At 38.8% G+C, this 288,358-nt stretch overlaps 14 protein-coding genes across 25 annotated transcripts; 6 read left to right on the top strand and 8 right to left on the bottom strand.

The window, feature by feature from the left end:
* The first annotated feature begins 18,001 nt into the window (after positions 1 to 18,001).
* Positions 18,002 to 43,016, top strand: vwc2l (von Willebrand factor C domain containing 2 like). Of its 2 annotated transcripts, none has more exons than XM_085384477.1 (4): positions 18,002 to 18,349; positions 19,443 to 19,952; positions 32,405 to 32,534; positions 39,538 to 43,016. In XM_085384477.1, the coding sequence occupies exons 2-4, from the start codon at positions 19,545 to 19,547 to the stop codon at positions 39,687 to 39,689; spliced, it is 690 nt and encodes a 229-aa protein (XP_085240603.1). In that variant the 5' UTR covers positions 18,002 to 18,349; positions 19,443 to 19,544; the 3' UTR covers positions 39,690 to 43,016. The 2 variants fall into 2 exon arrangements, with proteins under 2 accessions (XP_085240603.1, XP_085240602.1); XM_085384476.1 differs by having other exon boundaries at positions 18,002 to 18,638.
* A 3,695-nt stretch (positions 43,017 to 46,711) lies between these two features.
* On the bottom strand, positions 46,712 to 72,019 carry bard1 (BRCA1 associated RING domain 1). The gene is made up of 11 exons (XM_085384543.1): positions 71,822 to 72,019; positions 70,771 to 70,827; positions 69,898 to 70,046; positions 67,928 to 69,000; positions 67,272 to 67,352; positions 63,415 to 63,587; positions 56,681 to 56,813; positions 56,082 to 56,214; positions 53,145 to 53,237; positions 48,941 to 49,038; positions 46,712 to 47,622 (listed from the first exon to the last, which is right to left on the bottom strand). Exons 1-11 carry the CDS (start codon positions 71,911 to 71,913, stop codon positions 47,275 to 47,277), a joined length of 2,430 nt encoding a protein of 809 aa, XP_085240669.1. The 5' UTR covers positions 71,914 to 72,019; the 3' UTR covers positions 46,712 to 47,274.
* Positions 72,020 to 74,460: 2,441 nt separating this feature from the next.
* On the bottom strand, positions 74,461 to 134,191 carry abca12 (ATP-binding cassette, sub-family A (ABC1), member 12). Of its 3 annotated transcripts, none has more exons than XM_085383486.1 (71): positions 133,878 to 134,191; positions 131,274 to 131,354; positions 131,058 to 131,151; positions 129,351 to 129,486; positions 128,483 to 128,601; positions 128,317 to 128,384; positions 127,710 to 127,880; positions 127,323 to 127,516; positions 126,915 to 127,033; positions 126,723 to 126,826; positions 125,657 to 125,803; positions 125,183 to 125,349; positions 124,855 to 124,988; positions 124,152 to 124,282; positions 123,803 to 123,967; positions 123,355 to 123,563; positions 122,971 to 123,104; positions 122,325 to 122,433; positions 119,294 to 121,888; positions 118,183 to 118,295; positions 117,880 to 117,938; positions 117,539 to 117,687; positions 116,062 to 116,192; positions 115,709 to 115,851; positions 114,231 to 114,398; positions 113,842 to 114,056; positions 111,861 to 112,790; positions 111,566 to 111,672; positions 110,331 to 110,437; positions 109,114 to 109,313; positions 108,774 to 108,850; positions 107,798 to 107,928; positions 106,764 to 106,928; positions 105,954 to 106,118; positions 105,577 to 105,778; positions 105,116 to 105,255; positions 104,406 to 104,525; positions 104,162 to 104,252; positions 103,420 to 103,599; positions 102,617 to 102,932; positions 101,905 to 102,019; positions 101,289 to 101,618; positions 100,823 to 100,892; positions 100,583 to 100,717; positions 99,516 to 99,674; positions 99,238 to 99,421; positions 98,426 to 98,644; positions 97,567 to 97,763; positions 96,214 to 96,371; positions 95,269 to 95,502; positions 94,986 to 95,133; positions 93,929 to 94,175; positions 92,625 to 92,714; positions 91,508 to 91,595; positions 91,224 to 91,351; positions 90,424 to 90,511; positions 89,992 to 90,100; positions 88,137 to 88,191; positions 86,467 to 86,644; positions 86,215 to 86,330; positions 83,507 to 83,669; positions 83,104 to 83,357; positions 82,484 to 82,691; positions 81,726 to 81,835; positions 80,999 to 81,149; positions 78,341 to 78,475; positions 77,679 to 77,782; positions 77,315 to 77,407; positions 76,928 to 77,033; positions 75,819 to 75,956; positions 74,461 to 75,351 (listed from the first exon to the last, which is right to left on the bottom strand). In XM_085383486.1, exons 2-71 carry the CDS (start codon positions 131,337 to 131,339, stop codon positions 75,268 to 75,270), a joined length of 13,365 nt encoding a protein of 4,454 aa, XP_085239612.1. In that variant the 5' UTR covers positions 131,340 to 131,354; positions 133,878 to 134,191; the 3' UTR covers positions 74,461 to 75,267. The 3 variants fall into 3 exon arrangements, with proteins under 3 accessions (XP_085239612.1, XP_085239611.1, XP_085239613.1); XM_085383485.1 differs by lacking the exon at positions 133,878 to 134,191 and adding an exon at positions 133,011 to 133,266; XM_085383487.1 differs by lacking the exon at positions 133,878 to 134,191 and adding an exon at positions 133,011 to 133,266 and having other exon boundaries at positions 113,842 to 114,053.
* A 2,189-nt stretch (positions 134,192 to 136,380) lies between these two features.
* pofut2 (protein O-fucosyltransferase 2) lies at positions 136,381 to 143,185 on the bottom strand. 2 transcript variants are annotated; one of them, XM_085383492.1, is made up of 10 exons: positions 142,977 to 143,104; positions 142,478 to 142,568; positions 142,123 to 142,376; positions 141,600 to 141,744; positions 140,512 to 140,622; positions 139,931 to 139,997; positions 139,558 to 139,683; positions 139,260 to 139,440; positions 138,753 to 138,876; positions 136,381 to 137,427 (listed from the first exon to the last, which is right to left on the bottom strand). In XM_085383492.1, exons 3-10 carry the CDS (start codon positions 142,310 to 142,312, stop codon positions 137,274 to 137,276), a joined length of 1,098 nt encoding a protein of 365 aa, XP_085239618.1. In that variant the 5' UTR covers positions 142,313 to 142,376; positions 142,478 to 142,568; positions 142,977 to 143,104; the 3' UTR covers positions 136,381 to 137,273. The 2 variants fall into 2 exon arrangements, with proteins under 2 accessions (XP_085239618.1, XP_085239617.1); XM_085383491.1 differs by lacking the exon at positions 142,478 to 142,568 and having other exon boundaries at positions 142,977 to 143,185.
* A 1,109-nt stretch (positions 143,186 to 144,294) lies between these two features.
* LOC146651280 (tubulin alpha chain-like) lies at positions 144,295 to 154,343 on the bottom strand. Of its 2 annotated transcripts, XM_085383489.1 has the most exons (4): positions 154,018 to 154,343; positions 145,965 to 146,187; positions 145,728 to 145,876; positions 144,297 to 145,635 (listed from the first exon to the last, which is right to left on the bottom strand). In XM_085383489.1, the coding sequence occupies exons 1-4, from the start codon at positions 154,018 to 154,020 to the stop codon at positions 144,667 to 144,669; spliced, it is 1,344 nt and encodes a 447-aa protein (XP_085239615.1). In that variant the 5' UTR covers positions 154,021 to 154,343; the 3' UTR covers positions 144,297 to 144,666. The 2 variants fall into 2 exon arrangements, with proteins under 2 accessions (XP_085239614.1, XP_085239615.1); XM_085383488.1 differs by having other exon boundaries at positions 144,295 to 145,635; positions 145,965 to 154,343.
* Positions 154,344 to 154,532: 189 nt separating this feature from the next.
* Positions 154,533 to 159,784, bottom strand: LOC146651279 (tubulin alpha chain-like). The gene is made up of 4 exons (XM_085383490.1): positions 159,648 to 159,784; positions 156,029 to 156,251; positions 155,780 to 155,928; positions 154,533 to 155,661 (listed from the first exon to the last, which is right to left on the bottom strand). Exons 1-4 carry the CDS (start codon positions 159,648 to 159,650, stop codon positions 154,687 to 154,689), a joined length of 1,350 nt encoding a protein of 449 aa, XP_085239616.1. The 5' UTR covers positions 159,651 to 159,784; the 3' UTR covers positions 154,533 to 154,686.
* A 3,906-nt stretch (positions 159,785 to 163,690) lies between these two features.
* On the top strand, positions 163,691 to 165,331 carry LOC146651278 (tubulin alpha chain-like). Its single transcript, XM_085384264.1, has 3 exons — positions 163,691 to 163,838; positions 164,083 to 164,231; positions 164,337 to 165,331. Exons 1-3 carry the CDS (start codon positions 163,718 to 163,720, stop codon positions 165,312 to 165,314), a joined length of 1,248 nt encoding a protein of 415 aa, XP_085240390.1. The 5' UTR covers positions 163,691 to 163,717; the 3' UTR covers positions 165,315 to 165,331.
* Positions 165,332 to 167,112: 1,781 nt separating this feature from the next.
* Positions 167,113 to 170,325, top strand: LOC146651277 (tubulin alpha chain). Its single transcript, XM_085384263.1, has 4 exons — positions 167,113 to 167,237; positions 168,455 to 168,677; positions 168,985 to 169,133; positions 169,239 to 170,325. Exons 1-4 carry the CDS (start codon positions 167,235 to 167,237, stop codon positions 170,214 to 170,216), a joined length of 1,353 nt encoding a protein of 450 aa, XP_085240389.1. The 5' UTR covers positions 167,113 to 167,234; the 3' UTR covers positions 170,217 to 170,325.
* A 149-nt stretch (positions 170,326 to 170,474) lies between these two features.
* Positions 170,475 to 180,662, top strand: dnajb2 (DnaJ heat shock protein family (Hsp40) member B2). 2 transcript variants are annotated; one of them, XM_085384266.1, is made up of 9 exons: positions 170,475 to 170,820; positions 173,172 to 173,267; positions 173,656 to 173,765; positions 173,871 to 173,924; positions 174,129 to 174,242; positions 174,778 to 174,852; positions 175,218 to 175,350; positions 176,315 to 176,385; positions 177,237 to 180,662. In XM_085384266.1, exons 2-9 carry the CDS (start codon positions 173,203 to 173,205, stop codon positions 177,845 to 177,847), a joined length of 1,233 nt encoding a protein of 410 aa, XP_085240392.1. In that variant the 5' UTR covers positions 170,475 to 170,820; positions 173,172 to 173,202; the 3' UTR covers positions 177,848 to 180,662. The 2 variants fall into 2 exon arrangements, with proteins under 2 accessions (XP_085240392.1, XP_085240391.1); XM_085384265.1 differs by having other exon boundaries at positions 170,475 to 171,963; positions 177,237 to 180,661.
* Positions 180,663 to 181,920: 1,258 nt separating this feature from the next.
* Positions 181,921 to 203,460, bottom strand: ptprna (protein tyrosine phosphatase receptor type Na). 2 transcript variants are annotated; one of them, XM_085384261.1, is made up of 24 exons: positions 203,064 to 203,460; positions 199,670 to 199,720; positions 194,940 to 195,050; positions 194,605 to 194,710; positions 194,368 to 194,515; positions 194,007 to 194,202; positions 193,613 to 193,765; positions 193,331 to 193,468; positions 193,174 to 193,208; positions 192,843 to 193,084; positions 192,508 to 192,594; positions 192,307 to 192,386; positions 190,933 to 190,997; positions 189,134 to 189,343; positions 188,637 to 188,903; positions 188,385 to 188,532; positions 188,174 to 188,247; positions 187,766 to 187,843; positions 187,460 to 187,579; positions 184,790 to 184,956; positions 183,975 to 184,028; positions 183,755 to 183,819; positions 183,014 to 183,087; positions 181,921 to 182,904 (listed from the first exon to the last, which is right to left on the bottom strand). In XM_085384261.1, exons 1-24 carry the CDS (start codon positions 203,137 to 203,139, stop codon positions 182,833 to 182,835), a joined length of 2,817 nt encoding a protein of 938 aa, XP_085240387.1. In that variant the 5' UTR covers positions 203,140 to 203,460; the 3' UTR covers positions 181,921 to 182,832. The 2 variants fall into 2 exon arrangements, with proteins under 2 accessions (XP_085240387.1, XP_085240388.1); XM_085384262.1 differs by having other exon boundaries at positions 188,637 to 188,855.
* A 6,536-nt stretch (positions 203,461 to 209,996) lies between these two features.
* On the top strand, positions 209,997 to 216,812 carry desma (desmin a). Its single transcript, XM_085384323.1, has 10 exons — positions 209,997 to 210,673; positions 212,454 to 212,514; positions 212,706 to 212,801; positions 213,706 to 213,867; positions 213,951 to 214,076; positions 214,287 to 214,397; positions 214,517 to 214,626; positions 214,718 to 214,770; positions 215,300 to 215,391; positions 216,091 to 216,812. Exons 1-10 carry the CDS (start codon positions 210,099 to 210,101, stop codon positions 216,130 to 216,132), a joined length of 1,428 nt encoding a protein of 475 aa, XP_085240449.1. The 5' UTR covers positions 209,997 to 210,098; the 3' UTR covers positions 216,133 to 216,812.
* Positions 216,813 to 219,114: 2,302 nt separating this feature from the next.
* Positions 219,115 to 261,302, bottom strand: tmem198aa (transmembrane protein 198aa). Of its 2 annotated transcripts, none has more exons than XM_085385204.1 (7): positions 260,836 to 261,302; positions 244,407 to 244,657; positions 236,588 to 236,826; positions 235,826 to 236,038; positions 235,218 to 235,341; positions 222,974 to 223,278; positions 219,115 to 222,113 (listed from the first exon to the last, which is right to left on the bottom strand). In XM_085385204.1, exons 2-7 carry the CDS (start codon positions 244,543 to 244,545, stop codon positions 221,961 to 221,963), a joined length of 1,173 nt encoding a protein of 390 aa, XP_085241330.1. In that variant the 5' UTR covers positions 244,546 to 244,657; positions 260,836 to 261,302; the 3' UTR covers positions 219,115 to 221,960. The 2 variants fall into 2 exon arrangements, with proteins under 2 accessions (XP_085241330.1, XP_085241331.1); XM_085385205.1 differs by having other exon boundaries at positions 244,407 to 244,571.
* A 1,737-nt stretch (positions 261,303 to 263,039) lies between these two features.
* Positions 263,040 to 278,085, top strand: bin1a (bridging integrator 1a). 4 transcript variants are annotated; one of them, XM_085384103.1, is made up of 20 exons: positions 263,040 to 263,346; positions 264,138 to 264,218; positions 264,391 to 264,445; positions 264,564 to 264,658; positions 265,335 to 265,430; positions 265,607 to 265,717; positions 265,850 to 265,942; positions 266,313 to 266,398; positions 266,533 to 266,608; positions 267,041 to 267,096; positions 267,894 to 267,938; positions 269,056 to 269,125; positions 269,600 to 269,722; positions 269,933 to 270,016; positions 271,839 to 271,859; positions 274,913 to 275,302; positions 275,828 to 275,920; positions 276,721 to 276,795; positions 276,887 to 276,988; positions 277,081 to 278,085. In XM_085384103.1, exons 1-20 carry the CDS (start codon positions 263,260 to 263,262, stop codon positions 277,180 to 277,182), a joined length of 1,941 nt encoding a protein of 646 aa, XP_085240229.1. In that variant the 5' UTR covers positions 263,040 to 263,259; the 3' UTR covers positions 277,183 to 278,085. The 4 variants fall into 4 exon arrangements, with proteins under 4 accessions (XP_085240229.1, XP_085240226.1, XP_085240228.1 ...); XM_085384100.1 differs by lacking the exon at positions 274,913 to 275,302; XM_085384102.1 differs by lacking the exons at positions 269,933 to 270,016; positions 274,913 to 275,302.
* Positions 278,086 to 280,610: 2,525 nt separating this feature from the next.
* LOC146651271 (indian hedgehog B protein-like) lies at positions 280,611 to 288,039 on the bottom strand. Its single transcript, XM_085384104.1, has 4 exons — positions 286,881 to 288,039; positions 285,563 to 285,720; positions 285,132 to 285,235; positions 280,611 to 283,002 (listed from the first exon to the last, which is right to left on the bottom strand). The coding sequence occupies exons 1-4, from the start codon at positions 287,187 to 287,189 to the stop codon at positions 282,281 to 282,283; spliced, it is 1,293 nt and encodes a 430-aa protein (XP_085240230.1). The 5' UTR covers positions 287,190 to 288,039; the 3' UTR covers positions 280,611 to 282,280.
* Between the last annotated feature and the right edge of the window lie 319 nt (positions 288,040 to 288,358).

Raw genomic sequence — 288,358 nt, 5'->3', positions numbered from 1 at the left:
TTGTACTTGGAAATCCCCATACAGTGTAAGTGCTCATCTTAACTCAGAGGAACAGCTTAAGCTGCATGCTTCATGAATAAAACTGCAGTCTTTAAAATGTCCTCTCTTCATTGCCCTCTGTGCTTCTATTCTACATTTTATGAAGTATTTTTTTAAAACTGCCATTATACTGAAGTAGAAGAAATATGCCTTGACTTCTAAAGCACCAAATCTACTCGATATACCGTATCTCAGATTTATCTCTGGCAGTACCAAAAATGAAAATGTGTCTCCATTTGTGTGAGCTGCCACTCATTTTTATCTGAAGCACTCAGCTGCCCTGACAAAACTCCATCGTCCACATTGTTTGATAATAAATTGTGCTTTTTTTTCAGTTCTAATTCAAGAGCTCAGACTGAGATTAAATAGATTCAAAGTGTCCAAGCTTCACATTCCAATTTAGAAAACACAACAGATAAGATAAGGCAATGTAGAGAGAATAACTTTAAACAATTTGGACAAAGCTGAAAGGCCTTATTTCCTATTATGAGCATGTAATACTGTGGCATACCTATATAGTATAAAATGATCTATGAATTTATACAGTTCTTTGGTATAAGTGTGACATTTTCTGACAAATGCTTTTTGAGGCTCGTGGACTTGACATTACTTATATCTCCACTATGCACTTCACATCTGCTATAAGAATAAGGAACTATAACAAGAACAGGGCAGGACTGTTGCAGAGTCTACATGACTAAAGCCTTTGGACAAAGATTCTCAAAAGGCCTGTGCATTTTTCTGTAAATGGATAAACAAGCATGCAAATCAATCATGTGTCATGCTGATAACATCATAGATTGGATTTCTCTCCAGCCGTTGTCATTTCATTTTGCTGAAGCATTCTCTGATTTGACTCACGATGTCCTCAACAATTTCAGAAGGCTGTACTGCAAATAGCCTTTTTATTCCTCATAGTCATCTATTGTGTTGGGATCTTTGTTTTTCGGCTTTCCTCCACACTAAAATATCTCAATAAGTTTTGGAAAAGAGCATTTTCAATGCATAGTTCAAAGTTGTGTTTGATAAATTCAAACGGAGTCTTACAAAACTGTTTTAAGAAACAAAAACAACTTCAGCTGTTGATTTTGTTACTCTATTAAAACCTGTTATAAATAGCCTCTTTCTTTATCATAGTCATATATTGTGTTCATATATTGATAGTTGGGGTGTTGTCTGTCTTTTTCATATTATTGCAGGGTCTTTGACTTACATTATAAAGCGCCTTGAGGCAACTGTTGTTCTGATTTGGCGCTATATAAATAAAATTTAATTAAATTGAATAGAATTGAACCACTAATGTTACCTGGTTCTTTCTAGTAGTACCACATTAATTTTTGCTGTGAAGTATTTTGCAATCTCAAGTGATGTTGCAGAGGAGCATTTTGTGTGAATATGCTGCTCCCGATTGTTCTGGGCTCCATCTCTAGCGTAAGGTTTGGTACAAAAACAAACAAACAAACAAACAACAGGTATTTGGCATCTTACTAAAACAAAATGGTAAAGATTAAAAAAAGGCTCCGCATTGCAGCACCATTGTGAGGATGGCGACATGCTGTGCTTAAGTAGAGCTTCACAGAGCGGTTAGCATAGTTACAGACTCTTAGTCTTGTTGTGTTTAATGGCAGGTTCGTAACACTTAGCAGTAATCACAATAATTCAATATGCCATACACCTATTTACTGCCATTTTAGTACCTATCTAGTACTTGTGATAACTATTGTGTAACTGTGTTGATTTGCATGCTGACACATACAGTTAAAGAGCAGTTTCTGATATACATCATGAAGGGACCTAAGTTTATCCAGACAGCTCAGTGAGTCACACACTATCCTAAAAGACAATATGTCACAGCTGTATCTTTAATTAGGTACAATTGGCATTGACTTTTAGAAAGAAGCTTTCAGATGGGTTGCGTGTGCTCCTTTTATCCTTTCTTGCGGAGAAAATTATGTTTAGAAGGAAACTCGGTTATTGAAAGGCTTTCTGTGTGCATCAGTAATCACTCTGTCCTTTTTTCCCTGGGTCAGCCACAATGCTGGGGGTAAAGCAGCTAAATGCTGATGGGACCAAGCAACAGCCGCATTTAGCAGCCATTGGTACTTTGCCTTAAATGCTTTTCAATCTGCTGAAGATCACATTAGCCGGCTGCTTCTTATCGACTCATCTAAAGAGTTTGTCTTCATCTAATTAAGGACAGTGCTTCCTTAATAGCCCCATGCTTAGGATGAGTTATTTCATAAGTGCATATATAGGCTAGTAGTCCAGCATCTTCTACTTCACTGTCAGCTTAAACTCATATTTTTACTTTATCCAGGTCTGTCTTGTCTCATGGTAATAAACTGTGGTTATAGTCAAAACAGTGAACATGTCACAGATGGTGACAAACAAATTCTAGTCAATATAAGCTTTAAGCATTTCATTAATTCTAGCCTGGTTGCTCTCCGTATGGACTGTGGGTTTACAGCAGTGCGTGTCAGTTTCTTGATATATTGTATCCCATACCTGTGAGGCTTAGTGAAGTTGACAAGATCACAGTTCAAGCATATATTAGATAGATCCAAGGTGTCCACTGCCAAGGCCTGCCAGCTCAGCCCGTTTCCATGCTGCTCTGCGTGCCGTGAGGGCAAGCCTCCTATTTAGACAAGGGAATGAAAGATGGAGCTGAGATGTATAATGCATGTGAAAGCAAGGGAGGCAGGCATCTGCTCTAACAAGCCACTTCACTTTCACTCGCGAGTCTTCGCCTTTCACCAAAATAGATTAAACCGTTGTAGATATTGAAGATTATTCTTTCAATGTTTTCTAATGTTAGAGAAATAATTTGCAACATTTTCAACGTTATATAAGCTGCATATTTGCCACAAGGAAATATGACAAGGAATTTGAATTGCATTTTACAACATATTCCGCATTGTTGTCCAAGAGAGGTTTTAGGTCTTCGGAAAAACCAAATGATGAACAAAACATATCCAACATACCATACAAGTCACATTTAAATTCATTTATACTGCATAGATTTTAATTATTTCCTTTCTATACATTTTCTTTTGGCAGTATTTTCCACCTATGAACTGAATCTGAAGTTAATGCAAACCCAAAGACAATGACAAAAGCAACGTGAACTTAATTTGCCAGTGTAATTACGCCTGCCGGCATTAAAGAAAGAAAGAAAAAAAACCTTTCTGCTGTATATGCACATTCTCGAACCAGTAGGTGTAGAGATCAAGTATAAACCTGAGGCCAGTGTGCATATTTATAAACAATATGAAGCATTATATAAAGTAGGTGTTTTACCGGTGGCTTCAATTTAATTGTTAAGTACTGAATTTTGTGCTCACACTGACTATGTTATTTATAGTTAAGTCAGTAAAAATGAAATTCAAGAGTGAGCCAAAGAGCTTTTACAGTTCATATACAACATCTGTATTTTTTTTAATCACTTATCTGAACTTGCTTTTGGATGGCTTCCATCAATAAACAATGATGAAATTCTCCCAGATAGGTACCTTTGCAAAGTGTAGAGTCAAACGCGTCCACTCAGCAGCTTTCTTTCAAATGAATTACAGGAGCTTCTGCTGTCAGCCAGTCTCGTCCACTATTGAGATTTTGCCTCGGAGAGTTCGTTTGGTCAAAACATTTATATAATTAATAGCCCTTCAAGCTGAACTAAATTTGTCTGAAAAATGGGCCATGTCCCAGTGAAGGCTGTTGAGAATAAAAGCTGCAATAAACCATCATGTCTGTCATTGAGAGATTGTTCAGGAAAAGAGCCAATCTTCTCTTTCTCTTTGTTGTTTTGATGAGCTTATTGCTTGTGTTGTGCGCCCAGTCAGTTGTTTGAAGACGAGCTTCTGTCAAAACACTCTCTTATTTTGTTCCTTATCTTTGATCTTCATGGTTTACATGTACAAAAAAAGAAAGCTATGCCCCTGGAACGTTAGATGGCACACAAAGAAATCCAAGTCAAATAACACATTAATGTTGGAATGAAAAATTGTATTATCTTTCTATAAATGTTATTGAACATAAAGTAAAGGACTTTACAATGATTTGCTTTCATTCCAGTTGTGCAAATATCATTGGGTGTTGTGAAAATGAGTGTAAGGAATGTGCAGGCTGTTAAATCTGGGGCAGCTATGTAACTGTGCTATCTTTAAAATAACATATTCCTTATTTTAGGCCTATTTTCCAAGCATTTTACTGTGAAGCAATATTTTTTACGCACCTGACTTATACAACCTTTCTCTTTTGCAGTACTTATTGTGTATTTATCACTCATGCATGCTGATGTTTTAGCGATCCTCTTCCTAAAATAATTCTAAAGGGAACAATTGGTTCATTTCTTTTCATTGCTACCATATACACAGAGTACTGCGTGCTTTATTTCATTATGGTGATAAAGTTGTGAATAATTAAGCAGCCAGGCTGGCTTTTATTACATGCATACTCATTTCAAGTGACTTCAAAACATTAGACTGGCCCTATTCACAGACAGACCTCATAGTGAAGCCCTGTTAATGACTCTGCATTAATTTATTCACAAGACCTGTGGAATGCTAAAATAGGAATTAAGAATTAATTTGTGGGATAATTGAGATGCAAATTAAAGCAGATGTCTACCCCAAAATAAAATTCACGTTTGGTATTCTTGTGATCTTGGGGCAGCGTCCCAGTTGCTGAGAGTATTAGAGTTTATGACTAATAGAAGCAGCATTCTTCCTAGCAGCGTCAGTGGTGATTTTTAGCAAACATTTTAGTGAACATTTTTTTAAAGCCCATTAGTGTCAGTGAAGGTTTGAAATAACCCAAAACTCAGCTTTATCTAGAAATTCTTTACATTCCAAAAACAAAAACATCAATTATATTTTCAGATGGACTTCTGATGAATATTCTCGATTTTAGAAAAAAGTCTTTCTCATATCACATTAGTATTCAAGTCATGCGTGACAGATACACCACAGGAGACAGCATTAGGAATGCATTGCACAGCCAAGTGAAAAATTAAACTCCATGTCCACTCTATTAGCTGTTCTAATAACATGTGCAGACAAATTTATTGTACAAACAACATCAATTAATGGTATCCGTGTTGCACGGTAAGATGATTGGAACAAGTAAACTACTAAGAATGATTAGAAATGGTTTCCCGTAAATGAACAAAATCAGAAATGTGTTGTATCTTTTTTTCAAACTCCTAAAATCAACCAGCAGAGATGAAACCTTTGGAAGCTACATTTGCAGTCAATGGTAAAGGGACTGGAGTTTACATAAACTATATAGACTTACTCACCATTTAAAATTGATTTAAAAGTTCATATATTCATTCTTATGCAGCTTTAACATATGCTATACACTGCATTTGCATTCAGCATTTAATTTCTCTCTATCTCAGACACAGCTGAAAGCTTTGGGAGCAATGTCTTTTCCAGGAGCACCTCAACATATGGACTGCCCCCTCACCTATAAGAAAAAGATAGAGAAACTGAATTTATAACAAAGGTTTGAGAAATTTAAGCAGTGCAATGCCCAACAGTTGAACTGCATGATAAAGTAATGTGTGCAAAAATGTTAGATCAACTTTCCTTTGATTTTAACTTTTTTCCCATGAACTGTTTTTCACATTTATATCTTTAAAATTAAAAAGATATAGCAATCAAACTTAGAATTAAATGTGATTAATAGCTAGTTTACCCTCGTCAAAGCACGTGCATTTTTTTAATAAATTGCTCCGCTATGCACAGCGTCCTTCATGTTGTTTATATTCACCCATATTTTAACTTCATTCGTTCAAAAGACAAAATGTCCTGTTACAATAAAGATGTGCTCATGCTGTAGCAGTAACAGAATACAGTCAGACGATGCAATCTAAGAAATCATTTCTTAGATAATGATCAAGTTTTATTTTTTCACTTGGCACAAAATAGATGAAACTCTTGATAAGCCTAGAGTTTTCAGCTAAGGGATATTTGCCACAGAATGCAGTTTGATCTCACATATGTGATATCACGTATCATTTTTCAGCTTGGGGGTCACAGATGGATAAAAATATGTTGTCAAAGGGTATTCTACACTGAAATTATTTTTAACCCTGTATTTGATTGTGAGGTAAGTCACGGGTACGTCAAAATTGTAATCATCTGCATATTGTGAATTTGATAAGATGTAAATATTTATTTCGTTGTCAAATCCTGGAGTAAAAACTCTGTTACTGTGTTTTCGATTGCATTGTCTGATAGCACAAAGCTGCACTACTGAAATGCTATAAAATTGTTTTAAGATAACAATACGACAGCAGGAGCAGTATTTCCTCACTTTGTCATAAGAATACACATGCAGTTACCTTTGCTGTCATTCTATACTTTCTGAATATCTGTGCTGCGTACTTTAGCCATTTGAAGGTGCCCAACGGATTTACTTTGCCAAATTGACCATCCCAGCCTTGCCATAATGGTCCATTTGATTCACCTTTTATTGTTTATTTTATTTTCACTTGCTGAATACGGGACAGACTTGACTGGAGGAAAGAAGGGGAGAAAGAAAGAGGGAAAGAGAAACAGCTGAGAAGAGGGACGGGGGAGAAGGGCAAAAGACAAAAACCAACAGAATGGGCAGAAAAAAAAATGCTGTCTCCAAAATCCAAACTGGGAGGTGGTTACATAGAAGAGGAGCCTGAAAACTGAAGCCTCCCATTCTACTTTTAAATATCATAGGAACGACAAGTAACCCAGCAATCTGAGAGTGAAGTGGACTGTTGGGGTGATATAGTCTTTGAGATAAGATGGGACCTAATTATTCAAGACTTTGTATGTGAGGAGGAGGATTTGAGATTTGGTTCTGGATTTAACAGGGAACCAATAAACAGAAGCCACTATGGGATAAACGTGCCCTCTCTAATGAATTACGATAGTCCAGGCTAGAATTAATAAAGGCATGAGTTTAAAAAAATTATGAATCATCTTGGTGCAGTGTTGTGTACCAATGAACCATTTCAATTGATTCTTTGCAAAAAAAGAAATCCAGATAATTAAATACAAATAAATAGGATAGAAATGTGGAAACAAGAAGGCAGTTAAAGTTAAACAGTAAATTATTACCACAAAATTACCAAAGTAATATCCAAGTAATGATTATTTAATTCTCTTGTTGAAAATGTTTTACATGAGTAATATTGCACTGTGATATATGTAAGTGGGTAATAATTGGTCAGAAACTGTAGGAATAATGTGGAAAGCATTTCTCTATGAGGGAAAAACCCACTGGCATAATTTCATAACTTTTTAGCAATGACATGATCAAATCTCTGCATTTGACTTTTTTATATTATGACTTTAAATTGGTAGTAACGCATGATTATAAGTTAATATTGATTGTGCTATCTCAATATGTTAAAGCGTCAACCAATATTGCCTAATTAGCATGAAGTTACCGCAACTTTAAAGTCAGTTTATACAAATTCTACTACACAACTGGAAACGGTGTATTTCTAGTAAGCTATCAGTATATTACTATAGCCTTACTAATTGGTTTTTCCTCATATGTTTATGTTCTACATTATCACAACCAGGTGCTGCCTTTATTACCAAATGACATCAGTTCCAGTGGAACAATACTCTATTGCTCTATAGCAAACTATTGCTTTGACACAGATATTTTGGTAATTAAGTGCAATAACGGTATTTCCATATTATTGCCTTGTTACTTTTCCACAGGTTCCAGATCCTTACTGAGCTGTAACGTCCTGTCATCATGTCTTTAAAACTGGATTGACCTAATTGTTGGTTTTTAATCATGGTATTTGCATAAATTTGCTGCTGCAAACACCAAAACAAATTTTGAACCATCCCATTTGAGGTGTCTCTATAATTTTTGTTCTAAGAGAGCACGCTATAATAAAAGTTGTATCTCAATTTTGAAATCTCATTTTACATATAGCGATAACACCAGTGAAATATGTCAGTAGAAGAAACGTCCAACTTTTAATAGGGACAGATGTTATGAAACTGAAATCACTGAAGCAAAGTGCCAGCCCTGATCTCCGTGAAGTTAACCCTTCATGCTAAAAAGCTAAAGCATTAAAACTATTTTTTATTTTCGCCACCTGGAGCAGTGATAGTAATTGGTGAACAAAACACTGACATCGTCACCTTTCGATTTAATAAAGCAGAGCTGCTGGAAAAGGGCATAATTGCACATTCCTCTTTTACCGAGTAACATACTCATTATCATTCAGTATTATCATTCATTTGGAAAACTTTTGATCTCTTTCAAGGGAAATATTTCTCCCTTTATGTAAAGGTATGTAAAGCCAAAGGAAACTGTAGATGTGGGCTATAATCCTCTGTGGGTTTACTACTACAAGTGGTTTTATCTTTGAATACATTATCATTGCTAAAATATAGCCACTTTGATTAATAGTGTATACATGACAGTAATTACAGCTTAATAACACTGTACTTATTGACTCATGTAAGGAGTCTGTTAAAAGTATTGCATGATAACAGCACTGAAAACCTGTTCAACAGTTATTAAACTTGTTTCATAAGACATAAATCAGGAGGCCTGCTGACCTTGTTCATCATGTAGAAAGAGTACAGCGTGCCTAGAGAAGTTTTATTCGTCATAGTTTTCTCACTAGTTCTTGTCATCGCTCCACTTGCTAAACAATTAGTCAACAAGTCAGGAATCAGTGGGCGTGTGTGTTTAGAAAGTGCTTTTATAAATGGAGAAGGGCATGAATATTAAATGCATCCCAGATGCTAGGCTTTCTGCACCTTGCACACACTTAACAGTTAAATGGCTTTGCATTTCATTTGCTGTCCCATTTAAAATGCACTGTCTCTCATGGTGAAACACCTGGTCTTATTAGTATAGTGCAAAAATCCACATTCTGCCATCTGCAGCCGTGATGTCAGCACCTCAGTGGGTAACAATTCCCACTTCTACATCTCCCTGAATTAGTGGTGTTAGATGGAAGAAAGAGAGCTGATGAAGAAGGGAGCAAGCAGAACGAAAGATAGAGAAGATAAAAATCCCTGCGGTGAAAGGGTTTTGAAATTGCTGGAAGCCAGCGCTCCCTTGAGAAGCAGTCTGTGAGTAGCAGAAATGAGGATGGAGAGGGGCCATGTGCAGTAATTCTTTTGTATACTACTGACTAATTATCAGTCCAGCAAGGAACAACCAGCTGTTCACGTCCACCACACACCATTAGACTAATATCACGCATTAGCATCAAAACTGTTCAACTACAAACTTGGAAAATAGGGTAAATGAAGATCGCATCTTGAAATGGGTTTTAGAGGTAAGATATTCCTCTGTAAAAGCAAATAAGTAAGTGCCATTACAAATATTTGTGATCTAGAAATGGTGAGTAGCAGCCACAAGCATCTGCTATTACAGTTTTCAGCTTTAATGTCAATTTCCAGTCTGATAAGCTGATAGAACATTTGAATGTCAGAATCCTATAGATTTGCAGGTATTTATATAATAGTTGCAATTTTCTTATTTTTATGCACATTAATTGATTAAATTCAACCTTGTTTGTTTGCCTGCTTGCTTGTATTTTTCAAATCAATATTGATGACCTTTTAACTACAAACAGATCATATCACAATAGACTGATTTTGTATTTAAATTGCTACGGACTATTTGTGGCCCCTGTGGCCAATAGTTGCAGGGTTGTGCATTATTTCCCAGCTAACAGAAACCACAGGTCTAATGTTGTCATCTTATTAGAGGACCCATATGGACATGCAAATTGATCAGCTGTCAGTTGACTGTGAGGTTACGAACAGTCCCATATGGCAAGGGTAGCAGTAAAGAAAACATGTAGAGTACAAGATAAAATGTCACACAGATTTTTTATTAGTCTTTATTGTTCCCTATAATTAATATAAATGAATACACACAGACATATGTGTATATATATTTATAGAAAGAGAGACATTAAAAACTGCTTAGGCTCTAATTTTTTCTCTCTCTGGCAGACGTCGCACATTTCTTCTTTCAAAAACAGTGACAATCCTGTTACAGACACCAAGGCCTCAACTCAGTAGTTCATATCCTCAGGGGTTAGAGTAATTGTCAAGGATTACTGTTGAATACATTACTCTCATGACTGACACCCTTTGTATGTAGTGACAATCAGTTTAATTGGTTGTAAAATGCTGGGTAGCACTATACCTCCCTAGTGCTTTATGAGTATTGAACTGGAGGAAGTTCATGTTGTATCACATCATGTGACCGTGTAAAGTTGACGCAAAGCAGAATAATTTAATACCTGACGTAAAGCAGTTAATACCAGGAATCATGATTTGTCCCAGTGCAGTAGCAGAAGCTGTCAGAGTCTACGCTGAGTGGATGTAGGGTGTCTCCCATGCAAATGCATTTAAATTATTGTCAAAAATGATTAGAGTGAAGTACGCACGCAGCATATATACACTCTAAGTATAAAGGAGGCAATTGTAAACAGTGAAAAATAGCTCGCTGTGACATTTTGTGATAATACTTTCAGTATTAGTCATCTACCATACGCAATTTTCAATTTAATATTTGCACTGGCAAACAATTTAGTAACAACGAGTGTACGCATTTAGACTACTGCTTACATTAGAAACTGCCAAATGGGTTTTATATATGTAAACAAAATCTGACTCAGATTGGCTCAGAATGGACGGAATACATATTCACAAACACCGAAATGTAGGGGTTAAAAAGGAAAAAAGTAAGACTTTTTTCTTTTCAAAGCCATTTACAGAGCAAAAAAGTAAAAGCCACCACAATGAATTTTAAAATGCTTGTGTGACTAAACTCTAAGCCAGGAGAGAGCAATTAATATTCCCATGGGGCCACATGAGGAACTGGGACCATTATGGAGGGAAGCACCAGCAAGCCTATAAAGAGATTTAAAAATAATAATAATAACAATAATATTGAGCAGAACTGAGTTCATCTAACTCCTGCTGCCCTCTGCGACAGTCCCAGTTTTTCATATGGCCTCTTCGGAAAATTAATTACCCACCCCTGCCCTAACCTAAGGTTGGCTATATTAGTTGGCATTCCCATCAATTTGTTTCAGAAGAAATACATCACAACAATTGCTACACAGACTTCCATTTCTTTTTTGATATTGCCCCAGAGATGAATTCCTAAATAATGAAAACCTCAGTCAGTCAGTCTACTTGTGAAATTATGGCTGATATGTTGCAGCAGCAGAATACAGTTGGGGCTCGGCATGTGAGCTCCAAGCGTATCACTCCCTGTAAAAGTGGTACTTAAAAGGTTGGAGAGTAATAAGTAATTATCCCTCCAGCACCTAAGGTTGATGTTGGGTTCCACACAGGGTGGGTTTTAGAATATGATGTGAGGATAGATAGATATATATATGTATAGAGAGAGAGAGAGATAAGATTTGTAAGATTTTGCACATATTTCGACTTCTTTTGTGTTCTATTCACCTTCTAATGTGTTTTTGTGTGTTTTTGAAGCATTTTTCTAGTTGCTGGTATTTTCCTAAGTTGCACTGCATTTGACCTCTCAGGACCAACAGTCTTCTAAGCCATCATATATGGACACATGTAAATGATCCTGTTGTGTCACACTTGAATAAACTGGGTAGTAGCAAGGGTTAATACCAAAAAGTATTATTTTCTTGACCAAAACCTGTTTCAACAACAAACCACATTGTTTTGGTGAGTAAACCAAATCCCAGAGGACACCTCCTCCTGTGTTTTCTGTCACGCCAGCAGCATCTAACAGAAGGGTCATACTTATTGGTCAGGGATGGCATCCTAAAGAATTTCCCAATGACAGCCTTTCTAAAGTCCAATTCAGACTATTGTGACCAAAATTATTATTACAGAAATAAAAACTTCATCCTAACAAAACAAATGAGCAAAGTCACTTTCAATTTTGCTTTTTCTTCCCTTTTTACTAACCTGAAAAAACTATCTCTTGCTCCCCAGGGATTCCTAAGAAGCAAGATGTACCTTTTCTCAAAAGGCCTTTCTTCAGCCTTTGGAGAAAAGGTACATCAGACTGATAATATTCTCATTTTAGCTACAAAGAAAATATTAGGTGCAGTCAAACTTTTCATTGTCTCCCCAAAAATGTTCTTAAAAATGTTCATAAGCCTAAGGTGGGAAATACTTCTTGCATGAAAGCTTCTTATAATCACATTACCCATGATGAACACTGGTGTTTTTGGTATTCAATTAATGCATTCATTCATACAGCCTAGTCCCATGTTACACCCTTAAAATCCAGCATATTCCATTTGATCCATATGCCAAAGTGTCCCTCCAGGCTTCCTCTCCACTTCAGCTCTATTTGCATGTCTAAAGCAGCAGAGTCATTAAAAGGCAACCAACCACAGCAGCACAGTCTCAGTGCTGAGTACCTCCCTGGAGCTGCTGAAGCATCGTCAGCCTTTGGAGAAAGCGAATCAGAGAGTCACTACAGGTCCCCTATGGGAGGAGAAAAGAGCTCTTATTCTAACTTGGTGGAAAATGCTAGCACCCATAGGGGCACTGTTACACACAGCTGAGATAATAAGTATCACAGGGAGGCCCACGATCTACCAGCGAAATTAGACCAGCACATGGATTTCTTCCCCTATTCACCGAAGCCACCAAGCTGACTCATCCCAAAATACCAATGAATATATCCCCCCTTGCTGTAGCAGGGGCTATTTGAATGTCTGAATCAGTGTGGTGTGTAATACAGGATGTGGATTATAGGACCACAGAGTAAAGTGGATGAGGTGAAGCAGTCTGGGCCTGTGAGATGCACTCTCTGGACAGCAGGCTGGAATTGAAACACTTAAGCATACAATTCACACTGCACCCATTTTACAAAAGACTTACTAGTTCCAGGTTTTTTACACTGTTTTATACCTTCCTAAACCACTTACCACACAATTACATTTTCAGCTCCTTTTTACAGCTACATAGCTTCACACATCTTTCTCCACAGTGTTTGACATTGTTATTTCCCCAAAACATGACATGCATTTTTTTATTTTAATTTCAGGATCAAAAATGTTATAGTTTTTTTTTTATGGCATCAAGAAATCAAATCAACCTTAGAAAACCTTTTTGTTTCCCCAGTACTGCTACTGCTATGAATCCTTCGTATACTGAGAGATACCCTACCCCAGGGGTGGCAAACTCCAGGCCTCGAGAGCCGATGTCCTGCAGGTTTTAGATAACACCCTGGGTAAACACACCTGAGTCAAATGATTAGTTCATAACCGGGCTCCTGGAGAACTACAAGAAATGTTGGGGAGGTAATTTAGCCATTTAAATCAGCTGTGATGAATCAAGGACACATCTAAAACCTGCAGGACACCGGCTCTTGAGGCCTGGAGTTTGCCACCCCTGCCCTACCCTATATACAAAAACTGTTCTTATATAGGGGTTCTTGAAAATCAAGAAATGTGAGCTAATACATTCATTACTATCAGATGACTAAATTACTTCACCAACTCAGAGCAGATTCTGCAAGAATTCTTTTAAGTAATGCATGGATCAGCCAGAGAGTCATGGATTCACATTGTTATGCAGTCAAATCAGTAGCGGATTGCAGCGGATTGGAGCTCAAGCCAAGGATTACATTTGTCACAGTAAAATTGTACTACCAATGTTAATTTCAAGCCATGAGCATAAGACTCAGCAAGTGAGAGGCATATTGCATTGTTATGTTCAAAAAACCCTGCTAGAGATATTAATGCAATGTCTTTATCAAGAATAAGCATTATTTCTGTGTAAGAGGACAAATATATGCTTCACTTACACAAAAGTCTTGAAAGCCCCCTTCCTTACTCCTAGTGGTTTCTTGTCTTTTTCCCCTATCTCACAAGCTCAGTCTCCTTTCTCCATCTCTGCCATTCAGTTTAATAGGTTAGCATGAATAGCTGTGACCGAATATAATGCCTAAGACCTGCTTGCAGGCTATAAATGCAGCCCTAATGGCAAAACCATTATACCATTTGGTAGACTCTGCTGTAGTGAATGTGTTGCTGCAGGAAAACTGAGGTGGTGGAGGGCACGAGGCGCGGTGGGGGATGAAGAGCTCGTTTTTTCCATTAGCTGATTGAACTGGAACCACGTCATGTGGGCTGCCAGTTGTTTGCCTCGCATCGAATACTGCTAAGATGTAAACACCTCAGTTAGGGTGTTCTGGAAAGTGTCATATAAAAGCACTTCTCCATCCAGCAGTAAGACACAGGTAGTCTGTTAAGTGGTTGCTCTAGTACATCTTTCAGAATGATGTTTTGTATCATCCACCCCATGTTTTCATGAGCCAGAGTGAAGGCCTAATGGACCATAGCGTGCTGGAGTAGCTGGCTGGCTGTCTTAAACAACACATCTCATATTAGGCGCCAACATTTACTGAAGTGCAATGTCAGATTTAATAAATGATATATATAGTTGTGCTGACTCTATTGCTGGAAGTGGTGTGAGAAGAGGAAGGAAGATGAGAGGCTTTATAAAACATAAGTGTTCCTTTTCTTTTTAACCAGGTCAACAGCCAAGATGGTACTGTACAAAGAGTGGGGGAAGGGTTGTGGGGAAGAGGTGGTTTGTGCTGCATAGTAAAGAACATAAAGTAGTTCATGCTGGGTAAAACAGCATATTCCTACCCGGGATAAAGATGTTTGTCTTGGACAGTCTGTGGAAAAGACATGCACTCTGAAACCACGAGAAAATGTTTGGTAACATGAGCGTAAAACAGTTTGTGAAGGAAGCAGAGTTTAAAGAGGAAACGGCCAAAAGAAAAAAGTAGTGGAGAAATGTTTTCCGCCAGAAGTAGCTTTCATTTATTAATCTACAGCCAATGTCAAATGCAGATTGATGACAATGAGATGCTAAAGATGTTAGATGTTAAAGGAAATTGTATGCAAGTTAACAGTGTAACCTTAGTTTGCCCTCACGTGTTTTCCTAAATGTTCCAGCTGATACAGTAATTATCCACTTTGCCAGGGTTTCCAAGAGTAACCACTTGCCACAGGTTTTGTTGTGATTTGCAGCTTCGCTTGTATCTGCATTTCAAAGACCTGCCACCTTTAAGAGATAACTAACCGTCGCACGAGCCCTGTCAGTGGCTGTGGCAGTACCGTCTTACAACCTGAGTGACAAAGCTTTGCTCTCAGATACTCTGTTATTTAGTCTAATCACAGAGATCTTGTGCAGAATCTGAGTCAAACATTTGAGCCATTAGATTCTCTAGTATTAGAAAATAATTACTTCAGTTTCACTGACAGGAGCGGGCAAACAGAATGCTCTCTAAATGGATTTTCACTTGTGCAGGGCAAAATATTATAAAGCTTGATGATTGATGCTGAATTTTCTTGAGTTATGTTACCAGAGATACATTTAGAAGAGAAGAGGCCCAGCACAAGCCAGTGCATTAATGAGCATAAACACTTGATTTATTTAGACTACTTCTTCATGTTGAGCTGTACCATTTCTTGCACAGTTCTTATCTTTTCAGTACTCCAAACATTCACCAATTTCACAGTTTTCCTCTCAGTCCTCCTCCCCTGTGATTAGTGAATACTTAATGAAGAGAGCCAGCGTGGGATGGTGAGCTAAACTAGGTTCACCTCATCCGAGGAAGAAGTGTCCTTGCATCTTCATACCTCATATAGTCACATACATAAACATAGACACCGTTTTTTTTTTTCTAAACATATGTGAACAAGCAAACACTTAAACCTCTTTTGAAAAGAACCTTAAATTTAAAAGATGACTTTGTTGTACAAATATGAAACATAATATTGATATATTTTTGAGATCAGTTTTGCAACTACCGCACCTGAAAATTCATAAATTCATAAAAATGAACACCTTCAATGGGTGAAAGGTAGAATCTTCCATGCATAAAGCTTTCTTGCTTCAACCCATGACATCTAGGGTCTGGTGTTCTCTTTGCTATTAAAATATTTGTTTTGCTTGTGTCACAATCCCAAGATTGTGATCCCAATGCACTTTATATTGTTAGGTAAAGACCCTAGAATAACACAGGAAAAGTAGAAATCCACAAAAAACAAGGCCAATTTCTCCAGGACTGTCTGAACAAGAACCCCCAAAAAATGCATCACGTGATCTGCAGGTAAGTCATGCAACCGCTCATGAAAGAGCATGTGTCTACAATCAGAAAAACACAGCAGACATTTGACCTTCATGCCAGCAAGAAGCCTTTGCTGACCAAAAAGAGCACAAGAGGAAAACAAACGTTTTTAGTCTATGAGCGAGCCATATGTGGTCTGAACAGACAAACCAAAGCCAGAGTTGTTCGACCACAGGACCCCTGGATATGTTTGGCACAGTTTTTCAGAGAAATACCATATACTAACTCTGAATCATGGTTGTGGATATGTTAGAGTTTTGGATGGCTTTGCTGCCTTGGGGACAGGGCAGCTTATAGTCACTGATTCAGCGATTAATTCTGCATCATATCAAAAAGTGCTTCAAGATAATGTGAAGCCATCTGTCCAAGAGTAGAAGTTGGACAGGAAATGGAGCTTTTAGTGTGATAATAATCCTTAGCACTGCAGCAGATCCATTAAGGAATGAATCAAAATGAAAAAAATAAAGGGTTATGGAATGGCCCAGGCAAGAAAAAAACTGATTTGAATCCATGTGAAATGTTGCTGGGGAATATCTGAAATTGGCAAGAAAATCATCAAATATAGTGCAACTGAAAGGATTTTGCATGGTGGAGTCGCCAGAAATTTCAGCAGGCCGATGTCAGAGACTGGTGGACAATTATGCAAAATACCTACAAGAAGTTATTTCAGCTTAAAGAGGGGCAGTACTAGCTACTGTGGCCAAGGATATACCTACTTTTTCCTCAAAAGAATATTCTATCTAGCAATATTTTTTCTTGAATAAATATTTGAAATGTCAAAAAGACAGTGTGAAATGCTTACTTGTACAAATATGTCATGGCGTATATTTGCACATGACTTTGTGCCAAGTAAACAGCTAAACATACATGCAGATGTCATGTAGGTTATGAAACCTGCAGTTAAAGTTAATGCGTGAAAATATATCTGCAGCAGTATCAGTCAAAAGTTTCTGTTATGTATAGTTAAATGCATTCTGTGAATTAGCCTGATCCCATTAGATTTGACCTTCCATGATGTCTGCGGCAGATGTAAATCTATAGTTAAATTTGAAGAACACAAGTTTTTGACAGTCTCACTCACCCTGAGGACTAACAAGTATTAATTACTCTAAAAAAAAATGCATGTCCATTACTCAGAAATGACCATAAATGCATAGTACTTTGCAGCTGACAAGGTGTTTATGGGTCTTTGTGGGAATGTCTAATTAAGTGCTGGTCTTCTAGCTCTTAGTCCTCTACCCTTAGACTGACTGTAGTCGGGCAGTGGCCCCTATAGGCTACCATTTGTAAAACAAAGCTGGTGTTGCTCTGCAAAGCCGTACTGTACTTTTCAGTTAATGTGGTGTTTGGGGGTGGGGGGTGCTGAGAAGTCAGACTCCCTTTTGCAGTGCACCATTGAATACAAATAGGTCTCCGTAAACTGCGCTAGAAATGAGTGACTCAGAGAAACATGCTGCGGGTCATGTGTGAAGACACTGTCACGCGCTGGCACACTCGCGCACGCATGGAGACACATATTCACAGGCGTATAATGAGGCAGGCGTGCACATAGGCGCACTCGTTTACAGACAGGGGGAAGGCTCGCACACATATTTAACTGATCTAGCATACCTCCTCAATTTACCAGCTGCTCCTGTCAGAACCAGTCTTGACTAATGACCACCTATTTGATCGTTTTACTTCGTCCCAGCCTTTAACCCTTGCAGTAATGCAGTCATACTTGTCCTCGGATCGTGGGAGGTGAGTGTTGTTGTGACTGTGGTTGGCAGAGGGGATTGGGGGGGGGGGGGCGCTCTGCTCTGCTCGGCGCAGGACGCAGAAGATAGTCGCTCTCCAAGGTGCTGAAAGTCGGAACGCCTGCTGATGATGAACGTGACCTCGGCCACAAATTCAAAAAATGACTGGCTTCAGCCGCGAATGGGTCGATTTTTTTATACTCTTTAACTTCTACCCATGTGGATTTTTTATTTTCCGCACAACTGCTGGATGTATACACACATGTGCAACAAGACTGGCTGCTGCTTTCTAATATTCACCTCCATCGTGGGGAAATACTGAATTGACTCCGGATTCTCAGGGAACGCTATAGAGGATTTCTCGAGCAGTTTCTTTTTTAGTCTCTCTTTCTCTGTCTGTAACGCATGCAGTTGGACTTGAACTGCGAAATTGTCTCGAAAAGGTGAGTCCAATGAGGATAATCATGAAGAAGACCTACTTTTACGCGGATGTCTTTTTCTCTGCAAGGGGGGGAAAGGGGAGCAAACCTCCAAAAGGCTGTTGTTTAGTTGCTTTTAAGCACATCATCACGACAAGAGGGCGGATTACAGTATCTCGTGGAGACTGGTGATTTCACCCTGTGGATAGAGTGAAGTTTCCAATAGGCAAGGCGACTATTTGTAATCTGTCTCCGCTCTCTGTATTGGGGATCCTACCTTCACACTTAGTGGATATCACTCTTATTCAAAGCGGTGAGTGAGTTAGAGCTGTCGCTTAATACGCATCATAGAGATATTTATCTTCAGCTATATATTCCCCAACTGTCTGGATTGTCGATGTGTGTGTTTCCCCTTCCAAACGGTTGACGCATTCTGGGTTAAATCATTGCGCATTTCTCAATATTTGCATGTGTCTGCATGGAACATGGTTAATATAATAAGAGGTGGTTGCAAGAAACCCAGAGACGGAGAAGCCATTACTATCATTACTGACCTGGGGGAGAATTGAAAGCGTTAATGCTACCTGTTGTCTCTGAAGCCTCTCATAAAGTTTCAAATTGTAATATCTGATTCGGTTTTATTTAATGGGGAGAAGACGACCGTGGGGAGCTCACTCCACCCACTTTAGACAATCAGTGTTATAACCCTTCCCTCTGTTGATGGTCGTAGCTGTTGCTGTGATTTTGAAAGAGGAGAATAATTTGCATCTAATGCACCACCACCACCACCACACTAACGCATATAGACTGCATGCTTCTTATGTTAGCAAATGTATTTCTATTTGTTTTCACCATCCGTGGCTTTAGCTTTATGTGTAAGATATTTTCTTTTGTGACAGAGCAATGATAAAGAATTCCGAATGATCTCTATTGAAACATTGGTGCTGCATATGTGCACCGTAAATAAAAGATACCCATACACAGGCCTAAGCCAAACAAAAAAGAGAAAAAAAGGGGAGGAAAGTATTTAAAAGGTGATTTTGGTTTGTAAGGATGTGCAAACCAGCAGCTGGGGAGTCATCATCCATCATGTCATCTTCTATTTTTTCCACTGCAGCTCATTTCCTTACGTGATGGTGGTGATAATGAAGCCCTGGACAGATCCGGTGAGGATACAGAGAGGCTAAGGATGACATCCACACAGCCGTTTTGAACGTGGATGTCAATGCCGCGGCAAAGGATGGGCCTTCTCCTCTTGACTGCCTTCGTCCCCCTGTTGGCCCTGAGCGCTGTGTCACCGGCCACGGTGGGTAACCCCGAGGATTACGCCGCAGACGAGGCGGAGCGGACCGTCGGTGAGAACATTGTGTTTGATGACTACCGGGGCAAGGGATGCGTGGATGACAGCGGCTTCGTCTACAAACTCGGGGAACGTTTCTATCCGGGACACTCGAACTGCCCGTGCGTGTGCACAGAGGACGGGCCTGTGTGCGACCAACCCGAGTGCCCGAAACTGCATCCAAAGTGCACCAAAGTGGAACACAATGGATGCTGCCCTGAGTGCAAAGAGGTGAAAAACTTTTGCGAGTACCGAGGGAAAACCTATAAAATTCTGGAAGAATTCAAGGTAAGCAATGAGTTAGAAGATTATAATTCAGCCTTTAAAAAAAAACATCTGTTTACCAGAATCCACTAGAAAAACTCTAGCACTGAACATGAATATTCCACCAACAATCACCACTCTGCATCTTATTTATCTTTATTAAAAACTAACTGATGCTCAAGACTCTAATCCATCTTTCCAGTTCATTTGGTGAAACACAATCAAGTCACACGCAAGTGTAGATGTTATTAAAACAAAACAGGTGTGTGACAATCATATGCATTCACAGCAACACCTCTATGGTCGTGGTAAACTGACAAGTCACTTCAAACATAATGTAAAAACCACCATGTCTCATATTTTCTTTCCTTTTTAGTCTGTTAACTTGTTGACAGCAATCATCTTTGATCACATTTACTGATGAAAATAAAATGGTAAATGGTAAATGGCCTGTATTTATATAGCGCCTTACTAGTCCCTAAGGACCCCAAAGCGCTTTACATATCCAGTCATCCACCCATTCACACACACATTCACACACTGGTGATGGCAAGCTACATTGTAGCCACAGCCACCCTGGGGCGCACTGACAGAGGCGAGGCTGCTGGACACTGGCGCCACCGGGCCCTCTGACCACCACCAGTAGGCAACGGGTGAAGTGTCTTGCCCAAGGACACAACGACCGAGACTGTCCAAGCCAGGGCTCGAACCGGCAACCTTCCGATTACAAGACGAACTCCCAACTCTTGAGCCACGATCGAAAATAACAAAACGTAACACAGCAGTGGTGCAGATGTGATCAGGTGGGGCTGTTAGGGTTCGAATTAGTGAGGCTTTGTATTTGGGTTTAGATCAGTCCTTGGCATAATGTGAAAGTAAGCTCAAAATGTGTTTATTGGCCAAGGGCACCAAGATGGCTGCCACCCAGAGTGATATCATCCTTCTGCTTGCTTCATCAACTGAACATTCATCCAGCATTACCAAACTGACAGATGCTATAACAATATTTTAATACTGTGATTTGTGGACACTGAGTCATCACTGGCAGCTCCAGCTTCCCTGTGTCTGTTGAAAAAAAAGGTTTCTACCTATCAGACCAGTGTCTCAGTGGTTGTTACAGAGCATGACAGTACTGCCTGATTATAAATGACACTGGGAGCATGACAACTACAGTCTGTGTTTAAATTGTTGCTGCCCATGAGGAAACCTCCTCATTCACATTTCTCACAACTGGATTGAGGCAGTAAGTGACTGAAATATAATATGACATGTCATAGCCAAAACAAGGGTATAGCTCTGTGGTTAATCATAGCATTTGTTCATGTCTGTGCAAATGTATCAGCTACCAGTTAAGATAAGTGCATCCATTGCGGTTGTCAGACAAATGCCTCCAATGGTAAACTGAATTTTTGCGGGCTCCACTTTAGTGACATAAATTAGCTTTTGAATGATGCAATCGATCAAAAATTCCATTTTTTTGTCGCTTTACATAATAGCTGTAAATTTATCCCATTATGGAGTTACCAGTTACACAGTAGAAACTAATGTTAGAGGTATGTTCTCATCATCATCAGTAACATGAAAAAGTTTCTCTCAATTTTGTGAACATCTGCCGAAGATGTAAAATAAGACCAAACTAGATAGGCTATTTATTATAACAGATGTACTTGGAAGATAATTCCTGCAGTAAGATTCTTTTTTTCAAAACCAACTACCACCATTTGCAGATCAAAAAATCAGAAGACATTAGAAGAAAAAGCCTGCAATAGCTCCTTAGACAAGGATTCGTGTATTCAGATAGGATTTATGACCCCAGCAAATATCTGTTTGACCGGGCCACAGCTGGGGAAACACAAGTTGTTGGTTACCCTCTTAAAGACACATAAAAGGTACTCAAGAGCTAAATGAATAATTGAAAATAGCCTTTCAAAAGCTCAAAAGCATCTTCAAAGCTAACTTTGTCAGTTGTAGTTTGCAGGAGTGGGTGGACTACATGTGTGTGCGTGTGTGTGCTTATACAGTCCAATAAGTCTGACTATTTCTCATAAGGTTTCCTTTGCAGGGTTAAAAAAAATATTGATCTTATGCTGTCAAATATGCAGTGAAATGCACAATATCTATGTATCATTAAAACTGTTTTCTAAGATGAAGACTGCATTTGAAAAATGTAAAATATCACACAAAATTAATTTTGTGCATAGCTTTAATTATGCTTTTTGGTAACTTAAAGAAAGTGAATCCAGGTGTGCACACAACATAGAATATCACATTATGAAGTGTTTATATCTATAATAGCTCTGTAGGTCTGTTTTAGGTATTTGACCCGGTTAAGTACCAGATGATCATCTTTTTGTATTTATAGCAACTTCTAGTGAATATAGTCACTACGGCATATTTCCTTTTGTCTTCCTTTTTTGCTTGCTGTCCAAAACTCCAAGACAACAGGAGGTGTTTTAGTGTAGTTTTATAACAGCTTCAAGGTAAAACAAACAAAGCTTCCTGTAATGTCAGAACATTTTGCATAAGAAAATAATTAGCATGCCACTTGAACGGAAAGAAAAAAAAACTGAAGCATACACGGGGCTAAAGAGTGAGTTAAGCAAAGCAGGTGTGTAGACAGGCCATCATAATTAACTTTTCTGCTACAGTTTCTCTGGAAATGCATTTTTTTGGGGGGGCAATCACAAGAAATCAAACAGCACAAGGAGGGAAAAATAGTGTGCTAATGTTTATTCATCAGTTTTTAATGTAAAACCTTTTAGCGGCTGTGGGATTCATCTGCATTATCAGCTAGAGGTGCAAAGAGGCATTGCATTGGAGTTTATGCCTTTGTTCAGAACTGTTACAATGCATCTCTATTAGGTGCCATTCTGTCAACAAATCTGTCAACAATATTGATATACAAATATCCATTCAAAGATTTTAAATATTCAGGTGTTCTCTCGCCATTGTAAACAGAATGACATTAAGATTTCAAATGTTAAAAAAAAAAAAAAATGATACTGAAAAAATTGAAAAATGTTTTGCATTAGTAGGCAACAACAACTCTTGGTGGCATGAAAGTGACATAGTGTTCCCATTAGCAAGGGGTGTGAGAGATTAGCCTATTTGAAACCCATGTACTTAATCTGTAATGATTGGTGTGTTTGCACGTCAGACACAATCAAGCTCCTGCAGCCCCACAGATTTCTGTGATTTTGTAAGGGCTACTTTAAGGGCAAAAGCTTCGCAGTCTGATGTAACATTGATCTATCAATAGTGCATTGAGGAGCAAGAGAAGGGAAGGACATTTCAACATTACTTCAAGGTGAAGAACAAAATCATTTGTTTTTATAGATTGTCTCAGTAGAAATTGCACTATGGTTCATAATGATCATCTTTTTTAAAAAACAATCCATGCCCACACAAGTAGCAGTGTCTTAGTCCAAATTGTGAAAGTTGAGTTTCTTCAGTAAAGACATGAAAGCCTCAGAACCCCGCAGTGTTAAAGGAAATCAAAGGCCGTCAGTGTCTGATATGCAGACCCATGTTTAAAGATGCCGACAGGTTAACCTTTGGTTTGGGCTTTGTTGGCATTTCATTTGAGGTGATTGTGTTGCATTGTGTAGAGGTGTGCATTTATATTCAGTAGCAGATGATGGAGAAGAGAAGAGAGAAGAGTCAGTATTTTGGGAAAATAACAAGAGAGATGTGGGCTGTTTAGAGCTTCTGGGAAACTGGGATGTCTGGCTATGAAGAACTGTTTTTGGCATCCACCAACACTTCATATTTCCACTTTCCTTATGCTGAAAACCTCATTATACTGTAGGCTGATCATTAAGTATATTGCACCTAATGTATGCAATCATGATCATGCAAGTAGTATTGGGCATTCCTTCAACACAAAGCAGCTGACTCCAGCGAAATGTCAGCCTGTCATTTGTGAATCTAATGCTGGCATAACTCGTGCATCAGCAAATTGACAAATAGGTCCAAACTACATTTCCCACTACAGCTCATCCACTTAAAAGTTTTTGCTTGTAGCAACAAAGAATTTAATACTAATACTGTTGATTCAGCTTTAAATTCTTTGTAAAAGTAGATGCAGTAATTTCCAATATCTTGTTTTATTGCCATGTGAGTGAGTCATGCCACTCAACCATAGTAGGTGTTTCACCTACAGGGTTTTCCATCTGATGAGGAAGGGACCAGTCCACCCAGCATGGCTGCCGGTGTGCCTCTGGCCTCAGCGCAGCTGCAATCAAGAACCAGGAGGTATAGGGTGAGTTCAGATCCCAGATCTTCAGGCTAGTGCTGGGATGTGAACTCAGATGTGAAGAATCCCATCCATGCTTCTTATGACCACCCTCCCCCCTAGGGAAGGGATGCAGATTTGACAAAGGTGGGAGGGCTCTAATATGTTCAGTAACAAAGGTACACACAGTGCAAATCAGCCGTCAGATCTTGAATAAGTTCTCATTTAAAGGCAAACAATCTAAATTTGTGACTAATAGCCTTAATGCTTGAGTTCTGCTCACCTTTCACTTTATCCGCATGAGACAAGTACTATTCAGTGGAGTGCAATTAAGCCCTGTACTAGATTTAAATGTTGAGGAAATCTCATAAATGAATTACTCCAATCAATGTAAATCAAACACTGTGGTTGGATTTTTTTCATGTCTCTGTTTTTGGTAACTTTGATTTATTATATCTGTACTTTTCTATCACTGCAGTGATGTGGCGAAGTCACAGAAGTATTCTGTGAAAACATGTCTGCAGACAATTATAATAATTTGTTTACAATTGTACACACACACACACAGACTGAGCTGCCCACACAACCACAGTAAGTTGTTGTGTTTTTAACATACCTATGTGAGAAAACATCCATAAAAGCTGTTAAAATTATTGCTCAAATTGATTTTCTTATCCAATTTGCTGGAGGCAACAATAGTCGCAATTAGGGGAAAAAATTGTTAAATGCAAACAATTTGCCCGGAGAGAATGTCAAACACATTTTTATGGTTTTGACATATTTGCACTTGCAGAATTGATGTGCAAGTGTTAGTACTGCATGTTTTCCATCCTCATCCTCAAGTCCTTTCTGTCTATTCTCTGTGTTATTTGACCACTGGTAAAACATTGTTTTGACTTGAACAACAGAGCATGCAGTTTGACTGTCAACTCATTCCTGTCACTGCTTTTAACAGCATGAGTATATTTCCTGTGACCCTGTCGTCCAGTCTCAGAGTATTTTGCATTGCCATTTTGCCCTGCTGAAGGTTACCTGACTATTCATTGCTTCCCTGCCCTGTCTCTGTTTGTCTCAGTGTGCGAATGAAAAGCATGGCAATCGATTGACTCAAATAGCCAGCCAGAAAGATGGGGACAACAGGCGTCTTTTCTTCACCAAAACATCTGGCAGCAAGTCTAAATTCGGTACTAGTGCTCCATTTTCTTTTGTAAGTCTGGGCTTAGGCATGACTGATCCTCTTCACGGTAGACCTCACACAAAAGGACGCATTGAAAGCACCAGGCATGGCTGAATACATGGAAGGATTCTCAGCAATGTGTCAAAGGTGCATGAAGAAGTTTTCTTTTCCAATTGCATTTTTAATATACTTTTTCCCGTAAAGCATCTGAACTAGCAGGCTGCATTACAGGCCAATCTGGCAGATTAACCCACAGAGAAATACCACTTTCAAATTAATTTATTTTAAAGGTCAGTTGTGATAGTGAATAAAAACTGCTGTCTCTCATAGCCACAATCTCCAGTCTGTACTTTAATACAACTTGTTACATCTAGAAACACCTAGGGATTACATACATGCACATATATTATAGTAAGAACCCAATTTCCTCTTCTGTGTCAGTTTTTGGATGATTTCTTGTTCAAAAATATTTATTTGCATTCGTGTCGCATTTGTACCTACCCACTCATGTTATCCATTGTTTTTATTATACATGATTTCATGCAAGTTTCTGTCTGAATGGATTTGAAGTAGCTCCTCTACAGCATCTACTCTGGTATCTGTACCAACTGAGCTTTTTCAGCAATTAAGAATGAGTCCACTTTTATTTCTGCCTGCTCAAGCTCTGCTGCATTCTGGTTGCAGTTCCTCCCATCTTATCAGTGACGTTAAAGGAGGAGAAAACAATGGCATTTATCAGGACTCCTGCTTGTAACTTCCACTTTCATTTTAGCATATCATGCAACAACCACCCACATTGACCTGAGAGACAAATTATGTGAAAGACATTGTTGGAAAAAGTAGATAAAGTTTTTATGTGCCACAGTGGAAACGCTGTTGAATCCACTTTTCAGGCTCACAGCTTCACTTCAGGATTAGCTAGTGCTACAATCAAGTCTATAACTGTGAAAAATAAGGTTCTCCCCAGGGTTTATCCCTAAAGCTTTATTGTTTCGTTGTGAAAATGTATCATATTACGTTATATCTAAATTGATTATCTAAATGGATCTGTTCTCATTGTAAAATGCACAATTAGATTCATATGTTTTGTTTTGGTTAAGATTGGATTTGGGGGGTTTTTTTGGTCAATGATAATGAAAAAAAATCTATCAGTTAAGATTTGGTTTTTCATACTTGGATAAAAAATCATTTACAGTCTGTGACTGCAAAAATGTTGCATTTCCTCCCTTGAGATGTTCTGCCTGGCCTTTGCTGCTTGTTCTTGGTTCTTTCTCCCTCCAGGTTTGTCTTCAGTAACTGAAAGGCATGCTCTATTAGGTTGGGATCAGGTGACAGGCTTTGTCGTTGAAGAATACCCCATTTCTTTGAGAAAGCTCCTAGGCTGCCTGTGGAGGATGTTTTAGGTCAAAAGCCAAATGCTGCTAAAAATGTTCTATTTGTTTTGTAGCATTTGGCTGAATCTGAGCAGAAAGTAAAGCCCTGTTAACTTCAAGATTCATCCTACTATCAGTACTTCTATCAGCAGTCACATCATCAATAAACAGTAGTGGCCCAGTTCTGGTGGCAGCCATAGATGTGCATACGATGCTATAACTTTACTTCTACCAGATAAAGTGGTATGGTACTGCTGTTTCTCATCCTTGTGCATACTTTTCTATTCCTATCATTCCGGTAAAAGTTAATCTTGACTTCATCCAGAGACCTTTTTTTTGTCAGAAATGTGAAGGCTCTGTCAGAAGTGTCCAAGACACAGACAAATCTGGCCTTCATGTTCTTTACACCACATTGTAAACCTAGAATATGTATGTGTCTCTTGAAGTTTTAGACAACGATGCACCTACCTGCCTGATAGTGTTCTTGCTTGGCCAAATGTTGTAAAGGATTTTTCCATAACAAAAAAAAGTGGACTTTGGTGCTGTTGAGCTGGTCAGTGCATTCCTTCATTTTAAGAATTTCAGAGCATGGCCACATCTAAAGATTTTGATCTGTCTAATAAGTAGAGGTCGGTGGATTGATGCAATATCAATAGTATTGGTATTGAATTGATGTTTGTTTCTAAACTCTAAGCTCAGCAGATTTTTTTTTTTTTTGGAAATGAAAAATATGCCTCAAACATGCACTATGAAAAATGCCTGAACATTTTTGTGTTGACTGTCACATCTATTTCATTTATAGCCTGTGGCACATTTAAACAACAGAAGATGACCTAAAGTGCTTTAGAGAATATCACATTTAAATTCCAGCTCTCTGAAAAAACCCAGTTTAAAAACACTTGAAATACTGAAAAGTTGGGATTTTTTTTTGTTGTTGTTGTATTAACTAATTATTGTGGCAAGTAATCCCAATCATAGTAATCACAAATTTGTACAGAATATGCAAATTATTGATGATTCATTTTATAAATCATGATACACTGCTCTCCTCTACATAAGGCGCCTTTGCAGGTCAAAAGCATCAGTATTAGTATTCTTAGCTGCAATACTAGCCCAATTTACTTGGTATCAGATCAATACCAAAATTTGCAGTATCGCACAACACTACTAATGGCTTATTTTGGTTTTTCAGTCTAATGATGACCTTTACTTCTATTGGCATCTCTTTGCATGTCATATTGAGAATTCCAGTGGATAGATGCAAGTTTAACACTCAGAACAAACTCTTTAATCGGTTTAACTTGTCATGGAATAACGAGGGAACAGGCTTCACCTGGACTTGAAACTGCTTGTCCATCAACTGATTCAATCCTTTTGCACCTGGGGGACTACAGTGGGGGAAATATGTTTTGATGCTGTGCTGAATTTGTAAATTCCCTCACTTACAAAGAAAGGAACAGCCTATTTTACACAGTAGTTTCATTTTAATGGAGAGACAGAATATTGTCTAGAAAAAAACATAAATTATGTTATGAACTGATTTGCATGTCATTACTTGAAAGTACTTGAAGTAATTGATCCCCTAAACCCAGCCAGAATTTTGGCTCACAGATTGCCTGTGATCCCATAGATTACAGTCAATCAGGCAGTTTATCAGTTACAGATACTACCGATCTCAATACTTTATGTGTATAAAGCACATTGCAAGTTGTCCACAGAATCACTTAATTTTCTATCCACACAACAAATTTCTTTCAATCTAACATCTCCACCACTGTGAGCAAGACCAAAGAGCTGCCAAAGGATCTCAGGGACAAAACTGCAGACCAGAACAAGGCTAGCATGAAATACAAAACCATCTGCGAGAAGCTTGATGAGAAGGTGACAACTGCTGGTGCAGTTATTTGGAAATGGAAGAAATGTAAAATGGCCAACATCTGGAGCTTGTGCAAGATCTCGGCTCCTGGGGTGAAGATAATCATGAGAAAGATGATGGATCAGGCCAACACAGTAGGAGCTTCTTCATGATTTGAAGGCAGTTAGGACCACAGTAGCCAAGAACTCCATTGGTAACACACTGGTCCCATTGCTCAAGAAGGCACTTTTTTGTGTTTGCCAGTGAACATTTAAATGATTAAGAGAAGGCTTGGGAGAAAGTGCTGTGGTCAGATAAAACCAAAATCTAGCTATCTGGCATCAACTCGATCCACCGTGTTTGGAGGAAGAGAAATGCTGAGTATAAAGAAAAGAAGACCATCCCCATACAGACATTATGGGCCTTTGGGCCTGTTTTTCTGCTAAGGATACAGGATGACTTAAACATATTGAGGGACTAATGGACAGAATCGTGGACCATGACTCAAAACATACAAGGCACACAAGGCTACAAAAGAGTGTCTAAGGAAGAAGTGCATCAGATTCATGGAGTCTCCAGACCTCAATCCTATTTAAAATCTGTGGTGAGTGAACCTGGTGACCAAGTACAAGAGATGTCTTACCCCTGTGCTTGCAGGGAAGGTTTATCCATCAAGTACTAAGTCATGTATTGTTTGGAGATTAAGCACTAATTTCACTCAATGACCTGGAAATCATTTTATAACCTCTTTTGTTTTTTTTCTGCATTATTGGTTAATATTCTGTCACTCCATTAAAATGAAATCACCATAAACTCATTGAATTAAAGTAAGAAAATCTGCGCTTCAGTTGCATCCAGATATAAAATCCGCACTAGTGCTTTACAGAGGCAAAGTTAGAATAATGGTGTCGGTGTCCAAATAAATATGAACACAACTGCATACTGTACGCAAAGCAAGTAATTTACATAATTAATGACTTCAATGAGTGCGGTCAGATTAAGAGCATTCTTTTGTATGGCACTTAAATTGAGTTACAAAATCACTAAAACATGATAATGTCATAGTTTTCATTTTAGTAACCAAAATATTTATTTGAGCAAGAGAGAATTTTACTTCCTCTTATAATGTATATCATCATATTTTACTTTTTGTTTGTTTGTTTCTTTTCACTGGAATTCTACTCAAACAATTTTTATCCTGCGTTTTGTCTCTGGGTACTTGGAGACACAGTTCTGCATGTTAATTAGTGATTCTAAATATACTGTAGCTGTGGATGTGAACATAAATGGTTGTCTGCATCTCTTTGTTAGCTTTGTAATGGACTGTTTATTGTGCTCCTCACCCAGTGTCAGCTGGCAAAGGCTCGAGTCATCAGCAGCCCTAGTTAGATAAACAGTTTAAAACAAAGGATGGATAGATATCATGTCAGCTGGATTCTGTAGGCCTCATTAAATTTCAGTATGCGATGGTGCAAAGCTATATATTCACACAGGACAGCACAATGCCATGATGTATAAATAGATGCAAAACACTATAATATGGTGATCTTTTTTTCAAGATCTAAACACTTTTGGCAGTACACTATAGCTGAGTACATCTGCAGAAGCGCTGCCATGTTCCTGTTTTTATATTTACTCTGTATTTTGAATGTGGTTATCTGTGCCCACAAACTTGAGCATCAGTTTGGTTTTATATGCCAGATATGTCAGAAGTTTAGATCTTTGCTTGATGTCTTGGGACTTTCTTTCAAAAGCATCCCATCATTTATTTTTAGTCTGATCATTTGAGCTAGTTTGATAAGTTTATTCAAAGGGTTTTAACATTTTCTGGGCCATGTTTATGCGCCACATCCACGCATAAAATTCATTTGGAATATTCTCTTCTAAACATTGTAATAAACCCATGGAATGTAGTTCATTATTGCAAACGAATCTCGCTTTAATATCCCCAATGAAACATATTACCCAATATAATCTTGATTTAACCTAAGCTTCTTCTGTTGCCAGTGTTTTTGCATTTTTATTCAAGTCGTAAATGTGATGGACTACAGAGCTACATCGGCGTTAAATATTTAATCAGTCTTCTCATAGTAATATGTTAGAGATAAAGACTTTGTTATTTGTCATGATTTACAGCTTTATTCTTATATTGCAAATGCATATAAGAAATTAGTGATGATTTTCATCTACATTCATCAGAATTACAGCATATGTAATGCAAAGTTATCAGATGTTCTATCGTGAGGAGAGAAAGTTTAATAAGAGGAAGTAACATTTTAGATTTATTTATTTTGCATTGATTCAGAGAACTTTTTCTACATGGTCTTGGGAATACCTACAATCAGTAACTGGATTGTATTTATTTTGCACAGTTTCCCCTATATCTCTTAATGTGCATGCTGACTCCCATAAACTTCAATAAAAACAAAAGGAGTTTTGACACTTTGATTATGTGTCACTTAATGCGATCTGCCCAGAAGAGATGGTAAAAGTAACACATATACATCTTGAAATACCTTAGCCCTTTCACCTGTCTCTGCACAAAAACAAACTGTGGAGCCGCTGTTGTCGTGGCTATAAATCCATATATTTTGGGAACAAATGCAGCTCAGTTATTTGATGACACAGTTCCAAAGTACTACATTAATCATTTAAAGAAATCAGAAAAAAATGAATGACTTAAGCGCAGGCATGAACTGGTTAGCTTAGCATACTATAAAAAATGGAAAAAGTCCTTCCAAAGAAAATAAAACGTACCTATTATATTAACCTACACTGTAAATTTTCCATTGTATAGAGACATCCCATTAAGCAAACCTACACCAGTGGGAAAAACGATGTATAAATAGACAGCTGTGGATCTCCTTTTTTTAATGAATGAAAGTTAATTATATTTGCTGGAAAAAAGAAAAAAAATATTGCAAGTTGGAATGCAACACTTGACCAACAGGGTAAAGACCCACGAACTAATCGTTTAAAAGCTGCCACCACAGAGTTCACAGGAAATTCTGTGGTAGCATTTGTTATGAATTAAAATTATTGACTGCTGCAATAAGTGAAATTTTATCCTTCAAATGAATAAATCATGAAGATTAGAATCATAATGTGAAGCTTACTGTTTATGTTGCACTGGCTGCTGTCCACATAGATCAGCTTTCCCACCAAAAAAGTTAAGACCGCAAAAGGGGTTATCAAATATGAAATATTATTACTGTCTAAGCCCGACACCAAACTGCTGATACAGCAGTGCAGAGACACACTCAAAGGCTGTTTACTATGATGAGCAAAAAGAAAATCTAATATGATGAACAGCTGACCTTTTGTGATTTGGAAACAGTTTGTATTTTTCCACTCCATGAAATTGCATTACAGTTCATTTTCCGGTCAAGAGACTTTGTAAAGATAGAGTCAAGTATGAGGCAGCTGCACAGGGAGCTGCATAGTAGCTACTGATTTACATGTTGCAGAGGTGGTGAGATAAGTCTCTGAACTGTTTCCTGAGGCAGGCCACAGCAGAATGCAGCAAACATTAAATATCATGAACATTACCTTATAGACTCCCTTAGTTATTTCTAGAGATTTTGTTGTAAGCCAGCAGTAGTATAGGCTGTTTTTGTTAAGGCAAAAGTACCCTAATAAAACTGGGGATGTGAATAATTTATTAACCTGTGTCTTTGTTTATCACAACACTTTTTTTTCACGCATCTGAAACTATTAAGAATGTGCATATGAGAAAAACACAAGCATGCATGGACATGCACACACACATACACACAAGGTGAAAGCTACTGAGTCATCTAACCCAGATTCCCTGTCTCTTTCCTCCTCTGCCCACAGCCGTCACCCTGTGAGTGGTGCCGCTGCGAACCAAATAATGAAGTGCATTGTGTGGTGTCCGATTGCGCCGTCCCAGAGTGTGTCAACCCTGTGTACGAGCCAGAGCAATGCTGCCCCATCTGTAAAAACGGTAAACACTCATCTCCTCTGGAAGTCAATTCAGATTCCTTAGAAGTCATTAAATTTTCATTAAACCAATGACAGCAAGTTTATCGGTGGTATCACCATTTGATGGCCGTGCCTTTAGATCAGGATGAGGATGTAATTGATGTTTTATGAATTAAAATTATTACCTTGGGCCCGTTGGACACTAATGAGCAGTACTAGTTTTAATTATAAATGACACACTAAGCAGAGTAAACATTAGCCCATTGATTAAAGGGATGGTAGGAGGGACTAATGGGTCCTCAGAGAGCCTTTTATTTCCCAGTGCCCTGGAGCCCTTGTCACACACAACCAATCCCTAAATTAGAATTATAGGATTCCAATGGTTCATTGACTATTTACAAGGCGAGGTGAGAGATTTCCCTTTGCCAGCACCAGTCCCGAGGGACAGATGGAGCTTTATGAGTAAAGTACAGTAAGTGCACTTTTGCAGTGTGAACCTGGCGTAATATCAAATTCAAAGTCTAAACTTGACGTTGCATTCACTAAACAAAATGTTTTTGCATTCTTGTTGAACTTAAATGACTAACTAATGAAAAAAGAAAGTGTATATGTAGATATGTATATATTTAACTGCTGCTTACCTACAGGTTAAAAGTAAAGGGAATAACTTAGTTGGAGGCAGTTGCTAAATGCCCGCAGTGGCACAACTACAAACATTTTCTTCCTTGTATTTTTTATTTCTCACCATTGCTTGTTTTCTTCTGTTTCAACACATAAACACACATAGAGTGACACACACACACACACACACACACACACACACACACACACACACACACACACACACACACACACACACACACAATAACAAGGCTACAGAAGCTGCTAGGAGAGAACTAATCCAGGCTGACAGGGCACAGTGACACCCTTGGCATTTCAGTGGTAGGCCTGCTGTTTCTAGGTTACCCAAGGGTTCCTCGTCAGGCTCTGGTACCAGATAAATCTTTACGGGAGTGGATAGCTGAGGGCTGTGAAGAGAGGACAATGAACGAACGCTATTTAGCTCTCATTTTTGGCCAAGGGACAATGAAAAGCAGACACCCAAATGTCCTCAGTTCAGTTACATATAGTCAGAGAGACAGATATTTGTGTTTTTCTTTACCCATTACAGGTTTTAGTTTTAAATAAAAATACAGTTATAGAAATCATTGCACTTCAAACAGGGGCAAAAATTGTGCAACTAGAATGTGCAGTTAGGTTCATCACAGTGGAATTTATTGAAGTGAAGTGCAAACTTTCAGCCTTAATTCAAGGGATTTTACATAAGTATTGCAATAACTGGTTAGGAATTACAGCCATTTTAATACATAATCAACCCCCCATTTTTAATTGGACAATTCACTAACCAGCAGTTTCATGGCCAGGTGAGTCCTGCCCCCTTGTTGCTTCATGGCAGTTAAAGAATACTTATTATCTGAAGCTGATTTAAAGCATTTGATTTTAATTTTATAGCTTTTCCCCACTATATTTAAATACCAGCCCCAAATAAATATCAGTACAATTAAAGGAGGCTAACATTAGACTGAAAAACCAAAATAAACCTATCAGAGAAAGACAGAGATAGAAAGAGCAAAACCGTTAGGAGGGTCCAAATCACCAATCTGATAAATTATTACACATAAATGAACTCACTGGCCAGCTCAGCAACACCAGAAGGCCTGAAAGACCACACAGAAGACATTTGTAGTGTGTGATCACACAATTATTTATGTAGTTAAGAAAGAACAACACAACACAAGATCACAAGATCATTGTCAAGGTGTACAAGTTTAACTTATACTAAAATTATCGCAAGAGAAAAGCATGGAGAGAAACAGCTAATGATCTGAAGCCGACCACATCATCTGTCAAACATGGTGGGGGGCAATGTTATGGCATGAACCCATATGGCTGCCATTAGAACCAGGAGACAAGCATTTATTGATAATGTCACTGCTGATTGAAGCACAATTAATTCTGAAGTGTACAGGACTATACACTGCTCAGATAATAAATAATAATTGGACAAATAATAATTGGACAACACTTTATAGTACAAATGGATAATTATCCAAAGCAAACTGCAAAAGCAATCCAATCGTTTTCTCAAAGCAAAGGAGTCTGGTATTTTATCAGTCACGTGATCACATCCAATCAGTCACAATCCAATAGCCCATGTTATTCAGTTGTTAAATGCATAACTGAAAGAGACCTATAAACAAGTAGCATCTAAAAGCATTTGAGGTAAAAGTCCACAGCACAAAAAAACCCCACAGCACAAAACATCAAACGCACAGACTCTATATCTTTATGTGGTTGGCATTTAAATCTAGCATTAAGCAGGGAGGTCTACAGGTCATCATAGTTCAACTGTAATCTGGTTTACCAAAGGTCGTATGTGATCATCATCTCTTTTACTTTGTAGCGCTGCTTGCTGACTTAGAATGCAAATTATATTTAAAGGATGCGTGAAGTAAATATCAGTGAGACTAAACTGTGATGATATGAGCCCATTCACAGCAACAGTTTGAACTCTCAGTTAGACATACTTTGAAGCAGCAGTAAGCAGAAAGCAGCATATTTAATAAGATGTTGACATCATCAGAATATATAATGTGCTGGGTCATAGAAGCAGGTCCTGACCTCATCTGATAGACATGTTATCCCAGCTGAAGCCACTTAGCTGTAACACTTTTAAGTTTAGATCAACAAGCCAGCTTTGTTTTAATTGAGTAGTTATTATAATTAGATAGTTGCTATGCTTATGGCTGTATGAAGTTCTAGGTATAATGTTTATCTATACAAGTTAGACTGGATGACAACCGGTCGTTGTGTAAACAAATACTAATTACCACTAAAGACAAAGTACATCTGAGAACAATAGGTCATATGAACAGCACTAAAGCATGACTGCTGTGCCTGGAAGGCATTATTGTCTTCCAGCAAGCCATATAATTGTAAGCTGACTAATGGCTCTAGGATTTTGGACAGACAGGTCATGTTGACTGTAGGCAGGGCTGAATCTGATTACCTTGAAAGTTCCTTGGTTACTAAATACAGATCCCGTGGAATTGTAATAATATTAAATTGATCCACTGGAATATCACAAAAACATGATGTGACTCCAAAATGAAAAACTGGAAACACTGCACCTTTTTCTCTTTAAACATAAAGAATCAGTGTTAATAAAATGCATTTTGCAAGTTCAGCATTTGCTGTCAAATTACATTCCCTTTAGAAACATGTCTACAATATCCAGCTTTTTGTTGTGTTATTTATTTATTTATCTTTATTGCTGCTCTCTTTTTTCTTTAATCCAAACATTATGTAGAGGGCTTTGGTCTTATAATACAAAAAGGATTTTATCTTTTTTATATAGGTTTACTTTATTGTGGCATAAATGATTAGGAGAGGCATAATTATAATATTTTATGAATGCAATCAATACTAAATAATACTCTTCTTAATAATCTGACAGTGTGAGATTTATATGGGAACCGCTTTAATCTCTATAAAAACAATCTTCTTACTGAACAAGCAAAACTCTCCAGGTAAATGCTTGTGTAAGTATACTACAGTAGCTTGTCATGGTAAAGCTTTGGGTTAACTTTGTGTATATAACCTGCACATCCTGCTAAAATACTTTAAAGGGAAGAAAGTCACAGAAAGCGCAGTGAGAACATTTTCTTTAAACTGTACTCAAATGCTTGAAAGTACTTGAAAACAATTCTCTCTGTTATCTATCAACATGTTTACATTCACCACTTTTTACCTCCCTCAGAGATTTAGAAGGTAAATGGAAATTAATACTGAACAGATATACATTTGAAAGGTTTATTTAAATTAATAATGTAATTACAATGTAACACTAAGGTTACATAAAAAACAAACCATCTCAACAGTCTCTGAAAATGAGTAATGCTTATTTCACAGATTACAAGACAACTGAATTTAATTAAAGGGCTTTATACAATTCCTAATACAATTTTGTGCCTAAAATGAGCTGCCTAAATTACTAGTTTGAGTTCTGACTGTATCTCCATACACCACATTTACAATTCCAGCTCAGGTAAAAGGTCCAGATTAACTTATTCTAGTGAAAGAAAGCTTTTAGGGTTGCTTTGTAAACAGAATTGTGCAGCGATGACCTAATTGCCAGTGGCTAAAATGTTACTGAGGAATATTTGACTCATTTAGTCCAATTAGTCACTGACTTAGTGAGTTTAAATGGAGCTATATGTGCGTACACAGTGAAAAACAAGATTAATCACCCATGTTCCAGTGTCTTAACTATATTTCAGACTTTAAAAAAAGCAACTTTGAACTAAACTGATATGACCTTGATAACTGGATGTCTTTCAGCTCACAAATCAGCAAATCAGTGCTTATGGTTGCCAAACTTTTGTCAGAGCTTTCTATTATTAGGCTGTAGCTTTTCAGCTTGGCATCTTTTTGGTGTTCCTTCCTGAAAACACCAGCAGAGAGGAAGAGGCAGCACAATAGAATAGTAGGCCAGTGGCAGTGCTCATTTCTGAGCTCCGCATTCATTGAGCCCATCTGATTCAGCTCTAATCTTTATCATGAATTATATAGGCTACTGTAAATTAATCAGGGAATATGTAATTATGTAATTCTCAAAAAGAAATGAGTAGTATCCTGAAAATGGCTAATGGTTCCTCAGTATAACAAGATTAAACCAACTACAGATCTGCCACTCCTTATCTGTCAGAATGCCGTCATTGTGGTCTTTTAACAGACATATCATAGAGGAGCAGTGCCATGGAGCTGGATACGGTTCAGGAACATATTCGCTTTGACATATTCTCTCAACAAGCTGTAGTTTACATTGTAATCCTTAGGCAGTAGTCAGAGAAAGTATGATGTGCTGAGACAGTTTTGACACAGGACAAACATTTTCTGACTTCACCAGATTTTATTGGCCACGAATTGATCACATGCTCGGACGAGTGACCGCACGCCCTTCACATGGTGACAGGAAGCTCAGACTGTGTCCTTGCGTCTCCCTATCTATCGGGCTATAAACAATCACACTTGGCAGCAGCACGGGTCACCCTCCTCCCTCATCAACCTCTGCCGAGTTTGTCCCGTGACCTGTGCCAGCTGTCCAGAGGCAGATCGTTGCGAGTTAAGACTTGGCAAGTGCTCTCTACGTCTAAGATCAGATCCCATGCTCTTTTCCTTTTTTTTTCTCTTTCTTTCTTTCTTTTTTAAAATAGAGCATAGGACCCATCTATGCTAAGGCAAAGGATGGGGGTAGCAGGTAGCCAGCAGCTCCCTTTGTCAATGTCACGTGGAAATTTATGGCTTCCTGCATCTTTTATTTCTCGTACAAGCACTAGCTGGAATTAAACCTAATTCCTTCGATGCATAAAGCAAGAATTTGTAAAATATTGGGAGTTGTCCCTCTGTAGACCATTCCAGCATTTTTACCCTTGATTTAAGGTTAAACTCATGCTCTTGAAGATTTAAAAAGTCAGTGTTCTCTGTGCCATGCTGCGAGTCAGCGTGACGTTTTAAATATTTAACCACAATCCTGATCTTTAGCTAACCTTAATCTAATGCCCTGAGTTACTTTTCCATAAAGCATTAACAAGCCTTTTTTTAAAAAAATGGAAAACAGAGGTGTTACTAATAATATTACCGATGGCCACATTGTTCCTGAAAGCCGTGACAGTGAGACGATGAGCCAGCATGCACAAATGCAGGACCTTGAAATTGAAGCTGATAAATGAAATTCACTCTTTATTTATTTTATTACTGATACCTGTGCTTGTGTGTTTAAATGTAGGTGTGAAAAAGGCTCAAATTGTGTGACAGGTGAGAAATTCTACAGTGTACCAGAAATGTACCTCTGATCTTTAGGTTGACTATCTTGACACATTTACATTGCTATCATTAAGCTACCAGACCCTAAATCATATTCACAGGACACCAAGATGTTTCGTGAATATCAAGCGTGAAAGCTACTGTGTCTTCAAGAGTTATGGGACATATGAGTTTTTATGACTGCTCGTAGAGGAGTCTTGAATCTGGCAGGTTTTACCGAGCCGAACACTGAGAGCGATCCAAAGTCACCGTCACACCAATTGAGCTGCTGATTGCTTCATTTTAAATGATTAAAACTAGGATGAACTCATGGCACCTTCTGGCTCTCCTGTCTCTAGAGGTAGAGAAAGAGATGCACTACCTCCAATATCTCTGAGGCAAAGAGAAAAACAAATTAGATGTAATAATTTCAGGTGGTAATACAGATAAATCTTACAAATGTAATACCGTTCTTTGGCGTCCTGGAAAACAGATCCTAAAATTTACCCAGGATAATCTGTCTATCTGGTGAGATTATTAGAAACGCCGATGTAAGGTGTTCTAGTCGTACACAGCACGTTTTAGAATTAAAGGAATCCTATCAACATCCACACAAGTAAATCCTACAGTGTTTAACGGATAAATCAGATGTCAAAATTAATCTGAGTTCTTTATTGGTTTGACAGTCAGCGTGTGTGAATGCGTGGAATGAAACTGTGTAAGGAATTGCTAAGGAGTTCTGTGGCCTTTTCATACAGACCGAAGTGATTAACACCATCCTCCCTACTGCCTCTAAAAGCAGCTTTCTCTCTCTTCCTCTGTCTCTCTGTACTCCAGCCTCTCTGTACTGCCAAGCCAGTGCCTGGCAGGCTTCTCTGCTTGCGGCGCATTAGGATGCAAAGCGCTCCATGTCGAGGGAGAAGGAGAGACTAACAAAAGCGCTTTAGTGTTGCAAAAACAAGCCCATCGGTGCATGCCCGTGAAAAGATCTGTACGTCTGCTCTGACTCCCCTAACTCCCTGCAGCTCTCTGCATCACTCCACCACCCCACTGCAAAGAGAAGCTCTCAGGAGAGACACATCCATTTCTTGTCGTTCTCATTCCCTTTTCTTCTGTCTCTCTCTCCCCTTCCTTTCCTTCCCTCCCTTCCCATGCGGCAGGTCCAAATTGCTTTGCTGGAACGACGATCATCCCGGCTGGAATTGAAGTAAAGGTGGACGACTGCACCATCTGCCGCTGCCACAACGGAGACTGGTGGAAGCCGGCGCAGTGCTTGCGGCGAGAATGCCTCAACGACCAGTCATTGTCATAGACGGACTCCTACGGGGATGGTAGAAAAGCTCAGGCAAGGCTCTGCCTACTGTGCCATTTTGTATGATTGACAGGGCAGGAGCACAATTCCTATAAATCCTGAGACAGCATACAGTAGGATCGAAGAGGTGATCTCGCAGGCTTCACACAAATGTAGCCAGCGAGAAGAAGATGGAACTTGTCTCAGTTGTTTCCACACTCTTGCTTGACTTGCTGCTCTCACACACACACACAAAAAAGTTTCTTAGCTCCCTGAACTCTTTCCTAACCATCGGCAATGTTGAATTGCTCAAATTGATTTCTGTACGTATGTCATCAGCTTGTTGTGCGTGCCAGTCAAAATCACACAGGTGTTCCAGCAGAACAAACCGTAAGCACACTTAGCAGCGCTTCTTTTCGCATACAAGGATTAGCACTGATGAAAACACGGCAAAGATGTGCTTGAGTTACACGACTTCACTCTAAGAGCTTGTTTACAAGATGTGCATCACACATAAATGTCTGCCTCTTCATGAAACTTTATCGCTGCGGCAGGAGCTCGCTCCTAACATACATGATGCAACGTGCAACTGTCATATACCATTAACAGCTATGGAACCTCAAAGGCTGACTTTATTGATCAACACACCATGGTTTTGAGTCATGTCTCACAGGCAGGATAGGTTAGTACCACCTGGAGCAGTGGGGGAATGAAATGTAGCTTTTCAAAGAAGAAAAAAAAACCTGCATCCCCAAGAAGAGCCATGCTGCATCAATCCCCCCCCCAAAGAAAAAGAAACAACAACTTTGGGCAACCCTTTCCAGTTCAATTGGCTTTATTGTTTTCTCTCAGAGGTCCATATCCTCCAAAATATTCCCACTAAGTAACTGCTTGAACTTGTTATCAAAGCAATTTGCGAGCCAGTAGCAGCCTGCTTTAATTTTCCTTAATCAAGGACTATTCTGTGATAAATCATCCAGCTGGGTGCTTGGCGCTGCTGCAGCCTGCATGCTGGGCACATCCAGTGAGAACCAACAGACAAAAGGCGGGAACGTACATATGTCTAAGTGTTTTTAAGCAGCATTCACGAGCATATTGTTCATTTGAGTATGCACAAGCGCGGCAATCATAAACAAACTCGGGCATAGCATGATGCACACAGTTAAATTATATCGCTCGTTTAGCTCATGTAATCCATTTTCAGTTCCTACTCTTCTCGATATGTTGAAATGGCTCAGGCGGTGCGGTGGAGCCACAGCCATGGCGATAACATAAAGACAAGCTAATGTATTGCTTTGACATTTTTTTTTCATATCAGAGTGGTCCTCAAGCAGTCCAGTCTGAAAGAAGAAAAACAAAAAGCACCCAAGCAGTGCCCAACACACGATGTTTTTGAAATGATAAATACAAGTCATTAATTCAAAGGTGAATTTCCGTAAGCTAATGCCATTCATCACTAGAATTTTTTCCATTTCCAGAAAATCCGTTCCCGTTAACCTTTTAGACCCTATTCCTGGGCGGTGATGGATGAGCTGCTTAATAGCAGCTCCCAGCACTCTGTAATGAGACAGAAATGAACATAGGATAAAGACCAATGACTAAAGAGGTGCATTGCCTTAAAAGGAACTAAAACTAATTTTAGAGGAATCTCATAGTCTGCAGAGTTGCTGGTTGCAGCATATGGGTGATGAAGAAATCTCAGAGTCGGAAGATCTGCAAGGCTCAGTCTTAGGTGGAACAAAGGAGCTTGGTTCATTTTTATCAGCAAGTTACAGTGATGTAGTATGTTTCAGACGACCTAATCTATCTGGTCTGAGGTCTGAAGGCTCATAAAACAAAAATGACATGAATGGTTTATCAGTCACAGCCTCAGTGCTCCACACATTTTAGAATTATTAAACGAGCTTCATTCATCTTAATTAAGTTAAATGCCACATCATTTTTCAGCCTATACATGCATCCCCCCAAAAATGAGAGTTGCTCGGATATTTTGGGTCGCAACAAAGAAAGACTAAAGTGAACGTGCCAGCTGACAAGGCTCAAAGGCATTGCTGCCACCACAGATGCCTTATTGCTACTGTTCCAGATAAGATTCACAAAGCATGGCCTTTGGCATCATACAGTATGAACAGCCGACTGCTTCAAGTGCTACTTTGTTTCACTTCTGTGTGCAGTGGTTACTGCTCTGTTTTACCCCAAACTATTTATTGTCTTATCCTACGACATTCCAGAAACAGTCAGCAAGGTGAATAAAAGAACAAGGACGAGTGCAGTTCAATCACAGCTAAAAGTGCAGAACTGAACCCAGAGATGGCTCTAAAAATATACCGTCACTTGATAGTGGTAAAAAGAGAAGCTCAAGGAAGAAACTAAAGAAGGAACTAGATCTCTGTAGAAAAGTGACATTGTAAGTCATTGTACTGGTTGTTCTAATACGGATTCCTCCAATGCTTCTTATCAAACTAAACTGGGTGAGCAGCGGCTGCTCATTTTTATGATGTTTCAAGCTGCTTTCATCACCTGAGTTTGAAAGTTGGAACAAAGAGAGTGAAAGGGTTGTCAACAAAAAGCTGAAAAGTTAAAAGGTGTGATCCAGAGTGCTAGTGAAAAGAGGGCATGGGAGATATGACATCAAATAGAAAATCATGCATTCGAAGTTGGTCGTAAAGTTAAAGAAAAACCGTGAAAGAATTTAGTTTCACTGCACCAGAGCTCGCAAGCAGAAATGTGCTAGCGCATACTTTGCATTTTAAATAACAAGCACGATGGATTTGAAACCACACAGATCATCCCAAAATCTTGCCTATGTTGTCATTTGAAAGAATAGGCTGTCTGCTAAAAACACAAAGTGGTACTGTGGCACACATCCACTCTACACTGCACGTGAGAGTGGCATCCCAGGCAAACCAGACGAAATTACATTTCCCCTTCCAAACACATGAAGCTGCAAGGTTTCCAGGACAGATTAGCTGCACACTGTCTTTCTTCATCTCCTGCCAAGAAACTTGAGTCTCTATGTATGTCTGTGAAGATTTATTCAAATGACCCCAATGTCTCCTCCCTCTTGTCATTAAAACCCACAGGCTTGTACATGGGCATTTTTGTAAAGGTGCATCATTTGCTTTTTTCCATGAGACACCGACTTACTGTAGCTGGAAACAATGAAAGATTGTTTTATCTATAATTTTTTTCCCCATTTGTAATTTTTTTTCAGCAACAAAACTGTTACATGAAGTGTGCCTGAAAAACAACACAAAGTATCGGTAGAGAAAGAGAGAAACACTGTTATTATACAATCAACTGTATTATTTTTTTTGGTGCACCGAGGGTCTGTTCACGTGGGGCTCAAATATGGGATAGTACAATTTCTATAACAAATTGTAATTTTATGTTTAAATAAAGTTGATTGTATGTGAATTCATGCTCACTCGGGTTCACCCTAAACGGCAAAGCAAAGAGTCCAGTTTTCAAAAAGTCAAACAACCCTTGGTGCTCCACATGTTGTACATATGTAAATATCTTCAAACATAATTAATGTGTTTCCTGAAATCTGAGGTGGAGTTTAAAAAAAAAAAAAAAAGGAAAATGACTCAAGAAATAAGAAATGTGTATTATTCATCAAGACGAAAATATTTTGTTAAATAGAATTCAAAAGAAGTGTTATTCGGCAAAAAGTGAGTGTGGATTTCTTCTTTCCTTAATCCTTTTTACATTCTTTGGAGACGTTTCTTGACACAAAATCACTTCGGATGGCATGAAAACACAACATGAACTTCTAAAAAAAAACAAAAAACAAATGTGCATTTATCCTCTGCAAAAAGCACAGCATTTTTTGGTTCTTAAATCAATGACAGGTGCAAATTCAATATAAGCCAAGAGGATGCTGCAGGACAAGTCTGTTTAAATTCAGGTACATGCGCTTAAAAAGAGGGACACAGATAAACTCTTAGTAATGGTGTATATAAACAGAGCATTTCAGAATAAATGCTAGCACAATATTTTCCTGGCTCGTGGTCATGTGAGGGGTAGAATAAGAAGATACTGGTGCTTAATGGTTTTGTAATGCTCCCCAAGTTCAAGGGCATTACTGACAGGTTTATTCCTCCATTCCATTTCATTACAAGTCAGTCTGGGCTTCTATCTCGTCCGCACTGCTAATTGCCTTCTCCCACCTCCCACCGTGGACAAGAAAAGGGAAGCAATTTTATGCAGCACATAGCAATCAATAGCAATTAGGTGCATCCCTGACTAATCCTGTTGAAAATGGCATCTTGGGAGATGGCCAGCAGAAGAACTCTTAAAGCACACATACCTGCAAAAGTTTTCCTTTTTCTTCACAGCAAGTGCCAGCACTGTGACGGAACAATTAATTGCTTTGTTTTCCCGTTCTACACTTAGTATTGAATTTCCATCAATCTTTCTCTAGGAGCACAGTCTGCTATTGTATCAAACAGATATCTTCAATTAGATAATTGTCTCTTCCTGGTAAAGCCCTACATATTACGGAATGCATTTCCACTCTAAAAAAGAAGGCAGAAGATAACCAAATGATTTCAGTTTGACACAATAGGGAAAAAAGAACGCCACAATCTGAACTCGAATGGTGTGAAAAAGATTAAAAAGGCTTACAATGAGGTTGTTGCATCTGCAGTGATGTCTATGTTGCACTGGAGTGTTGTTGTGAAGAGGGAGCAAATTACAATCTAATTCAATCTAATTTCAGTCAATCTATATTCCAACATCACTTATTTGGATTCTGGGCTCATTCTTTTAGATTGGGTGAGAAGTCTGGAGAAGAACTGCTGCTCCTTCACATTAAAAGGTCAGTCAGTAAAGGAGTTTTGTCTCATTAGGATTATTCCTGGACGCCTCCCTGTGGAGGTTTTCAAGGCAAGGCAGACTTGATGAGAATGCTTGTGCAGGGCCAGTACACTTTGGAGGGATTATATATTACAATGTAGTCCAGAGATGCCTTTGAGTTTCCCCGGGAAGAGCTTATGGACATCAAAGAGGTGTGAGGCATCGGAGCTACCTTACTGAACCTGCAATGAAGGTGAAAAACCTCCACTGCAATTCAGTAGGCTGACGCAATCAGACGTGTCAAGTAGCCTAGTTATCATTTCTGAACAGTTACTGTATTTTATGCAAACTACATGGACTGAAGCTGTAAAGGGCCATGCCATATCTTACCAGCTACAATACTAATATAAATTTTGACACAATAAACAAGTGATGCATTGTGTTTACTTCCCATAGTACACACAATGACACAAGAACAGATACACCATATTGCCAAAAAAAGATTTGTTCATCTGCCTTCACACACATTTGAACTTGAGTGACATTCCATTCTTAATCCATACTTTTAATATGATGTCGGCCCACCCGTTGCAGCTACAACAGCTTCAACTCCTCTAGGAAGGCAGGTTTAGGAGTGTGTTTATGAGAATTTTTGACTATTCCTTTAGACACTGATGTTGGACGAGAAGGCCTGGCTACAGTCTCCATTCTAATTCATCCCAAAGGTGTTTTGTTGGGTTGAGGTTAGGACTCTGTGTAGGCCACTCACTCATGTTGGAAAAGGAAAGAACCATCACCAAACTGTTCTCATAAAGTTTTGAGCACAAAATTGTCCAACATGTCTTGGTATGCTGAAGCGTTCCTTCCACTGGGACTAAGCCCAACCAATGAAAAGCAACCCCACCAAACTTTATACTTGGCACAATGCAGTCAGTACCCAGACTTGTACAGTAGCAATGTGCTTTACACCACTTCATCCGATGCTTTACATTGCACTTAGAGATGTAAGGCTTGGATTCAGCTGCTTGGCCATGGAAACCCATTCGATGAAGCTCTCTGTAAACTGTTCTTGAGTTAATCTGAAGGGCACATGACGTTTGGAGGTTTGTAGCGATCGACTCTGCAGAAAGTTGGTGACCTCTGCACACACTATGCAGCTCAGCATCTGCTGACCTCACTCCATGACTTTACGTAGCCCATCACTTCAAGATTCCGCCATTCTCAGTGACTTCTGCTTTGCTAGAATACCACTAACAGTTGACTGTGGAATATTTAGAAGTGAGGAAATTTCACCACTGGACTTGTTGCACAGGTGGCATCCTATCACGGTACCACACTGGAATTAACTGAGCTCATGGGAGTGACCCATTCTTTCACAAATGTTCTTAGAAGCAGTATGCATGCTGGGGTGCTTGATTTTATACACCTGTGGCCATGGAAGTCATTGGAACACCTGAATGCAATGATTTGGATGGGTGAGGGAATACTTTTAGCAATATAGTGTCTGAGAGTGGGGTTAGATGGTGTTTGATGACTGAACAAAGAACAGTACTTTGCAAAATATGTAAGTAAAATGTTCCTGCTAAAGGTGAAAACAACAAACTTGTTTTATAACCTGAGGCAAAAACACAGTGAAGACACATGAGGAGGAGATACAAGCAGCCGGTGATGTGTGACCCGAATGTAAACAAATGAGTTGACCAAGCATCACTGGAGCACTCACTCCATATGACAAGAAAAGCCAAATGTAGATGGAAATTACTGATGTGTTTATCAGTTACATGCTTCAAGCAACTAGTTAAGCTTGACCTGAAGATAAGTCCCAGATAGAAACTTATACTTTTAATTTCAATTTTAGGGGCCTTCAGGTGTTACAGATTTGTTTCATTTTCTGTTAAACTAAAGTATAAATCAGTTATTTTACACTTTTACTTTAAATCTCCAGGGATAATACCTGTACCTAGTCTACTTTTGTGCTTACATTTGACTTATGCTGTGTATACAATTGGACTACAGTGCTGTCTACTCATTTCAGGAATAGATTCATACTCCAGATCAGGTAGTCTGTCATCAGTGACAGTAGGTCAATGGAACATTTCCTTGAAATATTGACTTTGAGGCTGTATCACTGACCCCAATCTGTAAATCCAGACTCTGTTTGATTCATATATACAGCTCCCAAGCTTTTTATCTTTTAAATGCTGGTAAATAATGCTTGCCACTTGGATAAAGGAAAGAAATAATTTCATCAACAACTTTTAATAACAAAATTTCAAGAGTTTTTGTTTTTTGTTTTTTTAAATACAGCATTATAACCAGCAATAACTGTTAATTACATCAAAAAGCAAACAAAGAAAAACAGTTATGTTAAAATGGCTATGTCCATGTTTTCTAATATAACCTCTTTCCCTCCCTTTTTATTTTTTTATTTTTTTTATTTGTGTGCAACACAACTTTGTTTCCTCACTTTTTTGGCATCAATTAGTGTCAAATCTTCTATTGTAAAGTTCAATCATACTGTATATAAGTCAGATTCTCAGACTTGTGAAAAAACAATCTATATCTATCCATCTATCTCTAGACAGATTTGTACTTTATTTTTACATTGTAAGTATGGACCATTAAAATTAGCAACATTATTGTTTTATTATTCTGTATATGACTCACTATGTCCACTAAATCTGCATAGATTAAACAACAACAACAACAACAACAACAACAACAACAACAACAACAAGACATACATACACATTATGGACATACTTATGGGTAAGTTGTTTAGTGCAAACATAATTATTTAACAAATTTAGACCAATAGTTCAGGGTCTGGTACAGGGAGGAGGCTGAAGGCAGTGATGCAATTGATGACCCAGGTGGTGGGAGCTGACCACACCTTGCCTCGTCTCACTACTGACGGCTTGTGAGGGGCTTGAGGGTCATAGATGATGTAATGTGTGCAAAGGGCCTGGTCGGACCCTGGCAGGGCATGATAGGCTGTGGCATTCACAGTTTGAGTCACATCACTGTCTGGCTTGGGTTGCCGGTTCAGTAGCTGAGCTCCTCCCTCCCGGAGTAGTTTTGTGAGCTCATCTTTGGTAGGCGTCTTAAAAGAGCCAAGAAGGAAGAAGAAACATCCATCGAACAGTGGTGGAAGCTGTGAAATACGACGGGAACAGACATTAGTGAAAACTTTGAAGACCGCCTCATCCCTTGAAGAGTCCAAGGCTCGTCCAAACTAAAACTGTGTTGCTGAGAAAACGTCTCTATTATCATCCTTCATTAAAAATTGAAAACAAACGAGCTTAGTGGCAGAATGAGTAAAGTCTTCTCTTTTGTTTATGGTGAAGATAAATGGTAAATAATTGTCTTTGCTACTAAATCTAGGCAAGCGCCTGTGTGGATGCTTTGTGTTCTTTGCTGCAGCGGCAGAAGACATTTTTATAAGCACTGTTCTCCAGACAAGCTCTGAACCACTTGGCATTACGGTTTAAAGCAGCAGTGAATTAGGCCACTGGAGACTGTTCTATTCACAGCATCAAGGAACTCAGCTGTTTTGCGTTGTAAATTAGCACTCTCAGGTCTTTAGAGTAGAAAGATTACTTTATTATACGTTGGCAGGGTTTTACTTTTGCTTCTGCATGTCCTTTATTTAGGATTTTGATTGATGGTTTTTACCGTTTTTCAAGAATGAACATTTATTTTGCATCAGAGGGGGGAAAAGAAAAAAGAAAAGAGTTATAAAAGAGTGGGGGAACATGTGTCTCCTTGTGGTTATGACCAGAACATGCTGAAAATACCTTGAGAATTCCTCAAGGTAACAGGTAAACACTTTATCAGGTACATACACAGTGCATAGAATTTTGTTTTTGCACAAATGAATCTGAACAAAGCAGACTAAAGCACCTTTAGAAGCAAATGCAGCTTCTAAAGAGTCTTTTGCCAGTATTAGCTTTGACAATGCAGTGCCCCCATTCTCTAAAAACAGCACAAGCTCCATCGGGTTTCATGCTGATTGGTTGGGGAAAGCTATTTTCAAGCCCTGCCAAAATATCTTCTTTAAACTGAGGTCATGACAGACTTGGCCACTGTAAGTCATTCATGTTGTGTTAGAAACAATGTCAGTGTAATTTTGGCTTTGTGGTAAGCTGCTGTCTTTCAGAAACGGTTGGCTGCAAAATCAAACATGTGGGTGAGAGAACAAAAAATTTTGAATACTTAGCTTAATTAAGACTAATTTGAATTGAAGAGATTAAAAATTTAATTATATTTATATTGATTTGTGTCTAAAATAAGCAAATATGTTATGATTCACGACAGAAAACAGATTTATACAAAAAAAACAAAAAAAAAAAAAAACAATCAACTATCACCATATGCCACTGCCTGGAAAAACAAATTTTTCCCAAGGAGAGAGAGCTTAAACAACGCGTATTCATCAATTTCATATCTTTGTTTTTGTGCTTCTCGCTTACCAAGCTGCATCTGTTGATGCGACTTCGCTGGGGGCCTTCTCCTGCTTCATGCTCAGCTTCAGGCACCCACTTCCCCGCCTGGAGACATGCCTCCACCCCTGGCATCAAAGAGAGAGAACAAAGAAAATTAAAGCTACAGCTAATTATGTTGACTTTGAGGGAATGTGACAAGGCTGTGTTGCACACCAAGGATGACAGTCTGTTTTATCACAAGTTGGAAGATTTCATGTATTGGCATAGCTGCCGTTGTTGACAGAGAAAGATGCCCACAGCATGATGGAGTTAATGATGCAACCCCCGTTTAAAGTATTAAGCAGAATTCGAGCGTCATCTCTTTCTGTCTCTTGAGGTTTTACGGAGTCAAAATAAAACCGTGTGACAGTCAGCATCCAGGCATTTTTTGTGTTAGAGATATAGCTTTTGTTAAAAATCCTTAGGAAGAAAATCTTAAAAAGGCAGAAAACTTTTTAAAAGTAAAGGCAGATAAAGGGGGAGGGAAAAAACACAAAACATGCACATTTTAATGACCCCTCACTGTCACAGATAAAAATGCTTCTGAAGATGTCACAGATCAAACTGCTGCTGTTCTCAGTAAGTGTTCTATTACTGAGCATTATTTTTGGGATATATTAAAAGAAACCCCAAATCCACAGTTTATAAGTGGCATATCTAAACATTAAAGCTAGATTAGGTTGGAAATATGACACTTTGCTGTGGCGGGGTGGGAAGATAGGAAATACACCTGAGCATACGCATTGGCTCGAATAACGTTTTTCATTACAAACACACTGAGTTTTCTCATTACGCTTCTAACTGTTAGAGATGCAAACTATTCCACAGACACATTTGCAAGGTATATACGCAACACTTTGCCTCAAGTTCTCTCTTACAAACATTCCACCTTCCAAATATGTGAGTAAGATGACAGGAACAGATCAGTGTGTGTACACCGTGACAGCACCATTACAAGGGGTGAGGAGTAGTAACATTTCTTCACCCCCCTTAATTACAGACTTCTTTCAGGAGGACCCCGCTAAAGAGTTGGGCAGAAATACAGGGGTTAATCTCTCTCTGGACGATAGCACTTAGTTTCTTAGAGTCATTAGCATATTTGTTAATCATACTCCGAAAGAGAGCATAAAACATCTCAATCCCCATCCTTACTGAGTGAGCAGTAAGATGAACCAGCCCTCTTGACTAACCGTGAGACCAAACTGTTACTGCGATCTCATTATAAAGACAAAAGCTGACGAAAACTTGTCCTCTTATAATGAGACAAGAAGAATTGTATTGGCATTTCGAATGGATAAGAAGTTCTAAAGGCCAATACAGACGCTTTAGGAGTGAGACAGGATACAACATTGCACTCATGGTCATTATACCAAAAGTCAGTATGAAGCCATACTAATCAAAATTGAAAATTTCTCCTCTTCAGAAACGCCTCCACATCTGACATCAACTCCTAGGAAAAAATAGCACAAGTCCTGAATTTCCTCCATTGTTATGTAATTTATCGTTATGATGAACACCAGTACCTACAGAAATGCTCTTGTGGCCTATGCTAGTTTTGTGCACCTATCTAACTTCTGTAAAAGTTCTTGTGATCAAAGAATGACCTGCCAACCAGTCTTTCTTGAGAACAGACTGTAAGCAACCAGACTTTGTAGGCTTTTATTGACACTAACAGGCAACTCTGCATCCTACACTTCCAATCTCATATCTTTAAGTAGAAAAGCTGACCCCAAGAAGTTTTCTGAGACCTGCAATGAGAGTTGTACTTTTTTCAGGCTGCACTGATTGCTTAGAGCATTCAGTAACGTTAAGAAAAGTAAAACTGCATGTGCTTTATTAGTTTAGCTTTTCTGTGTAAATGCAGTCACTTATGTATAGGTGAACTCTTAGTCTTCCTATGACTAGGGACTGTGCATTGAAATGTCTTCATTAAATACGCAATGGAAAAATGTTATAATGTTAATGTTTAAACACATAAGATGAAAAAACAAAAACAATAAGTGGACATTTTCTAGCTATAGGTTGCCAGACACAGCTGGTAGATGCAAGATTTAAAAAAAAAGGTTTACAAGCGAGCTAATTGAGATTAGATTGAGGTAAATAATAGTCTCATTTTACTCTAGCAAAAACATTAGTGTGTTTCCCCCATGCTGGTCAAAACCATTTCAACTGTTCTGAACATGTCTTTTAGTTTTAAGTGAAACCCTAATAAAAGGCTTTTAGTTGGAATATAACCTTGTTAGGCACACAGAGACTGTGCATTTCAATCAAAATGCAATGCACTGAAACAAGTCTGATAAAGAAGTAAGCCGGGGCTCGGCTTAGCGGACAGGTATGGCATACAAAGTCAGGTGACAGTGAAAATGCAGCTCCTTGTGTGTGCTCACATACACAAGGAAAAGAAACAGATAGGATGCCACAGTGACTGTCACAAGGGAGACAAGAAGTGTCAAGTGCTCAGCCCGCGTGGAGAAAAGAAAAGGGGAGGGGGGGATAAATATGGTCCAAACACTCAAAATGTTACAGTGACACAACTACACACATTCAACGTTGAACTGGTTTACTGGCAGAGACAGAAACAGGAATGCACGGCACTGTACTGTAACACTCACACATTCCCACACATACAACAGTCAAGGGCATGCCAAGGTGCCAGAAAACTCTTTGACTGCAAGTCTTTCTGCTTCCTGTGAAGCTGATTGTCTCTGAACATATGCTTGCTGACTTGGTCCAAGGATACCAGAGAGACTAGCCAAGATTAGGAAATTTTTTGCAAGGTATTTATCTTGGTAAAAAGGCAAAAGAGTTGACCAACTTTTTATCACTAGTCATATTTGGCCTTGTGATATTGATTCCCACCTACTTCACTTGGCCGTCAGACATAAGGAGTTGTGTGCACACAGAGCAACAGGCACAAACAATCTGATATGAAAACTGCTTGTTGCTAAATGTTCTTTAAATCTTCCCATAGAGACCGGATGTTGTGCATGAAAAAAAATCCTGTATATTTTATTTGGACTTTTCCCAAAAACCCCCAAAACAGAATAATTCACTTAAAAGGTTCCAAAATGAGAGAAATTAACACCATAATATTGTAGCACCAAGTAACACATCAGCAATTTTAATGGTTTACATGTCCCTTAATGTAGCCGCATAAAAATATTATCTAAAACAGTCCTATGGAAAATCACAAACAGCCCACTGTTTGAAACAAAGACGGCTGTTAAAATGTTCTGTGGGACTGAGCAGGAGGCTAATCTGTTATCTCAAATTGTTTTGTTTTGTTTTTTTCTCTGTAGAAGCATCTGGGAAGTCTTCCTTGGAAATGTTAAGAAAGGGCAGGCAATTAAAAAAAAATACTCAGCAGGTGACTAGATGAATCATGCTTGTAGCAGTGACCTTACTGCTGCAGGCTTATAGGTTAAAGCCGATTAGAATGGATTCCCTTGCAATCAGCAACCTCAGTATTTCTGCTGTCTTGTAAGGTAAGCAGAGGCCGTGCTACCAACATTTGTGCTGTACTTTTGGGAGATAAATGACTAAGCTGAGCAACTACAAGAAACATAACTTCTATGTAAATGGAAATACTGTTTCTATATCTAGAAACTCTCTGAAAGACTTTAATGACTTTTCTGTGACAAATGTATATATATATATATTTATCAGGTACGGTATAGAAATATTTACATGTAATTTTGCCACTCAGCACAAATAGCCATCTGGCACTTACTTCTGGATGAAAGGTATTTAAGTATATTGCAAACAAAACTTACAATGTACAAATGTAACGGTGCAGCATGTGAGGAAACACGTGATAGTAGCAAATTAAAGTTCTTTCTATTTTTGGGCAAGAAGCCCAGTCAATACTGAACTTTATTAAAAGCAATATATAACAGGACAGATTTAGTAACTGTAATTACATTGCTTTTGCTAAATTATAATGATACTACTCTAAATGTCCAAGACTTTTCAACATATTAAATTCTAATGCTATTAGAGCTGTCGGAGCTAGAAGATCACAGAACAATTTATTCATTTATGTTTTATACAGAGTCATGACATCAGTAAATCTAAAAATATTTAATTCACAATTCTGGATACATTTTCCAACAGTGACACTTACACATTAAATGAATTAATGTGAATTAAGGAATTAAAGACTGTTAAAGTTTACAGCCTTCTCTGTACTTACATTTGTATCTAACAATCCAGCAGCCAGCAAGAAGACCCATAAGGGTGGAGTAGGTGGTGGGCATTTGCCCTTCCGGTACCACAATGTGACTCACTGGAAAAAGAAAACAGACACACACCAGTCCATACAGGTCCACATTTTGCCTGTGACACAAATTTTGGTAATTTTGCACCAATGTATCTGAAAGGATGCAGTCAGTGTGTCGTTTAATTCGGGGGCTTTGCAATAGTGAAATTCTAAATGTTTGTCAATTCGGCCTTTCATACATGTTTATATATCCATTATGTCCATGACATAACACAGCTTCCACCATGTTTGACAGAGAACACATTACGCTTCAGATCACAAGCTCTCATTTTCTCTCTCCATACTTTACTCTTCCAATCAATTTAGAACAAGATTATGTTGGTTTTATCTGTGCAGTGAATCTCACTCTCTGCATGGTCCGGTTATTTTTTAAGGTACAAGGTTCTTTATTCGTCAAATGCATAGTTATACAAGTATAACACACAGTGAAATGTAACCTGACACACTCCTCGAGGGGGTGAGAGAAAGAAAGAACATTATCTATTATATACACATTAGGTGAATGTGCAGTAGTAGCATTGTATGCTGCACCACAGCTTTTGTTTGTGCCAAATTCTAAGCTGACCATTCTGTTTTTGCATATTGGTCCATTGGTTAAAAAAAAAACAACAAAAAAAAAAAACAACAACAAACAAACAAAAAACACTTTAATAATCCAATCCCTGTCTATAATAGGTCTAAAAAATAAAAAATAAAAAATAAGCGAATATTTTTGACGGATTTTTTGACACATCTAAAGAGACAAACAAAATATAACTACAGAGAGTTTATCTTAAACAGTATAGTGTTTTTCATCTCAGCTCAAGTTTATCTCTAAACTTTTTGTTTTTTTGCTTTTTTGACACATTTATTATGTCAGTTTTCATGAGTTCAGCACTACCTTTAAGGGAAAAAATATCTGAAAATGTGAACAATTATTAACATCTGTCCCCTCTCCACTTTCTTTTTGACAGTGTGTTTTTCCACTTTGCCTTCCAGCATTTCCTACCCAAACAGTATTATAGATTATACAATAAATTTTATACTACATGTAGGCATGTTATGCATTTTATGAGACAGAGCCATTTACATGTGAATCTTTTATGAAATCATTTGTAAAAGGGTAAACCAATGTAATTATGCATTAAAGGAAAAAAAATCTGTGATTTTGATTTAGCAACGCAAACCCAACTGGATGAAATAGTTTTTATTCCAGGTTAGTCACTGCCCAACACTTCCCTAATGTCCCTTACTTTGAGTGGGTGAAAAGTAAGCTTACTGAAAACCTGTCAAACACTTCATGGCAACACAATAGGCCAAGTGTTAGTTTATTAGGGGTGGGGGAAAAAATCGATACTGTGTAGTATCGTGATATTTTGTTTGCTAATAATGTATCGATACAGGGACAGCAGAAATCGATATTTTGTTACAAACAATTTTTTCGTGGACTGGAACATGCTCTGACTTCAGAGCATGTTGATCAGCTCCTTTTTCTGAGCAAGAATGCTGACATTCCTTCACTGTCCAAATGTGTTTAACTTTTTTTTTGACAGCAATAAACATGACAGTTTACTTATTTTAATTTAAGACATATTTTATTTTTATTAAGTTTAAAACTTTTTTTATTTAATGTAAAATTATATTTTGTTTTAATTTACTTTCAAATTCTTCAGTTGCTGAATGGGCTGCATAGTTTTCATAAATTGCATAGTTCAGAATAGCTATAATTGTACCAGATGGTTGCATTCAGTTAAATTGGACTAGACTGTAATACAAACCGTTCAGTTTGTCAACAATAAAACTGACTGAAATGAGAGACTGAGTGTGAGACTTTGATATTAGATAAAATGAATATTGATAAAGTTTACCTTTATGTACAGAATCTGAATATCGCAAAATATTGTAAAAAATTGCAATAATATCGTATGGTGCGTTAAGTATTGTGATAATATCGTATCGTGAGTTGTATGGTGATTCCCACCTCTATAGTTTATTGTGTAAAAGAAAGGGACACATAATTATGGTTAATTAAAAATTAAATACAAGCTTATTGCCTCTTCAATCAACAATTAAGCACAGTTGAAAAATTCAAAATGAACATAATTATATCTCCAGGGTGAAACCTTTTTACATTGTGCATTGACCATGAATTTGGTGGATTTGCAGGCTTCAGTTCAAAATGTGAGAAATGTTCATTGGAAGCTCCTACTCTCAGCCCTCAGGCCAGATGAGGGAGAATCGTGAGACACACTTGTGTTTTTCATTAGTGAGTATTCATCACTCTGACAGTACCTCCAAACATTTTATGAGGAATGATTTCAATTACTTTTGTTCTCTTGTGTTCTTTCAGCTATAAACTATGCAGCAGTGAAGGAGCTGCTGTATCACAATGATGTATACAGCTCTAAAAGTGTTTGTTAGTTACTGTTGAACCTTCACGAGTGTTAATGCTCAAGCACCTGACGTTGGCTTTTACAATAAAATGGATTTGTGTTAGACAGTAAAGCCTATGAAGCTTGGCTCAGTAGCAAAAGGACCATTTGGGATTGTGAACCATCTCTAAGGTTGATGAAGTAGCCGCATTATGTAATCTTTAGTAAATGTTTGGATGAGGCCAAGAGACAACCTTTTAGTTACTGAATAACTCAGGAGGTTCAGCCTGGAATTTATCCTTCAGATATATATTTTGACTGCACGTAGAAGTGCTTGGCAGTTAAACAAGCTTCTGTACAAGCAGTTCGCTGGCAGTTGCATTTAATTCATGATGCTGTTAAGAGCCCATCACCAATAACGCTGAAAGCAGTCATGCAGCTAGTATTGTAAGGGGCTTGGACTGGAACGTTGATCCCCTGGAGTACAAACAAACAATACCTGAGCCAGAAAATGTGTCAGCCATCCTCCCTCCCAGTAGCTGTCCCAGTTTGACCAGTTGATGCCGTTCAGCTGGCGAGAGCTTGCTGGACAAAAGCACTATGGTTTGTTCCCTCCTCACACAGTCATTTACCTACAACAAGCAGAAATTTAGAGGTTTTGAGGCTTTTAATGCAAGAATATGTATTATGGTTCACTAAATCTAATCTGAAAATGAAAACCAACTGTAGGAAAAAGATAAGTTTCCAGAAAAAAATGACTGGAAATATCTCTGCCTTTAGTATCTGTTAATTTTGTTCAATTAATCAACACAGCCAGCTTCAGGAGGCACTGGTCATTGCCATGTTCCATTTTTGTATTGTTCTGAACTTCTTAAATCTTGACCCTGACAATCACCAACCATTACATAATACAGACAAATTTCAACTAACACTGATAAAAACTAAACTGAAATGAGAAAACCACTGTGGAAACTAACTGAAATGAAGATGAATCAAAAACATTCTAAGCAATATGAGTAAACATAGTCATTATAATAACTCGGCTCCAGAGTTGATCATTTCAAGGCAAAAAGGGCTATTCACATCATGGCGACATACCACGGAGAGACTGGCTGAGGGGCTATGAGATATACGAGCATTTGCATATTGAGTTCCTTCTGAGGCTTCTTGGAAAATCTCCAGCATCTCCAGACTCGCTGCATAATCTGCAGGCCGCTTTCCATACAGATTTCTATGAAGAGGAACAAAGATAAAAGGTGTAAGTATCTAACAATATGCACACACTTATATATTTATTCACTTGCAGTGCTGCAGACCATCTGGTGACCACCAGGAAGGTCAGACACATGTCAACACACAAAATCTAAATCCCAGGAAACACCACCAACAACAAGATATTTTGCTGTGTAATCCTGCATCTCTTGTGGGTTATTTAGTCATGATGGATCAGTGCAAGCATTAAATAGACCGTTGTTTTTCACAGGAACATTGCTCGGGATCCAAGGAAGTGAAGTGCTGAGTCTGAAGTCATTTGGATGAGTGGTTCAGCTTGCACTTTAATCAGTCATGTTGTTTGTATAAGCTCATCTTGAGTAAGCTGTAAGTCATGATATACCTTTACAGTCACATTTTGAATGAGCAATGCACTAGTAAATTTCCATTAGGAAACAAAAAACAGCCCAAGAATATATATTACATGCAATATTGTAAACACATATTATTATAAAAATGATTCAGACTCAGCTGGCTGCACTTCCTTAGCCAGGAGCTCTAGAGTCTTGGGAACCTGCTCTGAAGGCTCCATCCACAGTGTCGTACCTTTGAAAGGATCCTTTTAATACTTGTTTTAGTTTAAGTTTTTAAGGAGATCATGTTTTCAAATCAGATCATCGCCCCATTTCATCATTTAGTCCCAATCTGTGCAAATTCAGTTTCAAATATTTGCTAAAAAAAAAAAAAAAAAAAAAAAAAAAAAAATTGGCAATGCCACATCCTGCTTGCTCTGTGAACTCTGTGCAACAGTGTGTGTCAATCACTCACTAGTGCGTAACAGTTCGATATAAGGTTAAGCTGAAGTCTGTCCTATACTTCAAGCATAGGTCACATCATAACACTCACTAAATGCAAAGCAATTAATATCAAAAGGCTGCATACTGAATGTGTTTTAATTTTGATACATGGTAACCTTCTAGAACAGCGTGTCTAATGGAGGCTTTGCATCTCAAAAAGCACTATTATGTGCAGAGACTCAAAGACGATGAAACAGCCTCCCTTGGTTACAAAGCGGACAGCTTTAAAGTATGCGTCTTTACGTTTGAGGAAATCTGCATGAAACAAGACTTGGGTCACCTTGATGAAAAGGGGGGCGGAGAAAGGAATCACGAAAGGCACAGGAGGAGGAAAGGAGACAAAGAAGAACCAAGCCCAGCAGGTCGTCTCTAAAAGATTAGGCGTCAGCAAAGATAACACCTGGGGGACAATTAATAGGTCCACTGGTCCATAAAATATTTCATTTGGATTCATACCCCCAGCTCCATATGCACACAAATACAAACAAACATAAAATGTCCCTGACACTTAAACATACGCACACACACAAGCTGGTTTAAGCAGCAGCACGTGAGAAGAATATCTACAAATAAAACAAAAAGTAGAGAAGGAGGTAAAGTCACAAATACTCTTCCACAGGCCTCTGCTCAAGCACACAAGTGGGTGGAAGGTGAGGGTGGTTCTAGTAGGCGTCCACTATACCTGTGACTATCTAATATAGTCACAGGTATAGTGGTAGGTTATCCTAGAAAGTTTTAAGTTATAGTGGATCTTTTTGACCACAGCAAGCAGATTTCAGTTATGCGCTCATTACATAAAATGTGTTGCATGCTACAAATGGTTCATCCCTGACATTCTGAGCCTTTCTACCAAATACATTTTTCATTCCTAACTCCACTTTGTTAAAACAACACAAACACTGATAAAAGCTTTTTAACCCATTTACTTCTTGATATAAACCTTAAAAGACTGTTGCCTTACTTGGTATCTACAGTTTCTATACAGTTTAAACCATTTCTGCCCAAAATCACATTAGCAGCAAGTATGAAGAGTGAAATGAAGAGGCAGTATTTTTTCTTCAAATCAAAGACAATTAGTTAAATTTCCATCTTTTGAAATTTGTTCTGATCACCTTACAGCCAACACTGCTATGTTAGACTTCCCAAACACTTTCACTTAACTTTTTAAAAGTACCGCACTGTGATTTTATTTTATTTTTTGCAAATGCCCTTCATTAACACCAAACCATAATCACAAATAATGTTGAGTACAGCTTTAAGAGTTCTTTTGATGCTTTTAGCTACACCCTTCTTCAAACTGCTAACAATATTTCAAACTTTGTGACTGCACAAAAACGATAGTCCAGTGCATAAAAGCCAAAACAGGATCGGAGCAATGCACTTTGTTATGACAAGAGAATGCAACTGAAAAGACGGTATGCATTATGGAGTACATTTCAAAGAGCAAGAAAATGACATCCATTAACTGGAAGTTGTCATGTCAAAGGTGCCCTCTGAGGTCTTCTTGTAAACAAGCAAAGCTTCTTTTCACACTTAGGTCAACTCACCAAAACAGACTGTCTCCTTGAGGGCTAACAAAAATGATGAATTACCTTCCATTCCATTAAAACGGCTGAAAAGCTATTTTTGGAACACTGTGACCTGCATTCTTTACATTGTTTGCCATCTTCCTGACTTTTCTGATTGGTGTATTACTGTAGTCCTTAATGTTTTATAACCACCAGTTTTTGGCTTGCCGATACTATCATCATCATACTTGTGCACCTGCATCATAATTTCAGTGCAAAATATCTAAACAACATCCCTAGAGTTATGATTAATTTTAATTAACTTTAATTTAGCTATATTAAAATCACTAAAATCTGTATAAAACCAAAAAAAGTCAGTATATAAACTGTATGGATACATACATACATACACACACACACACACACACACACACACACACACATACATATATATACTATGTCCTATACTAGTAAGTGTAAAGAGTGACAAAGAGTGATGTAATGACCAATTACTAGCATTTGATGAATGTCATTGCGAGTTTGTCGTACCCCTGTGTATTTAATTATACCCAATGGCATGTTAGTACAAGGCTTCCAGGTGATGTTAATTAATGTCTGTATGGATTCAGTGCTTCCGGCTTAATGTGGTCATTACGACTTAGTCAATTTAAATATATCGGGTACCTTGTTGCCCATGTCTCATTAGTACAAATTTATTTTCACACTGCATTGACCTAAACATAAACAGTGAAATCTAAAAGCTTATTGTATGCTAAGCAAAATTCTTCAGGCCTCCTCTTAAGTTTACAGATGTCCTGCCCTGGTATACATTTAGAAGCTCATACTTTAAAGCGGTCTCAGAAAATACATGTTGTGACAAAGCAGATATCGCTTAAATATATTAAAAGGTACTCAATTGATAGTTTGTCTCTTTTAAGACTTCCTTCAGTATTTCAGACTTCAGTCAGATTAATCAAAAGTTGAGCTAGATATAAAGTGGACTCTGGCACCAAGTGATTTATAGAACTGTGACTAAACAACAACAAAATGCAGCTGAATCATTCAAGCTCTACTTGCACACAAACATCAACGGAGGAAAAACGAAGATCTGTGCCTCTAAACCCCGAGCTGTGTGCCAGTCAGTCCATTAGGGACTGCACTGGCAGATGTCTTAGCTTGTGTCCTCTGTGCATGTGTGTGATTCTGCATGGTAAGGAAGAGAAGCTAGGACAGGAACTATATTGATCTCGGATCCTGAATAGGAATGAATATTGATAAGTTTCTGGATGCCAATGCCCACATGGCTTCATGGATTCACTTATCGTCTAATGTAGGCCTGCATTATTATTTCACACTGAAGTGCCTATTTTATTACATTGCAATACAGAGATCAGACCAGTAGAACGAAGGCTTGCATTTTCTCTGTCCGAGAAGTCCGAACATCTTGAGGTTGTAAACTATTATATTAATAAAAAAAAAAAAAACCAACTCTTAAATAAAACCTTTCAACTTACAGTCTTTATTTAAAGAACCAATCAGGGATCACAGAAACTCTCGTACTAAAGTTAATGACATGTAGATTAACAGTGACTCAGTTTCTTTCTTAGTCTTGCTTGATCTTACAGCTGCCTACGACGCTGGTAATCGTGACATTTTAATTCTGGCTTTATGATTCAGTTGGTTACTCAGAGGCCTTCCAGGTAAGAGGAAAATTGACCATATTACCCCAGTACTGAATTCACTTCACTGGCTCACAGTACAATAAAGGAATACTCTTAAAATCCTTTTATTAGTTCACAAAGCTTTCGACGGTTTGCCCCCCAGCACATCTGTGAATGGCTCACTGTTTATAACCCAATCACACCTCTCCGGTCATCAGGTGCAGATCTTTTAAATGTTCCTAGAATTACAGTCAAGTATGCTGAGGGTGCTTTCAGTTATTGTGGTAACCTGCTTGTTGACCTGAAAACAATTACATCTGTACTGACATTCAAAAAAATAAACCTAAAACCTCACAGAATATCCCTGCCCGTTTTCCTTGCAGACAAGTAATAAGGCAAAAAAGAACAAATGTAAATCAAAGTTATGAAACAAACACAACTAAAGACAAAAACAAACAAAGTATGATAGGTATTCATTGATTATAAGACTGTAAAAGAGCTGATCATCTGATCAAAGTACCAAGTCTGATTAATTAGTCATCATAAGGATTAGTCAGTTCCCGTCCTCATTATTGACAATGTACTTCCACAAGCCGGAAGAGCTCATATGGCATCAACTGATTAACAAACAATCAGCACTGAATTTTACATCTGTCCACCTATGTACTATGTAACTCCCAAAAAGCTGAATGTCTTGTATGATGACTGAGAAACAAGTCTTTGAAAATTTATTGAGGAAGTGGGGGAGAAAAAAAAAAAAAAGCAGTGGTCCAGTAGGACAGAAACACCACTATGATGTAATGCCAGGAAACACAATAGGCATGCAGTAAATATTAACTTGGTGTAAATGTTCTGTTTCTTTTTAGATTTATGCTTCAGTTGTGTGTGTGTGTGTGTGTGTGTGTGTGTGTGTGTGTGTGTGTGTGTGTGTGTGTGTGTGTGTGTGTGTCCAATAAGAGATCATATCATCAAAAGATAACGTCTCTTTCCAGGAACACTATATAGCTGTGATTTAATTTGTCAAAGGCATTGATTCTCTAACTTTTTTCTTTATCCATTCACACACACACACACAAAAAAAAAGCATATCGAAAAGAATATTTGCCTAAATTGTTTTAGTCATCATCAACAATTAAATTAGGACTGTAGTTCACTTTTAGCAAAATGAATGTCATCACAAGCGCTTGAGCAAGCTACACTGCTCAAAAAGTTTTTTACGCTTAAAAAAAAAGACTTAATTGTCACAGTTTAACACAAAGTTAGTTCAACTTCTTCTGTCCAGTTAGGATGCATTAATCATATGATCGGCTTTGGTGCAAATGAACACAACAAGGGATGCACAGGAGAGGCGAGAAGGGAAAAAGGGAATGATTTTGCAGGTTGTGGCATAAATCATTGCTCTTCTCTTATCCCTCCTGACTGACTTTTCTCTAGTTTTGCTTTTTGCTAGTGTTCTTTCACTAGTGGTAGCATTAGATGGTACCTGCAGCCCATTCATGTTGCACAGGAACTCTACCTGCTTCAAGATGGCACATCCACATGAGCCATCCCAAGAAGGTCTGCTGTGTCTGCCAGCATATTCTCAAATGTATGGAGGAGATCTGGGCCATTACATGAGGAGAGCTGGAAAAGACTACTGTGAGGCACAAATCAGCAGTCATATGAGTATCTGCTCCTTTGTGCAATGAGGAAAATGAGGAGCAATGCCACAGTTCTGCAAAATAACCTCCAGCTGGCTACTTTTATACATGTTTCTGACCAAACTGTCAAAAAACAGACTGCATAAACATGGAATGAAGTGCTGACGTCCTTTAGTGGGACCTGTGCTCACAACCCAGGACCGTGCTACTCAACTGGCATTCACCAAGGATATGCCTTCCCAGAGCATTACTGATCCACTGCCAAACTGGTCATGCCAGATGATGCTACAGGCAGCAAAATATCTAAATATTCACCACTGCAATGACATCTCCACACTCTTAATGCTTCCTAACTTGATTAAGATGAATTGCTCTGAAGTTTAACCAACTTTAGGTTATACTATGGATAATTGAGTGCTCCTTTTTTAAGAGCAGTGTATTTTTTTTATTTTAATATTAATTCAACTTAATTTTATTACATACCTTCAACAGGTAACACACACTGTGCACTGGCTCTACAATACATTAGGAGGGACCTGCCATACAGTTTCACAACTACTCTAGAGGACACTGCTGCCAATAAGAGTTTAAAAAAAGAACTTCCATCTTGTTGTAAATGCAGTTAAAAAGTGGCCAAAATGTGTTTAAATACTAGGTTAAAAGTTTGGCTTTGAAGACAAGACTAGAAACTCTTGTTTTCATGTCAAACCTTCGGGCCACTGAAAAAGAATTCAACAAAAAATAAACAGCCCTCACAACTGTGGGGCTTTAGTTTCCACTCATTCATGGCACTTAAATAAAAGTGAGATTTTGAGCTCCACTGCTCTTCACTGGGCCTTTAGGTCAGAACTTAAAACACTGTTACGAAACACCAACGTCGCACAGAATAAAGTCAATGTAGCAATGGACACCCAAATGAAAACGCAGTATTGTGAAACACTTAAAGCAACTTACAATACGTTCTGTGAGGCGCCAAGCTGCAATAGTAGCTTTACAATAGATGAATGTCCATTCCTGACAGCATCGTGTAGTGGGGAGTCGTTCTCATACCCAGGCGTGTTCAAGAGGGCTCCCATTGAGACCAGTAGTTCCACAACTGCCAGATGACCCAGGTTACATGCTTCATGCTGAAACAAAGTAGTAAAGCTCAAAAGTTATACTGCTTCTTTTCGATCTGACAATATGCCTCAGATCTTACAGTGTAATAAAGCATTTTTTAAAACTGATACGAAATAAGTTTTGCTGAGTAATAACATCTGGGAAGTATGCATAAATATGTCCTGCCCCAGTTTTCTGCTTTCTAAAATTAAGAAGATGGGTGCCTTAATGTTCGTCTGTTTTTAAGTCTTCGCCTTTGCAAAGGATTAATTTGACAAAGTTAAAGTTCAGCCTGAGAATTTCACCAGAAATGCAATTAAGACACACTCAAACAACTGCAGAGTGATTAAACACAGCATTATGCTTTAAATAACTTGAGCAGCTAATGCATTTATTAAGAAACTGGCTTTTTGTTCCAGTTTATTTTTATTTGGGTCAGGTAGTCTAAGCTATTAAGCCAAGGGCTGTGCAGTTATTTCTCCTCAATGACTGTAAAAATGATTTGCCACCTGAATGAGCAAATATTAAGAAGAATATGCCTCATCTATCATCATTTTAATCATCATCATCATCATCAGGGACTAGAAATGAAAACATGCCTCTTATTTGTGACAACTGTTTCATGTATTGCTGGGACACTTCCAAGTTTTTTGTAGTACTGGCCATCTGGACAAATGTTTATTTTACACCCAGTTTGGAACCAAATCCATGGATTCATAAAGTGCATGCTGAAATTGGCTTCATTTTGTTTGTTCTAAACTTCACAAATACAGAGAGAAACATGTAACAAGCTGAAATTAGAGCAGGGCGATATGGCCAAAAATATTTATCACGATATATATTTGAAAATTTGCGATAACGATATAACTGACGATATAATTGATGCGAGACAAAATACAACTCCACAACATTACTAGCGCAAAAAGACAACCTATCATTTATTTTCACTTAAACATGAAGCTGGTTTTTATGTACATTAAAGCTTTATAAAAATGTAACAGTGCAAATGCAAATTCCTTGCTGAAAGTTTAACCAAAAGGCATTTCCAGTAGAAATGGGCTGACATATCCTGAGCATAACCATGTATAATATCCACTGAAGTTAAAAAGAGGTGCTTTGCAACATTAAACTGCAGTGTGCAGTACGTATTTTTCGGACCATAAGGTGCACGGGATTATAAGGCACATTAAGCGAAACAAAGCAGTCAGATAAATCAAACTTTATTAAACTCATTCTTCTTGCTTCCTCCACTTCTGTACCATTGATTCATTAATGTTGAATTCTCTGGCAGCGGCTCTATTCCCATGTTGTTGCAGTATATTAATGACTAACCTCGTATTGTGGATGGATTATCTCAGTTGTTCTCCTGACTGAAGATTGGTCCTTTTACAGCATCCTGCCATGCGATTGCATTTGTCTCTAACCATGAGGAACCTTAACGTTAACTTTTATAAGTGGAAAAGTGTTAGTGTTCGTCCTCCAGCTTCACTGTTTATGTTATGCTAACATAGCTGTGTCGCTAGCGATCACGTAGCACATAATTATATACCAGCTAGCCCAACTTCAGTAACTTTACAAACATCACTGCTGTTTAGTTTTCTAACTTCATTTATGTTGGAAGTGATAGCAGAGCTGTACGTTTGATTTTTTTCAGAAATCTCTCAGTCAGAACATGCAATATCATGCTTAGGTAACTAGCGAAACTAGCGAGCTAACTTCCGCTAGCTTCCTGCTAGCTTCTAACTCCGTTAAATGTAATACATTTTGTTTTCATGGATGCCTGGAAGTTAAACTTCATAGTTACACCTGGTAAAGCAGCAATGCTGATCGTTTTATTAAAGATGAAAGAATTTAGACAGTTTTTAACTCTTAGTGATGCTGCAGTGTTCGTTTGACCTGAAGTTTACGGAGTTTAGGACCCAGATTACTCCCAGATTTAAGGGCATCTTAGTCCGACGGCCGCTTGCATGTTCTGCAAAAAAAATGTGCTTTGTCGTGTATCTGACGGACAAACACCAAACCAGTTCCACATCACTGAAGTTGCACCATATTTACAAACCAATTCTGGTTCATCTGTTTCACTCAACAATCGGCCATGTGCGTATGAAAACAAAGGCACTGCGCATGCGCGTTTTACTCATATTCTATCGCGATATTTCATTTTCCTATCGTAGCCTAACATTATACCGGTATTACCGTGAACGGTATAATATGGCCCAGCCCTAGCTGAAATGCTCTGGCTCTACAATTGGCTAGGTTAAAAACTACAATGGTGCTAACAGAGGTTTGGAAAAACACAATGGTAATGTCATAGTGGCTGTAGCATATCAAGGCTTATAGCTACCAACCTTCCCACATATATACAAATACACACATTTGAATAGTTCTAGCATTAAGCTTACTGGTAGCAATTTGAATGATCAGCTGAGAACTGTCAAAACTCAAATTGAAAACTCAAGTTTGAGTGGAACATCTTGACATAAAGTGCTGCAATAAAGACGCAAACACACACTCAGTCTCGAGCAGCTGTCGAGGCGTTTCCAGCTTATCATGTGGCAGCAACTTGAGGTTAAACTGATAAAATAACATGCCTGTGATTGTTGCTGAGGAGGTACCACCACAAAAATAGCCCCTTGTGTCATCAGAACATATTACTTTTCAAAGAACTATATTCCTCTATCTTGAAGGATGAAAAAGTCAACCCTGGTAGAGGAACTAATGCAATATTGGCAGCAACAAAAGGTCTGCCACCCTGCCATTTGGAAGCTGGACCTATTCCTGAAGTCATGCAGGGCTTTACTTTCAAGTGTCGCATAGCTTCATCTCATATGCACACTAAAAACAAAAGAAATCTTCAGGTTAATGATATTTAAATTTCCAATTTAGTGACTGCACAATGTTTCACCAGATTTCAGAGTTTGACATAAAAAAAATAATAAAAATGAAACTTCTGCAAAAGTGCCTCCCCCCTTATTTAATCTTAATCAGAGTTTTGTTCCAGAGGCTGGTTGTTGTCATGTTTGTGACTTTTGCAACCACATTCTCCTTACACTGGGCTGGTGTTTCCTGAAAGAAACAAATCCATAGAAGCTAAAAACTTTTCTTGTATTATGTTTGATTCAATTAACAAGCTATGCTTGTGCTGTTACTAGATTACTTGTAACCTTATCAGGTCTGCTTGTTTGTGACCGCATGCCAATTTGCACTGCTCTTGGTAGACTTCCGATCATTATTATTATAATGAACTCACTGTGCTTTTGATCATAAATTTATGCATTGTTTAACATCACCATCTGAAATTTCCTCTCCTATCTGTGCTTTTCTCTGATTGCAAACTAGTGCCAATTTGCCCTGCTTAGTCAATCTGGCCCTTATTATGCCAGTCACACAAACAGTGCAGATGCTTACATTTTAAAAACAAACAGAAAATAGGGATAGCAAAAGAGGGACATTCATATAGTAGAAATATGAGTAACCAAGGAGGAAGAAATCCAAATATTTAGCTTTAATAACAATAATAATAAGTAGCAAACATTATAGAAGTAAAGTTAAAGTCTATACGAAAACCTATGTGGAAAAAGTCACTGTAGTGACGCCAATTATTTGTCATCAAAATAAGTTAAAAAAAACAAAACACGATTGTGTGTAAACAAATGCTACATTGCTGAAGAAACAGTGTAACAACAAATGAGACTAACAAATTCATCACCTACCAGAGGTGTCCACCCCGCATTATCTTTTAGATTGGGGTCAGCCCCCTGATCCAGAAGATCCTTGACAGCCTCTACATCTCCCTGCAAAGACCAAAAGATAATAACAAACCTGGGGTCAGAACTACAGACCTGTAAATGCAAACCTTTAAACACAGCAGCTGATCTCAGTAAACCAAAGCTCTCTGGTTTATCAATCACTCAACAGTGGGCCATTGATTGCTTTGTCTGGGATCCAGGGAAGGATTACAGCTATGTTTACAAGGATTACTATAAGACAGTTTAGTCTCAATAGAGTGGAATATGGCTGCCTGATCTAATACAGCCAAATATACTCAACTCCACAGTAAGGGAGAATATTTAATTATATATCTGTAATTTTTTTTTAAAGAAGAAAAAAGAATAAACAGGAAATGCCAGGTTTGCTCCTTGCACTCACTAATTTTCATGATTTTTATTTCTGCAAAATGTCCTAACCCAAGAACAGCATTACTGAGCTAAAATGAGTGAAATTATAATTGTTTACCATTTTAATATCTCATTTTTTTTAGGAACACTGTGCACAGATTTTATTCTTGCAGTCTCCTGCAGTTATTTTCACACCTAGAATATAACAGAAAATTGAGTAAATAAAGTGAATCATGCCAACACTTTATGACCTTGATTGCAGCTAGATGAAGCAGGGTCTCTCCCTTGTGGTTCCTCTTCATAACTGCAGGGCTTCCTGGACTGGACCGTCCAACAGATGCACCATTAAAACAGGAAGATCTCCTGTAACTTTCTGTGGAGGGGCTGGCTTGAACAGAGGGGCTGTCTCTGCCCTCTTTTCTGGACTTTTTGGTGCTCTTAGGGGTAGTCAGAGATGGAGGATTTAGCACAACTGGAGAGATCGGACTCAATGATTTTCTCCCCCTTCTGCCTGGAGAAGGTCTTGGTCTTTTTGGAGTGTTGTCCAAAGTGCTGTTTCTGTCTTCGGTCCTAGATCTTTTTGAGGAATGCTTGGAAGGAGACACGTTCTTGTGATTTTTGGGGTTATCATTTGGTTTGGGTACATCTGCAGACAGCTGGTCATGCTGAAAGGCACTTTCCGGCAAGGGTTGAACAAGTTCAGTTTGGCAATTCAGTACAGTCTCGCTGCCTTGTGAGAGACTCTCTCTCACTGTGCTCCTGGCAGGACTGAGTTTATCAGTGCTCCGCTGTGCCATCTCAGGCTGAGGCCCATCAGGGCTTAGGAATGAAACCCTTTTACTGGACCTTCTTGCTCCATCAGCACACACCTGCTCATTTTCAGAGAGATGAGCCTCTTCTGAGATGCCCCATTGCTGGTTTATGGCTTCCAACCTTTTCTTCTTCAGATTTTGCTTCGTCTGTTTTCGTGTGGTTCTGGTGGCTCCTTGCACCGGCACATTCCTGCTGGTAGCATTTTTCTTAGTTGACCTCTTCTTCCTGTCGTTTTTTGTTTCACCGTTGCATCTTTGAGAAGAAGAGGAGCCGGAGTCTTGGGAGGACGAGGTGAAATTGAAAACTGACAGGTCCTGGCATTGAGCAGTGAGGGTGTCTTGCTGTGCTGCAGATGTTTCTCCAGGAGACCTGTTGTCCGGTACGGTGATCTCTGCAGCCTTTTCGACTGTGCAGCGTACCTTGCGGCTGCGGGGACTGAACCAGATTTTAAAATTCTTCTTGTTGTTTTTAGGTACAGGGCCATCAGGCTGAATCTCAGCCACAGATGAGTCTACAATGAAGTATGAAAAGAAAAAAAAAAACAAAGAAATATATGTGAAAACACAGTGCTAACAAAAATTATCACATGGAACTATTCAAGCTAATTAAGAATAATTTATATACTGAAATCTTGAAAGTTTAACATCGATCTTTGAGGAACTGTTCTTAATGTATAATTTGGGGTGGTTTGATGGTGACCTTTTTTCCATGCTTTCTTTTAATTGAACTTCAGTATTAGTTGCATTTCAAGGCTGGTCGTTTAGTGTGTTACAGTGGTTACATACGAGTACATAAACATACACATATTAATGAATAAAAGGCTCAAGGTAAAATAGCAAACACTAACGCTACTGCTAATGGGATCCTAATAAAACGCAAGAAAGCAAAAGAAAAAAAAATAGCAGAAAAAAAAATCCCTCATAAACAGAAACTGCACAGCTTATTAGGTGTAGTGAAATAATAATGCTAACATATGAAAGACGTATTGGAGCACCTCGTTTGCTTTCTACATCTTTAGTTGTTTTCGTGAACACTGACAACAACGTGTAGATTTGTTCCCATATTAACTACATGGCTTTGAAAGCCCTTCTGAAATTCTTCTTCAAAGCTGAGATCTACTTGCAAAATAAACACTAACATGGATAATTGCACTGCATAATTAGTGCAATTACGTGGGTGCCAGATGGGCAATAAATATAATAAACCAAAGAAACAAGCCACTAACCCTGTCAATCACAGACCAGATTAGTGGAGAAAAATGTTTGAACATTTCAGTCAACAAGTGATAGAGGAGGGTGTGGAAGGATGAGCGTGGTGAACCGAACGAACCAAAACACATGGATTTCGAAAGATAAATTGTCAATTATGCTTCTAGCCTGCTATATTTTTATATATAGCTTCCCTCTACCTGGATTTTTAATAGGAGTGAGCAGGGACTCTAAGCCACAGAAGAGTTCTATGATGCTGCTGAGCTGCCTGTTGATTTGGATGTCCTTCACCCAGGCAGGGCTGTGACATACCACACAGCCATCTCCTGCACGTGGCCCAGCACAGGACCTGAGGAATAAATATACCCCATATTAGGAGTCCACACTACAGCTCAGTAAGAAGAATTACAGAATGGTTATTCCTTCACTTTTAAAGAACATCCAGTCATAAAAAGAAGAATAAAATTCGGGCTGTTGTTTAAGCATGCAGACATTAATTCACTCAGTAGCCACTTTCACACATCCGCTCCAGACAATTTCAGGGGAATTAGGTTGGGATACTGTCAACATTTCAACTTCCAACATGTACCACACAGAAAAAAAAATTCCTGTTTGAGATGGACTGAAACTACTTGAAATACTTTTTGTGTTAGCATGAAGGAGGGAACACATTATGCCCACTCACTAGCAATAAAGGCACCAGACTACTACCTGCATTGTTCGCACAGTGGCATAAACCATCATCGCATAGGTTTTTGTATTGGGCACCTGCCAGGTTAAAATGTGGAAAATCCAGCTGCTTTGGATATATGTGTTTTCTCCACTAACTCTAATAACTGATGTCTAAAACTTCAAGGCTACAGTGAATGTGTGAAAAGCACTATAGTATCTGAGAGGGGAGGCAAGACTATGCTCACATTGTAATCTGTGATGAAGGCAAAACATACTGCAGGTGTTAAAAATCATTTAGGTGTACCAAATGAAATTGACCCATTAGTCTTATTAGCTAAAGCTGTCTATTGGTGTCCTATTGGTGTTTAATTGGTTAGAATACACTTAAGTTCATACATTACCTGCACAGCATATGCTCACATAAACCTAAGCAAACAGGTTCCTTCATCAAATCTGAACTGGGGGGGAAAAAAGAGAACAAAACAGACAAAAAAAGAGGTTAGTTGGCCAACGGTTGTATACCCCCAAGACCCACAAATTAATTTAAAGTGGGATTAAAAAAAACGTAAGGCAAATTTGCATAAGTGCCTTTACAATAGCCTTATTAGGAATACAGGGTGCTGCAATACTTTTTGAGCCAAATGTGTAAAATCTGAACTTTACAAGACCCTGAAACCCTTAACACAAAGTGCATTACCATCATAAAAACAAAAGCACATAGTCCTGGATGTTTAGCAACTTACACTCTGGGGCAGTCCGGGACCTTGCGATATGCAAAAATAATCACCCGAACTCCATCACAGCTACAAGCACAGTCAAATACAATTTTAAGCAGCACATCACTCTCTGTTTTTACTACGCTTTGTGCTGTTGTCTCTCACTTATTCGGCGCCAGATCGCTTAGCAAAACATGCCAGAGTGTTCATTGGCAGGTGCTGCAGGCGTTATCGCCGCTATACCGTAATTTGCTGTGCCCGAGTTACAGGTTTATTATCTGTGGTTTATTGTGATGGCACTGTTTACCAGGTTATATTTTGGAAGCTTTCATCGTTGAAGTGCAGGCTGCGTGGTGTTTTCTCATTGCTGCACAGAGGTCTTCAACATTTCATGGCATTGCCGCACGTGTGTTAATTAAGGATGAATTGAAAGTGAGGTTTCAAATGAAAAGTTAACGATAATGGACAAGACTAGGGACACGGTTAAGTTTCTTCCATGTTGCTTTGCATTTCTCTATAAGCATCAGGCCACTGTTCGACTAAACAAACATACCAAACTAACATTTACATATTTGTAAATGTTTACATATTTGTACCACTTTAAGTGTAAGACAACACTTCGTTACTTTTGCTGCTACCTAAACACATAAAAAAACCCAGTTTAGCCTGACTTCCAGTACTCGTAGACGACGCAGGGTTAGCTTGCCACTCTGTACTGCACTTAACGTTTACTTACCATTTGGAACAAAGTAGCAACCGTCGGAAGTTTGCCGCCGCCTCCTTAGTCTTCTTCCAGTCCACTGTTTGCACGGAACTGTGCTCATCCATTCTTAGAATAGGAGTGTTGCTCTTTTGTTGTTGTTTTATTAATCAAACAGCAAAAACAAGTACAACTTCCTGTCTTACTTCTTACATCTCCCGCCAAATATTTACGGAAGCGAGCAAAGCGCATTGCCACAGTGGATTGGTCGACGGGCACCGGTGATGACGTAAACCCTGACGTAGGGGTTTTTGTTGTTTTTTTGAGAATCGGACGTGTGAAATGGACAGTGATAAATGAATACCAATAAATATGTTAAGACTGAACATTATTTTGTGGTATATCTATGGATAATATCTTATATACAGTGGATGATCTAAACTTCCCTATTTTGTTAGAGTGACAGTCCAACTTCTTTAATTTCTTCCTTCGGCTGCTTCCTTGTGGATCATCTGCCCCATCTCACCCTATGTGTACTACTTTCCTGTCACACCGAGCCTCTGTAAGTCCTCTTTCACAACATCCATGAATCTTTTCTCTGGTCTTTGTGTTTTCCTCCTGCCTGGCAGCTCTATATTCAACATCTTTTGTGCGATATATTCACATTCTCTACACATGTTCTGCCTTGCCTCTCTGACTTTTCTTCAACCTGCTGAACCTGAGCTGTCCCTCTGAAATACTCGTTTCTAATATTGTCCCTCCTGCTCACTCCCAATGAATACCTTAAACTCTGCAACCTCCACCTCTGCCTCTTGTCTTTTCATTAAAGCCACTATCCCCAAACCATACATCACTTTTACTATTTTGTCAAACTTCCCTGTCATTCTTGTTTTTTGTCTTCGGTAACAAATCACCCCTGACACTCATCTCCACCTACTCCACCCTTCTTACACTCTCTTCTATACCTCTCTTGTGCATTGCCTATCACTTTGGATGGTTGATTCCAGGTATTTACACTCCCCTCACTACCTCTGTTCCTTGCAACTTCACCTCTACACCTGGGTTTCTCTCATTCACACCCATGTATTCTGTCTCAGTTCTACTGACTCTCATTCCTCTTTTCTTCAAAGTATACCTCCACCTCACTAGGCTCTCTTTCACCTGCTCCCTACTCTCACTATAGATCACATTGTCATGTGCAAACATTATTGTCCACAAAGAGTCCTGCCTCACCTCATCTGTCGACCTGTCCATCACCACTGCAGACAAGAAGGGTCTCAAGGGTGATCCCTGATGTAATCCCACCCCCACCTTTAACTCATCTCTCACTCCTACCACACACCTCACCACTGTGTCTCTGTCCTCATACATGTCCTTCACAACTTTCACATACGCAATCTCTTCTACGCTTCTATACTTCTCTATCGACACTCTCAAAGCAAACATTGCATCTGTAGTGCTCTTTTTCGGCATGAAGGTGTACTGCTGCTCTTAACAGCTCGTTTGCATAGCTTCATGGTATGGCTCATCAACTTTATCCCTCTGTAGTTACTACAGCTCTGCACATCACTCTTGTTCTTGAAAATTGATACCAGTACACTTCCCTGTTCCTCTCTCCTACACATATATGTATGTATGTATGTATGTATGTATATATATATATATTGACTGGCATGTTAAACAGATCTTTAGGAATGATTTTTCTTCTGCAGATATGCTCAAAAAACACCAAGTCCTTGCAATTGTTATATCTGGGCTGGATTACTGTAATTCCTTATGATAGACTTTTCTTTTCCTAAAAGGTCCCAGAAGAGGCTTCAATTGATCCAAAACACTGCCACTAATGTGCCATCTAAGACTAGGATGAGGAAAAAAACCTGATTCATCCTGATTTGTATTTAAAATCTTTCTCCTCAGCACGAAGCCCTGAATGATCAGACTTTATATAGACCTCATTTACCACAGGACCACCATATTATTCCAACAGAGCACTTCATTCTCAAACTGCAGGCTTATTTGTGATTTGTAGTTTATGTAAGTAGAATGGGAGAAAGAGCCTTCAGATATCTGGCCCCTCTACTGTGGAACCAGATCCTAGTTCGGGCTTGGAAGACATTAACTCTTTCCGCTTATAAGATTAGCCTTTAACGTTTGCTATTATAGGTGCAAGGTACTTGAGAGACTTTGTTTGATGCACCAAGTACATCTCCCCCACTCCCCTTTTTTTCAGTCCGTGTGCATTTATATACCAGTACTGCATGTTATTAACTTTTGTCAAATTTTTCCTGAAACCTTTTTTTGTTGTTTCTGGTCTCCCCTTTCCCCTCACCAGCCACTGCAGTATGCTACCTCTTTCAACCCTTCCTTAGGTTTCTTCCTGTAAAAAGGACGGTCTTCCCCAGTGTCGCAAAGTGTTTGCTCATAGGGCATTATATGAATGTTAGGGTGTTTACCTTACAGCACAAAATAGCTGGTTATATGAAAATAATATATGAAAATATATGAAAATAAATGGATAGAACTGAACTGAATTAATTAGTAGAAATGCAATAATACATCTGCAATGTTTTTATAACTTATAGTGACCACTGAAGCAAAATCAAAGATCTTAAATAGTCCCTGTGCAGAAAAATAGTAGAAGCATAAACAGTAGGCAAATGAACAGCAGCTGCACTTGAAAAATAGCTTTATTAAATTATAAAAAAATAGGCTTGATGCAGTTAATACCACATGGAGCAGGTCCATAGGCAAAAAAGTCTATTAAATATTCAGTACAGTCATTCCAGAAGTTACATATACCCTTGGAGAAAGTGTTAATGAGTGAGGGGAAAGTGCATATTAAGCTCTCAGTGTCAATATTTTCTTTTGTCAAATTTAAAATAGAATAGAATAGAATAGAATTCAACTTTATTGTCATTGCACATGCACAGGTACAGGGCAAAATTTCATCTCAGGAGCAGAATTATATATAGTTCACATAAAAAAATACATTACTTTTTGTTTGTGTTATATATTTATTAAATGAGTATGTTATGATGTTGTATAGTGATGGTTTGCCACCAATGACCTTAATTAAAAATCATTCTAAATATTTTATTAGCTATGGTCTAATATTCTAGGTAAAGGTAGGTAGGTAAAAAGAACCCTAGCCACAGAGAGAAATTAACAGACTACATAATTAAAGTAAACGTCATATATAATGTTACCTGAATGATTCAAAGTGAACATGCAAACAGTGTTATGTAGAAGAGTAATTATTCACTTCATCTACTCGTGTATGCAGACTGGCCATGTATTCTTATGCTTTTCATCAACAGTTTGATTTGGTAAGAAAAAAAGTGTAATTTAACCTTCATATTCACAGTCAAGTGACTAAAAAATAATATTCCTAAAAAGAACCCACAAACATTTAAGTCACATTTTCTACTATATTAAGGTCAGATTTAGTGTGAATGGACACACACTAAAGATGGCAGTCAGCTCTATGCTTGTACTTCATCTTCATCTTCGGCGTCAATTGGTATGGTTTCCATGCCGATCTTTCCCATGGCGAAATTGATGAAGACCTGTGAAGGTTCAGCAATAATGTAAGAGCCATGTCAATATGAAAGGCAATTATTTTTCTCTGACCTGCTTAATTTTGGCTGGTCCGTTTCCCAACCCCCCCACCCCTCCTGTCCTGTCTTCTGCCTATAGTATGTTCCAATCCCCAAGCCTCAAAGGGGTAAAGTGGTTGAAGAGTATCAGCACTGGCTGCATATAAAGCTCTTGGATTCTCACCCTAACTCATATTCCATTTATTTTCCCTCAGGCCTCCCCTCTGTCAGTTTCCCTCTGCCTCTTTTAAACTTTCTCTTTCTCTGTCTTTCACTCCCACTCAGCTTTCTTGTGTCCCTGCTTCTTTTCCCACCTCTCTTCTTCTCTCACTCCCCGTCGCTTTTTTCTGTCCCTTGCCACCATCAACCCACACCTACAAAAACCTCACACTAGTTCTTCCCCTCTCTCAGTTTATGTTGTCTCTTTTTTTTCTCACCTCATCCAGTGTGGTCTGGCTCACAGAGAAGTGCTTGATCTGCAGAGCAGTCTTGTTGGACTCCAGCTGGTCGAAGATGTCAGCCAAACCTCCAGGAGCAAATGGGACGTGGTACTCCACCACAGCCGAGTGCTGGTCCTGTGTGTTGGAAAAGGATGCCAAATGTGAGGTAAAAAGTTAAAAGAAAGTGCTCGTTCTTCTTTAACTATAATTTGATTCTTGCACTTGTATGAAGAAAATAAAATCCTTCTTAATCTTACAATGCTGCAAACATTATTTTGGGGGTAGAAAATCTACATTTTTTTTTTAAATACTGTATACGCACTGTACTTTTGGTAAGGGCTCTGGGCACAGCAGGTTCTTATATAATGAGTTTCCTTCTATTCTTAGCTGAGCAAGTCAGCATTATAATGAAGAAAAGTCCACATGGGCAGCGAGGTATCAGACAAAGTTCATTTTTTATAGATTCTTTAATGGTGCACTGATCATTATTATCATATTAACACTGATTCAAACGTGTACAGGGAACACGGTTAATCACAGTGACAAATACACAAAATGATCACCCAGCTCGGAAGGTAACCCCATGCTTAAATGACTGATTTAGCGCTTTCACGGGCAACAACTTTGCTATTTTGGTTCACTCCCACATTCCCTCAGGAGTTGGTGAAGAGTGAGGCAGACAGAAACATGACACCAAATTAGTGCTTATGCTGATTCATGTCTGCTGGATGTGTAAATAAGCAACTGTTTGCTAACACGTTTGCCTTAAACACTGACAAATATAGCCATATTTATATATCCATCTGTTATATATAATTATATACCAGAAACATAAACGATCTAAAAGACCTTGGAATACTGCCAGGATTTGTCACAATCACTGCATCTGTGGATTTATTATATTAGTTTGTTAGGCAAATAATAAAGGATGGAAATAATACCCAAAAAAGGCTCATAATTTAAGAGTATCTTGCCTTATTAATTATCAGTTGATCATTAATGCCTCGTGTACTTTAGAGTTTATAGTGTATATTTAAAAATATGCACAGAAAGTAGTCAAGAGTCCTTTTTTTACCAAGTACTCTTGACTGCTCTGGATAACTCACCTTGAGATAAGTGCTGGGGAATCTGCGCTGCATGAAGCTAGTGATTTTCCCTACGTCACAAGAGGCCTCAGCCAAGTACATCTTCACAGTGAACCCATTGCCAAACCTGCACAAGGGAGATTTTATGAACAAAGCAGAGTTCTTACATGTCTGAGGCATGGGGCTCTGGTGGTGGAGTGAGAGAGAGTGTGTGTGTGTGCGTGCGTGTGTGTGTGCGTGTGTGTGTGTGTGCGTGCGTGTGTGTGTGTGGTGGAGGGCACTGTTCTTACAAATTAAATTGAGCATTCAACTGCACAAAGGACCATGGGGGGCAAGAAAGAGAGGCAGTGGAGACAGGGTGTGGAGAGCAGTAATGGCAGGGTTGTAGGATGAGGAGAGGTCACTAACCTGTTCTTAATGTGCTGCAGGGAGCCCAGGCATCGGAACTGACCTTTCACCATGATGGCAAGACGACTGCACAGTGCCTCACATTCCTCCATGCTGAGATTTGGAGACAAGGAGGGAAAGATAAAAGGTCATACAAAGGTCCATTAGGATAAAAGTAATTACCCATGCCAGCTGTCACACAGAAATATATATATATACATACACATACACATACACACACACACATATATATGTTATTACATTTGTTATCAAGAGTATGCTGTGGGAAAAAGATTGAATGGCTTTGTCCTAGAATGCTAATCATCTCTGCACAAATCTCTCCTTTGTGCTGAGGTCATATAATGGGTGCATGATATCTTCTAACCTGTGGGATGTGAGAACCACAGCACACTTTCCTTTCACTTCCTCAGAGATGATTTTCCATAGGTGACGCTTAGTACGAGGGTCCATGCCAGAGCTTGGCTCATCCTGTGGATAACGGAGGAATGAGACAAGAATAGAGGAATGGTCAAAACAGCATAAAGGCATCAAATGAAAACATGGAAGGCAGCATGTAGCAAACACAGCGTAGTGCATACAGTAGAGGGAAGGGCACAGCAAAGAAGAGAGAGTAAACACATATATAAATGCAAAATAGGAATGGGGATGGGAGGTCCAGTGTTGCATGCAGAGCAAACAACAGAGAAATGAAGACAAATCAAACAAGGGAGCACTGGTTACTGAAGAAAACACGGGGAGGAAAAGGGAATAGCTGAAGACAAAAAGGGATGGAAAAAGAGAGAGAGGATTTGATGGAGACATAGGCACAAACAAACTTAAAAGCTACAGGCAAGACCCCTCGGGTAAGCTTGGGTAAGCAGACTAATTAACTATATGCGATCTGTCAAGTCTAAGTGATCGATATCTGCTTTCCTTCAAAGACCATTTCAGGAAGAACGGTGCAGAGTTAGTTTAATATTTGTTGTCTGGTGACTTGTTAGGAAATTAAATGTGCAGCTACAGCAGTGTGAACAGGTGTGTTCTCACCAGGAGAAGGATTTGTGGATTCCCGATGAGAGCCAGCGCTGTAGAGAGCTTCCTTCGGGTGCCACAACTGTAACCGTCGGTAATGATGTTTCTGTGGTAGTTGAGCTGCAGCCTCTTCAGTAGGTAGTTCACCAGCTACAGAGGAAACATGCAGGGGATTACAAAGTGGATGGACAAAATAACAAACAGCACATGTGAGAGGACTCTAGTTTGGCATTCACTAATCCCAGCCAGAATGTGACTACACAGATAGGTTACATTGTAATAATTTTTAATTAGCAGTCTGTTTTCTTTTTTAATTGGTGGTGCAGCACCAGTGGTCAAAGCAAATCATTTATTTATTACTGCATGGACTACCACCTGTAATCTTCTTTTTAGACACTTTACGTGCTAAGTGATAAGCACGAGATTAATGATAGAAAACAACAATAATTAAAGGTAATAAAATTTGCTTTGCCTTTTTCCATCCATGTTTATATCAGAAGCAGAATACTTTATTAATCCCTAAAGAAATTACGTTATGTATGCTCTTTATGTATTATATATATCTGAATGTAGATCATGGAAATGTCCAAACACCGTCTGTTGTAAACTGCTAATCATTGCAGGGGATGTGTAATGGTCTTTCAGTGATGTAACAGGAGTCGATAGGTCTAATGATTGCTCCTCGTGGCTGTTTGACCCCCTGCCTTCACCCCAAAGCAAAATGAGACAGTGTTATAGACTACCATGCTGCTCCTAGCTTCAGCCACATGATAAAGCTTCAAACAGTTGCTGTTCCTTAACAGCCAAATCACAACTGCAGTCACTTCAAGACGCTTTATATTGTAAGGTAGAGACTCTAAGATAATGCAAAGAACTCAACTGGAGACCCTCAGTGGAGATCTAATATATAACTACACATACTTGTTTTCACAACAGGAAAATATAGATTTACATGATAAAAGGTAAAGGTGGATACTATTTCTTACTGCCAATTTTATATTCCTGTTACACGTGTAACCGCTTTCTCCCATTTCGTCCAGTACAGCCACACAACAAATAACTAAGGTATCTATCTATTCCACTTCCATGAATATTTAATTATGTTTGTACAGCAGTGATGACTTTACACTGTGACTTTATTCTATCTAAACTCTATGCAGTCCCGGGGCTGCAGAAGCTGATGCAGTATAATCCATTTGGTGCATGGCAGTTGATCCTGTGTGTTAAACCCAGCAGGGATCAAAAACCCTTAATGACTTATAAACATTTCAGTCACTTAAAACTCTTCAAGGCTTCCCTGTTAATCAAATAAAATAGTGTGCTGTAAATACAACTACATTTTCAAATAGCTTAAAGTGATTTCCCATTGGTAGGCTTTAGTCTTTTTCCCATTAGTTGGCAAATTTGGAAACCAGATCGATGAAGCAAGTTAATGCAATAGATACCTTCACATAGAGTCTCTGCTGTTTCTCTGTAAGACAATTCGCCTTTTGTCTAGAGTTTTCATTACCATTCACTGTTTTTAAAAGTTTTATACTAGACAATTTCATACTAGACAAATACACAGTATTTTGTTATGTGAATGATAAAGACTGGTAACATAGACTATTCCTCATGCAGCAGGTTCAAATCAAAATATGATGTTTTTATGTTCTCTCATAAAAGCTGCTTTCTATCACCTTTGATGTTACAGCTCATTAAGCCAACAAAACCATGTCAATGCAAAATGACCCCATTAAGGCCTGTCTCATTATGCACAGCTAGGGGACTGTCAGTAGGAGACAACATAAGAGGAACTCTATATATAACCTCAGCTTTGAGAATTAGCCTGATGCTGCTGCAGTTGCCATTATAACCATTGTTGTCAGTATACCGACCGGAGAGGAGGGGCTGTAACAACAGCAGTGAGGGTGATTAGTGTCAGACAGATCCATTTCTGTGCTTTACTGTCTGTGTAAGCATGTGTATCTATGTGCAGCACTCTTGGTAATGTGCGTGCTCAATTCTGTTGGTAAAATGCCTGAGACTGTCAGAGACAGTGTTTTTGTTGTTCTTCATTCTGACCTCAAAATGGTGCAAAGAAAGAGAAAAAAGCAGACAGCGCTTACAGCTTGTCATGATAGTTTCCACAATTTTTCACACTCCTAAGAGCTGCTTATTTTTGTTCTTCTCTGTCTTTCAAAAAAGAAATATTGATGGGATATTGATATTGAGCACACATCACGTGCTGATTGGTTGCTCTGCAGAGTCCTCTAATAAGCAGACACACTCAGCAATCACCACAGAAGCAAGATTGATTAGGTCTCAGGAATGATAAATGAGAAGATTGAGGCTTTAGTGGCATGTCAAATAAGATTCTCCCGTCATAAAAGCAGAATTTAAATATACATTTTTCCGCAGTAATGCATACTACATCAGCTCAATTCTGATGTTTGGACTGCGCAAGCTGACAACAAAAGCTTTTTCATTTCGCTACAGATTCTACAGCTTTCATCACACATCATTCATTGCTGCACACTTTCTGATTCAGTATGCATAGGAGCAGCATCAGCTTCTAGTCCTGCGCTGGAAGTGCACCTTTGAATTTATATCAGATCCCGTGTCACTTTTTGAATGCTATTGTCACTTGGCAAAGTGACAATAGGCACCACTGCGTCTGCAGCTCTTCCTTACCCGGTCTGTCTCCCACTTTGAGATGCCACGTATGCGAGCATAGAAGTACAAATGCTCTTCTCCAGTGAGCAAATCATCCAGTGCATCCACTTGAGGACAGTAGCCGATGTTAATTCCTTGTTTCTGGCACTCCATGATGTCTACCAAATGTCTGGGGGGAAAACACACACAAAGAAAGATTTTCTTAAGCAGCATTCACCACATGATGTGGGACAGGCATGTAGGGTGTTTCAGAGGATCTGCTGTCTGTGGGGTGCTATCTAGCTTGCTAATATCCACTTTATATACTGACAACACAGCAGGACTGTACATTGCTACTTGTATGAAAGCTCTTCAGATACATCTTTAAGATAAAATTGCTAGTTTCTAAATCCCAAAACTATCATATTCAAATTTTCCCCAATAAAAAATTAATAACATCCCTCATATGTGAATGATTGCATTACGTAATTAAATTTTGGAATTACCTATGCACCTGTACCAATAAAATGAAATTCTTTCTTGTAAATGTTTAATTCTATAAGTCATCTTTATTTTGCTGGAATGTGTACATACTTATCCTGACATCTCTGCATCACTTTAGTGTGCAGCTAAAATGCAAGAGTGGTCATAAAAACACAACTATTCCCGCTAAGTTAATCCAGCGGTGGAAGAAGGGGGTAATAAAGAAAAACAGATTAAATACAAACATGCACTAGGCAACATTCACATGTTACATAAAGCTTACCCATCCCAGTCCTTGATCTGTGCAGTGCCATCAGTGGGGCTAACGTCTCCAGTCAACATCTTGAAGGTGGTAGTTTTTCCTGCTCCGTTCACTCCCAGCAAGCCAAAGCACTAAAAATAAACACTAGTTTCTTAGTAACTTCAAGCATTTTGCTATTATGCAGTATTGTGACGTAAAGCTGGGCTCTTTAAAGATTAGCCAGGTCAGTATTTAGTGCTGCAAAACTATGTAAAAAAGAAGTGTGTCCAAAGAAAACTTTTTCATACAACCAGACATCTGAAGTAATAGAATAAAAATGACTCGGATCAAAGACTGGACTGAAATTGGTCAAAATAAAATAAAGGCTTTGAGAGTAAATTAAAACGACAGCTTAAAATGATCACTTTTTACTGACTGCAGAAGAATATGAAAATGCTGGCCCGTCTTTTTAGTCCATATTAAAATGTACAATATTGTACATGCTTGTTATAGCCGCCAACAGTGGCTCCAAATCCTCAGCTGTGTTAATAACAGTAGGCTGTTGGTATTTTAAATTAATTGCAATCTTTGACGAGTCCATTGCACACAGCGACTAGTACCACCGTACAGCTCTTCAGAAATAACAAAACAGAGGCTGTGTGATTTCTGGGTAATTATAGAGTTATGCTGCTGCCATAAGAGATTAGACATTATTACACAATACCCCCCATTTTGCTACCCTCTTGCCTTAGAACAGCTTTACTATATTAGTATTCTGTGCTCCTGCCTCTGAGGCTTACCTCTCCTGCAGGGATGCCCACAGACAGATTCTTGACAGCGTGGACCTTCTTAGTGAGGTGTTGATAGATCTTTGTGAGCCGGTTGACTTGCAGTATGTCTGAGCTAGCTGCTCCACTGGCCACTCTGAGATGCTCAGATACCACATCCTCATCCTGATCATCATCATAAGCTGCCTGAGGCACAGTCTTGATGTAGCAAATTAGACGCCTATAATACAGAAAGGTTGTTGTTTTGTTTTTAAATAAGTGCAAGGCATTCTAGTTAATATAAATGCTTTATCACCCCCCGTCCCTGCCACAAAAAAATAAAAATAAATAAAATCACCAAAATCTTGGCCCACTTAGAATAAAAAAAATCTAATTTTACTTGCAATTGTCTTCTCTAATTACTTAATGTTGCTCTGTTGCATATTTAACCACCCGGTTGCATATTATCTGCATTTATTACATCTCATTTTCAGATTTTTGGCTACAAGAAGACTGCTTTATCAGTGTTAGCAGAAAACACATCTTGTGCATTTGCAAGTCCATCCTACCTTTAAAGAAAGCAAATGAAACTGATCTCAGTTAAAGATTCTGTGAATGTATATTCTCCTTTATATTATTTCTGTGTTTCTCACCTGACTTTGCGCATTAGAGATTTGTTGATCAAAAGACGCAGCGTGAAGAAGACCAGGCCCTGGATGATGGAGGAGATGAACATCCATCCCAGAGCTTCTGTGGAGAATGGGTTCTTATAGGCATCGACTCCATAGCCACTGAGAATCTGGACCTCTATGTCACCTCTGGCCAGTTCCATCAGCCCATTCCCAAAGCTGAACTGGGGGAAGATGAGGAAGGCGTAGCTCAGCTTCTGGAAGATTTTCTGGATTGCCTACAGGAGAGAAGCACAGAAGAGGGGACAAGATCTGAGGATGTGAAACTGAGTTTAACTGAGCTCATCTTGAATTCTTCACTCTCCTGTCAATGGACAAGCAAGGTATGTTTTCTAAGTTTCCCCCTGATTCTTACAGTTAATCTTACCTCAGGATTATGCATTGATATTTGACCCAGAAAGTAGAGGATGCAGGTGGTCAAGATGGTGTTGACACTGATGAAGAGGTTGATGCACACGTAGCTGATAAAGGCCATCTCTGCATCCCTGAAGATCCCGGCAAACAGATACATCCATGGGAAGGTGGAAAACCTGAGATGACAGAATAATCGCATTTTAAACTTAAAAAAATAACTCCACAGATGCACTTCAAAGCTGCGGTAACATGGTTGGGTTGGTTTGAAATACAGAAAACAGTCAGAAGGTTATAACATAAAATTAATAGAGAAATTGTGCAGTTTTGCTTACAAATGCACCTTCTAAAATATAGGCTTGTCTGAAGAGAGCCAGACAGAGTAGCTATGAGCCTTAAGAAAAAGAAGCCAGCAAAGAATACTGAAAAGAGAAGGTGGAATATACCATGCTACAATGAGGGTAAACATTCAGTCATGAAGCCAAAATAGAGGAAGATAAATGACTTCTCCCTATATTCCCTCGCATAATCTGTTTGTCCATTTGATTGGTAAGTCTGGGTCAGCAATACAGAGAGTAAGAGAAGGAAGGGAGAAAGAAATGAAAAAAAAAAAAAGAGCAGTGTGGGAAATGAAACAGACAGACACAAACAGATAGAGCCAGACAGAGACAAAGCATCTGCATGCTTTGCCCAAAAAAAGTGCTTGGTAGGCAAGTGTGGGTGCCAAGCCATGACAAGGAACAGAAGCAAGAAGGCTGAACACCAGACCAGGTGGGTGCAGCCTGACAGATGGAGCACTGTGATTACTCATTGCTTGGGAAGGAGACATCTGTCTGATAAATGAGAAGCAGAGTCCTGACTTGGCTTTCTAAAATCTAGGGCTCAGGACTAGGCCTCCAAACAACAACGGCAAACACAAGAGTGTAAACCTCAGCAGCAGCTCGGGGATTGATGTAAATAATCCCAGTAATTCAGATGAGGCGAAACATGACACATCAGGGGTTTTGATACCATCCCCAAATCTAAATCTCTTTGTCAGACTGAACTGAAACCTTTGTATTTCGAGATTATAGCTAACCTCTGTCTCATACTAAGTCATTCTGTTATTGCCATAAGCCCTGTTGCTTCCTGATTCCTCCCTTTCTCCCTCTCTGGTGTCTTTGCCTTGAATGGGATAAACACGTTAGTAGTGATTTTCCATTAGCATTGCAGTCCTACTGCCATCTGTCTTAGCGAGAAATTCACAATAAACTTTTTTGCAGCATTTGCTCGTCCTTATGCTCTGCGCTGTAAATCCAACCTACTGGCACAGAATTGCAGTGCATGTGTGGAGATAGGCTTTTGAAAATGTATAAACCTTTCAATGATTGCTTGACTTTGGAAAGTCCTCTGCAAGAAATGTATTGTGCATTTGAATGAATCAGTATTTTCCCTGTTTGACTCCTTGGATGAGCTGGGTTCATGTTGAGGGTGATGGGCCTGCTGCAAGCATAAAGCACCATTCAATGAATAGGTTTGGTTTAGAGCAGTGCAGATGCTTCTGGAAACTTCACACACTTCCTGCTGTTGTCTCAGCAGGGCAACAGCCAGAACAACACATTCACCATCTCTATGACAGATTTGATGCGGTTCCCTTAAAACATTTTTTATAAACATGTCCATCATTCAGTGTGGTTCAGGTTGAAAATAAACTCAGAGGTAAGTAAAAATAGTTACAGTACTGTGCAAAAGTTTTAGGCAGGTGTGAAAAAATGCTGGAAACAAAGAATGTTTTCAGAAATATAAATGATTGTTTACTGGCCACAAATGTATCCTGCAGCAGGACGATGACCCCATTTAGAAATCATTAAGAACTATCTTCAGCACAAAGAAGAACAAGAAGTACTGGAAGTGATGGTATGGTCCCCGCAGTGCTCTGATCTCAACATCATCAAATATGTCTGGGAGTACATGAAGATACAGAAAGATGTGAGGACGCCTACATCCACAGAAGATCTCTGTTTAGTTCCCCAAGATGTTTGGAACAACCAACTAGCCGAGATCCTTCAAAAACTGTGTGCAAGTGTACCTAGAAGAATTGATGCTATTTTGAAGGCAAAGGGTGGTCACACCAGATATAGATTTGACTTAGATTTCTCTTGTCCATTCACTGCATTTTGTTGATTGATGAAAATAAAAGATTATTAAACTTCCATTTTTGAAAGCATTCTTTGTTTACAGCATTTTTTCCTGCACAATACTGTATATTGCAACTAAAAGTGGCATAAGCAGTCATTACAGTACAGACCATTATCCAAGTGAACATTTAGGCCATTAGAAGTCTCTTTAATTTCCCTCTTTATGAAGTGGTAGCAAATATTACCTGCACTAAACCTTTCAATCTGACTGCTTGTCTAACTGCTACTTTGCTATTGTGTTGCATCCATATTTTGTGACACTATCATGTGCTCTGACTTTAGCCATTAGTAAGTATTAAAATATTATATGACAGAATGATACCCAAATTAAGTTAAAATAAAATAAATGTTTGCTTTCATAATGGAAAACAATCAAGTAGTATAGCTACTGTAGAGAGAACAATCTCTAAAAGATTGTCCTTCAAAATTTTCAGCCACACGAAGGACTGGTTCATTATCAAATACATTTTTGTCAACAATATACACTCCAGTACAACTACAATGTGACTACAATTAGTGAATCTACTTTTTTTTCAAAGTTACTGACCCAAAGAGCACCAGGAGGAGAGTGACGGCACCCAAATTTTGGCGTTCTGTAAATGCTGGAATCTGGAAGGCAGCAATCACAACAACGGTCGCAGCTACGGGGACCAAATAGATGACCTATGGAAAAAGGTGGGGCACAATGCAGCAACAGAAAGTCACTTTGTTTAATAACTTTTGAAAAAGATATATGGATGAAATTAAGTTGAACACATGGTTTTCAATATTGTAACCAATTAAAGAAATACGACGTTACCATGTCATAGATGAAGTTTACAATCCAGTAGAAGGACTCGCTGATGCCAGCAATGTGCTGAAGCCTCTTGGACCCTTTTTGGTGCTCAGTGACTTCATAGAGGGCAAAACTGGCTGTTGTAATTGAGAAGCCTGTGAGCACGCACAGAGCCACAAGGATGTGAAGCACTCCCTGGACACTGTGAAGAAAAGATCATCCAGGTGATGTGATTAAATACCATTAACCATTGAGTTATCATGAATAATGCACTTATCATGTTACTGGGCCATGTATTTATTGTGTTGTGTTTTTATTTTTTTGTTCTGTTCTTTTGAATTAAAACTACTACAATAGCAACAACAAACGGTGCAGAAGAGTGAATATAAACTGGCGTTCATATGTATTTTCTGAAAATACTAGCTCATTTTAACCAGAATTATCATATTATTCCCTACTGGGACGTGACTCATTTGAACTACTGAGGAATCTCACAATGAATGGAATCCCATTAATAACAAACAGCTTTGTGAAAGAAAAAGAGATGCTTGCGAATCATCTTTGACAAGATAACAGCAAGAGAAACAGATCACTTCACGCAGAGAACAACTTCACACTGTACAGTCAGCATGCCAAGGGTGTTTCTGTGAGACTGCAGAGCCTATTGTCCAGATTAGACCCCAGAAATCCAGTTGAAGCTTTGATCCCCTCAGTTCGTCTTCTACTCAGCGTGTTCATTTAAACTTTCTTGATGCCAAGCCAGTACCTGTTCATCTCCAGTGCTCTCTCGCCTACCCTGCACGCAACTGGGGCACAACACCTCAAACTAAACACAATGAACTGCACGAAGCTGAAAAGAGGATGAAGATGAAGCTGGCAGAGTGTCTGAGTGAGAAGGAGTGAGAACAACAGAAAGGGACATGTGGTGGGCGTTTCAGGGCAGCACTAACTACAGAGGATAGTCAGGAGCGACAGCTACAGAGCAGGCTTGTTATCAAGACAGCCAGCATAGCCTTAGATTTTCTCTCATGGGCAAAGCTACTATATTGTGAGAATCAAGACATTTAGAGTAATAAGTCTGCTGTATCTTTAACACAGCTCAGGGCAAATCAATACATCTAGTAAGGAAGCCTAATATCACCCATTCAGCTGCTACAGCATCTCAGCAGACTACACCTATTAAAGTTTTACACAGACACTGAACATAAATGTGACATATGTGGAAAAACTGACCAATAACTCTAAAATTGCCAGTAAGATGCTTAGTAGTAATAAGGCTCTAGAGAGAACACAAGGTCAGTCCAATCCACTCTCAAAATGATGTATTTGATTTGCTCCTCTGGAACATGTGCACACATCCATTTAAACTAAATCTCTTTTCCACCTTTACCGAAATATTCATTCCAAAACATTCATTAAATTGGGACTCTGATCAATACTGTAAGCTTAAGGAAATCAATTTAGAAAATCAAATATGTATAAATAATTTTGTCATGTACATCTTTGCCCTGAATCCATCTTGAATTAGATGTAAAAAAACAAAACAAAAAACCCCCCAAACACATAAACACATGATTAATTAGGGAACATTTTCACAGATTAAGATGCAAATACAGATCTATTTTTCTAAGATTATTTGTCTAGTAATGCACTAGCAGTCAATTCTGCAGAAGAATTTTAAGCATGACCCTTACACTATATCTTCATCATCCGCCCGTCCAAAATAGGGTTGACTGTAAACTGAAATGGCTGTAACAGAAAGAAACAGAGTACTGTGTTAGCAAAAGAAAAACAACAGCATGCAAGCTATTTTTCAGCACAGGAAGCAAATGAGCAATGATATTCTCTTAGCCTAGGACACAGTCAATTGAAAAATATAGCGGAAGATGGTTTCATTTGCCAGTGCGCACAAAGGAAATTGAATTTTCTTTATCATTTTTCTGGGTCTTTGAGATGCTCAGAGACATGAACTGTAGCCCTACATATTTTGCATTTCCTGAAATAGGACTGTGAGTTCACCTACAGCACAGAAGCCCCAAAGCAGGCTGCGGGATTAGCATTACTCAAGACAACTTTGATGAAATTGATTAGTACCACTGCCTAAAACATCTGTAATTACTGATACTACAAGACGACTGCACTGAATTCAAATGTTCCCATACCTGGTTTGTGCATTTGCAATGATAATTAGGAAGAGTTTTACTAATAAGTATATTTATATGCAGAGATATTATTTATGTTGTCATAGTGGTTTGAAAATGGGCAAATACCCCCATTTTAGAGAACCTGAGCCTTTGAATTTGTGCCATTTCTTTTCTAAAAGAAGTCCCAAAACCTAAAAAGCAACTGTTCATGTTTGACGTGTAGTTCAACCGGCTAAACTAAAGAAATTGATTATCTATACTATGTTTAGTTCTAAGAGACTCAAGCTGAGCATGTGTTTTCAAATCAAATCTTCTAAAGGTGGACTATTAGGCAGGTGAGAAAATCAATGATTTCTGGGGGATGGGTGAGGAAAAACTTGAAATAAACAACACAGTTGCAGGTAAGAGTAATCTGAGTTTATGATCTGGACAGTAGTGTTTTTGTACAAATGCACCAGTGGGTAATTGTAGTCAGAAATCCTGCAAGAGTGAGTTGAAAAATTGGTTTGATGCAAACATCCAATGGGGCCCAACCCCAAAATTAAACTGTAGTACACAATGCAAAGGCTAGGATATAATTTTTAACAGATAAAGCAGTCACCTTGAAAAGTAATCTCCCTGGATCTCCACCCCGGACAACCCCTGCCACCGCTTTGAGTTTGCAGGTAACATTTAAATGGTTACACTTTACCCTCAAGCACTTTTATCATCCACTGGGGAATAAATGTGTGTGTGTGCCCGTTCTGCTATTCATACATGTTTTTATGAACAATTCTATATATGCATTTGTGTATGAGTGCATGACTGTGTACTCCTGCCTGCAGGCAGATGGTCAGGATAATACTCAGAAGCTGAAACAGTACTGAAAACGTGGGCCAGCCTCGTTTCTCTTTAGCAGATCTCCCCAGTGAGTGGCACTCATCAGTATTCACCATGCATAGTGATGTGAGCGTAAGGACACACAGCACCCCCTGGCTTTAATCCAGTGAAATGAACCATGAGTAAACACACTGTTTACAGCTTTCTTTACTGTATGTTTAGTATACAAAATGCACCGGGCTATCAGTGAGGGGCAGCTTTCTAATACTGATGTGCCTCTCTCCTGTGCAGTCATGTCTTTTTCAATCTCTGCCTTACCCTATCTTTGCAATAACCAGTGTTTTGTGCCTGAAGGCATAACATAACATAACATACATATACGGTACATTTTCTAAAACTCACTTTAATCACATTACAAATAAGAGTAAGCTGTGGCCAAAATCCATTTCAGTATTCCAAAAGTTAGATAAAACTGATGTTTGTTATTAATGCATTTCTTTGTACAGAATCCCCCATCAGTTGAAGTGACATCTCAAACATGTGTACTAAGACTTTTACTTTTTTTTCTTCACCAATTCTAGCTTACCATATTTGCGTGGATCCTTGTCTGCTGGCAGATTGGAGCGTAGGATGAAGTTGTTGAGGCTGTTTAAGTATGCTGGCATTGTGTGGTGACCCTCAGGGTTGAACCAGACCTACACAAGCAAAAACACAGACATGCATAAAAACGAACAACATTCACAACACTAGAGATCAGGAAATGTAGGTATACTATATATTAAAACAACAAAAACACTTTAATAACACAAAGAAGGCAGACGTCTTCATCTACGCTGGCACAATTCCTGCAGTAAAGCATATTTATGATGAAAATGATGGTGTAACAATTCAGCTCCATTTCCATGCACTGAGTAAACACGTTTGGTTAAGACATCAGGTTTTAACTCTTGACAATAATCAGTACGGCAATTAATCTGATAATAAGAAAAGGGGCAGGGAAGCAGTGGGAGAACGTTACCTTAGACAGCGTACGGTTTTTGGGCACTGTTGTGATGTCCATTTTTAAGTCCGCTGGGAGTGGCATGCCAAAAGCAAAACCACCGTACCTGGAAAAACAAAACATTGACTAAAACAAGGAGCTTTGCTTGATACTGAGAAACTCGATGTAACGCACTGTGATTTTCACTTGGTTGTTTTGCTTTTAATCAAGAGTAAATTTTCAACATATGCAGATGAGAGAACCATTTCAGGGTAAAAGCACCCAAGCCCAAATTATAAGTATGATTACCATTATCAACAAGGTGCTAGAAACCAATTTGTGTCAAGCTGAGAAATCAGGAAAACTATACTTTTAGGCACTTACTAACTAGTTTTCATAATTAATTAGATTTCTGCACATCTTTCTTTGGTAAAACACCAGTCATTCCATGCAACTGAATACTGTGAAGACCATTTAAAGCCTCCCAGATGACTAACAAACTTTATTTCAGAGACTGCTTGCAGAATTCTGGAATTTCATTTAGGTCAATCGTCTCCTCTGAATTAATAAAAAAAATGAAATGAACGAAAAGATTTGCAAATGATTCCTAACTATCGTAGCTCATTTTAATGATGTAATGTTATGAAATATGATTTAAAATTCTGAGCAATATGCCACAGTATGCTGAAATTTGAATGTACTTGGACATTGCTTAATTCGGCTCATTTAATCAGAGAATACTTTGACTGCAACACAGGGTACAGTAAATTATCAGTGAGGCATGTATAAAAGTCTCACTGTGGCTTCATTAACCACATGGATATATTGGCTCCATTCACCTGTTCCTTATGAAGTCATTGGCTGTAGCCACTAGGTAGTTCTCCACATTGATGCCATTCAGATCATAAACAATCTGAGATGAAGGGATCTCCGTATGGGGGGGCTGGTAGTTGTCTTTGTCACAAATCTGCAGTGCAAAGAAAAGATAAATAAATATCTTCCCTTTTTCAAAAAAACATGAGCACAGGAAACACGTTTATGTGCTGACACACACACACACAAACACACAAGTGAGAACACAGAGAATCACTCAATCGCACTGTTCTCGGTGACCTAGTCTCACCTGTTCTTTCCGAGTGCATTTGCAGATGTTGAATCCTTTCGTGGTGTTTCCACTGGAGCTCCACTTGTTTGTGTTTCTTGTGCAGTCACTGAAAAAGAGGAAAAAGTTTCACCAAGTGAAATGAAGTGAGTTTGCAGTGAGCGGTACATACCACAACACTCTCCCTAGACACACCCCAGAAAATATTTTGAAAGTGAGGAGATATGATGGCCCGCTAAAAGAAAGAAAACTGTAAAATCTAAAACCGTTTATGAAGTAGCTGTAGACTTACATGATTTTTGTGAGATCAGGATCTAAATCTTTCCTTTGATAACAGTTTTCAAAGCTGTTAATGTGTGCTGTAATATCATATTGTGTGAAATTTCTGTTTGTGTGGGCTGATGTTCAACTCCCACGCATTTTGCTCTCTGCCAAATGCTTTCAGGGACGCTCTGTGCAGATCAAAAACAGGTTGCAGCAATATTATTTGCATACACACCTGTTACTTTAGATTTCTAACACACACAAGTAACAATGATCATAATCAGAGGATGATGCAATATATTTTCTATATACCGGTATGTAAAAAAAAAATGTAAATACAGTAATCAGTCATTGTCCTGCTGTAATTACTGGACATGATGAGCAGACATGCAGCCTCTTTTTCCATGACAGGGTCTCTCTCTCTCTCGCTCTCTCTGTCCCTTCTCTTTCTCTCACTCTCTTTTTTTATTTTCCTGAGAATTTTAAAATGCCTCTGAGGTCTGGTTCATGAGTGCCAACATTGATTTGAGTGCCTGCAAGGGGAAAATCTTCCCTATAAACACGGGGTGTTTACGGAATACAGATGATGCTCTCACATCGCAGAGTCCTGCTGCAGGCTTTCAGCCACATGCACTGAGCAGAGCAGCAGAGAAATTAAGAGTGGAGGGACAGGAGAGAGACCAGAGACAGCGACAGGAATTGCAGAGAGGAAAGCCTTGTAAAATAAAGATGGAAAGAGACTTGGATGAAGTGAAATATAAAAACGCTGTACATTTGACAAAGGCTTAAATACATAGAGAAAGCAAGTACAGGAATCAGCATGTCACTGATAAAAACAAACAAAAAAGATGTCATTAGTAGTATAATTACTTACAGGTTATCAGGCTTGTCAAGACAGGTGGTGTCCATCCCAGGGAATGACATCATGGTGTCTGCCAGACGCTGTGAGTTGGGATTCTGGTTGCTGTAGAATCAGAAAAGTGTTAGCCTTGACTCGGGAACGCCAGATATGTTACAATAAGAGGATATAACAGACACAAAGGTTTATTTCATGAGCATCCACTAAGCAGACTGCTAAAACTGATAGCCAGCCAGCCAGATTTTACTTAATTTATGTGATGATTTGAGGGCTAAGGATCAACAGCATTTAACTAATGGTTACTAATGTAACCATTAGAATGGCTTCTCTGAGCAACTAGAGAAAGAATGAGGACATTTGACTTGTCACTTTAAATTTAAGTAGATTTGTTTTATTTACCATTCCTTGCCTTAAAACGCACACAAGTAGCCTCATAAATAAAAATCATATTACATTTGCATCACTCTTAGAAAAAACTAAGAAAACACAGTGTTCCGGGAAAGTTCCAAAAATGTTGAAACGCTGAAGCATCTCTGACCCTAAACTACCTATAACCTTCTTCTGCACTGCGAAAAAAACACTGTTTCTGAGATGAATAATTAATTATCATTTTCAATCCCTTTTGTATAGCAAACTAAAGAGGACTGGGAGGAGCATCCATACGGTCTCTGATACAGTTTGGCACCTCAGCATTTTCTCTCTTGCTACATATCTCCTTGATCAAACAACAGCAGATCGGGAGGATGAAGACATCTTGCAATCTCCTGACACTCCTAATCTCTCTTCCTTTGATCTCACATTGTAGCCGTCTTCATCGCAAACATCTCTTACCCTCACATAGTCTCTTGTGCTCTCGCATTTTAAGGTCCACATGCCCTTCAACAAACTACAGAATCAAATCAAAATCCTTTTATAACAAGTGTGGCATGCCTCCTGCAAATGATGCAGACCCCAGTGAACCCGTCGAGTAAGGTGGTGTATCAACCATTCAGTTCAGGAAGTGATTACCAACATCTGTTATGATGATAGTTGTCTGTAGCCCTGTGGCTTATGTGATTTATATGGTTCCCCAGATACAATGTCCAAAAGTGTGGGCTTGTTTTATATTGCTACTTTGGCAAATCATAAAACTACTTTCCTCTTTTCCAGTAGAATTTTCACTCTTCTGTGTTTATTTGTTGCTAACTCAAAAACTAACTTCCTGAGATATTCTCAAATATTTCAAACATGTTACATAGAAGCACACTTATTTGCCTAATTAACTTCTGTTTTGTCTCTTTTTATGGTTTATCTGTATTTTCACTTCTGCAGGTACTGACCTGAAGAAGGAGTAGCTTGGTCCGATCTTGTAGAGCGCAGGGCTGAGCTGTAGCTCAGGATAGTGCTGCACGTCGCTTTTGATAGACCCCAGGCTCATAGCAAACACTACAAACAGAACAGGAAGCAGGATTTGGGAAATCAGGCCCTTCCAGTCTCTGCGGCTGTGGTGGAATCTCTTGATCAGGATGGCTGACATTTGCTGCCAGGCCAGAGCCATGCCGGTCACTGTGGATGAACTGGTAAGGTCTGAAACACACAAAAGGAGAGCAGAGCGAGGAGAGAATGATTTTGGGGCAAATTCACTTGCTATCTTAGTACTTTTATGAAGCCTTTGTTGTCTTTTAAAGACAGTAAAGCTAAAGGCTACCATGCAGACACAAAAAATGACAGTGCAATCCATCAAGAAGACTGCTCCAGTTGTAGAAGTTGTAGAACAAGCTTAGCAGAGTATTGGCAAAATATTTTAGGTTGTCTATGAAAACGTCAAATTTAAAATAACAAGCTCGGGTAAAAACGCAATGTTTTGAAAAGCAGAGACTTTGCTCCATATGTGGCCACCTTTAAGAAATCAATCCAGTTAATTTGTGAGAATTTGTCTTGTTGGAGCTGGTGGTGTTTATATTTAAAGTGTAACCAAAGCTTTTATAGTAATCTCTTATTTCACTTTAATACATGCATGACTGCTGGAAGTGACAAGTGTTAACTCTGAGGTCTAAAGGTGTGTGATGCTGAATAAATGTTATGTTAATTATAAAGTTCAACCATCTATTCTCTTTGTATTTTCAGTCTCTTGTTTTCTTCTGTATGATTAAAGATACTGTTGAATATTAACAGAATTTAACTTTTTTGACTATAAAACTTCTGTCATTTAATTTTCCTTGTCTTGACGTTGTAGTATGTACTGTTTTTTATCAGTGTTTTTTTGTTTCGTTGTTTTTTGTCAGAGGTATCAGTTTAGCGGCTTTTTTTTTTTTACAAAAAGAAGATGACAGCAATTGGTTAACAAAAACAAACAAACCAACAACAACAACAAAAACAAACAAACAGTGAACTCACTGATCCTGTCGCTGAAGCTTGTGCTGCTGTCACTGTCGTCTAAAGACAAGCTGTCGATGGATATATTGTCGGAAACCGTCTCTGATACAGATGGGAGGCCATCCTCAGCTTTAGCTTCTGTCTGTCCATGAGTCAGTTGGAGGAACACCTGCAAATATATATAAAAAAACATATATAGTATCTGTATATGATAACCCTATTTTTTTTAGGGTTTATGATATGCTGGCAGATATGTTAGTATGATTAAGTTTAAATGTAACTCGGCATCAGTGTGAGAGCTTACCTCCTCTAGTGTGGTGTCAGAGATACCATAACCCCCCAACTGTAGAGCATCCAGGTTGGAGTCCAGTGCAGTAAGCAGAGAGCGGTATGAGGAGGCGTTGGATGAGTTGAAGGGTGGCAGTGAGTAGACCAAATCATTGCCCTGGGCTTCTTTCAGTTGTGCTTCAGGTACATGGGCTTGGACAAAGGCTTTAACTTCAGCGCTGTCAATCTGTTTATTTTCTGTGTTTTGCACCTGCAAGTAGAAAAGATTAGGAAAGTGAAATCTTACTTACCTACACTACACTATCTAACATATAACACACTGTTCCTGCTTTTCAGGTTTTTTTTACATAAGTTACAAGTGATATGACTAAGCAAAGCTGAGATAAACTTGGAAAAAATCACTTTTTTTCCTCACACTGTCTGATGGTTTCTGCTTTAGATTGCTGAAATGGCTGACTATCATCGTAGAGGACACTTTTCTTAAAGTACAGAATACTGACAGAAACATCAGGTTTGATCAAAATATACAAAATCAGATCGTTATTTATCCATGAGAAGGCATCATTTCTGTGTGTCTTAACATAGTTCATGTGGCCCTTTTTTAATATATCTGATACAAATTGACCTATCGCAACATGTCATCTGGGAAAAGATAAAACCCTGGGTTTGGTTTTACACAAGCAGTCCAGCTCCTTCATAAAAGCTTTTGGTGAAATGTTACGCCTGTGATGACCATTTACTTTGCAAGATGCCACTCTGCTAAGAAACATTCTGAGTAAAATGCATCAGAGGAAAGCTGCTGTTCTCTCATTTTTAGAACCAGTTGTCTGCTGGAAAAGCATATTTCACTAAAAAATAAATAAGTGGAAGTAGATTTTCATTAAAATTTCATGTTGTGGAAAAAAGCTGCTGTAAGCATGAGTCTTTATTGCTTCGACTGACAGGGCGATTAAATGATTACCTTTTTGGTGAGGGTAAGTTTGTAGCCTTGGCCTAGCTTTTCTTTCAAGTAGAATGGAGATCCACAGCATTTTAATCCTCCATTCTCCAGGAAGGCGATGCGGTCACTCAGCACTTCTGCTTCGTCCAGGTGGTGGGTGGACATGATGATTGTGCGGTCTGAGAGGGCACACATATAAAAAAAAAATTACACATGCAATATTACACTCTTCTTTAACAGGTAAATCTTACACAAATGTAAAATGGAGGTGAAAATTACGAAACAGAATCTGTAAGATTATATTTACCAACTAAGCTAGTCTGTAAAGCTTTGTCTTACTTTTATGGCTTCAGCAACTCCAAATAAACAAGCTAAAAAGCAAATATTGCAAAGACAAATCCAAACGCAAGCTCTATCATGCAAACACATCATAGAAACGGGCACAGAAACAGCAAGAGATGTGGAAGATTTATTTTGAAACAGATTTTTCTGGCACTAAAATCTCCCAAACGTCTGAGATGACGCCAATTACATGATATTTTCCAGAAACATCTGCTAAGAGAGCCTAAAAATACCTCCTCATTTATATTAAAATTATGCTTCGCTAAAGTCCATTCACAAAACAAAGCAGAGAAAAGTCCTGCAGTGAGCTGCAACCTGCAGGTTCACAGCTTGTTGCCCACCGTGTTTCTTAGAAAACAGATAGGAGGGTGCGTGTTCAGAGGAAAAACCCTAGTGTGAGACTTTCGGTTGTCTGTACATTTTTAATACTAACAATGCACAAATGCAGTGCAATTATTTTTTTTATGTACTACAGAGATTTTACATTGGACTTTAAGGGTAGTTTTAAAAAGGTATGAGCTACACACATACGTACTGTGTTAGAAAATAGAGCTACAATGTGCTTCAAACGAGTATGGCTTTCTGGTGTTTCCCTCAAAGACTAGGATAGACAAATACAACAGATTTAAAAAAAAGAAAAGAAAAAAATAAATAAATAAATAAATATATATATATATATATATATACACACACAATTTAGTATATGAGTTATTTAAGGGTACACAGGTGGGTATTAAAGGGCTTTAAAAGCAATCAACCAGTTCTTAAATTGTATTCAAAAACAAACTGAGTCAGTGTAACTCAGACAAGTGAGATATTTTCACTGCACCTGCCGTTTGTCACCATCCAGGAAGGAGAAATGAGGATGCGCATTAATAAAACTACAAAAACCAGCGATTTATACAGACATGTCAAGTTAGAGTTGGCCAACCGAGACTGCATATGTGCAGGTCTCAGATTTCCTGTGATAAAAAAATCTTCATGGGGATGTTATTTCAGCGTTCAGTGTTTGAGTGTGCCTGTCAGACTTACTTTTCTTGTGCTGGATTACAATGTCCCAGATGTTGCGCCTGGAGCAGGGATCGACTCCTGTAGTGGGTTCATCCAGAACCACCACGCGAGAGCCCCCTATTAAGGCGATGGAGATTGACAGCTTGCGCTTCATGCCGCCTGATAGGGTGCCCACCCGCTTGTGTCTGTGAGCATACATCCCCGTGTCCTCTAGGATCCTGGGAGCAAAGTCGATGAAAAGCATTTAGGATGGAGCACATGCTAACTTTTTTTTTTTCAATGCATTACAACCCAGTTTGTGGGTTGTAGTTCAATCACTTCTATCAGTTACTCAGCAGGGGTTTCAGATTTCCTGAAACCAGGAGAGAGAAACTGTTCTTGCCTTTAAATTCACTACTATTCTGCTCATATAAGACCATCTAGAAAAAGTCACATGAAGCGACTTAAAACTCAGAGTTTTATGGTATTCTGCTCATGTTTTCCTGCAGATGCACATGGTATATTTGACAGCTCTAAAACACTAAAATAAGAGCGCAATTCAACGACAACAGGGATGCAATTTTTTTTTTTTTTACTGCAGACTTGGAAATACACTATATAGCCATTACTGATTTTCAAATTACCCCTGTATAACCTTTCACTCGTGTGAAGCACTGGCAATTATTTCTTATGAAAGTCTCGTAACCTCTGCACATATTTTCTTTTTATTTGAGGGCCATGCCTTTAACTGAGCAAAGGACGGAGTTTAGTGATGTACATATAAAACAGCTTGCAAAGAGAATCCTTGTAACAGGTAAAATATATCACCAAGGTATCATCCTTAAAACAGAGCGTCCTTTTATACACTGAGCATATCAAGCTTCCTGCTCTGGTCACTCACGTGCGGACTTGTTCATGCAGTTCTCTGTCTGACCAGTGTGGGGCCTTGATCTGTCCATACAGCAGCAGGTGCTCCTTGGTGGTCATGTGATCAAACAGGACGTCATACTGCATGCAGACTCCTAGCTCCCTGCGAACGTTCTCAATGTTTGTCTGCATGTCTCTGCCGTAAACCTCTATGGTTCCCGAAGACGGGGCAAAAAGCCCAGTAAGGAGAGACCTACACAAAGAATACATGCATTTGTTAACAAAATTCACAATAATGAATAAACAAATTCGATTTTTATTACTCAGATCAAGTTATAAATGACAGAACATGCTCAAAAGACTTTTCATATACTAGGTGGCACTTGAAAAGCTGAAAATGCCTTTTCCTTTTGTCCTATCTGCTAGTTTTCGTATTTTCTCCCAGGCAGTTTCTTCTTAAATGATGACTTATTGTTCTCAAAAATATCATAGGGCATAAAATCCCTTCTTGGTTTTTGGTTTTTTCAGTGGTGTTAAATCTCATTCTGCCACTGCACTCCTTGTATGTTGCCCTTGATAAGAGCGTCAGCAAAATGAGTCGCATTTAAAATGTAAATGTAAATGCTCTAGTTGATGAAGACCCGTCAGGCGAATCGCTACCACAGTTGCTGTGCCAGATTTGGACAAAACAATCTCCCTGTCAGCATCCGAGCCTTGGAATGATTAAAGGGATGCACAAAATCTCATTTTAAATTGGATCATTTTGCTGCCACGGAGGGTGTATACAAGGTGGTCAAATGCATACTGGTATCTAAAAAGGAAAGGAAAAAAAACTGCCGCACTTACATGGTGGTAGTCTTTCCAGCTCCATTGTGACCGAGCAGTGAGGTGACGTGGCCCTCATAGAAAGAAACATTAAGGTTTTCAATAGCCACTTGGTCACCATAGGTCTTGGTGAGACCATGGAGAGCAACGCCAACTGGGAGCTCTGAGAAGTATTCCCCAGTCTTGGTGGAAAGAGCGCTCTTTCCTGTGAGAGACACAGAGAAGACAAACTGTAAATTAAACTAACAGCAGACAAGAATTCCTTGTTCCTGTGTGTGCCACATTATAATTTGACGCACCTTTTCCCTTGTCATTGGAGAAGGCAAGCTGGTCATTCTGCATGATGTTTGTGAAGAGAAGTCCTTTGGCCGTATTCTTCTGTGGTCGAACACCGCACAGGTCAGCCCAGAAGGAGAGTTTGAATGGGAAGTACCACGGAGAAGGAATGCCATATTTTCCTAATGGGTAAAATAACTGCAAATAAATCTCACATACACAATATATTTATATTTACATACCTATTTACAGCTGGGACTACTAAACAAAGTAACCAAACTAAACCAACCTGCATTTTCTTCAACTAGAAACTGATTAGTGTACACTTCACTTGATATTTTAAGGCAACGCTTACACATTCGCCTATAAGTGAATTCTAACCTGTGTTATTCTAATTCTATTACTTTCTTTAAGAATAGGATGTATATAAAAGATGGACACAGCCACTGTTATCCATTGGTTGCACAGTGCTATCTTTTTAAGGCTTGAGCTTAAAATTTTTGCTGTCACCATCTTTTTGAAACCAAGCATGCAAGCTTGGATCCCACTATGGAAGCCAGGGAAACTCATACAGAAGCAACCTATCAAACACTAGGAAACAGATGGACGCCACAATTTACAAAATGAACATCATGCTAAATCCAGAACACAAACTCATGCATCAAGGGAGGAGAGAGCTGTTTTCCCATAGACGTCTATGCAACCAGCCCCCTGCTGGCCATGAAGAAGAATGCACTCTTCAATTTAATTCAATTTTATTTGTATAGCGCCAAATCACAACAACAGTCGCCTCAAGGCGCTTTATATTGTACGGTAGATCGTACAATAATAGATTCAGAGAAAACCCAACAATCTTCCACTTTTCTCATCACTTTTATGATTGACAGACTACACTTGTATTTTAGTGTGTATATCAGCTGACCTGACAAAAAAGACTAGCAAACAAAAACTCTAAAACATAAATAAATAATAATGATCGGCTTGACAAACTATGTCTGATGTACTAAAATGGCCACAGGACATCAGCATCAATAGCTGAGTGAAAGATGTAATAAATTTGTTCTTTTGTTTTTTTTGTGCCCCAATTTACCTGGAAACACTGTGCGAATGTAAGCCCCAATGGTGAAGTAGAGGATAGAGTCGAAGAGCATCAGCCAGCACAGCCAACCGAACGAGGCTGTGTCTCCAGCAATGGGCGAGGAGTATGAGTTGCTCCATTGAATTCCTAAAGAGGTTAACATAATGAAAGTTTTATGCTGCCTTTCACTGATTCACTTAGCTCACATATCAAAGAGATCTTGATGGTAGTCAGATGTCTACATGCTTGTACCTTCTCCTTGGGCCTCGTAGCGAGACATGTACTGACTGGCGTAACTGAAACAGGTCGGGGAAAACAATCCCTGTCAAAAAGACAGAGGGAAATCAGACAGGATGCAAAACGACAAGCAAGAAAAAGGAGCAGCAAAAATATATATACACACACACACACACACACGTATATATGCATATATATATGTGTGTGTGTCTGTTTATGCAGATAGCTCCATATTGGGGGTGACTTTTTTGAGACAATCCAAACAAAAAATCATTCATTTTGTAAAAACAAAAAAAACACGTGTTCTAAAATGGATAGAATAAACAACATTTTCAAATGAAACTAACTGTCACTATATCTTCTTCTACATTATTTATCTTTCCAAACCAAATTACATTACTTGGTATTTAAATTATTACACGGTATACAAATGAGTTTCATATTCTTTAATGATGACAAATGAGGTTCACAGGAGCCTTACCAAGGCAGTCTTCTGGATGAGCGTTAGACTGCCCTCCAGTGCGGTGACGATGATGAAGGGGAAGAAGCAGAGGATGTAAAGCAGGCTGCCACTCAGGCCGGCGATGTAGGTTTTGTCAAAGAAGGAGCTGACAAGATAACTGAAAGCTAAGATGCTCAAGCCATAGTCACACAGGTACAGGAAAATGAGGAAACCGTTACTGTTGGGCAGGATTTTGCCGTGCTTCAGCACCAGTGTCATGATGATGATAGTCACCAGCAGGTAGATAAAACACTCCACGAACCAGGCAAAGAAGTGACTGAGTGTGTTGACTCCCATCATTTTCATGTACTGTGAGAAAAACATGAAGAGAAAAAAACTTATGAAACTGTCAAAACACATCCTGTGCCTGTTTTGCCAGTGGTGCCTGTCAATAAATATGGAATGGAATTTTTGAAAGTGAAAAAACAAAATAAGGAACTACATGACTAAGACAATAAAATTACGTTTTTCTTTTTAACTTATCACGCTGTCTGTTTACCAGAAATAATTTGTATTTACAAATGACTGTGGGTGACTAATTACTTTTTGGAAAGAAAAGCAAACTTTTTTCTTTCAGGGAAAAAAACAACATTACCTCATGCAGCCTCAGTTCTCTCTCATGCACAAGTTTCTTCACGAAATCAGCAATAAACAACACCCAGGCTACCATCAGCATGATAGGGAAGACAAAAGAGATGGCCTCCAGGTACCTGGGGAATACAGAGATGGCAATTGTCAATCAAATTCCTTGAAAACGTCCAATCATTGTCAGCAGCAGCAGAAGAAAACGCCTATCATTCAGTCACTGACTTGACAGATAGCGGAAGAGCAACACTGGGGTAGTTTGCAGATTCTGCCAGGAATCTTCCGATCCTTGTATTATTTACACAAATAAATGCCTTTCTACTGTATTTTTATTTTATTGACAGTCATATCTGGAGCCTCATAGACAGGCTTTTAGTACTTGCCATTGTACAGATTTAATATCCATATTTCACAGCTATCATATCAGAAATTGTGCAACTGAGTAATAAATCAGAATGAGGGAAAAGCAACGATCACTACATCTTATAGCTGGTCACAAGGCAGCCAGCTGAGTTTGTGGCCTGCTCATTCTTCTTGTAAGAGATATCAGGAGTATCTTATGTCACACTTGAAGGCAAGTGCAAGCATACATATTAGGTTTGAGCATGATCTATTGGACAAAATGTGGCATATTGATGCCAAAAAAACTTTGGACTAGATACATACATATATCTATCTACCAAATTTTATGTGAAAATTAATGCATGATTTATGGAACTCACTCATCCCGGTGATAGCACGGATATGGGAATGGCTGCAGCTGCACGGCTGTCTCTTTGGCTTTCTGTCCCGTCTGTGTCTCAATGATAGCTCGGTCAATGCTCTCCTGTAGGTAGATGAATCCCCGGTTGTAGCGCATTGTGTTTCTGGCTGAGATGTACGGCTCCTTGACAAAAAACGGGTTCCGGGCTCTGTCAGTCCGCATTACATTGTCCATATGCATGCGGATAGTGTAGCTGACTTCGGGAGGCAGAGAGGTTGTGGCCTCACGCTTGTTTCTGGATGAGTCTGCATCTTTGGGAAGCTTGAAGATCACACCTGAAGGGCAGATTGTACAACCTCACTGTTAGGTTACCCAACTAACTTCGTAATTCATTACCCTAAATACAAAGTTGCAGGGTCACATCCCTTGTATCTATCTCATCTTAATACATTATCAACAGCCTTTAGAGAAAGCACTAGTGTCTAACCCAGAAACTATTTGAGAAAAGGCCGTGAAAGGCACAATAACAACCTGAGTGGCTGTAAAAGTGAGCTGTAGTCATTTGGTATTCTGAGCCTAATGGGTGACTCATTGGAATTTCCCCTATTATTAAGGTGATATCACAGTTCTTTTCTACAGCATTACACTGTTCTAGGTCAGTTGTGTTCTCATACACATAATTTCATCTGTTAAGGAATTTTAGATCAACTGAAATTAACTTTCACTCAAGCAGATTAGAAACCACTGCTGGTCCTAGATACACGTGACATAGTCTGGTAGATCTCATCCTTTCACACAGAGATTCAACTCATTTTTACTCACTTGCATAGAGATCACGGTTTTTGGCAAGTTCCTGCGCTGCACTGTTGAGCTCGTCGGCAGAGTCAAAGCCACGGTATCGGTCAAACTTGATACAGGAAGAGATGTCAACCATCAAGGTGGATAAGGTGTTGATGTGATCCACTATCTCTTTGTTCGTCTCCAGCATCAGCGTCATGTTAGCTTTGAAAAGAATGAGATTTAGAAGTTTAGTGACAGGATTAAAACTCCAGGTGCAGTTTTATCTTTGATGGCAATAGAGTGCACCACTTTACATCGCAGCTCAGAAATAATGTGGTAATTGTGGAGTACATTTGATAATAAAGGTGGAATAATTTATTCGTACCATGTAATTATCAAAGTGGTGGGTTATAACACATTGGCTGTAACAATGCACTAACATTAATAAAATTTTTATGCCAGCCAACAGAAGCAACTATTTGCCTCTTCCAGGCAATGCTCTGCCTTATTATATGGTAACTCAAAAAGACACAGTCTGACAATACAAGTGATCAAATTAAGTGTACATGTATGTGAATGTCACACCTGGGAAAAAATGAGTGACTCAAGAAGAAACAGCTTAAGAAATCCACGCAGAAATAAATCGAATGCTTCCTGTAAAGTCTCATCTTTCACCTCTTCTATGGAAGTGTGGATATTTTACCAGTAATAAGCGAGATGGGAATGTAAAGGTAAACGTGGTATATGCAGCTTACAAAAGTAAGACCTTCAAATGCTCACTTACAGAAGCTGCTGAGTGTCTCCTGCATTCTGTCTACATTGATGCCTGTCTGCATCTGAATGAAGTTCTTCACAAAGGGATTGCCAAGGGAATTCTGCAGAAGGTAGAGAGAGTGGAAAAGACGAAATCAAGATTCAGCTGCAGAAACTCGTTGAAGACCACTGCATAGTTTATCTCTATATTTTCATATGACAGCAAGCCAGCTAGAATAATCAGATACAAGGACGACGTTTTTGAGTTTTCATACCTCCAGCATTGGCAAAGTCTTTTTGAGTGTGTTCGCAGACGTAACGAGGTACTTGGAGGATTTTATCCAGTCTTCTGAATATTGCCTTGCATTTGCAAAATCTTGCAAGGTGGCATTGGCCTGAGCAGTGATAGGACAGACAAGAACATGTAAAATAGTTGGTTATGTGTATGAAGCTGTGAAGGTAGCAGTGTACAAAAAAACAAAGTCAAACTCGCTCAAAACAGAACTACAGCTGGAGATGGCGATGCCTACAAATAAGTGTGTATCTTGTCAAATTTAAATATTTCTTGTTTGCTACATGCAACTGGGGGTGAATGAATATTATAAAATTAAAATCAACTAAATAAAAAAATATCTAGAAATAGCAGTGATAATAACTCTAGTTAAAAAAAAGGCCTCAGATGAGGGATTTTGAAGGATTAGAACATAAACTTCGTGAAGGTCACGGAGTCGCTAATCCCCAGTTAAAATGTTTGAAGTGAAAAACAAGGACAACGGATCAGAAAAGAAAGTGGAGATGACTATACACAGGGCCAGCCATGATCTCGCAGCTGCTGGCAGGTGAGTACATAATTAGTTTAAACAGCAAAGCAGCACAATACTGTCAGTCAGCAAGGTTCCCACTAAACTCAATCCGTCAGTCTATTGTTGTGTGCATGGAGCACAAGAGCTGACTTTAGATGCATTTGTTCTTTTATATTATATACCTTCTCTATTATGGCTCGTGTGCTGGGTGTATCGGGTGTGTACAGGATTTGTCCCATCAGCATTGGCTTGAGGAAGGCCCAGGCAATAGCTCCTCCTGTGGTGTTGACCATGTCCAGGTACATGTTCATACAGAAGGGAGCTACACAAAGACACAAAAGAGGAGCAGATCAAATATACAGCATTCTAAAGTGGAGGAGGCTTTTTTTGCCCGACATGCAAAGTCACAGGAGCTCCAAATTTTATAACAGCTTTTCAACAACTGGCTAGAATTGCTCTCCACTTGTTGAAAAGTATCACAGTTACTGAAATTGTGCACTTTAGCGAGATATCCTTGTTTTAAACTTAAAAAAAAAAAAAATTGTAATGGAACTGTGTGAATCAAGAGCAAATGCTCTTGATTCACACATGAATGCAGAGGTGACAGAGTTCCATTTTAAAATCTATTCCCTTCAGAACATACTGGCATTCCGTGGTATCTTGAACCTCTCAATCATCTCCTCCCTCTGTGGGTTGTTGGTAAAGGAAGGGTCCGAATCTGAGACGAGGGGCAGCTTGGAGATTCCAAAAAGAACCTTGATGCCATGGCTGCACAGCGCTCGAGAAAGGGTAACGAATGATCCTGCGCTGGAAGTGGTGGACCTCCGCTCCCTCACTGGATGTGGCTAAAAAACAAACCATGATGCTGTTACTTACTATCTGATTCAGTACTGTGAATGCAGCAGAGAACTGAATCATTCACATTGTTTGCTTGGGCTAGGTGTAAGTTTGAGTGATCTCACAAACATGAATATATTATTGATAAAGAGCAGTAAAGGTGGAGCAGTTAAAAGAACTCACTTGGCTAAAATGGTTGTTGGCTGTCAGGTTGAGGTTTTTGATGTTGTTCAGGTAGATTTGCAGTTGGTTAATGGCAGGAAGCATCTTGTCCATCATGTCTGTTATAGCCTCAGTCACCCAAACCATGATTCCCACCACGGCCTGTATGTCGTCAGACAAAACCATCTGAAAGAAAAAAAACATTTAAACACACTTTAATCACTGTTACACTTTTTTGCCTCTCTTGTCTTTAATAATTTACAGGGTTTTGAAAACATCGGTCTACCACTACAGTATAACACCCAACAAATAACTCATTTCGGTGATTGGCTACTATCGTGTCACCAAAACCCACAGGGGAAAGTTTCATGTAAGCCGAGGTTGTGCATCTTTAACAAGTTTTATATCAGGAGTAAAAGACACAATCAAAAATTAGATATCATGAAATAAAACAAATTTTGTAAGTAACTAAAATGAGCTTTCATGGTCAAACAGATAAAATGCTGCATTTAACCTTTACTGGCCTACACTTTGTTGAGCCTTGTATGAGTTTTCTGCCATGGGTGTGTATTGGGGAAAAAGGGTTTGTCTAGTAAACAAACATTTTCTTGTACAAAGGCCTTTTTTCTGGCTCACGTTGCTCAAACAAACACACCCTGGAAAAACGTGTTTTGTGACTGCCCAACAAAAACAATTTCTTTGTTGAAGACACATTTATGTGCCGTGACAGAACGCCCACATTTTTTTGTGTGTGTATCCGTGTCTGTGTGTCCCTGTGTGAGTTTGTGGTTTTTTACATAACAATTATTAACAATAGACTTAAAGCCTTACTTTGTATAACACTTGTTCAACGTTTAGATGTCGAGTCATCAGCAGTGACAATGTGTACCACTGTTCAACAGACAGAGAGCAGAAGGTCTTCATCAGATCAGCCTCTTCCATGTTTGCGAGTGGTGTGGAGGGGCAGTGACGCAGGTTCACCAGCCAGGACAGGATCTGTTCCAAAAAACATGAAGAGAGTTAAAGAACCAGCCTATATGACCAACAGGGGAGCAGAAGGAAGGAGGCATGTCATGCACAAAAATACAGGCCTTATAGCACATATATATCATCAATAACAAATTTGCATTTCCACACTGTTTAACTGAGGTCTCTGTGGGCAGCCGACTTTCAAATCCCTGTACTGGTGAGGCATTTGGAAACATAGTGGGTGTGAGTTCTGTCCCATTTAGTAAAAATAAATGAATAAAAAAGACACTGTCTAGCATACTTATTAACATTAGTTTTGTATAGAGAAAAAATACTATGAGGCTTCGTGAAGGTGAAAGCCTGAAAGATGCTTAAACCGCACTAAAGATGTTCACAATCATGGAAATGAGTTTGCTCCAATTCAAAGGATGAGCAAGTCACAAATGTCACTGGCAGCCACTTAGTAGTCTATTTTGTCAGTTTACTCACCTATGTATGCGCAGACAGGCATGTTTTGCCTCCTGCTGGCTAAACTCCATTTAAGTGATTTCTTTGTAGTTTTTTTTTTTTACATAATCTGCATTACACAGTCAAAGACATTAAGAAAGCAGCCTTTTATTCTGCTCTGCTGTACGTCTGCTTGAGAGAAACCTTCTAAATACAGTGACCAGTCACTGAGTAATTTTCATTAGGCTTGCAATGTTCCCTACAACATTAAAGATACAACCTGTTTTTAAGCTTTGTTGTAAATGTACTGTATAAAATAATTAAAAAGCAAAGCTATATTAAAGCTGTGGTATTTTGAAGCAGTCTTACCGACTCTGGATTTTTTTTATAGACTCAATGTTGTGTGTATTCAAATTTACTGAACAGTGACACAAGCTGTCTTTGCTTACCACTAGATTGTTGTTTGAGAGCGTGCTGTTCATTAGGAGGTCAAGAGTTGCTGGATCCAAATCCATGTACTGCTGCACGTCCAGAACAAAAGCTGTTTTATTCTTCAGAATCTCACCAAATGTCATCACTCCTGTGAAAAAATGTCAAGTGAAAACAGATCAATTATTGCCAGTTGATTCCTTCTGTTTCTGTATATTTTTCTAAGAGTTAAAATTACAAATAGATTTTGAAAGTTACAAATTGTTCATTAAAATTTATTTTACATTATTTGATTTGCCTCTAAAATATGCTCATCTATAAACAATGAATCTAAAATACTCAAAGGCCCAGAATGTCACGCACACATTTATATGGTGATTTTATTGAATGTCTTTAAGCCCATTTTACTAACAATCACATGCAATTTGAGAAATATGCAGCTTGAGGATCTTGCCCAAAGACCCTTTGACAGACTGGGGAAGCCAGGGGTTGAACTCCAACTATTTCTGACTGGCAGACAACCGACTCTACATCCAGAGGAACACAGGCACTGTCTAATCAATGCAGGAGCCTCACAATTCCTCGTAGATGTTTTTAAATATTTTGAAAAAAACATGTTTAAAAATATAGACCTGGTTTCAAGCCAGTCACACTCAGTGAGATGGTGGGTTTGATGTTTACACGAGCAACAAATACGAACAGTGGAAAAATTGGTCAACGGAAAGACAAAGTGGTGGCATCAGATGGAAATGAGCGAAGGGTGAGCTAAAATTAGTATTTTGTTTAATATCTACAACAAGGAAGAAACAAATAATAATACATGACTAAAAGTTTACATTTTTAATTCTGACAGTTCGAAATATACTTCTCGGTCACAATACGCCTAATTTAGGACAAAATGTATATATAATTTTACTTAGAAACTTTCCTTCTTCCATATAAAAAATTTTAAGGTGCAAAATTCTTAAACTATTGCAACATAAAGAAATATCTCACTTGAGGAAGTGCCGTTAATGTTGAGAGAGCTCACGCTGCTGATGTTAAAGCCCAGATTTTGGCTCAGCACACTAGACCTGTTATCACAAACAGAAAACAGACAAACCCAATTTGAGCAATAAATGAAAATATACAAATATATATATATAAATGTAATTTTCCAGACCTCAATACTATCCAAACAGAGCTTGGACAATTCAGTGATACAACGTATTTTGGAAATTAAATGGTAGATAAACCACTAGTCAATTGCAAAAGCAGCTTTCTTTGAAGAAAGTGCTACTCTCTGCTAGGAAAACCGTTGAAATAAAAACTTAGAAGTATGATGACATCTTTGTACCAGTCTGTGTGGACATTGTAGCTCCTGGGGTCCCCAATTACAGTTTGATAGAAGATATCAACCAGAGATGTTGTGTTCATCACCAGACCCTCAATTATGACCTCTAGGCTGGGCAAGAAAGTGTGACAAAGCTGACCGGACTCTATGTTGAGGCTCTGCATCAGGAGGTGTACAGTCTCTGTATCCTCTAACAAACACACCTGTAAGAAATCAGTCACATTATGAAGTGCAATGATGAGTTTGATTTTCATGTCTGTTTAAACCCTTTAGTATGATTATTTTCATGTTTGCTTGAAAAAAAAAAAAACTCCCTCTGCTTTACTGCAACTTCTGCATACGTGTACATTTCACACTTTGGAGAGGCAAGTGTGAAATGTACATGGTGGACAGGCGTGTCTATTACCCGTTTTGCTGTGATATTCATTTGAGATAGCTTCACTATTAGCCTTAAAAAAACAGGGCTTGTTCAAAGTGTTTCAGTGCTATTTTTGTGGAATACTGATGTCAATGCTGTGGCTTCTTATTAAACTCAGCAGTTTAATAAGTTTGCACAGGTCTCTCTGGGAAGGTAGGCTTCAGCTAAATAAAGAATCAAATTAAAAACTATATTTCCATAGGTATATACAGCGCAAGTGAGACTATATGTGTGAGGTCTGCAATAACAAAAGGATATACATTTTAAGTAGTTCTAATTAAATCATCTGTTAGTAAAATATATAAAAACCCACACAGTGTTTTCCATGGAAACACACTGCTTCCACCTCATCTTCGGGATGTAACAGCATGTATAATTATGACTTACCTCATAATTACCTTTTAGTTAGTGTAATTAGGATTCTCAACCAGGTTTTGAATTACAAGCTATCACATAACCAGGGTTAGCTAATGGAACGTGCAGCAGGAACAAATTTGGCATGCCAAGTTTTCCAAGCAAATAAAAATTATTAATTGGTAGCACACAATGCAACCTATTATATTCAAGTATTGTCCACAATGTAAAAGGAATAAAACCCTGGGAATCTCAAGTATAGTAAGAACTTTTTAATCGTGTTACCAATTTCTCACATACGATCTTAATCTCTAAATTATAAGAAAGAACCTAGACACTTGTTTTGCTTTTTGAAGCAGCGAGCATCTGTAATTTTCAGTTGTGAGTTATTATTTTACATTTTGTTTTAATGATAAATGTGTGCAATCAGAGTAATTAAGTCACAAACCAGGTATCTCAGGAGGTCTAGATTTTCTTTAAACTGTGGGTCTGTTGGGAGGGTCTGGAAAAGCTGACTAGCTGTTTTGATGATCTGCTGCACGAGCATCAGGTTCTCTGTGAACAGTGAGTGAGAGAGAGAAAGCGAGAAAGGGAAGGGGAAAATGAAAGTGAGAGGGATGCTATTAGAGTTTGTAGTCTTAGGGAGTAAGGTCTGTAAGGTGACAGAATAACATGACATCCCACTGGGCTTCATTACAACTTGCACCATTACGGGGCATCGTCATCAGGCAGCAAGCAGCAAATGATGTGCTTAAAGTGAAACCCTGTACTAGACTGATGGGGCCAGAAGGGCCAGCAGTACTAGATGCTGTCGTGCATTAAAACACATCTGACAAGCCCTAAGAAAGGCACCACCTCAGGCAGCAAGATATGATGACAGAATATTTAATTAGTCCAAAATTAGACAATGTTGATGTTTAATCTCAGGCTGCTAAACATCTACAGGCCTTTGCAATTACAACAGTGCACTGTGTGTGAGTGCATCTGTGTGTGTGTGTGTGTATGAGTAAATATGAGTAGGGCTGCAGAGAAGTGAAGCTGCTGCTGCTTACAAAGTGATTCTATGCACTAAAAACATTATCACACAAGCACAGATGCAAATTAAAAGGAGGTCATAGATGTCCACTTGTGCGAGTGCGAGGGGAGACGTTTAGCGAGGGCGGACAGGATAAGTGATTGAATTCTACTTTGCTAATGAGATTTAAAAAGGTGCTGAGTGGCTTTCTGCTGGAGAATGGCCATATGGCCTTGGGCTCTTTGGGAGCTCAAGCTAAGCTGGTGTGAAGTCTTATTCCTCATATCTCCAGAATTAATTTTGCAATACTTTAATCATGTATACAATAGCAACAGCATTGGCAAAATATATTCTCGTCTTGCTGTGGTCTCGCAAAAGCTATAAAAGCTGAAGAAAAGGGTGGCATTGCTCTAAATAGCAGATTGTTGCTTATATGTACATACCTTCCCAGCAGGTATGTAAATACAAGCTGAAGCATCAGCGTGAGCTTGACAGCATGGCAACAATTAGACTTAGCATGGATAAAAGGAGATTCACTCTGGAGTCAGAATTGTAAAGTCACTTTAGTTTAACTAATAAATGTGCATTTCTCATCATAATGCTCCTCTTGGACAAAGAAGACTGTAAATGTCCAGATTGGGTCAAAAAGAACTGAGCCCTTGAGTTACCTTGAGATTCATTGGCTAGTGCTCTGGTGAAACTTTTAATCACAGCGGAGTATGGTAAGGCATCGGGAAGCATATCCACCACATTCTTGAGGAGATCCATTGACGACCTACAGGAAATAGGAAGGACTGTTTGTTAAACAGAGGCTTTTAAAATAGTTGACTATAAGGCAAACAAACTAAATTGAAAGTTTCTAGAAGCTAGAACAAATATAGATCTCACCATACATAGTGCACAAGATACATTCTTTTTTGTCACACCTTAAGCTGTAATGAAGGACATAAAAATAACACTTACTTTTCAAAGACGTCAGGGAGAGTGAGGAAGGAGAGTACCCCAAGTGCAGCATCAATGGTCTCTTCTCGAGAGGCATTCAAGCCCCACTGCATGCCACTTGTAGCTCCCTTCATCACAACGCTCAAATCGGGATTGGCAAAGAACACATGGGCTGTTTCCATAATTTCTGGTGTTGTAGGAGGGACAGCCAGAGCTTTGAACATGGTTGGGTAGTCAATGTAGAACAGGTCTATGAAGTCATTCATCGGGTCTGTTGTCATCATTAATGAGGCATCACGTCTGCGTCTGACCAAATGTGTGTGGTAACCGTCTGTCATTTCTGAGTCACTCAAATGTTGGACCATTGGGTCTGGAACATTACCGGTGCTTACCAACTGCCTAAACATAGCAATAACGTTTCCTACTAAGTCTTCCAGGAGCTCTACCGTTGCTTGCATGTCTGTGTTCATCTTGGCCAGGGCAGACAAGACAGGCCTTACGATGTCATAGGATCTGAACAGAGCCTCACTCAGCAGGTCTAGCCCAGATGCTTCGGTGGAGTGTAACCACATAGACAACTCGGCCACCTTCTCTGCTATCAATTTTGTGTCATTGGATCTCAAAAATTCCTCCAAGACTTGGTAAATCATAGGATCATCACCAAATACCTTAATGTTAATCATCAGTCTGATAACTTCTGTTGTCAAGTCGTAAAGAGATGCAGTTGTGTTCCCTGCTGGGATGGAGAAGATATCATAAGAGGAGATGTTTGCAGAGGAAAGGAAGCGCATTGCTGCTTCTTTGAGGAGCTCCTCGGCTGATGTGCTCTGTTGAAGTAGTTGATAGTTGTCCAGGATGTAGCCTGTAGCGTTCACAAGAGCTTCCATGTAGGGCTGCAAGGCGGGGGCCACATTATGCAATTCATCTGAGAGCATTTTGATGGAAGACAAACTGTAGAATAAAGAATTTGGCTGAATGTCAGGTTAAGCAGCACAGTACATCAAACATGGTCTATGTGACTGTGACTCTGTAAGCTGTCTCATGTAAAAAATATAAACATGAGTTCAAAATCTGGAGATTATTGGAAAGCCAAAATACTCACTGAATATAATGAAACGGATTTTTGAATTGGTCTTTTCAATACTATGATTAGATATAACATTCAGATTTAGAAAGAAGACATATTTCCTCTTCATCAGCCTTTTCCCATTTCATCTTTGATGAAAAAGACTGTAGAGTGTTTCCACTGTGATCACTGATCTATGACTTATGTAGTAAGACCTGACTGATTCCCTGCGATATGCAAAATGTGATCCTTATCACCACGCTGGTCTCATTATAGCAGCTGGCATATAAATGGAAATCAATTTTAAGAGGATGTCTCGGCTAGCTGAATTGTAGTTAAGCCGCTATCTGTGCAAGCCTGCCAGTTTTCAGGCAGGCTTGCATTAAATTAATCAAGTTCAATGCAGATGTGATCACTTCACATCCTTGTGTAATTACGTATGAATCAAATTGGTTTGACTGGAGCATCGTGGATAATGCTGTTATACCAAATGGAGTGGCAAGTTCATGGTGAGTTCATGTATACTATAGGTGAGTCATTTTCTGTGGTTCTTTATAAAAATTAAATTGACTGTTAACAGAATTTAGTGGGAATGTAAAGAACATTTCCACATTCAGATACCATGTTCAGGGGGTTTCTAACGTGGCTGTACGACATTTTGTTATGATTGTATCTTGCGATTGTGATCTACTGAAAGCTTGGATTACTCTTAAAACTATGACACGATTCTCATTCCTCATACTTGCTGTGGTCATAAAAACAGTTTGCTCCTCAAGTAAGTTTTGAAAGTCTAAATGCAGCTAGATGTGATGTCTCATCAACAGTCACTTAGTGATTCGATGGATTGACCATTTTGACCATAAAAAACATTTCCTCTAAAACATAGCAAACCATGGTCACTGCACATAGCAGTGAAATTATCTGACTGTAGCTCACCTGTTTTGCAACTGCATGTCTTGGAGCTGGTTTTGCCAGTAAAGCTGTTCCTCAGGACTCATAGACTGCTCTACCAGCATTGAGATGTGGTTGGAGAAATTCATGACAAACTGATTTATCACAATTACGTTGTTAATGTTGACTTGGTAGAGTGACTTTACAGTTTCTACAATCCTAGCAGCTGTGTCGCTCACATTGGTTGGTCCCATCATCTGCTTTAAAGACAACATAGAGCAGAGAGGGACCATTAGCAATCAACAACTTTCTCCGTGCGTCAACACTGACCCCAAGTGGTAAAACTGTTAATTGTACTTGCAAGTGTGAATGCGGTATATATTTTACTATCAAGTGAAATTAAGTAGTACTTAATTTGACATTTTTACACTTACACTCATGTTCATTTGGGAGTAGAGATTCTGTGCGGAAGCATAGGCCTCCAAAACAGGCTTCAGGCTGATGTTGCACCACACAGCCATGGTGTTAGGGCTTAACCCTGCAGCCTCACTGACTGTCTCCCACACTTTGAGAACTTCACTGCACTCCAAGGTGCCATTAGCCTATAACAAAACAAAAACATGTGTCACGTGTTTCATAAGCACTGGAAAAAACCTGTTCAGTTACTAAGACGAAGAAATGAGGAAAAGGTCAGAAGTCTCACACAGATATTTTCACTTTTAATAGACTGGTACACACCCACAAGCAAGCTGCTCTTTAAAAAAAAATGTATTTACAAAGCAGCAACTGTTTCTGTCACGTCAAAAGTCTATTACAGGGATTAATGTTAAGGTAGGCTATAATAACAAATCTAACAGTAGCATTTTCAGGAATTAACATGATATGAATACATAAATATGCACTGATGCCAGGAAAGCATTAACAACACACCAATACTTGTTTCTGTACAGTCAATAAGTCAGCAGCAGATGTGCTTAATATAATCTTGTGATTTTATGGTTTGTAATTTATGTCAATTTGTGAGCTTTTGAGATGTTACCTATGGATAAAGGTATCCTCTCTCCTTGTTAGCTGTTTTCAAGTTACATTAAGTTAAACTACCCCTTTAGCTTATTTTAGTCTACTAATTTAAGTAAGCTTACAGAGCTGCTAGAAATGCTATATCAACATATTAACTCAATAGATATTTAAGTGATATCAGTATATACATACAGCTTTCAAAAGGCAAGTCATTACTGCCACACCAGTTTAAGAGAGCAGCACATTGCAAACAAGCGCAACAGTAGTTGTCCTGCAATGAATCAAGTTATGTGTTTCAAATATCTCTCAGTCAAGGCTGAAAAAACATTTTAAAAAAGACCAATTCTGATACAGGTATCTTGGATTAGGCAAAATATGTTGATATTATCAACTGGCCAGTATATACTATAAGACTTAGAAGTCGAGTTTGGGGGTCATACGCTGACAAGTTGTTATTGTGTGTGTTATTTTGTGGTTCAGCAAGACTATATAATGCCTACCTGGCATAAATAACAAAAGAAAAAATATCAAAGCTTATATATAGTCAACAACTCTACCCTGATGTTAGCCATAGCTAAATGTTTTCTGCGTCATCGCATCAGAATCTTGTCTGTCTACATCTGTCTAACTCTGACGAAAGTTAAATAACTCAACAAATTCTGATGCAGAGAAGCGGAACAGAGAAGAAGCGAGAGAGAGAGAAAAACCTCACAGCCTCACTGTTTTAACTTCTGTCAAGGATGAAGGAAGGAAGACAGACATTGCTGTGTGCAATTACGCACACACATACACATGCAAACATTTCCATAAATGAGATACCGGCAGATGACTAGGGAGACACTTGCACGAATGATACAGCAAGTCTAAAAAGCATTCTTTCAAGAACACTGACCTGCTGAGCCGCCCGCACTGTGCTTTCAATGGCAACCTGAAATTTTTCCAGGACTTCAGAAAAATTGTAATGAGTGTTGTTCAAAGACTGTGCAGCTTCTCTCATCAGGTTCAGGATGGGAATTTGAAGGCTTTGTATCATCACTGAAAAGAAGAAGACAAAATGGCTTGACCCACAAGTTTTGAAAAAACAAAACAAAACAGCAGCAATACAGCACATTAGTAAAAGTGGCAGACATATCAGGAAATGACTATCTCTTACTTGGCATGTGCTGCATTAGTCATAAGTTGTGTCTAAAGAACAAGTAAATAAAAGTAAAGCTGGCACTATATGTTCTTCCTTAACATTCTCACCATTTCCAGCTTGGATGTTCTCCACTAAAGTTCCAACCATTTTTTCAAACTGTGGGATAACAGACATTAAATTGTCCAATAACTCTGTTCCTTCAAGGGTGGACAACAGGGTTCCCAGCATCTGTTCAAGCCTGTAACAAATTAGTAACATATTAGGTATGGTTTAGGGTAATCACAGAACAGAGCGGCAGTCTTTACTGTGAAGCAAGTTACAATTACTGTCAAATTATCGTGGGCATCAGGGTAATTTGGGGCTTTTAATGATTTCTTTGAACTGTTACATATATAAACAAGTGCAGATTCAAAGATCAATCTGGAAACCCCCAATACTCAAGGCTGCCATGAACTGGAAACCACATCACTATCCACAGTGAAGCCAGATTTATATTGCCATGGACTGACACATCTTGAAATCTGTTGCTGCCCAAATGAAAAAGTCAAATGCCTTCTAAAGAAATGTTTTATGGTCACACAAGCTATTTGGACACCCCAACATTAAATGGGTTTGGAGTAGTAAAAGAAAGGTTTTCTAACCTAAGAAATCTTTATCAGCTTTCAAGCATATTGGTGATAGGATCATGGGGGTTTTGCTACTGATACATTAAACAAAACAGATGGAATAATGAAGAAGGAGGACTACCTTCAAAATCTTTGATGCTCCAAAAGTTGAATGATGCCAAACAAAAAAATTGTTTTTGGAATGAATAAAACAGGATAACATTAGGCTGCTGCCATCAATTTGAATGAACTCTGTCAATTCTGCCAAGATAGGTGGTTAAATATCCCCATATGGAAAAGAAATAGTAAAAACTTATATGTGATTACTCATGAAAGTGGCCACTTTCATGAGTAAATCATATAAGGCTTACATGATTTACTCATGAAAGTGGCCACTTTCTCATTACTTTCATACATTGTTTTAGTAAGTATCCAAAACATACAAGTTTCATTATATAATTTTTCAAGGGATCTTATATCTGTTTTCACTCTTATATGCTTTTCATACAAGTTTCACACAAGACAGATGCAAACTTTATAAGATTTATATATATCTTTTCCATATGGGTCCAGCCAGAATTATGACCAGAAGCTTATTGATTGCTACTAAAATTTGGTTGAGGTGCAACTTCCCAAGGCACATTTAACAAAAATATTACTGGGGTTAAATGGACAATAGAAATAAATATATATTTATTCAATCTTGTGCACCCAGTTCCTGTTTTTCAAAGTTAATCAAAGATTCTTATCAAAAGGATAAGAATGTACACAGTACAATCGTTACACTCTGGAAAAACAACAGTTCAAAGAAATTATTAAAAGCCATGAAAGTGCCATGAAATTTATGCCCATGATGAGTGTATGTAAACTGTAAAACAAAATTACTTCCTACACACATCAGGTATGCAATTTAATATCAAACTGCTGTATAACAACAAGCCATTTGGATTGTTACCATTACACTGATAATTACACTTACTTGTTCCATGTGTCTTGGTCTGCATTCCCAGTTAATATGGTCTCCAGGACTGGAACAAGTTGAGTAAAAGCCTCCAGGGATGGAGCAGTCATATGTGAGCCAGTGCCTTCCGCAACCAGTGGCCAAAACATGCTCACAAGTTTGCCCAACTAATAATAAAAAGTGTCAACAATAAGTGTGCAGTCCCGTGAGATGTTTTTATTATTAATAAAATTATTATTAATTAAATGTCATTTTTAAATTGAACACTTTTAGATGTTATGTTTTCAATATATAAATGTACGTTAAACTAATTTTACCGGACATATAATAAAATAAAAATAAAAGTGCAGACATTTTACCTGCTGAATGATTTGTTGTGCTGATGCATTTTCAAAGCCTGCCCAGAGGTTCATGTTACCTGAAATCATTAAAAAAAAAAATGTGCTCACACATCAGGCCACGTGGATGTGGAACTGCAAGCAGAACGACCAACTCTTACAACATATATCAGAAGCATTGTGGTACTTTGATCTACTCTTGTTCTTAGGCTTTTTGGCATAAATGCCGGAATGATGAAGTGCACAATATGACCTCCACTCAATCAGATTTCATCAGGATTTAACATGCAGTCCACCTACAGTGGTATTAAGAAGCTGACTTGCCTTGGCCATACTCCAAGATAACCTGAGTGATGTTAATGAGGGCAGAAATGTAGGGCTGGACTGGGGATTGCTGTGACAGGAGGCTCTGCAGCGTCTTCATTTCATTGAAAATTCTTAGGAAACAAAGCAAATCAAGATTTCAGATCTTAACAAGTCTTATCAAATGTTCTTTGTGTTCTCTAATGATTGCATAGAATAGAACTGCATGCATGCAATCATTCTGTTAATTTATTTATTTTTATCTCAGAGCATTAATAAGGATTAGAAGTACATGTAAAATCCCTAGTACCTGAAATAACCTTTTTATTTGACAAAAATAAAAATAAAATATAAGAGAGAACTTTTGGACAAGATCTAAACTACAATTAGACCTATAAATTTTCCTTAGAAAAATTAAACATCAGATTTGTTAAATTTCACAGAGAACTGCAATAGGTTGAAAGCAGAGTATTACTACAGACTACTTTTGTAGAGTAAAAATAGACTAAAACATCTGTTGCAGCTAAAAATATATTAAGAACTTTAATTTGAAGCAATTTTGGGTGCTGGAAAAGCAAAGTGATACTTACTGCACTTGTTTATTTTTTATAGTAAATCAAAAGCATGCTTTTAGTTCATCTAATGCATAGGTGTCAAACTCTGGCCCGCGGGCCAAATTTGGCCCGCAGCCTAATTACATTTGGCCCGCGAAGCCATACCAAATTATTATTAGAGCTGGCCTACTGGTATTATACAGCTAATATATATATTGTTTAGTATTAAGCTTTGCTTGTCCCATATTCAGTTTTCCAGCAGAACTTATTTAAGTCCATAAGAAAAGATTCCTTCTTATATCTGGAGGAAGTTTTTTTTTCAATAAATATTAACGTTAGCCCGCAACTTTGTTCCAGTCTTGAATTTTGGCCCACTGTGTATTTGAGTTTGACACCCCTGATCTAATGCTTTATTACATTTAATACATCATATATTAGTTTTTGTGAGGCGTTATTTTAAAGCAATCCATATTCTTAAAGCTATTTTGAAATGATTCATATTTGTTAAAGAGTACTCATTCGAGACCCTTCTGTTACAAAATTATGGTAATTGTGTACAGTAAAGTAGCGAAACTCACATCTGATTCAGGCTGTCTTGTCCATTGGCTTCAGAGATGGTCTCAAAATATGTTTTTACAAACTTGAGTGAGCCAAGCATGTATTCTGCAACCATTTCTGGTACAGTTTGTTGGATGATTCTCTCAACTTTCTCCAGGATGACGATGGAGATGTTTTTAGCTGAAGCGAAGCTCATGTTTCGTTGGACAATGAGATTTACTGACTCTTGGACAATTTCCAGAAAATCTTGCTGTGACAGTGGGATAACAGTAATGTTTGGGATCTGTATAACATGTTGCACTACTTCTACAATGGCAGCTATGAAGCTTTCATCCTGTAGGCCTTGTTGCTCTGCCACCATCACAGCTTTGCTTAGAGACTCTGTGATATTGTTTATTATGGAAAGGTAGGCCAGCTGATCATCACTGAGAAAATTTTCCACTGTCTGCAGGATGTATTGGAGATCTGTCACAGGGGTGGCAATGGTGGAGTTTTTCCATTGGATCATACTGCTAAGGAGCAATGCGACATCGGGCTCTGTCATCCACTTCTCAATGAGACCAAAGTACTGCTTAATTTGGAGCGCCATGGAATGCAGAATGGTTGCATCGAAGTGCTGTTCAGAGCCTTCAGTGTTATTCCATGACTCAAGGTTGACCTCTATTAAGTCCAACAGATGCTGAAGAATCTCAATTGCTGTCTGGCCAGTTTCAGTCACAACGGTGCCATCTATTGGGCCTTGGAGGCTGTTTATTAGGAACTGGACCTTGTCACTAACAAACAAAGAGAAATTTGTCTGTGCTAGCTGTAATGCCACTTGCATTTGTGTGATGGAAAAGAAAGGATGAAGGAGCTCTGCGGTTGCACTATCGCTGGTGATGTTTTCCAGCCGTTTCAAGTACCATTCTATAAGCTTTAGATATACTGTCTGGACTTGCACAGGGTCCGTCATTTGGGAGGTGTTTACTGGCTGCATGTCGGCAATCAACTGTATCAGACCCTCTACCACTTCTATTTCATTCATGATCTCTGGAGTGTTTAGGTGGCTCTGGTCTAGGCTCATCTTGATATTAGTTAGGGTGAGATTCAAGCTGTCTACAAGAACCATGTTAGGACCGGAGTTGAAGTTAACTTGGGTGAAGTCATTGATAGTCTTATTGACAATTACAGGGATGAGGGAGAGGATGTCTGTGTTGTTATGGAGAGAAGGTACCTGTGTCAGAAAGCTGCTGAACATATCTATGAGTCCCGTAACACACTTGGTTGTTACCATGATGTCATTCTGGGGTTCAAAACAGCTCTCAACATTTGCAATCCCGATTATATTTGACATGAGTTTATTTATGTTGGAAGCTCCAGCTAGCTCGGCAATAGCATTTAGGTCCTCAATGGTTAGGTTTGTCTGTGTAAGGGCATTCTGGACATCGGACACGGTAACATTTGGTGTATTCATGACCACTTTGATGAATTGGAGGGTCTGCTTGAATGTTTCCAGAGCGGCAGTATCATTTGGTGACAGGAGCAATGAGAAAACCAACGAAGCTATGTTTTCATATTCTTTATCCCCCAAACCAAATGGACCAATTTTGATGGTGACAGTCCCATTGGCTGTGAACATCATGTCTAATATCTGATCCAGAAATTTAGAGATTTCTGAAAATCCAGCCAGACAGTCCTCGCCTGCTGCGCATTTGGTTATATTACTCTGCAGAGCCTTGAAATCCTGAAGAAACTGAGCAGCATCACTTTGGATTTCCTTTGGCAGGAATGCTACAAATTTCTGGATAACAATGTCCTGGGCAGCATCTGGTCCAGCCTGAGTGAGGTTCTGCAGGCTCTCAGGTGTGAGGAGGTTGAGAAAGTCCATGGAAAGCAAGTGGAGGTCAGTGACTTGAGCCGTGCTGTACTGGCCATTTGGTAACACGACATGTTCAATTTTTCGTAGCCTATAGAGGGAAACCACAAACTCTTGAATCTGACGGACGTACCCAAGAATGATCTCAGTTGGGTCACCATTTGGAGAGTCCATCACTGTCTTGAACTGCTCCACAGCACTGATGATGGCTTTTACAAAACCCACTGAGGTCTGGTTGGTGAAAGGCTCAATTGCTTTTATGAGACTGTCCACTTCATCAGAATGGAAGTAATCAGAATAGGTAAGCAGAGTGTGTCCCATGATGTTTGGGAGATACAATGTGAGGTTACCCTCCAAAGAGAGGAACTCCCTTATCAGCTTTTCCAGTTCAGGCAAGGTTGGGTCTGTTTCATTGAAGGTAAAAATATGCTGGTTTAACCTGCCAAGTTTGGAGGCTACAGCAAGGATTGTGGAGGCATTAAGCGGAGACTCTTGGCTGAGCAGAGGAACAAGTGATGACAAACCCGTGGACTCTAACAGGGCATGAATGTTTAGAGTCATGGTAGCTGGGTTAGTGATGTTTTGATTGGGAAGCTTGGAGATTGTACTGAGGAATTCATCCAGGTTATACATCAGATTAATCAGGTAATCAGAGAGGGCATCACCTCCTTTGATTTCCTGTTTCAAATATACAGCTGTCTCATTTGTATATATTTCACCATACACATGTTGCAGTAGATTCACAGATCCTTTGAGCCAGCTACAGAGAAACAGAAGAGTAAAACAGAACATGCCAACTTTATAAAGTCCTGAAAGCAATGCATGTGTAACATTAAAAATAACAGAGAGAATTGAGCGTTTCTATTTAACTGTAATACGAAATGTTGTTGTCACTACAAAAAACATGGTAATCAAACTAAAGTGCTGACAAACATGTTATGCTAGCACGCATTAAGAAAACATTTTTTGTAGGCTACTAGTTACAAAAAGGCAGTGCGACAGCAATTCCTGTTGGCTTGTTAAACAGGCAGCTCACTGTAGCTACTTATTTAACAAACATACGGTAACAGAACAGCGTAAATCTCTTTATCTACACTGATTATTATGTTTTTAAAAAGCAGAAGACATGCTTCAATTCTAAAGCATAAAATTTCCATGTATATTTCAATCAACACTAAAAAATCTTTGTCACTTACTTCACAAGGGCATCACTTGGTGACATCAGAGCCTGAGTCATTGCTTGAACAAAGTGTGGCCAGTTGAAACCAGTGTCACAATGAAGGGCTAAGTTCTTGTTCAAAGAACCTACAAAGCAACACATGCTAGGAATTAGCTGCATTGACTGGAACAAACCGGATTAACAGGCTTTTACACGTATACTAAATAAATATATTTTGTAACTGAGCTCCTTTGATTTGTAGAATTATAATAAAATACAACTTTAATCCTTTCTTTTGTTGAACACAGTTTAGTAGTCACATATTGTCTAAAAATATGTCTGTGAAGGTTCTCAGTCATCCAGGTCATCGTAGTCAAAGGAGCTTGCAAAGAAAAGCGTCTGGACTTCTTTAAGTTGCTTGAAGACGTTTCACCTCTCATCTGAGAAGCTTCTTCACTTTGAACTGAAGAAGCTTCAGTTCAAGCTTCTTCAGTATTTAGATATATTTGTATGATATTTGTATATTGTTAGTTTTCAGTTCAGTTCAGTTCAGTTCAGTTCAGTTCAGTTCAGTTCAGTTCAGAGAAGAGAAGAGAAGAGAAGAGAAGAGAAGAGAAGAGAAGAGAAGAGAAGAGAAGAGAAGAGAAGAGAAGAGAAGAGAAGAGAAGAGAAGAGGAACTCACAGTTTGCTGGCTGAGTGGTGACATCAGGGTGGTAGTTCAAAATCCAGTAAGCAATGTGGAAGTAGTCCTTTACCGGTGGCCACTGATCACTATTTTCAATTCTTTCACCAAGACTGATCATAAACCACACAAGACTATAAGCAAAGAAAAATCACAACATGTCTGAGTCAGTAAAGTAATAACACACACCTTGTAAAGCATTGTGCACATTATCTGAAATCTGTTTTCTTCTATTACATTTACTAAAGTGGGAAAATCTGCACAGTCTTATCAAACTTAAATCTAGTTACCAAAAGAACCCCCGTATGTTAGGCCTGTTTCTTATGTGCTAAGTTTGTTATGCTATGTTGTTATCCAAGTAGAAAATGAACACTTTGTCAAGACCTGTTTTGAAGAGCTCCAGAAACAAACTGGGTGTTGTTGTCGGGTATCCAGTTCATCCAGTATTCTTCATCCAGCTTTTCTGTCATTTCGGTCAAAATCTCAGCAAACTCCAAGCTCTCCTCATACAGCTCGTGCCACTCAGACAGAATCATGGGAAGTGTTATGTTGAAATCTGCTTCGCCTGTTAGGATGGAGTACAGATCTTGTCCCTGGGGATTATAATATGAACAATATAAGAAATTGTTTCTTTAAACAGTTAAAGCAAAATAAATTAATAAATCCTTAAAAAAAACATATTTATACTTTTTAATTTATAGGATTAAGCCTTCCTTGTTAAGAATCTGTTGCTTTTCACTTGAGTAAGTTTATTTTTTATAATGTAGTAAAAAATTATTACATAATATAGCATTTTTTTAGACCACAAGTTGCACATAAAATATATTTTTACCTTTTTAATCAAGTCCTCCCAGTCCATCAGCAAAGCTTGTTGCAGATTCCCGTTGTTGGGGCAGATCAGTGCTGTCCATACTTCAGTTTTTATGCTATTGATGGATAACAGCCAGTCCAAGGAAGCCAGAACTTCTTCACATTTTACATCCTCAGTCGACATCACCTGGTAAAACAGAACAACACATCATCTGATTTACTGCGGAAGCCTTGAGGGAGATACTTAATGTATGAAGTGACAATAAAAAGCTCAACTGACAGCGGAGATCACATGTGTAAGATGCCAGATTTTGACACAGAACCTGTTCACAGGCTAAAAGTTAAGGTCAGTCAACATAAATCCTACATACCTTCATAACTACTTCCATCACACTGTTGAGGACACGGTCCATCAAAGCGCGTGACTCGGACTGGTTTGTCAGCAACGTATGATAAATCATTTGGAGGTCATTAGCATCTTCCAGGACATTCTCTAGAATGTCTGCAAGACAGAAACAAACCAAACTCAACTTAGTGAGAAAATTGGTTTTTGGATTAGGCCATAAAATCAGTAACTTTTCCTAGTTTAGACACTTTGTTAAGTTACAAAAGACACACATATCACTTCAGTACAAGTGTTGTTTTGTCCAGTTTTGCTTGTTTTGTTGTTTTGTGTGTGTGTGTACTTTCCCACAGGCTAACTAATCTTATTGGGTTCAACATTTCATCTTTCATCAGTCCCATGAGAAAGGGTGTGAACTTTTTCCATTCATGTCTTTGGTATGTATTGTGTAACACAACTGATGATAAAGCAAAATGTCCGCTGAGTGCACAAGCTTCTCTATTTCTCAAATGCTGCTCTCTTTATAAACCTGACATTCTTACAGCCCATGTCTTTTATTTTAATTTTAGTTTATGTTTCCCTGTTGGATGTATAAGAATCACCAATAATGATTGGAAAGCCATTTTAATAGTGCTGGAAATAAAAGTGAAACATTCACCGTAATGTTAATTTTCAAATAAATGCTCTCACAGGTGAGACCTCACTATGGACATGATGCTTTGTTGTCATACCTTTTAGCATGTCAATGGTCTCTGACGCTAGCTTCATGGACTGATAACCAGTTCTGAGGATGCCCTGGACAACCGTATTCACCTCAGGCACATTTTGTACAAGCTCCAATGCTGCCTGACCGATGTTCAGAAACCTAACAAAGCAAATGATAAGACTCAGCTTAAAGCACAAGACATCAAAATTACAAGAATCACAGGAGAACTAGCAGAACAAATAAGTAATACGAAAGTTTTATCAGCTTCAGATCAAAGGTAAGAAGAACAGTCATTTTAGCTTCAATTGATTTTCTACTAGTATTATTTAAATTGGAGAAAACACTGTACTCACAGCTCTTCCTCTGCGTTTTGTGGTTCTGTATCTGAGCTGCGCCTGGTCCTTGTGATGTTGGAGGCTTCAGATTCTCCTGAAGAGAAATATCCAGTCAGATTGTAGACCAGTCCTCTGGCAAAGAGCACGTCATGTTTAGCAACCTCCTTAATCCAGGCCAGGAAAACCTGGGAACGAAACATGAATCTCATCAAAACATCAATATTGTAAAGCCACTGCCAACTGAATACCGTTGAGGTTTCTGTGCAGGTGTGGACTGGAAGATGTGGTTGCTTCTTACTATCACGAAAGCATTTCGAATGTCATCAAATAATTATTTGGCATGCTCTTAATCGTAAGTCGCATTGGGAAAGCAAGTTGGGAGCATATGGAACAATTTTAAAAAACAATCAAAACAATGGAAAAGGAATTAAAAGAAAATTTTATTTCTTATATATGTGATTCTCTCTGTTAATGCTAATAACATTAGCCTACCTGTCTTGCCACCTTTTCTGTGCTGATCATGCTTAGAACCTTGTCCACAATTCCTGAGCTGCATGCTGTTGCTGACCACAAGATGTTGCTGCTGTTATCACACAGATAAGAACGCACCAGATCTTTGTCCAACATCAGGCCGAAAGCCTACAATGGTCATGGAGAGATGATAGTGTTAACCAAAAAAGTAAATATATATGTTAGCTTTAAGTGGGTTCTTTAACTGGAATATGCTTTAGACAATTTTAACTTAGCTAATGTTAGGCAGTATCCTTAATAGTTGCATATTCTGTCTATAGTATGGTCTGATAGAGAGTAATATCACTTTAAGGAGCAAAAACAAATACAGTCACTATATTACTTATCAAAATGTTTATTTGCTCTACATGCAAATTTTATGTCTCTGTTTTCCCTCATTTGAATCTTGTTTTCTAATTCCCATTGTGAAATTCAGTTTCCAGGAAATGTTTTGTGAGCACTTTGGAACAACCAGACTTTCAGCTAAAAATAAAGCCAGAAATTCAAATTACTAAGAGAAAAACAGTTGTACTTCATATGTGTTTGTAAAAGTGAGTGGACAACTACTCCCTGCAAGCTTCTTAACTGTGTTAAAATATTTTGTTGTTGGTTTAAATATGTGGTTTGAATAAATGACTTTCCTGAACTTGGATTTGTACCATTGCTCTGACATTCTCACGTAAAATCTCTTCATATGAGTTACCACTGTTCAGTAAAGACAAGAAAGTAAAAGTTTAACAGGATGTGTCTGTGTAAATGTGTAAATGAATCGTACACAACCCTCACAACCCTCTTTGTGGAACTGTTGTTGTTGCATAAATAACTTCCTTATTAGAATTAAAATCCCTAAGACCATCTTAATGACCCTGAAGAAAGAGATGACTTTTTTTAACCTTATAACTAGAAATATTTAATGTGCAATGTATTGAAAGGCACATGTAGAACTCTTTTGCTATTACCTTTTTTCACATGAAAGGAACTGCCTTCTGTGGCATTGCTATTTCTTTGCATAGTACTGTTTACTGAACTGTTGCGTGATAATGCATACCTTATCCAGTGGTATCTCATAATCCAAAACATTTTCTACGAGGAATTTCACCGTTGTTCCTAGTGAGTCATTTGTGACCAGTTTTCCAAGGGGAATGGTGACATCTATGAAGAATTCAAGCACACTGTCAGATATTAGCAGACATGGGTGATACATAGAGTATTTACAGTAAAGCAAATGGTCCATAGTTACTTTTGCCAGGCCAATGATTGATATAGGTGATCACTCTGATGGCTTCAGCAAGAAATGAATCATACTTGGAGAGCGGGCCACTGGTCTCAGGGAAATCTTCCTCCATGGTATATGCATCACTAAAGAGACAATTTCAGAAGCATTAAATCTTCAAGTCCAAAATATAGTATGGACTGGAAATATAGTTTAAAAAAGTGAAAGGCAATATCAAGAGTACTTCTAAGCTGAATTCACCAGTTTTCAAGCTTTTATTGACCACTAATAGGTACTGATATGTTATTTTTTACTAAATATGGTTTGATTTTGCTATTCCATTCTTTAAAATAATCTGACATACTACGTTAACCCCTTACTTCCGCTACCTTCATTTATTTTTTAAAAACTGTTTCATCACTGAAAATACTTTACCCCTGTAGGTGCTTGAGTATGTCTTCCAGTGTTCTCAGCATTTGGTCAACAGAACCATCTGAAAAGAGCTGAGGAAGAGCTAGAAGACGGTCCCATAGCAAGCTGTCATTTTGCAGCTGATTGAGGAATGTCACTGTCACCCATGCCACCTCCATCAATTCCTCTGGTTGGGTCAGCATCCATTCTTCAAGTATCTGACAACCAGACAGAGAAAGTATCTAAGCCTCCTAAAGCAAGATTCAATTACAAAAAATACTAAACACAAAACAAATAGAAAAGAATACATTTGGTTAGTGTCATTGCAGTGTGCTGACTAAAGCCGACCTAACATACATGGGCCTATATTTCACAAAATGTATAGGATCAAGTGCAAACACAAAAATATACCTGATTGACTGTATAGAGTGAGACTTCGAACACTGTGTTATTGGTCTTGCAGAAAGTGAACACAGCATTGGTGAAAACATCTAGCGAGCTTTCGTTCAGCATGGGCAGAGTCACAGTGCAAATGGCCCTCTTTAACAGGTTGGCTGACTCAAGCATGTTATCCAGGTTCTCCTGCAAGAAATGCAGTTTAGGTGAATGCATGTTGTTGTTATTATTACTAGCAAATATACAACTGGTCTGCTAACACAACATTATTAGAAATTGTAAATGCAATATCTCCAAATTTAGTCAGTAACAGCAGCATGGTTGTAGGGGAAACTGAATATTTTTGACACATAAATTTATCTATCTATCTAGTTATCTTTCAAATCTTGGACTGGGTATACGTTTAGTAACAACATAAATAAGTATAAGTGTGCTTAGTAAATAAATGCAGTACATGTTTTGTAGCCATTGCTGCAATGCAACCTTGAGGTTTGACTATGATCTACAGGACCTACAGGATCATTTTCAAACTTGACTGAAGATGCTATCAATCAGCTCTTAATACAAACTGTACTAGTACTGAGAACCCTTGTATCTTCTTTTATTTCTCCACAATACCCACCTGATCTTTGGTACTGTTGAAGAAAGTCGTTACAGGAGCATTTTTAGGACTTCCATGGTGAGATGTGCCTTTAAAAAGCAAAAAGATATTGTGAAAAACTGCAGGACTTTGATAAATACTAGATAACCATTTAGATCAAAGTGATTATGTTAGTTGAGCAACGTACCCAAATTGTCCAGCAGTTTAAACAGTTCTGCATGATCATTGGTGAAGTTGTTGGGGAGAAGGTTAAGAAAATCCCCCACTTGACCAAGACTCTCCAGTGGAGAACTCTCTGTCACAGACCTGTGGTACAGGTATAACAGGGCAGGTGAGGTAGTAAATATATTCTATTAGATGCATTTAGGACCCTTTTAGTGCTAAAGGTTTCATCTTTCTGTCTTAAATTAAAAATACCTTTTGTTTCTGTGTTTAAGGCGCTTGATTTTGACCATGCATTACAGTAATCATATTTATAATACTGCAATTCACTGAAATAGAACCTAACTCTACAATACTTTGGTTCATTAAAATGAAGCTTAACTCGATGACACTTTGAGTCCCTGAAAAGAAACCTAACCGAACAATATTCTTGTTCCCTGAAATGAAGCCTAAGTAAAATGTACTGGTAGATAAGAAGTAGACAAACAGGTTCTTCTAGCAGCCATTGACATTCCAGTTCAGGGAATTTAAATCAAAGAAGCTTCCAGATAATGGCATTTGTTAGCACGTGTAATGTGATAGGTAAGGGTTAAGATCCTTCCCTTCCTCCACAGGGAAAAGTCTGTTGTTGCCAAATTTTCATGATCACACACTGACTAATCATGTCACGTGATGCTGTGATCCTAAGGTGCGTCCCTCCTCTGAGACACAGGGACCATGTGATTTAAAGTCAGCAGAGTTCAAAATGTAGTTTTAAACAATAATATATGAAGGGTTATTGACTTAAATCATAGTTGCAGTAAATATGCAATTTGTAAATATGTTTTAGCACTTAGATTGCAGATTATATACATAGACTGTATATACACTGAGTATACTGACGAAGAAGGTACCTTGCTTTCCTCGACTTTGATGTTGTTGGTTCTACCAGGCGAGATGTGTTATGGCAACTGCTATCTGTGTTGCACATGAGGGTCTGGAGGAAAGGAAATAAACCTGTGCTGGGGAGGTTTCGGGGACCCACATAACCTAGAGGAGATATGATAAAGGTTTTGCTGTAGTGATGACACTGGAAAATGTCATATTCATTAAGAATTGTTTCTAGGTACGTAATTGCATGCATTTGGCAAATGCAGATAGTTCAGAAGCTTTAAAAATGACATCAATTCAAGATAATAATGTGAACGACAATAGGATATCTGATACTGAGAAACAGTTTTACAAACACTCTGTCTGAGAAGTTCCTGGAATAGTTAGAAGCATCTACAGCATTACTGTACATGGGTTTCATGACCGGTGCGCAACCTCTGCCTTCTTTGTTAGAAAACAATCTGAGCTATTGTATCGGACAAAAAAGAGAGATCCAAAGATTAACTCAGAATGACCTGTGTTTAATCAGGTAATTTTTGATTGATTGCCATGACGTGCAAGTTTTGAAAGCTAGAACATACTGCATAGGTGCATTTTTCCTTCAGAACTAAAAGATATTCCGTATAGTCACACCGCTAGTTCTATAGGAACAATATAACATATGGAGTAACTTTACTTAAAAAATATGGAACATGTAGCAGTTAAAACTAAAAATGAGAACTGCTTTGCTGTCTCCAAAAACGTTTATACACCAGTCAGATTTTGGTGCATTCTGACTCTGTGTCTCTTTCAACCAGGTATAAAATAAAATACCCACTAAACGGTATCTCAGGGGCAAGAAGAGGTCCTATTGGTTTGACTGTTTTACTAAAAAGTTTGAACACTGGGTTATTAAAGTTCAAGTGAATTCACATATCTTTCAAATCCAATCTGCCAATCAAGCCTGAACCACCAAATGTGACAGGATCAACTAGTCATCTAAAAGTGTTGTTTCCCATGGTGAACATTACCATGAGAAAGAAGGTTATTCCTGTGGTTTTTTAAGGATTTTATTGAAATTTAGATATACCATTTCTTAATGTTGCTGTGATTACATGTGGGGGGTTTTTAGGCTGAAAGCTGTTTGAGAACCTGGCTCTCTGTTAACCATTAACCTTGTTATTTAAAAAAGGCTGTAGGTGGCAAAACAAAGGTATCTCAAAAGCCTCTCCTTTTAAAGTTTCACACAAATCTAAAGCAGAGTAAATGTGATGTCAGTAGGCATTAAATGATAAAGCAGAACAAACACCATGTCAATAGTGATGGGATAGGCTCAAATCTGAAGGACCATTGATGTTTGCATTTAGTTGTCCATTTGTTTACTTTGGTTGCAAAACTAGAATGTCTCCAAGTATTTACCTGCTGACCTTTAAGATGACAAACAAAAGAATGCGGTCCAATCGAGTTAATATTGTGTCATTACTTACATAACTATCAGAAAGGTAAGTTTCAAGAGTACCCTTTAAAACTAATAAAAGTTAAATAAAAAAACCCAACAAAAACAAAACACCAGTAATGCAAAATGTAAGTTAATATTTCCAAACAAAGCTTCTACTCATTAAAAAAATATTTTTGATTGTTGTAAGGGACGCTTACAGTGGAATAGGCAGGCTGTGCATTTTCAATATGAGGTTAAAAAAAGGCTTGATTTTGTTTGCAGAATTAGCAGCAATTGATTTTTTTACACTTACATGTTTCCCTCACAACAGCAGGGAACTGGTGGCGGGTCACAGCAAGGATGATGAAGATGATCAAAGGCCAGGCGATCAGAGTCAGGGACCATACCTGAAAAAACACAACATATTTTAAAGCTTTGTAATAATATTCATTTCAGGGATGTGCAGAATGCCATTTTTTCATTCTTAGGTAATTAACTAGATATTTTGGACTCTTTGAATCTCACTCACTGGCCGTCTAATTACAGCCAGTCCATTCTTCCAGAGAAGAAGTTGAAGTTGGCGAAAGAAGGCCATCACTGGTGGAAGAGGCTAAAATAAGGAAAAAAAGGAAACAAAGTTAAAAATGATATTTTTCATTCCATTAAATTATGAGATATAGAGATATACTGGGATTCCATGATCCCAGTATATCTCTATCTATCTATCTTAAAAAAAAAATATATATATATATATATATATATATATACACACACACGAACAAGATCCGGGCCATCAACACATACGCCCTGCCCGTGATCAGGTACCCTGCTGGGGTAATAGGCTGGCCAAAGGAGGAGATAGAAGCCACTGACATAAAGACAAGAAAGCTCCTGACCATGCATGGAGGGTTTCACCCCAAGTCCAGCACCCTGAGGCTGTACGCTAAGCGGAAGGAAGGGGGCCGGGGACTGGTGAGTGTCAGCACCACAGTCCAGGATGAGACAAGGAACATCCAAGAATACATTGGGAAGATGGCCCCAACTGACCGAGTGCTCAGTGAATACCTCAGGCAGCAGAAACCCAAGAAAGAGGAGGGAGACGAGGAACCATCATGGAAGGACAGGCCCCTGCACGGTATGTACCACCGGCAGATAGAGGAGGTGGCTGATATCCAGAAATCCTACCAGTGGCTGGACAAAGCTGGACTGAAAGACAGCACAGAGGCACTAATCATGGCAGCACAAGAACAAGCTCTGAGTACAAGATCCATAGAGGCTGGGGTCTATCACACCAGGCAAGACCCCAGGTGCAGGCTGTGTAAAGATGCCCCAGAGACAATCCAGCACATAACAGCAGGGTGCAAGATGCTAGCAGGCAAGGCATACATGGAACGCCATAACCAAGTGGCCGGCATAGTGTACAGGAACATCTGTGCCGAGTATAACCTGGAAGTCCCGAGGTCAAAATGGGAGATGCCCCCAAGGGTGGTGGAGAATGACCGAGCTAAGATCCTGTGGGACTTCCAGATACAGACGGACAAAATGGTGGTGGCTAACCAACCGGACATAGTGGTGGTAGACAAACAGAAGAAGACGGCCGTAGTGATCGATGTAGCGGTTCCGAATGACAGCAATATCAGGAAGAAGGAACACGAGAAGCTGGAGAAATACCAAGGGCTCAGAGAAGAGCTCGAGAGGATGTGGAGGGTGAAGGTAACGGTGGTCCCCGTGGTAATCGGAGCACTAGGTGCGGTGACTCCCAAGCTAGGCGAGTGGCTCCAGCAGATCCCGGGAATAACATCGGAGATCTCTGTCCAGAAGAGCGCAGTCCTGGGAACAGCTAAGATACTGCGCAGGACCCTCAAGCTCCCAGGCCTCTGGTAGAGGACCCGAGCTTGAAGGATAAACCGCCCGCAGGGGCGTGCTGGGTGTTTTATATAAAGTGAGAGAGAGAGAGGGAGAGAGAGTGACAAAATTCACATTGACATTTTAGGATAGGTGCGAAAAAAAGCTATTATATAACTTGGTGAGAGTGTATTCATTAAGTAGCTCACATATAGGTTACTTAAATCATATGACAGTTTTTTTTTTCTTCTTTTCTACAAGTCTCATCAACTGTAGCTAACGTCTATAGCGCAAACTTGCGGAAATAAACGGTAGGTTTAAACTAATAATAAATAACAGAAATGTAAATTACATCAATGTTGTAATTGAGTTTAGCTCATTTAAGATAGGCACTCAAAAAAATAGTCCACTGCGCACTCACCTCGCAGCCGCTTTCCTTTTAATAGCTCAAATTATTTGTTATGTGAGTGTCGCTCGCAGATTTGCCAGGGAGGGCATGGCTCCTAGCAGGAAGCCCTTTCCATCAGTTGTTCACCGGAGTAAGACAGAAGAAGACCACGCTCAAACGTAGGAAAAAACCCTCTCTGAATGCCACCGCGGTTAGTGTAAAAGCAACAACAATACTGACAACCTCAACCTCTCTGTCGCTTGTCTTGTGCTTGCGTGTATGAAAAGGAAAATCTGGAATGAAAAAGGGCGTGTTCTCCTGTTGCACCTGTCTGCCCACAACAACAAAAATGGGCCGCATCTCTTAGAACAAGAAATCGCATACACTGGTACAAGAAAGGGCGTTACTTGAGGACGCTTTATGTGCCTATCTTACTACAATATTTAAGTAGATTCTTGTTACCTCAGATAATCACAGCTGATAGATTTAGAGAAAAACCAGAGCTGCTTAGAGAAGCATGTGACGGAATTAGAACTGGTATTTTTTCTTTTTAATGTTTCTGTATTTTGCCCTAAATGATAAATAGAAAACCTAAATTTAAAGGTTGCATTGACCTTAAATGCCTTCTTTTCGTTTCTATAACCAGTGAAAGTTAAACCTCTTATTAAATCTACAAGGTATGAAATTACACACCTAATTATCTAGTGTTGTCAAGGAGCTACTGTATAAGTCTCCACAGAGAACAGTCACAATGATATGTGTGAGGGATCCATTGGGAAAAGTTAGCACTCACACACAATACTGTTTCCACATAATGTTGAGAGGGAATACGATCCGCCCAATTAAATGATATCGAATCACCAATTGTAATAAATTACATATGAATAAAAATTATCTTACACATTCATAGAGAGCATCCTGGCGGGAAACATCTTAACCTGGTTCGGGAACAGCACCATGCAGGACAGACGAGCTCTACAGAGGGTTGTGCGGTCAGCTGAGCGCACCATCCGCTCCGAGCTCCCTGACCTGCACTCAATCTACAGCAGGCGGTGCTGGACCAAGGCCAGGAAGATCGTGAAGGACCTCAGCCATCCCAACAACAGACTGTTCTCTCTGTTGAGGTCAGGAAAGCGATTCCGCTCCCTGAAGACCAACACAGAGAGACTGAGGAGGAGCTTCTTCCCGCAGGCGATACGGTCTCTCAATCACACCACCACACAGTACTGACCCACACATATGGTTCTTACACACACACTGGACTTTCTGGACTTTGGTTTTGCACAACACTGGTCACTATATTCTTCATTTCCGGTTAATACTTGTACAGCTGCTGTTATTGTGTATATATTTATTTATATTTAGATTTCTTCATACATTCTTATATAGTTCTATATTGTGTATTGTGTATTTTGTTGTACAGTTATTTTATTTTCAACTTTAATTTATATATTTATCTTTATCTTATTCTTCCCAGTTAAATTTACCCTTCATTCTAATTTGTGTTGTACAGTTATTTCATTTTTAACCTTAATTTATATTTTATTCCTTCCTAGTTAAATTTACCCTTTTTAATTTTTCATATTTATTTCCTATCTTATTCATAGCCTTTTCCTTTTTTGTTCTCTTTAGGTCACGAGCAGTTGTCCAAGCATTTCACTACATATCGTACTGTGTATGACTGTGTACGTGACAAATAAAATTTGAATTTGAATTTGAATCATATTTCATTTGTGTTCTTGTATTTTCAAAAAGAATAATATGACTGAAGCTTTCTTTCAAATGTACAAACATCCTGTACAGACCTTGTGAGAAAAATAAATGTTGACATTGACATTGTTGCATTATGGTGAATTCTCCAAAAGTTGATTCTGTTCATCTGGACGTAGCTTTTTCAGTGGGAGAAACGTTTCGTCACTCATCCAAGTGACTTCTTCAATCTCAGCTGACTGCAGGTTTCCCCAGTCTTATAAACTTACAAACATATAGTGTACGCTGTTAAGTGCCAGGAGGATTGCCAGGATTTATACATCAGGGAAATCAAACAACATCTGGCAAAGCGGATGGCACAACACAGAAGAGCTACCTCGTCAGGCCAGGACTCTGCAGTCCTTTTACACCTACAGGCCAGTGGACACTCTTTCAATGATGAGGATGTACACATCCTGGACAGGGAGGAATGCTGGTTTGAGCGCGGAGTCAAGGAGGCCATTTACGTGAAAAGGGAAAGACCATCTCTGAATTGAGGAGGGGGCCTAAGGGTGCATCTTTCGTCATCGTACAATGCTGTGATTGCAGCCATTCTCCAACTCTTTGTGAATGGTGCTCATGGCCATTGACCATGACTATTCTATTCTATGATGAAGGAAGTGGGATGAGATGAGTGACGAAATGTTTCTGCCTCTGAAAACGCTACGTCCAGATGAACAGAATCAACTTTGGAGATTTCCTTACCTGGATGATTGAGCATGCATCAAGAAGATTATGGTGCATTCCATTATCTTTAACTCAGAGTATGAGCGGAAATTTACTGTCACCCAGTCTTTCTTTTATGGTACTAACATTTGTTATGCTGATTGTTTGATAAAAACAACAACTGCGAAACAATGGACAGCAGGAATAGGGTTGGGCCATTTCACCTATGCCCAGCAAGGCCATAGGTGACATATGACTAGCAATACTGGTTTGTGATCTTGCAGTGTGCTGGAAAAAAAATGTCAGCTGTTTTATGCAGTGTACTGTCTTACCGCAGGAAGCTTATTCGACTAGCTACTGGAATCCAGTGATGTATAATACACTCTTGTTTTTGACTTTGCTCTATATAAAGTTAGTTTTCATGACAATGTTGTGTGAAAGTCATGAGCAAGCCATTGTTTTATATTTTTCCTTCAAGGACACAGACTTTATTGTAATAAAGTGTCTGGAACAATAGTTCTTCAGTCATTTTAAAGATCTTTCAAAGGTTTTCTTTGGATATTGGCTGCTTTGTCTCTTGTTTTCAGTCCAGTTTTTGTACCTGACCGTTTTCAGAGGAATGTCTTTTGTTTAAGTCACTTAACACTGACCTATTAGATCGGGAGAGAAGTACGACTGTAAGAGTCTTGACTTTCAATCTCAACAGAATGGTATAATAAGGGGTGTTTTTTGTTTTGGTTTTTTTTCTTTATAAACTAAATGTTTACACATATTTTAAAAAGACAATACATCTTTTTTTTCATTTTCCCAAAAAGTGAGGGGTGGCAACACTTTTTGTTTCTTTGAAACAACAGAACAATTACAGAAAAAAATCAATTTGTAGGTAATTCGGTAAACTAGCTTGATTAAACATCTCCATTTACATATGTACCGGGGAAACTTAATTATAGTTGAAGAGAATTGGAATTATGTGGTGGTATTAATCAGATTCTGAAATAACAAAATATTTTATTTTAGTTTTAGTAGGTTTCTGGCAGGGTGGAAGGTAATAGGTAAAAGTGCCTTGAAAAAAACATGCAAGTCTTTTGTACAGTACCAGTTTGATGGCAAGTTATGTGTGACTTCTTTGTGTTATGCCAATACCACTCCCTGTAGTACTTTAAATTAGGATTGCATCGTGTATGCTTGGAAACAGTTTGCGGTTTAAAAATCAGGCTGGAAAAATTAGGCATTGTAACGTCTTCATCATGGTGGTATTTACAAAGTAAAATGCTTGACTTCTGTTTTTTAATTTCCTACCGTTCCAATACTGACAATATTATGAAAGGGCAGATACTGTATAAAAAAAGTGAAACGTTTTTTGTGTTTCTAAAATCATAATTGATTGTGCATCTTGATAAGACACTTCACAAAAGCAAGTTTTCTTAATCTAATTCACAGTATAACCTTTGATTACCAATTTGTAGAAAAAAAACCAACAAAAAACTCCCCTCAAAAACCCCACTGGATTTAAAATGAGAATACACCGTCTAATACTCTTTGTTCCATTACAAGATAATCTGTTCACCATTGCCATGAATACAAATAAAAATGAAAAATACAGTTAAAAAACAAAACAAAAAATAGCACGTATACAATCTAAAAAACTAAAATGTAAGCAGCTTTATTTTTTGAAAATTTAATTAATACTGTTTACATGTTTGGAAGTCCTCTCCTTTGCCTATTTAGCATAAAGTCCAAAAGAGCGGTCTTTTCAAACCTGGCAGCACAACACTGAAACCATGAAACGTAAATAAAAATGAACAACAAAATTATTAAAATATCTTGAAGATTCCAAACACTGCATTTGGCCTTTGTCTAACCAAACTCTTAATGGTCACATCAATAAACAATTTTCCAGTGCGTGGGCTGTTCACATTCTTTCTCAGTGTCCCCACAGAAACGGTTGTATGTAGTTTTGGGGTCAAAGCCCAGAATTTCCCTCTCTTCGTGGATCCGGAAAGAGAAAGTGGAAACTGATGTTCCAATAAAAAATCTGGAAAGACACGTAGAAAAATATAAATTCAAAGAAAGATGGTGTCCATGAAAACTACGCAATACGGTGAGAACAGCATGAGTCACCGTGAGTAGTTTTTCAAGTTGAAATATTTTCCATGGGCAGGAACAAGTGATAAAGCTATCGAAATATCAAATCTATTTTCTGTTGGGCATAGGTTAAAGAACTAGTATTTCCACAATAATCAAACAAACATTTTTAAACTGACGCACATTAATGTGCCTTTATGTCTAATTTAAAGGGAAAAAAGTTTGGGATATTTTTACATTTAGCTTAAATTAGTTTACTGGCAAAATCATAAAGAACAGCCGTACACAACAATAATGGGAACTTTGAACTACACAACACCTTTACCATAAGTTACAAGCTAATGTGCAGTCAAAGGCGCTTGCAAAGAAAAGCGTCTGGACTTCTTTAAGTTGCTTGAAGACGTTTCACCTCTCATCCGAGAAGCTTCTTCAGTTCTAAGGTCAAATGGTGGAGAGTCCCAGATATAAACCTAGTGGGAGTAACCCCCCACAGAGGGACAAAAGGACCCCCTGATGATCCTCTAATCGCCTGAGCCAAGGTGTGAAACTGGGTGTGGGTCCCAATCAGCCAGAGTTTCGGGTGAGTTCATTGTGAAACCTGGCCCCACCTTATCATGCGAATTCCTGAGATCAGATGGCCCAGGATGTGAGTGGGCATTAAGGCGTCTGGGAAGGGATCTCAAAACTGGATTATAGATGGCCTTAATGCCATTTGACCTTAGAACTGAAGAAGCTTCTCGGATGAGAGGTGAAACGTCTTCAAGTAACTTAAAGAAGTCCAGACGCTTTTCTTTGCAAGCTCCTTTGACTACGATGACCTGGATGACTGAGAACCTTCACAGACAAGCTAATGTGCATTACATTCAAGGATAAAGGTGTTTGGCCACTATGTGACAGCATTTACCTTTTAGTATAGGTAATGGCTGAATGACATTTCCCCCTTGAAACTTACCATTAGCTGTATGTGCTTGCTGCTGAGGCTGCTCGGTTTAGAAAGACATGCAACACCACAAATTTGAAAACTCAAAATGTATCATCTATTTATATTTTCTCACTCAATACTCCTCTACAGAGCTAAAATAACACTACCGTAATGTTATATTAATGTTAAAAATTGTAATGACTGGAATGACAAATTAACCAATTTTCATGTCATATATGTGTAATTTTATATTTTTTGAAATAAATAACCTGCCTTATTACTACTACTATCACAAATGTTATCAAATAATGCATTAAATACTGAATGTATTAAAACCGTGAAACTAAATATACCTTGCATGGGCACATATCCACTGGTCAATTATGGCAACTCCTCCATCTTTAAAGAGTTCGAGGTCCTCTGTGGATGGCTCAAAGCGCACTATGTCTGGCAACAACTTTTTCAGCTCCTTTATTTCTGCAAATTTTACAGATTAACAAGTATAATAAAATCATATAAGTATACTATCTATTAGATAAACTACTACTAAATGTTCGCACTGTTCTTTAAATATTTATTGAAAACTCACAGAAATACTCAGAAATTTAAACCACAGAGTATTACTGGACAATATTACAATATATATATATATACAGTATTTATACATTTTGTAAATCAAGTTACCACACAGGGTCCCTCGTCCGACAAAGAGTTAAAGGAATTATTAGCTGATTGTATTTTATTATAAGTATTAGCTAGAAAATAGTGTTCTAAAACTTGACTTAATATGCAAATCACTGAAGCTTCAATGCATTACAAGTATAATTTCTCTATCTTTAAAAATGTGTGTGTGTCACTACCTTCATCATCTGCATCTGTCGCAACAAAAACTTTATCAAGTTTATGTTTTTTCATCAAGCTGCGTATTTTTTTGACAGCTCCCTTAAGACTCGGCACATCTTCTCTGTGACCCCAGATAAAGTCTTTCCGGCGCAGGTGGACGCCCAGATATGAACCACCTTTAGCTGAGCCAGGCTTGGCCTGAGGAGTGATCAAAAAATAGCACATCACTTTTTAAAATGCTGCTCAACATGGAAAATGGTCACACCCATAACTAGTACAATCCCATAAATATACTCTTATAAGACACTGTCAAACCTTCATACGAGTCCAGTCCTCGCTGTATGGCGTATGGTCTGTTTCATCTGTAGAGTTTAGATGTCTTGATCTGAAGTTATCCCCTATGAGACGCAGGTGCTTTGCAAAAACCATGCTGCGTCGTGTCTAGAATAGACACAGACCACAGTTTACAGACAGCAAAATTTCCCAGAATCCCATTGTTTTTGAAAATGCAAAAGATACATAATGTAACTTATTATCAGTAACAATACAGTGATGCCACAGTAATGCTGCAGTATACTACACATAGAAAAAGTCTAGGAAGAATAACACTGCCTATGATGACCTAACCTAACCTGAAACATAAGACGTGACGTATCACGAACTGAAAATTCTATAGTTCTTGACTTACATTCCAGTAGTCCTTCCCAGCATAGTGATCATGAAGGAGCGTCTCTGCTCGGTCGAGCATAACAGATCTGCAAAAACAACAGCATGCAAACAAGATTACCACTGTAGGTGTCATAAAATCTGACAGAGCTATGAGTAATGGCAGAGCTGAATAATAATGAAGCGAGATCATCTTTCAGACATGTTCCAAAAAAAAGAAGATCATATGATCATCATTTTTTTAAAATGATGATCATATGATCAGCTTTATGTTGAGACAATGTCACCCTGTTATTATGCATACTTTTTTATATTAACTTGTATTCTGAATTACACACCAGGAATAGAAATGTCTAATTGTAATGCCTATACTGAAATGGTACACCAAGTTGAACTAATGTAATGTTTTAAAGTTCTTTAGAGTTTTAAGTCATTTCAATTTAAGGTGGAAATAGTGACTTTTAATGAAGACATGTTACATTAAATCCAAACGTTTTACCAGCATCACTCAACAGCTTTTACCGTTTGACTGATGCCAGATAACAAATAACAATAACGTATGGTTGGTGACTTTTTTATTAGCATGTTCCTTTGTAGACTCACGTCGCTGTAATGTTTTTCTGAAGAACCGGTGCTATGACGGATGCATGGCCTTGTGCTGATAAACACGTTACATTTCGAGCTCTCGTCTCTTCGTATCCCCAAAACCAGCCCCTAAAAAACAGACAAGATACATGTGGCAAGTAGTGGGCACAGATAGACACAGAACTGTGAATATGTGCTATCTACAGTATTGTGCAAAGATCTCGAACCACACCTCATTTATTTATGTTTTTCTAGAAATGTCAGTAATATGTCCCAGGAAGACTGAAAGTTAATATTTTATAATCTAATAGATCATTTTATTCTGTGTGCACTTCTTCTTTTGTTCTCCAATTGTCCAGTTTCCTCGGACTTTTTAAGGACACACTGCACCATGCCAAAACACAGTGGGGGAAATAACTGCTGAATGTGTAAGTTTGCTTATTTACAAAGAAATGAACAGTCTCTAATTTTTGTTGTTTCAGTTTAATGCCGACAGATAGAATATCAACCAAAAATCCAGAAATAAAGGCACATTAAATTAAAATTATAAATTGATGCATGTCATTGAGTTAAATAAGTATTTGATCCCCAAGCCCCAATTTAAAATAAGTTCTTTGCTAAGTTATCTGTTATGTGTAGCCACAAAACTACTTCATCCCATCAGTCAGGTGCTTTTTATGCTTTAATGATTCATGGGTCAAGTGGTATCTAGTGGTTTAACAAACATAAAATATTTTTCTGAAAATGGCCAGGTGGAAAGACCAGACTTAAAAACCCTGAAACAACTTGAAAAGGTTTGGAAACCTATTTCTCAAGACCACTTCTGGCTCCTTGGAAGAAAATTTCACAGAAATGAGGGGTGAATCAAAACTTTTGCAAAGTACTGTAGACATGAAGTAGGTTTGTGTATTTTCTTGTGTAATTACATCTTTGTTACTAAAAAACAAATATATTCATCACACTAATACCCACATCTTTACTTCTGACCCCTGTCATGATACAGATAATGGCATCTAGTTGTTGTGTGTAACAAAATGTATTAGTGGTATTGTATTCGTAATGCAATGTTTTATAAATGTTGCTGGTTTTCTGCATTGTTTAATCACCTGTAGTAGCCATGTTTATCTTTGGAGTACATCAACTTCTCGATGCATGGCCGCTCGTCAACCTTTTCCTCCCATTTTCCGTCAGTCCATCCTTCCGCATAGTTTTGCAGTACCAGAACATGGTCTATAAACGGGCCTCCATTTTCTACACCAAGGAGAGTTCAGTTTGCCATAAACAAATAATTGTGTTGGAAAAGGTTTTAATTTATATATTTTAATTTATTGAGCTTGAAACTCCCTTTCAAGCTCGGGTCCAGAGGCCTGGGAGCTTAAGGGTCCTGCGCACTATCTTAACTGTTCCTAGGACAAGGTAGGCGAGTGGCTCCAGCAGATCCCAGGAACAACATCCGAGATCTCTGTCCAGAAGAGCGCAGGACCCTCAAGCTCCCAGAGGACCTGAGCGTGAAGGATAGACCGCCAGCAGGGGCAGGAAGGGAATTTTTTTATATATATTACCGTAGATATATCTCTTTCAAAAAAATGAAAATGAAACCTAGTCTGCATCACCCATCCAAATGCTCACCAGCAATGAATTCTTCATACTCAATAACAGGTACGTTGGCCTGAAGGCTAGTAAGGCTGAAGAACTCCCCCCATGGAATGCGGATTTGATGGAGGTTAGGGCTCTGCCAGTGGTAAAGGCGACCCCATGGGGGAAGCACCAACACCCAGTCATCTCCTTCTTTCCTCAATGTCTTGACCAGAGAAGCCATGCGAATATAGACATCTCTGCGCAGATTGAAACCCTCTGGAGGGTTTACATCATACAAAAGGTACCTGTGGTGACAAGACAAAGGCATAACACATTATTTGTATACTGTAGCTAATACTTTCCAAAATTGAGGTACCACCTTAAAACTTTAGAAAGCCTTACTCACTGTTGCAAATTTAGCTTTTAGTGACCCAGGCAGTTGTTTTCTCTCTTTTTTTTGTTACAGCAGGCTGTTTAACAATTCTGGAAGTTACAGTCTGATCAAACAAATAAGCATGGGTACAAATAACTTATACATATCACCTAACTACAGAAAGCAATAATACACATACAATAACCAGAACACTAAATTCTGCATTAAAGGTAAACACAAATGAAATCATGTTGTTTCAGAACTCCACTATAGAACAAAAATGTTCTGGCTGTTCTGGATTTGTGGTAATTTTATGGAAGAAGGCATTAAATTGTAAATTTTTTTAATAGATTAAGATGACGTTTGACATAGTCAAAGCTGGCACGATATCAATATAGACTTAAAAGGCCAAAAAGAAAAAAAACCCGACGTGTTAACTACAAAGAAACACTGCCTGTACGGTTAAATGAACAGCTGCTTCCAAATTTACGTTAGCATTGCTGGTTAGCCCACCGTTACGCTATAAACTTACCGCAAATCCCTGGCGGCAGCGACGGGTGCAGTAACCGTCTGGCTTGCGCTAAATACATTATCACTATTTCCTTCATCGAATACGGAAAGGGCGACGAAAACTGACAGCAAGAACGAACTGAAAGAACACGCTGAAGCAAATAACATCAGTAGTCTATTCAGTACGCTCTGCGCCATATTGACTCTGAGCCACGCACTTCCGGAAGCGTCTGCATGGTTGCCGGGCAACCAGCAATCGCAGACGCAGACGACAAAAACGAGGCCAGAGTGCAAAAGATTTGTTGTTCTTGTTTTGTTTATCTATGTAGATAACTTACATTTTTAAAATATAAATATCTAGTTGACTGCTACATACTTCCTTTCTGTGCAGGCAGTGCTGTGCTGCCATATTCACAATCAGACTTTTTTTAAGTAGATATTTCACAAGTTATATGGCTAATTTCCAACCCCTAGACAGGATAAAGCTAGTGTCAAAGGTAGAATTAGGTGAGTGAATCTAATCAAAATATTACCTTAAAGTAAAATACTTGATAACATATAAAATACTTGATATATGCTATCTTTGATTTAACTTAACACTGCACCATCAGAGTATGCCTGGACTAAACTGCGTTTTTTCATACAGCCAAAAGTGTTGAATGTATAAGCGGGTTGTGGCATGTAATTATTTTGTTATGATTGAGAGAGAATCTCCATGCTGTCACTGCAAGGATCGCCAGGTTGCAGGACAGGAAAAATTAACTAATTAAACACTAGCTTGCCTATCAAGATCAAAAGTCTTCAATAAATGAAGTGACACCTTCCCACTTTAATCCCTGCTTACAGTGTTGAAGAGTAAATATTTTACTTAAATTTGAGTTTGAGAATTACGTTCTCTGTGAGCTGCACACAGAATTTAGGGGAGGCATTTCACAGCATGGTTGAAAAAACACAGGAGGCTACAACACACAATGTCCCCTTACTGAAATGTTTTTGTGTGAATCTGATATTTTCAAGCAACCAAGAAAGTAGCTGATGATGGTTACTGAGCCCTGAACATAAACAATTTCTTTGTTTAAAAAAAGACCTATGGTAAGATAGAATGGATTCTTGAATGGATGAGGAGAAGGGAAGAGGAAAATGAATATAATTACAGATCAAACTAAATTGTTTTAGTTTGACTCAAAAAGGACAAAAAATGGTTTTAGGCAAAGCTGTCTGTTATGTGTAAGTACAGTATTAATTTAGCCACTGAGTTCAGTGAATTTTCATGATTGAACAATTTAAAGGGTATTATTAATTGGTTAAAAAAAAAACCAGTAACCCAACATTCCTCTGAAAATGGTCAGCACACGTCCAAAAAAAGCCTTTGAAAGACATATAAAAGCTTGGAGAACTATTGCTCAACATAATTTGAAAACATTAATATAAAGTTTGATTTCTTGAAAAAGAAAAAAAGAAATGACAGATCACTCAAGCATTTTATATAGTACTGTATTTTGGAAGCAATTTTTTGAGCAACAACAGTTCAAAACAGTTTATTTTACTTTTTATCATAGTGCTACAAACTAAACAACCTACAGAGTCTGTAGGTATCGAGAGTAAATAAAAGTAAATTGATTAGAATTTAACGTTTTAATCTCACTTCTACAAATAATAAATAACCAATATTAGTTTTATCCCAGAAAATAACAAATAAGATATAATGCATTTTAATATTCATCATCATCTTCAAATGAATTGATACCTGCCACCTCTTCATAATCCTTCTCCAGAGTAGCCATATCTTCTCTGGCCTCTAAGAACTCTCCTTCCTCCATGCCCTCCCCAACATACCAGTGAACAAATGCTTTCTTGGCGTACATCAGGTCAAACTTGTGGTCCAGTCGGGCCCAGGCCTCAGCGATGGCTGTGGTGTTGCTTAGCATGCAGACAGCCCTCTGCACCTTGGCCAGGTCTCCACCAGGAACCACAGTTGGAGGCTGGTAGTTGATGCCCATCTTGAAATTTGTGGGCAACCAATCCACAAACTGAATGGTGCGTTTGGTCTTGATTGCTCTGATAGCAGAGTTGATATCTCTGGACACCACATTACCACGATACAGCAGACAACAGAGCATGTATTTACCTTGACGAGTATCACATTTTAGCATCTGGTTTGAGGGTTCAAAGCACTCATTGGAGATTTCAGCCACAGACAGCTGCTCATGGTAGGCTTTCTCAGCAGAGATGACCGGGGCGTAGGCGGCCAGAGAAAAATGGATACGAGGGTAGGGCACCAAGTTGGTTTGGAAGTCTGTCAGGTCAACATTCAGGGCTCCATCAAAACGAAGTGATGCTGTAATGGATGAGACTATTTGGCTAATAAGCCGGTTGATGTTGGTGTAGGAAGGACGTTCAATATTAAGGTTTCTTCGATAAATGTCATAAATGGCTTCATTGTCCACCATGAACACACAGTCAGAGTTCTCCAGGGTGGTGTGGGCAGTCAGGATGGAATTGTAAGGTTCCACCACTGCTGTGGAAACATGAGGGGCAGGGGAAACAGCCAGTTGAAGCTTTGACTTTTTGCGAAACTCAACAGAGATTCTCTCCATCAGCAGGGAGGTGAAGCCAGATCCAGTTCCTCCACCAAAGGAGTGAAAGACCAAAAATCCTTGAAGACCATTGCACTGATCAGCCTGTAGATATGGAGAAAAAAAACAAACACTAAGACTGGTGGTTGATTAGGCTTGATTGCAAGTTCTTGTCTCTCTAATGGCTACTCGCCTACCAGTTTGCGGATCCTGTCAAGGACAGAGTCAATGATCTCTCTCCCAATGGTGTAGTGTCCACGGGCATAGTTGTTAGCTGCATCCTCCTTTCCTGAGATCAGCTGTTTAGAGTGAAATAGCTGACGATATGTTCCTGTTCGAACTTCATCTGGAAAATTAAAAGAGAACACAAACTCGTCTGTTATAGGAAGTGTTTTTAGTTAAAAGCTTTTAGTCAGATTCAGAGCACTACTTACCTATGACAGTGGGCTCCAGGTCAACAAAGATTGCTCTGGGGACATACTTCCCAGCCTCTGTTTCACTGAATAAAGCACTAGAGCAATGATTGTTGCCACCTATAGGCTTGTCACTAGGCATTTGGCCATCTGGCTGGATTCCATGCTCTAGACAGTAAAGCTCCCAACAGGTGTCTCCTATCTGAACACCAGCCTGGCCTACATGAATGGAGATGCATTCGGGCTGCAAAAGACAAAACAATCCCCCCATGCCCCAAAACAAAACAGTATATGTTTATGAAAAGAAAACACCAAAATACCACATTTGGACATTGTACACATGCTGAACAATTCTAGGAAGCAATTTGGAAATTTTGCCACTAGATGGAAGCAAAGAGATATTTAAGAAAGAAAAAAACAAGCAAAATGGCAGCTGTCACTAGATGTTATTTATGTACCTGCAAAGATCAGTCAGGAGCTCAAAAACAAACAAACAATGGCAGTCAAATTCTGCACTTATTCTGCACAAAATATATTTTTATTTATCTGTCATAAGCTAGAGAAAAAAATATAAAGCTTTGGGGTTTATCCTTTTATGTCTTGGCTAGTACACCACAAAGAGCCAAACTGCTTTCTACCAGTGTTTTTTTTAGACTTTGTTTTAACAGCTCATGGATCATGTAGACAATATCTACCGGAATTTAAGGTCAGGATGACATAAAAATAAACAAAAAGGTGGCTGTTGTTTAGTCCACATGAGGTAACATGACACTGAGGTAATGGTAAACAAGAGTCATGGTGGCTGTGTGGCAGGCAGGCAGGAGTGGTGGACCCAAAACGCAGGACTCTTTGGAGACGAGATTTAAACTGAAAACGCAGCTTTATTGCTGGACAACCTTCTACATAAAATAAGACTCACAAAAGCAAAACAAAATTCTAAGCTGAGGTGCTGGCGGACTGGAAATCATGAACACATAACAAGTTGAAGGTACAACATGACAGGGAGCACAGGAAAACACAGGGCTTATATACACAGGGGAGTAATCAGGGAATGGGCAACAGGAGGGAGACACAGCTGGGAGAAATCAGGCTAACGAGACAGGGGAGAGGTAAAACTGAACGCACTGACATGAGACATGAACTTTCAAAGTAAAACAGGAAACCAGAAACCATCACACACAGACTCAACACTGAGAGGCAGACAGAAAATAACACATGGAACCCAAACTATACATGAGGCAACAAATCCTTAAACACGGATAAACAGAAATCTAGAATTCCAATAACAATCAAAGCACAAGCGTATCAAAGGGCAGCCCATAGTGCCAAAATAAACCAAAACATCAGAAACTCAAAATGCTGGGTCAAACCGACCCAGAACCGTGACAACAAGTTGAACTGCAAGGATTGTAAGAAATTATGTATCTATGTAGCAATGGGTGACAAAATAAAGTCTAATTGATCTGCGAGTGCTAAATAAATAATCTCAAACCATGCAGAAGATTTAAAAAAGAAGAAGCAAAACCTCAGTTCGCCATATGACAATCTGTTGAGAAACTTGACCTGATTCTCCAAAGGGAAATGTGATGCATCCCTGCAGTAACCCACCACTTTAGTGTCTTCAGAATGTGTGGCCCCCAGAGCCTTATGGATTGAGTGGAAGATAGGGGTACATCTTCAGTTATGCTACAGGGGACCTCTGTCTGAGCCAGCTTGATAAGGGTGAGACTTTAGGAGAAAGGTGCTTTGTGGCCCTAATGACTCCTAAGTATTAGCCTTGCCCATGAGGAGGTGAAGCCTTTTGCAGTAAAAGAAGAGAGGCGGTGCCTATGGCTGTGTCCAAGACTGCATTTCTGGAAAGAAGATAGTTTTCAGCGCTGTTTGGAATTTGAAAACAAGTGATTCTCGGAGTGTTTTACGTTTAATCTCACAATGAGAATCTGACTTGTTATTAAGTGAAATATCTCAACAACTGTTGTTTAGATTTCTTTCTTGTTAAGGAGTTTCTGACTGATACATATTAAAGTCTGTCTCAGGATAAACTATAATAACTCTAAATCATGTGGCTGGACGTCAGACTTTGCTTTGACTGTTTCGCCAGTGCCTGCATTGCAGTGCCATCTAGAGGTATTTGGGTCAATTGGGTTATGAACACACACACATACCACCTGGTAAACCTGCAATGTTATTATCAAGCCAATAGGATATTTTTTTTTGTTGTTTTTCAATTCCACTTCTCTGATTTTATAATTTTGATGTCTTTAGTCTCGTCTTACTGAGCAGAAAACTGTATTTTCCCCCCTCAATCATCTACCCAGCACTGTCATCAGTTTGAATAGGAGCTCTCAGTGGAAGAACCCATTTTACAGATCTGGTATTGTTGTAAATGTATATAATTCAGACTGCACACAGCCATAATTTCTACAGAGAATCAATGTATGTGTAACAGACTAACCTTTTCACTGTTTTACAAAAATATGAGCAGGATATTATGTTGTACATACAGAAAAATGCCATTTTAACTATTTTAGTATGATCGGAACACCAGGCACCCTTTAACAAATGTAATTATTTTATTCTGTTTTTGCAGCTGTCCATACATCAATACTGTATTTAACAAAGTGTAGCCCAATATTTTCATTTTTTCAATCAATTTCTTTATTTAATAAAATATTTCTTTCCAGATCTATTTTTCATGATGAAAGATAACATGATGAAAAATACCAAGACAAAACATGAACAATAGCATAACAAATCTTGGGAAATCCTGCCTCTGGACTATCCCTAAAACCACATGTAGCTCAAAGGCGAAGCAATATCTGTTCATTTATGTTTGCACAGACAGAGATCCACAATATATGTGTGTTAACCAATTGCTTGTGTATGTTTATACTCTGCAACAAACATCTTTTTGCTACCAAAAAAGGAAGATATTTAATACCAGAAAATTGGCAGTGTTCGTTTGAACATAGTGCTTTTAGTGGGTGAAATGTTTCATCATTCATCCAAGTGACTTTTTCGGGTGTATGCAAATGCAAAGCATTCATAAAAAAAAACAGAAAGGAGAAAAAAAGTGGAGGTGTAGTCCAGGATGGTATATGTGTTTGAAAAAATGACAAATGATACCCACAGTGTCTCTGACTAAGGTAGTTCCTTGACTGAATTAAACAAATGTTGTATACATTTTCTTTGGCTGGAAATTAATTCCTATTCTGTAGTTGTTTTCTTTTTTCTTTTTTGTTCTCCACAAACATGACAGTAGCAGACATTGTGTGCATTGTGTTTCTGCACCACTTAAATTTAAGAAGTCCTTTTGCCAGGCCCTCTAATTGAAAAGCACTAATTGCTTTGCATATCCTTTGGAAAATATTTGGGACTATAGACCTAATAAGCCCTATGACATTTGTATTTGAAATCGCAAAGCTGCACCAGGTTCTTTTATGCAACAGTTGACAGCAGCCATGAAATAATATTTAGCTGATGAACTGATAAATCAACTAAACACTTTTCATAAGTATTATTCAGACAATGAAGTCTCTTACTTTGAGATTCAAGTTAGTAAGTACTGTAATAACAGTATGCATATATGTAGTGTTATTGAAAAGCTACTGTTTTAATGACTCTAGCATTCACAGTTAACAGTAAAAATACAACACAAGACTTGTTATTATCCACTCTCTTGATTCCAGCATACTTATCAAAAGACAGGAGAGACAATGTAAAGCAAGTTACTGCTGTTTTGTGTGTGTGTGTGTGTGTGTGTGTGTGTGTAGATTTAAAAATGCAGGATGATGATGGTAATGAAAAGAAATAAATGAGTTCATCAGTGCCAGATGAGACATTTTTTTGGATGTTTTTCTAAAAATCTATTTGGCTTTTTGTTTGTTACCATGACCATAACAATTAAAAAATGCCTGCCTGCTATAGTATTGGCAAAATATTGGTTAGAAACATATCCGGTATATCACTGAAAACCCCTTTTCTTGTGACCTTTAGACTTCCAGTTTATTTGGTTTACCATTATGTCACCATTAGGTGCGTTGACTACACATTATTTTTTACACATAATGACCTTGAGCTGTCAAAACAAAGTTTAAAGAAAAGGGACTTGTATCATTTTATGAACTTTAGCACAGAAAATATTTATGTATCATTTATCAGCCAAGTTATCAGAGTGATTTTATAGAAAATATACTTGCATATATTTACTGTTGCATTTGTCACGCAGTCATTTTCCTTGCAGATTTATCAGTTAGCAAAGCTTTGTGTAGTATTTATTTTAGGTTTCTCATGTTAACCTATCACCAAGCTGTGAGTGGTTGCTGTTCCAATAAACACCGACTGTTGATCATCAAAACAGTGGTCCTTGTCAGGTAAACCTTTGCAGCAAATCTGTAAAAAGTGTGTGTTACCTTGATTTTACTATTTGTAAACTGAGAGATTTTGATAACTGCAAGTATGATAATTAACTATTATTTAGGGATTGTCAAAGACAAATGCCTCTCTAACTGTCTCTGTTTTTTTTTAAAATTAATTTTCAAACATGCGTGTACAAAACTACAAACATGTCTGACTTGATATTCCAGTTTTTGTTGGTAACAGAAAAATGCAGGTTGAAATGAATACTCACAAATCTACCAGAAACAGATTACAAGGAAGAACAAGCAAAATAAAGTCAACAGTAAACTTCCGCTTCAGGAAGTGTTGGCTTGCTTATTTCTTGTCACAGTAAGACCTGGAAGATGTACATAATGAATTTAAAATATGAGAAGATGAGAAATAATGATTCACTGCCAAATGTTTTGTTGTTTTTGACCTTAACATGCATTTGACAACATCTTGTATGTTTGAGTGTTATTTGAATCTTTTGTAATAATCATTTACTTCTTTTTCGTTAGGTCACTATAGTTTTGCATGTAGAATAACCGTAGTCAGGACCATCATGCTTATCCTGACTGTATCTGTGCTTTCCAATTCTATGAATCAAGCAATTCTCTTTGCAGTCACAACCGACAGTCTAAGAGTTTAAACTTTGTAACTAATATAGTTTAGCATGAATCAAATGCATTACTTTGTGGATATTCACAGTTTTATGTTGAGTGTTTCTCATCCAGACCATGCAGGGGATGTTTCTCCTGTTATACAGTGGGATGCAAAAGTTTGGACATCCTTGTTAATAGTCATTATTTTCCTGTATAAATCGTTGGTTGTTACAATAAAAAAAATGTCAGTTAAATATATCATATAGGAGACACACGCAGTGATATTTGAGAAGTGAAATTAAATGTATTGGATTTACAGAAAATGTGCAATAATTGTTCAAACAAAATCAGGCAGGTGCATAAATTTGGGCACTGTTGTCATTTTATTGATTCCAAAACCTGTACATTAATTATTGGCACTCAAATTGGCTTGGTAAGCTCAGTGAACCCTGACCTACATACACAGGTGAATCCAATATTGAGAAAGAGTATTTAAGGGGGTCAATTGTAAGTTTCCCTCCTCGTTTAAGTTTCTCTGAAGAGTAGCAACATGGGGGTCTCAAAACAACTCTCAAATGACCTGAAGACAAAGATTGTTCACCCTCATGGTTTAGGGGAAGGATACAGAAAGCTGTCTCAGAGATTTAAGCTGTCTGTTTCCACAGTTAGGAATATATTGAGAAAATGGAAGACCACAGGCTCAGTTCAAGTTAAGGCTCAAAGTGGCAGACCAAGAATAATCTCGGATAGACAGAAGCGACGAATGGTGAGAACAGTCAGAGTCAACCCACAGACCAGCACCAAAGACCTACAACATCATCTTGCAGCAGATGGAGTCACTGTGCATTGTTCAACCATTCGGCGGAATTTACACAAGGAGATGCTGTATGCGAGAGTGATTCAGAGGAAGCCTTTTCTCCGCCCACAGCACAAACAGAGCCGCTTGAGGTATGCTAAAGCACATTTGGACAAGCCAGCTTCATTCTGGAATAAGGTGCTGTGGGGCTGTGTGGCCAGTGCAGGGACTGGGAATCTTGTCAGGGGAGGGACACATGGATTCCACTCAGTATCAGCAGATTCTGGAGACCAGCGTCCAGGAATCTGTGACAAAGCTGACACTGCGCTGGGGTTGAACCTTTCAACAAGACAATGACCAGAAACACTGCTCAAAATCCACTAAGGAAGGGGTATGGAACATTGGTCCTCGAGAGTCTGTCTTTCAGGTTTTAGATCTCACCTGAATCAGATGATTAGTTCATTACCAGGCCTCTGTAGAACTTCAAGACATGTTGAAGAGGTAGTTTAGCATTTAAATCAGCTGTGTTGGATCAAGGACACATCTAAAACCTGCAGGACACCGGCTCTCGAGGCCTGGAGTTCCCTACCTCTGCACTAAGGCATTCATGCAGAGGAACAAATACAACATTCTGGAATGGCCATTTCAGTCCCCAGATCTGAATATTATTAAAAATCTGTGGTGTGAGTTAAAGAGAGCTGTCCATGTTCGGAAGCCATCAAACCTGAATGAACTAGAGAATTTTTGTAAAGAGGAATTGTCCAAAATACCTTCAACCACAATCCCGACTCTCATTGGAACCCACAGGAAGCGTTTAGAGGCTGTAATTTCTGCAAAACGTGGATCTACTAAATATTGATTTAATTTTTTTTTTTTTTTTGGTTGTCGTGCCCAAATTTATGCAACTGCCTGATTTTGTTTAAACTATTATTGCACACTTTCTGTAAATCCAATAAACTTCATTTTGTTTCTAAAAATATCACTGTTTGTCCCTTTCTCTTTTTTTTTTCTTTTTTTTTTTTTTTTATTGTAACAACCAACGATTTATACAGGAAAATGACTATTAACAAGGTTGCCCAAACTTTTGCATCCCACTATAACTCTTTGGATAAAATCTACCCTTCAAAATATAAGGTTATAGGTTGATGGTGGCATCAAAGATTCATGTCATTTCAGATTAGAACTACTGTTGCACACAGTTTTAACTACCTTTCAGCACACTTGGCATGTAAGGAATCTTTTTAATTTACTCTCAGAACATATTTTTGTGTATCTCTGTGACCTTTTCTTTAAACACAGTGCAATATTTACACCGAATATATTTCACAAGGAATGGCATTTATGAATTTATAATGCAATTTTAACAGCACAAATGAGCAGAAGTTTCTGACAGTGAAATATGTGACTAAAAATGCAGTGCATCAGCAGCCATTTGTAGAAGCTGCAAGGTCATGTCTCAGCATGCTTGATTATTAAGAGTAATTCTAAAACTTTAAAAAAATGTATTAACCAGGCCATTAATTTAATCTGCAAATGCTGTACATACCTGCATGTTTAACAGGGCTACTTGAATTTTAAAGGAAAAATGTTTCCTGTTCTGCAGGTTGATAGATGTAAAAGATACACTTACATTCCACACTGACTTAAAGGCTATGGTTTTAATCACCACACGTTGTAACAAACAATTATTAGCTTTTTATTTCTTTAGTTATTAGTATTATAGGCTACAAGATCATGTCTCTTTCAGGTAGGAGGTATTTGTGCCATTTGATTAGTAACATGTGATCTTTGTAATGTTTTAAACTTTGGTTATAGAAAGTAACCAGGTCATAGATGAAAGTGATTTGTTTGTATTTTTTATTAGTATCCTTAATTGCTATTTGAAAGAACCAAAAAATGTCCTTAAATTTGAAAAACACTATAGACCTAATAAAAAGATTTTCTTTCTTTCTTTAATATCTACATTAAATCTCCATTGTAATTTTAATGGTCATCTCTTGATGAGTTGAAAGTGTCTAATCATCAAAACTGCTTATCCAGGACAGCAGTCAGCTCAGCTTGACTGCCAGTCATTGAGCTAAAAATCTATTTCTGCTGCAGGAGGCCACACGGGGAGCAGTAGCAAGAATCCCTGCATCACCCACTTTAAATCTGGAGCATTTAAATAGATCTACTGAACATTCGTTGACACATATTGCAGAAATGCACCCGCTAAGGAAACATTTCATAGAAGATAAACCTTTCTAAAGTTTGAAGAAGAAATTTCTTCACAGTCTACTGACAGAATTATGCTTACCATTGTTGATTGTTGGTAGATTGGCCCTCAATGAAGAGCGAGTCCCAACTGGTTTCAGCTTCTATGTAACTTGTTACAGTGGAGCTTGACAGAGTAATATCAGGAGATCGAGGAGCTGGTATTTGTGGCTGGAAACAACTCCCAGCAAATTCTAAAACACACCCACTTTTCTAAAGAAATCAACAAGTCTAAACAATCATGTGTTTCGTATTTCAAAGAAACTGAGAAGTTACCCAATTGACGAGACAACTTTGTGTCCTGAAAGGTGAATAACTTCCAATAGATGGCAGTATCATGCTGATTTTAACAGGTTACAAGAACACACACACACACACACACACACACACACACACACACACAATAAAATACTTCTTGAGATGCATTGGGTTAAAAAAAAGAAAAGAATCTATATCTTGGGAGAGATTTATTGAGCCACAATAGTTCAAAAAATAAAGATTCACTCACTTATTATATTAACAGAACCTAACAAACATAAAAGCTATTGGCAAAACAGATATAGATTTTAGGTAGACTTTTCTGTTTTAAAGTGTAAATAAAAAGTTACATTTCTGGATTAAAATCCAAAATATTATCTCCCCCCCCCTCCAATAAATAACTACTACCACGATTAATTTCCCCCTGAAAACAGTAAATTACAGCTGACCCTGTTTAATATTCCTCTCCCTCCTCATCTTCTTCAAATGAATCAATCCCCACCTCTTCATAATCCTTCTCCAGAGCAGCCATATCTTCTCTGGCCTCTGAGAACTCTCCTTCCTCCATGCCCTCCCCAACATACCAGTGAACAAAGGCTCTCTTGGCGTACATCAGGTCAAACTTGTGGTCCAGTCGGGCCCAGGCCTCAGCGATGGCTGTGGTGTTGCTTAGCATGCAGACAGCCCTCTGCACCTTGGCCAGGTCTCCACCAGGAACCACAGTTGGAGGCTGGTAGTTGATACCCACCTTGAAGCCAGTGGGGCACCAGTCCACAAACTGGATGGTGCGTTTGGTCTTGATTGCCGCAATGGCCACATTGACATCTTTGGGCACCACATCACCACGATACAGCAGACAGCAGGCCATGTATTTACCATGACGAGGATCACACTTCACCATTTGATTAGCTGGTTCAAAGCAGGCATTGGTTATCTCAGCCACTGACAGCTGCTCGTGGTAGGCTTTCTCAGCAGAGATGACCGGAGCATAGGTGGCCAGAGGGAAGTGGATACGAGGGTAGGGCACCAAGTTGGTCTGGAACTCTGTCAGGTCAACATTCAGAGCTCCATCGAAACGAAGTGAGGCTGTAATAGACGAGACAATTTGGCTAATAAGGCGGTTGAGATTGGTGTAGGAAGGACGTTCAATATCAAGGTTTCTGCGGCAGATGTCATAAATGGCCTCATTGTCCACCATGAAGGCACAGTCGGAGTGCTCCAGGGTGGTGTGGGTGGTCAGGATAGAGTTGTAAGGCTCCACCACTGCTGTGGAAACCTGGGGGGCTGGGTAGATGGCAAACTCAAGCTTTGATTTTTTGCCAAAGTCAACAGAGAGCCTCTCCATCAGCAGGGAGGTGAAACCAGAGCCAGTGCCTCCACCAAAGGAATGAAAGACCAAGAATCCTTGAAGACCAGTGCACTGATCTGCCTGTGTGGAGAAAATATCACAAAGTTTGCTATTTGTGCAGAGTGGGGTTTGAATGTCAGATTTTGTGCAGTTGAGGGCAACATTAATTAAAACATGGGGATTCCCTTTAATCAATTACCAGTTTACGGATCCTGTCAAGGACAGAGTCAATGATCTCTCGCCCAATGGTGTAGTGTCCACGGGCATAGTTGTTAGCTGCATCCTCCTTTCCTGAGATCAGCTGTTCAGGGTGAAAGAGCTGACGATATGTTCCTGTTCGAACTTCATCTGGGAAAGCAAAAGAGCAAGCGCTAAGAATACAAATTCATCTATTATAGGAAGTGCTTTTTATTAGTTAAATTAAGGTCAAATTCAGAGCCCTACTTACCTATGACAGTGGGCTCCAGGTCAACAAAGATTGCTCTGGGAACATACTTTCCAGCCCCAGTTTCACTGAAGAAGGTGGTAAAGGAATCATCATGGCCACCGATGGGCTTGTCACTAGGCATCTGGCCGTCTGGCTGGATTCCATGCTCTAGACAGTAGAGCTCCCAGCAGGTGTTTCCCATCTGGACACCAGCCTGGCCTACATGGACAGAGATGCATTCACGCTGCAAGACAGAAAAATGAGCAAGATAACATAAATTCAGTGTATATATTCACACATATATACATACAGGAGAAAAGGAAACACAGATTACACTAAAATACCACAAATTTGGGCATAATTATATTTTACAATTGCTGTCAGAATTCAAGGAACCAATCTGGAAACTCAGCCACTAGATGGAAGCAAAGATGCGAGAGAAAGAAGATTAACAAGCAAAACACATTTTTGCTGCAGCTGTCACTGGATGTCATGCATTTGCTATGAGCAGTCAGGAGCTGGAATGGAAGCCGAGTCCAGAGAGCAACTAAGCATTTGTTATACTTTAAACATGACCTAAATAAAAAAAAACTCAACAGTCCACTGGCAATCAAAGCCTACACTGTGTTTTCCTCAGTATTTTTATGCATGTGAAGCCTAAAATAAATTTAAAAAATGGTTTAACTATTCATTATACAGAGAACAAAAGAAGGCTTTTTGCTATATCACTTTACATGTCTTGGGTATTAGATCACACAGAGACAGACTGCTTTGTGGTAAAATTTGATTTTTCTACCAGTGAGATTATTAGTCTGACATGCCGTTTAAATGCTGAAAATATTCATTTTTTGAGTTACTGGGATGATGTCTCGCATTTTTATGTTAACGCTATGTTTTCCAATAATAGTAATGCCAGAGAACAAACCTAGTCTTTGAACTTCAAGATCCAGCTCATAAAACTTTAAACTGAATGCTAGCCTCTTGCTGGGAATTTTGTGTAAACTCTGACCTAACCATCTTTGTTTGGGGCATACATGAAAAATAAGTCTACCCAGTTTGTATTTCAACAACTTGTCACATGTGGTACGCTGCATTTCCACACTAGTTTATGTCAGGCAGCTATTTTTACATGTCCCCAATTTTCTCTTTCTCTGTGAACAGATGGTGACTCAGAGTATGGTATTGGTGGTGTAAGTGGTCTAGAGACCATATTTCATTTATTGAAGCAAATATATTTGGATATATTCACTATTGTAAGTCTTATAATTCACATAGCCATTTTTCTTGCGGACTTCTCGGTGGTGATGACCCTCATACTTGCCTGGGCTTCTAGGTTAGCAGAGCTTTGTGGAACAGTTATTTTTGGTTCCTCGTGCTAACCTGACACCTAGCTGTGAGGGCTGGCTATTCCTGTAAACACTGACTGCTAGTCCCCAAAACAGTAGACCTTTTGTAACTTATCTGTTGAAAGTGTGTGTTAGAATGATTTTGCTGTTTGGAAGCTGAGATATTTTTATGTCTTTAAGTATAACGAGTACAGTAAGTTGTAGGTATTTAGGGCTTTGTCATAGATAAATCTCTCTCCAACTGTCAAACTAAATTTTTATTCAGACTGTTAGGGTGTGTCGAGAGAAAAACAAACATCTCTGAGGTGTCTCAACACTTACTTGACATTCCAGTTTTGTCAGTGATTAAAAAGCCTGCGTTGGAAATAACTAGTCGCAAGCTTGACACATACAGAGTGTAAGAAAGGAACATATAAAGACATAATAAATTTGTAAAAGATTTTTTAGGTCAGGAAGCATGAAAATTGATTTCTTAACGCCCACTCTCACAGTACACGTTTGGAAAAAAAGAGATCAAGAATCAACAGATGAATTATATGTCATGTATTTTGTTCATATTGTTTTAGAGTCCTCCAAGAGATATGCCATATAAATGGTCATCTTGTATATTTGAATGTTGGTTGAACATTTGGTTATTACCATTTAGTTGCATTTCTTTGTGCCAGTACTTCTGCCTGTATATAAACCTTGGTCAGGTCCAACATGTAAGACACATTTTGCCAGTCTGACATTCATTAGTTTTGAGCCACATGCACTGTATAATACCACACTTGCCCCAGAATCTGCTTTATCTAACCTAAAACCTACTTAATGGATATTCATAGTTTCTAGTTAATTGTTTCTCATCAAGACCATCCTGGGATGTTGCTCCTGCTATAAACCAAAGCATGTTTCTGGGGATGGTTCAACATTGGATTCTGATAAATAATTAATATGTCTAACTTATGATATTTTTAAAATAAATCAAAGTTGCTGACCTATTTGAAAAGCTGCATGGTGAGGATGCAATACTAGCCAAGCAGGTTGATGGCACCATCAACAATTCATGTAACACGGTTTTAACTGTCACCTTTCAGCACATTTGCGCTGCAGATTTTGGATCAAAGGAAAGCCTCTCTTTTGAACTTAGCACTCCCAGAACATGTTTAGGTATGCCTGAACTTGTCGTTAAGTGTAATACTTAGCCTGATTATGGAATATATATTGCTTAAGGAAAGGTAAAGTTTGTGAATTTATGTAAAGTGCTCTGTCTGTGTAGATGTATTAATTTGTTTCTTTAGTGTTATATATACACTAAAGAAACAAAAGAATCCTACAGTTGCTATACAGGAACTAAATGTTATGCATTAGGTCAATTTAATCAAGCTGGGTATACTGTAGTGTACACAGTGATACCATTTGGTTTAAGCAGTACTGACAGTGCTAACAAGCTGTGTTTACACTACACAGAGCAAACAGAGGTAAAAGGTCAGGTATGTGTGTGTTAGCTGAATTTCCTGACAGTGAAATATGCCACTAAAAATTCAACATAACACAGTAATCACACATCAGAGCACATCAGAGCTAATAATTGAGGGTCCAAGATCATATCCATCTCAGGTGGGAAAGGTTTGTTTCATTTGATTATGAACAGGTGATTTCTATTTTTAAAAAATGATATTTTAAATTTTTATTTTTGAAAAAGTAGAAAATAGGCCATGAATTTAATCTATGCCATTGTTTGGTTAACATGACAAATAGGAAAATATTTCCTGCTCTGCAGAACTACACACTGAGACTTACTTTGGACTTGATGATAGATATGAGACATGCCACACTTGCAAACGGGCTATGGTTGTAATCAACGCACGCCTTAATAGCAAAGAAGTATTTTTATTTATTCGTATTCTCAAAGCTATTTGAAAGAACCAAACAGTTCCCTAATTTGAAAACCACTAGACTGTTAATACAACAAATCCCCCCCGTTTTTATCTGAGTTAAATCTGCTTTGTATAGCTTCTCTCTGGTGAGGTGAAAGTGTCTAATCATCACCACTGCTTATCCAGGACAGCAGTCAGCTCAGCTTTACTGCCAATCATTGAGCTAAAAATCTATTTCTGCTGCAGGAGGCCACACGGGGAGCAGTAACAAGAATCCCTGCATCACCCACTTTAAATCTGGATCATATAGATTCGTTGGCGCATACTGTGGAAATGCACCTGCTTAGGAAATATTTCATAGATGATAAACCTTTACTAAACTTTGGAGAGGAAATATTTTTACAGTCTACTGACTACTGACAGAGTTATGCTTACCATGGTTGATTGTTAGTAGATTGGCCCGTCAAAGAAAAAAAAAAAACACGAGTTGTAGCTGGCTTCAGGTTATGTGTAACCTCTCACAACGGCCGTCAATGTGGTCCGAGTGAGTAAGTAATGTCAGGTGGGCGCGGAGCTGTTACGGTATATTAGGCTGCAAGCCACTCCCACTTGTCTCTGACGTGGACGCGCGTTTGGAATGTGCAGGGTGATGTAGCACGGACATAGCTGAATATATATATAACTCTGAGCAAGATGCGCGAGAAACGGAAGAAAACCCTGAACTTGATCCTTTATGTAGTAGAAGTGAAGACGCTAACTATTTGTACTGTTTTTGAAAAAAGGTGGCCATAAAAGTTCATGTTGTCAGCGAGTCATTTTTGTTGTTGTTGTTGTTGTTGTTGTTACAAGACCTTGTTGGATTATTTTTGGTTACAGCACCATCAGCAGAAAATACTGTACATTATTAGCTCTAAAAATGCCTGAAAATGGGTGGAGATGTGCAGTCATGCTGTCATTCAACATTTTGAAAGCTAGAGGTCGTAGTAGTTTCATTATGGCCCACTGAGTAAGTAAATGTGTGACAACCGATGTCATGTAGTCTTTGTTTTTCCCTCTCCCGTATTGGAACCTGCAATTTTTTCATTACCTCTGTCAAGGAGGTCATGTTTTTGGTAGCATCTCCATGTCATCTTGTTTGAAAAGACGATAGCTTGAAAGGTTTTGAATGAATTCTGATTAAAATGTGTCAGGGTTTAGAGCACAGGTGTCGAACTCCAGGCCTCGAGTTGGTAATGAACTAATCATTTGATTCAGATGTGTTCACCTGGGGTCTTATCTAAAACCTGCAGGACACTGGCCCTCAAGGCCTGGAGTTTGACACCCCTGGTTTAGAGGGAGTTGATGATATCCACCCATTAAAATGTGGCTTACATCCACCAAGGCCCTCAAGGTCAACTTAATGATTTACTGATCAAAAACTGACAAAAAGTTTTATAACTTAGTAACTATGATTACAAGTTTGAACTTTTACCTTGTCTTCAGTGTCAATAAAGTGATCTGAAGGTCAAAGTGTAATATAGACCTATTCTTACTGCCATTGTTTGTTTTGGCAAGATATGTGCATATAGGGAATGGCAAGATTAAGTTTGTTTGAACTGCCTTTGCAAAGTCAGATTAGGTCAAATGTTCACAAAATGTATTTTATCTTTAAAACTATGCTTAAAATTCTGCTACCTTTGTTAGTATATGGCAAGATTTTGGAAGTGATACTTCCACTTGTCCTTGTAGGGTAAGGGGGTGCTATTGCGGCTACCAAGGCAGACCTTGGACAGGTTGCCAGTCTGCCACAGGGCTAACTAACAGAGGCAGAGAACCAGTTGCACCTATGAGCAATTTGGAATCACCAATTCACCTAACTCCATGAGTGGCATGTCTTTGGATTGTGCTTTTCTTTGTCTCACCCCCAATGGCTGTCCTCTGGCCCTCCTCTCTGAACCTGGTTCTGCCAGAGGTCCTTTCCTGTTAAAAGAGAGTTTTTCCTTTCCAATTTTGCTAAGTGCTTACTCATAGGGGGTTGTTTCATTGTTGTTGTTGTTTTTTCTATATTATTGTAGGGTCTTTACCTTACAATATAAGTTCCTAGAGGAAACTATTGTTATGATTTGGCGATATGTAAACACAACTAAATTGAAATGTAACTGATCCCAAAATGTATTAACTTTAAGAATGACCTGCCGAGTTAGTTAGAAATATCCTGTAGTATAATGTTACACAATAAGCTATTCATGCCCAATGATTTATTTATTTATTTATTTATTTTTTAGCTTTATACCACTAATGCTATGCTTGTTTTCCTTTTTAAATTATACTGTAATCTTCTAAGGAATCAGTATACAGTTAATTTATGCTGACTTTTACTTTGTTTTTTACACATATAAAGACCTCACAGAAACATAGAAATTATTTAAATCCTTTTCTGTCATTCTGCTTTGTTCTAGGTCGCAAAGGTCATCTCATTTTTTCCCAGCCCTAACACTGTTATGACCCACTAGTCTAAAAACTAATTATATGACATTGGAGAACTATACTCTCAAATAATAGAAGTGGGTCACAGCTTTATACAACACCCTTGATGACAAATCACATAACAGGATGTGTGTTTTTCCAGTGAAATCCCTGCTTGTGGAGGAATAGCATTAAATGCTCAGAATTTTTTACATTCAATATGTTTTACTGTACTAAAATGTAATGTAAGACTGCTTTAATTATAAAATTATATAAACTATACCATTGTGTCTAAAAGACATTAAAACACATAGCATATAGTACAATAGAGTTTAATATGATATAGCACTGAGCATTGTTAACACAAAAGAGCTTTGTTGTGTGATTGATATAAAAGAATATGACAAAAACGTCATTTACTCCTTTGGTAAGTGAGTCTCACTCCCTCAGGAGGGGAACTGAGCTCAAAATGAATAGTGCAGTTTAGACTACGGTATCACTCTTACTTCAGGTTAATAGTTATTACAATTATTTTCAAGACAAAAAATAATTACACAGCATGGTTTATATGAAAGTGCAGAGACCTTCCACTAAGTGCATTTAGTACATTAGTAACTATTTAACTTTTTAAAAATATTGTCAGTTTCTCTCCTGAGAATAATTATTCAATTCTATGTAGAATTTGTGAATAATACAACCACAGGTTGCTTTAATGTTTTATTACAAAACACTGAAAGTAATGAATCAACACTTCCATGTGTTTTGCGTTCAGCTCTTACTGTGGGCACCTGCGGCTCCAGAAAGTGGTTTAACTTGTTTAACATATCACAGAACTGAACAATATACAGTATATGTTGACTGATGTTTGTTATCCATACAGTGAAACAACTAGAACAGTAAGTTATGTTAGCACCTTGTTGAAGAATCAGCAAGAACATAGGAGCATGTATCATGCATACTTTATTTAGAAAGAACTCTTTCAGCAATCAACATAAATTTTAATAAGTTATAAAAACAACAAATTAGCCTCACAAGCCCAGATCCTATAAATGTTGGGACGCTAGTCAAAGCAAATAGTAAAGACAGAAAAAGATATTTGTCCATTATAATGTTAGTGGTTTAAAACATGAAAATCAAAACTGTGATATTATAACTTGCCAATATGGCAATGGAAAGTCAGTAATAGTGAAAAAACAGTTATTTGCACCATACTTCATATTCAGTAAAATAAACTTCACAGGTTTTGACAGGAGCATTTTCTCAGTCTTTGTGTTTATCCCTGACTGAATATTTATATTAATATAAAAAAAACAATTTCAAAGCATAATGTTTTTTTTTTATTTTATTTTAAAAAATGCTAAATCGCATAAGCTGCCACTGCAAACACTACAATGATAATTGCCAGCTGAAACTATAGGTTACCTTCCCCTCATCTGGAGTTTCCTTCTGCTTTGTGAAACATACACACCTGTACAATCCACTCAAAGACTAACACAATGAATAGGGTGTTGACCTCCTTTTGCATTGTCTGTCAAGTATATGATATTATCTTGGTCTCATCAGTAGGTCTGATTACAGTTCATATCAAATCACTATACACCTTAAGCCACAGGTATATAAAGCAGAGTATCACAGCTGCCTCGGGAACGACATCCTGTTACCGATACTTGGACACTTTGAAGAGAAAAAGTATGGTAAGATATGATTAGCTAGTGTAAAACTTATTGTAAGAACATGCTACTATATTCTGAATAGCTGTGAGACATTGAATATTCTTCAGGATTAAGCTGAATTGTCATGACAATCTGTTTCCTAATCTTGCTTAACCTTGTTGTTTGTTTTTTTTTATCTGAAGCCAACAATAAGTGTACTATATGATAGCTTAAATTGGGTTTGATAATTTGTTTCATAACACTCATGTAGACATGTGGGAAGTAAAGCAGTTTCACTCTCTGCAGCGTGAATGTATCTCAATTCATGTGGGCCAAGCTGGGGCTCAGATTGGTAATGCATGCTGGGAACTGTACTGCCTGGAACATGGGATCCAGCCAGACGGACAGATGCCCACGGACAAAATTGTCGGAGGAGGCGATGACTCCTTCAGCACATTCTTCAGTGAGACACGAGCAGGAAAGCACGTTCCCAGAGCAATCTATGTTGACCTGGAACCAACTGTCATAGGTCAGCACCAGTATTATTTGATATTTTACATAGGCTAGATAGTTTTTAATGTTCTATATTGATGTTTTTAAACAGAGCTATATATTTGTTTACTGTTTTTTTGCATTTCTATTTGTAGAATTTCAATTCATTAAACAACACCATCATATTCTTATTCCTCGAAAAGGTTTCTTGTACCAAAGTAGAAATAGTAAATGTTTTGATTTCTCATCCAGTAAATATCTATCAATGTTTTGTTGTACAGATGAGGTGCGTGCAGGAACCTACCGTCAGCTTTTCCACCCTGAGCAGCTGATTACAGGAAAGGAGGATGCTGCCAACAACTATGCCCGTGGCCACTACACCATCGGCAAAGAGATCATAGATCTGGTCCTGGACAGGACACGTAAACTGGTGAGACTTTGACAGTGTCAAAGCTATAGATTTGGAGTGTATTAAACATTTTGCTCAACTAAATGACTTAAGGGTTTTAATAATAATGAACTAATACATTTTCAGGCTGATCAGTGCACTGGCCTGCAGGGATTTCTCATCTTCCACTCTTTTGGTGGAGGCACTGGCTCTGGTTTCACCTCCCTCCTGATGGAGAGGCTCTCTGTTGATTATGGGAAAAAATCAAAACTCGAATTTGCTGTTTACCCAGCCCCCCAGGTTTCCACGGCAGTGGTGGAGCCGTACAACTCCATCCTGACCACCCACACCACCCTGCAGCACTCCGACTGTGCCTTCATGGTGGACAATGAGGCCATCTATGACATCTGCCGCAGGAACCTTGACATTGAAAGACCCACCTACACCAACCTTAACAGGCTGATTGGCCAGATTGTGTCCTCAATTACAGCCTCACTTCGTTTCGATGGAGCTCTGAATGTTGACCTGACAGAGTTCCAGACCAACTTGGTGCCCTACCCTCGTATCCACTTCCCTCTGGCCACCTATGCCCCTGTCATCTCTGCTGAGAAAGCCTACCACGAGCAGCTGTCAGTAGCTGACATCACCACCACCTGTTTTGAACCAGCTAATCAAATGGTGAAGTGTGATCCTCGTCATGGTAAATACATGGCCTGCTGTCTGCTGTATCGTGGTGATGTGGTGCCCAAAGATGTCAACTCTGCTATCGCAGCCATCAAGACCAAACGCACCATCCAGTTTGTGGACTGGTGCCCCACTGGCTTCAAGGTGGGTATCAACTACCAGCCTCCAACTGTGGTTCCTGGTGGAGACCTGGCCAAGGTGCAGAGGGCTGTCTGCATGCTAAGCAACACCACAGCCATCGCTGAGGCCTGGGCCCGACTGGACCACAAGTTTGACCTGATGTACGCCAAGAGAGCCTTTGTTCACTGGTATGTTGGGGAGGGCATGGAGGAAGGAGAGTTCTCAGAGGCCAGAGAAGATATGGCTGCTCTGGAGAAGGATTATGAAGAGGTGGGCACTGACAGCGTGGGAGAGGAGGATGAAGAGGGAGAAGAATACTGATTTTAATCCAGAGTAAATTTTTTTCTTCTGGTTTTCAAAATGTGGCTTTTTGCTTTTTTTGAAGTGAAAATAAATGTATCAGAAATATGACTACACTAACAATGTTACAATTTGTGTGACCAAATTGTGAACAATTTTAATACTCCATATTTCACAAAAACAGACCAAAATAACATATCTTTCACTGTGTGCTGAGTACCATGGCAAATTTACAAATCAAACCAAATCTAAAACCTTAGTTGAACATGTAAACATTTCAAAAACATTTTTACATTTCTCTTATCACAGTGCCATTTAAAAAAGTGTTTATATTCATAGCAAAAGAGTACAATGTGCTTTTGGTGTTTTAAGATAGTTTCTTTCTCTGGTTTCTGCCTGCTTTAAACACGCTCTCTCTCTCTCTCTCTCTCTTGCACCTCCCCCCACTATCCTCTCCCATGAGGAATGCAAGCTATGAAAGGGCTCCTATGTCAATTTCTTTAAACCATTCAGCTGTGACTCTGAGAATGAACGCAAGAGAAAAAAAAAAAACGACGGACTCTGGCTGGTGTTGCTTGTGTAGCTCATACTCAGACCATAGCCTGCAGCAACAATAGAATTCCAGTTCCATTTTGTATGAATCACTGCACTATGATTCAAACAGAGTGGCTGAAAAGCTGCATTAAAACTGAGCTCTACATTTCTTGGAAACTCTCTTTTTTAATCTTTTCACAATCTGTGATACATTATTGTAATCACCACACTGAAGTTTCTTTGTGTTCCATATTATTATATTTGATGAACTTTGGATTATCTTACTTGATTGTTTGTATGAATGTTTACTTATCATCACTATTTTTGTTACCATTAAAGCATTTTCCTTTTACATATAATAACCCAAATAAACATGTCAGTCTTTCCATTTTGCTAGCGTAATCTCGCATGATTATTTATTTAGTGGTTCAACACAGACAAGTCTTTGTGTGTGTGTGTGGGTGCAGATGACTGCATAAAGTAGCATTATCAATCTCCTTGTCTACTGATTTTGTTATAGTGTATATGTATGTTAAGAAATGTGTGGGGGTGGAGTATTTGCATGCTGCAATATAATCAGCTCATTTAAGTTATGTGTTAAAAAAAAATTAACTAATTTTGAAACTCTAAATGGTGCCATTGCAAACAGACACAAGCACACTGAGAAAAAGAAGTAGGTGGAAAATTGTTTTTTTTAAAAAAGAAGAAGAAGAAGAAGAAGAAGAAGAAGCAAAGACTGTAGACAGGCTGGTGATGGTGTCTGAAGGAGAGCTGTTGAGGGAAGCTTTTCTGGCTTAGATGAGTGGACAGATCCAGAGAAAAGAGATATGAGTTAGAACAAAACAAAGAAGTAATTAGTGAAGAAAGCTAAACTAAACTAGAACAAAATATGTGGGATACTATATCTACTAGAAAGCTCTGACAGCGAATGACTCTTATAGATAGTCAACAGACAGACTGCTGGTTAGTGGACTGATGGGATCAAAGGTGTGCACAATGATTACAGAGGATCTGGGAAACGTAACGAGCCACACCTGCTACACACACAGACAGAGACGTGACATGCAGAGAAAACAAACGGGGGAAAGGAAAGAGAACACAGGAAAGTCAGAAGGGGAGTGAGGTGTATATAACAGTGAGAAAAAAATGTTTTTCATAATGATCTTGTGTAGATAAATGTAAGGAGATATGCCATTAAAATACGTATTAGGGACTTCCCTCTTTCCCCCCCCCCCCTCCCCGCCCCAACTGCTGTTCCCTCCCACAAATGAGCTATACAGCTGCCTGCTGTCATTTCCTGCCTGCCCCCTCCACATCCTTCTCTATATAAACTCCGAGTCTCCCTTTTTTCTGCACTTCTGCCTTGTGTCTGAATCCTCAACGTCGGTCGAAGGACAAGCAGACAAAATGGTGAGTAACTGTCTGGCTGATGACGTAGCCTTGAAATTTTCATTCTCTCTCCCCTCCTTACTCCTTTGTTTCTGTTGCATGGGTTAAATATCCAGGCTTTTTTTTTTAAAATGCTTCAAGTCTTCAGTGTTGTGTGGGAGTTTACTTAAAATCAGATTATATTAAGTGATCATACTTTTGAGCTAAATTTATACAGAATTTTTTTTTTTTTTTTTTTTTTTTTTTTTTTTTAGGGCTTGTCTGAGAATTTGGTGAGAACAATGCACTAGTGTACTTGCATTTGACTAAAGGAGAAGTCATTTTTGTACTCTTGGGAAATCTAGGTCAGATCAGACAATGAGTTGAACTGTTGTCCTTTTCAAACCTCAATGCAGAGCTTTTAGTATAAAAAGAGAAAATATATAAAGTCTTTAGTTCCTAAACAAGCACAGGATACTGTTTTCACAACTACAAAGTAGTGAGCAGGGTAATCGTGGCAGTGGGGGATGGATTAAAAAGAGGAGTGGTCTGGCCTACAAGTGAGAGTTAGTTCGCTGCCATTTTGCAGCTGTTAAGAATTTTAGGGTTGAAGGATGTGGAGAGAAAGAGAGGGTGAGACAGTCATCCCTTCCCGTTACACGGCGCTATGGAGCCGGACAGGATAGGGGAGGGGAGACACAAAATGGGGAGGGATGAGGAAAGGGAGGAGATTCAGGATTAAGAGGTGGGGGGGTAAGGTTTTCTTCTTGATGCATGACCTTCCTGTTTGCCATATACAGGATTGTATGTGGCCTTTTTTCCCTCCCCCAAGTTATAAAACTATCTTTTAGGCAAATGAGGAGCTTGCAGTTATTAACTGTATATCCTGTCCATTCAACTGTTAAAAACCCAGAGTTCAGACACTGCGTTGCTTATATTATATGCACCACTGAAAGCTTAAACATTAGTGTTCTGATACACTTTTCAGTAAGCAAGCTTTCTCTCCTTACTGAGGTATTTCCTTTTCACAAATTGAACATTGTCTTGTAAATTAATGGGGGGTAGACTAAGGATCTCTAACAGTATACACTCCTATAAGTCCCCCTGCCCACCCATCCCCATTAGTACTCATTAAATAAGTGCCCCAGATATTGCTGTGCCTTTCAGCAGTCATAGCTAGTTCAAAATATGATAACTGGTGTCAGGCAGTTCATGTGTACATAAACTTGCTTTGTCTAATTTTTTTCCCCCTCCCCCAGCGTGAGTGTATTTCTATGCACGTTGGCCAAGCTGGAGCCCAGATGGGCAATGCATGCTGGGAGCTGTACTGCCTGGAACATGGGATCCAGCCAGATGGACAGATGCCCTCTGACAAAACTCTCGGGGGAGGTGATGACTCCTTCAACACCTTCTTCAGTGAGACTGGGGCAGGAAAGCATGTCCCCAGAGCAATCTTTGTTGACCTGGAACCAACTGTCATAGGTCAGTAACGTGCAAATAAACAAGTACTTGCATATATTGTCATGGCTAATCTGAAAACTGATAAGATGGATGTAAACAAACAAAAATGACTCCAGATGTTTGGGTTAAATTTCATTTTCTTGCAAATTGTCATTGTGTTTTGTTTTTGGTTTTTTTTGTTTTTGTTTTTGTTATTTCTAAACTGTCACTGTCTGCAAAATAAAGGGACTCCTCTTAATTTGATGCAAGAATACAGGACACTAGCTCGTGCACTCCTAACGTTTTTTTTTTTTTTGTTTTTTTTTGTTTTTTTTTCTGTTTCTTGCAGATGAGGTGCGTACAGGAACCTACCGTCAGCTTTTCCACCCTGAGCAGCTGATTACAGGAAAGGAGGACGCTGCCAACAACTATGCCCGTGGCCACTACACCATCGGCAAAGAGATCATAGATCTGGTCCTGGACAGGACACGTAAACTGGTGAGACTTTGACAGTGTCAAAGCTATAGATTTGGAGTGTATTAAACATTTTGCTCAACTAAATGACTTAAGGGTTTTAATAATAATGAACTAATACATTTTCAGGCTGATCAGTGCACTGGCCTGCAGGGATTTCTCATCTTTCACTCTTTTGGTGGAGGCACTGGCTCTGGTTTCACCTCCCTCCTGATGGAGAGGCTCTCTGTTGATTATGGGAAAAAATCAAAACTCGAATTTGCTGTTTACCCAGCCCCCCAGGTTTCCACGGCAGTGGTGGAGCCGTACAACTCCATCCTGACCACCCACACCACCCTGGAGCACTCCGACTGTGCCTTCATGGTGGACAATGAAGCCATCTATGACATCTGCCGCAGGAACCTTGACATTGAAAGACCCACCTACACCAACCTTAACAGGCTGATTGGCCAGATTGTGTCCTCAATTACAGCCTCACTTCGTTTCGATGGAGCTCTGAATGTTGACCTGACAGAGTTCCAGACCAACTTGGTGCCCTACCCCCGTATCCACTTCCCTCTGGCCACCTATGCCCCTGTCATCTCTGCTGAGAAAGCCTACCATGAGCAGCTGTCAGTAGCTGACATCACCAATGCCTGCTTTGAACCAGCTAATCAAATGGTGAAGTGTGATCCTCGTCATGGTAAATACATGGCCTGCTGTCTGCTGTATCGTGGTGATGTGGTGCCCAAAGATGTCAACTCTGCTATCGCAGCCATCAAGACCAAACGCACCATCCAGTTTGTGGACTGGTGCCCCACTGGCTTCAAGGTGGGTATCAACTACCAGCCTCCAACTGTGGTTCCTGGTGGAGACCTGGCCAAGGTGCAGAGGGCTGTCTGCATGCTAAGCAACACCACAGCCATCGCTGAGGCCTGGGCCCGACTGGACCACAAATTTGACCTGATGTACGCCAAGAGAGCCTTTGTTCACTGGTATGTTGGGGAGGGCATGGAGGAAGGAGAGTTCTCAGAGGCCAGAGAAGATATGGCTGCTCTGGAGAAGGATTATGAAGAGGTGGGCACTGACAGCGTGGGAGAGGAGGATGAAGAGGGAGAAGAGTACTGAAGAATCAAACATCATCACGCATTCCAAATGTTGTGAAAGTAACACATTCCCACCAAAATCCACACATGTGGTGATTCGTCAGTATTGTCAATAAAAGTTCTCATAAAAGTGTCGTGTGAAGTTGTGGACATTCTTGATCTGCTTAACCAGGCTATGTTAGCAACTGTATAACTTAAGTGTGTAATACTGCAATAGTTGAGTACTTTTCTAGTTCAAATGCTAATAATTGAAGTTATCAATTATACATATTTATTTTTAACAAGTTTCGGGCTTTCAAAGTGGAAGAAGATATTTTATCAGCATTATGGTGAGAGGTAGTATTAGCAAATCCAGAGACATCTGAAACACTGTTTTGACACATTACATAATTTATCATATACTACTTTTTAAACTTGATATACACAATCCTGCTTTTGTTTTTCTTCCCATGTTTCTGGGCAGCTCCACTTCACTTTTAGAAAAGAAATTCCAGGCTCTGTTCAGTTTCCTGCTTCTCTTCATGCCAAGCTGAGTGACCAGTAGGCGTTTACGATTTACTCCTGCTTCCTGTACTTTTTCCTTAGGCCAGCAGGTGAAAACAAAGGGACACGGGTAAAAAGTCGAGGTTGGTGTAGGTGAAATTGTCTGCCCTTCAAGTTTTTATGTCCTCCGATCAACATAGTCTTATATTGGACCAAATTATTTTCCTGTGTAATTTATTCTCCTAAACAAACTGATTTGATGTGAAGTCGAGCCCACTTCAATTACGATCCAAGGTCCCCCATCAAAGATCAGATTAACAAAAAACAGACATCAGATTAACAAATAACTTAAATTACAAAATGAATCTAATTTATTCATTAAACTATTTTAAATGCCAATATCAAGTCCTAAAAGTTTCATATATTTTTTCACTCTTATTTACAATATTCACTTAAAAAATCTAGATCTTTCTTTGACATCCCACCTGCAGTACCCATCTGCCCACCAGGAGGCGGTCTTCTACACTTTACTATTCATAACATGGCCTAGGAGGTTTGATTACACAAAGCTGAGCAGTCCACATAACTCTGATATTACATGATGTCCTCATTGTGTGATCCAGATCAATGACTCTACCGATTAATCACGTGCTAAACTGGAAACCTAATTTCTATAATCTACCTATATGATTACCTACTAATAAAGTATAGCGGGATGTCAGAATTACAACTGGACTGTAGTAAAATCGTTTCCTCGTTTCCCCGCTCGACTGTAAATTATTTAGTAATTTCTGCGATGATTGGGTGATCTATATTTAAAAAGAAAAAAATAGTTTCTAGGTTTTGGCATATGTTTATGTTTAGAGGTTAAAGCATTATCACGGAGCAACAGGCGGGCGCTGAGGCATGCAGGGCGGGCCCGGTGACGTTTCCAAACGCTGGCATTTTCTAGGCGCTCTATTTTTTTCTATGCGCTCGCGGTGACGTAGCGCGTGGGGCAGAGGAGCACTAGGGACAAACACAGCTGACTGCGCGCATGCTATCTCGGTGGGGACTTCAGCGCAGACCCTAACGCTAGGTTACAGTCATATTGGCTTGGTGGAAAATATTTGCGGTGAAGAAACAGGCCGAAAACAGGGGAGGTGCCTGTACGGCTGTCAACAAAGGAGAAGAAAAAGAGGGGGAGTGTAGTCCAGAAGGACCGCTATAACAACTAATTCATTGTCGCTCCAAACTGGTGGACAGACGGCTAAACTGCTCACTCATTAGGCCAAAACACTCCTAAGGTAGGTCTATTGCCGAGGTTAGGCGTAACAACTTGTGCCTATCCAAATAGGTGCTGCAATTTATGACAGATGTCCAACTTTACCATAAAAGGAGATGTGCTACCGAAATACCAAATGATGTTAATTGTGCCCTAATGTCAATACTCGAATAGCACAGCACCTGTGCCTCCAAGTTCATCTGTCCCTGTATTTAAGCGTCTATAAGGCCTGCAGTCATGTCAGCACTGCAGCAGTTGACAAATGCCTTGGCGCTAGAAATAACATAGTAATGAGGCTTGTATGAGTGCATGGCTCATCCTGAAGGGGCAAAGAAAGTTAGATTTAGTTGTTTCACCTCAGTTCGGAAGTCCCCTTCAGCCCCGAAATGATTACAAATGAGACTGGCATCTCGGTTAGGGTGTCGTCTGTGGCTATTATAGAACAGCTGACTGTGCCAAGATCCTTTTTTTTTTTTTTTTTTTTTTTTTTTTAAAGATAACAGGCTTGATGCTTTCATGTGACCGTTCTGAAGTAGTTTATAACAGGTAAATTTATGATTCAGTGAAGTCTGCTGATTAGGTTTTTATTTACTCTTTCAAACTCAATATATTTGTTGGAAATTTCATATTATAAAAGGACCTAAAGGAGTTTTTTTAGACTAGTTAAGAGAATGTATTTGGCTTTAAAATATCTATAGATTAAAGTGTCTGTCCTTTTATGCATGCATCACATACAAGTTGCTAATTGTTTAGTTAAAAATGAAAACATTACTAACCATACTGCTTCCACACTAATGTCATATTCTAGCTTTAAAGTGCTGATTAATAATACTTAACTAAAGTTAAAAAGCATTCTTAAAACTAATGTAGCTTTAAACTCAGTGTAGTTCAACTCATGAGTCCTACAGTAATACAGCTGTTGAACAGTTTGAGCAGCACTGTCTTAGTGAAATCATAATTTAAGTAAATTTAGGGGGATATAATTTTCCAGCTTCTAAATACATGTTTTAGAGTCGTTTTACTGTTTCCAATAGATCCATTGAGCTCATATAACCTCCACTACAATGGTGATTAAGCATTATTTAAAATCTACTTGGTTCCATAGATACAAAAGTTTTTTTTAGTCAAGAGGAGCATTTTTAAAAATGATGCAGAAGCTGTACATCCACACACATTGGTGCTTTTAATTTCTGACCAAACAAAACTCGTATTTGTATTTTTCTTTCAAAGCGTGGTGTTTTGAGGAGTTACAGGAGGTGACATGGTGGACTACTATAGCATCTTGGGAGTGTCCAAAACAGCCACTCAGGATGACATCAAGAAAGCGTAAGTATCCTGGGACTATTTCAAGTGTTAGAAAATATAGTCATAAGTAACAAAAAGTTCACTTGAGTAAAAAAAAATATATCTGAAGATATATTTGAAGTGTGAAAACCTACTTTAGATAGCAAGGTTATGTAAGCACTGAAAAACTGAGGCCACTGCCAGTATGTGCTTTTGTGTGTTTATTTTTTAAGAGTTTACAAACTTTAGAAAAACTTTTTGAGTTTAATTTCAGTCCAAAAAAAATTGCTTTTCAGGGCAAAGATGTATTATCATATTATGTCACTAAATAAGCTCATATCTCATAGATGGAGGTTTAAGAACTAGACTTCATTATGTGTGTGGTTATTTATATATAAGCATGGATGTTTGATGTTGTTTGTGTTTTCAGGTACCGGAAATTGGCCTTGAAATGGCATCCTGACAAAAATCCAGACAACAAGGAGGAAGCAGAAAAAAAGTTCAAAGAAGTCGCTGAGGCCTATGAAGTCCTGTCTGACAGTAAGTCGCCATAGATGACAACTGGTCTAATATGTACAAGGTATACTGTAGATGTATATGTGTACGGATATTGATTTCCGTGGGTAATTTTTTCCTTTTCGACAGAGAGCAAACGTGATGCATACGACAGATATGGAAATGACAGAATGCGACACACAGGTATAAATATATAAAAAAATCTGTGATATTGTTGCATCCATTATAGTAATCATTAGCAATCTTCTAATTGCTACAGTTTAAGAAAAAAATGTGTTTGGGTAATTTTCTTACTACTATTACCTACCCTTCCTACTTGCTCCTTCTCCTTTACGTTAGTCCTAATTTTTCCTTTTCGCTCCTGACTGTGACATGTTGGTTTCTCAGGTTCCTCCAGCTCAGACTTTACAGAAATGCCTGGCTTCACCTTCACATTCCGCAGCCCAGATGAGGTGTTCAGAGAATTCTTTGGTGGACAGGATCCCTTTGCCAGCTTCTTCGGTAAGTCAAACATATATTGGGGTGGGGTTCATCTGCTGTTAGTTCAGAAACTAATACTAACATTTATTTATTCAGTCTAGACGTAAAATAAAAAAATATGATGAGAGTAATTTGTCTTAGGTCTACTGTAACTGAACTAAATTAAATGCTACAATATATTCCAAAGTTACAAATATAAGAAATAGCTTGAATATAGAGGAGTAGCTCAATAATAAATATCCAGAATATTACAGAGATTAAATATAAATGGTCGACATTCTACTCTAAACTCAACAGTAAAACCTCTAAACTGCTATTTGTTATTTTCACTGCAAAATGGAGTAACTATTGCACTATGTACTGTACATTAGAGCTGTACAGGCAGATAGCCACATGCAGGAATTGTTTCCTGCTTCATTTAGTGGTGAATTTGGGTAATCTCAGTCTGTCTCTGAACGCACTCCTGTGACTGGCCAGCACGTCATGGACTGGGTGGGAGGTATTGTCCATTACTGTTGTATTTTTATGTACTTGCACGTCTTTGTCTCTCACTCAGATGACTTCTCCTCATTTGGAAGCTCATCGTCTCGTCTCAGCCCGGGGCGATTCTTCTCTTTTCCATCAGGAGGAGGTAAAGAAGTAAATATTATAAGTAAACTGTTTGCAGAGGATTGAGGAGGATTTTCCCATGTAGTTTTTCCTTTCAGCTTTACTTTACTGGTAATTAATGCAATTCTACTCAGTTAAACTTCTATTATAAGCTGTTTCTATCATCAGTGGTTGCCAGGAGTGTCTCACAGAAAGAGGGGTTATAACTTTTTGTGTTGTATGTCATCAACAAATGCCAGATTAATGATATTTAATATTGTTAATATCAAGAGTTTCACTTGTTAGTTTAAAAAATACTTAAAAGAATTAATATCAGGAGATGGTTTAGATACATTAAAAACGAATATTGCTTTCCTCTCCTCTTTTTGATTGTTTGACTCTCTACAGTTGAATTCTCCTCTTTCTCCACTACCTTGGGTGGTCTGGATGGGATGGACAGCATGGGTGGAGGGATGGGCAACTTTAGATCAGTTTCTACTTCCACTCGCATCATAAATGGAAAACGCACCACCACCAAGAAGTATGGAATTCCTTATCAATTCCTATTATGCAGCAAAGGAAGTACATATTCAAGTGTATTATCTTCAAAGCAAAACGTGAAAAATTAATTGAAGAATATATTAAATTTAGCACCAGTAAACAGTTTCACATTCCAGCCTTTTAAGAATTATCTTGATGTGACTGTGGTTGCTGAATAAGAGCAGTGCATATGTGCATGTTTGAATTGTATTTGTCTCAATAGATTGTCCCTAGAAGCAGATCGTCATCTATTGTTTGGGAATACTTTAGATTTAGAGCAAAGAACAAATCATATGCAAAGGGCACCATAAAGTTGTGTTGGAACTACAAAGCAACAAAATGAATGTGTACACCTACCTAAAAATGCAGCATTCACACTGCAGTATGAAAATTGCATGAAGAGCCTGAAAGGCATTGTAGAGGTTGATGACATGTCTTGTCCAATATCAATTCAGAAATCCATAAAAGTGAGGCTGTACATTGCATACAGCATATTATTTAAGCTCACAAAGATGTAGTGGAAATACCAACACAGTCTCATTTCGTTTCTCTATAGATCTGTGTTTTTCTAAAGGGGTAAAACTTGCACTGTATGCAAAATGCCAGAGGGTAAGCCTAATTAACAGGAATATAGTGCAATGTCAAAGTGAAAGCAGTGCCCTCGTTATCAGTTTATATTCTTCTTCTTCTGAAATGAATCAAAGGGACTGTCTACAAGCCTTGTAGACAGTCCAAAGCATAGATGTGAAAGCCTTCTTATCTTTATGTGGCAGTGTATTTGTGTCACTAAAATGAAAGCGAGTAATTGTGGTAGATAATCATGATTATAGTGTTAATCAAAATATTTTTTGGCTGTAATTTTTCAGCCCTAAGACTGGTTACGCACTTGCACAAACACAGAGGCACTAGAAATGGTGGTGGCTTTTAAATAATTCCACTTATGTCTGTATTTGTCTTTCCTACAGGATAAAGGAGAATGGGCAGGAAAGAATAGAGATTGAGGAGGATGGTGTGTTGAAAAGTGTTCTAATTAATGGTGAGACAATGCTGACGGAATAAATGAATTGAGATTTAAAAAAAAAAGAAAAACTAAAAAAAACCAAACTTTTTTCTGGTGCTTATTTGCTTTAACCTGAAAACACAAATTCAGTGTCAACTTTTTCTAATACAACCACAATTGTGTCAAAATGCAGTGCTGCTTATTCAAAAGATTTCAATGCAAGCAGGGAAATGTGTTAAAAAACAGACGAGGTTTCAGTTTGTATTTAATCGATCTTATTCTTATCTTTAATATTTTTATTTTTAATTCAGGTTTTTTTGAGTCAGTTCCCAGAGTAGGTTTGCTTTTTAAGTTTAGTTTAATTTTTAACAAGGTTTAGTTTTAGTTTAGTTTTTATGACTTTCAGTGTTAGTTTAATCATATTCAATTGAGGACATGTGCCAAAGGCAAAATTTCAGGAAAATTAGTATAGATATTACAATAAAAACACTGAACCTTTTGAAAGCAATTAACTCTTAGTCTTGTAGACATCCGAAGTCTCAATAAATAACTTCATAAGTGCCTCATCAGCACCGATGAATGTAATTTTACAAGTTTAACAAATACTAAGGATATTTGCTTGATATTTTTCATAAAATAATTTCAGTTAGTTTTATTTTTTCTTTTATAGTCTTAATCATGTTTTTTCAGTCTGCGGAAATGTTTTTCACATAGTTTTAGTTATTGGTTTAGTTTGTTTAACTATATGTACCTTGGCTTTAGTTTTTGTATTACCGCTTGACCTGAAGTTTTTGCTTGGTTATGTGTTTTTCTTTATGTCTAAGGTTTTTGCTTTGTGTTGATTGTGCAGTGAGACAGCTGTCTTGTTGTTTTTGTTTTGATCGAAGGTGTGGAAGATGAAATGGCCCTTGCTCTGGAGCTGAGCCGACGAGAGGAGCAGGCCACTCCAAAGCCACGACTCCAGAACAAAACCGCTGAGTCAGACAGATCCCGCCTGAGCCCTTACACTTCACCCACGCATCGTTCATTTAGCTCGGCCCCATTCTACCACTACGGGGTTGCGGGAGGCAGTGAGGATGATGAGGAAGATGAAGACCTACAGATGGCTTTGGCATGCAGCCTGTCAGAAATGGAAGCCCAGCAGAGAGCTGCTGCTAACGACTACATATCAGGTGCTCGGGGTGGGGGCAGAGCTGTCAGTGACAAAACTGGGGGCCGTTTAGATGGCGGGATTGCTAAGGCAAAGCATTTGAATGTACAAAGCAGGGAAGAGGTTGTTGCAGGGCAGAAATGTAAAGAGATAAAATTGGGTTCAGTAGCTGGAGATGGATGCAAAAGTGTGGCAAAGGGTACAGTGGAGCTAGGCTCCTCCCCTGAGTCATCCACAACTGCCAGCACTACACCCCTAAGTCAGTGCAGTGAGGATAAGTTTAAACCTGTGATAAAAAGTGATTGCAGCGTGAAAAAGAAAAAGAAGTGTGGGTGTGTTGTCTCCTAATGATGTGTTTTTGTAGGTTTACTTTCTTTGGGTTGCCTTATTATACTGACCTCAGTGTTTTGCCTTCAGCCAGCTCTAATGTAATGTGAATTAAGCAGATCTTTATTTGAGACAGTGCCTATACTGATGACAAGGCTTCACATTCCTCCAAAGGAACACACTAAAGATAAGATTTGTGGTTACGTTTCTACATTATCACAGGCATTTAAATTGTTTTTGCATTTGGATGCAAGCTGGTGTGGAGGATTGCTCGTGAACGCGAATTTGCCAGATATTTGCATAGACTGATGAATTGGAATTAAGTGATGATTTAGATCTGTTGTATATATGGCCACAATTGAGTCTTTTGTGAGGACCAGTTTAAGTAACTCTAAAACAAAGCTTGAAAGGCCTTTTAGAATTTAAGGTTTGAGTTTAGGTTTAAAGCCAAACCTGGAGTTAGGAATATATTTGGGAATTTTGAGGTTTGTGTAAGTTTTTTCAGAATACATTATGTCAGTGAAGGTCTAAAATTGAGTGTGTGTGGTGGTGTTTGTGTGTGCATGTCGTTCTGTGTAGCTCTTTCTGTGTTTGAGTCAGCTGAGACCTTGCCATAGAATTTTCTCATTCAGACTCTCTGGCAGTGGGAATGTTGCACAACTGTGCCACACGAAAATCAAAGGTAGCCCACAGAACTTTTTGTGGTTTATTTCCAGGTTGCCACATAAACTACTTTTAACTGAAGACCAGTGTTTCTCAGTCAGCTTGTTATGATGTCCAGAATAAGTATGAAGCAATAAGTAGTTAGGTGAAGCACATGCTCACACACTTTGACTATCTTGTTGTTGGAAAGTTGAAGTAGGGAGGTGCTCGTGTATCATTAAATCCAAGTTTATCATATGTTGGTCCTGCACTTTTACCCAAATAGCATTAAAATTGTAATCAGATTTTAGATTATAGTTTGGGGAAAGCACTTTATTAAGTTAAAGGACAAATCGCAGTATTGTGACTGAAACAGCTACAAATAATGATTGTTAAGTCTTTGTACATGTTAACTACTTATGTGTTTGCTATTCTTACATTATCGATGCAAACGTGCCAAGCTTTATAAACAAATTATAAAGATAAATCAGTTTTTGGATTCTCCTTGGTCCTCCTGCAGTAGATGTGACTGAGAGTGTTGTCAAGTGATTGGAGGAAGAAGAAAGTGACAATGATTGTGACGGCAGTGTGTTACCTGTCCTGGATTTTTAAAAATGTTGTATTATTGCATCCGGTTACAGGATGTATAATAGCTAAATGATCAAAGAACATTTGTTTACATGCTCCCTGAGCGAATTATTAAACCTCAGCCAACTCCAGATGAGCTCCCTTGTGTGCAAAATTACAAACACTGTACTTTAGGGGTGACTTGATGACTTTCCCTCCTGCACTGCTTCCCAGCTTTCAGGCTTAAATACTTTTTTTAAAAAAGTTCCCCCAAAAAACCTTTGATTAAATTATATGTCTTAATAATTAACGAAAGTAGACAAAAGTAAATAGGAATAAACAGACTAGTTTTCTACAATTAAATTTCAGTTAGACAATCAGTCAGCTGCTACTAAAGTTGGGTTTAATGTGAATGGTAACTGAAATAGTTTATCCAGCTCATGTCCCGCAAATATTGATTTTGTTGGGCTGCATGTTTGTGTCTGTGAGACAGTCACAGGATGGAGTCACTGAAGATAGTTAGTGTTGGAGCTCATGCATAAAACTCAAATATGCCTTTTTTGTAGATCTCAAGTAACATGAAGATACTGCCAATGTTTTAAGTGCAACACTAAGAAATGTTTTAAATGTGGTTGTTGCTGCAGGGCAAAGCTGAAAGCAAAAGAAAATCATGCTGGTGCCAAATCATGCAGATGTTAAAATAATTACTGCTGCCAGTGTTATGTTGTAATATGCATTAAAAAAAGACACATGCCTGTCTCAATGAGTTTCTAATTACAGGCAGTGTCCCTTTGCCCTGGTGTGTTTTATGCTTTATGTTTGTAATTTATATTGACACATATTTTTCACGAGTGCCTCATTTATCATAGATTGCATGAGTTTTGTTTTCACTTGAAAGTATAGCTGTCAGCACCGGCGAAGACTAAAAGTGAAATAGGAAAATGAAAACTTGAATAAATATATCAGCCTGTATTAATTGTTACTGATTACTCACACGTTGATGTTCTTTTTATTTTCACATTGTTAAAAAGGAATTAACGAATAAAGATTGTGCCACAAGATAATTTGGAATATTTTATTTTTTTTAGAATATGGCAGCCACGTATTTTCCACTAATTTACACTAAATTCATGCTAGTGCAAAATGATGATACAGTATGATAACTGTTTGATAATTATATAGTCATGGAAATCTGAAGGATTATTTTCAGTTCTCAGGACCCTTAAACATTATAAGACAACAGAATCATGCATTAAAAACTACTTCCTGCTTTTACTGATTTGGAAACTGCACATGTATGTGGTTAACTGTTTCTGTGTGTCTTGATTAAGTTCAGATCAGGAGCTTATATTTTCAGTATAGCCCTTATTATGCGAGTGGCATAATGCACCATTTGTTATAAGATATGTAACAGGGGCAAGGGCATCATTAGTCATTGTGTTTTAAACTAAAACAGTAGTTAAGTCCCATAGACTGTTGTGTGTTTTTATTTTATTGTATTTTTAATTTAGTTTATCTGCACTTACGACTTCCTTGGATCAGGTTATTCAGTCTTGTTGGTGTTAATGTTTAAATGTGCTGGATCACATACACATTACTTTTCATCTGTTATGTAGCAAACACATCTAGTATCATATTGTTGGGACATAAGTTTGAATACTTGTTCGTTTCTCTTACGATTCATGCTTCCTGTTTCAGACTCAGACTTCGAGGCCTTCACAACCTAACCTGATTGGCTCACGCTGCTCTGTGCCCTTGCCCTGCCCTGAGGTAAAGAACCAGTGTGAATCTGAGGCACCCATTCCTTCTCCTGCCCCCTAAACTCCAAGTAGATGAGATCAGATGATGCCTACTTGCATATCTGATTAAGTATAACCTGTCCTTGTACATCTATTCTTACAGGTCAAAGATTATATCCCACGATGCACTTTTCTATCTCTGCCCACCATGGCTCCTACCTGCTGAATGACACTTATAAGATATATGTATTTAATATGTTTGTGTCTCTGAGTGCATGTGTGTATGTAGCTCACTGTGGAACAAAAGACTGAAAACTCTAAGGAGGTACAGTAGTTACAATCATCTCTTCATCAAATCATCATGTTTCTAATAAATATGAAAACAGTGCACAAAGCAAAAAGAAAGTTCTTGTAAAACACATGAAGCAGAGAAAATAAAGATTTTCCTGCTGACTTTTTTTTCTCAGTTTGTGGTAGCGTCTTTGTGGCAAGATTAAGGCTGTCTAACAGTTAAGATAAAACCATAAAGTTGAGGTAAAAAGTTGTAATACGTTTATCTTTAACTCGTGTTTGTTGTTATAAGATAAAAACCCTTTAACCCATAGAAGATATATAAAATTTAGATGTAGCTTAGGGTCAAAAAAGTAAAGTGCAACACAAACTGCATTCTTTGTAATTGCCAGGAGGGAGTGACACCTCTGGTTTAATAGAAAAATGTCCAATTGTATTGATGTCTTTGGAAAAATGATCATACTGCTCCTATAATTTGCGACCATAGTAAGAACTTTTCTAATGATCTGAATTGCTAGTTTCAAGTGTTAATGGTGTCTGTTGATGTTAAAAAAGGGATAAAGCAGGCTGCTATACTGTAGGGTGGTAGGGTGGGCCCTTGGTTTCTCACTCAGATCACTCTAGCTCATCACATCTTGTTTCCAAAAGCCAAGTTAGTGAGTCAAGATGCTCAAGGCTTCATTATGGTGCTTGATGATGGATTATATCACAGTGGCTATCTTGCAGTCATGGTAGAATCAGCAATCCAGAAAACAGAGAACACTGAAGGCATTAGAGTTTGTTTTCTGCTGCATCACATCACAAATTTATTTAGGTCAAGTCAAAAATACATTTTTATAGATATTTTCTGTCGGTCTGCTACATGAAATAAACACAATCATCAGAATGAATTATTTACACGAATCACAAGGTCGTACACTGAGTAAGACAATAGAAGAACACAAAGTTGCTTTGTGTGCAGAAAGGGAGACGGCGAGAAGGTAGTTCATGGTCAAGTCGAACATCCATTACGAAACGACCAGTGCTGAAAGCAAACGATCATGTTTTCAAGGCAAAAAAGACACGACTCAGAAATAAAAACACACTTGACAAAAGAATACAGTATTCAAATGGACACGAATAACAACACATTCAAAGTTACATCGGAGAACAACCACACCATGTTTAACTGGGATGGCAGCCATAAATATTTGATACGTTTTGACAGGGGGTTCGACAGTATTATAACTTTGGTCCAATTTATATGTTCACCAGAGCAGCCAATACAAACCTTGTGTTGGTCATAAATTCCTTTTATGTTGGCTGATCATTTGAGGTAATAATGTCCAGTAACAATTTAATCAGATGAGTGTAAGATAACTATTTTGTCTGACAGCATGACCAAGCTTATCCCATATTCATCTGGATTCACACAGGCACCAAGGTTTTCTGTTAAATTCCCGACTGATAACCGAGTCCATGTGTAATTAGAAATTTAGGATACTAATAGAAAAATCGAATCTTGCTCTAATTGGAAAGAATTTTGATTCTCTTTGCTTTTGCTTCCTGGAAAAAAAAATCCTCAAAATAAAATTGGACTCCATAATGTTTTAAACACCCAGACAATGAGTCAGCAGGGAAAAAAGCAAGAGCAATAATAGCTCCACTGTGGCCAAGCAGATTTTTATGTACAGTAATGATCATACATGACTGAATCATACAAGTGTGTCCACTGGAGCGTGTATTCTTTTGTGTCTGCATGTCATTGTATCCATCAGCAGCTGCATCTCACTGTGGCAGGGCTTTCAAAATGGCATTCACCTCCTCAGCTACCGCCGTCAGGGCGAACTCAAACTGGTCCTAATTAGGAAAAGCAGGGAAGTGAGGCATTTGGGTAATGATGCACAATCTGAAGACTAGAAAAAATATACTGAAAAAAATATGCACACAAACAATGGACGGTATGTACCTTGGTGCGGACTAGGCCAGGTCTCTGGTCTCTGATGTGCTCCAGTGTGGCTGCAATGTCGATCTCCTTCACTCCTAATGTCATCAAGAATAGTAGCAGCATCACTAATAGTTTTTTTCTGATCTCCATCAATCTAAATCTGCTATTTTCAGATGATATGGATGTAGAAAATTCACAAAATAGATCTGTTGAGGTTATTTGTGAAGAACTATTGTGATAGAACTGACAAGAGACAGTGAAAAGGTCAGTGTCTCATTTGAGGTTGAAGTCTAAACAGACAGCAACCATGTCTGATAAACAAAAACAGATTCTGACAACTGCAAGAAAAAAAAGGAAAAAGATAATGCAACCCAGCTGAAATTAGTTTCAGTAAAATAAGACTTTGAATGGTATAGATGGAATTTGATTGCATTTCAAGTTTCCTGACTCTTTCTACAAGATTCCAGTTAAGCTGCTAAACCACTCAGCTCAAGAAATACTGAAGAAGTATGCACATATGATTAAGTTTGTAATTATTAAAATATAGTCTGAACTACCAGTACCTAATTTATTTCAACAAGCAGCTTGTAACTATAGCACCCTCTGCTGTAGTTGATAGGAAATGCAACTGTAATATGACTCAGACCAATTAAAGATTTGACTTCTCAAAATCTTTCACTGCATCATCTGTGGGCTGTAAGTCATAAAGATTAGGTATGGATGTAATGTTTCTGGGTAATATTTTTGTTTTAACTGACTCACCCTTGGCCATGCGGTTCAGCACCATGTCAATAAGGATATACGTGCCAGTCCTGCCAGTGCCATCACTGTGGGAGTGACAGAAACGCAAACATGATCTTACAAAGTATTTTTCTTTAAAATACCCTTTAAGCAGAAAATTCACATGTATATCTGCGATTTCTGTTGTTCCACAGAAATCTGTGATCCTACAAACACCAGAGTATCTTCCTTTCAGTCTTACCCGCAGTGAACGATGATTGGACAGGAACGACCTCTGTAGCATTTATTCACCTTCCTGAAAAAGTAGAAACCAAGGAGAGAAAAGAAAGAAAAAGACAAATGACAGGAAAATGTGCTTGGTTATAAAATATTTATGGTAAAGGTTACAACTGACCTTTTCACAATAAAATAAAAACATCTTATTATTAATACAGAAATGGCAAAGTCTGCTTTGAGTATTTGTGGAATATCACAGTGAAAACAAAGTAAGTGACCATGTTGGAAATACAAGGAATGGAATAACTGCATGTGACAGGTAAATAAAATGAGATCAGGAATAGCTGGAAATTTGACTGGACGGGAAAATTAGATACTGCATGAGGGTGTGGAGGACAGTGAGATGGTGAAAACAGGATAGAATAAGTGGAGAGGAAGCCACAGATTCACTGTCCCTCTTGCAGTAGCCAGTCACACCTGCCAATGCTCATTTTTATGACTATGCAACTGGAGCCAGAGTACTAGCTGCAAACCACAAAAATGACACCGGGAGATGTTAAAATACAAACCTGTCAACCTGCACACTGGGGTAGAGGGAGAGAGAGAGTGTCAACGATGATGGATTAAGCTTGAAATGAATTACACGGAAAGTGATCATATACACTTACAAATAGCAGGGAGGATGGAAAACACAGAAAAGAGATGGACATGAAGGCGATCAGCGGGATTCAAATCCACCAATGTGACTACTGGTATTTCAAGTGTTTATACATATATTTATTTGTATGCTTTTGTATAAACAAGGGCAGTCTGCGTGCATGTTTGTGGGTAGTTTCTTACCTGCGGAAGTCAAGCAGTGGTCGTGTGGAGGTGGGGATGCCATCAGCTGGCCAGCTCAGCAGGTGAAACTGGGTCAAGGTACGTGTCTCCTGCGTCTGGACATTTTTCAGGTAGAAGCTACGCACCAGGAAGTCCTTGCACCAGATGTGTTCTGACACCAGGTTCACCTGACATACACAAAGACACAGTGGGGAGGAAAGAAGAGAGGGAGGGGTTGGATGCAGGGGAAAGGGGTAAAAAATATGAGTCATGAATCTTTTGAATTATTTAAAATTTAAATATACAGAGATTCAGCTTTTTAAGCGTTTAATCAGGTAAACTTCCAGGAGGAAAAAAAGGTTATACATACTGTGTACTTACTTACTGTGAAAATAACTTTAGTATAAACAAGGCACAGTGAATCTAAGTCTAATCAGCTTTATTCATTGTATTCTCTATGACTCATCGTTTTTTGTCATATATTTTGAGCAAAAACAGCAGGGCTAATCAAGGGATCTTTTCCATGAGTGTTGAAACAATCGTGCAAATATCGATACAGGAATCAAACTTTGCATGTTTATCTCTCTGGTATGGAGCTGTTAATTTGAAAAATCCTATTTGCCACAACAGTTTTCAATTTTTTCCAATTCGACCATCTCAGAAACAGCTGTTTTATTACATCATTTCAACCACTGCCTACTTTTCAAGTTTCACTTTGATTTATATGCTTTTCGCTATAGGTAGGTCAAATGTAATGTAAATCAGTTATTTTTCTAACATGCTAACAGACAGATAACGTTAGATTACACCAACAGCCACTTAATCACCAGTTAACCCGACAAGCAGTTCTTTGGAGGAGTTCAAACCCAGAACCCTCTTGCTGTGAGGCTACCCAGATATTTGTTGTATTGGCTAAATAAAATGACTAATCCAAGTACGATATCAAGTATATAAAGTTAATGCTCTCTGAGTTCTGCCCTCTCCTTTACTCCATGGTGAATGATTTGTTTCTCCAGAAACACATTTTTAACACTCATGCAAAGCTGGATGTAGGCACCGGGGGTATTTGGGGTTTGGTGTCATGTCTAAGCAGGGGCGGATCTAAAAGGGTGGCATGGGGTGGCAAGTGCCACCCTAAAATGATCTCTTGCCACCCCAAGTGCCACCCTAGTTTTGCATATGACAGTGTTGTTTATTAAAATAAGATAGCTTACAGATTAACACTTAGATTAACACTTAGTTACAGTTAACAGTGAATAGAAATGCTTAAACTGAATATATTGCATAGTGTTACCCCCCTCCACCATTAACAAATGGTTCAGCCCATAGCGCAGACCGGCTTTTTTCTTGTGTTCAGTAGCAAGCGATGCTCATGATTGTGTCAGAGCACATTTTGAACAACACCATGGGAATTTCAGATTTCACAGATTCACAGATTTCAGGTGGTTGGTTGTTGCACTCTGGAAATGGAATGAAGGTGAGTGTTATTAACCGTCTGGGGGTCCACGGACACGCTGCACCTCCAAATCACATGACTGATTTAAGCTGACACAGCAACAAGCTGCAGCCGTGCTAAGTTTTTGAGCCTGCGTTGAATGTTCGGACTTCAAAGTTTTTACATTTTAATTACAGGCCAGTAAATCCAGAGTTATGATAAAAAAATATTTGTATATATAAGCCATGCTTTTTTCTAAATACTGTCGTTACATTTTTTTTTCTTCGACCAATTTAAAAAAAAAAGTCAACACGTGGGATTTGGTTGTTTAGGAAGAAAGGAAAGTTTTGGGAGTGACGGAAACGGCAGCGAGACAGAGCGAGCGAGTGAGAGAGTTTTTAGAAGGGGGACATTTCTGACATTTAGTGTGGAGTGTACAGTTAGTGTGTTGTGTTGTCTTGTGTAGTTAGTCTGTCGTGTAGTATTTGTTTTGTTTTGTGTGTCAGCAAGGGCACTAATGAACGTCACAAAGGCACATTTGCAATGTAAACACTGTCACTAAGTGATACACCTCCTGTTGTCAGGCCTGCAGGTTTTTCCCTGTGGAAAACACAATTTGTGGGGCATCTTACTGCAAGACCCGATTGTTCTCTCATTTTAGATAGAGTAATATTTTTAAGTGGTTGTACAAAATAAAAAAAACGGCAGGTGTATTGACTGCATTTTTAGATAAATAGTTGTATATGTTTACAAAATGTGTGCATAATTTTTTAAAATGTACAATTTATATTTGCATTTCAAGTTTAATTTACTCAACATGTTTCTGTTTTTTTTACAGTAAAAAAATACTACTAGGATTTTACATTTGTGTGATTTCAGATCAGTAATATTAATACAGTAATGTCAATGAAAAAACAACTAAATTCAGACACATGAGGTTGAAAAGAATGGAAAGAAGTTTTCAGACTTCATTTTTGCGAAATTTATAAAATTTGACACTATGATCATTCAGGAATGGCATGTCTAGTTTATGCTATATAAAAATATCCATATTTCTTGGCTTTGTGGACAGCCATCTTGAAAACAGCCACCATTTTAAGACATCAATTAGCTAACAGGCTTTATACAAAGACAATGTAGTGACAGAAGCAGACATGTGCCAATACAATTTGCACTTGTATACACTTGTGGATGTACACTTGTAATGTTATCTTCTGCACTACGCGAGAAAGCTCAAAGTTAAACAGGAAATTAACCTCATAGATGTGGTAGAGTGACGAGCCCTCGTCAGGCCAGTATCGTTCACACTGCTTCTCTCCGTCCTCCACCAAAGCTGTCATCATAACAATCACTGTGCAGCCGTTCTCCCACACCATCTGAAGGTTGAACAGAGCAAGCACACACACAAACACACATCTTAATGTCACTTTAAGACGACTCAGTATATGGCTGTAAAATATGCACTGCTTTACTGTCTTTTGCACTGAATATATTACAAATTCATAGAAATGGGAGGAAGACAGAGTGATGGGGAAAAGAAGCAGAGGGGAGACTGCACCAACCTGCCAGAAATCAGCAACAGTATGGGGAAGAGGTCCCTGTGTGGCAATGTAAGATGGTTGGCGAGGATCATGATCAAACTGATGATTGAAAAAGGAAAAAGAGTCTCTTAAAATCCATGCACAGAATATGAGTATTAGAAAGTTCAGATGCAATTTGCATTTTCATAAAATTATAATATTAAGATTTGTATTTCTTAATTTCTCTCGAATATCAAGAGAGAAAAATATGTCACGCTGTATCCTGATTGAGCTGCAGATTATGCTTCAAAGTGTTTCCTTACATCCAAACAATGACTCCTTTCTTTATGAAGTCATCTATCCAGCAACAGAGTATTACACAAATTTATACTTAACTGAATAACTATGTCATATTTTATATATGTTTTATTTGACATGAGGGATTCTTACAAGCATGCTGGCATTGATATAATCTTGTTTATTGGGGTTTACATCAGTCTTCAGTTTCACACGAGAGTGATCATCTGGAAGAAAAAAGAAGGTGTTTGGGCTTTAATTATGTTAAAGGTTTAGGTTAAAGGTTGGTGAGACTTTCAATTAAATACTTTCCATGAAAATGTACAAAATATAGAAATTATAAAAAGTGTTACATGTTACTAACAGGGGAGGGCTTCAGCATGTCTGTTTTTGTCCATGTTGTCTGCAGACTGAGCCACAGCTACTGAACTGGGTTCCGCCTGATAGGAACACAAAGCCTCCCACTCCTTCTGGAGACGGTCCTTATTACGCAGGTGATCCTCCATATACGCCTGAGGAAGAGATGGGACACCAGAAATAAATATTTCATAAACAAAGAGCAGATTTCACCAATCTGTAGTACATTTACTCTCCACGCTGACTGTTTTTCACTCACTAGTATCATGTGACCGGTGGAGATGTCCATGTTAGACTGGGCAGGCTCCTCGCTCCAGGACGGGGTGGAGCTGTGGGTGGAGGATGGGCTGTGCTGGGGACCATCACTGAATTGGGAGGAAACGCTGCTGACACGGGATGTATCTGTACCCCTCCGTCCACCTGCACCCGTGCTTACAGCAGGTCCAGAGATGCTGCTGCTCACTCCTCCCATACAGTCCTGGCGGCACAGGGAGGATTTAGATGCCATGTGCTGCCGACATAGCTCCTGAACAGATGGAAAACTGCATTACTTTAGGCATTTAATGCACGAACTGCACGCAATTAACTGCCTGACTTAAGAGCTTTTCTCGATGCTTTTAATTATCTGCCTTTTTCTGCTTTTCCATCCATTATAACACCTCAACACTGGGAAAAATACATAATGATGAAAATGCATCAAATAGCACTAAAGGACACTTGTATGTAATTTTGACCAGATCCCTTATGTAGCCTTACCTGGTAGTCAAAGTGAGTTTCTGCACCTCCCTCTGGCCCCAGGCCAAGCTTGCCATTGTTCACTTGCTGAGCATAGTGCCTGAGACAAGCTACGGCCATGGCCAATACCAGCACACCTCCAACAACTGCCATGGAAACAAGGGTGATAACTGTCCCACTGGAGCCCTGGGAAACCCTGGTTACCTGAGGGAGACCCCGCGCATCTGTCCTCTAGAAAAAGGATGATCATAAAGAGCAGTGAGTAAGATATAGACAAGTGGGCAGGAACACAAAGAAAACAGGCTGTTATCTCCATTTTTTAACATGCGCATCAACGGTCAACCCAAACTAAGGCGCTCCAGCAAATCCACCCTCACTACTGCAATTCAAAGGCCACTCATTTCCTTTTACCAACAGAATTGCTTCTCTGTAACTGCACTTGACAGCAACGTGTGCCCAGTGAGCTGCTGAGCTAAGTTTAAAAGACAGAGGTCTGAAAGGTCAAGGTGTTGCGCCCCAGAAATCATTAAAAAGACAGCTGAGGCTCCAGGAGATCAGCCAACCATCTTATACAACATGCCATGTATCAGTGCTATGAGGTATAGTCTGCCCCCAAGTGTCATTCCACCTATTCTTCAACTTGATCTTTATTTACAAACAATTTTCCCCATGCTACCCACATACAACAGAAGTTACCAGCTCTGTTTTGTCAGCTTAATGCTGTGGCTGTTTCACAGCAGTGAAATTGAAATGTCAATCCAAGGAAAAACTAATAAAAATTAATAAATAAACCAACCAGCCTCGAAAGGACAAGTTAAATTTGAAGGCCAAGGCAGAGAAGAAAATCAAAAGCCAGAAGGGAAGTGCACAGCGGTAACCAAAGAGACAGAGGTAGTACAGTATCTTTACTTTGTCCTAACTTTACAGTATATCATCGTTTACTGACAAATACCAGCACTGAGATATTGTGTGATTAAAAATGCAAAGAAACTGTCCTTTGTCGTAGTTTACAAAATGTACATAAAACGAATGAAAACAGCATACAGTAATTTAGAAATGCAGTAATTTTTTTTGTTTGTTTTTTTTTGGGGGGGGGGGGGGGACAACATCATTTGAATAAATTAATAACACACAAACACACACAAATGTCTAGTGAGAAAAAAAGGATCAGCTTGTGCCATTTGATCACATCAGTATCAGATACACAGATGCTGGCAGCACGACTGTGATATTATCACCCTGAAAGCAATCTGTGTGTGTGCGTGCCTGTGTGTGCGTGTGTGTGTCATCCTTATATTCAATCTACATGCGCATTTTGGAAATAATGATCGATTACACATAAAGACTGACACATGAGTGACGATTCAGAGGCTAGGAATCAAGCTGTTTATGTGAAACGGTGAATAATGAGGTTAATGACATTGGTGACTGTTGCCATAGCACCTGGGATCTGGAAGCCTCAGTAGGGGTGAGGTGGGGGGGGAGATGGAACTCCATGGCAACAAGTGAAATGCTGGTTGTTAGGATGTGTTGCCTCACTTATTGGTTCTGGCAACCACAATTTACACACATAAAAAAAGAGTTGTATACAGCACAAGTGTAGTGATCTTGTTAACAAAGGTTACTTAATCGCTGAAGGTAATAAACGTGATCAAGTTATTCTCACTTTCTTAGCTATACATTTAATTCATGTCATAGTATCAGTACTAAACAAAGCCACAAAAGATAAGCGCAAATAAAGACACACAGTACACTGTGATTAAATTAGAGCGAAAATGTTAACAAAAAAGATGAAAAATGTTTGTGTGTAAAACAAATACCTCTCCCACACCAGTCTGCACAATCTTGAGACCCGTCTCAGACTCCAGGAAATTCTTTTCAGATACTGTTGGAGTAAAAAATAAAAAAACAACACAGGCCTTTCAATATCGGGTCTAACACTGTAAACCGACTCTTGCATACAACCTGACAAAAACACATTTATTTACAACATTTCAGCTCTCCATGAGGCAAACGGTTCATGGAAAAGAAATGCCTATAGTATGTATAAGTCTACCAAACAAAAACATTCCTAATGTAATATAGAAAGGTAAACTCTTCACTTTTTTTCATTTCTAATGTTGTTTTGTCTTGTACTCTTCTTAGTGTTTCAGTGGGGATGAATCCAAAGATTGGGAACGTATATTTTGAGCCTTATGGTCTGTTTTAGCCTTATGGTGAAATTGTGTTTAACATATGTACAGTACGCTACATTGCTACGGGCCATCCGATCCCTATACAACCGTTGCAAGAGCTTGGTTCGCATTGCCGGCAATAAGTCGGACTCGTTCCCGGTGGGTGATGGGCTCCGCCAGGGCTGCCCTTTGTCTCCGGTTCTGTTCATAATTTTTATGGACAGGATTTCTAGGCGCAGCCAAGTAGCGGAGGGCTTTCGCTTTGGTGGCCTCAGAATCTCATCTCTGATTTTTGCGGATGATGTGGTTCTGTTGGCTTCATCGGGTGAAGGCCTCCAGCTCGCACTGGAACGGTTCGCAGCCGAGTGTGAAGCAGCGGGAATGAGGATCAGCACCTCCAAATCTGAGGCCATGGTTCTCAGCCGGAAAAGGATGGAGTGCCCACTCCGGGTCGGGGATGAGTTCCTGCCCCAAGTGGAGGAGTTCAAGTATCTCGGGGTCTTGTTCGCGAGTGATGGGAGAAGGGAGCCGGAGATCGACAGACGGATTGGGGCTGCAGCTGCAGTAATGCGGACGCTGCACCGGTCCGTCGTGGTGAAGAGGGAGCTGAGTGTAAAAGCGAAGCTCTCAATTTACCGGTCGATCTACGTCCCTACCCTCACCTATGGCCACGAGCTGTGGGTAGTGACCGAAAGAACGAGATCGCGGATACAAGCGGCAGAAATGAGCTTCCTCCGAAGGGTGGCTGGCCTCTCCCTTAGAGATAGGGTGAGAAGTTCAGCCATCCGGGAGGGGCTCAGAGTAGAGCAGCTGCTGCTCCACGCTGGAGAGATTATATCTCTCGGCTGGCCTGGGAACGCCTTGGTGTTCCCCCGGATAAGCTGGAGGAGGTGGCTGGGGAGAGGGAGGTCTGGGCCTCTTTGCTTAGGCTGCTGCCCCCGCGACCCGGCCTCGGATAAAGCGGATGAATGGATATGTACAGTATGTGGATAAATGCAAATCTGTGTTTTTGAGCCTTACCGGCTTTAGCAGCTACCTCTGCCGCCGTCATGTTGTGCTCATTTTGTCGGATACGGAAAGTCAGTGCAGGACCGACAACGCTGGCAACACATAAACACAGGGACACACATGTTGGATCGCCGAAAACTGCAAAAATACAGGAATGAAGAGTACAACAAACTAACTGTCTCTAAAGCATCTAACATACAACTACAGTGCTACCTAATGTTGATGAAGCTGCTTGTTGTCAAGTGTATTTTATCAGCCAGCAGCTCCAACATCTTGACTCCATCGTACAGACTCAGGGGACTACGAATGAAACAAACATCATTAATTTTGCTGTAAACACAAATTTTTAATAAATGTCTTGTTTTCTGCTTTTTACTTTTAAATAAATTACTATTAACGTTACACAACAGGCTATAATTAGACAGCGTTTATTAAAGCATCACTACACTAAACAAATCATTAGTAACTCAAACAAAGTTTTTTTTCATGTTTTAGATGTTTTTCCTATGAACCGAAGAACTGAGTGTTAAAATAGATCAAGTGCTGACCTCTGATTGGTGACAATGTACCCATACTCCTCTTTGGCCCCTGTGCTCTCCACTACTGGCAGCCCCTGTCCCTTAAAATCTAGTCCAGCTTCAGCGGGAGCAGCCTGCGGAGGTTGAGAGGCAGACGGGGGGAGGCTGGAACTCTTGGATGAAGGTGTAGCTTGAACTGAGGCAGTGGAGGGGACAGGGGCAACAGGAACAGGCTTCTCTGGCTTATTGGAAATGCTGTCTGTTTTTAACAGCTGCATATAAGGGGGAGAGGAGAAAACACGCCTATGTAAGAACCTATGATCACATTTTTTATGACTGCTATTAGTAGATGCTAACATACTTCCTTGAGGGTGTTGAGGTCTTTTTCGACTGGATCTATGAATACAGAGAAAATCTTTTTTACACAAATACTAAATAAAAAATGCTGGAAATTGTAGGGATTATGATATTTCTATATTTAAGAAATTGGGAATTTTTTTTTTGTTTTGGTTTCTTACCAAGTTGGGGGGGTGTGCCAGTTTTGCCCTGATGCTGCAGCAGTGTGAGAGCTAGCTTGTAGAGCTGCTCCTGACTGAGGTCTCTTGGACTGACTCCGTACTTCTGCAAGACAGCCGACATCCTTTGGCGCAAGTCATCTAACACAGGATGGGATTACTGTTATTTTTGCACTAATCATTTTTCAAACATATTGGCAGATTATGTATGTGCATCTGTAGTTTAACTATGTGTGTCATTATGTTTATGCTGTATATATTTATGCTTGCGTTCCTTTTTCTCACCATTATTCCCAGACAGTGTGCTATAGTCCTGAAGAACTTTCTTAGTCTGCAAGGGTTGCTGCCTGCCTGCAGTACCAAGCCTCTCCTGTAGGGTGTAATCTTCCACATAGTCCACTGGTATATCCAGTTCCAAGTCGTCATAATAAGGCAGACCTGCTCATGAAAGCAGGTACAGCAGGAAACATCATTGTTTGTGATTGGCCCAAAAATGTGCCAGAGTTCTATCTTTTTTTATGTCTATGGATACTTTCTGCATGAGAAACTGAGACTGGATAGTTTGTTTTTATATATTTAAGTGTATGCATTTAAATATTTTTAAAATATCTATTTATCTTTGTGTTGAATTAGTAAAAAAAATTATGAAAAAAAGTAATTATGTTTAAAAAAAATGTACCTGCAGGAACCACGGAAGGAGCCCCTCTGTGGCGGTAAGATGGCTGTGCAGATGCCAGGTAAAGAGACAGAGCTTCCAGCAGCAGCTGCCTGTCACGATCACGCTCTCTCTGGTTGGTCTGGGACCTCAAAGAAGGGCGGGCATAAGCACCTGCTGAACCCATGAGAGATCTCTCTACTTCGTCTTGGTACCTATGCTGTGTTAGCAGAGACAGTACATAATACCTGTTATACCAGATGTAAACTGTGGCACATTATTATGTGTGTTACACTTATATGCAAAATTTTGTATACACCTGTTCATGAAGTGTTATAAATGACACAAATCCAGCTGCTGCTAATCACAGTGTGTGTTTTCATACCTGGAGGTACGCGTATGGGTCCATAGATGCTGTTTGCATGCGCAGTGGGGACTGAGGCGGCTCAACAATCATGTAGTCCACATATTTGCCACTAGGAGAAGCAGACGCTGATTTTGAACTTTGGTGGTGGGAGGAGGGCTGTTTGGACCTGGCGACCAAGAAAGAATCGACTAAATCTGTTATATAAATATGCAATTTCTTTCTCTGTCAATTTCAAAATAACTAAGGTATACTTGCTGAGACAAGGATGAGGTGTTTGGCTTTGAGGGAAGTGTGGTATGAGGAACTCTTTTCAGCTCCTTTGACAAAATATATTGGGTGATGTCATCCTGCCATGACAGCCCTGCACATACAGATGGAAAATACATTTTAAAAAATAGCTGTTAGTAAAAGTGCAAGACCATGGTGTGTGTACAGATTACAGAAATACAGACAGAAAAAGGGGAACTGATATCAATGCTCTTTGCTGACATTATGAATGAATAAAGCACTTTTTCGTTTTATTGCAGCTATTTAAAGGCATGTGGGTATTCACTTTAACACTTTTAGCTCTCTATTATGTTCAGTCTCACCTTCTAGCATGAGCTGTTTTAGAACTTCTTGCATCCTCTTCAGAACAGGAACTGACACCTGGTACTGGACCTGGTCCTGCTTAGAGGTTCGACACTGACCAAACAACCCATCTGAAATACACACATGAATACGGATGTAAATATGTAACCCCAAATTTGCCAAGGGCAGCCTCTCGAGTCCTGGTCCAGGATACAACAACTAAGCTGACAGTGATTTCACAATGCAGCAGGAAATCAACAGGTGTAAGTAACAAAATTTGGCTGACTTTTTATGTGGCTGTGTCAGTTGTGTCTCCGGACCCCCGTTGTACTACACCATCACTGGCATACTGACATGTCTGCTTACAGTTATGACAAAAAAGGCAGAGTGCAACGCTTAAACAGAAGGGAGCAATCGTTAACTTTTTTCCTCATTCAAAATGTCGGCTGTGTTAAAAAAGGCCCTCAGGAGAAATTCCCCTCATAACAAAGACATTGCCATATTAGAGAAGCTATTATATTTTTTATATCTCAGTAAGCCTCTGAGAATGATCCTATTATTTCATAAGACATCAAGCGAAGTTCAGTTTTTTGTGCTTTTTGTGATTTAACCGTATACATTTCAATACAAATGGTTCCACTGACACTGCTTTGGAGGTTATTTAGTCATAGCTGTAATTCATATGGTGGCCCACACTACACTAGCCCACAGTAGTGAGTCATAGTTTTGAAGTTCAGCCCACACACTTGTCACAATCCTTTTGAAGAGCTCCTGTCGCCATCTGTGTGTGTAAGTGCTTTTGAAAAATTGAAGTCGCTAACTTGCAGGTACCTTCATGGCAACAGAAATATTAATAGCATATTCTCAGGATCACCTGTGGACAGTTTTCTCTCTTTGTTATCATAAACCGCATGCATCGTCATAGATCTGCTCTTCAGCAATAAATTACTGGGATCTTAGTAAAGTTAGTATTTGCTGCACTTGCACTTAGGTAATCAGTGCAATGCAATAGGAATTGCCCCTATAAATTATAAATAAACTGTTTGGGTTACATGGAAAAGGTCTGAAATCAGTGCTTAAAAAAGTGTATGCTCACTTTTGTAAGCATCTAACTCACTTGGGTGAGTTTATTGCAAATGAAACGCTGTGAAAAGTCTAAATCAGATATAGAAGGCTTGTGTTTCTAATCTGTATACACAGTGAATTAGGACCTAGATTGCTGAAATGCTATGTGATAGGAATAAAGATAAAACCGAGCAGGCTATGCTTTAACTGGTGCACTGATGAGTCACCACAGCCACTACACCAGCTAAATCTCACACAACCCACTTTGCCACACTGAGATAGTGAATTGTTTTAGTGAACAGATTAGGGAGGATTAAGGTGTTTTTATAGCCACGCATTTTGTATGAAACAGCCCAGCTTTTATTTTTTCAATTGAAAACTCAGGAGCAGTGTAGAAAGTGTTACACATGCACTATGTCAGGTCAGGTATTGATTTAAAAAATTTTTTGCCCAAAAAGAAAACATGAATTCAGTTCCAGCTTGTTATTGCTTTAAGAAACAGTCACTAAAGGTAAAGAAATGATACCTACAGAGTCATTATAATCTATGATTCAAGCCAAAACAACACTTTGAGTTAAGGTTGACATCAGAGCAGCTAAAAATGCTGTGAATTAGTGAAGTTGGATGGCAAAATTTTAACATTAACTATGGTAAAAAAAAAAAAAAAAAAAAAAAAAAAAAAAAAAAAAAAAAAAATATATATATATATATATATATATATATATATATATATATATATATATATATATATATATATTCTATTATGTTTATTTAGTTTCTTTTTTGCAGAAAATGTTTCATATGATAAGAATAGCCTAAGCCTTGTGCTCAATTTTACCAAAGAAATTTACAATCTCATGAGGGATACAGGATTTAAAAATTCTTATAAAGAAATAAAGATACAAACTTGTATATGTTTCCCCACCAAGACCACTAAAGAAAAACAATCATATAAATACATATCTCGTCCTAATGATTGTAAAACGCATCATCAAATTACAACTTTGTTAATGTTGATGAAGGGCCATCCTGGCAGTTTATTGTACTAGTAGAGTATAAAGCTGTTATTATTCCTGGTGAATGGACTGATGACAGAAAGGCAGAATTGAAGACAAATGAAGAGAAGCCATCAAACTGGATGGCTTGATTGGACTGGGACTATTCTGAGAGCTCAGGTTATTTCAGTAAATGTCATTTTTTTTCTGCAGGGATCATAGCATATCGATTTCAGTGTTGTTATCCAAAAGAATCTGACAATATGAGAAATATAAGATTCAAGATAAATGAACTCATTTAAAAACATACTCCCCCCAATATATTAACTGTGATTAAAACATGTATTAATCATTTATATCCTTGGAACAAAAGTATGCATAGAAACAATCAAGCTGTAAAACATTAATACATTTATCAGTCATGTTGGATTTATCACTACCTTAACAACAACACAGCAATATTAACACTCTGCACTCCGAGCGCTCAAATAGCATAGAAAAGAACCACGAGTACCAGTCCACTTGTTTGGAAACAGTCCCAGTATAATATAATATATTTATATTATATATATAAAATATATATTATATTATATTATGGATAATATATTTGGTAACCTACAACTTGTACTTGTCCAACTAACAGTAAACCCGCAACAGCAGTTTTGTCTCATGCAGTTTTCATCCCAGGTAAATAATGTAAAATAATGTACAATAAAACAGGAAAAAACAGCCAGATGAAGTAATGATTTAATAATTTGACCCTACCCATACGTGTAAAAGCATAAGCACAGCCCTATCATTTGGTCATTTATAGCACCATATATAATATAGGAAACCTCTAAACCGTCCTCAGTAGACTTGTGTTGTTACACATTAACCAGCAAAGATGCAAGGTCAGGTTACTATATATAGAAGAGGGTTTAACGTGCTTCCTACATTACACTGATAATGCTTCCAACAGCATAAGCTACTAGAGTAACTGAACCATCACAATATGATAAACGTGACGTGAGATCATAGGGATCATCAGTAAACCTACAAATACTTCTTTCTGGAAGCGACTGTCATGAGTAAAAACTACAGGCCTCAGCATAAAAACTTGGATCGTGCAGAGCAAAATGTGTCACTGCACACTCCACTACTTCTTGCAAATGCATACAGAATAAAGCAGCTTTTTCATCCTGTCACAGACACAAACTCAAAGATCTGAAGGGAGGCATGTATTTCATTAAACACACTAAAAAGAATGCAGTACAATACAATCATTGTTCCTTTTCACGGTAGGCACTCAGCAGTACTGAAGGTGAAAAGGGGACTCCACTACAATAATTCATGAAGATTTTAGATTTACTGCAACCATATAAAGGACTGTTTTACAATGAGCAGGCATTATTGGAGTAATTACTGCTCAATGGGTGAATGTGGATGCAATGAAGCCTTGGCGAAACCTCGGAGGACATCATAGATTAAGCCCATAAGTCTTTGATTACTGTTGGGTTGAAACAATAAACAACATTTTGCAGATCATTAAATTATTTGTTCTGTTTAGTTTTTGAAAAGGCGCAATAACAAATCTTGTAGTTATTTAAGTTAAGTTAGAGAATGCAAACCTTATTTTTTATTTTATTCTGAGAGTTCAGTACCTTTGTAATCACAGAAATTATTGAAAACATTATTAGTGACTGAACCGAGTATAAAATATCAAAGTCTCAAAGATGAACAAAAACTGCTAGGCCTATATAACTACAGCGAAGCCTGTGTGGACTGTACATTAGAAGATCAAATAAATAAAAAAAATTAATAATAGGGCATTACGGCTACTACAAGGTTAGCAGTTAACTAAAAATTCACCAGCATATCCAAGTCCTTTATTCTGAACACAAACAGGGAAGATGTGTTGCTTCAATTAATGAGGACACACCTTTATACAGCCCTAATGGGTTTTTTTTAAATTATTTTATTATTGTTCCTCGTTGTCTTCATCAACTCAACACAGTTGCTGTTATTCTTTATGTGTTAAACATTTAGTTAAGTGTTACAGGAGCAGTGCTGACCAAAAATTTGGTCATTTAATCTTTGTTGGGGTCTGACAAACACAGACAGTTTACAGCTTATTTTGCTTAGTAGGTTCTTGAGGTGGTACAGAGATCAACAGGAAAAAAGAAAAAGGGGAACATTTCATCCACTTGGATTGTTTTTCTCCCAGTGTTGTCAGACACGCTGATATCTGTCTCTGTGTCTGCTCCTGGGCAGCTCATCCACTTAGTATTCTGTCCAATGATTGTGCGCTTGCGTAAGTGAAGCTTCCACGGGGAAGGACGTAAGTGTGTGTGTCAGTGACTCATCACTGTATTAGCACAACAACTGTGGGGGGGTCGACCTCGATGTGATGTCAGTGTTGCTATGGAGACAGGGGGCAGGGGTGGGGCTTAAAATGAGGAAAAGGAGAGGGGCAGGTGACTGAGAATCTGTGGTAAATAAGGCAGAGAGAGCAAAAATCCTTGACTTGTGTTTGTATGATTCTATGCGCAGCCTTTGTGTTAGGATCTGTGTGCGCCTATCGTCGAGGGCTACTAATTTACTAAGGTGCAGTGTTAGAGAAGGATTAAGAAAGCGGTCTGTCTTAAAAGTTTAACAAGTTCAAGAACATTGTGTTTGATTGTATGTGCACGTGTGTGTGGCGTACTCACCATCTGAGCAGAACTGATCCCTAGTGCACAGTTTTCGCTCAAACAGGCAACCTGAGACAGAAACACAAAGAGAAGGCTAACAAGCACCCAGAGTAAAATCTTTTACAGTAATTTCCATGGAAACGACTGCCTTAAACGCACATTCAGAGGGCGGAAATGAGACAAAGTGAGCTTAACCTGGGCTTATTCATTTTAATGAGAAACGTACTGCTCAGTGGCAACCATAACACAGTCACCCACTATCGTCACCTTGCCTTTTATATACAAATGTTACAGATGTCAATACAAGTAAATGCAATTATTATTTACATAAGAATAAGCCTCTTATATAATGGCATTTTAGTCACCCCCTTAACCCAGTTAACCCAAAAAATAAATGGCTAAAACTTTATGACTGTTATTATTTCATTTTCTGATGAAATGACACAGTTGAAATGATATCTGTGTTTGAACAAATGCCTTTGATAAGCATGGCTGAAGACAAAATGTTTGTGACCTTTAAATTTTGCAGGTATAAAATGCATATTTGTTAACAGATGACACAGTGATTGAACATGGGTGCAAATAACAATGCTTTCATTATATATTTTGGGGTATTTACTGTAATTCATTTGTAGATTTTACACTATTTCTTTTTTTAGGTCAGTGAGTAAGACCTTGGAGGGTATGGCAATGTGGGAAAGAGCAGGTGGCTGGCGATAGAGAGGACTATAACCCAGCAGAATATGCATGAGATAACTCGCCCTCGTCTATGCTTCGATCCATTTCCATGTACCAGACAATAAATAAAAATCAATAAAATAAAACAAAATAATTCTAAGTAGATGTGTGAGACAGAGTGTGTACATGCAAAACTATATCTCAAATATGTCAGTAATCTAGCTGGCTGGTTAAACTCAAACTCGAGTAGAGAGCAAAGAATGAGAACTATTTTCTCTACCTTTTATTGAAATGACGCAGTACCTAAAAATGACTCACCGCTTAGAAACAGACACACTGCAAACACACAGTGCATGGATTTTGTATTGCTGAGAAGCCCTGAAACTTTCTTTTCATGAGTGGCATTATTGAAGCAAAATCTTACAACTGTGAATACAAACCGGATTTCTTTCACAAACAATAAGCCAAAGATGTGTTTGCGTTGCACTGACGTCAACATACCCACCGTAAAAGAGATGGTGGTTACTACCTGAAGTAAGCTTTGGCAAAAAAAAAAAATACATGCGCAACACTCACTGAATAAAAAAGTATCTGTGTAATTGCAGGGGCTTGCAGAAGGGCTGACATACACACCATCATAACTGAAAGTAAATACCCAAATTAAAACCCTAACCAAAAAAAAAAAAAAAAACAATAGATAAAAAAAACATGTCGTAAGTTCATTTTAAATTATGGCTCTCATTTTTTTTTTTTTTATTGCATAGTAACTGTACACTCTGGTTTATAACACAGCACAGAGGAAGACCTTCAATATCTGAACAAGATATCGTTACACGTATTTGCTATTGCTAATATTATGATTTCATTATAAAACTTTCTGCAGGCAGGTACAGTAAGTCAGCTTCCTCACATCAACAGATTAGGAGTAAGCATTACAAAAATATCAGACATATCCTTTTCATAGTGATTATAATGTTCACTTTTGCAATTTATATATATATGTGTGTGTATATATATATATATATATATATATATATATATATATATACATACACATATGTAGAGAGAGGAAGAGAGAGAGAGAGAACAGTAAAATGTATACCAGAGCAAGGTATCGTAATGTATCACAAATGTATCAAAAAATCAAAAAATGTATCACAAAGATCCCAGTAAATCCATTAGCTTTTCTGAGGAAACTTGACCTATCAAACAGTGTTTGTTTTGTCAGGCCATCAGAGAAACAACTGAGCGGAGCGCCTCAGACACTGAGCATCATATGGTCTGCGAGAGGACGGACAGTCAGACATATGGATGGATTGATCATCATATGAAAGTGTGAAAGAAGAGAGATGGGAGGAAAGAAGAGGTGCTATCGGATGAATGGACAAAGGGAAGCAACAGTGGTTACTGGTTTCTCTCCATGGTGCTGAAATTTGAGCCGCACGGCTTTTCATTGTTCTTTTAGTTTATGCGCTTTCTTATTATTCTATGGGTTTTACAAGTCACATTATTCTTTTTAATGATATTTTCAAAAGCAAGAACTAACACACCAACATTTTGTGTTGATTTTTTACATTTTATTTTATAGAGCTTTTTTAAGTAAGTAGCTCTGTCCTGCCATCATGTTTATCATTAAATTGTCACAAAGTGTTTCTGGGTTGTTCTTGTGTTTGTTGCCAAAGAAGAAAAATGAAGAGCAAGGGAGAGAGAGAGAGAGAGAGAGAGAGAGAGAGAGAGAGAGAGAGAGAGAGAGAGAGAGAGAACAGTTGCTTTTTTCAGCTTAATTCTGAATTACTCCCTGAATTCACTGCCTGCATCACAAATCTCAACCTGCTCATGTTACACACTCAACGCATCAATCTACTAAAAGAACTAAGCTCATAACCCAACCCAGCTGCCGTCAGTTTGAAATAATAAAGCTGAACCTGTATTCCTAGCATTGTTATAGAAATGACAGGGACTATTACGAATGTCACGATCATTTCTACTGAGTGGAAATGTTTAACTGGTTTCACGTTTCAGCCCAGTAATCAAAATATTTATTAAACTTGAATTAGGTGGGGTTTTTTGGTTATATTATTAAGTACAGCTTTAGTTAGTTCAGTGATGTACATGTATATACCCCTGCTGTTTACTTTTCATCATGTTTTGTAGACCCTACACACACTAGTGTGGGCGTTATTCATTAACAAGTGGATTTGGCAGCTCCCTACTCTTGTCTCTCTTGGAAGCGTGAAAAAAAAAAACAAAAAAACAAACAAATAGAAACTGAGCCCAACAAGGAGCGTCAGAGTATTGTATGTGTAACAGTACCCTAAAATGATCCCTTAATGCATCATAAGCAAAAAAAACAACCCCCCCCCCCAAAAAAAAACAAAAAAACAAAACAAAACAAAAAAACAAAAAAAACAAAACAAAAAACTATTCATTGCTAAGACTCGGTTTTGTTTTTCCTGTTACTCCCCACATCCTTCATCTCTCCTCTGCCCGTGTTTAATCTCATTAAACATCCTCTGTATTTAGACACACAGTCCATCTCTCAGTCCGTTGTTGAACGATAAGAAGAGTATAATAAAAGAAAGGAACTCATTACAAAACCAAAAACAGAGGATAAAGTATCCTACGGTAAAGGTGACACCATGGTAAAGTCATCTGCTAAAATCAAACTGCGAATATCCCAGGAGTGTATTTCGCGATGATTACCGCTCCACTATCATTTCCATCATTTTCTTACCGTATTTATCACAGATCCCTGGTTGATACAGCACCGTCAAAAGGAGCAGAGCTCGCCATGGTTTAAGGTGTTGCATGATCTTGCGAAGCTTCACAGCAGAGGAGGAGACGGAGAGAGAAAGATGCGGAGTCCCTCTGCGTTTCCACGCTTTTAAACGTCCATATTGATAAAAAGGAAGAGCCCGTGTGGAGTCGACAGCTCACATTGAACCCTAAAAGCCCACGTGACGGGAAAAATATAAAAAATAAATAGGAGATAAAAGTAACTCTTCACAGTCACCGGGTGGGGCGTGGAGATCGAGAGAAGCGGGGATAGACTGTTAACATGCAACGTATATCGACTCAACGACGGCACAGTTGCGGAAATAACGTAGAATCTGTAGAAACAGGGAGCTCTCTTCCATACAGGAGCTCAACCTGCACCTACGTCATCACGGCTTTGAGAAAGGGGGCTGGGGAGGGATGGTGAACGAAAGCGTTAACTTTTATAGTCCGCCCGTTCCTGAACGTCATGCATTCGTTATCCATATTTGTTTTTCTTTTTTTTTTCTTTCTTTTTTGTGCGTCCTCTCACGTAAAATGTAGATATATTTCTCTTCCTTCGAACATGTGCACAAGTGCACATGTGTCAGTCGCATCAATTGAACGGTATACAGTACAGCCCCATATTTAATTTCTTGCCTCATTAAGGATTTGTCCGAGGTTAACTTTCTTGTAGCTGAAAGTAAATATGAGGCTTTTTTTAAAAAAAATAGCGCTAAAGGTTTTTGGTTTATTATTAAAATAGTTAAAAAATAATGTGCTCCACAGTCAAAGGTTTGGCGAGATTGTTAATTCTTCAGCCCTTCAGTGAATTCAGGTAGGAGTACAGTGTAATAGGAGACCAGACCAAGGGAAAGGATTCCCACATAATAAGGCTCTCTGAGCCCTCTCCCAAATATAATGTTTATGTAGACTACACATTTATATTCTTAATTATTATTATTACTGTGTGTGTGTGTGTGTGTTCTTCTATCTCAAGGCAATTTTCTTTTGTCAACACTTGATGAGTTATAGCTAATAGAAACTCCACTAAATATGGCAGAACTCTCTTCCCCCCCAGAGTAAGCAGTGCCACAGCATTTTCTCTTTTCTGCTTGTCCTCTTGCTCCATCTTGTGTCTGTGAAAAAACAGTTGGCACTTGTTAGATTGTGGCTGCTGCTGTTGGTGGTGGTACACCACTCTAAGAAAACAAAAACAAAACAAAAAACCAAAACCAAAAACATTCAAAATGCTTTTTATCATATATATAAAATATTTAAATCATGACACAGCTCAGGGATTAGAAAGGGCATACATATCATTTCCTTTTACACATGTGGTGTTTGCTGAAAGCAGTCAAACTAACTTATAGTACTGATCCAATACAACAACAGAAAAAGGTTTTTTAAAAAAAGGAGAAGAAGAATTAAATATATAATCATGCTACTAGCTTACAATATATGTTTATCTGACTCTATGCTGCATGTAACCTTCAACTGCTGCACATTCAATTTATTTTTCTTGTTATTTTTAAGTCAGATGTCCAAATGACTTATCTGTGACAGCTGACTACCTATCCTCAGCCAACAGATTAAAACCTTTGACCTTCTTACAGTTTGGTCGGTAACATATAATATGTGAAATTTGTGTCATGAAATTTGCATTACACTTTTAAATGCATACCTGTTGTGAGCATCAATTTCTCTTCATTTTAGCAGCTGACTGTCTGCTGTACTGGGGTCTCATAAAATAGGAAGTAGCCTTTCTATCTAGCGTGACTCATGATTTGATGGTTTGACATGGTTTGATGCAGAGCCTGCTGCTCTCTGTTTCAGGCACATTGTGCTTCTGCTGGCATTTGATATCATATCTCTCTCCTGTGATAGACCCAAAAAAATCTGGAACAGGTTCTCTTGTAAAAGAGGTCTATAAAGTTGTTACACACTTGTATGTAATCACTAATGTGCAAGCACACATACTGCACACACAGAAATACACATGAACGTCTCTTTCCTCCCCTCGCCTTTACTTGGATCCTTTTAGTCCCAGAGTCACTTTTGTGCTAGAGCTCAGCTCTTTGGCATGTGTGTATGCATGTTTGGGTGGTTGCAGGGCAACAAGCATTCTGCGTTCATGAATGATGAAACCACCTGACCCCTAATCACCTATAGATGCTAGTTATATCATATTTAATTTCTAATTTTTGTTTTTTTCTTTCATTTTCCAAACTGTAAGTGTATTCACCTTCACGTACAATGTATCCATAAAGCAGGGGCTATGTAACGATTCTCCAGGACTCCCACAAAAGCTTACAGATCGTCTATATGTTCTCTAGTTTCAGTCTCTAAAAAACAATCCCCAAACAGTATTCACATCGTTCCATTTTCCCATCATGTCACCCACGTTGCATGGCTTTTGACTGCCCTAGCATTCCACAGGGTCTAAGAATTTGCCACAGTTCTGCCTTGGATATAGATCGTCACAGATCTTTCTGTTACTGAGGTTGAGATCAGTGCTGTCCTATAGGAGGAAGGTGACATATCGGAGATCATATGTTCGTTTGAAGGACACTTTAGCCTTCTTGTTGCTGAAGATAGGCTTGTTCTTTATTACTCTGGCTGTTTGGGGTCGTTGTCATGCAAACCAAGATACATTTGGGGTCAGCCAGACCCTCCATGGGGGTGCTGTGTAAGGATATCTAAAGTGTCTGGGTATTTCCCAACTAAGAGTTGAACACAGGCATAAAGCTGTATTGTATGGGGTGTGTGTGGGGAAATTACTGCTGATATTTTTATACTGCAGTGTTGCATCCTACTTCCAAAATAGAATTGTGACATGCCCTGAGTAAAGGGTTTGGCTGCTATGCACTGTTGATATTCTGAGACTTGGTGCGTGCATGTGTCTGTATTATAATGCTTTTCCCAGCCGTTCTGGGATCTGGTTCTAATTTAAGGGTGTCTTTTCTAGGCTATGGGTCATGGTGTATTAGTTATGAATCTGGGGTTGTTAGGCAACTTGTAGGTAGCTCATTTTCTGTCCTGAGCTAATGATGTGTTCTTTAACGGGAAAACACCTGGATGACTGCTCCTGCCACGACAGCAGATACCACAGTCAAGTCACATCGAGCACATATCAGATTTTTCCCATCATCTCTGCTGGTGTCCCCACATTATTTCTTGGGGTGAAAGGCTCCCTCGTCTGACAGATGTTTGCAACTGGATGGGGAATTGAATGACATAGACCACAGGATTCATGTTCAGTAATGGTATCATTAGAATGTAATATACTTTTTGGTCCAATTCTAGACAGGGATCTTACCTAGACTTGATGGGATTTTGGCGATGGAACAATCCCTTGGAAGGGAGCCTAGCAAGTCCTTGAATCCCAGTGTTTGTGGATTGAGCTGCACTTTAGTTAAATACTCCCATGTAACATTGTGAGCATGCTAGCATCCTCACAATGAGAACATTGCCCACATGGTGATATTTAACAGGTAGCTCGTTGTTAATTTTGATCATGATCACGATTGTTTTTATTTTTTGTCATGTCAGCATGCTAAAATGTGCTAATCACCACTAAAGAAGCTGGCAGTGGAGGGTAAAGTAAATCACATTTGTTTGACAAATAATAATTCATAAGCCAAAGAATTAAACTAAATTAAGCACTTCATTCATATGATTCATATAGATTCATATAATATCAACCTCAGAAAAGTCAGATCCCCTATTATGATTCATTACATATGAAGACTAAAAACTCAAAAATATGTTATTTTTGTTAATAATAATGATTGGATATTTTAGTGACTGACTTTAGACTGACAGACTGATACTAATACCAAATATGAATTTTAATAATTGTATTTCCCTATTTAGTTCCCCCAAGGAACTTTATATTGTAAGGCGAAGACCCTACAATAATATAAAGAAAACAGAGAAAACCCCAACAATCATATGACCCCCTTTCACCAAGCACTTTAGCCACAGTGGGAAGGAAAAACTCCCTCTTAACAGGAAGAAGCCCCCAACAGAACCAGGCTCAGAGAAGGATGGCCATCTGCTGTGACTGGTTCGAGTAAAGGGAAGAAGACAGGGCAAAGACACAATGTAGAAGAGAGCCAGAGATTAATAACAACTGATGATTGAATGCAGAGAGGTGAATAAACACACAGAGTGAAGAAAAGATGGGCAAAGAAAAGAAATCCTTAGTGCATCATGGGAATCATATGATCCTACATGCTTTATCAAAATGGAAGGTTTTAAGCCTAATCTTAAAAGCAGAGAGGTTTTCTGTATCCTGAATCCAAACTGGGAGCTGGCTCCACCAAGAGGGGCCTGAAAACTGAAGACTTTGCCTCCGTTCTACTTTTAAATACTCTAGCAACCACAAGTAAACCAGCAGTCTGAGAGGAAAGTGCTCTAATAATGTGATACAGTACTTTAAGGTCATTAAGATAAGATGGGGCTTAATTATTCACCATCCAAGCTGTCTGACCTTTACTGAAGTAATAGTGACCCCCTTATTACTATGTTATAGCTCATGAAATGTGACAGGAATATTTAAAGAATTTTAATTTGAAAAATTCTTGAGCTCCCACAGAGAAGTGCTTTTCATAAATTCTTCAGGTTTTTGATGTTTCTTGTTTACTTTAAAGGAATGCAAGAAGCCTTTGTTGTTGATGTTGCAAGAGATCCATCTTGAATCACTCTTATCTGGTAATAATGACCTGGCACCAGACAGTTTGTGTAGTGAGCCAATTTAGGTCAGGCCTATTTACATTTTCTATCTGACTTTGATTAGCAGCTACAATAATCTCACAGCATGGCAGTAAAAGTAGTCAAGCTCTATCTCCAGTCCAGTGGCCACACAACAGAGTTCAAACGAGAAATCTAAAAATAGAGTTGACACCATTTGCAGCTGACATGCAGACTTTCTCTGTGAAACGCAAATATGTGCACGACCACACACAACTCCTCCAACAGCCACAACTCCCACGTACGTTAGTGGCATGTTTCCTCTTTGATTCAGAACTGAAATGCTACAGACAGGGTTTTAAATTTTGCAAAACAGCTCAGATATTTGTACTTTTATGCCTTTGTTCTGTTGTAAGCATTGCTTTTTTATCTGGTAGATTGCACTCAGAGGAATATTTAGCATCCTACAGAACCAGAGTTAGTCATCATCATCCTTTTTATCATCATTACACAGCTATGACACATGAGAGGGAAGAGATTCCTCAAGTGTTAGTATGCTTTCAGCTGCAGCCAGTGAGATCATTACATTAATTTCCTCATGCTATAGGCTCCAGCCTTCAACAACGCTGGATTTTATATGTATTTCAGAAAATGCTGGACTTTCCTTACATTTTCTACTTGTGGCAAAATAATATTTACATTAATATTTACATTTTCATAATATTCAGAAACACAATCTACACTGAAATCTAACAAAGAATTTTCAATATGCTTGCAATGACAGCATTGTGATTGTGTATTATGTCAGAACTGTGTTGTAATGGGTAAAACTTTTGGGATGGATTTCTTTTTCATTCTTTCTTTTTTTCCTGAGCTGAGAAATTTGACAAATTTAAAACACTCATATATGGAATTACACAAAGTTGCAACTTGCATTGACATTAACTATTTTAAATATTCAGGATGCATGTAACAAGATAGCGCTCGACTGATACACACAGATGTATCCATCTGCTCTGGGTGTGTGCGAGTCGGGTAGAGAGCTCTGATGACAAAGCTGAGCGTGTGACCTTCCTGGCAGTAGTCAGTCATATTTCTTATATAACCAAGGCTACATAACTCTATTGTAACTCTATAGCTTCATACTAATTTAAACAATCCATATAATAAATTCTGATGTGCTACATTAGGACAGAGCAGAACACATTCTTTCCACTTACTTATAACACAAAATGGTAATTTTAACATGATGTTGGCCATATTTTAGAACAATCATTCATGTTAATTTTGGTTATGTGCTTTTCTGAGCCAGTTTCTTTAGCCTAAACTGAATTAAGTTGGACAATTTCCGCTAAGTGAAGCTTCATACAAAATATAACCATGATTTGATGCAGTGTTTCTAACAGCTCCTGATCATTTCTATCAAAACTTCCCATATTAGACTTACTGCACAAAAGGGAAGGGACTGTCTGACTGATTTTTACACCCATTCATTCGATCATCCATCGTCAAACAGACATACATGCAGAAGGCCATCGTGAAACCAGATCCCTTCAACAGCTGAATCAAGGGCTGGCAAAAGGTGCAACAAGGGGGGTAGGGAGAGGCTGAAAGACAAGAAAAAGAAGGCTGGACAAAAATGCATCGCTGAAGAGCATAAAGAAATATGAAAGAAAGGCTTTTAGTCCAACAGATAACATCTCAAGAGATGACAATGAACTGAACAAAAATGTCCTCTGAGCAATTTCCTAAAAACCTGTATAAGTCATTTTTAGTGAACGTCTTCTACAATGAACTACGCAGAGAAAATAAAGCTAGAACAGCCAAAATAAAAAACTCAAATCATAATTACAATTATGATACATTTTCACATTGATTAACACCGGTTAGCAGAGCTATTTAATTTTCACCTCATGCCCTTAAATCTGGGGTTTAAAAAGCCACTACTAATGAGGCAGTTATGAAAAATATTTTTTTTAAAAAGACTTGTTGGGTAAAATTTGAAGAACTGTTAATGCATCTTAACCAATGAAGGAATCTTCCAGACTGATTTAAAATGCCAAAAGTAATCAATGAAAAAAGGGGTTGTGATACAGTGGCGGGGTGGAGTAGTGGGAGTGCAGATGGGGTGAACAGAGACATCAAGAAGAGGGGTTGGGTTTATGAGTGGGTGTGGGGGTGGTAGAGCTACAAATAGTTGCACTCAGTGGCTGGCATTTCTTCACTTAGTTTTCTTCCCAGTTGCCCAGTGGGACAGTTGGGTCTCAGCACCTCAAGCGGTTCCATCAAATCCACAACTCAACCAACAACTCAACCAGCCATGAGCAAGTCCTACAGCTCCTCAGCCCAGAGTGCTTCCTCGTACCGTCGCACCTTTGGCTCTGGTGTTGGGTCAACACCACTGTCATCGATGTTCTCCTCCTCTCTAGGAGGAGCCCACAGCTCCGCTTCTAGCCGTATGTCTAGCAGAGTCTACGAAGTCAAGAGCACCGGCATTCCCTCTTATTCTAGCTTCAACTTGTCTTCTGGGGCCGGGCTCGGCTCCTCCAAGGCCATGCGCACCTATGCCGGGGAGAAGCTCGACTTCAACCTTGCAGACGCCATGAACCAAGACTTCCTCAACACAAGGACCAATGAGAAGGCCGAGCTTCAGCACCTCAATGACCGCTTTGCTAGCTACATTGAGAAGGTGCGTTTCCTGGAGCAGCAGAATGCCGCGCTGACAGTGGAGATCGAGAAGCTCAGGGGCCGCGAGGGGCCTGGGCGTGTGGCTGAGCTGTATGAGGAGGAAATGAGGGAGCTGAGGAGGCAGATAGAGGCCATCACCAACCAGCGTGCCAGAGTGGAGGTGGAGAGAGACAACCTGGCCGATGACCTGCAGAAACTTAAGCTCAGGTAAGCTTGGATTGATGGGACTGGGCCAATATGTAGATAAACATCTTCATGAACAAATGATGAGTAAAGAAAAATATATATATAAAAAACTGACTCATGTAATATGGCTTTAATATAAGTGAGCTACTGGAAACACATGCACTCACATGTAGGAGTACACAGGAGTCTCATGTTAAGTCTAAAGCCAAACAAATGGAATAGTTTGAATTAACTGAAACATGGGGGATGTGATCCTTTTTTACTTAAAGAAAAGCTCATTCTGTTACATTTATAAAAAAAAAAAAAATCATGTGATACAATAAATATTTGTGACCTCACATCCCCCCCCCCCCTCCCCCCACTCTGGAAGGTGCTATCTCACATTCTGGAAACACACCAAACCTCTATCAGATGGAACAGAAGGAGAAAATCGGAAGACGGGAAAGCAGAAGGGGGGGAGGAGACTTTAAAACGTTTTATCCAGTGTGTTAAAAATAAAACAAACAAGTGGCATCAAGTACAACTCATTGATTTCTAAAGAGTGTCTCTCCTCTTTTGGGAAAAATGAAAACAACAAAGTAACAAAGGAGAGATTTGAGAATAGGAATGCTTCAGTAATTGTTACGGTCCAATGGCTTATTACAAAGGTGTTTTATAATTTATTCACGAGAGACACAGCAGAAGAAAATTGAGAGCAAGAGAGAGAGAGGGAGATCTGCAGGTTCATAGGAATAGAGTTGAGACTCACAGGCAGACAGATTAAGTTTCAGCTCGACAGAAAGCAGTCAGACATGAGAGAAGTAGACAGATAAAAATAAGTGTATACACACGGCCTGTTTGTTTGGTGAGTTTAAAGAAGAAGAAATCTAAAAAAGTGAAAAATTTTCAAAAGCCAGTCCACCAAATACACATTCCTTCTATGTGCACTGCATATGTGACAGAACGTGAGCATGAGAGAGAGAGAAAAGCACGGGGAGCTGCAGTGTGGGTGTATCGCTGAATAATCTATTTGGAGCGACTAAATCATCTCTGTGAAATTCTGTCACTGCGAGATGCTGCATGCAGCATCACTTAAATAAAATGTATATCAAAAGACAGGCTCAAACACACACAGCACTCTGACTCTTCACTCTCTGTGTGTCACGCCTGCTCAAATGGTTGCCTGAAACGTTCAGTGAAACTTGTTAAAGCACCAGCTGCTCCTAATATCACATGCAAACAGTTGCAACGCATGCACGCTGACATTCTCATTGAACATTCTCACTGAACGTTTCCATGGACGATGACATGATTCAAAACCGCAAAAAAAATGCCAATAGCATCTGCTGTGTGTATTTGTGTCGGTAGTGATTATGTGTGAGGTGCATGACAGCATTTTTTTCTGCATTTTCCAGTTGTTCAAAGCGCACGGCGAAATGCTAATTCTGGAAACTGCACCGGGACAGGCCTGTGTTGCTCTCACACTGTTACCATTCTGATTCTGACAGTGTGACAGCTGCAACAGAGCTTTAGGACTCAAAGAGCAAGTGCAGAAGTGTGCGTGTGTGTGGACATGGATACAAATAAAAGCTTGAACTTTGATGTTTCATTGTCTATGCCGGTTCTATTCTTCTGAATTTACTGAGAGACGAAAAGAGCAGAAAGGCTGGAGGACTGAGAGGTGGTAACTAGTTTATCTGTCTAGTAAGTGATCCCTGGGGGGAAAAGCTGTTCACTCCAACAGTTTGTCTTCACTTTTGTTTCAACTTTCCGCTTTCTTTTTCGCTCTTTTCCTTTTTGTATGTTGCTGTCATTCTGGCAGACTGCAAGAAGAGATTCACCAGAAGGAAGAAGCTGAGAACAACCTGTCTGCTTTCAGATCTGTAAGTCTTCCATTTCCTTAAATCACTCATCTATAGCTCAGTCATTTTCTCTTCAGTCCAAAACAGAGAAACTTTGCCTCCTTTGGTTGAGCAGTCATTTTTCTCCTTTAATTTTCTTCTTATTTTAACATTTTTTTAAATGTGTTGGTTATTGGTCATTTTCTTTTTTGCCATTCTCTCCTCTTATCTAGGATGTCGACAGTGCCACTCTCGCTAGGCTGGACCTGGAGAGACGTATTGAGAGTCTGCAAGAAGAGATTGCCTTCCTCAAGAAGATTCATGAAGAGGTTTGCTGATTTACCAGCTTTGGTTGGCTGGCTTCACACAGTTAGGCGGTGGGAGGGTTGCGTCTGGAATGGCATCTGGCATAAAATCCGATCCATTCGCTGTAGCAACCACTTGGGAAATAAGAGAGCAGTAAAAACTACCCTTCCTCTCTATATCTATTATGTGTGTCACTAGGATGGTGTATAGTGTATCATATAACACCTGTGTGTGTTACTATACTGTGCTGTGATATTAGATCTGAGTCTCCACAGGCATGCAGCTCTTCATGAGATCAAAGACATCGTACTTAAATCCACCTACTGATGTTAAAGCACAGATATCGTTCCCATCTACGTAAATTCATGTCTGTAGGAAAATTTAACAGTCATTTAACTATTACAGGGCAACAGAAAGATCTAACCTTATACACTTACAGATATCAAATGATATTCTGAGCCACACACTCAGACACATGTCTGCACAGCTGAAGTCCCTTCTTCTCATTTTGTCTTCTTTGCTTGAACTTTGACCTGCCAGAAATGCCAAAGTGCTGATTGGTCAAAAGACTCTGTCAGCTGTTGTGTGACAGAGAAAAAGAGGGTGTGCCTGTGAACAGATGCAAAGCTATTTATAACTTTCAGTTAGATCAGACAACAACTGAGTGCAATCCAGGCTGGCTAATTTAAAAAAAAAAGCCTGTTGCTAACAGAATGCATCAGTCGACAGCTGGGTGAATTTGTAATTTGACACATTAGATTTCTATATGTAAATATTCTGATCTGACGTGTTATCGCACGTTGAATTATTTTTAACTTGTCAACTGAATTAGCAGGTATCGTTTTAATGTCCCGGTAGCTACTCACATGTTTGCTTATTCATCATTTTGACACGAGCGGAGTTTGACTTTTTCTGGACTCCTTGCAGGAAATCCGTGAGCTGCAGAGCCAGATTCAGGACACTCAGGTGCAGATCCAGATGGATATGTCTAAGCCCGACCTCACTGCTGCTCTGAGGGACATCCGCATGCAGTACGAAGCCATTGCTGCCAAAAACATTGCAGAGGCTGAAGAATGGTACAAGTCTAAGGTAGAATGGAGGCATGCACACGTAAAATGCACATAGTAGTTCTTAGCTGTTGCACTGTTAATCCTCCTGTCTTCTGTCTTCAGGTGTCTGATCTGAACCAGGCCGTGAACAAGAACAATGATGCACTGCGTCAGGCCAAGCAGGAGACCATGGAATTCAGACACCAGATCCAGTCCTACACTTGCGAGATTGACTCACTGAAGGGCACTGTGAGTATTTGTAGCAACTTTTCTCACTTTCTTTTTTGGCTTCTGATTTTACATTTCTTCTTTCTGATTGATATCATCTTTACATTTCCTTGATAACCATATTTTCAGCCATAAACAGCCATAAACTTCTGTTTCTTTTAGGTGCGTTTACTCTCTTTCAAGCTTCTTATCCCTTCTTTTCAAGGACTTCATGTCTCTGTTTCTTTGCAGAATGAGTCTCTGCTGCGCCAGATGAGAGACATGGAGGATCGCATGGCCCGCGAGGCTACTGGTTACCAAGATACCATTGCACGGCTCGAGGAAGATATTGCTAAGATGAAAGTAATACGCTTAGATATGTCATGCTGATCTTTTGCATTTCACACTGGGTAATAGAAGTAGCAGGATTTTGTGTTTGGTGAAAACTATATTTTAAGCACTTCTTACACACTGATTTCAAGGATGATATGGCCCGCCACCTGAGGGAGTACCAGGACCTCCTCAATGTGAAGATGGCCCTCGATATTGAAATTGCCACCTACCGCAAGCTGCTGGAAGGAGAGGAGAGCAGGTGTGTTTCTGTCCTAAAATTACCTTAATTTTTTGTGATTTTGCATTTATGTCGTACTCATTACTGATTTGTTATGCTCCTCTTTCTGTAGAATCACTACCACCATACCTGTCCAGTCTGCTTATTCTTCCATTGGATTCAGAGGTATGAGAAGTTGCACCCTTTATTCCTGTCACGCGTAAATACCGTTAAAATCTATTGGGCATGAGTCAATAAGGGGGGATGATAAAAGGTCTAATTATAGGCTGTGACTGTATATGGTAGCTGCTATTATAAGGGCATTACATATAGTGTCTTTGCAGTGACACATTCTGACCACTGTGTGGGGATATATGACTAAAACCTTCATGCCTCTGTGGTTCAGGGAGGCAAGAATTAACCTTCATTAATAATCATATGACTTACCCTCTTCATTTAATAGATTAACAGTAAGAAGGTGCAATTAGTCTCTGTTAGTACCTCCCATCTGAGCACTTTGTGACAGCTTAAAGTTAACACAAGGATGTTGTGTGGATGTTCCATTAATGTTACAGCCATGTGAAATTGTTCAAAGCTCATTAAACTTCTAAGTGCAATGCTTAACTAATATCAGTGACTAAATTATCTCAGTGTAGCTGCAGAAAGAATTAAAGCAGTTTATGAAAGAGCTGCATGTGTGAATTTGTTCCTACAGAGACCAGTCCTGAGTCCCAGCATCAGCGCTCATCAGAGGTTCACTCCAAGAAGACTGTTCTCATCAAGACCATTGAGACCCGCGATGGAGAGGTTTGAGCTCACACGTACATGCACACACAGGCATACACACAAATATACACTTTTATGCACAAAAATGTCCATGTTGAGGTACCCTAATGAACTACAAAAGCGCTAGTAAATTATAACTTATATTTTTTTCAACCAAACCATTCTGATTTACTATATTCTCATCCAGATTAAATATTCTATGAGCCAGAGTGCTAATGCCTCATGTGTAAGTCTGGTTTCAGTATCACACCTGCCTTCTGATTGTCTGCTCACATCAGCGGGTTGAAACAAGCTACCAGATTTAATAAGGATACGTTCCTTCTTGCATTTGTCAATCACAGCCACTACATTTTCACAACTGTCTACACATACAAATGTGGCAACATAGTAGCAAAGCTGTTTTAGCTTCTATTCTCTTTGTTATCCCTGAAATCTTGTAGTTTGAATCAATCCGGGTACAGACACTTTCATGAAAGTTACAGCACCGGCTTCCCTGAACAAGCACCTTCACTGTCAGCGCTCCAGTTGGTCCCAGCACAGTCCTTCACCTTAAGCATAACACCTGCACTGAATGTTAAGCTTAAGTAGAACTTTATTGCCAGACTAGCACGGCAGATGGGGTGTTTTCTCACACCGTTTATGCAGACACTGTGCATAGCGAAAATAGACTCTTTCCCTTTTGTATCAATTTACAGTGTCCCCTTTTTTCCCCTTCCACAGGTTGTCAGTGAGTCGACACAGCACCAGCAAGACATCATGTAAACAAGAAGAAACAATGTTACTTAAAAAATAATAGCACCAATAATGAAATCTTTTCCTATTAGAATTACAATGATTAATAAGCTGTGCCTACTTTTAGATACAAAATGCTGACCATTTTATGTAACCAGTCATGGAAGTGAAATTTAACCACTGTACATCCGTACATAAATTACTTTAAGCGTCACAGGAAAGACGCAGTGTAGAGGCATAATGCCTTTAGCCTTGTTTTAAATGAAGGGCATTCCAGGATGTTTTTCTGTATTTGTGTTACTTTTCGCTGCAAAAGAAAAGTATCTTGCATCTATCTTGTCTGCAAAAATATTTTAGTGGTAAGAGTAATATTTCAAATGAGTACAGCTCGTACTGCCGAATTATCCCATCACCCACTGTAGCAATCAATGGCAGATCAATTTGACTGAAGCACCGCAGTCAGATAAATTTCACTGTGTGTATTCCAGGATTTTTACATGTGTATGCACATCGATTGATTAAGATAGGCTATCTCTGTAACTGATTCAAGGAAAGTGAGATGTTGGTTTGAAATAGGAACTCAGTTGTGTTTTGACCTTTGAGCTCTCCAGCATGTGCTACGTGTCTGATGGTATGTGTATGAGTAACCATGGTATCCTCCTTCGCTCTGACAAAAACTCAAATAAAAGATTTCACTTGCTGGGCAGAAAGTTTATTCAAATTCTGTAACTCATATCTCTAGGCATTAGCATTCCTCAGACAGCATGCGTGCATTTTCATCCAAATCTTTATGAACTTTCTCTTCCCACTGCATGCATCAACTGATGTGGCCCGTTTTAGCTTTCCAAAAGATACTAGCTCCCCCAGCCAAGCGTAACACTCTTCTGTCAAAATTTAATTTTCTTCTATACACAAAACACGAGTTGTGGCTTTCTTGAATTTATCAGTAACCAGTCTGATCTTGGTGCAAGGAAAACGAAACAAGGGCACATTAACGAGCGGCCCTTTGTCATTCTTGGTCTCCAGCAGAAGCAGATTAGCAGAGCAACAAGAATTACAGTCTGTGCAGTTTGTTTCTAAAGCCACTGGACTGAAAATGTCATCAGAGATAAAAATTTGTTGGGGTGGAGGAGAGAAAAAGGAAACACAGAAACAATAAATGAGCCTGCAAGAAAGAGCAAGACGGGAAGAAGAGAAAAACAGAGGACAAATATAATGAAAAGGTTATTCTGAGACAGAGACACGGGGAAGATCTAGAAAGAGATAATTACGCTGAATAACATAAAGAAGTATGTGACTGCTACTCCAGTAATTAGTGGAGCCATGACGGTGTGCTTTCATCACCGAATCAACAGAAAGGGCAAACTGCTCCTGTGTTCTTTTCCCTCTAAATAAAGTTTCCTCACTTCTGTGAACTCTCCTCTTTTTTCCTAGGAAGCAAAAAGCTTCAAGCATTACTGCACTTCTTATTTCTTGATTAGTTTTGCTGTTGTATTTGTTGTTATATAACTGCTGCAGTTTGTAATGAAGCTACACTGCTAATGTAGCCTGAAACCTACACTGTCAGAGCACATAAGAATGCAACTGACTGGAAATCCAGATGCTTGATTTTTCTCCATTACTTATGTTAATGATTCTTAAGCAGCTCTTTATCACAGCCAACACCTGCAGAGTAAAAATGATATTTTGAAGCTCATATCTGGTGTTTAAGAACTCGTTTTTCTCTTTACTTTGCACACTTTGTCCTCTCTAAAAGACTTGAGCCATCCTGCTCATCTTCACATTTTGCTTCCAAGGAGCCAGACTTTCTTGCAATTTCTTTCAAAGACCTTAAAATGTCTTTTTGAAGGTCTTGCAAAGTTTTGGCTTTTTGCTCTCATCTTCAGGGCAGTTCCTGTACATGACTGTTATCAGAGTAATGCAGCTTTTTTGTTTTGTTTGTATGTTTCTTAAGCCAAATAACATTGACCAATGAATTATGCAAATATTAAAAAAAAGGAATTTAACTGAAAGCATGAACCATTGTTGTGGCTACTTTGTTACTTGTAGCCTGTTGCAAAAAACATATACTTTGTTATTTTTGAATAGCAAAGTATATGTTTGAATGAATGAATATATGAAAGAAAAAACTGAAGATAACACAGTTTAACAGGCATAATATAGTATTTTTACACCAGCAAGGTGATTCTTTAAATGCATATCTCAGCATGATGTGGAGTGTGTCCTCAAAAAAAAAAAATCTGAGGAAAACTGAATAAGAGGAGGACAAAAGAAGTGTCAGGTCGTAACAATCTACAGCAGATAAACAGTGTCTGAAAGTCCCGTCCTTGAGAAAAAAAATCCAGCAAAGACCTGACAAGTGGTTCAGGACCTTCAGTTGATCCATCTACTGTTAACTGACGCCTCATCAGAAATGGCCTCAGTGTGAAGGGTGGCTGTCAAGAAGCTATTCTTTAGAAAGAGGAAAAGGGAAAGATGGGTGAGGTGTTGCAAATTACAAAAAACCCCCAAAACAGCCAAGGCCAAAGCAGAAATCTGGGGGAATAATTCTGAAGACTATTTCAAGAAATGACAAAAAAGCTTGACTAAGAGAGGTCAGGCTGAGCTGAAGAATAAAAGTAATCAAATATTGACTTTCAAGCTCATTAGAATTGCACAAACTCTGTTTTTTTTGATGTTTCACTCATTTTCCTAGCAACATATAATAGTGAGTGGTGGGTTAGTGGGTGGCTCAACACTTTTGCACATCACTGCATCATCAATAATTATGAAAAAAATATGTAACAGAATCATCACCTACTGATATCTGTGTACAAGCACCATTTCTGAAACAGGTAAATATCTGTCGATTTATTCTAGGGACTAATTCTAAACTAAACTTATGTAACGCATGTATTTGTGGGAGTGTCAGAGAGAGAGAGATTGAACTAAAAAGGATTTGATATTTGTGCTCCAACAGTTGTGCACACACAAATGACAATGTAAAGATAACAAGACCACTGAATTATAGAATCACAATGTTTATCATATGTTAGGTCCATAGAAATCCATGCTTAATAACATAATAGCAATAATAATAATAATCATAATAATAATCATAATAATAATAATCGGGTGATTTTTACATATTTAAATTGGATGATACGAAAAGGACGAATCAGAGTCCATTTTCTTTGCTAAATTTGAACATGAAACACTGAAACACCTGAATGAGAAGTGTATCCACCGCTCAGCCAAATCAAAGCAAACTGGACATACAGCAGAATCACAACATAACAGGTCTACTCCAGAAAGTAATAGCCTGCATAAATTACATACATGACTGTGGTGCAAACATGAAAATGGAGCCAAACATTTGTACACTTAAAAATTATTTACAAGTCAATATCTACAGTCAAAGGTTTTCTCAACAGAAATGTTATATAATAGGTAATGAAAAAAAATATTAGAAATAAGAAAAACAACAACATAAAAGAAAAGTTCAGTGAAAGAATTATTCATTTCCGTCCCCAAATTACAAGCAAGAGGAGGGGCAATGTTTAGTTTAGAATTACACTACAATAAAAACACAAAAGCAGATCAAAGCAGGAGTGAAGTATAGGCAGAAAACCAAAAATAACACTTGTACTGCCACAACCGTGAAACAACATTTAATAACAGTAAACAGCAGGTAGGAAGCTGATGTAACAGGCATAATGCATGTGAAAAAGAGGAAAATGCTTCAAATGCCTTTCAAAGCCCTTTACAGACAGAAGAGAACTGGAGATAGGAAGAGAGTTTTTATTTTTACCTACATCAGCCCAGGACCAGAAAATTAAAGTGTAAATGTCAGAGCTGTGACATGACAACAGCACAATCGAAACATATACACAATGATCAACATGCAGTAATGGGCTTTTGATAAAAATTCCTGGTCCTCGGGCCTAAAAGTACTGTAAATTTTGCTGAATCCAGGCACTAACTTACATACCTCAAGTTTTATTTTATAATTTATGTGCAGTCAGATTGTTTTGTTTTCCTAAACCTCAGAAAAAAGAAGCTATAATAAAACAATAGTTTAAAAAAACAATATTGAGGCAGAATTTAATTAAAAAATGTTCCTTTCCTACTACCGACTCTTCCATTTATAGTAATATTCAACCTAAGTAGGAATTGCAACATTGCTAGAAATAGTGTTCATGAACTACAATGTTTTGTTTCCAGAGAGCTTTAATTAAAAAAAAGCCCAAAACCCCCCCAAAACAAAACAACTTTCTCCTTCTGTACTTTAACATCTCGCATTCAGAGTCCTTCTCCTGTCTCAGTGTTTAGTATAACAATATTAATGTAAGGAACTTATTTCAATTTCAAAGTGAGTAACACACAAATGCATGTACATTTGAACCGTATGCACACACATACATAGAAAGGCCAGAAAAAAAAGGTCCAGAAGTAAACATCAGAGGGCGCCACTTGCAGGCGCATTTATCTTCACATTCTCTTATCTTAAAAAAAAAGATGCTGCCTCTTTTTTTTTAATCACTTAACATTTCACTCAAATATTTTCATACCATTTTTCACCAACTGGTAAAGAAAAGAGAATTTAATGTATGCACAACATGCTGCGCATACATTCCAAGGAACATCCCCCCTCTCCTTGGCCAGTATTTGGTATGTTCCATCAATTGCCACAGGGCTCATGTGTCCACTCACACACACAAAAATACACTATTTTTTAACATTTTTACTGTTGCCTATTATTCTCAGACTTCATTATATCAATCAAATTCCAGAATGATTAATATCGGACAGCAGCTATTTGTCTTTAACAGAAGCTTTGTGGAAAAGAGCAAAAAGGGACACAAGAGCACTGTTAATAAATAAAATCACATCGCTTGCAGAAATGTTTAATGGAGAGAGGAAAGAAGAGCAGACAGATGAGTATCCTGTTCAGGTCTGTAGTTGGAATGGCTGACAATAGAATAGAGGATACAAGGAAAGTGGTGAGATGTAAAAACAGTCTCCTTGAAAATCACAACAGCGCAGGGAATGACACTTAATTGACAACAGAAGTAACACAAACATTGTCTTTGGTGTAAACCGTTTAATCTAATTCACACCTAAACTTGTCTCTTTCTGCATGTTGAAGCAGTACAGGCCTTGCGCTGCCACGTTTGAATTTACAAGCTGTCAGTGAAGATAAAAAAAAAAAGACTTCATGAATGACCTTTTAAATGAGAAGAGCTCCCTTTGAGTTTCAGTGTTTGCTGTGATTTTTTTATGTTGCTTTTCAGTCATTTTTCACAGCAGATGCTTCCTTAAGTCAAAATGTTTAATCCTTTAATTACCTTTGGAGTAAAGTGTTCTTTTACTTTAACTTGATGAAAGGCAATTTTTTTAATGCAATTTTTTTCTAACATGATGTGGGGCTCCTGTGGAGTGATTTTTCTTCCCCACTAGAAATTACATTGTATGGCTTGAACCAACCAGTATAAATCTTCGTATCAAATGTTCAACAGAGACAGTTTAATTAACTATGCATAAGAGCGTTTCACTTGTTTCCAGTGTTTTCCATGTAAGTACAATTACAGAGAAGCCAAATATAACATATGATGACTCACACTTCCGACAAAGAAAATCACTGTTTTTAGACATTAAAAGGAAAAAACAGACCAAATAAATACTTCAGTGGGTCTGACAGGAGAATAGCAGTGTGGGTCACACCACCTCTGGAGCACTTTGAGCTCCTGTTGGCTTAATAGGCAGTTGATTGGGTTGGCACGGTTAGGTTAGGTTAGGTTTCTTATCCTTATTAGTGAGTCTTGAAGTAGCCTGTGATGGTGCACATGTGTGTGTGTGGATCTGTGCAATTAACTGCCTCAGATGCGAACTGGGGGTCCACTGGGTGCTGTAAGGGGCACCTGAGAACCGCAGTCATAGTCAAGTTCAGCCATCCGAGACCGGCTCATCATTCTACTGTGGGAGTACGCCCGTCTGTCTGTCTGTCTGTCCCTGAAACTCCTGATGTAACTCTGTGGACAGACAGGAAATAAAGGGCTGCGGTGGGTATATGGCATATGTAAATACAGCAAGACACAAAAGCTTGCACTCATGTACAATTATTCTTCAATGAAAAGTCTGACATGTGACACTTTTATCCCTGTTCAGTTTTCTTCTGAAGTCCCATTGAAGAGGATCATTACCCCTTATCTTAACATTAAATATGAACCTGAAGCCTGCAGACACTTAGGGAGAGGACACTTAGTGAATCTTAAACAGAAATGTGTGGGAGAGTTCTGAAATGCTAAAGCTGGCAGTTGGGAAGAACATATGAGCCAGTCGTGTTGAGTGGCACATGTTTAGCTGAGCATGATTGGTGTAGTTGTGTGTCTACTCTTCATTGTCCCAGTTTATTATTATTGTAGCAAAAAAATTAGTTAAGTATACATATATATATATATTTTAATTTGCAAGGCTTTCTTCGTTACTTTGGCATGATCACCGAAGGAACTGTGTGCACGCTTAACAGAAGTACAGCTAAATAAATTCCTGGAGATATCAGCAAAAATGGCTGTCAAACTGTATGACTTGCCCTCTGGCAGGAGTTTAGCACAGAGAGAATAAAGATTTTGCTGTGCAGTGCATTTGTACATAAATAAAACAGTTTCTGTTTTTCCTACACTTATTTGTCCTGAACTTGTCACTTAACTGTGCGGAGTGGAACACTGATGTCATTCTACTCAAATTAAAACTGTGACTTGAATGTAGAATTTTATCCAAAATCTAATTTCAGAGAATCCGAAGAACACAAACATTTTAATGACCTGGACTGAGGATGTTCAGATTTTCATCGAATTACCTTGTTAAGAATAGATACAGTATTATAGCTTACCGGAGACAGCACATCTCCATCAAAGCGCCTTTTGGAGTTGGCTTTGCGGTGGTAGCCAGGCTCAGTCTGAGGAGGAGGAGGAGGGACTTTAGGAGGCTGAGAGCTCTGAGTTTGGTGATGAGGGTGAGATGCTGCTGGGTGGTGGTACTGCTGGTGGTTGTGATGGGAATGAGTCTTCTGCTTGTGCCCTGCTTTCTGGCTCTGTCTCTTTTTCTTCTTTTTGTTTTCCTTCTCCTTTTTCAGCCTCTCTTCTCTCTGTCGAATCCGCATGAGCTGCACCTTTCGCTGCTGTCGACTTAAAACCACTAGAGTCAAAGAAAAAAAGTTTTGATAATTAGTGGTAAGGAGAAGAAAATTAGAACGATAGATAATGAAGAGGGAGTGACTTCAGGATAAAGAGAAAACAGCAAAGCTTTTATAGAGAAACTAACTTTAGGGTACTTGTGTAACCCCGGTTCTCAGAGTTGCATGAGTGAGACATTGTGCTATGGGATGCAGCACCTCTTCTCACTTCAGCCAGCAAGAAGGATTATTTGGTGAAACATCTCACTTGCGCTACTGTGAGAACAGAGGTTACATAAATAACCCAAAGTTTTCATTCCGAACATTGATTTTGATGTCTCACTCTCGGATATGGAGACCTTTTGTACTGCCAGACAAGCTCATCTCAAGCAAGCACCAGCAATCAGCAAGTAGCCCCCTTATAGAAGTGAAGACCTACAGTGGTACTGTTTGGGCTACACTTTCCAGTGTGTAGAACCAGACAAAAGTAAAGTGTACGCACAGATGTCTTGGAATGACAACCCCTTAATCAGGGCCTAGCTCAGGGGTGGGCAATCTCAGTCCACGAGGGCCGGTGTCCCTGCAGGTTTTAGATCTCACCTTGGGTCAACACACCTGAATCACATGTTTAGTTCGTTACCAGGCCTCTGGAGAACTTCAGGACATGTTGAGGAGCTAATTTAGCCATTTAACTTTTTTTTCTTTTTTTTTTACAAAAAAAAAACCAAAACAAATAATTTAGCCATTTAAATCAGCTGTGTTGGTTCAAGGACACATCTAAAACCTGCAGGGTTAAAAACCTCGTGGACTGAGATTGCCCACCCCTGGCCTAGCTAGCCTATCTTTCAGGTGTGTTGAATATTGACTGCATAGTGGCGCAAGCTACTTAAGGGTGGGTGGTTCTGCCTGACACGGTCACTGCCATTACCAGCCAATCAAGACTGACTTAATGAGATAAATCCTTTTGAGGAATATGAGGGAGGCCCATCCCACAGTGAGACATTGAAACAATTGCTAAGAAAGAGAAGTGATTAAGTCAAGTGAACAGACAGATTCAAAATGGCCTGTATTTGTATAGCGCTTTACTAGTCCCTAAGGACCCCAAAGCGCTTTACATATCCAGTCATCCACCCATTCACACACAGGTGATGGCAAGCTACATTGTAGCCACAGCCACCCTGGGGCGCACTGACAGAGGCAAGGCTGCCGGACACTGGCGCCACCGGGCCCTCTGACCACCACCAGTAGGCAACGGGTGAAGTGTCTTGCCCAAGGACACATTGACCGAGACTGTCCAAGCTGGGGCTCGAACCGGCAACTTTCCAATTACAAGGCGAACTCCCAACTCTTGAGCCACGATCGCCCTTACCAAATTACCAAGGTAAGGAATACAAGCAAGGCCTTTAATCAGGTAAGGGCTTGTACAAATATTTTAAATAGCTTTAAATGCAGATGATAAACTTTTCTCAAGGTTTATTTTGAACGGAGGCTATAAAAAAAAAAAAAAGTAAAAATACTGATGCCAATTTGCTCATTTCCTTTATTCTGTTCAGTCTGTTGGCAGACAAATCATTTTCCTCTCTGCATGTACTTATACTGAGCTGTTCAATCTCCTGACATATTGTGAGTGGGTGAGTGTGTTATTTTTGCACCCTGTCCAGAAAAGGATGTCGGTAAACCATCCTGCTTCACCGTCCATTACACATAGGAGTATTTTTGAGCATGGGTGTTTGTAGGCATTTCCATTCAGTGGTTAGATATACACTATCTGTGTAATATTTATTATCTGAGCTCCAGTATTTATCCATTACAGATGTATTGTACTGGTCACAGCTGCCTTATGTGTGCGTGTGTAAGTGTAAGTGTTCAGAGGTCTATTGTTGTTTCTTCATGCATGGGGACAACAGGGCACCATCTGGCAAGGAAACTGCTTAATAATACCCCCCTTTCTTTTCCTTGGATCTCCCCACGTCAGGCCCCTCTGGCCACATGCTTCTGTATGTGTGTGTGTGTGTGTGTGTGTGTTGGGGGGGGGGGGTCCACTATTTTAAAAAGGTTCTTCAGAGTTTAGGTTCAAGTAACAAAAAAATGCTTTTGGGGTTAGTATTGAGAGGCTATGTCAGTGACAGTCCTGATGAGCATAGGTGAATCGGTGCATATTCAATTAGTATCTACACAGAGGGGCAAAACCCCCCTGAAAAAAACAGTCGAGACAAGTCAAACATGTGCGAGCTAATTCATTCATGGCCCTGTTCTGCACACTATTCAGTCAGCTGACAGATGATTTTCCTCACAGCTCCACTTGGGTGCCCAGCTTACCCATTGTGCCCCAGTTTATTATCCTCACTCTGCCCTTCCCCCAGTACACCTGCTTCCTCTTTACTTTTCTCTCTTCTCTCCTCCACACAATTTCTCATCCTCCGTTTACTGCCAGCAGAGTATCTTTTAGCAGATAAAGAGTAATTGAAAAAAGTTAATTCAAGATTACATGCTGTGGACGTTAAGTAATGCAAATAATAGTAGGACTTTTCATTACAGCTCAGTAATAATGTGGTAACTTCCACACATGCTTTAAGAATAATTATCATATTACTTGAAGTTTGCTTTAATAGGATATTAACCCTTTAAAGCCCAGTGTGTCATATTTGATACATGTGTTTTTGTGAGTTTATGAGACTTCAGCATCATCAGAATGACTTTTTTTTAACCTCAAAAAAATGATATAAATTGCATGACACATTTTTAATGACTAAATTGCAAAAATATGGCTTATGTAGCAAATGTGATACAAATGAAAACTCATATATATGCAGATTCAAATTTTATTTGTTCCTGGTTATTGAACAGAAACTACCACATGTGCTTCCACATGATTAAGCCACAGTATTTACTCTGTTACCGTCAAACAAAGAAGACTGCAGAAGGCATACGGTTGGATGCATTCCAGTGTTATAAAATGTTTATAGCATTCCTATATCATAAAGCATCAACTAATGTTAATTTATTATTATAAACATAAAATAATCAAGCATCCAAATATTAGCATTTTATTGCTAGCAGGCTATTATATATGATGTTATACTAGAATACTATGGTACTATTACTAATTTGTTTGCCTTATTGGTATTTGCTTGTTTCTACTGCGTTACCTAGTTTTTGGTGCCTTGTTACCCAATCGCATACATCTCACTGTAACCGTATTCAGTGTAACCACTGTTGATACAATATCACTTGGTTATTGTTTGGATATTACTTTGGTAATTTATTGGTAATAAGATGCTATTCCGTATTGTTACTTCTTTATTATTGCACAGTTACCACACTATTAGAAAGCTGTTATAGAAAGCTCCCCCAGTTGTTGTGTACCTCTTATTCATTGTGTAAGACAACAACCCGATATCATGTTAACATGCTTTGCTGTGATACTGGGTCGAAGAGAAAGTATTCAGGCATCACTATTCCATTAGTATTTATTTACAGGTATGCATGACAGCACATTCCAATGATGCCAAAGTGCAGAATTATGTAGCAAAATGTCAGCAACGTATACACTGTGTACAAGTAATGCACAGGTTTGTGTAATGTAGATGTAACGCTGACATCTACGTTTGATAATAAAAATTACTAATAAAAAAATTAATGATAATGATAGTAATATATATATATTTTTTATGTGCATGGGGAGTGGGGCAAACAGTTCTAATTTCTATCTCTCAAAAATTTCATGGTTATAATTTGTTTACTTCACCAAGGCATAAGGTGAGATAGAGGTGAGTGTTCAGCGCTGCTTGTTTGTCTTTCTGTTTACCTATTTTTTATGCAAAGCTGCTAGGACACATTTTGTGAAATATGTTGGAGAGGTAAAGCACGGTCAAAGAAAGAATCCATTAACCTGCACTGCTGATACAGATCAGTTTCTTTAAAATTGCAGAACAGTTTAGAGGATTTGATCTCCGAGTGCTGTTCCTTTTTCTTGCATTATTTTTTATTCAGAAACAACAGAAGAAATAAATACTATACATGTATAATACATCTATCTTTCTACCTGGTTTTGCATCAGTATCTATAGGGAGTGCAGAATTATTAGGCAAGTTGTATTTTTGAGGAATAATTTTATTATTGAACAACAACCATGTTCTCAATGGACCCAAAAAACTCATTAATATCAAAGCTGAATGTTTTTGGAAGTAGTTTTTAGTTTGTTTTTAGTTTTAGCTATTTTAGGGGGATATCTGTGTGTGCAGGTGACTATTACTGTGCATAATTATTAGGCAACTTAACAAAAAACAAATATATACCCATTTCAATCATACATTTCTGACATTCAAAAACAAAACAAAAACAAATCAGCAACCAATATAGCCACCTTTCTTTGCAAGGACACTCAAAAGCCTGCCATCCATGGATTCTGTCAGTGTTTTGATCTGTTCACCATCAACATTGCGTGCAGCAGCAACCACAGCCTCCCAGACACTGTTCAGAGAGGTGTGCTGTTTTCCCTCCTTGTAAATCTCACATTTGATGATGGACCACAGGTTCTCAATGGGGTTCAGATCAGGTGAACAAGGTGGCCATGTCATTAGTTTTTCTTCTTTTATACCCTTTCTTGCCAGCCACGCTGTGGAGTACTTGGACGCGTGTGATGGAGCATTGTCCTGCATGAAAATCATGTTTTTCTTGAAGGATGCAGACTTCTTCCTGTACCACTGCTTGAAGAAGGTGTCTTCCAGAAACTGGCAGTAGGACTGGGAGTTGAGCTTGACTCCATCCTCAACCCGAAAAGGCCCCACAAGCTCATCTTTGATGATACCAGCCCAAACCAGTACTCCACCTCCACCTTGCTGGGGTCTGAGTCGGACTGGAGCTCTCTGCCCTTTACCAATCCAGCCACGGGCCCATCCATCTGGCCCATCAAGACTCACTCTCATTTCATCAGTCCATAAAACCTTAGAAAAACCAGTCTTGAGATATTTCTTGGCCCAGTCTTGACGTTTCAGCTTGTGTGTCTTGTTCAGTGGTGGTCGTCTTTCAGCCTTTCTTACCTTGGCCATGTCTCTGAGTATTGCACACCTTGTGCTTTTGGGCACTCCAGTGATGTTGCAGCTCTGAAATATGGCCAAACTGGTGGCAAGTGGCATCTTGGCAGCTGCACGCTTGACTTTTCTCAGTTCATGGGCAGTTATTTTGCGCCTTGGTTTTTCCACACGCTTCTTGCGACCCTGTTGACTATTTTGAATGAAACGCTTGATTGTTCGATGATCACGCTTCAGAAGCTTTGCAATTTTGAGACTGCTGCATCCCTCTGCAAGATATCTCACTATTTTTGACTTTTCTGAGCCTGTCAAGTCCTTCTTTTGACCCATTTTGCCAAAGGAAAGGACGTTGCCTAATAATTATGCACACCTGATATAGGGTGTTGATGTCATTAGACCACACCCCTTCTCATTACAGAGATGCACATCACCTAATATGCTTAATTGGTAGTAGGCTTTCGAGCCTATACAGCTTGGAGTAAGACAACATGTATGAAGAGGATGATGTGGACAAAATACTCATTTGCCTAATAATTCTGCACTCCCTGTATAGCAGTAAACCATATTTTTGTTTGTTTAACAACGTGGAAGAATGGTCATCATGTAATGGTCTGGTTTTATATTATTTCTCCACAAGAAACACTATGTGGTAATCTACTTCTTTTATTCCTAGGTCTCTTTCCCCTCACAATTGCACAGTTTTGAAAATAGCATTGAAAAGCTTCCTCTATCTCTGAGCCCACACCCTCTGACTGGAAGCTGCAGTAGCCTGCTTTTTAATCTCATTATTTGAGGACATGTGTGACTTCTTCTAAGTCACTGTATGACGGTGCAAGTCAAACACAGGCAAAGATCAAATGGCTGAGTGTGTGCTGCATGTATATGCATGTGTCTGTTCTTCCTTTAGTTGAGGTATGAGCGAGCGAGTGAGCCAGTGAATAAGATCCTAACCCGCAGTGTTTCTTTCTCTGCCCTTGTCTGTTTGGGTGTATTGTGTTTGTTTGCTGCATTCACATATTGTGTTGAAGACATGTATGTGCGATCTTGCCATCTGTGTTGTGGCTGCCTTCAGAACAGATTAAGGCAGGCTGCGTCAATAACACATTCTGGTGAAAACACCAGTGTCGGTATATTCAGAATCCACCCTGCACAAAATCACACAAGAGTGATGCCCGCACACACAGTGTTCCCTATCCTCATCATGGTTATGATTTCATATAGCTGGGATTTGTCAGGCCAGTAGCCTTGACAAAATCTATACTACAAGTTTCAAAGAAGATAGATTGCCATGTGTGGTGGGGCGTGGTCTGCGTTGCCGTGCAGGGAGGGCGGACGCACCTGCACGGCATCCGTAATCACGCCCGCCGAGTTAAAACACGGGGACTCAGGTGTGTGGGGGTGTTTTCTGTGGTGAGAAGTGTGAATAAAATGGCTCTGAATGTTGATCTGTGGTCCCGCCATGCCTTATTCTCACCACAACATGTTTCTCCTATCATCAACTAGACACGGTTGAGTACTTAAATCAAACATTTTTGCTCAGACATTTCAGCGTGTTGCAGTCTGGAACATGTGACTTGTTTGTTTATCTTGGCACTAAACTGACAGACTGAAGTTACTGAATTTTAGGTACATTGAATGTTGTTTACTTACTGGGTATATATTAGTATAAGACACTTTCATTAATGTGTCTCTTATCTGTTAGCTTTTATCCTTAATTAACATATGTGGAATAAGATTAAGGTTTTGGTTGCTGTTTGAAAGTTGGAAAAAGCTTGTGTTGAAAGTGTAATGTAAACAAACAGCAATAAGCAGTAGATTAGTGATGAAATGTCTGTTCAGGTGGAAACATGAGGAACAGAGGTGTCAAACGTACATATATTCATCACTTATCTATTCATGACAAGTAGAAGTACTGAATCCTGTGTTAAAAAATACTGATTCAACTTCTTTGCTTGAGTAAAAGAGAAAAAGCACAGGCTAGGAAAAATTACTCAGTAATAAAATTTAAAAAATCTCTTTAGAGGACATTTCTACCGGCTATGTATTTATTTTGCTTTTATTTATTCGTTTTTTTTTGCCAAGTTAACTGATACTTGTGTCATATTAATATCACAATGAAGCGATTGACAGGAACACAAAGTTTATTTCAATTTAATTCAAATTCTAACAAAAGTACTCAGCTTGCACAGCTGTTATGTGGAGCACAATCAGAGAAAAACAAAGGGAATTAAAAAAAAAGTTCTATTTGCATTTGCCTACATTGCAGATGGGTGGTTTTGCCTCCACATTAAACAGGAAAAATGAGACAGTCTGGGGTTAAAGTGTGATTCAGCAGGTGTGGAAACCCCAAAATCAACTGTAGTGGTTCAGCGAAAACAATCACAGTAATGTCTATGACAAGCTTACTATATTTAGTTTATGGCTGTAATTAGCTGACCTGTGTTGCTGATTTTTGAGGATTTAGCTAAATTTAGAAAGATATAAGCAAATGTTTAACGAGACATCATGACTGATTATCATCTTTCAGCTACTATGATGTAACCTAACACTGACCATGAACACCACAACTACCCTACCCAAGTCCAACGTAGCGCAGAAAACTAACAATGTAGTCTGCACTAAACTGACCAGCATTTTTCATGGAATCTTTGAATAACTCAAAGTTATTATACTCAAAGTTATTTGCAAGACATTTTAAAATATAAAAACACAATTTCATGCATCTGTTCAAAAAAAAGCCTGACTTGAATGACAACATTACATGTACGATTGAAATCACAAGTTTATCAAAGAAACACTGAGTAATTCTTAAATTAAAAAAACAACAACTCTCTTCTTCTTCTCCTGTTCTGCTTTTCTCTGTCTGTGAAATGCAGATGCTATACCTTTAGCTAAAAGACACATCTTGTAACAAACTGTACAGAAAAACTTTGGCTGTTTCCTGGTATTTGTTGAACTGTAAGAAATGACTGCACTTAAAAATGTTGCTCCCTTTTTTCTCACTCCTCTGCTGCAGCGCTAGCTAGGTGCTGAAGTACTGCAACAACAACCTTCTGTACCAAAAACAGCTTTTCAAATCATTCCAGGATTTTTTTTTTAACCTCAGAAAGGCTGTAAATGCGTAAATTATGTTTATTCCTCTTTCGTCTGTTTGTGTGTGATAAGCACCGGTGATTGATGCACCAATGGGAGTGCCTTTAGGATTGTGTTCCCTCCATTTAGGTTCAAATCGCTGTGATGCGAAACAATTACTTACATCAAATGTCTAAAACCTAAATTAACATGTAGGGAGTAAAAAGTGGAGATGTTTGTGTTTAAATGTGTGGAGTAAAATTAAAGTACAGGTACCTGAAAATTCTGCTTAAGTAGAGTAACAAAATATGCTTACTTTGTTACTTTCCACCTTGGGAAATAGTAGCAGATCAAACCAAGTGAGTTGTGAAATGACGAGCATAACATTCTCAGATAAATGCATTTTCATTAAATTTGCACTTTAAAATTTGGTTTATTTCACACAACACACGTGACACAGCAGAGAACTGTGACGTTACACACCATGAGACTCACTAATCCATGATGGGATTAGACCAACACTCCACGTGCATTAATGTGCCAGATTTGACAGCGCGTCATTGGGTGTCTAGCACACTTAAAACTGACTGAGTCAGGGGGTGACTCAAATATCTTGTGCAAATACGAATGAAGGCGCATGAAGAAATCCACGATACTGATACACAGATGTCTGCCACTGCCATCCCTCTGGACAAAGATAAGGCTCTTGTGATTTGAGCACAAGCTCAATTTGTAGACTTTGCTTCTGCTACAATGCAAGCTTGTGTGTTAACGTACTGCACGCGCACTGAGACGGAAGCTGTTTTGACAGGGTCATGCCCTGTCAGTGTCCTTTGTGGAGGACATACAATCGTTGTGTCTGCCTAATGTTATCCATGTGCTAAATATAAAATAACAGAGTTAGCAGAGATGTTGCTTCAGCTGCACTGTCCTAAGGGAGAGGAAAAAACTTAACCCTTGACCCAACAAGGTGTCAAACAAGAATCTGTCACTGAAATAACTGCACATCCATCTTCTCCAGTGATAACATGGTGCACATAAGTCACTCACTGTTCACTAAAATCAATCCTGGGGGGTGCTATTATTAGAGGCAGTATCTTAAGAGAGATTTCAGCTATCAGGTAAAGCAGGAGGTTTTCCCAGAGCAATTAGAACCAATGGTAAATCCTACCGAGGTATCAAGAGTCCACAACAGATGTTAGTTGACTGATACCTATCAGAAAGCACTTAACCAAATAATGCAGAAACTGCCCTCCTCCTAATGCTTTTTCGCATTTTAAAAGTTAATAGATGGAGTTAGTTTCTTATTTACCAACATCTGGAGGTCTGTATGAGGTCTGAGATTGTCTTCATGACAAGCAGATAATTTGCCTGTGTACCAGGTAGCAGAAAGAAGCAAGGGCATAAGGGAGCAGACCTCTTTCCAGGCATTCCCATTATGGCCCACTGCTACTGATGGATAATTGCACTTTCAGCTATGACAGTGCAAGAAAACTGCCATGGCGCCAGGGCTTGGGTACTATGATGATGTGGGTTTTGTAGCCACCAGAATGACAACTAGATTCTCCTTCTGACTGTGCTAGAAAAAAGAAACCAGGTAAACTGGGGAAAATGGGTAAAAGGGAAATCTGAGCCATGACTAGGGATGGGTACCGGTGTCGGTTCTGACATAAATGGTAGTAACCAGACCGAAAAGCAGTGCACATTTCGGTGCTTTATTTCGGTGCTTTTTTTTTCTTGAAATGTCATACACTTTGGATTCTAACCAATCATTTTACCTTTGCAAGCGTAGTAGGCGTGCCCAGGTATGTAGATTATTTTAGAGCAGAGCTACAGATTAAAAATGCCCTAGGCAAAGCGGTCAAAGTCTGGCTGTACTTTACAGCAAAAGATGCAAACTCAGCAGCCTGCTTTAAGGTGATACTGTGCAAAGGAGGTAACTCCTCGAATCTGATGAAACACCTGGCAACGTATAGCATTTTGTTAAAAGCCGAGAAATGCGCCGTATTTGATAGCTTGCTGCGAGACCTCACACCGGGCACATCTACTGCGGGTGGGTTGCCTGTTATCGGACCCGGAGTTAGCAACATCCCCCAAAAACCTGAAGAGGAGAGTCCTGGCCCCTAGCCCTGCCAGTGTAGCAGAAATGATGACTCTCTGCGTGAGTAGCTTAATGTTGTTCGTGTGTTATTTACGTTGAGTAGGCTAACCACGTTATTACATTAATGCACGTAAGGTGAACTAGCAAACACCGTCGTGGTTACATGCGGCTGTCTTCTTGTTTGATGGCAGATACTCCCTTCACCATGGCCAAAAAGGCTAAAATGACCAAAGAAAAAGTGGAAAACAGCTAAACATGAGAGGTTTTTGGACAAAATTGGTGTTTTTTCCATTGATTAAGCACTGCTTCCAGCCAAGAGTGATGCCATAAATCCCCTATAGCTGCAGAAAAGGCTAACGTTATTATCTTTTTACAAAAAAACAGCTAAACATGAGAAGTTTTTGGACAAAGTGTGTGTTCTCCATTCTTTAAGCACCGGTTCGAGCACCGTTTAAGCACCTGCACCGTTTCAAAAGTACCGGTTTGGTACTGGTATCGGATAAAACCTAAACGATACCCATCCCTAGCCATGACTAGTGAGAGAAGGCAACATCCAGTGAAGGGTTGTCTTATATGTTTACAGAGATCTGAATTACTCTTTTATTTCATGGTAAACAAATCCACTTCTTCCTTCTCAGATTTGTCCAAAAACATCTACACAATGTATAGAAATCAAATTCCCTTTAATGTGTGAGAGACATCAAGTCTCCTGCAAGGATCTGTACTTCCATGATGTGAACCACTCTGATGAACAGCGTGAGATTTTGAGGCTGCAGCAGCAGGCTACTGGCTATTTCAAACAAGCCTACTGTGTATGCAATGCACACTGCTGCCATCATGTTGTCTGTTCGTACTACAATATGTCTGGTAGACAGCTACTGAAAGTTTTTGTGGAGAGAATGATACTTCCAACAATTTCTTCAAGAGCTTGAAACTAGCAAATACTTCATGACTTGGAGAGATATTCTGATTTCCATATACTCATATACACAACTCATATATGTAGTTCTCTTAAACGGGATTCCTTGATGACAGTCAAACATGGCATTTTCCAAAATGCCATGTATGACTGCAGATGAGAGAGATGAACACTCTGCATTCATCTTACATATTATACTAATCTCTGAGAATCCACATACAGTACGTAATTATGTCACCTAATGGTTTACAACATTTTAAAATCTCTGAAAAGTTATGAACCTTTCAGAAGTTTCTAAATAAATCTCTTGAACAAGCTCAAGTTTACCAAGGCAAGACTAACATAGTGACGCAGATCAAAACGCCAGTGCCAAACCAACATCCGTGACGTCCGCCTTTGTTGGTGATTACATGCTGTGACAATGGATAGTATATTATTCACTTAAAAATTATTTTATATAACCTACTGCCTCATCACCCCCAACTGGTCGGGATAGATAGCTGCCCTTCCTTGGGCCTGGTTCTCTGAAGGTTCCTTCCTGTTAAAAGGGTTTTTTCCTTCCCACTGTTGCCAAGTGCTTGCTCAAAGGGTCATTTGGTTGTTGTGGTTTGTCTCTATTGTTGTAGTGTCTTTATCTTATAATATAAAGTGCTTTTAGGTGACTGTTGTTGTGATTTGGTGCTATATAAATAAAAAAGCTTTGAGGACAACAAAATGAATAACAAACTTAAACTTGGCTGGAAATTCCTCTGGCAAGATGCAAAAAACCACAAACATTGAAAGAGATTCTCAGTCTGCTCTGGTGAGTTTAGTTGTGTATAAAGCAATAACACTCACCCTCTGTGTGAGAAAATCCCTCTGCAGTGACTTTCCACTGAATCAGCACTCCGAGGAGTGCCAGGACAGGCCACACCCCCATGATCACCCAAGTAAACCAGCACACTGGCTTCTTGGGATCCACCTGCAAAAAATACAGTTCCAGTGTCAGTTATATCCTTAACTGCTGATCAGTTAAAGAATTTATCTTCTCCATTTCCTCCCAATTTTAATGATTTTTTTCTGTAAGCTTTTTCTTGCCAAGTGAGCACAGAGGGTGTGCAGACTTAGTGCAAGTCTTTAAGCCAGCTGAGGCAATTATTTGATATATGCTCTATAAATACAATTGATATGACCTGGCAAGGCCTTTATCGACATTCCGCACTTGAAGAAAAGTATTTGTAGTCCTGTTTCTACTAACAAAAAGAACACACCCTTTTTCAAAATATGTTTTACATCTCCTTTTAGTCTGACACACATATCACTGGAATATGTGTTTCAGAATATGGACTATGTCAGAATTACATATTGCATAACAGACAAGTTTTTTAAATAACTTTTATAATATCTGTCTTTCTCACAAACATGTACTCGGAAAGATGCACAGAAGCATACCCTGATGTTCTTACCTTGAGTCTCTCATAAACGTAGTGTACCAAAGCGAACAGCTCTATAAAATAATCCACGGTTACGGTTATGATGGCAGAGCCAAATGTGGCAGTGGAGAGGGTGACAAAGCAGCGCTGCCACTGTAGTGTGAGGACAGCAAATAGTGTCCCAGAACCCAAGAGAATACCCAGAGGAACCCACACTGTTCTGGGGTGGTAGAACTCCTCCATGACCTAAGAGAGACAGGAAAAGTGTTCCATTTTGCTTTTTTGTATGTGAATCAATTTGGGATCATAATCTAAATGCTATTTCAGAGTTAAGAAAAAAATAACCCTACAATTGTACAATTTTACAAAACCTACATTTCCTCAAAACTCACTGCAGAAGTGGCACATGGACAAATATAGACCTCTAAATTTTGGTGCTGAGATTGCAATGAAACAACTGGGCACATTTTCATGAAACTTGTTGGAGGGGAGAATCATGGGAAAAATAACCCGGGACATTTTTGTGTGGATTGTTCCAGGAAAATATCTAAACATGCATGATGGATTTGTTGACAATGTCATGTTTTCATGTATAGTTTATTTTACAAAAATTACAGATACATAGTAATGGCATGCAGTTAATTTATACACCTTTACTCTATAGACAATGAAAACTACTTTCTTATCCTTAGCTCCAGTGTTATTCATGCAATATAAGTAATACTGATATATCAAATGCATGTATTGTTTAATAATTTGGCTTACACACATAATTCTTAAAAATAGGCAAATTACCACCAGTGATGCAACTCCAACCAGCAGGCCCAGCAGCAGGCCCACCATGAACAGCCCCACACTGCGAACCAGCATCGTCACCAGACCACACAGGGTCCCGATGCCCAGGCCGATGCCCACGGACGCCTCCACACTCAGCTGAGTGTCCATCACCCTCTCCTTATAGCATAGCATGAAGATGACCACAGAGCCAAACATTAGGCCTGTTAGAAACAACACGGCCTTGAAGCATCGATAGCCTGGAGGACAGATGGAAAATAAACCAATGTGAAGATATGACCAGCATACAAATGCATAAAATCTACACACAAGCCTGAGGGGAAAAAAACACAGAATTTAAACACATCAAAGTGACAAGATGAGACACAAAAAGCAACAGTACAGTTCAACTTCAGGGGTCTTCAGTTTGAAACTATGGAGCACGTGTAGTGCACATCAATGAAGTGTGAGCAATCTGAAAACAGCAGCAGAAGAGGTCCAGAGATGCATGAAATTCCATCTCGTCAGGTTTTCTTACAAAACTCAAGGTTTTAGTTTAATTAAGTCTACAATTTCCCTTTTTAAACTGAAATCTGGTATCCTATACTTGAGTCAAAAAAACATGTCCAATTATGATTACATTAATTTAATATTTCTGTGAGTGAGACTCAAGAGAAATACAAATAGAAAATGCAGCACCTCCAAATCTGAGGCCATGGTCCTCGGCCAGAAAAGGGTAGAAAAGAAGAGTGCCCACTCCCGGGTCAGGCAGGGATGAGTTCCTGCCCCAAGTGGAGGAGTTTGAGTATCTCGGGGTCTTGTTCATGAGTGACGGGAGAAGGGAGCGGGAGATCAACAGATGGATTGGTGTGGCGGCCGCAGTGATGCGGATGCTGTACCGGTCTGTCTTGGTAAAAAAATAGCTGAGTGTAAAAGCGAAGCTCTCAATTTACCGGTCGATCTACGTCCCTACCCTCACCTATGGTCACGAGCTGTGGGTAGTGACCGAAAGAACGAGATCGCAAGCGGGTGACTGGCCTCTCCCTTAGAGATAGGGTGAGAGGTTCGGCCATTTGGGAGAGGCTCAGAGTAGAGCCACTGCTCCTCCACATCGAAAGGAGCCAGTTGAGGTGGTTTGGGCATCTGACAAGGATACCCCCTGGGCGCCTCATGGGTGAGGCATGTCCCACCGAGAGGAGGCATCGGGGCAGACCCAGGACCCCTGGACAAGCTGGAGGAGGTGGCTGGGGAGAGGGAGGTCTGGGCTTCTCTGCTGCCCCTGCTCCGGATAAGCGGAAGAAAATGAATGGACGGATGGATGATTGTAATAAAATACAGATTTTTTTTTTTTATCTCTATTGTACTTTTTTTTGTAAACTCCTCATGTTTTGCAAAACAAACCTGTACATAATGGAGGGAAATGGAGATCATTTTTGGATTCAGCACCCTAAAAAACATCAAGTTTACCAAAAATATCCCATGCAGCTGAAAAAAAAAAAAAAAAAAAAAAAAAAAAAAAAAAAAAAAAAAAATATATATATATATATATATATATATATATATATATATATATATATATATATATATATATATATATATATATTTGCAGACCTGTGAAAACCTTTTGGTTTCCAAATTTTGATTCTTCTTAATTTGAACATGAACTTACATTAATTATTGTGTTATCTGTCTTCATCATTGGCCACACTTACTGAAAAATCTAAAAGCTATAGACTACTTTAAAGAACATTGATTTAGTGAGACATAAACATTTACAGCTGCTGATGGGATGGATGATGCCATGACTGTGGCAGAACAAAATTACATTTTTAATGGAACAGTAAAAACCATTAGTGTATATCAGCAGTAAGTGCCACAGGTATTTGTTTCCCGATTTAACATTTTGCTTTGGTTCTGTAATTACACCGCACTGTTTTCTCCATTCAGCCCAGTGATTAACTATACGCTGTTTGTGGTTTTGCAAATGGCTCTTGAAATTAAAAGGATCTTATCGTATTTCATTTGAAAAGATAAAATATGCCAGGGAGAAAGCATAATGAACAGAGAAAAAAAAAAAGATAAACAGCAACCACGCTATGGTGGGCAAGAAAGAGAGAGGCACTTCCTCTCCGCAGAATGGTGAGAAGCGATAAACTCGCTCTATAAACATTTATGAAATTGCTTTAAAATATGATCATCATCATATTACTAAAGGTCATCCACATTCATTAGTCAGCAGGCTCGCTGAATAGAACAGCTGCTCTTTCCCCCCATATGTTCCCTCTTGTCCTTCTTGGCTTTCTTTCCATCTTAAAGTGTTTTGACTCAATGAAAACAAAGAAAAAATACTCTGAAAGATTAAAGGCTCGTCTTATCAATAGTTTAAATCTCCTTGTCGTGTTTCTATGTTTATTAACGTTTGTGTCCCCCTTTATGTCGACTCAGTAGCTCCGTCTCTCTGACTGGGCTCTGTCTCGAGGGGACCCAACGTCAGATTGTTATCTTTGTGTAATCAGGCATTGCACAGCTGAGTCAAACAATGCTCCTCTTCTCATCCTAACCACCATCCGTGCTCCTCCCCCCTTGTGACCATACCTCATTTATTTGACACACTTCTTGTAGCTTCCTTTATTCCTTCCCCTCTGTCGTGTGTGTTTTCCTAGATACCTTTCAGTTGCTGTGTGCAGTGAAAGCCACTGTATTCATCACAGCTGTTTGCACTTCTTCTGTAACAGAATGCCTCAAGGGGTACAAGTCCTGACACGGAGTAATTCAAGCATTTCCATAACATCTACAGCTAGCAGAAAATGTGTTTGGTCAGCAGCTGTCACAAATCCGCAACAATATTCTTTCATATTTGATGGTCCCCATAAATCAGCAAACAAATTCTAAAATAAATTGTTTTTCCTTTACTTCTGCCATCTTTTCCTCTTCTTTCCCTTCATTAGGCTGCTATCCTTTCAACAGTTCTGCTGCTGCACCTTTTTCCCCATCCCTCCCACTCCCTTCATTCCTCTTCTCTGCTCTCCCTACTTTCCCTCCATCAAACCCTCCCATCTGTTCACGCATGTCTTTCGACATTTTTCTCTGCTTCATCCATCTTGTTCCAATAACATCACTCATCATTTCCACCACAACTTTGTAATTCTGACTCAAATAAATGACAGCTAACCCTTTCTTCCTAACTCATTGGAGGTAAACTAAATTCTGCAGTACCAAGAGGACTTTATCAGCAGGGAGAATCAATCTTCCTGCTGATAACGGTTTTCTTCATATTGTTCAAATGTGACTGCGGGGTTTCCAAGAAACATCAACAATATGCTCTGCATCTCATTTGCAGAAGAGTGATTATAGCTCCGAGAGTGACAATGCATGGAGTCAAAAAGAGAGACAAACAGACTAGTAGGACTGAGGAGGTAAAGAATTTGAAGTAAAATTATGCTGTCGTGTATTTGATGTCTCTTATTTCTTGCTGTTGATTTTTTTGGCAGGATGTAAGAAACGATTTTTGGTGACACCTTCGATCACAGCCAGCACCATGCAGCATAATAACAGTATACACTTTTATCCTAATATAAAAATAAGAACATGTACCTGTACCGTATGCAAAAATTTTGAAACAAGGACATCACATTTTGGATTCTTACTAAATGAATGTGACATTTAAAAAAAAAAAGAGTGATGACTTCTGCAGCAGTTCTTTATACACATTTCAAAGGTTTTGAGCTAGTCTTCAGGAAAAGTTCTCCAGGCTTCTTGAAGGACATTCAGAGTTCTTCTTTGGATACTGAATGCCTTTTGTTCCATTCTTTGTCAAAATGATCCCACATTAAATAAGTAACAAGTTGCTTTATCTGTAGATGCAACACCAGTTCCTCCCTTGAATTAGGTATGTTTTTTATGTTTGAAAGATTCATTGGTCAGTCTTAAGTTAAAAAAAAATAGATGTAAATAAATAAAAAGGTACTTAGAATGAACTGAAAAACAGCCATTTTTCAGTTAAAAGCTTTAAAAGACCTTTAGAAAGCCTAATGAACTATCGCTCGAGGCCACTTTAAAAACAATACAATAAAGTCTGGCTCCTTGTCAGAAAATATAAAGAAATGATGGGCAAATTGAGACTTTAAATCTTACAGCAGTGCTTTAAGATTGCAAAACAAGGATCGCAATGCAATTTGTTTTCACATTTCTTTCAAATTGAACTGTATAACTAACCAGTAAGGAGTTATGCTTACAATTAGTGGTTCAGCTTAGGTTGATCAGAAGAGTCATTTGCCCCTCCCAAAAAAACGCCAAAAGTCTGCTCTTGCAATATCTTTGAATAACAGTGTGATATACCCCTTTTTAAATAAAAGAAACATTATGTGTTTGCTGTCAAATTTCTTAAAAAAAAAAATCCCAGGGAGCCTGACTCACACTAGTGTATTACTGGTGTATACAGTGAATGTTAATGCCTTTTATGTGCTCTCAATCCCTCCTTGTGCATTTGCACGCAACGAGCCTTCTCAGAGGTTCAACATATTCAACATACATCAATATTCATCCAAAAAACAGCATACAGGTTGTTCTGGGGCTCTTGCAGGTTGGGGCAGCTGCTCCCTGATTGCACCTGACATCTCCAATCGACTGTCTGACAGACGCCAGGTGGTCAGACTGGGCAGCATCACCTCATCCCCCATCACACTGAACACTGGTTCAGTGTGATGGGGGTCAGCGCCCCCCATCAGCGCCCTGACCCACTGGTGTCAAGACAACCATCTCACCCTCAACGTCGCAAAGACAAAGGAGTTGATAGTGGACTTCCGGAGGTGCAGAGAAGTACACACCCCCATCACCATCAACGGCGCTGCTGTGGAGAGAGTGAGCAGCTTCCGGTTCCTTGGAGTACATCTGGCTGAGGATCTTACGTGGTCAGTACACACAAACAAAACAGTGAAGAAGGCGCAGCAGCGCCTCTTCTTTCTCAGGAGACTGAAAAGATTCGGCATGAGCCCCCGCATCCTCAGGACCTTCTATCACTGTACCATTGAGAGCATCCTCACTGGATGCATCACCACCTGGTATGGCAACAGCACCGCCTACAACTGCAAAGCTCTCCAGCGAGTAGTGCGGTGCTCTGAACGGATAATTGGAGGTGAGCTTCCCTCCCTCCAAGACATCTACAGGAAGCGCTGCCTGAGGAAAGCGGGGAGGATCATCAAGGACTCCAGTCACCCCAGCCATAAACTGTTCAGACTGCTTCCATCAGGAAGGAGGTTCTGCAGCATCCGGTCCCGTACCAGCAGACTGAGAGACAGCTTCGTCCACCAGGCCATCAGACTGCTGAACACGTCATAGACACCTCAGCTTCACTACTGGAACTTCAACATTATGCACTCCATACTGTATATAAATGCCACTTGTTTTGCACATTTTCAACTCTGTATATTTTATATATTTTATTATTATTATTATTATTATTATTATTGTTATTATTGTTATTATTATTATTATTATTATTATTATTATTTTTACTATTTAATTTGTAAAAATGTGTATACACACACACACACACACACACACACACACACACACACACACACACACACACACACACACACACACACACGTAGGAAAATATTTAGTATACACATCCAGAAATGCATACACTATTATATATTGTACATATATTTATTAGTTTCAGGTTGGCCATTCTTGTATTTTGCTCGTTTGTGTTGTTGTGTTTGCACATCTCTGTTGCTTGTGGGGCTCGCACACAAGAATTTCACTCGCATGTGCTGTGCCAGTGTGCCTGCACATGTGATGTGACAATAAAAGTGATTTGATTTGATTTGATTAATCCAGACAAGGGGCTTCTCTGCTTAAAATCCTATAGATCTGCCTACAGCACCAAAACTTTATTTACTATCCTAGTGGCAACAATCAAATGCAGATCAGGCGCATAATAATTTTTTTTTTTTCTTTTAAGCATGAAATATGGCTCAATACACAAGTTTGTGTTCTGCAAACTTTCGTAAATCATATAATTTGCTTCAAATTATTCAGGTTAAAAAGGGAAAAAAACCTCCTAAAAATACATATGTAATGAGACCTGCCACAAAAATAAACATGCCTCTGCTTTTCAGTCACTAAATTGACACTGTGTGTTTCCTGTAAATACTGACAGTAGTTTATCTTTTGTTTATTTGTTTTTTCATTGTCAAAATAGATTTTCCACCGGCTTACAAACAGACCATTTCTAAATCTGACTCCAATTTCATGTGTTTTCTTTGACTGGATATTGACCATGCAAGACTACCAAAAAAAAAAAAAAAGACAACCTAAATCATTTCAAGGATTTCATACCAGAAAATATATCTATGTTGGATAAATTCTTTGTTTCACCGGCAGCTGCACGTTTCAGGCTTAAATACACACCTGTGAATTTGAGGAATTACTCCTTTATTGTGTTGTGTGATTTCATTTGTCTGTACACAAAACACTGTATGCAAAAGTAAGATCACCTCTCCTATGGAAGAAAGAAATCATTGTGGAAAGGTTGATGGATATCACATCACATCAATATCAATAAATGCATAAGAAAAGTGTCTTCTCGGGTACAGAAAGTACAGAAAAATCCCAGTTTAGTAGGCTATGCATTTGATCTTATGTGTATTCATTCCTACAGGCCGTGCCAAACTATCATTAACTTGCAGAAAGCAGAGAAGATGAAAATTTCCGGCACTTAAATGAAAAAAATAGCTGCAAGTGAGTATTTCTCACATTAATCATTCCTTTAGATAAACAGGGAGATTGCTTTACCCTGATTATTTATTGATTACACATTCCTGTAATGACTTTGCATCCAAACTAATTAGAGTGACCCCTCACTTATGATCCAATAAAATGCAGTCTCTCTCTCTCTGAGCACAAAACTAAGCCTCAATAAGGACTTCGTTCTTTAATGAATGGACCTGTGCATACAGTATGAGTCCAGACATTTGAAGACACAGAGGAGATTAAAAAAAACACACAACAGGAGGTCTGCTGCCTTTTTGGCACGGCACTTTTTATTAATTGCAAAACTTTGTGCAAGTTTAAAAAAAAATCAGTATTCCTACAACTTTTAGTTAAAAGAAAAAGAAACATGACTTAGAATAAGAAGCGGAATGACAGCATGTTTTAGTCTGATCGCGATCGCTTTAATATCTGGATTTTACTTGAGCTCAGTCCACGCTGTGTGTTCGCCATGTTTTAGTGCAACTCATTAACCAAAGTGAAGCAAAAACACACACCCACTAAAGTCACAGTAGTCTTTGCTGCTGTATGAGAACTCAATATTGACTCACAGAGTCAGAAACAAGAGAACTACACTGTAGTGCCCTTAAATCAATAATATACATAGACCAGCAGAGCAGGATGAACTGAAAATGATGAGTAGGGATTTCATGGGGTTTTGGCACCATGCTTTAGCAATTTTTTAATCAGCGTTTGTACATAAAAATAAATTGACTCGCAACGTTTCCATTGTTATTACTGCTGCTGGCAGATGGCCACACAGAAGGGCTCTAGTCTGTATGCAAGAGAGTTGCTTTGAGGTAACTTAGAATTAGAGCATAATGGATGAAAGAAAGTCATATATTGATCTTGGATACATTTTAAGATGATTCTATCTTTATAATATTGGAGGTTTACTTTGACATTTCCAGCAATTTGTAACCTTGCTGTCTTTTTTTCTCTCTTTTTCCATAAACTAATATAATTGGCTGTTCAAAGTGCTTCATATTTAAGATAGAAACTGCTATTAAAATTTTCATTAATGTTGATTTCTTTCTTTCTTTCTTTTTAGTTAATCACTTACCAAAGAAGCAATAGATGATTCCAAAGAGGCAGCACATGGAGCAGACCACAGAGGGCACAATCTCATATCTCCTCTCAATCTCCTGGTCACACCTCAGCCCCACCTCAGCCAAGCCAAACAGCTGGCTTGTGGAAGTCATGGTGGATAAAGTGGAGGCGACGGGGTCTAAAGGAGAGAAGAGGGTAGGGGGAAGGGATTGAGGGGGTTTGAAGGAATTTCTGGATCAGTGGGCCTCACCCACGGAGACGTGTCTAAGGGCGGGACAGAAAAAAAGAATGATGGAAAGAGAGGGCAACAGTGAGAAGGGATGAGGAAAAGAAAGAGAGAATTATTATTGATTGTTCATTTTAAGTACTCAGCTCTGAGTGCTGACTATACACTAAGCATGCTCCATATTTCTGAAAAAAGAAACATCTCAGCACAACCATGAGTACTGCTGCAGATAAAATGCAATTCAGCCACTATCATTCACTTGGCTGTACAGTATAAAGTTCGACCAGTTGCAGGAGCTATGCAACACACACACATATTCAAGTTGTTGCCATGGAAAAAAACAACAGAATGAATTTGCATAAATTTGCATGGCGTGGGAAATTTGCGACACAAGTAAGAGGCTGTTTGTAGACCTCTTATTTGTACGCCAGAGCTAAGGTTTACGAAACGATTAATGTAAAAACCCCTTAATAATTTCACATCAGTGCTTGTGCCTGCACTCTGCCACTGATCTGTTCACTCACTGAAATATTACATGAACTCTTCTCTAAAACCATTCATTCTGCGAACATTTCACATGACCTAAAAGAACAAATATTCCTTGTTTTCAACAAATACTCTGTGTTGTAACTTTTTCAGATATTCTACTGGGCTTTTAAACCATTTACCCAGGTTAAGAATATACCGATCCTGTAACACCTAAATCTAAAATTAGTATTTTAAGTAACCAAATTTATGATTTAATGAAAATAAAGATTTTTGTAGATTTAGGTATATATTTCTCTGACATAGAAAAACAAGTTGATAATTCACAAAGTCCATACTTCAGTATAACAATATAGTGTTGAACAGAATAGAATAGAATAGAATAGAATAGAATAGAATAGAATACAATAGAAAGCCTGTGTTGTGACTGTACTGAGTGAAACCAGAATATAATGACAATATTAGGATACTACTCCTGATTAAATAAAGTAATAAACACATATAAATAGATATATAAAAAATAAGCATAATTCATATGCATGTATAGAAAAGCATAGACAAAAAATAATGCACAATTAAGTATAGATAACTAAATCCAAAGTTCAATGACTAATGTAAAAGCAAGGTTATATTGTACTAGTAAATCAGTGTTATTACTATGTATATTACTATACATAGTATATAGTGGTTATCACTGTTGCCTCACAGGAAGAAGGTCCTTGGCCTTTAATACTTTCTGTGTGGATTCTGCATGTTCTCCCTGTGCCTGTGTGGGTTCTTTCTGGGTACTGGGACCCTCCCAAAGTCCAAAAACATGGTTAGGTTAACTGGTGATTCTAAAGTGGCTCTAGATGTGAATATGAGTGTGAATGCATGCCTGTCTATCTATTTGTGTTAGCCCCGCTACAGACTGATGAGCCGTCCCCTTCTCTCCTGCTGTCATAGCTGGGATAGGCGAGGCGGATAAGCAGAAGAAGATGGGTGGCTATGTGTAATTGACTTTAATTTGTAAATACACAGGGTAGGTGATGCATTGGATGCTCTTAATATTATGTTATGAGAAGCTATTAAGTTCACAGTTTGCTTTCTAGGAGATGTGCCTTTGCATAATGTACCATATTCTAGCGCTGATAACACGGTCTCCTTGATAACTTCATTCTTAATGAATCTTCTTTGTGCCACAAAAACACACAAGGAGATCAGCTCCATTTGGTGTCAAACACACGCTGTTCAGAAACTCCTTTGTCATATGTTTCTTCAAGCGATTGCGGGCTTTTGTAGGATTAAAATGTGCATGACTTCCACTTTGGTCTTTTTAGAAGCATTTCTGCTCTCAGGTGATAAACTGATCAAAGTTAGTTATGTTTCACAGACTTTGAGCAAAGTTAGCTGAGGGGAATGTCAGTCAATTACAGTGTCAAACTCTGGCCTGACATAATAGCATACAGAACATTCCAGTTTCAGAAATAAAAAGTAGCACTGAGGCATCTTCTAAAAGTCCATTTCAAATCAATTTTGAAAAGAAAGGAAAAAAGAAACATACAATTGCAGTGTAAAGCGTGAGATTCATGGATCATTGACTCGCGCTATTAGCCAAACACCCACATAGAGCTCCACACTTATTCAGGCACCAAACCCCAATGGTTTCATTTCCAGCTGAGACGCAAATTAAGGCCTACTAAGACACACTCAACTGTGGATACGTTTAAAGGAAGCATTATTGGACTATTTTACTGTGCATTGTCGTTATTTCACGAAAGAACGGCTGCAGTAGTTTATCAAGCTGTTCAAACACTTTCTAAAGCAATTCAGGCACTTTCTAAAGCTGTTCTTCACACAGATTATTGCTTTTCAGCTGTGTCCACTGACCATATGTGAATTCATGTCATCTTGGTCAGAATCTGCAAATCTTAAGCTTTTTGTCAAATGAAGTCCCAGACTTACTAAAAGACTTAAAAACGATACACGGTCATACATTAAAATGTAAATCCTGTACAAATGGGAACTATTTGTTCTACATTCTCTGTACTGGTGGAACTGAGGAGACTTAAATTATTTTACTGTGTGTTATATTGTCCTAGGTACAGTATAGTTCAGTAGTTCTGCTACCAGTGCACATCAGTGTAATGGAGTCTGCTCTCTTTATAGTCTCCTAGGGATGCATGCTAAATTTTAAGTTCTGTTACTCTGGTTCCTTCACCTTTTTAAGGCGTTATCCTTCAGTTCAACTCTCCTGTCATATCCAAGCATGGAAGACATACTTGCACACGCTCTGCCTCTCCTGACTTTATATTTAAAAGAATGCACACATGTATGCAAATGTAACCTGGGCAGATACACATTCATATTACGCCTGATTACACAGAAAAGTAAGCCCGTGCTCTTTAGTAATGAATTAGCGGGTGATGATGATGCACTGTGGCAAGCAGACTCAACTACATGCACGCACAAGGTGATGTTTAGCATCTTAACACGTCTGGAGTGCACAGTCGGCCTGCTTTTCGACGTTTTACGCTATGACATTATGTATTGTAGGAAAGAAGTGTGACACAGAAAAAAGACATCACAAGAAATGAAAATGGAATAAAATTTCAATCTGGATTAAATGTTACTTGTAAATATTAAGTCTCACCACCTGCAGGGAAAATAAGATAAAGAGCATATTAGCCCTTCATCTTGTGGCTCGCTAGAGCAGGAAGAATTCAGTGGTAAGCAGATGTCAGTCTGACATGTAGTCTTATTGAACAGAACAAGAATAAGAACACACCATCAGCAGTGAAAAAAGCAACGTTCTTGTTCAATAAGCGACTGCATAACTATGATGGAAGGAGGAAAGGGGTGGGCCAAGTGAAAAGGAAAAAATCAGCAGTAAAGCTCATACATATATACACACTGGCACTGTAATGGAATCTTAATGTAAAACTTAGTAACTAAAGGGTGGTGAGGTTCATAAAGTTAAGGAAAAGTTTCTAGAAAGTTATCTGGTTGGCCACATTCCAAGATTTGAAGTAAAAAAAAAGTAAAAATGTAATAACATGCATGCTCAGTATTGCAAACTTGAAAGAATTAAGCAAGGGTATAATACTGCCAATGCTGCACAAGCCTATAAATTATTCAAAACAGGAAATGTTTAGGAAAGCTTAATCTTGACATTTCATTCTAAAGGAGAAATATTTACCCTATTCCTTTCTAACAAATCGTTAAAAAAATCTTGACATCCTGAGCTTCAGTTTCAAACCAAAAGAAAAACTGTACTGTTTTACATTCTGTGCAGAGTTGGTAAAAAAAAACCCAAAAAAAAAACAACAACTGAGAAGCAAATGGAAGACTTCCACTTCATAATTGCCTCCACTCCAGTGGTGAAACAGATTGTGAATGCTGCAGCTTAGTTACACCACAGGCTCTCTGAGTCAGGAGGAAGACCCAACTGAGTATTCATGACAATGGACTCTACCGCAATGCCAAAAAGAATAAGAACATAGTGAAATCTAAAGCTGTCCTTTACTTCTTATTCTGAATCAGAACCCTGTCTACAATTCGAACTACATAAAACGTTGTTGTTTTTGTGCATTTGGTGATTGTTTGCTCTTTATCACATTTGCCAAAAATCTGATAAAGTAAAACTGATTAGTTTGTCAGGTCTGTGTGGAATTCAATTCTTCTCCTTGCACGCATCCAATATTACAGATGGAGACAAAAATGAAGTACTTTGCTGCTCAAAGACACATAAATTCTTGGATGACATGGTGCGTTGCTTAGATACACATTGGTTGCTAACAAGCATGCTAAGCCTGGACTGTTGACACCCCCACAGTCACAAGGAGACATCAGGGAGATACTGTCGCACAACTAGTCGGATTCCAATGAGTTCTAAAATGTCTCCATCTAATGATTATTTACATTATTTAAGCTCACACAGAAGGAAAATGGTAGGGTTTGAGTACCATCCTTTTATCCAAAGCACTGTTCTAATGTTTAATGTCATATCAGGCTGGTAAATTACATAAATCTTCCATTAACACAACAGCAATCATCCAGCAATCATCCAGTTTCATCCTCAGGTCTGTTTCACTGGGTGATGACTAAGTCCATTAACAGTCAGTGGTGACCTGTTGCCCTGCACCAGCAGAGAAATAGTTGATTAGAAAATAGCCCACCAATAAGGTCAGAACGGGGAAGAGTAAAAACAGCATATTATGCAACAATGTCACGTCCTGTCTGTTGCTATAACAACCAGCAGCGGTACAAGGACCCCGCAAATGGGACAGGGAGCTCGTCTCCAAGGGAATGTGCATTTTAAGAGCCAATCAGTGATGGTTTCTTTGAGGCTCCTGGCAACAGAAAGTCCCGACCTTTGACCCTATTCAGCTCCTCTTTAGAATTCACCAACATAGTAGGACATCCTCTGAACCGAATGCTAGATCAACAGGAGTGTATTATGGCCTCAACAGCCATTTCCTTGAAGCTCCATATGAGAACATGTTTACCTCTGGTACTGACATAGATCGAGAGGTGATGTAATATCCTGTCTATTGATCACTCTGTTCACAGGAACTACTTCAACAACCATAATTATGAATGGATATAAAATACTACTTGGATATTCAGTGTACCCATGGGACAAATTCTTATGACTTCAGCTTTTCACCCTGAGCCTCAGGCCAATGTAACTGAGTTTGTCCAGTGCTTTTGTTTACTACAGAGAATAGTATGGGGTTTCTCTGTATCATTGTAGGGTCTTTACCTTACAATATAAAGCTCCTCGAGGCAACTGTTGTTGTTGCCCTAATACATCAGCAATAAAGCTGACACATGTGGCAGATGTTATGTATCACTTAGAATTGTGTTAATTTTTTTAGGATAATGGAGAAAAACAAAAAAAAAATGAGGCTATAGATCAGACAGATCATAATACTGCACAGAGAGGTTTTGCATGTAAAGTCTAGAGAGAAGCCAAACAAACCTTTTTAGACACAGGATCTGTGACTTCGATTTTATCCGAGTTCATTAAGTGAGTTCATTTTTTACTTCAGTGTACCTCACATGTGCTCATTCAAGCACATTATGGCGGCGGATCTTGTGTAATTTGGCATACTTTTGCATTTTCTCTCACTGTTTCCCTTCCATACGAATGACTTCTTAACAGTCGCCCTTCTACTGAGGCCATTTCTGATGAAGCTTTGGGTCATGTGTCAAGTATTTGCTGAAATTTTCCTCTTTCTTAACGCCATGTCTTTTAGATACATCTGATGTAGACAGTTTGTTGGCCTTCCACTTCTTCTCTGAGGACACACTGCACACTGTGCCAAGCTTTGCCAAGTTTTCAGCTAACAGCTCTTTCAGAATCATCTTGTTGGTGCACAAATGCTATTTTCTGCCTGTCAAATCGTGTTATCTTTGGCATTCAATAAAATAAATGGGAACAAATTATGGTTTGGTAACAGGCGGCTAGTAACAAGGTGTCTAAAGGTACAATTTAAAATAGATTCTTTGCTAAGTTTTCTGTGTAGACAAAACACAGGTTCATCCCTTTACTGAGGTGCGTTTTTTATTGCTTGAATGATTTCTAAGGTCAGTGCTCAGAGGTATATAAAAAAAGTCCACGAATTGACTGAGAATTAGTGAAAAAGCAATGTACAAAGAAAAACTTTGAGAGGCTTTTGACAGAAAGCCTGGGGAACTGTTGCTCAAGACAACTTTAAAATGACAAGAAAGTTTCTCCCTAGTAGCAAAATATAATTACTTTTTGCACAACACTTTAATGCGCAGGTTTTCTTATTACAACATGGAGAAACAAATGTTTGTTCAGTCTAAAAAAAATCTGTTTCTTTTTGGTGACCTAAGTTACTCACATTGCACGACAGTTAAACATAAGAGCCAGCTCAATCTAAATGTTTAGCTGTTAACCTTAAAAGAAAGCTTCTGTTTAAAAAAGGAGCCCTAAATCAAACCAGAGAACCCCTTGACACAATACACATGATGATTTGCTCCACTATATCCTTGCTTGCATTCCTCTGTCAGACTGAAAATAACAGGCCAATAATGTTAGGACACATATCAAAACCGCTGGCAGCGTAATAACCTTTCTGCTTGTTGATGTGCTCCCTGCTGGAGTTCTGCTACTGTTCCTCTTTCCTCCAAATGAGATGATAGTCTAAGGTCACAGATCAAATCTGAACACTGCTGGCACTGTAATAAGTGTTTTATGATTTGTTCTGCTACATGCCAGCTTGTATCTCTGGCCCCAAAACTGTGCAAGCTTTTTACAGTGAGGTGTGACTTCACTTCTGTGAGTGTGTTGACTTTTCTGTTCTCAAGATCTTTGATGCAGAAACAATATACACGCTTTAAAAGACACATTTTATATAAAAAATCTCAAGCAAAAATATTTCACACCTGTACATTATCACGTCAAAAACAAAAACAAAGTATATAAGTACAGTAAATATTGTAAAACCCGTATTGTGTAGAAATTCAGAGGAATTGCATAGTTTGTTTCAGCCTCTGCCGCTGACATGAGAGTGTGTGAGTGTTTGCAAGTGTAAAGCTTTTTCTCCCTAAACCTGCTGCTAGATAAATTATATTTTCTAATCTTCTGTAGATATGGGCAAACTGACAGGGAGAAAAAGATGAAGGGTTTGAAATAGTTTGTGTCTGTGTGTGTTTCTAGTTTTGTGTGTATATGCGCGTCGGCATGAATATTTCAGAGGCCCCTAACTGAGCGCTGGCGACGGAGCATCACCAGAACGAGGACACGCTGCTCTTCAGGGTTGGAGATTGCAAAGGCCGGACAGAGAAAGAGAGAGGGAGGGGGGAAATTACACAGAGAAAGAGCGCAACATAAAACAGCAAGGCCACACAGACACACACACACACACCGAATTTCAAGAACAAGAATATGTTTGGAGGCGGGAACAACTGTGAAATTCATCCTATTATCATGTGTTTATGGGAGACTTCAGTGTTAAAAAGGAAAACAGTGGATATAACTTAAAGAAGAAGAAAGAAACAAATCTAGACTTTCCAACAACACATCCAGCCTATGCCGAGGAAATATAGCAAACAACATGTATGGTTAAGAATGGAGAATAAGGGATTCACGCTGGCAAAATGCAAAGTATATTTACAAAACAATAATGAGCAAATATGTTTTGCATTATGCTCATTAATATTAGAAAAACAGCCCCTTTTTACATCCAGGCAGACAAGTTTTTGTTTCATTTGTCGAGGGTTTAAAATATTTACCTCTGAGATCTTTGACTCAACTCCAAAAAACCACTGCTGTCATTACTCTGCATAATAAAAAGACCACACTGTGAAAATATTCACTTTAAAAAAGAAATTCTAGAAAACTCTTGACAGTGTGTTGCAAAAAGGCTGTCGAGAGTACAAAGGAACAACCTGTTTCTGTAAAGTGATGATACTGTTAAATTTTTTAAAATGTTGCTTTCTGGTGTTACAGCTCAGACGTGCATCGACTGGTATTGTGCTTGACAGCAAAAATCTTCAAATGCAAAATGTAGATTTGATAAGAGGGGCGGGCACCTGAATTTCGACTTTATACTTCATATTTATTTTGTGTAATAATATGTTGGGCATATTTACATATTACAGCTATTTTGTGATATATTGTATTATTTAATGTGGTACTTTAACTTCTTTGGACCACATAATTTCCTCTGGGAATCATAAAGTATTCTGATTTTGATTCTAATGACTCTGGTGCTAAAAATCACAGCTAACCAAACTTAATGTGCCTTTAAAATGTGAAACATTGCTGCGTGAGTGTTTACATGCATAATTGTCCTCCGTAACCCTGATTTACTGACGGGTTAATGTTGTGCGTGTCGCCTGTGCAGTCAAACCTTTTGTTTCAGAAGGTTTACCTGCAGGTGTGTTACAGTAAATGGGAATGACGCTCAGTGAGCTGCAGTTCAGTAGGATAAAGCGGGATGAAGATTTAGTCTGGTTAGTTTACGGTAAACCTTCCTAACAATACTAGAGGTATTACTGACATATCAAGCTTGCTCCCTGGTGAGGTTGACAAGATACTACAGAGGATCACTGGACAGTGGAGAAAGTAGATGGTGAACATTTCAGATGTTGATAAGGTCAAATATTGATGGACTTTTACATTATTATTGAAGGTTAAACTGGTATAGTTGTTTTACTGGCATATTGGAGAACTCAAAGGAAACACTTCTTGATCTATCGCTCATAGAGCCATGGGTACATTAATTACGTCTCAAAACATAACAATCTTTGTTTACAGGCTGACGTAAATTGATTAAAAACCATCTGCTTAATTCTTTGTGTCTTCCTCATGCAATCACAATATCTCTGACCCATCAGGGAATAAACAGAGGGTCTCCATGGGTGTCCTGTTGTGTCTGGCAAAGGGGTGTTGGATAATTTGAGTCTGTAGGTTGGTTGGGTGGGGCCTCCATGGATCACGGTTATTACGTGATCCGACTGAAATCTGTGAGTCCGGAAGCCTGACCAGTGCTTGAGGCTCTTTGCTGAGTTCCTCGAGTTGTTCCTGAACAGGTTTTGCATTGTGGCTGTCGTGCTGGTGGAGGGATCAGACGCTGTCATTGCCACAATGCAACAGTGTTTAGGTGGGTGGCAAATGTCAAAAATATTATCCACATGAATGCCATGAAAGAAAGCTTCCCAGCAGAATGCTGCACTGTAACAGTGTTATTCACTCCACTTGTCAATGGTTTTAATGTGGGTGAATATTTGTATATTTGCACACACCTAGGTAAGACTTTCAAGCTGTCTGCTTTTCTTTTCATCTCATATTTCTGTCCCACTATTTAAGATATTTTGATTCAGGAAAACAGCCACGTCATGGTTACTATTTATCTGCGTTGTCACACTTCTGTTCTGTTTTTAGTGAAAAGAGAAAGGGACAGCGTTCGTGTGCATGTGACAGGATGACTGTTTCCATCTAGTCCATCTGTCACCAAAAAGACTACTACTGTGCATGTGTGTATGTGCGTTTGTGTGTGTGTCTATGTGTGCGAGGAATCTGGCTAGCTTGTGAAAGACATTTAGCATTATGCTCCAGTCTAACACCTGCTCTCATTAAAGAGTGCTGTGGAAAAAAAGAGACACTGAAATTACTGTTATTTAGCTCACCTCTGACATGCACGGTAAAATTATTGCTGTTCAACCATTATGAAAGCATAGTGGTCTTTATTTCAATAAGGAGGTTAGCAGCAATGTGACAGCTTTGTCAGCGCCGTCTTTAAAGAAAAGGCAGTACGTGTGCGTTGGTGACCTTTGTCATGCAGAGCTGGGCGTTACACTGTGATTATAAGGTATGACAATGATGTGCCAATTGCACTAGTTCCTACAGTGGTAATGACAAAGTGCTGAGCTGCTCTTTGATATCACCAGGACATTTCTCAATGGCTTGAGGGTTGCTGTAGCCTGCTAGGAACAGCTAACTTGACCACTGATAACACAGCATAATCCGCACATCAGATGACACTATCTCCCACCAGCATTACTGCCACTTGCATCTATCTGCATATCGGCAATGCGCACAACATCTGCCTGATTTTCGACAGAAAACAGTTAGAAAAGTTGCCCAAAGTTAATAGATAAGGAATGGGGGAGTATAGAGGGAAAATGAAAAGAGAAAGGCACTTGGCTCAGCAGCTAAAAGCGGCTAAAACCAGCCACAATCAGAGTCAAAGAGTCAAAAACACTCCACGGACACATTTCATGCATACATGCATGCCCATTTAAAATTGTATGTACAAAGTGCGTGTGAATGTGTGAAGTTCTTTGAACCTTTAGACATGTTCAGTGCTTGAATATAGTCATTAGATTATTTGACCTAATCTTTTATTTTTATTCTTTTATCATAGGACAGACACTTTGTGTGTTTTCACCACATTTGGTGTGTTGTTGATGATAGTTGGTGAGACCTGAATTTCAATTTCAAAGACTTTCTCTGGCATATCCGTAGTGGCCACGAGTGGCCTGGGATAAAACTGATCTCATGAGCTGTTGCTTCATTTCACTCCTTAACAGAAATCACAACCACTGCAGCTCAAATGTCTGAATATTTATCGATGATCGAGCTCTCTCTCTCTCCGTATATACATATATATATATATGGACCTCAGAGAGGTCTAATTTATTTCCATCCATCAATCCATTTACGTTTAAACTACATCATGGACAACATGCTTAGCTAAAAAAATTCAATTTACAAAGCTTAAAAATGTCTCATTACCATAGTATATATGGCAAATCAGGAAGTAAAATGTTGTTCTAAAAGAACAGTCATAACAAGGTACAGTGCATTGTTATTGCTAGAAGAAATTAATGACACAATTTCCTATTTACTTCTGTTCTAGCGAAAACAAAACTCAAGGCTATTTCAATGCCAATTTGAGTTGCATCATTTTACTATTAAACTTTTTTGTAACAAAAACAAGGATTTAAATAGCTTTCATTGCTTGCTTATCTTCCTCGCCTTCACCCAGATCTCCCCTTTTCTCATTCATTTCCTTTGCCCCTTTTTTTATATTTGATTGTTTTTTTTTTCTAAAGTACACGCAGAAATAAAAAAAAAAAAACAGTGTTGGCTGGGATTATTTGGTTGCTGAGGTTTAAATGCATTAGAGTGATCTGTATGTGAGCTGTGAAGCATTCTCCTCACACTCCTGCTTTCTCCCTTTGAGCTACAAGTCTATTGAAATGTCTGAGTGACCTATAAACCCCTAAAACACAAAGGCAACAAAATGCGTTCTTCATTTTAGATGTAATATCATGGTTTCTACCCAACCAGTATACCATCTATCTACTTTGGACCTTGCACGTGTACCACAGGCAGCCTTACAGCATTTAAAGTGAAGCGATCTTAGGAGTGAGCGTGCATTTATATTACTTATGTTGTGTGCACATAAATCTGTTGTGGGGACCTCCTCCCTTTGGCGACAAAGAGAAAGTCCCTGTAAAGTTAATCATTAAGTGTGTGCGTGCGCATGTCTGAAGCATGTGTATGTGTTTGGTGTCTCGGTGTGTCTGTGTGCTAGCGGCCTCAGCATTGATCTCTGTGTAAGCCTTGGTCATCGCTTGTGGCCTGAAGGTGAGGTGACAGGGGAGTAAAGAGGCTTTCATCAGATTACAGCTCATTCTCTGTCTTTCACCATCTCTCTTTCCAGCATCATTTGTCTTACTGCTGCTTTCAACTACTTTGCTCCTTCTCTCTCTCTTTCTCTCCTGCTGAACACAAGACCTACTTTAAGCCACAGCGTTAAAATTCCTCTTCAATCCCTCACGGATTCATTTGTCTTTGCCCAAATGTCCCAAATGAGCTGATGTATGACTACATATCACAATGCACGCTAACAATCCACAAAATGGAGAATTTGCAGTGCATTGCCTTTTCACATATATTTATGCAAACTCTTAGTCTTCTAAGAGTCCATCAGGTCAACTCGTTTGACTCTCAGTGTTTAACTGCAAAATATAGACATTTCCATTGTAAATGTAGTCTTAAAATACTGGGTTATGAGATGAAACCAGAAAGCTATTGATACCAAAATCCTTGTCCCTTCCTTACATATTAAGATTAAAAGTTAAGATATCTGTTTATAGCAACTGACAAACAGCATTTTTCCTGTTTACACATCAGTTAGACATTGAGTGACATTTGCATAAACAGCCATATTATAGGTTACTTAACAAAGTCCAAACACCAATTTCCTTTGAGTTTTGATTTGTCTTAGTCTGCCAATTGATGATGGGCATACAGTGCATTTATCTTAAGTTAATTGTTGAAAACAGCTGCCAACAGTTGCAAAGTGGCTGCCGAGATTGGCAAGACTGAACCGAAACAGTAACAATGTGCCAAAGCAATTTACAAGAAAACACTGCAGAGCCAGGTGATCATTCACAAAAAGCCCCTTTTTCATTGCTGATACAAAACCCAAGTGACAATATCCACTATATACATACAGACATTGTGAATAAATGCATTTAATTTATTTCCATGACTGAAAACTAGTGTGGTGATGTGAGCACACAACTGTAGTCTGTGGCACACAGTTTCTCTGTAGAAAGCCTTGTCTTCTATCTCTCCCTGATTCTATTAGCTGGGCTCCTCACACTTCAGTCTCTCTGTAGACCCGTCCTGAATAACTGCATTCAGTTGCAGCACTACTCTCCCTTTACTCTGTTTGGCACCATTTACATTGATAACACCATGTGTGACAAATGTCCAACGGCCTCACACATTCTGTGACCAGATTTGAATTTTTAAAAAAATATAAGCTCTGGTCTAATACACATACAGTTCTGAATGATGTGCATCTGCATGGACATATATACACAGTTTTTGAAATTCTGTGTGCAGCTACCACATAAATAGTAGCAGATACAGAGACATGTCTACTTAGATGGTATTAGAAGACCCTTCCAGCTACAAACCAACATGACAGCCAACACACACACACACACACACACACACACACACACACACACACACACACACACACACACACACACACACACACACACACACACACACACACACACACACACACACAATGCCACACTGCCTGGGGGCCTTTACATGTTCTGAGTCAGATCTGGTTGGAAATAAAGGCTCTCAACCTGACAATGGCAGCATTATACAGATGGCACATTGGTCTCCATTAATTTTTTTTCATTAAGTGCTCATATCATTTAAATGGTACCCACACTGTGCACTGGTGAGCTGAATGACTCAAATACACATGTGGTGATTACTTTGAAGCAGCATGTGGAAACTGCAGTGTGAAGCACAGCAGTGGCGTGCATTAATGGGATTAGGACTGACTTTAACCTTTCTCTTCCGTCTGCACTTACACTCCTTATCCTGGCTCTTTTAACTCTCCGCCTCTTTCTTTGTTTGCACCATCTCTTTCTTCCTGAAATCACTTGTTCTTATTTCACTGCAGTTTGACAGACAGCATCCTTCTTCACTCTTTCCTCGTTAACTCTCTTTAACCCTGTACGCATCCTGTTAGCTGAATGGCTGAGGCTGCCTGTTGCAGGCTAGCGCTGTCAGACTGAGGGGTCCCTGCAGACTTTTTGTGCTCAGTTTTGAATTTGAGACTTCTTGGCTCATGCTGCACTTACATAATCTGTTGTCAAAGCCGGGTACATAGAGTGCACGGTAACACTGGTAATTCATGAATTATATCTTCTGTATGAATGACAGCCCATATATGGCACTTATCCTCCCCTCAGCAAATTTTATTAGTGCATTTCTAGCTAAGATCTTCCCCAGTGTTGATTACATTTCTGGATGGGGAGGATTTCTTTGTTTGTTTACCTTCCCTGGACTGTTTTTCTTTCAAGAACGGAAATGCACTGGAGTGATAGCGTCATTCAAACTAAAAATCACAGATATTGTGCTATACAAAGAATTTTTTATGTGAATTTTCTCATTTTTACGACCTAATAAGAAAGAAGAAATGAAACAAGGAGAAATAAGTGTCCACTTCTTGATAGACGTCTCGTTTTTTCAGCCTGCCAATTTGGCCAGAGTCCTAAGTCTAAAGACTGGTGGGCTTTTTGTTATGGTTACGTAACTATCGGGAAAGCGCAATATGGGTTGATCATTCAGTGATTAAAGTGGATTCAAATGGACCTATTGAAGGTATGTGTTTGATTCCCATTGCAGATGGCACAGTTTTGAGTCCCCAGTTTCCTCTTGCCTCTTTGCCATTGCCCCATTATTTAAAACACAGACCAAAGCGGTCCTTTCATGACACTATGATTGAAATCTGATGTCAAGAGCCGACATTATTCCAAACATCAAAGAAGAGCAGATTGAAGTGTAAATAACACCCACTGACCATTGTAACTATGGTGCATAGCATTGGTGCATTTAGAGAAAGTGGATCTGACTGAAAATTGCTGTCAGATCCACATAAAAGAGGGCCATCAGAGAGTCAATGTTAACTGCATTTATTCTGCTTGAAATTTTTATTATACTGTGTAATGCTGTGTTGGAAGACCTACAGGTGCACTGGTGAAGCAGCTCTGTTACCAGACTTGTTGAATCCTGAGCTGAATGCAAATGTATGATTGGTAAAACAGAACTCCAGCAAACAGCTCGAGTGCTGAATCCTTGAGCTGTTTGTTTCTCAGAACACGCCTCAAGTTCACCTGTAGTAAGGCAAAAGTTCAGCCATGGAAATGAATCAGAGAGTCTTATTAAAAGACTTAACAGCCACCAAGGCAAGAAACTCAATGAGCTGACACCAGTACACTCTTCAATGCAACATAGCAAACAGTCACTACAGAGCAGCTTCTTAACACCCCCTCCCATAGTATCCCTTCACAGCAATTCCAGATTGTGTAGTCCTGTATTCAAACACTGCACAACCTTCAAATCCATCATTTTATCTCAAGGGACCTACAGTGGATGTGCTTTTAGCTTTTCTATTAGCATGCACATTGTAATTTTTCATGCTTGGAAAAGGCCACAATGTTCCTTATAAGCTGTAATTTTAGAGCAGCCAAACTTCAACATAATCACACTCTATTTTACATCCCCTGCAACTCCCGCTCTAGCATTTCACTATTACGGTTCTTGCTTTCTTTTGTTTTGTATTTTTCATGTGAAAGTCTGCTTTTCTTCTTTTGTTTATCTCCTCTTGCACCACATTAACAGCTGTGCATACATTCCCCACCACACGTAATTACAACTAAAATATATGGAGAATGAAGCCAATAACTACAGTCTTTATTCTTGAAGTTATTCTGTTTCGATCAGTTTAAAATAATTTCGTCTCTTAATAAACACTCGTTGGAGCTGTGACATTTGCAGAACACAACTAGCGAGTTGCACAGACAACGTGTGCATCTTTAACAAAGGAAATAAAGGCTGAGCACTTATAGGCTGGGTTGTTGCCTATAATTACTTTCCCTTTGCTCTGGCAAACTACTAATTACGAAGATGTTTCATGTGCTATTACTGTACCCCAGGGCAGAGTAAGGTTATGTAGAAATCCAGTAAGAGATCTGCCCCCTATATGTTTTGTTTATAGCTTAAATATTGTTAGATAGTGAGTTTGATTGAAAATAGATAGATAGATAGATAGATAGATAGATAGATAGATAGATAGATAGATAGATAGATAGATAGATAGATAGATAGATAGATAGATAGATAGAATGTGAATGCACGTGACTTCCATCGACCCTTCCGATCAATTGTGCTCCTCGTGTTTACATTCTGTCCAATCCAGTTATGCACACTGCTGTTAAAAACAGAGTTCAAGCTTTCACGTTACTAATTCCCACACATCATGAAGGATTCACATGGCTGTCACTGATATGCGACCTTTGAGTAGCCTCGAAGAGCTCGTGTTTTGTGTAAGAGCACTAAATGTTCCCTTAAGCAGCGGTTTGAATACAATAGAGGGAAAACAATAGCTTGAGCTGAGGGTCCTCCCTGTGTCTAATTTTCAAAAGCAATTACACTGATTGGCACAATGCCGTGGGCTACACAATTGGCTGTTGGAACCGCTTTAACATTTGGAAACATGGAGGGTTCTTTAATTACACTATTGGTAAGGTGCTGCATGTTATTTATGTATTTATTCTTATTACTGTTAATCTTGTGGCACTCTGTGGTTCCATAAAAAAAATCAATGTAGTATGATAAAATAAAATAACTGCATTTTGTACTGAACAAAGAAAACTCACTCACCTCAGAAATGCAACATATTGGCGTGTTTTCCTTTTGTCATTCTATATTCAAAAGGGGGGAAGCATGTGAAAAGAAGAAGAAGAAGAAATCTGTTCTTGACGGTGTGGTCAGCTTAAAAACCCGACATCACGTCTTAATGAAGCGGGTTCGGTCCAAAGCCAGCGAGAAACTCCAGATAAAACCCTGAAGCGAAGATGAAAGAATGCTCAACTCCTCTTTCCTCTCCTCCACTCTTGGCTTCAATTTCTCACTTGCTGCCTGTCTTCCCTTGTCCAGACAGATACGTGGTTCATAGCCAGAGCCCCATGTAATATTAAACACCGATAATGGATCAGCGCATTGTGAAAAATAAATGCACTCTTACGGTTTTTTTAATTCCATGTTTACATCACGCACCCAATTATCTCCCTCCTAAACGAACAGTATGCGCGCTGCTTCCTTTGTGCTCCCCGTCTTTCTCACTCTCAGCGGATTGAACCATTCCCGCAGCACGAGAGGGGGGGGGGGGGGGGGGGGGGGGGAGGTGGATGGGTGCTCTATTCCTGTGATTATATGTGAACGAATGGGTTTGGTGACTCGTGGCCAAATGTTGTTATTGTCGGGGATAAAGAGCCCGGGAGATGGAGTGATGGGAGGGGGGAAAGGGAAGAGGAGGAGGAGAAAGTGAGAGAGAAGGAAAGAAGGAGACATTTACTGTAAAGCAGTTTGATGCAAAGGAGGGACAAAGGGCACATTTTCTCTCTCTCTCTCCATTTTTCTCTTTTTTTAAATTTCTTTTTGCCTGGTATATCATTACATGCAATATGAAATTAAACTGTATAATCGCTCCCTCTGGAACAGCTGCTTCCACACACTAAACCATTTTTCTTGTCATGTGTAAGTAGGATTTCTCCTTAAGCGGGCTCTCATGCTACATTATGCAACCAAGATATAATTACATCTAGTGTAATGGTAGAGAAAACACAAGTGCCGGCCTACTATTTCAATAGCCTTTCATGTTTGCTCTGCTGCCTGTGAGCTCCTTCAGCAAAAAAATATAGTGTCAGTTCAGAACCTCGGAGAGCTCCGAGCCGGCACCAACAACCAGTGTAAATAAAGGGTTGCACTTTCTAATGGGTGGTTTGTTTGTTTTTTGTCTTTGTTTTTTGTCTTTTTTAAAAATAAATAAATAAATAAATTAGATTTTTTTTTCTAAGCTATAAGTGTACAGCAGGAATATTTTTATAAAGTTTGCCAACTGGTACTATGCTCGGATTATTCAAAATATACCAAGAATAATATTTTGAGTTGCCCGTCTTCGTGAAAGTGGCTAAATTTACACAGTATCAGGCCTTTGCCTTGATTTTAGCAGCCTTTTGTCAAAATCAGACAGCTTAGCGTGAAAGACCTTGCTTCTAGTGGTCTTATGTGGATGTATGTAGCGTGCTGATGGTGCCCCCTCCCGGAGAGAAATCATCATCGTGTCGGACACGGGAGCCACGCATCTGAACCAGATAAAACCTGATGTAGTCCACGGGTGTTTGCGTTATTGTCAGATGATATTGATTTGGGATCAACTTCGTTTAATCATCCGTGAATGTGCGTAGGGAAGATCCTTGTAGTTGCGTTTTAAACTGAAACATATAAATACTTCTGCTCTATAGTTTGGCTCCATTCCATTTGAAACCAAACACATCATTAAAATATTAACAAGAATAATTTTTAAATGAATGATTATAATAGTGAGTTACAAATGTTTACTCCTCGGGTCAGTTTACGCACAGCTGCTCCTTAGTAAAACCAGCCTCTCATGTTACCTATTACGTAACGATATATTAGCGGAGCTGGACGGACGAGTTTTGACGCGTTAATAAAACCGCGCATGCTCAAAGGTAGCCCTCTTGTTTATCGCCAGTTTGCTGGAAGTTATGAAAGTTTTGCTGAATGTTTAATTCTCGCAAAGCGAAGACATTGATGATCTCAAGACCTGACTTCGGGTCAGGTATTTAAAAAGTCAAATTACAGATAGAAATGAAATTAAAAACGTTTGCAAAAGAACCTTTCTGGCTGTCAATTCAAAAACACGTCATTTTTCTTCACATTCCGCGTGTCGGCGGTTATTTTATTGTCTAATGATGTTTTAAAATGTCCCCGTGTGGACGCGCAGCATCTGTGCCTTTAAGATCATCTCTCACAGCATCCTCCTCCTCCTCTCCTGTCAGGGACGCGCACACACAGCAGTGCAATATTAGAGACTACAAGCTAGCTTTCTGCACACATATTTTCCCACAGGTACATCATAACCTCACACAACTACACCTGTCCTCGTTGTTTCTCAACTGGACATTGATGCATTTGCCTCAACAGTAACCGTAGCGGTCCCTCCGATCGTTATTGCTTTTATTCCCTTCCCTCCCGCATCCAAAGACTGATCTACGCTACAAGATGGCTGAGCTGAATTTGGGGAAGGGGCTCACTGCAGGGAAAGTGGCCAGTAACGTGCAGAAAAAACTAACCAGAGCGCAAGAAAAGGTAAGCGTGTCTCCCTTACGCGTTGCTGTGTGGTAAATTTATATCTCCGGCCCTCACGCCACGAAGCAGTAATGCCGCATCCTCCACAGAGGCGCAGTGTCGCATCACGACATCATCAAATAAGCGTGGAGTTTGCTGTATTTAAGGAAGAAGCTGTTTACTTGAAATAGGCTGCTCCCCTGCTTTAAAACACTGTCACACAGCGGACACGTACTGCAGTCAGATATGGTGTAGGCCCGCTCATGATCTAGCCTGATGTGTCTGGTATTTGAAGGCTCCTATCTAAACTGGCAGATGAGTGATGTTACTCAGTAAGGGGCATCATCTCATACGTTCTGAGGCCGTTATTAAACAACCATGCAGCAATATGTTGACTATAGGTTGTAGAGGAGGCCACAGACTACGCTTTTAAACACCTGCACTTTGCGCTCAATATTTGGGAGGGGGCGCTATTTGTTCAGCTAAAGGTATTATAAAGCCTGCTGTAAGGCTAAAGATAGACAGAAAGCAGACACGGGTGCCTCCCTACATGCATACTATGTCTGTGTGAATGTTACCGAAGGGGGAAATTAGACTGTGTATAGAGATTTTGGCTATATGTCCCATCAATATGGCAAATATTAAAAAAAAAAAAAAAGACTTGCCATGTGTGTGTATGTTTCTGTTTTACATCGTCACTTCATGTTTCTAACCAAATGCAAAGAAATACTATTGATTTTTGATGGCAAAACAGAAAGCTGCTGGGAATCAGTTGTACGGTCTGATGTTTTCAATCATTATTTGTGTGACAGGTTCTGCAGAAACTTGGCAAAGCAGACGAGACCAAAGATGTCGCTTTTGAAGAGGGAGTAATCAACTTCAACAAACAATATGTAAGAGTGCAGTTCAGTGACTCATGGAGTCATAATTAAACATTTTCTAGATATCAACAATAGTATGGCCTAAAATAGGATAAACTGTAGCCTGCATTGAGTCTGAATCCACAGCATATAATACACGATTGGCGTTTTTTGATGAGGCTCACATTTAGTGTTTCATCCTCAGGCTGAAGGCAGCAAACTCCAGAGGGATTTAAGAGCATACCTCGAGGCTGTGAAAGGTGACACGCACAAACACACAAGTCAATCCAGAGACACAAACACACAGAAACACACTTTCATTGGCGTATGAATACACACTAATATAAGCTAATATAGAGGATGTATGTTTGTCCTTAGCCATGCATGAGTCCTCTAAGAACCTTCAGGCATGTCTAGCTGACATGTATGAGCAAGACTGGTACGGCAAGAATGAAGTGGACTCCATTGTGGAGGTGAGAAACACTTTTTACTATTTCTTTAAAAGCCATATTAAGTGAGTAGGCTATATGTGTGTACATGATGTGTGCGCTTAGACATCCTGAAAGTTGTGTGATACAGGGGTTATACTTTTCTTGCCTTCAAGTATGCGTGCCCACTTAGTGCTGAGTGTTACAAGTCTGGTCGTCATGAGGTAAACGGAAGGATGTTCGCCAATCCTGTGTTATAAATGGTTTCAACTACACGAGTCCTCCAAGCTGATTAGAAAATAATAGAATAACCGCTCTTCTGAAATATTCAGGCTGTCCATCTCTGCAAGCAATTATAGTCCCATAGCATGAAAAACTGTACTGCTACAGACTTTATATTATGCTGAATGTCGTAGAACCACGTCTGGTGAAAAATGTTGCAGAGATCCTTAAAATGTCCTCTAATTGTATTCTTGAGGTCATTTTTGATTAGCCACAAATAGCAAGAAGTCATTGCAATTAGCTAAAAGGCTTTTGCCTTAGTGAAGACCACAAGTCAAAATGATGCGACAGAGCTCCTGAAACAAGTTACAAAGTAAAGGAGAAATATATTCACATTGCATGCTACTCCAATATAAAATGTGCTCTGCAGGAGATTTGTCTCGTATAATGTTAAACAGTCTGTCTTGTGCCTGCTTCTGTACATTCCTTCATCTTGCAGGATTGTGATGTGCTTTGGACTGATTACCACCAGAAGCTGGTTGATCATGCTCTCATCTCCATGGATACTTACCTGGGCCAGTTCCCTGATATTAAGGTAAGTTAAGAGGTCGTGACCTCAACAAAAAATCGTTGGTCTTAAATGTTAATCCAGTGGCAGTGAGCGTCTCTTTTATATATTGTGACCTTGCTGGAAAGCATGTTGTATGAATACTGAGCATTTCGATATAAATGAAGAAAGTGAATAATACATTTTTTTTTCTTTTTATTCAGACTCGTATAGCTAAAAGGGACAGGAAGCTGGTAGATTACGACAGTGCCAGGCATAACTATGCCGTGACACACAAAACCAAGAAAAAGGACGGGGGCATTAAAATTACTAAGGTAAAACAAATGCGCTGCGGTGTTTGTAATCACTCAGATGCAAAATTCAACAATTATTTTGTTTTTCAGTTCATTATTTAGGTGAATCAACATGTAAGAAACCTAAAAAAAATATATATGTTTGTTTTGTAGCCCTCATCCTTGTTGGAAAGGGCCACTCCAGGATGGGCTCAGGGTATTCTGTCTGCACACAACGTTGCCCAAAGCAGTCTTTCCAGGAGCCAGGTACATATTTACCTTATTCTACAATTGTAAGGAGTTTTCTGGTAACCCAGCAGTAAAATATATGTTACCATAACAAAGAAGTCAGTATGAGCTAGTTTCAGGAAGCCTTTCTAGAGATGATCCCTGTGTTTGTCTGTCCTCTCTGTTGATAATCTAATGAGGGCAAATTGAAAATGAGAACATCAAAAAGAACAAATCATATTAAGCACAATCAGTGGTGGAAGAGATGTTGTGCACACACACACACACACACACACACACACACACACACACACACACACACACACACACACACACACACACAATGTATTTAATTCATTACCAGAACATCTAACACACTTGCAAACATACTCTAATTCATTAATTTCAGGCTGAGGAGGAGCTAGAAAGGGCCCAGAAGGTGTTTGAGGAGATTAATGCTGACTTGCAAGAAGAGTTGCCGTCACTTTGGAACAGGTAGGGAATATGTGTTTTTGATTTTTCCTAAATGGATCAGTGCATTTCACTTTCTTCTGTGCTTATAGGCATATTAAATGAAGTCAAGCTGTTAATGCAGTCAGTGCTGTCTCTCTCTTCTCTGCCCTTTCTAGTCGTGTTGGGTTTTATGTCAGCACCTTCCAGAGTTTGGCTGGTTTTGAGGAGAAGTTTCACAAAGAAATGAGTCGGGTAGGAGTCTTCTATAAGCCTCTAGCAGTGATGGATTTAGATAAAGATTAGACGAGAGAAATGGATGCAGTATATCAGATAACAGTTCAGGCCAGACGAGGCCATCGACTATGTCAGCAGGGCCTGCAGCTGAATATAAAATCTGATCTAACCTTCCTTGTTTATCACCTAGTGCAAAGTGTGTTTTAATGTATTTCTGTTTTTTCCCTTGAAAGAGAAAAGTTTCTAAGTAATTTGTTTGGACCCGACGATGGAAACAAACTGTAGCAAACACACTTTACAATACATGGATAACAATATCTATTAGGAGGGTGCCTTTGCAGTGTAAAATATAAATCAAAGAAGGTGGCAAAGGAAATGTAATATTAATTAAATAAATAAATACATGATATAAAAATGTTTATCTTACACACCATCTTTCTGTCTCTACAGTTGGATCAGGATATGTATGACACCCTGGAGAAACTGGAGGAAACAGACACAACTAGGTTAGTGAGAAATGAGCCGTCATTTAAATTCTCTCAGGTACTTGGAAACTGCTTGTTTCATATTCTTTTTACATAAGAGGTTAAGCTTTAGGAGGGATCTGTGGAATTAAACAGATATCATTTTATTTTTCTATTTTAATTAGGGCTGTCTGCGTTAATCTTGTTAAAATGACGTTAATGCCATAACTAACTCGCTAACGGAGATTTGCCGCGTTAATGCATTTTAACGTCATTTTAACGAGATTAACGCTGACAGCACTAATTTTAATCAAATTTTATTTTGATAAAATTGGGTTTTACACACCTGAGGTACTGGAAACATTTCAGATTACCTGAAACAGCTGCTTGAAAAAAAAATCCTGACAGTGATTTCAGAATGCTGAGCCTCATAAACTAGTTTACCTTAGGAAGAGCGCAAAGCCATTGTTTTTGATGCATAAATGAAGTGGGGAGGTTATTTATACATCTTTTTTTGTCCACACTGTTTATGAGCAGAGTTTTATTTTAATTTGTAAATCCTGCAGGTTCCAAAAATACCTCATTTTTTGATTAACATTAACAGCAAATAGAAGACGTTTCTATGAGTGCTTGTAAGGGATAAATATTTTAGAGTAATGTATGATCTTAACTGATTTATGTTGAAGGCTGATCTCTCTATTGCATCACTAATTTATGATGCATGTCTGAAGTGGTGCAATAATCTATCACTGTGAATCTTTTAGATTATTACACCACATATCAAAAACAGCAATGGATTAACTTAGAGCTACCCCTGAATCCCCCACCCCCCCTTTCAGCAAGACAGGTATCTGCGGCGCCTCATCATCAGGAGCAAATAGGAGGTAACTGGAAGCAGCTGGGGTAACAATGATGAAACAACTGTTGTCTGTCTGTCCAACTGACCTGTCTGTTGAGCTAGCGTGTATGTTAGTCAGTCTGCAGACTTGGGAGTTTTCAGAGCACTGGATGCTTGATTTGTGCAAGTGATTTCAAAGAAGTACTTTTGGATCGGAAAGTTTCGTGCTCAGAGCTGCAGATAGAGTTGAGTAGACCTGTGTGTCTTATATGCTGCGCCACGCAAGACTGTCACTGTTAGCAACAGTTATGCTGTCTTTCACCGTAAGGTAGAAGGTGAATTTTCAGTCGGTCCTGCATTAGTCAGTAGTGTTCAATGTTTTCAAGCCAAGTGGAAACCAAGAAACTGAAATCCAACAATAGAGCAAAGGTCCATCATAAAAACTATGGACCAAAATAAATTAGAGAAGATTAAAATGACTAAATTGTAGATATATAAACATGCATTGTTTTTGTAGGATCCATAAGTGAACACACATCAGTGGAGCTGCAGCTTCTGTCTGTGGTAAAATGACTCAGCATACATATTCAGAGATGCTGACACAAAATAAGCCTGGATCTTAGGGGGGACCCTGGAGTTCTGGAGCTCCAGAATTGTTGTCTTTCCCTGAATCCTAAACACCAAATTCCTTGATGTGTTTGACATTCCAAAACGTACCTCTCACTGCCATCTAAAACAGCCAGTGTACAAAATCACCTGTTGCAGCTTTAAGTTACAGGTATATGTCAACGTTTTTTTAATATCTGCAGCTCTGGAGCAGCTTTTATCCACTTTAGAGCATCTTCTCTGTAACAGGAGTTGCCTCTATCACTGCTCGCTTGTGACGATTTACTGGAGGCACAAACAAAGCCTGCTTGCATGAGAGGAGAGGACTTGAAACCATGAAAGGGGACTCACTTTTCTTGCATGACAGCTTTTCTAACACTTTCAGCTTGAAATCTTGCAGTGCATGTCTTGTAACCCTTCTTACAATCTTGTGTTTTAGCATTTAGCTGCTTCTTTAACCTCGGCGCTTTTATCTCATATCGTTTGCCGTCTTCATTGCTTTCTCTGTAATTTGTTTTCTTTTCTTCTCCCTCTTTCTCTCTATCTTGTTTACTCAGCGGTAAAGAGGCATCTAACCACACTCTCAGGCCAGGAGGACCACCCCCGATCCCCAAATCCCCATCCAAGGTAGACAAACAGTGTCTCACACACACACACTGATGTTTTCTCTTTGTTCAGAATACACAGAGGATCATTTAGTGTTTTAGTTTCTGGGGAGCCATCATCACTTACACATAGGGTTGCCATACCTGTGGATTTTGGGCTGTAAGTGGTTTATTTGTTTGTTTGTTTTTTCAAAACATTTTTTTTCATTTGTTTTTAAATTCAGGTCAACTCTTTGTGATCGGCAATAGAACCCCAGTTTAGGCTATTATCGTATATGTAAACACATTCACGGCTTCATGGTAAAGTTTTTGTGAGACTATCGTAGAACTTATTTATGTTGATCCATCTGGCATGTACTTCAAAACAAATGAATACAAAATATAATTTGCACATTCCGACAAAATTGAACTGCATAATATGAATTTTGCATTCATAACAGTCCAATTGATTTGTCTAGTTGAAGGAATTAATTACTGCCTTTTTTCTATATTCTAGCTCAGACCAGCAGTGCCTCCTCCACCCAAGGTGACACCATCTAAAGAGCTAAAAACAGAGAATATCATCAACCTTTTTGATGCTGCAGCTACTCCTGATATCAACGTCACCTCCCCTACAGAGGTCAGTGAGCAGCTGCTGTCGATGAACCCTTTAGCTTTCCCCTTTTCTGTGCAGGTCAGAACACCCGCTTCTGATCTGCACCTCCTCTAATTTCTCCTATTCTATTCTATTCTATTCTATTCTATTCTGTCTTTTCAATTCTGTCCTTATCCCCCCTCCCACTGTTGTGCCCAATTAGCCAATGAGCCCTCCTGTTCCTGTTGTTATCAGTTTGACAGTCCTGCAGTGAGCAACCTGTTGGACATGGACCTGGATTCTTTCAGTGCAGCAACCAAAGCCTCCACGGTCACACAGGTGGATGATTCACGGCATGAAGATAAAGATCCTAGAGACCCTCTCTCTTTTAAGATATGTCAGTCTTCACAAGAGGTTTTAGTTTCTATTCAGACAGAATTTAAGTTCATTTCATGATATTTAATTCCAAATGAACTGAGTTAAAGAATGAGATGTCCAATGAAGGATTAGCCAACAACATCTGCCATTGCCAGTGTGGTTGGTTCACTTTAAATATGCTGAAATAAGCTTGATAGGTCTGAATAGAAATTGAAATCACTTGGTAAGCGTGGCATAGTTTGAAGTGTTGCCTGCTCTGCTTCTTTCCAAAATACCAAAAAAGAGTTAGATGAAGGCATGATGACCTGTAGACACCTGCCTCTAGTGTACACTTCTTCCTGCTTTAGCACTTTCCATGGATCACTCATGGCATGAACTGCAGACTACAGCCCTGCTTTGCTGTTCTTTCTTGGTCCCCAAGACTGTACAAATTCTCAATAACCTAAACGGTCCTCATGTTACTGGGAAGTTGCTTTTATTCTTTCAAATACTTAAATGATCTATTTTTGTTTGGCTTATACTATGCATGGTATTGATCAAAGTTACTACATGCCATTACTTGTGATTTACATAGCTTGAAAGACAAGAAGCTTGCAATGACAAACCCATACATTTTAAATTCCCCACTCTGAAGCCCAGTGTATAGAGCTTTTTAACCCATTTCAGTTAATTGTTTTGGTTTTAAAGTACACATAATGTATAATTAAACTAAAATTAGCAGAGTTACAGTTAGTTTGTGAAAACGTTAAACATCCAACATGCCAAAAGATATTTTTTCACGAAAGTACATGATGAGCAAACCAAAACTAATAGTACAGTAAAAATATTGATCTGGTGAAAAGCTACGAATCACTGATAATTAATATCAGAAATGCTCCTGTGAAGTGCACAGAAGTACATAGAGCGCAGTTATAGTTTGACTATATATTCATTAATCATTATACTAGTGGTAGTATAATATTCACTTTAGTTCAATTCTGTTCAAGTTCATGCGTATAGCCCCAAATCACAAGAGTTATTGCCTCAAATGAGAGATAAAATCTTTTATCTTAATATTTTCCTTAATCCCTTTATATGTATGTATATATATTTTTTAAAGAACCTCCAATATAAGAGAGAAAACCCCCAAAATCAGATGACCCCATATGAGCAAGCAAGGAGACAGTGGGAAAGAAAAACTCCCTTTCAACAGGAAGAAATCTGAGCAGAACCAGGCTCAGAGGGGAAGCCATCTGCTATTGCTGGTTGGGGGGCCCTACAATGCCAAGGTTATAATTCATAATCAATTAACGGAAGGCTTTTTTTAAGATGCTTGAGTTAAAGCTAAAAGTTAACACGTCAATTATCACTTTAATTTTAATCATATTGCCTATATTTGTATACTGAGGAAAAATTACAAAAAATGTAATTGTGGACCTAACTGTGGATTCCCTAATGCTCTTGCTATGCTCTATGACTTAGTTTTACAGGCTGCCAAATCTTAATGTTAAAATATTGTCCTCTGTTCCAAGTGACATTGTTATCCATTGGTCTGAGAGTGTTGTTAGTTTTTAACACAATTAAATAATATACCAATATATTTAACAAATCTACCCCTTCAGACTTCACACATCAGTTAATACTTTACCACATAGTGCTTGTACAGTTGTTCTGCTGGAGATCTTATGCTATGGGCTTGTAGCTCTAGAGCATGGGGCGTGTCTTATTGAATGTAAAAGGCAAAAGCAACAACCCTGTAAAGTATTCTGCTCTTCGTATTTATTACTTCCTTTGTTTTCCACAGCCTGCAAACTGGGACTCATGGGTAAGCCATCTATACTCATGCTAAAAAAAAAAAAGTGCAACAGTAATTAGCAAAAAATCTAATTATCATCATCTTCATCAATACTTATTTCTATTTTTTTCTAGTAACCATCAGTTTAATAACAGTCATACATTATAGAAGCCCCGCTCCTATTATGCCTTTTCTATTACAGCTTTTCTGTTTAGCAAGCTTTTCAATACAATGACCTCTTTCATTTGTCTGTCCCAAATCTGTTTGTGCATTGTCTTTGTGTCTGCAGTGCGTGATTTGATAGACACTGAAGATATTGTTGAACAGCACAAATGGAGCTTGTGAATGAGTTTGAGTCAATTCAGTTCCAAGTTGACATTTCATACAGTTATACATACTGAGTCCATATAATTAGTGTCTTGTGTGCAGTCCACAATTAAAATCACTCTATTTCTTTTGCCTCCTGAAAACACCACTGACCTTTAAAAGCCCCAGTGTACCCAGTGTTTTATGGTAAATTCTAATGTAAAAGTGAAACATAATATTAATAGTGAAAAATATTTTCTGTGGTTTGAAATCATTTGCAACTGAATTGACTTATTTCCTTTCTGTTTCCCTTCACATGCTGTACCTGTATGTTCACATGTCAAACTGATAGAACATGTAGCCTTTACATGTTATTTTCATGGTTCATGTGACACACAGGGATCTTTTGTGTTCTCAAAGTTTAGTGAAGTTGCTCACGCTTGCTGTGGATTGTGTTATACAAACGAGTCTGGTAAACTAACAAGAGCTACTGGGCAACTTCACAAAGCCTTTTTTCGTAGCTTGGCCTTTTGACCATTAACCTACGTTTTTGTTCGTCCCTCTCGCTGTTAAGAGAGACGTGTCTCAACAATCATGGAGTTTTGCTATATTTGAGGCTGAGGCAAAGCAGTGATGGCTCAGAAAGGACTGACATGTCTACTCTTACAAAGCTTCCTTCCTCTTTCTCCATCTGAACATAGCCTTGGATTAGAAACCATGCTTGCTAACCACACACAGAAGATCCAACATCTATCTTCTGATGGGAAAAAGCTGACAGCTTTTATGTTTTTGCCTTCTACTGCCACCCTTCCTTAACCCTCATCTGTCTTTTGATTTAATCTGAACCTTTTCTGTAAAGGTTGGTACTTCCACATCAATCTTCATGGGCTTTATGGTAATTATGATGATAATGCTTGTGAGCAATGACATATTCTGATCTCCCATGGTCCTGTTTCTGCTCAATTAAGATATATTTCTTTATTTTTATCTTTAAATATTACCAATTATTTTGATAAGGATAATACTTATCGCTGTTCAAATCCCTTCAAAAGACCATTCTCATTTTGCAAGAGTTTTTGCCCCTTATTTAACATTAAGTACAGCCCTGTTTCCAAATGAAGATTGAATATTTTAAAAAAGTCAAGCCAAAACCAAAAAGTGTAAAATAACAATAAAGAACTATTCTGTTCTATTCTATTCTATTTATTCTATTTAAGAATATGAATGTTGTCAGAATTTTCTCAAAAAAAGACACATTATGTGACACATTATGTCATTAAAAGAAATACACTCCATACTCTATACACAAGGGATTGTGCTAAAATACGATATTGAATGGCCATGTTTTTGGGGCTCTCAAGCCATGCAGAGCACATATAGGGCTCAAGAACATTTCTGAAAACTGCTGTCAGTCTTAAAACAACATATAGCCTAAAGAAAATCAACAAATCTCTCCACCTTCTACTGTGAACGTAAATAAGACCAAGACATATTAGAAAACTGTCCTGTGAACCAAGATTTCAAAATGCTTAACAGTCTTTGGACAATGTGACATGCCATGTCCCCAATTTTCATGATAGTCACACAAACAAAAACCAGATTGTGGTACATTAGTACAGGTACAGTACACGTTAACTTCCATGCCATGTACGGCAGCGGTCCCCAACCCCCGGTCCGGTCCGTGAGTCGTTTGGTACCGCGAGAGTTGAAGCTCGGGTGTGAAATTCTGGGTTTTTATCATTAACTCGGTTTCCCTGGGTCTTTTCCCATGTTGTAGTTATGTGTCTTATTTTGAAAGAAATATTTCCGTGTTACCATAGTGACCAGAGAGCATTAAAGGGCAGAGAGGAGGATGTTACTCTCAATGTTGTTGGTGCATTTCAGGAGGATGCTGCTAATAAAGTTACACAATTATTATTATAATAATAATAATTTATTATTATACTTACAAAATACCACAGTTTTTGTCTTGGTCGCATCATTTTATTTTGTTGTATTTATCCGCGACACCTTAAAAGCCGGTCCGTGAAAATATTGTCTGACATTAAACTGGTCCATGGCGCAAAAAAGGTTGTGGACCGCTGATGTACGGGACCATTAATGCTGAATGATATATGCAGGTTTTATGCTGGTAGACAGACAATGTCATACACAGTTAGCTTATTTCACCTGGACAATGCCAAGCGTCTGTTTGTACAGATTCTATCAGCGTGGCTTTGTAGCATGAGTCCAGGTGCAAAACTTGCTTGCCTGCAGTCTAGACCTGATGAGCAACTAAAACCCTTTATCGGGAAAGAATAGAAAACATTTGCCTTTGCAAAATACAACAGTTGGTCAATTTCCAAATGCTTACAGTGTTCTTTAAAGACAAAGTGAAAACTATCATCCTTTGGAAACAGAGAAGTATTTTGGCTACATCAATATGGCCAGTATAAGATTTAGTAAAAGATAGTTGTTACATTAAGGGCTAAAACATTCAAAATCACTTGTATGACCTGTTAGTATTTAAACATTTCAAACTCCCTCCTTTCTTTCTTATGAATATACCTCTTCTAAATCAATTTAGTTACACTTTAAAAAAAATATCAAACCCCTTTCTACATTAACAATACTTTACTTTTATTATTAGTCTTAAACTGGTCATACAACATCTCCAGCTTTCTCTTATTTTTAATTCTTCTTGATCCCATTTGATTTATGAAGCCCTTAGAATATCCAGAAGGTAAAATATCTCTTGTGCCCTCTTGACTCCTTGAAACCTGACCCTTGCCCTTCAGCCTGAGGACAGTGGTGCCCAAGAAGAAGCGACCACACAGCACTATGACCCTGTGGCTGCTGCTACAGAGGCCTGGGGGGATGATGGTTCGCAGCCTGTCCACTATGATCCCATCACAGCTGCTACAGAGGGCTGGGGGGATGACGGAACCCAGCCAGTTCGCTATGACCCTTTGGCTGCAGCTCAAGAGGGATGGGGGGATGATGAAAACCAGCCGGTTGATTATGACACCGTAGCTGAAGCCCAAGAGGGCTGGGGCGATGAGGAAAGCCAACCAGTCGCAGAGGTGCCTGCCACAGACTATGAAACACCTGCAGATGAGGCTCCAGCAGACGCAGTTGAGGAGGAAGCCCCCCCAGCTGCTGCTGTGTTGGATAATGAAGAGGGTCAGGTAACCAAGGAGAGAAAAAAATATAGAGATGCATCTGGATGAAAATGATGGATGCATCGACTCTTAAGAAAGAGGTTTGAGCATGGGGTACTGGAGAGAAAAAGATCATGTGAATAAAAGGTGGCAGATGGAGAAATCTTGACATGGAAAGATTTAGGATGCATCTGGACCTGAAGCATGGATGCATCAAATGTGATAAAGAGGGCAAGTTGAAAATAAATTGTTGAGGGAAGGAAAAGAATAGCAACATCTGCTTCTCTACACTCAGTTAATCCCAGTCACTGCTAATCCACACACATAGTATTCTGTGCAAAAGCTTTATTGCAACTGTACAGTAGTATTTAATCTTGCATCTGTGCAGCATGCCTGTAATAACAAAGACTTTGCTGTTTAGGCTTTTCTGCTTGTCTTTGTCTCGTGTTGTCTGTTTCTTCTTTCTTTCATTCTTTGCCCCTCTTTAATTTAAGGTTTTATCCGTCTCACCTTTTAACCTCTCTTGTTATTTATCTTTCTCTCTGCTACCAGGGAGACTCTGCAGCAGCTGCAGCAGCTGAACCAGCTACACCAACTGCACCGGCTGCACCAGTAGTGGAAGAAGAAGCCAAAGAGGAAGAGGAGGTGAGCGCAAGAGTTTAATTTATAATATGTAGTGATTGCTATAATTAACTTAGAGCTGCATTTTTTTATGTAACAAAAACGACCCTTACTTTTCTGGATTTTATATTTATTCTGTTATTTATGGAGATTGTGGCACCAACAAAATGACAAGAGGCTAAGATAGAGTTGGCAGTGCTGATGTTAAGATTTTTTACTGGCTGAACAGGATTAAAAATTAGTGTATCAAAGCAACAGTTCAGGTTGAGAGGTTTGGAAATAAAAGTAAAAGAGGCAAGGCTGAACATGTTCAGGGGAGAAATAGTGGATATATCGAAGAATTTTGGAGATGGAGCTGCCAAGAAAGGAAAAGAGGAAGACCTCAGAGAATATTCATGGATGTTGTGCAGGAGGACTTGCAGAGGGTTGGTGTGAAAGAAGAGGATGCTAGAGATAGGATGACATGGAGCAGATGATCGGCTGTTTCTACTCCTAAAGGACCAGTTGAAAGACAAAGTGATGTACATTGTAAACCTTATACTTGGCAATGGTTTTTTTAGGTAACTACATTTGTCTTTTAACGAATCAACTATACAATAAAAGACAAAGTGCATCCTTCTATCTCATTAGTCACAAAATAATATATCTGATGAGGTCGTTATTTTTTTTAAAAAAGACAGGTAGTAAAATTCTGCCATCAGATTTTCTTTTCACTTTTTAACAACATAAGATTTAATGGACATGTATGTGGTGAAAGGTGAAATGTTACTATTTAAATAATGTATCCATAAATTAAGCATTTTTTAAATGTATTTATTGTCCAGACACCTGCAGTAGCAGCAGAATCAACAGAAGTAGCATCAGAATCTGCAGAGATGCCTCCTGGCTTTCTGTTCAAGGTAAAACAGGAGACCAAATGGGAAAACCTAAAAGTGTAAAATGTATTTTGTTTATACGACGATAACTCATGTTAGCATTTATATACAATAGGTCCAAGTGATGCACGATTATGCTGCCAATGACACAGATGAACTGGAGATGAAGGCCGGTGACGTGGTGCTAGTAGTGACTTTTGACAACCCCGAAGAACAGGTAAACTCAAAATTCAAACGCGTACTCATGTGCTTTTGTGCCACAGAAACACTGACACTGTTATCTGATTGCTTGCATGTTTGTGTGCTTAGGATGAAGGCTGGCTGATGGGAGTAAAGCAAGACGACTGGCAGCAAAACAAAGAAAATGGCACTAAAGGAGTATTTCCCGAAAACTTTACCCAGAGGCTGTGAGGCTGCCTCTTATCTACAAGAGGACAGGACCGCAGTCCAGCTCTTTCTTTATGTTTCTCTTCCTCTTGCCCATTTTCCCTTTCTTGCCCTGATACTGTATCTTTCCTAGGACTTTGGCCATAAAAGCAGAGCTGTCACAGCCCTGGATGAAATCATGCATTTCTAAGGTCTGCTACACTGTGCTAAAAGGGGATGTTGGCATTTCTGTGGATTTCTGCCAACATTTACAAATTACAGATGTAGCCATTTCACAGGTTTCACTTTCAGCAGTTTTTCTCTGCAATTACCTGATATTTGAGGAAGTGATTGGAGACTCGAGCTCATACTGAATAAATGAAAGGATGGTGATTCCTGAAATGGTTGCAGCTGAAATGGCATTAAAATCTTTTATCTTTGATCACTCGTCATCATGCGAAAGATGTTGACTGACATGTTTTAAACTGGGAATGAGATATCAAGGACCCTTTGTAGTTAGTATGATGTCAGGTGTAGCAGAGCGTCTTACACCCACGTCAGTCTAAAAATGGATTTGTTAAGAGAATGTAAGGCTGAGCAAAAGGTAAAAACACTTCACTTTAGTAGAAACAGTCACTAAGCAGATTAAAACGCTGAAAAAATCGAACCAACTCCTAGCTTGCAACTTCACTTTCCTTCTAACTTTGAACTTACATGGTACTGAAAGCTCATCAGCCCAGCAGCAGATCTTTAACTAGGACTGGAGTTCTCAGATTAGTGATCACACTCCTGATAAACTGCATTGGATAAAACCTGTCCTTTATCCCTATTTTAACTGTTTACTTATAGAAGATTGGCCCTTGGTTGTTGTATTAGTTTAGACTCTGTGGTGGTATAGGTAGTATGAACCTGTTGTTAAAATCCAAATAAATACATATATGTTGTTAACTGATCAACATATTACTGGATTTACATTGCTGGACAACAGTCAAGTAAACAAGGAATCCATAATTATGATTTCTGGTCTGGGAGTCTCATATGGTATTAATGACTAATTGATAAATTATTTTTGACTGTTGTTGTTTTTTTGTTTGTTTTTTTACCTTATCAAGCGATTTCAAATATGCATTAGCCTGGCTTGCTAAAAGCTAGCCTACAAAATACAGACACAAGAAACTGCTACTGGTAGTATAATAGTTTATAGATATGGCAACACCCTTATACTAATCAAATATATAATAACTGAGCCAGCCTCACTAACTAAATAAATAAATAAATGTGCCGAAAACAGTTCCCTCTGTTTGCAAAGAGACTATTTAACTCACATGCAGATGATTATGAATATGCACCAGAGCAACTTCTTTTATTTTTATATGCTGCCAAGCAATGATTACATATAGCCTAATGTAACTATGTCAACAGAATTGCCAACTGAGGATGATATGGAGTGTTTTGTACTTCTGTAAGGTTTACTGCTCTCGACGTAGCCGCGTAGGTAGTTAAAACTATCTCACATTCAGTCATTCATTCAGTCACTGAATTAACAGCGATTCTCATGATGTTATTAACATGTAATAAGTCTGAGAGAAAATGTACGTGTGTACGATTGTATGTGTGTGTGTTTATGAGTTGTTTGAGATCAGAAATCTTTATCTATAGGCTATTGTTATTGGATGATACCACCGCCACAACCTACCAGGGGAAGTTTTTCTGACCGGACAAGGGCAACTCAAATGTATTTGGGCCTTTTTCCACTGGCTGGTATTACGGTTCCAGGTGTTATTGTGCATTTGTTGTGTATAAGTGTAATTTTACCAAGCTGTGATGACAGATACATATTCTATAAAGACATTCATATTGTATGTGTGTTACTGTGTGCATGCTGACTTCCCATGTGTTGTTGTGTGAACACCCTTAATTTAAGACAGTGATACTTGGGTCACTTTTGAGGCAGTTGAAACAAGGTATTTATTTTTATTTTTTTATGTGTTTTGTTAAACTTTATAAGATGGTGGTGGGCAGTCATGGTGTGTGTTTTTCTGCCATTCTCTTTCAAATCAGTCCTGATTATTACTGCTGGTTGCCCATCAGCCTTGCCTCAAAATGTTGCTAGGTATCGTGGTCCAAACAGAGCTAATTACATGGAGGCTTGTCACATAAAGACAAATTCCAAGCAACCAGACACAAGTGGACTTTTTCGAATGGTTTTCAGTATTTTTAAACCACTTTGGACTGCATTTCTTTCTTTTGTTCATGTATATTTAAAATGCCTTATAACACGTGAGAACAACAGCTTCACATTAAGGCAAATTAATCACTATTTCTTTTCCCTTTTTTGTATAAATTAGTCATGTTTACCTGAGTCTGGCTCTGTATTTGTCTTTATGTAACACTCTCCTATGTTGAGCTATGGGGTATGACACAAAGGACTTTCCTGTACCTAACTGACCAATATTAAAGATAAAAAATATAATAGCTACTTGTCTGTGGTTCCTATTTATTAAATGTACAGTACCTTACAGTTCCTACTAAATTTATCATGCCAACACTGAGTGTAAGATGTGGCATAAACCTTACAATATTTTTAATTAACAAAATTGCTGCTTACTAAAAGAATTTTTCGTTCTGTTAACTGGTTAATCCACCAATTTGTTCAAATCAAAATTATATTTTAAATGTTATTAATGCCGGCTTTAAAATTTGGTTATAAAAACACACTTTGTTCTTTGTCTAATAAATAACTATATATAGATAGATGGGAACAAAAAACAGTTCTCCCTCTGCTCATTATTTGCGATCATTGGTCATGTGAACAAAGTGAACAAAATTTTAAAGTACTTCTCACTAATTCATGTGTTTTTCTTCAGCTAAGAAAAACAAATTGTGTTCAGCGTGTTGTTCTTCATGACATCCATCCATCTACTTCATTCCATAGGTAAAGAAGCAGGCTACATCCTGGACAGGTTCCCAGTCTGGTGCAGGGCTGAGAAAGAAACAGACAAACCTTCATTCTTACATTCACACCTACAGCCAGTTCAGAATCACCAGTTATCCTTACCTACCTCCGTTTTGCGACTGTGGGAAGAAAGCTAAACACCTAAAAAAGGAATCAGAATGGATTTAAAGCCAGGACCTTCTTTCTTCTTCTTGCTTCTCTGCAAATACTGAAGCATCCAGCAGGGGGTACTGTGCTCACTGACTAATTTCCTATCCTGGAAAAAAGAAAAAGCTTTCAGGCATCAAGGGGAGGAAAGAGGAGCTTTGCTGAGAGCTGCTGTCCTTGGTACTGAAACCAAACAGCAGCCCACCCTAACCACAGCTGCTGTTATATTAAGTTATAGATGTATCATTTCATAAAGTGACCAATAGGTTATTTATGTTTTATCTATGAAATCCTTTTGCTAGTCCATTTTGTTAGCATAGATCTTGAAAAGACGGAAAGCATTTCTATTACAACAAGCAGAATAGCCACTTTATTACTTTATTAGATAATCTATATCTATATGATACTTTGTATTGTATTGTCACGATCTCGTTTAGATTTTTTTTTGCTATGATAAAAGCACAACAGATTTTAGTTTACAAACAAGAGAAAACCTTTATATTTCAAATTCAAAATTTTATGAACAGAGTTGCCAGAAAAAATATTACATTTACATTTTTTAAAAAATAGATCTTTAAATAGTCTCTCCAACAATAGCTTAATATACATATGTGACAAATCTTTGAGCAGTCATACAAAAGAATGCCTTCAATTTTCCAGATCGACTGCAATGTTTGAGTCTTCACATAGCAACTCAACTGGGAGGGGCATGCGGGAAATATGAACTATATATTACATATCTATTCATCTCCAATAAGCCATTTAACAAAAAAGATTAGACCTGCTTGGCATACTGCTAAGTGTATAAAGACGGAAGTCAAAAAAGACCATGCAAAGTTTCAAATAAACACCTATTAAACGCTTAAGAATAAAAATAAGTACTGTTTTTAATATGATGCCTAGCTAGCTACTTAATACAGTAGTTGAATACAGCCTGAGTGCACTGATCTGAAAACTGGAAACCTGAAACAATGAAAAACAAATAAAAAAGTTTTAAATTAAAAACACCTGATAATCAACAAGGAGACGTTTAAATGAGCCACATAAATTTGTTTAACACAATCAAGTCGTGTAGAAACGGATGGCAGAGACAGGGCGGCCACTATAGCACCTTTAATCAATCCTGCATCAGTAAGTGACAAATGTTGTGAAGTAGAATTATACAGTATGTGTACAAAGTGTAACACAAATACTGTGTATTCATACTCTTTCTCCGCCATCCAGTTGTTACAACAAAGCCCTTTTTCAGATGTCAAAAAACAATGCAACACCAGTACATTTAATCTCATCATGTACAAAGTAATGAACTTAATAAACTGTCTAGTTAAATATTTTTCTGTAAATTATTTGCTAATATATAATATAGACTCTAAAAGGAAGAGTAAAGAATCAGTGAATTTACTGCAGTGATGAATCTAACAGTAAACTAAGTAAAGTCCATGAGTTAACTGTATAAATACCTATGTACATTTAAAGTTTCACATCTCACCTTGTTCAGTCACTAATTTCTCCTCTTTTTTTCTTTGTGTGTTCATCTTAAGCCTGAGACACTAAAGAGGTTTCACAAAATTGTATCAATAAGCTCAAATATTGTCAGATTGGAGTAAATACAGTACAAAGGAAGGATAAAAACCCGGCAGTCTCACTTCTCAGCAATTTTTTTTAGTATAATCTTTGTTTTTGATCTGTGGTAAACAGAAATCAGATTTTTTTCATGTCTATTACATTTTTTTGGAAATGAATAAAACTAGAAATACTATTTTTCCATATTTCTGTTACTAGAATAATGTGTCCTGTCTCATTTTCTCTCTTTATCTCGTTTGCATGAACAACAAAAGAACTTGTTGAAGTACAGCAAATACAGGCAAGTGGAGTTACTACAAAACATATTTACATTATAAAATGAATTGCCTTTGGTGGTCCCTCAGTTGATTTCTTGTGAAAAGAAAGGTTGTTGTGCTTTGCGTTCTAGTGCTCCATACTAGTGTTAACTGAAAGAAGACATCGTGGTGAAACATGTCTCTGCGCCTCTTATCTATGTCATTGTTCAACAGACCAGGGGTGGAAGTGTGTAGTATCCAGCAGCATTTTCCCTAGCCAATGTAGAAGCCAAGGGTACCAGTGCAGCCCATCATTCTGTGCTTCTGATGGCCCAATCAGGCTGTAGAAGAGTCGTAGTGGGGCCAGGGCCCAGTGGGACAAATGGTGACTGTCCACAGCAGCATAACAAGATGCCAATACACCATTTACCACTATAGACCCATGCTGGGTGAGTGGGGCATACAAGCCAATGCTCCTCTGCTCGCTCACAAAGGTCACAACTGAAAGTTTTGGCTGCGACTTCACTTCCCCTGCCGATGTAAACACACACTGTCCTGGCTGGACCTCGCTGGCAAAAACCGTCCTCTGACCTACTCCCCATCTAGGCCTGCCTTCCCACGTGGAACCCGATAACGGCTCTTCCTCTTGCTGATTCAGCCCAGCAGTGCAGTCTGTGACAAAGATCAGGTGAGCAGCTGTGAGAGTAATATTGAATCCTGCATTAGTCCCAATAACATAAAAGATCTTTGAGGCATTGGGCTGGCGGTCCAGAAAGGATAGGACTGGGCTGTAGAGAAAAGGACCATGGCCGTCTGCTGTTGAGGAAGCCAAGACCCGATCACCAGGGAGGAGGTCACGCATCTGTTTAGCAGCACCACCTTCAACGACAACCTGAGCGTCACCAGGGAAACAACCACCGGTTTTGGCTGCCACAGAGTGTTCTGTTGAATTGAAGAACAAAAGACATGATGATGTTATTTGTAATTATTTAGTGCTAATGCAAGAATGAAAAGCATAAAGAGAGAGAAATGTTGGAGGTCCTCTCAGGAGAGGAGGACAGGCACCGCGGCATTTGGTCTCCTACAGGGATTTCACATTTTTCTGGGTCACTGAGTATAAAGCAGGTAAGACTTTGACTCTCGAAGAACTTTATCTCAGTGGATTAATGGTGGATTGTTAACACATGTATACATTATGACTCAAAGTCAAGGTTCAAACTGCTTTCTTGTCTATCTGATTCTTGCCCTCTTCTTGTGCTTAGAAACTATGCACACACAGAAACCCACTTCAGAAAAATTATGTTTTTATCTGCTTTTAAACAAACCAATTAAGAGCTGATCGCTGGATTTTTAAACTATTACTTGTCCTTTCATTGTGTGAGGCAATCTTTAAATATGGTTATGTGTCATTGTAACCATTTTATAATGCTTACAATAAATTTATATGGTTTGAAATACATGAAATAGTTCCCAAAACATTTTTTAAGGCAAATCAATTTCTTGGGGTAATGGAAATCTTACAAAAAAAGACAACAAAGCAAAATATCAGCCAATGCTGTAACTTCATATTTTTCATGTATTGCCCTCTGTTATGGAAACAGTGTTCAGTGCCATGGTATGTACATGTACTGTATTTCTATCTTTCTGAAGCAGATTTTTCATGTTAACAGTTAGCAGAGTAATAACAGAGAAACATCCTTTGTTTTACTATTTTATTTTGCTATTGCCGAAGTGACAGTGTTGCAGAGTATATCTGAGCTATTTGGCCCTTTAAGACGCAGCGAGATGAGGTGGCAAAAAGGGGTAGTCGGCAAGAGCTAATGGATAACCAGCTGATTGTATCACCACAGTCAGAGCACGGCCTGGGGTCAGAGAGCCAGGAAAGTACACAGACTCTGGTTCTAGATATTGTTTTTAAACTGGGTCACATGCCCCAGTCTCAGCGGTTCTATACACACTGAGACATCACAATGGGCTCGAATCTTAGCAAAGAATCCTGCTATTACTAAGCACTATATGGTACTACCGTCTTAAATGAACTGGGAGAACAATAGAATAGAATAGAATAGAATAGAATAGAATAGAATAGAATAGAATAGAATAGAATAGAATAGAATAATTAATGCAAAAAATTGTGAAACAGAAATGAATCAGTATAAATGTGCGTGGGTGTTTGTGTGAGAGGGCTGTCTTAAGGCAGCCAAATATTTGTCCAAGGTGTGTGTCGGTAAGCCTGAAGGCTGCAGAGACCAGGGGGTGATAAGACTCAGATAAGCGATCTCAGAGAAACCTACTGAAGGAAAAGCAATAGCGAACAAAGAGAGAGTTAATCATCTCACAGGCTACTAACCTCATCAGACTGCTAGAATGCAGTTTGGCATCAAATAACTGGTGGTACCAGACATGGGTAAATGGATTTCTTAAGTGTCTTAAAAGTTAGAATAGCTGGAGGTGGAATGCTTTCAGCTATTGTTTGCATGAAGAAAGTATGTGATAAAGTATGTGTACTGAAATATTATGGATCTACTACAAAAATGCAGATTGAATATACAGTCAAGAATACAGAAAACACTATTATGTCAAGCAATTTAAGTATTTTAATTTAACCACCATATATCTTTCATGGTTTTTGACCACAAATGTGGTACTACATATAGAGTATTAGCTGCCATTAGTCTTGCACTGAATGCAGAAAAGCCTACTTACATTTGTTTTCATTCATTTCATCCACATGTTGTACAGCTAAATATCCTAAAACCTTGATAACTAACGATTTACATAATGACTATACACAACATCTATTAAGACCAACATGTGAGGCTAAACTGGGCAAAGAGCACAGGTGCACAACCTGCTTTGATTGGCTCCCAGTAGACCATACACTTAAGCACACACCCACAGTGTTAATAAAGGCAATGAATGGGAAACTAAACCATTAGTGGCTCACTGTCAAATGGTCTAGCATCAGCCTCATTAGCAGTAATAACAGCTGAACACAAAAGCAAAAACACACAAAGAGGTACTTTGATAATGTATACATACTGTGCACTGTTCTAATTTACATCTCTTACCTGACTTGACGCTACAGTGAATGTGGGCTTTGGACTCGTAATAGACCCAGTCAAATCCAGCTTCTACAGCCAAGCGAGCCAACATAGCATACTTATTCCTGTCCCTGTCAGGAGGACAAAAAATTATAGTTAATTTCCAGCATGAGTCCATCTGAATTAAAATTCACAAAAAAGACCATTTCTACTTTGACATTTATGTAGACAAGTTGTAAGGAAGGAATTTTTCCCACATTCAGACTAAAATATGTGAACTTGCTATCAGCTAAAAAAATGTGGTGTATTTGTTTACCAATTGCTTGACTCATCACATTGCAGATAAGTTAACTGACAGTTTAACTTGTTGAGTGTCACAGTTCACGCACTACAAGCAGTTTAAATGTTCTCTGGCCAACGCCCGGCCTATTCACAGCACATAACTTATTCTAGCCTACCTGTCTGATGTGGTGATGTCGACAGCACGCCCCTCATAATGCAATGAGTCCTCTGAATGATGACCATCCTCATCCCAGCCCTCCGTCACTCTCAACTTCACACCTGGCCACATGTTCATCACAGAGATGGCCAGAGAATTTAGCTTGTCTTTACACCGCTAAGAGAGGAACAAACAAGAACAAAAGGAAAGCAGACTGTTAGAAACATAAAGAAATCTTCTAGTCCCAGTATCACTTAAACTTGAGAAGAAACGTATATGAAACATTTATTGCAATGAAATGTCTCTGAAGAATGATTACATTGTGGCAATCAACAAATGAAAAGAAAAAACATTTTACAGTGTTGACAGTCTGTTTCTGATAAGTCTGTTAATCAGGGGCATTATGTGGTGACAAGAGATGGATCATGGATGACAACAGCAGAGCCCAGTAAGATAACTAGCTAGGGTAACTAGCAGGAAAGCATGAGTGACTAAAATAATAATAATAATCATCAAAATAAATACAGGATACCTCAGATTGTAAAAAAACACAAAAGAATCTGCAAATAGTCATTGTACATTAAAAATGTGCCAGGTGGGTTTTTCCAGATTGTTAGAAGCATTATTATTGTGGTTTATGTTAGTTCTTTGATCAATGAATGAACGTAGGATTAAATGAATTAGCCGATCTGTTTAAAGGTTCACAATTAAAAAAGAGCTTAAAAAAACAGGGTGTTTTGGGGTTTTTTTACATTAAGGTGTGTGCTTGTTGACCAAATGAACATTGTGATATGAAAACAGCACTGACATTAATATTTGATGGGAAAAGATGCTCCGGGACCCAAAGGCGGTGATTTTACGCACACCAAAGTTTATGTCTAGGCATGAAAACCGTGCAGATTGGCGACGACCGAGACTCACTTGGTGCGTGACTAAAAGAAACACTAAAAGTCTATAACAGTTCAGTATGTCAGACAGCAAAACCCAGAGGACCAGGAGTCAATGAAATCAATCACTGTAGTTCAAACATCTGACTGACCAGAGATATTGAGCAGACAACTGTATGCAACAGTGTAACTAACCTAGTCACTCAACTCCTTGTGGTATACTTGCTACAATCAACTTTCAACCGATTCTTTCTTTATAAAAACAAAGAAAAGAAAAAGAAAGAAAGAAAGAAAGAAAGAAAGAAAGAAAGAAAGAAAGAAAGAAAGAAAGAAAGAAAGAAAGAAAGAAAGCTTTTCCCCCTTTTGCAATACCAGGTATATTTAGGCACTCTGGCCTGTATCGCATCTTGCGAACGTATACGTAGGCTACTCATTCATCCCCCTTCTCACCTGGGTCATTAGCCTGTCGGCGCCCGTGTCCTCCTCATCTTTAAAGATTATGTCTGTATTGTAGTTTGGCGTCAGCTCTTTAAAGCGCTCGGAGTTGCGTGTTATCTTGCCCTCGGGACGCCCGCTGGCTCCTAGGGTCTTCTCGGCGACGTTTGGGCTGAACTGCTTGTAGGCAAGCGGGATGAGCTTTTTCGGGAGCCGCCTTTTGCCGTACCCCCTCCCCGGCCCGCAGCCCTCCGAGGCAGGTGCGAGGAGGAGGAGGACCAAGGCACACAGAGAGGCGGTGAGAAGGAGGAAGGAGATCCGCATCGCCCCGGGGGGAGGGAGGACTCTCCCGGGGGAGAGAGATGTCTTCAGTACCTCCGCGGTTTGGCTACCGACTCCATCGTCCGTGACAGTTGCAAATCCACGTCCGAAAAACTCGGATAAAAGAAGCTCAGCACCTCGGCTGCACGGGGCACCATTTGGATACCAAAAAGTTTCTAGCTTTTCCAGAACATCGACCCTGTATTGAGAAACTTCGCTCGCACCGCCTTACAGAATCAACAGTAAGTGTGCAGGCTGTAAAGTCCGTGCATTTTAAACAAACAGGTTCAAAGTCGATTTGGTGGGTGAGAGAGTTAAAGAGAGAGAGCGGTTACTGATATCCAAGTTGCAGTGTTGTGGTTTCTCTCCCCCTCTTTCTTTTCCTCTGGGAAACTGTCATAACAGCAGCCACTTTTGCCTGCTCTTTGGTTGGTGCCCTCTCTGGATTGAAGGCTTTTCCTCTCCATATGCTGCCGGCGTGCAACAAGCTGCAGCTTTCCAGTTGAATTGAAGGGATTTGAGTGATCCAAAACGATCTGTTGCCACTTCAGACCGCACCCTGCCAGTCCTGCCCTCCTCTCTCTCCTTTGCTCCCTCTGTTCCTATACTCTGCCACCCACCCCGCCCCTCTTGGGCACAGGGCGCACTGGAGAGTCCTGTCCACACTCTGCTGGCAGACAGGCAAGCAGCAAACACAAGTTTGCCCTTTATTGCTGCCACTTCACATTTCCAGTTGTTGTCTGTGTCTTTCTGTGACCTTGACAGCTCTGTACTCTGACAGCCCTGCTTTTTGTTTTACATTGTAAACAACAATCACAATCAATTAAAGCAATCAATTTCCTGGAGTAGACTGACACAATTTTTCCCGGCTGCATAAAGATCAAGGGTCATTAGTTGGCTTGATGTTGGATGACTGACTGCGTAATAGGGTAATTACCAGGGGTGAGACATACTAATTGCCTGGATGTTTAGCAGGTAGATTGCTTGGCAGAAAAACTGATTTGCTGACTGACTGACAGATTGTTGAACGGCTAGTTGACTGACTGAGTTACAGCAGGGACAATTAGTCTTAAATGAGTGCTCTAATAAATAACCAATAGTACTAACTTTATGTCAGTTTTCTAAAATGGACATCTTTAATTTAAAAGCTTTTGGCTACTTGGTTCTCTTGC

The sequence above is a fragment of the Rhamphochromis longiceps genome, linkage group LG16 (genome assembly GCF_057381845.1).
Source record: "Rhamphochromis longiceps isolate RC_006_pf linkage group LG16, R_longiceps_female_GT1.1, whole genome shotgun sequence".
NCBI classification, from domain to species: domain Eukaryota; kingdom Metazoa; phylum Chordata; class Actinopteri; order Cichliformes; family Cichlidae; genus Rhamphochromis; species Rhamphochromis longiceps.
Note: the sequence above shows the minus strand (reverse complement) of the source record. Positions and strands in the feature narration are given on the sequence as shown.

Coding starts and splice junctions, on each gene's coding strand:
- LOC146651279 (XM_085383490.1), bottom strand. Junction 155,929..156,028: donor CCTGGAGCCCACTGTCATAG/GTAAGTAGGGCT, acceptor TTGCTTTCCCAG/ATGAAGTTCGAACAGGAACA. Junction 155,662..155,779: donor TTGACAGGATCCGTAAACTG/GTAATTGATTAA, acceptor TTCTCCACACAG/GCAGATCAGTGCACTGGTCT.
- desma (XM_085384323.1), top strand. CDS start 210,099: ATGAGCAAGTCCTACAGCTCCTCAGCCCAGAGTGCTTCCTCGTACCGT. Junction 214,398..214,516: donor AAGATATTGCTAAGATGAAA/GTAATACGCTTA, acceptor ACTGATTTCAAG/GATGATATGGCCCGCCACCT. Junction 215,392..216,090: donor TTGAGACCCGCGATGGAGAG/GTTTGAGCTCAC, acceptor CCCCTTCCACAG/GTTGTCAGTGAGTCGACACA.
- LOC146651271 (XM_085384104.1), bottom strand. CDS start 287,189: ATGCGGATCTCCTTCCTCCTTCTCACCGCCTCTCTGTGTGCCTTGGTC. Junction 285,721..286,880: donor CCGACAGGCTAATGACCCAG/GTGAGAAGGGGG, acceptor TTCCTCTCTTAG/CGGTGTAAAGACAAGCTAAA. Junction 285,236..285,562: donor GACATCACCACATCAGACAG/GTAGGCTAGAAT, acceptor TCCTCCTGACAG/GGACAGGAATAAGTATGCTA.
- vwc2l (XM_085384477.1), top strand. CDS start 19,545: ATGTCAATGCCGCGGCAAAGGATGGGCCTTCTCCTCTTGACTGCCTTC. Junction 19,953..32,404: donor AAATTCTGGAAGAATTCAAG/GTAAGCAATGAG, acceptor CTCTGCCCACAG/CCGTCACCCTGTGAGTGGTG. Junction 32,535..39,537: donor CTGCCCCATCTGTAAAAACG/GTAAACACTCAT, acceptor CCCATGCGGCAG/GTCCAAATTGCTTTGCTGGA.
- LOC146651278 (XM_085384264.1), top strand. CDS start 163,718: ATGCCCACGGACAAAATTGTCGGAGGAGGCGATGACTCCTTCAGCACA. Junction 163,839..164,082: donor CCTGGAACCAACTGTCATAG/GTCAGCACCAGT, acceptor TTTGTTGTACAG/ATGAGGTGCGTGCAGGAACC. Junction 164,232..164,336: donor TGGACAGGACACGTAAACTG/GTGAGACTTTGA, acceptor ATACATTTTCAG/GCTGATCAGTGCACTGGCCT.
- abca12 (XM_085383486.1), bottom strand. CDS start 131,339: ATGGCCTTCTTTCGCCAACTTCAACTTCTTCTCTGGAAGAATGGACTG. Junction 99,422..99,515: donor CTCCAATGACAAGGGAAAAG/GTGCGTCAAATT, acceptor TGTCTCTCACAG/GAAAGAGCGCTCTTTCCACC. Junction 91,352..91,507: donor AATGCACTCGGAAAGAACAG/GTGAGACTAGGT, acceptor TTTGCACTGCAG/ATTTGTGACAAAGACAACTA.
- bin1a (XM_085384103.1), top strand. CDS start 263,260: ATGGCTGAGCTGAATTTGGGGAAGGGGCTCACTGCAGGGAAAGTGGCC. Junction 269,723..269,932: donor ACGTCACCTCCCCTACAGAG/GTCAGTGAGCAG, acceptor TGTTGTTATCAG/TTTGACAGTCCTGCAGTGAG. Junction 271,860..274,912: donor CTGCAAACTGGGACTCATGG/GTAAGCCATCTA, acceptor CTTGCCCTTCAG/CCTGAGGACAGTGGTGCCCA.
- pofut2 (XM_085383491.1), bottom strand. CDS start 143,152: ATGGCGCAGAGCGTACTGAATAGACTACTGATGTTATTTGCTTCAGCG. Junction 140,623..141,599: donor GATAAACATGGCTACTACAG/GTGATTAAACAA, acceptor TCTGTTTTTTAG/GGGCTGGTTTTGGGGATACG. Junction 138,877..139,259: donor GACAGATGCAGATGATGAAG/GTAGTGACACAC, acceptor TAAAATTTGCAG/AAATAAAGGAGCTGAAAAAG.
- LOC146651277 (XM_085384263.1), top strand. Junction 168,678..168,984: donor CCTGGAACCAACTGTCATAG/GTCAGTAACGTG, acceptor TGTTTCTTGCAG/ATGAGGTGCGTACAGGAACC. Junction 169,134..169,238: donor TGGACAGGACACGTAAACTG/GTGAGACTTTGA, acceptor ATACATTTTCAG/GCTGATCAGTGCACTGGCCT.
- tmem198aa (XM_085385204.1), bottom strand. CDS start 244,545: ATGACTTCCACAAGCCAGCTGTTTGGCTTGGCTGAGGTGGGGCTGAGG. Junction 235,342..235,825: donor ACGTTTATGAGAGACTCAAG/GTAAGAACATCA, acceptor TATTTTTTGCAG/GTGGATCCCAAGAAGCCAGT. Junction 222,114..222,973: donor ATGGAGATGTGCTGTCTCCG/GTAAGCTATAAT, acceptor GTCTGTCCACAG/AGTTACATCAGGAGTTTCAG.
- LOC146651280 (XM_085383488.1), bottom strand. CDS start 146,214: ATGGGGGGATTGTTTTGTCTTTTGCAGCCCGAATGCATCTCCATTCAT. Junction 145,877..145,964: donor CCTGGAGCCCACTGTCATAG/GTAAGTAGTGCT, acceptor TTAATTTTCCAG/ATGAAGTTCGAACAGGAACA. Junction 145,636..145,727: donor TTGACAGGATCCGCAAACTG/GTAGGCGAGTAG, acceptor CCATATCTACAG/GCTGATCAGTGCAATGGTCT.
- dnajb2 (XM_085384266.1), top strand. CDS start 173,203: ATGGTGGACTACTATAGCATCTTGGGAGTGTCCAAAACAGCCACTCAG. Junction 174,243..174,777: donor TCCCTTTGCCAGCTTCTTCG/GTAAGTCAAACA, acceptor TCTCTCACTCAG/ATGACTTCTCCTCATTTGGA. Junction 176,386..177,236: donor GAAAAGTGTTCTAATTAATG/GTGAGACAATGC, acceptor TTTTGATCGAAG/GTGTGGAAGATGAAATGGCC.
- ptprna (XM_085384261.1), bottom strand. CDS start 203,139: ATGCAACACCTTAAACCATGGCGAGCTCTGCTCCTTTTGACGGTGCTG. Junction 193,085..193,173: donor ACCTCAACACCCTCAAGGAA/GTATGTTAGCAT, acceptor CCTTATATGCAG/CTGTTAAAAACAGACAGCAT. Junction 187,844..188,173: donor ATATCAATGCCAGCATGCTT/GTAAGAATCCCT, acceptor TTCAATCATCAG/TTTGATCATGATCCTCGCCA.
- bard1 (XM_085384543.1), bottom strand. CDS start 71,913: ATGGATGAGCACAGTTCCGTGCAAACAGTGGACTGGAAGAAGACTAAG. Junction 53,238..56,081: donor TGACACATTTTCTGGCTCAG/GTATTGTTTGTT, acceptor TTCTTTTTCCAG/TGAGTCACATTGTGGTACCG. Junction 47,623..48,940: donor GCATCAACAGATGCAGCTTG/GTAAGCGAGAAG, acceptor CGTATTTCACAG/CTTCCACCACTGTTCGATGG.